Source organism: Mya arenaria, chromosome 5 (genome assembly GCF_026914265.1).
Source record: "Mya arenaria isolate MELC-2E11 chromosome 5, ASM2691426v1".
In the NCBI taxonomy this organism is placed as follows: domain Eukaryota; kingdom Metazoa; phylum Mollusca; class Bivalvia; order Myida; family Myidae; genus Mya; species Mya arenaria.
In genome coordinates this window covers 20,858,192-21,102,002 of record NC_069126.1, presented here as the reverse complement: position 1 = coordinate 21,102,002, position 243,811 = coordinate 20,858,192, and the positions used below count along the sequence as shown (strand labels likewise).

Here is a 243,811-nt window from a genome sequence, read left to right as displayed (position 1 = left end):
ATCGAACATTTTTTGTTGCAGTATTTCTACTCTATGATTTTTTTAAAAATGCTGCGTTTTCCCTATATATATATATTGGCTGCGCTGCTGCGTTTTATACCCTAAAAACACAGCCTGCATATTGCAGCCTGCGTAAATCGCTGCGTTTTATAACGACCCGCTCCAGTCGCCAAGAAGGACGCATTCTTAAATAATAAGGCTTTGCGTATTAAAACATGATGCGTTACGCGTTGTGTAATTGACATGTTTTTTTTTAAATCACATATGGAAAAAACGGTAGCCGGGCTAGTTTCTATGGAAAATCGGTAGCCCCATCAGGGGTAGCCAAACAGCCAGTCTCACCACAAACATTTGATTGCATTTATATTGCACAGAAGAATTCTATCATAAAGCTATCATTGAAGGGCATTGCTATAAAGCAGAATTTGTACTTTTAGGGGATAAAAACAAACCCAGAAGATAAAGATGCATCCCATGACCTTAAGCAAATAACATACAGCATAGTCTGAACAATAAACTGTCAATTAATCTGATATTGTGAAATAAATATTGATTATTTTTTAAATATTTTTTCTTTTTCTTTAAATATGAAAACTAGTCTTCCTTGCTAATGTTTCTTCCGGGATTGACAAAAGGCATGGGTTTTTTTTCTTAAAAGGGCACAACTCTTATGCGAAAAGTACCCCTGGCACATTGGCAGAATCTAACATGACATTGTCATCTTTTACAAGCTAACCAGGCTGGCATCTGTTAGTAATGCATGTGACTTTGAACCCCTGCCTGCCCCATTTTCAAATAAACTAGTATTTGTTTAAAATGTTTCCTTTATCAGGGTGCTTTATTCCAGTACCGGTATTTTGGGGAAATGACCTACACCATAATTTTAAAACAAAACTCCTTCAATTGTTGTTGTTTTTTAAATTGGGCCTAAAATAGTTTGGTGAAGGTTACATCCTTTCTAAAATAGGTAGGGTAGGTAGGCTTTTTTATATTTATTTTTATAAGGCTTTATGAGGCTTTATATAAGAATGTTATTTTCATCAAGAAACTTTTTGCTCTCTTGATTGCTCACATGCAGGATAAGGAAAATATCATGTTTCAGTCATGGAGTTTGCCTTTAGAATACAAATTAATGCTTAAGTTATTTTGAAATTTCCAATATATTTGCCATTTTTAACAGTGTGGAACTTTGATATGGATGAATTGATCAGGCCTGAATCCATTAATTCTTAAACTTACTTTGACATTGAACGATTGCTGTGCGGTATTGAAAATCCTTAGGTTTTATTGACATTATATTGCAAGAGTTTGTAAAAGGAATTATTCGATCTTGTACTATTAAAGTGTTAATCATGATCGTAGTTTGGTAGTTTGGTCAAAGGATTTCAGATCGACATCTATATCACACAGTAAGTCATATTTAAAAATAGTTGATGCTAATATTGTCTTGGTAACGGTGACACTTACTGTAGGAGGTGAGGATAGTGGTTTTGTTATTAATTTTATGGCATTACCGGTAGTTGTTAATTAAGCCTGTTTGTATTTATGCTGTAATCAGCTATCCAATTACTGTACTTTATGACGATATGGTTTTAAAACCAATATTTTAGAATCTTGTTTGGTGTAGTCGAGTTATTACAATTATGGAATATGGTATTTTTCCTGAAGTTACAGTAAACTGGAGTTTCTGGTATGAGTAATATTACTTGTTGAATGGCATAAAATGACTGTATTGAATATTTTGCATGATAAAGAGATCATTTAACACAAAAGAAAGATATTTTTGTAAAATATTGATAACATTACTACCAGTGATGGTACCAGTGTTGTGTAGAACTTAGAATTTCTTTGAGGACTGCCCTAAAAATGAAACTAAAATATTTAATTTATAAACATTTTATTTTATAAATATGATAAAAACACTATTTGTAAATATTTCATTATTGAGTGAAGCTAATTATAAATAAGAAATGTATAAAAAAAATATATTATTTTACTGTTGTTTACTTTAAGAGTACAATTTTTTTCTGAATGTTTACTACCAAAATAGTTTGTAATTCAATATAACTTCCTAATATTTCCATGATTAAGACTGTAAAAGACTATGAAAATAAACATTTCAACAATGTGATCATTGTTCAATAGATTGGGTAGATATGATAATACATGTAACATTACCCCGGTGTCATTACTGTGTTTCAACGTGCTTCATCATCCTGAACTATCGTTGACAGATCAATATGGCCATCGTTTGTGATGAGAGCAATTATAATTGTCGACCGGAGGAGCCGAGGCCAAGTGTTATGATATGCTTTAATACTGTGTTTAAAGATATTGTCTTACAGTTCATATGGTGCAAATTCCGAACAAACTTTTATTTTATGGTTCCTTTTTTTGCTCCTGAAAAAGTGATCAATTTTGCTTCTGAATGGTCATTTGAAATGGATGCTCAAAGTAAAATATATTAATTCATCAGCTTAAGATTTTAAGTGTTGACTTTTTGCCTGAACAATTTTAACGAAATGGCCCCTGATAATTACAGATAATCAATTATGGTATTTATCTGATTTCCAATTCCTAGTTTTTCAATAAATGGTATTGATTGAAATACTTCGGTACCCATTATTTTTTGCAGTTTTTGCCCTCTTTTTTTACTTATTTTGAGCAATGCATTTTGAACTGATATGTTTTATGAAGGGTTTGTTCCTATAGCTCCCATGCAATGTGATTGTTGTTTGGGGGTTTTCTAATGTTACTGTCTGTCCCTGTCCCGGAATGTATAAGGTACGGATCAATGTTTGAACAATGTCAGATAATTCATTTTATTGACGGGTCCCGGTAACATTGGGTCCATTATGGGTCAGAATCAATTTACAACCCTCCACTGGTGACAATTAACTACTTTATTCCATAATCCGCCACAAATCCCAGTACTACACGTTAGCTAGCACGGTTGTTATGGAAGAGCTGGTATTGTAATGAAAATTGCATGAACTCTGAAATGGAAATGTTAATATGTTCGAGGCTGGCTGCTTTCTCATTTGTTAACAGTCCTCAAAAATTGTGGACGCCATAATGCAAGAACTACTTCTATATCTAAATGCAGTTACTGAGTTCTTGCACTATGGTGATGATGTCATGTTTACTAACACTTAACCTGATCAGTCTAAAGAAGTTAGTTAGAACAATTTCAGGATGATATCATTTCAAAATTACTGCTAACTTATATTTTGTCACCCTATTTTGGAGTCCTTGTTTCATGTAATTAAGAGTATCCATTTCGTCCTAATAAAGTAATATGCTTTTTAGTTATAAGACTAAGATGCTAGAATCATCCTTGACATTCACAGTCAAGATACTCTAGTGTTAATAAATTCTAGAGAGATCAATCTATGCTGACAATGGAGAAAATAAGACTAGCTTTTTAGACTAAAGTTTTTATAACTTTGTATTTTAATAGAGGCGGGAGAGGGAAGGGCTTGAGGAGGAGGAAGAGAAGGGGGGTGGGGGTGAAGAGGAGATGGGGGAGGAAAGGGGGAGAAGGACAAGGGAGAGGAGGACGCAGTGAAAAAGGGTAGGAGGAGGGAGAGAGAAAGGCTGGAGGAGGAGGAAGAGAATGGAGGGGATGAGGAGGAGATGGGGGAGGAAAGGGGGAGAAGGACAAGGGAGAGGAGGACGGAGTGAGAAAGGGTATTAGGAGGGAGAGAGAAGGGCTGGAGGAGGAGGAAGAGAAGGGGGATGGGGGTGAAGAGGAGATGGGGGAGGAAAGGGGGAGAAGGACAAGGGAGAGGAGGACGGAGTGAGAAAGGGTAGAAGGAGGGAGGAGAGAGATGGTCTTGAGGAGGGAAAGAAAAGGGAGGGAGAAGGGCTGGAGGAAAGAGAGGGGGAGAAGGAGGTTGGATAGAGAAGGGGGAGGAGCAGAGAAAGGAGGAGGGAGAGTAGGAGGAGGGAGAGAGAATAAGGAGGAGGGAGGGAAGGAAGGAGGAGGACGGAGAAAAGGGGTTGGGAGAGAGGAGGAGGGAATGTGATGGAGGAGATGGTGTTACAGGAGGGAGAGGAGGAAGTAGAGAATGTGATGGAGGGGATGGGGTGACAGGAGGGAGAGCTGCCTCTCCGAGGAGAAAAAGAATGTGATGGAGGAGATGGGGTGACAGGAGGAGGGAGAGAGAGAGGGTGGGAGGAGGAGGGAGAGATGGGCAGAGGCGGGGGTGAAGGAAGGGGGGGGTATACTGTTCTAGTTAGAACAAAAATTATTTAACGAGTTTTATATTACCATAAAATTCTGTCAGCTTCACTTTATTTGCAAAATCATCAAATACATGGACAAATTAACACAAACATCATAATATTATTCTATACACTGTCTCACAAAAGAAAAAATAAGTTGGATCGAGCTACCCGAACATGACAAAATACTTCATTTATTACCATTATATAAATTATTTATCTCAGAATTGATGAGCTATTGAACTGAAACTTTTTGAACGCTTGAAGCATGAAAGCTTGTTTCTATTATTCATAACTTTGAAATTCCTAAACTAAATGTCGGACAGATGGAAATAGCAAAAGGTAACTTGCACTGTTGCACATATCATTTTTACATAACGACTTTAAATGAATAAAATATTGTGCATCTAATACTTCTGTTTCCATAACATACTTTAATAGTAATGAGTTTCTGTTTAGTTAAATACTTTAAACCCCATCCCATTCATACATGTTATTGTAATGACGGGACATCTTAAGAACTCGTTCCATCTCACTGATCAGTATTGATTGATTTTAAACAAATTCTTTCCTTTTCTACATAAATACTTCAATCATTTTCGCTTCCAACTGATCAAAGATAAACATCTTTAAACATTCGACTAAGAGGTATTACTACCATACCAACTTAAATATGCACACAATATGATGGGAAACCATTTTCACAATATCTAAGACATTACTTATGATTTGTTATGCAAACAATGCCAAATTCTGTGATAAGTTTTTACACTGATGTATTATGAAATATCACATAACCACTATATTGAAAGCTGATATAATAAATATATATCTGAATAACACCTTTTTAAGACCTATGTTTTCTATTCGTAAAGTTGACCACTCTTTTTGGATTTGTATACCATTATCTACCATAAGTCGTTGGCTGAACTATTGAATGTTATACATCACTCGTGTCCCAATCCTATTGCATATTTAACTCTTTTTTTTAAATTTTGAATAGAGATAGAGAGAGAGAGAGGATCACTGCTTATCTTTATTTGTCTATATAATTATACAGTAATGTTCAACAGTAATTAAGTATATGCATCATTTTTTTTTTTCATTTACCAACAACATTTCTTTGGCATGGAATCAAATTCAAGACAGGTTAGTTAAATATATTAAAAAATAGAAATATAAAATGAAAAAGAAGTACATTTGCAAATCCTCGCTAAGAATGACTTCCATATGAGGAATGTAAACATATTTCAATAATTATATTTAAACAGTTTCTGATTAAACAAATTTTGACTATGTACATATATTGTATATGCATGGCAAGTCAGAGATCTCTTTATTCTTGGACAAATGAGTTTAAGTGCTTGGGGTTGAAATGTATAAAAATGTGTAGGTAGTTCGGAATTCAAAAACTCATGTAAATTATACAGGTTGTGTTACTTTGTTTGTGTTTGACCTTCATAATTTATTTGCGCTTACTTATTCTTGTGAAGTTTGAAAAACAGTAAAACAAGTCTTCTCTGCATTTGTGTTTTTTAAAACATTAATTAACCCTTAAGCTGCTGATGGCGATTTAAAAGGCGTTGCAAACAGCTTGGAACCAGACCAGACGCCGAGTAACTCGGCGTCTGGTCAGGTTCCAAGCTGTTTGCCACTCAGTCAATATATCCCCAAAGTTTTAAGTAAATTGAAAGAAATTAAGAATAAACCAGACGAAAATTTTGAGCAGACGACAATTTACCCAGCATGCAAAGGGTTAATTAAACATTGGCCTTTTAACTGACATACATTTTACGGTAAGGACATTTTCTCTGGCAGAAATAAAGATTTTCTTAATTATGTATTACAATTATATAATAAGTCAGGAACTCATTGATGTATATTAACAAAGACAATATCTATATTTGTAGCATTTAAATCACTGAGCTTCATTTTGAATATATATACACTAAACAAAATTCCTAACCGGCCAGCTAAGTAATCTTCTAATATTCCTTTCCCTGTGAAATAAGCCTAATTACAAATTAGTTTCACGAAAAGACCATTACATCGTACACATGCTGTGAAAACTTGGTTCACATATTTCACGTTGTCAAAAAGATACAGTGTCTCAAATGACAACACCCTCAATCATAAAAGTCACAAAATCTAACATAGCGTGTAAAGGAAAAAAATAAAAATACCACCCTTAGTCACTTTAAAATGGTATTACATCATATGTTAGACTGAAACACAGTTATCAATGGCTTAATTAGTTCAAATGAATGGTCAACTTTAACATTACCATCTTTGTGAAACAAAACCTGAGTCAAAAGATTGCTAAAAATACAAAAACAATGAAAATTTTGATTCCCTATGGAATTTGCATTGTTATTTCTTTTCCTTGTGACTTTTGGATTTAGGAGTAACCGCATATAAACTGTGTATTCTCTGCCATTTATGCTTCGATTTAGCTGAATTTTCCAAAGAATATTGCCAGAGAGGGCGGATATCAAATACTGAACTGAATATTGATTATACTTAATGCACTTTTCAAGAAGGTTACTTTACTAAGTGGCCGGTTAGGAATTTTGTTATCTCTTAGTCAATTCAAAGAAGAAGTTCTGTCAGTTTCATACTCATATCTAGATGTTATTTTTCATCCAAGAAATATTGTTCTTCTTCATACCCACCCCTATTTATTCAGACATTTCATTTATTCAACAAAGAACTCTGTCAGTCCAACTCAAAAGAACTTCAAATGTTATGGTTGAATAATCCTGTCAATGTTTTCAAGAGTTTAAGTTGCCATTGGATTCAATGGTCCATAAATAGTCGCAAGGTCGGGATGAATGCTTTTCAGTTTTGATCGATTGTAAACGCAAATGCAAACATCTAAAAGTTTGCCCTCTCGACCACTGGATGGCTGGCTGTGGCATTAAATATTGACCATACTCAGATCATTTCAAAAGAATGATTTCAAAACTAGCAGGTCCACTTTGTGTGAGAAATCATGTGGGAGCATTGATTGATGTTTGCCGAAGAAAATGATATGTGTAATTAGTTTATCACCACCTTAAGCGTTTACAAGATATGCGTATTAAGACATGCCAAAATATAGATAACCCACTCCTGAAAATGGGCAACTCATTTGACACCTCTGATTATGTATTTATCAAATGATGTATAGTATTCCTCCATGAAATAAATTGCTTTAAAACGTCTTCAGTAGAATGCTGACTGGGGATGGGTATTGTGAGAAAAAAAGTATCGTGATACGATATTCCATAAGTGTATCTAGCGCTCAATATTCCCAAACCGTATCTCGATATTCTCAAAGCGTATCTCGATATTCCCAAAGCATATTGTGAGACACATCGCAATTTAAATTTCTAAAATTCCCAAAGCATATTGTGATACACATCGCAATTTAAATTTCTAAAATTCCCAAAGCATATTGTGATATTTATCGGGATATATTGTTAAATACTGAACATTTAGATTATTAATTACTAAAAATCTATTAAAAGTGTGTTTTTTTTACTTTGTGTAAAAGTAGATAAACTGAAATATTTCAAACGATCATAACATTGATTTATACAAGTGCAAGTGAGAGTTGCCTCAAATTCGGACATGCAGTCAGGCCCGGGCCAGTTGAGCTATCGAAAAGGATCAAATTGAGAGATTGGGATCTCTTGTCATGATTTATTAAAAACAGTTCTTCTAGAACAGGGTGATGGATAAAGTGAACAAATAATGATGTTTGTGTATTAATTGTTACAATTATTTATTTTAATATTTCTTCAATGCCATAATAATATAGCTTGATTCAATATGCTTGGCGTATAAGAATAAAATTCAAGTATTTTGTTTCAAAGTTTAAGGCAAATTAAATGTGTTTTACCATCAATATTTACATTTATGCTCCGATGGACCATTATATAATAGCCTCTATCATAGAAAACTGTACCTAAAATTTTGGTCAACAATTTCACAGATAAGCGTTTTCAATTTCGGGAATAAGCCAAAAATCAACTGAGATTTGTTTGAATTAAATTTACATTAAAACATAGATATTACGGCTAATGGTTTATTGGTAGCTGTACGCATTGCACCAGCATTATTGCACAATATATCGGTTTATCAATATTACCATACATCACTAATTCTTTTGAAGAAATGCAAAACTAGCTTGACTAGATTCTTCATCACAGTTTTAAATATTCTTTAAACTCCTCTATTTCACAAAGGATAGTTTCTTACTTCAGTAGTCTGAGGGCTTTGGTGTGTACATTTGAAACAGTTTGGTATAACTCTGGAACCATTCAGGTATTCAGATAAAACTCATTTGGAACCCAAGTTAAAGTGACACTCTTAACTGATATTTAAAATCAAAACATACACATGTATAACAAACACCAATTTTGACTGATACGCCTTAAACTACTTACTAAATAATTCATTTATCAAAAATATTAATAACAAGATTGTTACCGTGTATTTAATATCAGAAAGAGCAAAAAAATATTTATTAATAAGTGAATGCTAACAGATTTACTGTCATCGGAGGTACTCTGAAATACCGTGTTTTATGCTCATTTCTTTTAAATTCAACTCAGTATCCTTCATGAGAACCATTGTTTATTGACATGTATTCATCCTTTTTTGGAATATTAAAACAATTTTATTAATTGCAGTAAATCTTATTTGGGAGTAAGAGTGCATCTTTAATAGTAGCAGTAGGCATAACTTCCATAAGTGTAACAAGCAACATAACTTCTGCCATGGACCTATATACAATGGATTGGCAACTCTCATCTGTGTTAATGCGATAATCACAAACTCACGCGTGCGGTGGGATTTCATTCCGAGATCTTACCGTGTGGTCATTTTCGAGACGTCCGACATCGGCCGAATATATACATGTAGGAAAACATTGTTTAAAATTGACTCAAATGCGCGGTACTTTCATTTGAGTTGATAATAGTCGAATTGAATCTGATTGAAATCACAGTTATTAATTATAATTAAATCTATATCGAACAAGGCATTATAAGCAGAGTTGGCGGAAATAACCGAAGATTGCCGTTAATCACATATCGGAGATTCGGCAGAATTTTCCGATATTTGCCGAGCGCGCGCTAAGGATTGTGGGTAAATTATTATTTCTTATCGTTTCACCGATATGGGGCAGTTGCCAATCCATGGTCTATATGTCCGTGCTTCTGCTAAAATATTATTTCTGTTTTATTCCCCTTGTTCCAGCAAATCTGTTCTCTACAATTACAATGATGTGAATTAGTTCTAATGCTTAATACATTTTTAAATCATATATTAAAATTATAAATATAAATTCTGAATTATTTTCAAACATTTGAAAGAATTAAAATAGGAATAATAATAACAGAGTTTTTTCAGTCATGTGAAGTACCCATGAGTGGGAGAGTTGGATGACCTACTCAACATTTTTTTTTCATATTGAATTCAAACTTGGACATTAATCTTCTAAATGAATTTGAGAAGCTGTATTTTAAGAAATGCACTTATTATAGCATCTGTTAACATTGAATAAGCAATTAATTTATTTGTTTGTGTTTATCGCCTTTTAAAATCTTTTTAAAGAAATTGATTGCCCTGTTGATTTTTTCACAAAAGAATTGATTTGTTTGCCATAACAATACATCTTTCAGCAGAAAGGAGAGCATTCATATTTCTAAAAAGAAAGAAAAAGTCCAGATATCAGTAAAATTAAATAATAGGTAGGTGTATAACACCTTCTGAATATTGTGTAAATAGAAGATTTGAAAATTAAAGTGGATGAAATAGAATGACAGAAGTAAGGTATTGGGAAATGGATTAAAATTGAATGTTATGTGTGTTTAATACAAATGGATTACAGACAGTAGTTGGCCTAGACTTGTATCGCGGACGCCTACAGGGGGAACATTTGTTGTGATCAGGAGGTTGTCAGGGAACTGTATGACAAATTATGTACACTGTTCTGGGACTTTTTGTGTAAAAATGAGATAAAATAATTACTGCGGATAGTACAGTTATATATAAAAAAAATTGGATAAATTATTCTGTGGTATGGTTCAGTATTTTTTTAAGCACATGCAACTTTTAAAAAATGTTTTTAATAAGTATTTTTTTCTGGTTTAGGTTAGCATTAATTTGTTTTTCCTACATGAACTTATAATTATGTCCTTTTAATATTATGTGTATCTTTGATGAAATAGTATTTGTAAATTTTAAAAGTCATTATATGTAAGCTCACCATTCATGTATTAGTTTTAAAACACAGAAGAACAATACACAAGACAGTTTTTTTCCAAATATTCATAAGGGACAAAAAAAGGAGGTATCTATGTGAATAAATGTATGAGGGCTGTTCATAAATTTCCTAAAGTTCGTGGACAGGCTTTATATTTCTAAATATAAGTTAGTTATTTAATTTTCAAAGAGTCAACTATTTCAGATCATTTAAGAAAAAGATTGTGTAGATATGGCAGTAATGTGTTCTAGTAAATGTTGCCGACTGCCGGCAAACCCGGGAGGAAACGTGAGCCCGGTGTGGGGCTTATGACCACCGGAACACTAGCACAGCGCTCAAACCAACTGAGCTAACGGGGCGGCTGGTTCTAACTCACACACACTACAGCATATTGAATTTTTTTGTTTGTTTTTTTAAATACTTTAAACAATTTTTAGTTTGCATGTTAAAAAATTATATAAAACATAACGCTGAATACCTGTTGAAACAATTTGTTCAAAATTTGGATGTAATCGTAAACATTAATAAAGTTCTGGGGTATGGTAATTATAATATATACATAAGATACTCAAAGGCGAATATTGCAACATTAAAAATGTTTAAATCAATGTGATTTGAACATCAAGCAAATATTCTTGTTATGAAATGTTTTGCAGTTTATTCTTAGCATTTAATTACTCAATACACCTGATTAATTTTACATTTGAAAGGAATGTGCATATAAATTTGTTCACGAAATAAAGAAAATAAATTTCATCCAATTTTGCATTAAAACGACAGTTTTCATGAGCGTTGCGTAACAACATCTTACCTTACATAAAAAGACATGAGATAAATAAGAAAAAAATCCACATTCATGTAGGAGTTCTTAATTCCACTCACCTTATCGTTCTAGTTTCATGGAAAAAACCCACACAATACGATAAAGCACAGCAAAAATATGGGCAGATTACAGATTTTTATACATCATAAAGCTGCATTTTTTGCTTCATGTAATAAGGTGTCAAAGTGCTCTGACTGTTCAAAGAGATTGTAAATGTTAACTGCATACAGGAAGGTGGTGGTGTGTAAGCTTATTTGACTCGCACTCGGGCCTTGCATGCTCATTCGACGAGTGCTCTGTTAAGATTGTAAGTCATTTTAGGTTTTTGGAGCATAGTGCACATACAGAACGTAACCCTGGTTAGAGCTAACTTGGTTCTTAAACGTGGGCCAGTGTATAACACTGTCACACGGGACCCCCATTTAACGTCCCTCCTGGAAGACAATTAGTATGTTTTTAGTGATGTGACGGGGAATCAAACCTGCAACACTGGATTGACAGTCAAGCGTGTTACCACTAGAACACGGATCAGACACATTGTCTATGTTATATTGTTACCATTAATAACTGGTGGAAGCAATTTGCTCCTGTCTTCAAGAACAGCCCTCATATAATACAAACTCTAAAACATCCTATATATATTATAATGTTTCTGTATATTTCAAAATGTATGGCATGAATTGTATCATTATTTATATATCGGAAAGTTTCTGTAAACCATATTAATGGCATATTTTGGATTGAAGTGTTTTATATCATTTTTTTTTCAGACTGTGAGATTTTCGCTCAAAGATGCGGATTTAACCACTTCACTGACTCGTTGTTTTTTTCGACTGGTGCTATATAGTACAATACAGTGATTCACACATCATAAAAATGGATTATAAAATGACCTGCAAATTGAGATCAGCAAGTGTTCTAGCACAGACATGGACTTTAGGAATTGTGTTTTTAAGCTGTTTATCACACATTCATGCAACAAGTAAGTATTTGAAATAGCAACGATGTGTGTATTCAATATATAAGGCTGTTGATTGAACTGTATCGATCAATACCCAAAGCTAGAGGTTACATAATATTGATAACATATGCCATAATAGTCTATATAAAAAGATAATGATGAGGTTTTTTTTAATGAATTTTGGTATTGGCAGACCGGTGCATTACGCAGTGCCATTAATACAGACTGGTAAATGCAGCGCAACGCCACCATTGGTACCAAAGATATATAAAACATATAAATTAAATAAAATCTTCAAAATTGTACACAAAGAAAGTTCAAATGATCTGATAAATGTTAAGGAAAATGGCTTGTCAGATATAAATGTAATTACCATTCCAGCGACATCCGTGATCTTGCATAACGCAGTCAGTGTTCAGGTCGGGTCCGTGTCTTCATACAACTGTTCTGTCACTGGTTCGGGGCCTGACCCCCAAAGTGTTGTTTGGGAGATTAAAGACACCAGCGGGACCACGATTTCAAACGCAGGCCTGTTTACCACACAACTATTCGACACGGCAAACAGCGCTGACGGGTCTGTGATTAGTCAGGCGACGTTTACTGTCGTGCAGAGTCATCTAGGAAAGCGCCTCTTTTGCACAGTCAATGACCAGGGGACATCTTCTACCATGAGCATTTATACGGTGATCACCGCAACAAATCAAGGTTGATCCATTTACACAGCCTTTTTTTTATTATGATCATATTCAACAAAAAACAACAAGATAATTTTTGCATATTATTTATTATGTTTGTCAATTTTGTGCTTAAAGATATGAAAATGGAATATGACATACAATATAGTTATGACATAAACAATCTTTTATGTCTACTACTTATATATAATGATTTAATTTTCTTCTTTAACCTCAGATGTTTGTTGTTCATTCTCTGCTAAATATTTTTTATTGTTTAATGAAAATGAAATTCATTGTTTTTAACAGTGACACAAGGTTTGTTTTGATTCTGTTTTGTCCCAAGATTTTTAGCATGGCAGGGCCTTTCTTATATATATATGCTTGTACAATGATACAACATCTTGTTTCATGTAAAAAAACACTAGAAATATCAATTTTCAAAATGTCTTGCAAAATTTAAAGATAAGAAATCCGGATCAATAAACCTCGTTTTAGGAGACTCTCGCATGTGTCTTTTTGGGATCCCTGCGTGCTATCAAGCAATCTGTTTAAAGTTTGCGAAGTTCAGTATGAGCAGTATTTGTATAGAGTCATAAATGAACTACGCTCGTCACAAGGAAATTTTTTGGCTACAATACAGTAAGTGATAAAAAATAACAATAATAAGATGTTGGTAAGAAAGGCCCTCATGTTTTTAACACACCTTTCTTTTATGACTTGACCCCAAACCAGAATGACCTTATCCCCGAGATGCCAGTGATTTCTACCTCCACGAGGGCTGTTCATAAATTTTGTAGACAGGACGAAATTCAACCTACCATTTATTTATGTAAACAATTTAACGTAAACAACATGTCATTCAATATACTGTTTAAAGTATTTCATGTCCCAAAGCATTTTCAAAGTGTTCCATGTTCCTCACATTTAGTTTCCTTAGCAACGCTGAATCAAATATGATATGTTTTAGGTACACAATCTCTTTATTCAATGGTCTGAAAAGGTGACATGTTAAAATGTTAAATTAACATTACATATCGATTTTACAAAATACAAAGCCTGTCTGCAAACTTTATGAACGGTCCTCGTATATACATTTTCACAGCTACTGTTTTAGCTGGCGGTCCCCTAAACTTCCCATTTCCAGATAGTTCCAATCATAATTATATTGTACTAATATACCCTGGTGAAACAGTGTACAGTGTAACATCCTGAAACAGGAGGTTACTTTTAACTACATTTAGCTGTTTAGGCTTTGACTTTGAAGGGTCTTTTTTTTGAATGAATGAATGAATGAAAGTCTTTATTTACAGAGGGTAACCCAATTAGTGTAAACTAATCTTCCTTGGGGCCCTCTAAAGCAATATTTACATACATACAAATACATAATTATATAGCAATATAACAATCAGCATAACAAATTCAAAGTTAGCATTATTCATAAACATGATCAACATGATAACAATGTTACACAACAACATAATACATACATATGGCGGCAGAGGTTTAACTTACAGACTTACATATGGCCATATTTACAATTTTAGCTTTATGACTGTTGATTCGAATTTATCCACTTAGTATAATTTACTGTAAAACTTTTAATACTTTCGCTCTGTCTTATTTCATTTGGAATGTTATTCCATACTTTTACCCCAGAGTACGACATACTCCCTTTAAAAAGTTCTATATTTGGTTTGGGTATTAAAAAATCCGATTTATTTGAAGAACGTAAATGATTTGGACGCCTGACATTGTAATTGAACATATTTTGAATATATGACGGGACTGCATTTTGCGATACCCTGTACATAAATTTGGCTTTATGAAGTGAAACCCTCTGTTCAATATTAAGAGAATTAATTATATTCAAAGCCTCGCTTAAAGTGGTATATTGTTCACCTAGAATGATACGACATGCTCTTCGTTGTAATCGCACTAAAACCTGGATATTCGATTGTTTTGTACTACCCCAAATGATACTACAATAGTCAAGATGTGGTTGGACATAGGCTTTGTAAAACATTATTCTATAATTAACAGGAATAAATACTTTAATTCTTGATAATAGCCACAAATTACTAGATATTTTCTTCCTAAGAAATTTTATATGCGTATCCCATTTAAGGTTTTCATTTATATATATGCCAAGAATTTTATCACCTGTTGTGATTTCCAGATTTAAGTCTTTATATTTCAAATTTAGAGGTTGATTAACTAATTTTGTCCGCTTCTGGGGTGTCGTTATCAATATTACTTTGGTTTTTGAAGCATTTAATACCATACCATTGTTTAGACACCATGTACTGACGTTATTCAAAGCAGCTTGTAAATTCATTTCAACTTCAAATTTAGATTTATTTGTGTCATATATTGTAGTATCATCTGCATACATATCAACGTTTGAAACATTATCCTGTACATACATAGGCAAGTCATTTATGAATAAAATAAATAAAAGAGGCCCTAGAATAGACCCTTGCGGGACCCCGCATGTCGTAATTTGCTTATCAGAGAGAACACCGTTTAAGTTCACCGCTTGAGTTCTATTTGTAAGATAAGACTTGAACCATTTAATAGTATTATCTCCACATTTGTAAATTTGTAATTTTTTTAATAGTATTTCGTGGGAACATAAATCGAATGCTTTAGAAAAATCTAACATAACAACGCCTACAAATTCTCCATCATTTAAAGCTGTTACCCATTTATCTATCATACATACTAATGCGGTTTCGCAGCTATGTTTTTTTCTAAATCCACTTTGGGATTTACATAATAATTTATAATGATTAAGGTAATTAACAAATGAATCATGCACATGTTTTTCAATCAATTTTGAAAGAGTAGGTAAAATTGATATTGGCCTATAGTTATTTACATCATTTGATGAACCTTTTTTAAATAAAGGATTAACTTTGGCGCATTTCCATTCATCTGGGAAAACACCTTGTTTTATACTACAATTTATAACATACGTAAGACTATTTGATATAACATCGGCTGATAATTTTAAAAGTGTTGGCCCTATTTGGTCAAGTCCTGTAGCTTTGGATACATCTAAATTATTTAACATTTTACGCGTTTGGGATTCCGTAATCAGAGGAATGTGAAAATATATATGATCAGGAACTTTTGTTTTTACAAAATCATTTACTTTATTAAAATTTGAAGTTGGAATAGGTTCTTTTAAGTTAGCTGCTACGTTTACAAAAAATTTATTAAAAGTATTTGCAATATCTTGGTTATCAGTAATATCTATTCCATCTTTATGAATGTTTTTTATTAAATTACAGTTGTTTGTCTTTTTTGTAGACGCACCATGTTCTTTAAATATTTTCCAAACTGTTTTAGGGTCTGATTTTCCTTCCTCAATTTTTCTTTTATAAGATTCTTTTTTAGAATTATCTATCAATGTACAAACTTTATTTCTTGAAACTCTGTAGTTATCCATATCATTTTTAGCCTTAAATTTATCACGTTTTTTAATTTCATCTAAAATATCAGGTGTAAACCAATCTGGTTGTTTTATGTGTTTAACTCTGTGAATTCTAATTGGGACGTGATTATCTACAACACTTGAAAAATTAGATACCCAAGTGTGAAGTACTTCATTAGTATCAGTGTTGTTTAGATTACCCCAGGGGATTCTGATAAGATCTGATAAAAATGACTCCTCTGAAAATGACCTAAATGATCTGTATTTTATAAAATTATGTGAATTGATTTTTTCTTTATAATTTAACTTTCTTGTACATAGGATCGGATAATGATCGCTAATTCCTATTTTGGGCACGCTTACATTACATATATTTTGATCACAATTAGTATAAATGTGGTCTATTAAAGTTTTTGAAGTTGAACATTCACGCGTCGGCTGCTTAATTAACTGTTTTAATCCTAGCGATAAAATATAGCTAGACCATTCATCATTTATTTTGGAAATTAATAAATCTCGATTTATATCGCCTAAAATTATTATTTCTTTTTCTTCAAGTTGAACATTTTCTATATGAGTGTCAAATATTTCTTTCCATGCAACTTTAGATTCTGGATGCCTGTAAAGTGAACCAATTAAAAACGATTTACATTTTGTTGGCATAATTTCTAACCAAATTATTTCTATATCATCTCCTTCTAAATCTAATCGTCGTATGCAATTTACGTTTTGTTTTACATATACTGCCAAACCTCCACCGCCATTGAATAAACGGTCGCGACGAAAAGGTACTTGATATCCATCTATATGAAATGTTTCAGTTTTATGGTTTTCATTGAATTTCGTTTCACTTATACCCATTATATCTATTTTGTTTTTCTTAGATGTTAGCATTAATTGTAATTCATCAAATTTAGAAGACAGTCCAGCTACGTTTAAATGACCGATGGTTAAACCTTTTTTATTATTTAATCCTAAATTAGTTAAATTTATGTGTTCCGAAATATTTAAGATAGTAGCGTTAGAGTTTTGAACGTCATTGTCATCGTTTATATTATATATACATGTATTCATATTATCATTTAAACAGCTTTTACTCTGGGAAAATAAGTCACAGTTACAGTTAGTTCCATTGCATGTGTCACAAATGTTTTGCAGAGTTGCGAAATAATTTGCACTTTCTATGCCACAGGAAACGGCTTCTTTGCCGAATTCCTAATTCCAACATTTGTCAGATTTATGGCCAATCAGACCGCAATACCAGCACGTTATTGGTTGTTTGTGTCTACATTCGTGAGTCTGGTGGTTGCTTTCAAAACAATTTACACATCGATCATCGTCCATTCTTGTACTGCCAGTTCGCCTAACATTTCGATTACCACGGTAGTTATTTGCCGCACGTGGTGGATATACACATTTCGTAAAGTCATAAACTATGTGAATGACTTCATTGATTGTTCCCAGAATCCGTTTGATCCCCGAATTTGACGGATGAATATGGTCAGTGAAATTATAGAAACGCATAATGAGTTGTCCGTTTCTATCGTAAAACGACCTAAAATTATCCACATATTCGATTCCATGATGTAATGTTAACCGTTCGATGATCATGTTGACAGCTGTAACGTCAACATCCCCTCGCGGTGCCAACTTTGAAAGAATAACTTTGATATTTGGATTTCGAGATTTAATCATGGCTATCAGTTGATCATACTGTTCTTCTAGAAGATCGTGATCCGCATTTCCAGAAATATCGTTTCCTCCGATGTAAATGAGAATGCATTCAAAGTTCATAATATCGAATAATTCAATATCTCTAAGTAATGTTTTCACAGTGGCTCCTGAAACAGAATGTTTGTGTACGTAGGAATGTAAACCCTTCATATTTATTCTGTTGAGAATTGAATCACCCATTAAAAGAATCTTTTTATTTGGTGATTGAGAGTGGTCTCGTGTCGGACTTCTGAATTGGTCGTGTCGTCTTGTAGGTGCGGTTTCATCACACACAGGCGGCAGGTCATGGTAACATGTTCCAGGGTCGGAGCTTGGTCTATTAATCACCACTTCAATTTTGCGTGCCTGATTGTGATTAGTGGCCATTTTCAAAGACGGTTTTTCCGCCGTTTGTATTTTCTGTGTCAATTTAACAGTTTTGCTTCCATTATTCTTTCGCTGAGTTGTGTTTTGCTGTTGGTTATTTTGCAAGCAGGTTTCGTTCCCTGTCAAGATCTGACTATAAGTTTTTTTTTTTTTTTCAAGTTCGGAGTTTTCACCTTCTGTCGTATCCGATATATTGTGAGCACATCCAATTTGAGGCATAGTAGCAGATTTCTCGATCAAAGAGTCTATTTTCAAGTTGCATTGTTCCACTTGACCCTGTAGGTTTAAACTCACTTGCTGCAACAAATGAATTTGACTTTTTATTTCCTTCAACAGCGTTTGATTCTGTAACCCTTGTTCATATGTTATGTCATTTCGTGTCAAATTTCCATCACATAGTCTTTTGTGTACAGGTGTCGATGTCTGATTTAGAGGCAGTTTTTTGTTTGTTTCATGAAACGAAAGTCCTTGGTCAGAGTTTGTTTTCGAGGTTACAGGTGTCGATACACCAGTCAGTAGCGATTTACTATTTTCAGGATACACATTACAATTGTGTGGCAAACTGATTAATGGCGAGGAGTTCAGAGATGTAAAGTCCTGTCTCGTTTTTGGAACCACCATACGTGATGTCGGAATAATTAATAACGACTGGCTAGCCTCTGAAGAGAAAGATTCGTCATGGATAGTAGCATCATCCTGTTGCTCATATTTGCTTTGAGATTGGGACATAGTGTAATTCAGCGTAGAATTGTCATCGGTAGTGGCATAACTGTTTTTACTGTTGCTGCTATGTCGCCAAAAGTTGAAAGATACGTCTTCGTCTATCTTTTCCATGATGTCAGTAGTGAAATGTATCAGTCAGGTATGGCCCCATTTAAATATTGTTTACAAGAATTTAAATCTTCTCGCTTATAGCTGAGCTTGTCCGTATTTCCCTATTATGTCAGGTGCTTTATCTACTGACTGGCAATAATAAAGCCTTAATTGGTGTCCTGGTCGTAATCAGTGTCATTGTGATAAAAAATTAACAAAAAAGATTCAGTCTCAAGATATGGAAATGAATCTTGGTACACATGTTGCCTGGAACAATATTAACTTGGTAATCAAGGCCCATAACTCTGGCTTTAAAGCTGCACTCTCACAGTTTGACCATTTCGAAAACTTTTTATATTTTTTTGTCTTGAAATGTGCCATTTACGCAAAAATTGGCTCATTCCAAGAAAAAAGTTGTCAAAACGGTTAATCTGTGAGAGTGCAGCTTTTTAATAATAGTTGAGTTTGACTGTAAAAAGCAACAATAGATGAGTTTTGTAGGAGTCCCATTTCTCTGAGTAAGCTAGTATTTTCCTTAGATCCATCAACTGAGGAATTATTGAAAGCAAAGGTTGTGCCAGTATCATTCTGCTTCACTCATTCTTGCTGTTCTTTATAAGAATAGCATGACTGTTTTGCGAGATGTGTTAAACCTCCTTCCAAGCCATTTTTAGCTTGATTTTTATTTGAAGAATAAGAAGGCTATACAACTCATGTCGGCATTGGGGTCTGCCTCATCATGGGCGTCCGGTTAAAGTTTCACGGCAACATGGCATTTTCACATATTAATCCAATACCCTTCCTTTAATTTACTAAATACATCATGCAGTTTTGCAAGGCTATCACACAATAAGGTTACATAGCTCCATATTATCATAAATACAAATTATGGCCCCTGATTGACTTAACTTAAAGGAAGTTTAAGTTTTTGGGCACATTGTGTCCCATTCAAGTTTCAGGGCAAGTTTGGATTTTCACTAATTACTTTTATTTTTTTCATTTAATTGACTTAATACTTCACTCAGAACTGTTGTTTACGGCCATCACACAAGTAGGTTACATAACTACATCTTAGCTTGATTGACTTAAAAAGTTTGGTTTAAGTTTTTGGGAGTTTTATAGAGGCCTTATGTTTTGGCCCTGAGAGTCATTGTCAAGGTCAAGGTCAAAGTTACTAAAAATAGAAAAATTGTGAGTACTGAATAACTTTAGTTTGGGTTGACATATTGTGACCGAAATTGGTATATTGGAAGAGTTAATGGAAACGTTTCATGGGATTGTGTTTGGGGCCCCTAGGGTCAAGGCCACTGTTACTAAAAGTAGATACCCTGTTGGTACTGAATAACAAACTTGGTATGTAGGAAGAGTTTATGGAGGACTTCCATGGGATTGCATTTGGGGCTCTTAGAGTCAAGATCATGGTCACTGTTACAAAAAAAAAAAATGAATCTCACAATAAAGGCTGAAGCTCTTCTGTCAATCATTGAAAACCTGGTTTTGTCGCAATGCAGCATAACTTGTTTACTTTTCAATTTGACTTTTTTTATTGCTTTTGACAGGAACATATAACATCATTATTGTATTCATTTATTAGACAAAGTGGCGTATAGTCAAGTGCGCTTACTTATGACAGCTCTTGTTAATATACGTAATAATGCACCTGTGCTTCCCTGGTTTTAAATGGTTCTATTAATATTATAAGTGCTAAAATAAATCTGAAATTCCTAGTTTGACAGACATGATATTTTTTTAGTAAAAATAATGAAAAATCTGAGCAATATTTCTACTTGTTTCCTATAAGAGATAACATAACGCATGTCAATTATATTATAAATGTCACAAATTCCTATCAAAGGATTCTTTCTTTACAAATAATTTTGGAAACAAAAAACATGACTTTCAAAAGCATTAGTATAATATAACTGTGATGTAACAAAAATGGATTGATAAACATTATTGTGGAAAAACAATATGAGCCAAATATCATGTGATTATTTATTGCTTCCATTTAAGCAAATCTTGGGCAGACCTGCAGTGCAGCAATATCGTGTTCCCCAGCAAACTCCCGGTGCAGCAACAATATCTGCGTGTGTTCAACTGGCTACACAGTGAATGGAAACACATGCAATCAGAGTATGTACCAATCAATGTTACAGGTAGTAAGGTCCATACATTTTAAGTAAACTCAATTGTAAAGATAGTTTGAAGCCAATTAAAGTGAAACTCTGTTTTCATGGCAACGAGGACGATCACTTGATGGGGCACTGATGCCAGGGACAAAATTCACAAATGTCTGTGTCTGGGTTTGAAAACCTGTTCTACATTCTTGCATATAGATTTTGCCTTTATAGTTTTAATGAAGATAATTTGAAACATTTAAGAATTCACTTTTCTGAGCCTGAGTTGCAATCTGAAGTAGAATGTTTGTGAATGCAAGCCCACAGGCCCCAATTTCTTGAAACTTTTTAAATCCCTTATAACAGTATTAAGCTAAGCTCACACTATTTTTGTTTTTCATAAATTTGCATAACATTAACTTTTTTAAGAGTTTTTATACTTTTGATAGGAATTATCTCTAGGCCAAAAAAAATAAATGTTTGTTTAGGGTAACCTTCCCAAATTTTTTAGGTAGGGTAGGTAGGAATTTGTTTGTTTTTTTGTTGTTGTTTTTTTCAAATCTGTCGTAAGTTCAGAGTGTTTCCTTGCACATGGCAGTCTTTCCTACATTACTGTCATTGCCTGACTTTGTTTTATCATATAAACAATAATTCTGATCGTCCAATTCACATTTATCCGCCCTTCGTAACTCTCTATTCGCTAACGGGTATTTTTTTGCTCAGAAACGGAAAAAAATAGTTGGTCGGCGCATTTTTATAGGTAGGGTCGGGTTACCCGAAACAGACATATTTTTTTTTAGGCTTTATGATAATCACAATAAATCATTTTTCATTCAACCAAATTTGATTTAAGTACATATTTCCGCTTATTGAAATAATTAAGCTACTTAAGCCTGTTAAGCTTAAGAAGTTTAGAAAAATTGGGCCCAGGACTTCTTGGGTGAAAGCTAGTTAAATGCTTTACCACTTGACCACTCTCCTGGGAAGTTGGAGAGCATAGCTGATGGCAAATACTTTGTAGAATACATAACTTACTGAATGAAAACCTGATGCCTTTCGCAACTTAAAAGAAGCTATTTAATAATCGTAATAATTGTGTCATTAAGTGTGTCAATTCTGATCAAAACATTCGCCGACGCGTAATAAACATGATTTCTCGATGAATAAACACGCATGGCAATCGTGTGATGCAATATTCATTTTCATTGGATGACGGAAATATCCGAGGCCGTCGTTCTTTTCTGTAAACTTCTTTACGCAATTGAAGCTGTGTATTGGAAAAATTGATCAGCGGAAGTGTCAGTGACAAGGGATTAGTGGCCGCTAATTAGTGTTTATATGGCTTCATGGGGACAAAAATTAGTGGCCGTGGCCGCGTTAGACAGTTGGCCGCTTAATGCACGTACATTATATAGTAAAAACGTACGGGGGGAATTTGGAGTGGCCGGTTAAGGCAGGTGGCCATTTAAAGCAGGTGACCGTTCAACCAGGTTTGACTGTATAGGCAAAGTTTCACTGTCTAGCAGGAAGAGCTGTTATATGTATATATGCTGCCTTTAACCTATAATGTAGACTGTTTTATTCGGCACATTTTACATTTTTTGTAATAATCTCCAAATAGGAATTAAATCAAATATAGGGAAATATATATAGTACATGACTGTTACCTCTGATTGCAAGTGATAAAAGAATAGAAACTTACATAGATATATTGACCAACTATTCCCTTTGTTATTTCCAGTCCAGCTTGGTGACAGCTGTGCGAGTTCCAGCTGTCCGGTCGCAAACTCCATCTGCAACTCCCAGTCTATCTGTGCCTGCAACACCAATTACTACGCCAGCTCAGGAAGCTGTATCCTTAGTAAGGTTTTAATCTCGGGGTTCATCACTAATGGAAGTCTGAGACTCCAAATTTTGGGTCTTGACTCCTACAGCTTGACAGTCTACCAGACTTCTACTTTGTGAAAAGGAAGACAATAACAATAAATGCTCTCTGAATTATTCTTGTAAATTTCTTTAGGTGTAAATAAATGATATGATGCTTATTTCCAGTTTCATGCTTAAAAAAAATAGGGAAGGTCATGAGGTTCAATTTTTTTTTTTGCAAACTTTTTCTTGAGATTTTTCTGCTACAACTAACAATCAATTAAATGCTAAAGATTCTCTCTACAGTATTAGCATCACTGGTATTGTTAAAAGCCAATAGCTTCCAAAAGAAAAAAAAATCAAACAAATTATACAGTGTTCTCAATCAGAACAAGCTGTTGGCCAAATTGGATGATTCAAATGACAATTGAGCTGGTTCAAATGAGGAAAAATGAATGAATTTGAGTAGAATAAGAAGTAGCTGGTTGGTTACTTTACCTCCACCCGAAACTTAATGAGACATATGATACGAGATAAAACATATTTTTCAATGCAATCAAAGGTTTAGGGTCGTTGTGAAACTGGAAACAAACATATGTTTTTATGCTGAAGTCTTAATTAAATATTAAAACTTGATTTAATAAGGGTTCTTTTATGAAATAAATAGCATATCATTTTTTATCCCAAGTACCAATATTGTTCAGCTTGGAAAGAGGAAGAACAGAGTTAGAAAATAAAATTTGTTTAGCTTCAAAATGATTTAAAAGAAGTTCTGTCATGTCGCTTGTTTAAAATGGATAAGCATTGGCATGGTGATGGGAGTGCTTTTGTTAAAACTCCAGATGTAACCGATCATTGGAAAAATAATACTATTTTGATGCATTATCATTTTTTAATCATCTTTGTTTTTGTTAAAGCCTGTATTTCTTATTCATTTGTTATTGTTGTTTTTTTTGCAGAAAAACAACTCGGTAGTAGCTGTCCTGTTGGCAATAGCCAGGCATGTGCACCAAGCGACTCCCAGTGCAGTAGCTTCCAGCCTTACGTGTGCGAGTGTCAGAACGGCTACGTACAGTCAGGATCCACTTGTGTCCTGAGTCAAGGTAAGAGATAGTCAATATTTTATATGTTGTTTGGAATGTCTGTACTTTGTGAATTGTTTCATGTTCTCTGTAGACTATTAGAAGTTATTTCAGAAAGATTTGATTAATTCACAGAAATACTTGTTTACATTTTGTTTTAAGTATCATATGGTGTCCATTTTAATGTGTGCCCTTCAGAATTATAAAAGCCTGCAGTATTTTGAAAATGCTTTAAAAATGATAATAATAATAATAATTATAATATTAGAAATTGATAATTCTTGTTTTTATGTTGCTGTATTTTTTGTTTTGTTTTATTCTCATGGTTTTGTAATTCATTATTTTATGTTAAATATAAGAACGTGTTAAATCCAGATGAGCTCCAACCTAAAAAAGTTGAAAAGTTCTTACTTTTTTTTTTTAAATAATTATCGTATCCTCAGTCTGCACTAACTTGATTTGTAAAAAGATTAGTTTAAATGTTACAAGTATGCAGGTCTAAAATTTACATCAGAAATGTTAAAGCTCTTTCAAGGTGTGACACTTTGTCTTAACTTTTCCATCAACTTTATGAGACTGGAGCTAATCTGAATTATCTCCCCTTTTTGTTGTATCTGTTTTTATTTTGTATCCCATTTCCTTAATGTTTACCCTTATTTCACTTGCTTTATGCTGTAGTTTTAAGAAGTTTGATTTCGTTCGTTACCTTAGAAATACAATTTAGTGCATTTTTATAGTCTCATCGTTTGACAGCTTGCAAAGTTAGTCTTTGTAGTTCCAGATTTAGATTGGCAAAAGTTAAAATTGAGGCTAGTGCTTCACTGTTAGTTTGCCCATAGTGTTGAGAATGTGGAATGTGCTTGTATGGGCTTGTATGGGCTTGTCCTTGTAATCCAGCTACTGGTCAATCTGTGTGACATCATTACTGTATACTGGTACTTTGAACATTTTGTTTTGGCTCTTTCAGCCCATTATATAGGCAAATCAACTCTTCAAGTATTCTCAAGCATACTGAAAATACTATTTCATTTTTCTCACATATTTGAGGAGTTATTATCTAGTAAAAACTAAATGGAACCGAGCCACTATCTTGAATAACATTCTACTTTTTTAATCCAGAACAAGTAAACACCGTTATATTGAGGAACTCATATCAATCTATTGAGACACATTATATATTATTTGTTTTGTACATTGTACATCTATTTATATTTTTGTTTTGAATTAAATAAATATGGCTATACGAAAAAATTAGGAATTTCAGGTGGGCTTTTCCATTTATGTCATAATTTGAAAAATAAGTTGGACATTGAAACTTGATTACGGTAACAAGCAAAGAAGGTTTAACCACACTGAATAATTATACACAATCAGTATAAGATAAAAGGGATAACTTTTTCTGGGCATTGATAAGGTAACAGTTTTTAACGTCCTTGAAACACTGTTGTTGGTGTGAAATTTGTTTGACCCAAACTTGTGTTTCAGTGAGTCTTGGCCAAGCGTGTGTGAATCCAGTCCGTCAATGCTATATTGTACATTCGAACTGTAATGGCTTTGTCTGTGTGTGTGACTATCAATACGAACAGTCGAACAACATCTGTATTCTTTCACCTGGTAACGTACATCGACCTCTCTATAAGCTGTGTGGGGTTGAGTTTGTAGCATTCTGCGGCATGGAATTATGATTTCATGCACATTGCTTATTGAGTATACCTTCTATTGTGTTTGTCTTGCACTGTTGCTTTTTGTGCTCAATTATTGATTGTCTTCTAATAGCTTACCGTTCAGTTTGTTTGTCATTACTGATAGCAGTGTTTGTGTGATTGCTACATTCTGTTTATTTCGTGATTTTAAGTTTTGTCGTTAAAAACTATGTTCAGATCTGTTCTGTAAAATTTGTTCATTTTAACAATGAGCTTTCTTGCGTGCACCTTGTCTTGGTTGCTTTATGTGTTGCTTTCATATATATCCGGGTCACTCTCTGGTTCACCCTCGGGCTCACTCTCCGGGTCTTCCTCATGCCAAATGATCATTTACTTTTTGCATGCTCATGCAAAAAAAGTTTATATTTTAGCGTTGTCTCAGCTTTTTTGTTTGTATTTTGTGTATGCCCTCCTTGAAACATATTGTTGATGTTGGCTGCTCTCCCTTGTTCTGTTCAATGTTATGTCAGTGTTTTTCTTAATTTAAATCTTGTTTCTTTTAACAACTTTGTGTATGCTTGGTATAATACATATAATAGCCAGCAATTCACTTTAAATATGTTAGTTTAAACATATTTATTTTACAACGATTGTGAAACAAGTTATTACAACATTATATTAATCACTCTCGTTGGCACGATTTTACGCGAGAGTGTGGTCTTGTGTTGTGGGGGAAACCGGAGAACCCGGAGAAAACCCACTTGTCCGGCTTGGTGACCACAAACCAAACTCACATGCGCCCAAGCCGGGAATCGAACCCGGGTCGCCTAGGTGAGAAGTGAGTGCGTTAACCACTGCGCTAACCGAACAACATCTAAATATGTTGAAAATTGTAATCATAAAATTCTTGCAAATATGGACAGTATTAAATTAATTTTCATATTTTTTTCCAATGGGATGGATGATTTTTTTTTAAATTCACTGTACAGTCATTTTGGTAAAATTTTAAACATTAAATTGATAATGCTTTATAATGCAATTACCAAATTGGCCGTGCTAGGCCGGACTTTACCAAGTTGGCTGTGCCAGGCCCCACTTCACCAAATTGGCTGTGCCAGGCCCAACTTTACCAAATTGGCTGTGCCAGGCCCGACTTTACCAAATTGGCTGTGCCAGGCCCGACTTTACCAAATTGGCTGTGCCAGGCCAGACTTTACCAAGTAGGTTGTGCCTGGAGGCCCGACTTTACCAAATAGGCTGTGCCAGGCCCGACTATATCAAATAGGCTGTGCCAGGCACGACTTTACCAAATAGGCTGTGCCAGGCCCGACTTTACCAAATAGGCTGTGCCTGAGGCCTGACTTTACCAAATAGGCTGTGCCTGAGGCCCGACTTTACTAAATAGGCTGCGCCTGAGGCCGACTTTATCAAATAGGCTGTGCCAGGCCCGACTTTACCAAATAGGCTGTGCCAGGCCCGGCTTTACCAAATAGGCTGTGCCTGAGGCCTGACTTTACCAAATAAGCTGTGCCTGAGGCCTGACTTTACCAAATAGGCTGTGCCTGAGGCTTGACTTTACCAAATAGGCTGTGCCTGAGGCTTGACTTTACCAAATAGGCTGTGCCTGAGGCCCGACTTTACCAAATAGGCTGTGCCTGAGGCCTGACTTTATCAAATAGGCTGTGCCTGAGGCCCGACTTTACCAAATAGGCTGTGCCAGGCCCGACTTTACCAAATAGGCTGTGCCTGAGGCCTGACTTTATCAAATAGGCTGTGCCAGGCCCGACTTTACCAAATAGGCTGTGCCTGAGGCCTGACTTTACCAAATAAGCTGTGCCTGAGGCCCGACTTTACCAAATAGCTTGTGTCTGAGGCCCGACTTTACCAAATAGGCTGTGCCTGAGTCCCGACTTTACCAAATAGGCTGTGCCTGAGGCCCGACTTTACTAAATAGGCTGTGTCTTAGGCCCGACTTTATCAAATAGGCTGTGCCAGGCCCGACTTTACCAAATAGGCTGTGCCAGGCCCGACTTTACCAAATAGGCTGTGCCTGAGGCCCGACTTTACCAAATAGGCTGTGCCTGAGGCCCGACTTTTCTAAATAGGCTGTGCCTGAGGCCGACTTTATCAAATAGGCTGCGCCAGGCCCGACTTTACCAAATAGGCTGTGCCAGACCCGACTTTACCAAATAGGCTGTGCCTGAGGCCCGACTTTACCAAATAGGCTGTGCCTGAGGCCTGACTTTACCAAATAGGCTGTGCCTGAGGCCCAACTTTACCAAATAGGCTGTGCCTTAGGCCCGACTTTACCAAATAGGCTGTGCCTTAGGCCCGACTTTACCAAATAGGCTGTGCCTGAGGCCCGACTTTACCAAATAGGCTGTGCCTGAGGCCCGACTTTATCAAATAGGCTGTGCCAGGCCCGACTTTACCAAATAGGCTGTGCCTGAGGCCTGACTTTACCAAATAGGCTGTGCCTGAGGCCTGACTTTATCAAATAGGCTGTGCCAGGCCCGACTTTACCAAATAAGCTGTGCCTGAGGCCTGACTTTACCAAATAAGCTGTGCCTGAGGCCCGACTTTACCAAATAGCTTGTGTCTGAGGCCCGACTTTACCAATTAGGCTGTGCCTTAGGCCCGACTTTACCAAATAGTTTGTGCCTGAGGCCCGACTTTACCAAATAGGCTGTGCCTGAGGCCCGACTTTACCAAATAGGCTGTGCCTGAGGCCTGACTTTATCAAATAGGCTGTGCCAGGCCCGACTTTACCATATAGGCTGTGCCTGAGGCCCGACTTTACCAAATAGGCTGTGCCTGAGGCCCGACTTTACCAAATAGCTTGTGTCTGAGGCCCGCCTTTACCAAATAGGCTGTGCCTGAGTCCCGACTTTACCAAATAGGCTGTGCCTGAGGCCTGACTTTATCAAATAGGCTGTGCCAGGCCTGACTTTACCAAATAAGCTGTGTCTGAGGCCCGACTTTACCAAATAGGCTGTGCCTGAGGCCCGACTTTACCAAATAGCTTGTGTCTGAGGCCCGACTTTACCAAATAGGCTGTGCCTGAGGCCCAACTTTACCAAATAGGCTGTGCCTGAGGCCCGACTTTACTAAATAGGCTGTGCCTGAGGCCCGACTTTATCAAATAGGCTGTGCCAGGCCCGACTTTACCAAATAGGCTGTGCCAGGCCAGACTTTACCAAATAGGCTGTGCCTGAGGCCCGACTTTACCAAATAGGCTGTGCCTGAGGCCTGACTTTATCAAATAGGCTGTGCCTGAGGCCCGACTTTATCAAATAGGCTGTGCCAGGCCCGACTTTACCATATAGGCTGTGCCTGAGGCCCGACTTTACCAAATAGGCTGTGCCTGAGGCCCGACTTTACCAAATAGCTTGTGTCTGAGGCCCGCCTTTACCAAATAGGCTGTGTCTGAGGCCCGACTTTACCAAATAGGCTGTGCCTGAGGCCCGACTTTACCAAATAGGCTGTGCCAGGCCCGACTTTACCAAATAGGCTGTACCAGGCCCGACTTTACCAAATAGGCTGTGTCTGAGGCCCGACTTTACCAAATAGGCTGTGCCTGAGGCCCGACTTTACCAAATAGGCTGTGCCTGAGGCCTGACTTTATCAAATAGGCTGTGCCAGTCCCGACTTTACCAAATAAGCTGTGTCTGAGGCCCGACTTTATCAAATAGGCTGTGCCTGAGGCCCGACTTTACCAAATGGTGCTAGGCCAGACTTTACCAAATAGGCTGTGCCTGAGGCCCGACTTTACCAATTAGGCTGTGCCTGAGGCCCTACTTTACCAAATAGGCTGTGCCTGAGGCCCGACTTTACCAAATAGGCTGTGCCAGGCCCGACTTTACCAAATAGGCTGTACCAGGCCCGACTTTACCAAATAGGCTGTGTCTGAGGCCCGACTTTACCAAATAGGCTGTGCCTGAGGCCCGACTTTACCAAATAGGCTGTGCCTGAGGCCTGACTTTATCAAATAGGCTGTGCCAGTCCCGACTTTACCAAATAAGCTGTGTCTGAGGCCCGACTTTATCAAATAGGCTGTGCCTGAGGCCCGACTTTACCAAATGGTGCTAGGCCAGACTTTACCAAATAGGCTGTGCCTGAGGCCCGACCAAGTTATAAATTTGATCAATGCACATCAACAAACACTAGAACCTTTACATCAAATTGCTTAAATAAAAAAGGTTTTTCCATTGAAATTGGTTAATGATTTCAGGATTCATGAATAACAAATTATTTAAGCTATTATAAATGGACATGATATTCCACACTGATGTCATACAGTATTTATTATAACATGACTTTGAAATCAATATAATAAAATGGTTGTTTTGCTAAGTTCACTTACACAAACAACATTAATTCTGTTATTGAAAGATTCCTAAGACAAGGTTTCACAGTATTGTTGTCCTGGATTAGTGATATAATATTTGAGGTCAATAATCTGAAATACTTCTACTGATTAAAAATTTACATGGGGTAATGATATAATGAAATAATTGCCAAAATTTCGTGTAGGCTGAGGTCTTAAGATCCGTAAGCCTGAACAAGATTTGTACCATTCATAAGACAAGGTTTCACAGCATTGTTGTCCTGGATTAGTGATATAATAAAGTCAATAATCTGAAATACTTCTACTGATTAAAAATGTACATGGGGTAATTACATACACGCAAATTATTGCCAAAATTTCGTGTAGGCTGAGGTCTTAAGATCCGTAAGCCTGAACAAGATTTGTACCATTCCTTTATTGTTGCAAAATGTTATTATGCCTTAGAATCACAAAACCCCCCAGATTAAGGCTTCGATATGAAAACTAAATTACCCCTGAATTCTATTAAGATCTGTTCAAGCACAGTTCAAGAACTGTTCCCATCTGTTCAAGAACTGTCAAGAACTGTTCTTGAAAACAGGAGCTGCTTTTCGCAGGGGTTACAGATCATCAATAACAATATGTTTTTACAAAGCTGTTTTCAGAAAGGTATGCTTATATTGTCTGGAATCTTTCAACTGATAATGCAATTTAAGTCTTGAAAATTCTCCCATAAAAACTAAAAGCTAATTATTATTTTTTTTTAATTTTCCTATCAAAACATAGTGTTTAGTTCATATTTCCTTCAATGGGATCGGTGGATGTATTTTGATTGAATTACTGAAAGAAGCATTATAAATGAATTCATTACTTTGTTTTATTATTGAATTATTCATCCTTCATGTATGGGCACTTCCTAGTATGAGACATTTCAGGCCAACACTACATATAATATAGTAATTATTTATATTGTCTTTACTGAACAATTCAATTGGCTACTTACAAAAATGCACAAAAATTAGAAATTGCAAACTTTAAGTTAACATTATCTTCTGATATGATCTGTACAATTTTATAAATAACTTTCAAATTGATTGCATATGAATAGATCTTTTCAAACCTTCTGTCAGAACGTGGTGATAAATTGATAGCCTTATTATACGAATATAAACGTATATATCTGTGAAATTGATTCAGAAGATAACTATGTCATGTTTGCATTTGGATCTTTTACTTATAAATTAAAATTCCTTTAGCACATTTGACCGGTGAAAGCAGAAATGTTCTATATGCTTCATTTTTCTATTCTCATTTAGAACCCTCTTGCTGTCAATAAAACACTATGTCATGTAAGTTAAAAATCATAGATCTTATCATGAAATGATTTTTTACATGTCCAGTTTTATATATTTGCATTTAATTAGAGCATGGGTTACATATTAAGCCCTCAAATTATTACAAGCAACTTGGTTTGGTTGTCAAATCTTGTTGAGATATAACTTTATTTATATGAACAATTCAAATTAACTCAATAAACTTGTTATTGCCTACTTAACAAACATCAGTAAGAATTTAATTTTAAGTCAACACTGATTCCAAATTAGTATTTAAATATATTGAGTATAAGTAAAAAGTATTGTTTGGATTTATTATATTTATTATATTGGAGTATTATATTTAAAGTTAAGGAGACAACATAGTTTTGGCATTCATAAGCACAGTTTTAAGGGCATATTTCAAGATTTATAATTAATTACAAATTAATCCTTAAGCGCCACTAATTCATAGTATGCATTATATGTTTTATAACACCCTATAAACTTAGTTTTATGATAATAATTTCTTCGTTCTTTAATTTTTCACTTAAATTCACACAAAAAGAATCATGATAGATTGTGTCTTAAGTTTATTTACAATAAGCATTACAACATTTCCTTTTGCATAATTTCCTAAAATAATAATGAGACTGCAATTGGCTTCTATGAGGACCTATCAAGGTCAAGCACTTTATAACTGCAGGCTATAGTGAACAGTACTTTAAAAGGCTAACAAGCGTTAAAGTCTTACATTCAAAAGTATCCGGTTTATTAGGTATCATAATGTCACCTAATGACGAGTATATGACTACATGATTTGCAGTACAAGTGTGAATGTTATTCTTTAAAGGGTTGAATTGTATGATACATTGTACTTTCCAGCGGGTCTTGGTGAATCCTGCACCAATCCCAGCCGCACGTGCAGCGTGAGTGACTCCGCATGTACCTTTGGCACATGCCAATGCTCAAATGGCTTTGTCAGTAGTGGCAGCACGTGTATCACAAGCACGGGTAAGTCCGTGTGTTGTCAGCTTTGCTTTCTGTTGTTGCTTTTTGTTGTGGTTTCAAACCAGCTTTGTTGCATTTGCTAATCACTTAATAATGATGGTACCTTTTACACCGCTCTTATCTGATTTAGTGATGTTTCTGATTGTTGGTCATGTTAAATGTTAACATTATCTGAATATGTTTACTCCTATTGATTTGCCTTGGGCTTGGCTTCAGCTTGTATTTCTTGATGCATTTTGGCCTCTGCAATTCTGTTCTGTTACAAACTCTTTTACACTTTGACTTTCTTTTGGATTGTTGTATACTTCTCTTTTTTTATGTTATACTATAAATGACACAAATTATTCTTAGAATCGTTTATTTCCCACTGAAGTAGAAGCATTCCCTTTACAGCGTCCCTCGGAGAATCATGCACGGGCCCAACTCGGGCTTGTGTCACTGGCTTTACAGCTTGTGGGGCGTTTGGTGTTTGTGAATGTCAGGCCAACTATATCCAGTCTGGGACCCAATGTGTCGATGCTAATGGTTTGACCTTTTAACAGTGACTGTTGTAGACTATTCTGTTATTACACATTCCTTTAAAACTGGCTACTGTATAACTGAAATGATAAATTGTCCTTCAAGACCAAACCAAACATATTAAGTTAGTAAACACAACTGGAAGAATTGCGATGTTTCAATATTCTTTAAATATTTAAGGAATGTTCTTAAGCTCAGCAAGTCTGTTTGCATTCTCTTCATATTATGTTCACAAAGTCTTTTTAAGGTAACATAAATAAAATAGAACAAACAAATTACACCCTCTGTCACTGTGTATATCCAAACTCCGGAACTTTCAGCTGCGCTCGGAGGGGAATGCATTAATCCCACACGTACATGCGTGGTTGCCGACTCCAGCTGTGACCCGTTATCTGGATACACGTGTCAATGCTCCAGGGGGTTTGTTCAGACAAGGGATGCGTGTATTGTCGACTACGGTACTTTGTGGCTCCCATATATGTTCACTTTTCGGAATTGACATGATGGTTCTTGTCATAATGATCACTTTTTCATATGTATTTTGTTGTTTTGAATCAAAATCACTTACCAATTAGGATTTGAGCACTCCCCTCCATATATGAGTGAAATCATTATCAACATGTATTTCCCTATCAGAGTTTTCCACTAATATGTCTTAAGGCGGTTCTTTGTGCGATTGCAATGATGCTATGTTCATGTTGACCTGTTTGTTCCAATTTCTAATGGTGCCTCTGTTTAATTGATTTGTTGTCGCTTTGGTGTTTTCAATTAACATTACATTTTGGAGTTCTTTCAATGTCCTAGTGTTTAAAAGATTATTATACAAGATGTTCTTAAATAAAATATGCATTTCTCAATTACTTCCAGTTACTTTCTTTGTAGTTTCATATTCACTGTAGGAATTTCCTAACACACTGCTCGTTATCATTTTTGAGGATTGTTTTATGTTGTTGTGACTATGGCAGCTTATATCGGGGAGTCGTGCAGTAACCCAGTCCGCTCCTGTCTAACAAGCAGCACGGTCTGCGGCACCTCAGGGACATGTGAATGCAACTCGGGGTACATTCAGTCCTCATCCTCGTGCATACCAGATAGTGGTTAGCATCTTTGCCCTAATGTTTGCTGCTTTCGAGTAATAATGTTTGGCTTTTTATTTTTGGTTTTTCTTGAAATGGCTACTAAGCTGAAGAGGGAGAATTTCAAAATGGGTGATCGAGATTGTCAGATTGTCGCCTTGTGTTATTTGTCTAGACTGGTCATCAATATTTCAATCATGTTAATGTTGCATCCATAATAATGATCAGATAATCTAGACTGGTTGGTGAGATGTTTGATAATGATTTTACTACTAGACCGCAGGGCTATTCTCCAAGGAAATGACCATATGCATGGTCAGATATTAATTAAATTTCATTGATTAAATTTTTGCAATGTATGTACTTTCAGCTGGCCTGGGAGACTCTTGTTCGAACCCTTCTCGCTCATGCACTGTGTTGAACACGGTATGTGATCAATTTTCTGGTTACACATGCCAGTGCACGGGAAATTACGTGCAGTTTGGAAACCAGTGTATTGCCAACTATGGTAAGATCGAAAAAACCTGTCCCACATACCATTAACAGTGTATTTGTACTAGCAGATTACCTTTTGTAGTGTTAACTGTTTGTCTATCACTTGAACAGCATGACAGTTCAGTTGTTAAATATTGACCAATCGATCTTCCTTGTTTATTTGGCCAACATTAGTTCTTACATGAAATTCACTTTAGTTTTATCACTAACATACTTATCGCTATTAGTTTAACAATAATTTGGTTGTTTGGGGGTTCAGTTTCTGATTTTAATGTTCGATGTTTAGGCTTGCATGTTATTACAGCTTACGTTGGTGAAAACTGTGCCAGCCCGCCTCGAATTTGTTTTACCCAGTACACAACGTGCGGCCCAACTGGGTTCTGTGTTTGTGACAAGGATTACATCGAATACAGCTCTCAATGTTTCTATACCCTCGGTTAGATCTAGTTTTTAGTTCCAATTTCTGTTACTGTCTCTTGTTAAATCTTGCAATTTATTTTGATATGGTTAAAATTAGTCAAATAACTAGTGGCATTCTTTTGTCATACAATATGCTGTGTGCATGTTTTGTATAAATATATATATAGTATTAATGTCAATAACTAATGATAGAACTTCAGCCCTCTTTTTCTCTGTAATAAACATCAACATATTTGTCATGAAATGGTAGATTCATGTAAAGTTTTGATTTTGTATCATCAATTAGCAATAAATGTTTCAACAAAAAACCTTTTTAAATAACAAATGTAGTACCTGTATATAGTCAGAATGCATAGTCAGAATGCATTTAATCATATCTATAACACATAGGATTATGGCTAATATTTTCAGCTGCTCTAGGAGAGTCATGTACAAACCCCAATCGTGCATGCTCAGTAGCAAATTCTGCATGTGATTCCTCAAGTTTCACATGCCAGTGCACAACTGGCTATTTGCAAAATGGCACATCATGTGTCTTTGGCAGTGGTAAGGGATGTTGTGTAGCAGAGACCACTAAATATAGCCCTGCTGTCATGTAGCTGTACCTGCTCTTGTAGCTTCAATCTAGGCACCTTTCATTGTTTTGCCACAATGGGTGGGGGGAGGGGAAGTGTTGGGAGGAGGGGAACACTAACTGGTTCAAAAAGAGATATTTCATCTGGGGGAAATCTTGGTGTCTAAATCCCTAGGAAAGAGGTTTGGAATGCCTGTATCAAATATCATAGGATTTGAAAGCACATCTAAGTCTACATGTATTTCCTGGGTCGAATGTTTGGTGTCTTAATCCTTACCATGGCGCAGGCAGTGATCGCACATGTTGAAAGCATAAAAAATAAAAGAATGGAAAATTCATCCTACAGCAGGGAGTGGTCAGAGATGTTCAAGGCATTAACAATTGTAGGATGGAAGATTCAGTGAAGTTTCCTAGGTGGCAAAATATTGACAAGTGCATTATATTCCATTAACAGCTCTTAAAAGTAATGGAATTATAGTTTTAATTACAGCTACTAAATATTGGTTTTATATATGTATCCTTGAACAAATGCGGAAGTTTTAATTTCAGGTTTATGTTGAACAATTTTCTATGTACATGTAGCAAGTTTTGTTTCATTCACCATTTTTGATTTTTTTAAAATAATACCTGAACAAAATATTCAATGAATGATTCTTGAGTTACTTATGATTGTGAAATCTGGGGTAATAGTACTGATATAAAGTTATTGGAAAACACTTAGCAAGAAAGTACATTCTGCATACTGGTATTAATTTAGTTATTAAGAATACTTTGGCCTTGAAAAATAAGGGTTAAAAAAGCTAGCTGTGGAAAATGTTTGAGAATACATATGCAATGTGGGTACTCATGTACTATTCTGTTTAGGAAGGAATTCAGTAAATGTTTTTTACTGAAGGTGGTAGAGATGTTGCAAGAATTTGGATTTAGATATTGAATTATTTTAATAGCTAGCATTGTTTTTTATTTTTTTCTTGAGTCTGAGAATCATATACCATATACATTTCTATAGTTTATGTTATTTTGATCCGTTTACTAATTTATACATGTAAACTGCACAGTTTGAGAGTGAATTCCCCCTTTTGAATGCATTTAAAATTCTTACCTTGGATTGAAATAACAGTCACAATTAACTATTTAAATCTCAGTGTTATGTATAGTCAATTTTACTGGGCTTTGTAAATAAAACATTTAGACAATTAAATATAAAAACTTTGAAAGGAATTATTAAAGAATAAGAAAATGGTATTGTCACAATCTGATGTAACAGAAATACATCATTTAATTTAGACTTACTAGGTTATTAGTTTAATAGGCTGATTGCATATGTAATCAGTATTATGTCTTTAACCATTTAGAATATTATACTCTATTTTAGAATTATTTTAATAACATTTGAAAAATACGTTTTTAAATTCATGTCTGTAAATTATTCTTAACACCGACTCTTATCCCACCAACCAGCTACGATTGGTCAGTCCTGCATAAACCCTTCAAGAACGTGTTCAACAACAAACACCATTTGTGGCCAGGGGTCGGGCATTTGCGTCTGTTCATCCGGCTACTTTCAGTCTGGATCTACTTGCTATCTTAGCAATGGTTAGAATATGTTTTATAATGCATGTATGTATTGTCTTAGAATAGGTTTAAATATTCATAAAAAAGACTCATGTTTTGTGCCATCCCTTTTTGATTATGTACTTAATTTTATGAAGTGTTTAAATCTTCATTAATGTTACTAAGGGATTGTGAACGGCCTTAAACAAAGAGCGTTTCTTAACATTCCAGCCACTTTTTGTTTTCTTTGAGATGCTTTATGGATAAACTGAAACAGCAATAGATGAAAAGAGGCTAAACCTAAAGATGATTACATTGAATCATAGTCAATGGGCTCTATAAACCATAAACATTTTGCCATCAATAGTGGGACTAGGAGACCAATGTTCCAACCCAACTAGGACATGCTTGACAACAAATTCGCAGTGCGGCAGCAACGGTTTCTGCGAGTGCGCCTCGGGATATTTCCAGTCAGGGTCTCTCTGTTATGAAAGCTCAGGTATGATGTGTGCCGCTAACTGTCAGCACACTCTTTCCCTAGGGTGGGGTCTTCAAACCTTTTCCCATGAGCACTTCACATGTTTGAACTGAAGTTTTAAGTTTGATCTTGTTAAATCAATCAGGCGAATATACATATGTAATTTTCATTCCACATCATTAAATGATTTTAAAGGTCAGTAAAGGTATTTTAATATCTTTATATATTTGAGAATACATTTAAGTTGTAATTGTGTATGTCTCGCATACACAGGGTCTGATGTCCAATCTTCAAGACAAAATGCCACTCAAAGTGCATATTTGAATATATGCATATCAATTCTGATTTCTTTTACCATGGAATTGAATTCCAGCATGTTTCATAACAGCTTTATCTGTCGTATATTTATGATTTAAATGGATTTGTAAATTTGGCATGTTTACCATCATTTCAGTTGGTCTCAATCAGGCCTGTACAAATCCCAGTCGTACATGCTCAGTTACTAATTCTATATGCGGATCGTCTGGTCTGTGTGTGTGTGGATCGGGATACGTCCAATCCGGATCGTCATGCATCACTAGCACTGGTTAGATACCACCATTATGTATGGCTGTATTAGAAATTAATTCCTTGGTGTTGAACCAACTCAAGTAGCTAGCCCTGTTGTCACCTAACAATTTTGCACATGCATGAACTTTCCATAGTGTCAAAAGGTATGGGAAACAGTTATGTACTCTCTATAATGAATGTATTCAAAACAGTTGTCATACACTCTTCTAACATGAAAATGAACATTAACCTTGTGTGTGTCCCTGTTCTTATCCTCTTAAAAGTTCTTGATTTGATGCATTCATACAGGAGGGACAATTTCACTATATCTTTGCTCTGAACAATATAGGACATATTACTCTACATACACCAATGTATACAATCTGGACAAAATAGAACTTAGGTTCTTATTTACTCTGTGAACAAATATGGATTCTGGATCTACTTGTCTGTCTCTACTTGACAGTTCTCGACATTGTTTTATTATTCATCTTCAATGGTTGGTGTTTCTACATATAAAGTCTAAACAAAATGTACCAAAGTGTTTATTCCTGATGGAAAACATACTCTATAAACTTGTCGATACAGTGAAAGAGTTATATTGCATATCTATTTATTTTAAATATTTTTCTGAGTTAAATTTCGATCTTAAAAAAGTAAGTATTTCTGTCAAAATTATTTTTTATATTTATATTTATCAAAGCATATTACATTTTTTTAATATTTAGAGTAAATTAAGTCTTTCTGAGAAAGGCCATATAGTATTTACCTTTGTACACAGCACTACTAAGCACTCGAAAATTAAGGCTAATGTTTAAACTTTTGATAAAAGTGTTAAGCTTAAACATTCAGCTGTTAAAGTGAAAAAAACACAAGTTTTATTTGTGTGATTAAATTGTTTTTACACACATTAATATAGGATAAAACAAGCAATGTATTCCTCTGCTCTTTGGTATTATAACTGAAAACAACATTAATACATTCAAGCTTTGCAGCTGGTGTTGGAGAGAGCTTTGCTAACCCATCTCGCACGTGTGTCATGAGCAACTCAGCCTGTGGCTCATCAGGCGTTTGTACATGTTCTACTGGATATATCACATTCAATTCAGCATGTTTCTCTTCAACTGGTTAGATTTCTTTTAAGTTAATGAACATTTGAAATTAAAGACATGGTTAGTTTTATAGCAAATTTTCTTTTGATACCTTTTGACCAAGTTTAATTTAATGTATGATTTAAGCCAATATGCACATCTAGGTTTCTTCCCTTCAAATGCATCCTAGATTTTGAAAAGAAAGATATAAAAATACTACCTACAAGGCCTTCTTGGATTAACAAAATAGATGCTTGAATAGATAACTACACTACAGAAATAAGCATTGTGGAAAATTGAGATTTCTCATAATGTATACAAGCAATTTCAAAGAAAAGTTGATGTAAAAAGATCAAGTCTTCGACATAGATTTCATCTTGTTAACCATAATTTCAGTTGGTCTAAATGGGGAATGTGAGAATCCTAGTCGTACATGTTCAGTGACTAATTCTGAATGTGGATCGTCTGGTTTCTGTGTGTGTGGATCAGGATATGTACAATCTGGATCGTCATGCATCACTAGCAATGGTTTGAAATCACAATAATGTATTCTTACTATAGGATATATATACAACTGTCACCCCTTGTTATAATTTCGGTCATTCGCTCAAATTATTTGGAAATGTCTTTATTTAGTTCTTTGCCTGTAAATAAGCTCTGAAGTGTATTAACGTAAACCTCATATTTTTGTGTTGTTTCTCACTTTTTGATGTAACGTTCAAATGAAGCGACGGGTATGCTGAATGTTATCTTACAGATGAATGTGATTTCTTTGAACATATACGATACACTCATGTATCCATGTTGTTGTCAAATTTCACTGTATTAGGTTCTTTTTCATTCCAATGATATGTAGTACATTCATAAACCATGTATACATTCCTCCGAAAGTGCTATGATATATATGGACTTATATAAAGAGTATATTTGCTTTATGGACCAACATGTCCATACACCCTTTTTAAGTGACACTGTAGAACGTTGGTAATATGGGGATTTTGGTCTATTTATTCATAAAAAGTAAATGAACAGATTTCTTTATTTCTTTGGAAGTAATTGTCAAAATACTGCCTGTAATCATCTGTGTCTGCAGCGCATGCTGGTGTGAGAGGCACATTTGAAATAATATAAGATTGACATTTAATATGTTGATTTGTACTTTATTAAAGGAAACAAAGGACACATTAGATTTTCTCTTTTATCGTTAAACATAATCATTATGAAATCCCTAATCAATTAGACATTTTCAGCCAATCTTGGAGAGAGCTGTGCTAACCCATCTCGCGATTGTGTCACGAGCAACTCAGCCTGTGGCTCATCAGGCATTTGTACATGTTTTACTGGATATATCACATTCAACTCAGCATGTTATACTTTAACTGGTTAGATTTCTTTTACATTGGTGAACATTTGAAATTAAATATAGGGCTAGTTTTATAGAGAATTACCTTTTGGAACCTTTTGGCCGCCAAGTTTCATATATATAGTGTATGATTTTAGCCAAAATGCACAGCTATGTTTCTTGCCTTTGCAGCTTTAAAAGCGTCCTAGAATTAGAAAAGAAAGATAGAAAAATACTACCGGCACCTTCCAGTCCTACTTGAATTAACAAAATAGATTTAAAAAGATAGCTACATTACATAAATAGGCAATGGAAACTTATTAAATTGAAAACTTCCTGGTGATGTATACAAGCAATTTCAAAATTAATAAATCGAGAGGTAAAAAGATCAAGTCTTCTACATAGAATTCATCTTGTTTACCATAATTTCAGTTGGTCTAAATGAGGAATGTGAGAATCCCAGTCGTACATGTTCAGTGACTAATTCTGAATGTGGATCGTCTGGTTTCTGTGTGTGTGGATCAGGATATGTACAATATGGATCGTCATGCATCTCTAGCAATGGTTTGAAATCACCATATGCACTCTTACTAAGGGATATACAAGTAGCTGTCACCCATTATTATAATTTCGGTCATATTAATGGAAAAGTTATTTTATTTCTTTGCTTGAAAATATTTAAAGCTCTGGATTGTATTCACGTAAAACTCAATTTTTTGTGTTGTTTCTCACTTCTTGATGTAACTTTCAAATAAAAGTATTCTGAATGTTATCTTACAGATGAATTTGATTTCTATGTAGTAAACACTCATGTATCAATGTTGTTGGAAATTTCACTGTATTAGGTTCTTTTTCATAATACATTCATAAATCATGTATACATTCCTCCGAAAGTGCTGTGATATATATGGACTTATATAAAGAGTATATTTCCTTCATGGACCAACATGTACATAGACTCTAGTTACACTGAAAAGCATTGGTAATATGGGGCTTTTGGTTTGTTTATTTATAAAAAAAATGGTATTTGAACAGATTTCTTTATTTCTTTGGAAGTAATTGTCAAAATACTTCCTGTATTCATCTGTGTCTGCAGCGCATGCTGGTGTGTGATGCACATTTGAAATAATATAAGATTGGCATTTAATATGTTGATTTGTACTTTATTAAAGGAAACAAAGGACACATTAGATTTTCTCTTTTATCATTAATTATAATCATTATGAGATCCCTAATCAATTAGATATTTTCAGCCAATCTTGGAGAGAGCTGTGCTAACCCATCTCGCACATGTGTCACGAGCAACTCAGCCTGTGGCTCGTCAGGCATTTGTACATGTTCTACTGGATATATCACATTCAACTCAGCATGTTTCTCTTCAACTGGTTAGATCTTTTTACACCCTTCTGTAATTTGAAATGAAATATCTGGTACTTTCTTTAGAGAGTTTACTTGAGGCCAAGCTTCATTTAGTGTGTATGATTAAACACATACTTACATTTAGCAGTTTAATATAAATATTCGACATTTTGAAAAGAAAGATATAAAAATACCATTCTTGGATTAGCAAAATAGATTTTTAAATGATAACTACATTACAGAAATTAGCAATGGAAACTTATTAAATTGAAAACTTCCTGGTGATGTATACAAGCAGTTTCAAAATTAATAAATCGAGAGGTAAAAAGATCAAATCTTTGCAATGGAATTCATCTTGTTTACCATAATTTCAGTTGGTCTAAATGAGGAATGTGAGAATCCCAATCGTACATGTTCAGTGACTAATTCTGAATGTGGATCGTCTGGTTTCTGTGTGTGTGGATCAGGATATGTACAATCTGGATCGTCATGCGTCACTAGCAATGGTTTGAAATCACCATATGCACTCTTACTAAGGGATATACAAGTAGCTGTCACCCATTACTACACATTCTGTCTTTTGGTTTAATTGGATGAACTTTGTATTCTTGTTTTTGTTTTCTTCCATAAAAAATAAACTCCACTTTGGTGTCCTGAGTTTAACAAGTAAATGGAATAAAGGTATGCTGATGCATTCTTTTATGTGTGTCTGAATATCCTTATCTGCTCTGTCTCTGACCCCAGATTTGATTTAGTTTGTGGTGAGGTCGATTTTGTACTTCTGTGAACACACATACTATCATGTATCTTCCCACTCTTCTTTTGGTGTTTCATTCAGCTACCAACAATGTTTGTTGATTTTTCATTGGCGCGAAACTCTTGGTTGGATAAAACATGTACCATATTCACCAGTATAAATAGTGTAGACATTTACAATGTAAATTTTAGATTTAGTTAAATTTTAACAATGATAAAGTTTAATAATTGATCTGTTTAGATGATTGTAGATTTCAAAGTACTAATTTTTTTCTTGTGCCTTTAATGTATAAATGAACTATAAATCATCAATAAATCTAACACCTTGCAGCCAGTCTTGGAGAGAGCTGTGTTAACCCATCTCGCACGTGTGTCACGAGCAACTCAGCCTGTGGCTCATCAGGCATTTGTACATGTTCTACTGGATATGTCACATTCAACTCAGCATGTTTCTCTTCAACTGGTTAGACATTATCTGTTGTCAACATTGTTGTTCACTGTATTATCAAATTAAAGGGAACATTTCAGAGAAATTACTTGAACAATTTGGTATCCGGATCATGAAGGCTGATAAAGACTGGGTTCTGTATTTCCTACCCAACACTTTTCCCTTCCTAGCTTAAACATATTGTTATGCTTGTACTATTTATTTACTATCCAGAAACATTTAGAAACTCTACCCACTTTTTTCCTAAATGCTAAGCTATCATAAAATAGCAACCTCCCCTGCATCTAGCTATTGATAACAATCTTGTTAATCAATATTTCTTTTAGTATATTCTGTGTGCTACATGTATTTGTGTTTCACTATACTCTATGTGCACTTGTTTGATGTGATTATTTTCACAGTGAATCTGGGCGACTCGTGCGTGAATCCCACTCTGACTTGCAGCGTGCCAAATTCCTCGTGCGGAGTTTCCGGCACATGCACGTGCTCTCAGGGCTACACACAGTCAGGATCTACATGTGTATCAAACTCTGGTTAGAATTCTGAATTATCTCCCTTAGATAGGTTACACCCAACTAGATGAGAGCTGATATTTGGATGCTGCATGACAATTTATGCTGTTTTAGATAAGAGCTAAATTTTGTCATTTAATATATGATACAGATGATAGGTATTAATTTATGTCATCGATGTTTCATAACACTTAAGATTGATTTTTTTTCTAAGAAGCAATACTTTTAGTTCAGTGATGAATGTTTCAGTTTTTTGTATCTTTGTGGTAGTAACAAAATTTTTAGCATGTTCGTAAAATGTATTTTTGAAAACGTGACAAGGACCTTCATGTATAAACTAGGATATAATTTTCCATTAATCATTCATAATAAAAGACATAAAGCATATGTTCTCTGAATGTTTCAATTATCTAAGTATTATTTTTGTCACAATATTATGCATATTCCTCGCAGAAAGTGAAGACCTGTTTGCATAATACTATTTTCATACCTTGATGGTTATTATCAGCGATTTCCGTATCCATTTTTAAATTTTAGGACTTTAAATCTTTTATTTCTATATTGATTTCAGCCTCAGAACATCAATAAACAATCATTCATATCTCAGATACCATATTTATATCAAAGTATATCATACACAATTCTTCCATTTGCATGTGTTAAACTAACTGAGGAAAAAAAATAAACTAGCCCAGATTTCTTTTCCAAACTGTAACAATGTAGCAGCACGTATTAATAAGGCTTAAAAAAATTGTATGTTTGTTTATGGTTTCCCAGCCTCATGATTTGACTATACCTTTTTACTGACTTGAAAAATAATTATTTCATCAATTGTTTGATTTTTTTTCCTTTAAAAGTTCAAACTGAAATGTTTCTGGCTTTCACAATACCAGTGATGCTGATAATGATTGTATGATGTACTTTAGCATATAATTTATAATGTTGGTTACAGAAATATCTTAATCAACAATTTGCCTAATTAAAAAAAATCAAAAAAATCCAACAAACTACACTATTGTTTTTGGGCATGAAACCGAAAACAAACTTTAATATTTTTACGCCTTATACTTAGTAGCACTGTTTGTTTTTCTGTGCTGTTGACTGCAGCTCTTACTTAACTGCAGCATACTTACTAACAACAGAGCACTTTTTTCACAGCGGGGCTCGGTGAATCGTGCACAAGTCCGACTCGCACATGCGTAGATGCTAATACAGAGTGTAATGCTACAAACGGCACATGTGATTGTGAGAGCGGCTACGTATCTAATTCAGTCACATGCATCAGTGAATCGGGTAATTTGTGATCATTTAATGAGTGTGGTGCATTTAACTTCTGAATTTTGATTATAAACAGAATTACAAAAGATTCAATTTACAGACTATGGCATAAAATGCTTTCAATAATTCTTGTTATATTTCCTGATGTTATTGCTAGTATGTTTATATACCGGTAAATTAAATATTGGTTATTTGAGAAATATTTAATAATAATAATAATAATAATAATAATCTAATGGGTATTTATTAATAAGTGAATGGCTGTTAAGAAAAAGAGAATATGATATACATTTTTCAAGGAAGCGAATGGTCCAGATTTTGAGCATGTTATATTTTGCAGATAAACTTACTATAGAGAACTAACATTAAACTAACACTCAGTGTGATAGACTAACATTTTTACCGCAAAAAAGTATTTTATAGATATATTTTATAGATATGTTTACAAGATAGCTATTTTGATGAATTAACAAAAATGTTCTCATTTTATACATCTACAAAACTATGTAAGCATTGTGTTATAAATGTATTTCTTTTTAGATTAAAGATAACAGAAAGACTCAATTCCCAAACTCTTTCTTTCCCGAAGGATTTAATTTGTGAATAAATATTTTTGTCATTATATTCCCCAAAGTCAAACCATGTCATACATATGAATTATTCATTTATTTGAATTTAAAGCTGCACTCTCACAGAAATACCATTTTTATTTTTTGTCTTGGAAAGAGCAAATTTTTGCATTTATATCTGAAAACCAATGATATAAGAGTACTGTAAAAAAATCAGATGGCAGATGTTCATATTTCCGTTCGAAAACTAATGTTTTATGACTTAAACCGTTACTAACGGTTTTATGGCGTAAACTGTTACTAACGGTTTAAGAAAAATGCATAAAACACCCATTTTTGAACTTAAATATAAAATCTGTGATCTAATTTTTTGTCAGCAGTCTTATATAACTGGTATCCATAGATTTTCACAAAAATTGGCTCGTTCCAAGACAAAAAATAAAAAAAATTGTCAAAACGTTCAATCTTTGAGAGTGCAGCTTTTACTTATAATTTTAAGCATCGGTTATCTATGATGTTTTTTAACTTTCCTAAAATTATTTCACAGACATTGACGTACCGGTAATTAATATTATGTGATTAAACTGCACAGCTATATTAATAATTTTGAGAATTAAATTTTCTTGATCTATTGAGATTAAATGTTTTGTAACACCATTATAATGTCCAATGGACTTCCTTGCAGTAAACCTTGGGGATTCGTGCGTAAATCCTTCTCGCACTTGCATCGTGTCCAACTCCCAGTGTTCACAGGGTGTGTGCTCGTGCCGGGGCGGATATGTTGCATCAGGAAACTCCTGTATCCTGCGTTAGTATTCAATCGTATAACCAAAATCTAGGGATCTGTAGAAAATACCTTAACAAAATTACCCTGCATACATGATTGTCATATCTGTCAAGTTATTTGATCAATATATTTCAGTGTAAATGTTAACAGTACATTTATATTATAAAAGTTTTGTGTATTTTGAACGCAGTAGCAGATAAAAGTCATATCTTGATATATGTTTTATAATTAGGCCTTTATACAATATGCACTTGCCTGCTAATTTTGTATTCAAAGAGTTCTGAATTGTTATAAGAGGAATGTCATCTAATACATTAAGTTACTCTAAACACTCTTACAAGTCTAAGCACTATCTATGAAACTAAACAAACTTATGCTTTCTGCAGATAATACATGTTCCAAAAGATCCTGTACATTTAACAACTTCATAAAAAAAAAAAAAATTATGGAATATTCACAGCTGTGGCGGGCCAGGCTTGTGTTTCTTCTGTGGGCTGTGGCGCTACAGGATCATCAGTGAATCCATCATGTGTCAATAATATCTGTGAATGTCCGAACAACTACTACACCTTCAATGCCGAGTGCAAAACCAGTAAGTCTGTAGCTTTTGTATAAGAGATCAAATTATTAAATTCTTGTTAGTTTTAAATAATGTCTGAGATTTCTTTACCAGGTTATCGAAGAAAAAACAGTGTTTGTTCACAGACAAAACAATTCTTTAACTATTTCTTATATTAATGTTAACTTATCAACTTGAAATACATTTTTAATGATCTCCAAGTGACAGTGTGAAACAGAAAGAGTGTTAAATTATAGCAAAATCTCTCTCTTCTCTAAATTATGGTATTTTGTGTAATTACCCATTGGGACTGTTAAGCAGATAAAGGCGTATTATTCTGACTGTGCTATTTGTACCATGTTACAGAGGCCAGTAATGGCCAGACGTGCTTTAGCCAGGTCAGCAACTCTTGTCAGGATATACACGCTTCGTGCACAGGGACTTGCACGTGTAATACGGGATACGCTCTCCAAGGCAGCACGTGCACACAAACCACTACAACCACTTCCTGTAAGTGATGATCTCATCATAAAGGCTTGACAATTTTATAATTTGCAGTATTTTAAAGCAGATATTGCATATAGCAAACAACGTATCAAATTATTGCAGAATTTTTGGAAACTACTTTGATTCTGATACAAAGTTTTCATACATGCATTGGCCTGAAAAGGAAATCCCAAGGCTTTCTATTTGTTAACAAATTATAAGGTGCCTAACTGAACAGTTCAGGGGTAGGAGTACAAAATAGCACCCTTCTCATAATCAGTTTATTATGACCTTTAAATCTAGTCTCTGTTCATGAAATAAACTCAAGTATTATTCATCTCAGTTAATAACTCAGATAATAACCTTTAATTTTTTTTTTAAACTGAGAAAAAAGACATTATGTTACAAACCCTCTCTTCTTTGGGCTAAAAACATATAAAGATGTCAAAATATCCTCATTTCAGGTCCAGCAAACACACAAAATCCGTTCACAGTGAATGGAGCTTCTAACTTCCCAAGTACGTATGTGGGAGCAACATGTTACGAAGTGAACCTTCACGAATCCACCCAGATGGTATGTGAAGATGCCAAGGGGCAGCCACTTTCGGCAGCAGGCTGGTATCATATGCCAAGCTTTACAGCTGTGAGCATCTCCACAGGTACATTAAATACACCTATGTTTTTAATAAGTTCAACCATAAAAGAAAAGGTATGCTTGTACTTGGACCTTATAAATACTGCTCTGTTGTAACTACTTAAATAGATCAGTCATTAACAAATTTGTGCACTGAGCCAATCAGTTATATTCCTCCTGCGCTGAGCCAATCAGTAGCATTCCTCCTGCTCTGAGCCAATCAGTTGCATTCCTCCTGCGCTGAGCCAATCAGTTAAATTCCTCCTGCGCTGAGCCAATCAGTTGCATTCCTCCTGAGCTGAGCCAGTCAGTTGTATTCCTCCTGCGCTGAGCCAATCAGTTGCATTCCTCCTGCGCTGAGCAAATCAGTTGCATTCCTCCTGCGCTGAGCCAATCAGTTAAATTCCTCCTGCGCTGTGCCAACCAGTTGCATTCCTCCTGCGCTGAGCCAATCAGTTGCATTCCTCCTGCCCTCAGCCAATCAATTATTCCTGCACTGAGCCAGCCAATTACATTATTTCTGTACTGTGACAGTCAGTTGCATTAATCCTGCCTTGAGCCAATCAGTTGCATCTCTCCTGCATTAAGCCAATCAGTTGCATCTATCTTGCACTGAGCCAATCAGTTACATCATTCCTGGACTGAGCCAATTACATGCTTTATTCCTGGACTGAGCCAATCAGTTGCATAATTCCTGAACTGAGCCAATTAGTTGCATAATTCCTGGACTGAGCCAATCACATGGTTATTCCCGGACTGAGTCAATCACATGGTTATTCCCGGACTGAGTCAATCACATGGTTATTCCCGGACTGAGTCAATCACATGGTTATTCCCGGACTGAGTCAATCACATGGTTATTCCTGGACTGAGCCAATCACATGGTTATTCCTGGACTGAGTCAATCACATGGTTATTCCTGGACTGAGTCAATCACATGGTTATTCCCGGACTGAGTCAATCACATGGTTATTCCTGGACTGAGCCAATCACATGGTTATTCCTGGACTGAGTCAATCAGTGGCATAATTCCTAGACTGAGTCAACCACATGCGTTATTCCTGGACTGAGTCAATCGGTTGCATAATTCCTGGAATGAGCCAATCACATGGTTATTCCTGGACTGAGTCAATCAGTTGCATGATTCCTGGACTGAGTCAATCACATGGTTATTCCTGGACTGAGCCAATCACATGGTTATTCCTGGACTGAGTCAATCACATGGTTATTCCTGGACTGAGTCAATCAGTTGCATTATTCCTGGACTGAGTCAATCACATGGTTATTCCTGGACTGAGCCAATCACATGGTTATTCCTGGACTGAGCCAATCACATGGTTATTCCTGGACTGAGCCAATCACATGGTTATTCCTGGACTGAGCCAATCACATGGTTATTCCTGGACTGAGTCAATCACATGGTTATTCCTGGACTGAGCCAATCACATGGTTATTCCTGGACTGAGTCAATCAGTTGCATTATTCCTGGACTGAGTCAATCACATGGTTATTCCTGGACTGAGTCAATCACATGGTTATTCCTGGACTGAGTCAATCACATGGTTATTCCTGGACTGAGCCAATCACATGGTTATTCCTGGACTGAGTCAATCAGTTGCATAATTCCTAGACTGAGTCAACCACATGCGTTATTCCTGGACTGAGTCAATCAGTTGCATTATTCCTGGACTGAGTCAATCAGTTGCATAATTCCTAGACTGAGTCAACCACATGCGTTATTCCTAGACTGAGTCAACCAAATGCGTTATTCCTGGACTGAGTCATTCGGTGGCATAATTCCTGGACTGAGTCAATCAGTTGCATAATTCCTGGACTGAGTCAATCACGTGCGTTATTCCTGGACTGAGTCAATCAGTTGCATAATTCCTAGACTGAGTCAACCACATGTGTTATTCCTGGACTGAGTCAATCAGTTGCATTATTCCTGGACTGAGTCAATCAGTTGCATAATTCCTGGACTGAGTCAATCAGTTGCATAATTCCTAGACTGAGTCAATCAGTTGCATTATTCCTGGACTGAGTCAATCAGTTACATAATTCCTGGACTGAGTCAGTCACATGCGTTATTTCTGGACTGAGTCAATCAGTTACATAATTCCTGGACTGAGTCAGTCACATGCGTTATTCCTGGACTGAGCCAATCAGTTACATAATTCCTGGACTGAGCCAAACAGTTGCATTATTCCTGCCCTGAGCCAATGAGTTGCATTGTTCCTGCACTGAGCCAATCAGTTGCATTATTTCTGGACTGAGCCAATCAGTTGCATTATTCCTGCCCTGAGCCAATCAGTTGCATTATTTCTGGACTGAGCCAATCAGTTGCATTATTTCTGGACTGAGCCAATCAGATGCATTATTTCTGGACTGAACCAATCAGTTGCATTTCTCCTGGACTGATCCAATCAGTTGCATTTCTCCTGGATTGAGCCAATCACGTGTGTTATTCTTGGACTGATCCAATCAGTTGCAATGTTTATGGACAGAGCCAATCAGTTGCATTATTCCTGGACTGATCCAATCAGTTGCATCTCTCCTGGACTAGACAAATCACGTGCGTTATATCTGGACTGATCCAATCAGTTGCATCTCTCCTGGACTGATCCAATCAGTTGCATCTCTCCTGGACTGAGCCAATCACAAGCGTTATTCCTGGACTGAGCCAATCAGTTGCATTGTTCATGGACTGAGCCAATCAGTTGCATTGTTCATGGACTGAGCCAATCAGTTGCATTGTTCATGGACTGAGCCAATCAGTTGCATTGTTCATGGAGTGAACCAATCAGTTGCATTGTTCATGGACTGAGCCAATCAGTTGCATTGTTCATGGACTGAGCCAATCAGTTGCATTGTTCATGGACTGAGCCAATCAGTTGCATTGTTCATGGACTGAGCCAATCAGTTGCATTGTTCATGGACTGAGCCAATCAGTTGCATTGTTCATGGACTGAGCCAATCAGTTGCATTGTTCATGGACTGAGCCAATCAGTTGCATTGTTCATGGACTGAGCCAATCAGTTGCATTGTTCATGGACTGAGCCAATCAGTTGCATTGTTCATGGACTGAGCCAATCAGTTGCATAATTACTGGACTGAACCAATCAGTTGCATGGTTCCTGCAATCAAGCTCTTTTCGTTTGTTTCTGTAGCTATACATGTGTTTCAGGTGGCTTCATTAACGGTGACATCTCCAACACGGACCTGACTGTATCTAACGCTCTCAGCAACTACACCGGGGACTACATGTGTCGCCTGTGTTACTCCTCCAGCAGGTGCACCAACAGTACAACTGTCCAGCTACGGGTGCTTGGAACAGGTAAAACCGTGAGCCTTAATGGGGAGACATATTGTTCTTTGCCCTGTCCGTCAGTCTGTCCATCAGTTCGTCCGTCTGTACGTCACACTTCGTTTCCCCTCAATAACTAAAGAACTCTTGCACCAAGGCACTTCATCCTTGGTATGCTAGTTGGTCATGACTAGTAGATGACCCCTATTGATTTTGAGATCATTAGGTCAAAGGTCAAGGTCACCGTGACCTTGAGGTGAAAAAAACTGTTTCTGCTCAATATCTAAAGATCCTTTGGGTCCAGGAACATCATACTTCGTATACTAAATGTTCATGACTAGAAGATGACCCCTATTGATTTTGATATCATAAGGTCAAAGGCCAAGTTTACCTTCAGGTAAAAAAAGATATGTTGGCGGTGACTTTAAGCTTAACAAAAGGTTTCTGCTCAATAACTAAAGAACACTTCTTCCCAGGAACTTCATACTTGGTATGCTAGTTTCCGCTCAATAACTAAAGAACGCCTGCACCCAGGAACTTCATACATGGTATGCTAGTTGGTAATGACTAATATATGAACCCTATTGATTTTTAGATCACTAGGTCAAAGGTCAAGGTCACCGTGACCTTGAGGTGAAAAAATGGTTTTGCTCAATATCTAAAGATCATTTTGGTCAAGGAACTTCATACTTGGTATGCTTATGTTCATGACTAGTAGATGACCCCTATTGAGTTTGAAATCAAAAGGTCAAGGTAACCTTGAGGTAAAAAACGATAAGTTGGTGGTGACATTAAGCTTAAAAATGGTTTCTGCTCAATAACTAAAGAACGCTTGTACACAGGAACTTCATACTTGGTATGCTTGTTGGTCATGACTAGTAGATGAACTGTATTGATTTTGATTTGAGATCAGTAGGTCAAAAGTGAAGGTCACCGTGACCTTGAGGTGAAGAAACGGTTTCCGCTCAATAACTAAAGAATGCTTGCACCCAGGAACTTCATACTTGGTATGCTAGTTAGTCAAGACTAGTTGATGAACCCTATTGATTTTGAGATCAGTAGGTCAAAGGTCAAGGTCGCGGTGACCTTGAGGTGAACAATGGTTTCTGCTCAATAACTTAAGAACGCTTGCACCCAGGAACTTCATACTTGGTATGCAAATTGGTCATAACTAGTAGCTGACCCCTATTGATTTTGAGATAAGTAGGTCAAAGGTTGCAGTAGATATTCACTGTTTAATATGGGTGAATAAACCAAAATTCACTGTTGGTTCATCTCCAGTCCAAAATTACAAATTTCAAGTCCATCATTTATTTTTTTCAGATACGACCACACAATAGGGGAGACAAGTTTCTCTAGTTTTTATCTGGGAATCTGTAGCTGGTAGTGCCCTTTATGCATATCCGATTCCCTGAAATGGGCAGATACATTGATCTATAAACTCTTACATAGTAAAAAAGGTTTTATAAGCTTTTCAAAATGAGACTCATGATTAGCTAGGATCTGGTATAATTGCATAATTTTGTTAATAATTGTGTTTTAACTTTTGATATGTCCAAATTCAAACTCACACTGAAGTTACAACTGTATGTTGAATTCTTTGTACTTTTTTACCAACAGCTATATGATTTTTACATTTTTTAACCATTAATTCCATATTTCCTACAGAGATCCAGTCTTCGACCCTGTCTGTTTCACCATCGGGAACAATCACGAAAGGAAGCACAGTGACGCTCACCTGCAGCACAAGCCCCACAGGCGTGGCATCAACATACATTTTCTACAAGGACTCAACAGTCATCCAGTCGACCACACAATCCACATTCCAGATACAGAACGTCCAGACGACACATATCGGCTCCTACCGATGTAACGCTTCTAACACGTACAACTCCCAGGTTTCCAGCTCGGTGGCTATCAATGTCCAGTGTAAGTGCTGTTATATATTAACAATTGTTGGGTGATAACAGTTTTATATATAGTTCCATTAAATGAAAAAAAACAGTTGCTTAAATTTTTTGTCATTATGCACCAAGCAACATTAAACTAATGCTAAAAGTCTTTGGTATCAACTTTCATTATTCCCAAGATGTGTTTCTGTTTTGAAGCTGCTCTCTGAGAACATCTAATATTAGTTTTGTAAGAAATAAAAAGCCTTTGAAATTTTAGTATTCCGAGTATTCATTCTATGACCCAGTTAGATAAGCCAGTACTGGTATATGACCCTTGTGTTGTATAAAGACTGATAACTTCTTTACTGTTGGTATAAGACCCAATGAAGATTATATAATTAGAAAAGAAATAAAATCTGCACATGTTGATGTTATTTTTATTAGAAAGTTATTTTGTAAGTTAAATGGATGGCAATTAAAAAATATAACCAATTATGAATTATTTCAAAGCAAAATATCACAAATAATAACATTTTGATTGGCAATGTATGAAAGTCTCTGATACTGATACCATCACCAAGTGAATTCCAACAGTGGTTACAAATATTATTAAACTTAAAGATGTTAAAGAGGCAACTTTGAATGAAGATGAGGTACATGTCATTAGTTTGAACATAAAAACATTATTTATATGGCATAGGAGATCTAAATTGATTTGTATTTTGCACTTGTATATTTGATATCAGTCTTGGACAGGCTGAGAGGCAAAGCATTGTTTGGTTCTGCTTATGATATATATATATATATATGATATATATATATTTATCGGTGTAAAAAAACTGCAGGGCAACGGAAGCTGTAGCGCACACATATGCCCAACTTTAGGGACTTTTACCTAAAACTTACATTATGATGTAATCATGCAATTTATTTGTAAGGGGGTGCCAATGTGCCAGTCCTTTTTAAAATAGAATCAGGCTTATGCAAAATGCACCAGCCCTTTTCAATCCAAATGGCTGTTAGTATTTTTGTCCCATAAATGAATTCTGAGTGTAAGAGTGCAAATATAAATAATATCCTCAAATATGTGGTATAAAATATTCTAATATACTTCCAGATTCTCCTGAATTCACTCTGTCATCTGGCACCAGCACCCAGACAGTTACACACAACTTTGACGATGGTGACCTCGTCATCACTTGCTCCGGATTCTCGGCTAATCCTGCGATCTCTGCATACACCTTTTACAATGAGGCAGGCAGTCAGCTGGCAAGTAGCGCTAGTGCATCATACACTGTGAACTCTACTCAAGGATATCAGATCTACTACTGTCGAGCGACCAACAGCCTCGGGACATCTAACGAACAGTATATTGATGTGCAGGAGCCTGGCACAGAGCGTACGTATTTAATTAACTTAATGTCATAATGTAATTTTAAATTTATATTTTATAGGAAGGTTTTCAAAGTTTGCCATAAAATACAGAGAACAAGAAAAGAAAATTTAATGTTTTAATTAATAAAAAGGAGGTAAACTCTCATTTAACTTAAGCTTATCTGCTTTTCCTAGAAAAAAAATTCAGTTATTGTCACAGCGTAAGAGTCATTGGTGTTTTAGCAGCGTTGTCATCTTGCAAAACTTTCGCAAAAACTCAAAAAATTCAAGTGAAAATTGGAAAACATGTTTGCTGTTATGTTGCAAGGCCCGTTACTCTGGCTCAAAAAATTATTGGTTGGCATTATGCCCTTGTTTCAAATGTAGTACAACAGGCAAGCATTGGTGTTTCACTCTGCAGCTCTCTTGTTTTTGCAATATTTTATTTTTCTTTCTTTTGAGAAAGTAAAAGCTTTTTTCATGAAAAATGTCTTGCTAATGAAGGAATTGTTTAACAGATGTCCAACGTGCATTGTTTTCAACATGTTTTCTAGCTTGTGTTTGAATGGGTTTTTGTAAATTTATTATCATATTTATCAAGCAACTATACATAAATGATACGATATGGATATTACCATGGGAATGATTTTCATGATTGTCTGATACTGTAGTGATGGTAACAATGTTCTTTTCTTATTTGCAGCGGGAGTCGGTGCCTCCACTGAAAACACTGGACTAGGGACCGGAACCATCGCTGCCATCGTGCTTGGAATCATATTCCTTCTACTGCTCATCATCATCATCATTGTCTGCTGCTGTAGCTATGGTGATGCTTCATTCATTGGTTCCTTTCTTGTAATTTCTGAATGACCTATGTGAATATCTTCATATACATTTATCTATGTTAGAGCTAATTGACCCATTTGAGGTAAAAAATTTAGAATTAAGGTAAGATATTGTGATGTAAAGCTTCAATAATTTTCCCTTGTTTTAACTGTCGCCTCCCAATCTCAAGCTGAAGTTAGTAAAACCATTTTGCTCATTGTTTAACAGGATGGTGTCGTAAGAAGGAGAAGGTTGAACCGGAGATCCATATCGTGTCCCAGCCACCTGTCAAACCCTACATTCCAAGGTATGATTTCTATAGTCATAATCCAACGTGACTTGGTAATTTAAAAAATTATATTTCTTTTTCTGGAATTCACTTTTGGTTTCTCACTTGTTTGGGATTCTATCACCTCATAGTTTCATCTTCCTTTTAATGTTCATGGTGTGATTTAGTATTTTTCCCAATGTAGAATTAATGGTTTGTTTTCATTATACGTCTTAATTTTGAGTGTCATATTTTTACCTCTTTTGTGTTCTTATTGCTTTGTTTGTTGATTCCTTCATAAAAAATATACAAATAACTGTCATATTTGAACATTTTTCGTGAATCATTTTTCATTAATGGCTCTTTGATTAATGCTAACTCAAGAATGCCTTCTTTTGATGCCATGTTGCATCAAACAACACAAACAAAATATTTGTCTAATAAGGCAGTATCAGCGTCACTAGGGAGCAGTGACGTTATCAGTTAATAGGTGGGGCTTAGCCGGAAGTTTGGCTTAAAAATGGAGTTATGATTTTTTCATTATTTTTTGCTTTAATATGATCAATAGGAGAGACACAAATAAATATATACATAAAAAGAGGATGATTATTAGTCTTTAGAAGTAATGTCAATCAGATGAAATTTCAACTTTCACCTTATAAATAGAATAGAGCTGTAATAGTTCAGGGTCGGTACCTGTACATCAGGCCCCAATTTCTCGAAACTTCTTAAGCTTAACAGACTTAAGTCGCTTATTTCAATTAGCCAAAATACATACTGAAAATGTTTATTAGTAAATGAAAAATGGTTTATTCTGATAATCATACAGATTATTCCTACATAATTTCTAAAAATTCTTGAAGAAGTAAATAGAACACATTTTATAGAATTATAAAAATAGTGAGATTAGCTTAATCCTGTTATAAGGGACTTAAGAAGTTTCGAGAAATTTGGGCCTGAGTCTTAGACTCAAGTCTCAAAAACTGCAAATGTTGTTTTTCTGGTAAAATAATGATAAGTCAAGTTGATGTTAAGAATTGCTGTATGTATTATATATGATGAGTCTTACTTTTATATTTTCTCCTTTTGTCTATAGAAGTGATATTAAAGATTTGTTATCAAATTAAAAAAAATAATGTTTTTGAGTCATTTGTGAATATGGGCGCAGGATGATTTCATGATCAGTTTTATCAAGAAAAAGAAAAGAGCTTTCTTCTTCCCCCTGATCCTGTTAATTTTATGTTATGTGCCTGCTTGCTTCTAAAATGAACGGCCAATATAAAAAAAAAAGAACACAGGTCTTATTTGGTGAAGCCGAATAAAAACTATAGTAATCTTCTTTAAATATAATACCATCCAGTAGTAAAATATACTCTCCTCTATTTTCCTATCATCCATCGTTAGAAATCCTAGAATCATAGTTCATTTTATCATTCATTTTCAAAATATACTTATAATTTAATTTAATAATTTAAGCACATGATACTCGGCTATACAGAAATTTACAATTTGCACTTGAATGGATTAGCATCGTAACATACATTTATTAATGAGAAGGTTAGAGCATTCTAAAAAATGTACAATAACATAAGCTATTATTAATTAGTGAAGTTAACAAACGTCTTTTAACTACCTTTAAGACCATATCAAAATATAGTTTTGCAAGTGATAGTATGTTTCGTTATTAAATATTTGTCAATATCTACCAGTGGATGCAATCTTTCAGCCTTGGTTTGTACCCATCTCATTTTATCTCATCAATCTTACCAAAAAAAAAGCATGATATAGACAAAATCTGCTGTCAGACGAAATTTAAAATAAAAATTAACCTGGTTTCTTTAAAACATAAGATTGTATTTCAAATTATAGTACAGTTTTGAAACATTTCCAACCCTAAAAACAAACATAAATAACTCCTTTTTTTAAAATGGAATGTCGTCCTTCATGCAGTGAGCCCTCAATTATATATTATAGCATTGTTTACCGCAGCGTGTTGTAGATTTCTGTATACGAGTATGACACCATTTATATCCTGTTTCCATTACGAGCCACTAACGGTGCTGTAGTGTAGTGTGTCTAATCTGCGTGTTTCTTGCAAACCTCTCCATAGGACTATTGTTTCTGCCACACCTTCTGTCCGCACAACTAAAGAGGTTGGGGTGATGATGAACGGCTACACCGACGCAAGGTTGGTACCACTCTCTGTTAATGGGCAACTCTGCAAAATTCCTGCCGCAACAACATAACTTATAAGAATAAGAATATATATTTATCATTAACCTGCAAATGTGCGAGAATATGGTGCAGGACACATTTTAGGTCACAAAATTTATTGATTTTTTTTTGTAAATGAAATGCAGAATACGCTTAAAAGAGATGAATGAACTGTCTCGGGTTTTGCTTGTTGCATTAGGAATTTTGCATTGAAATATACAGCTTGTATTGCAGTATATATGAGGACACTTTCATAGAATGAGTTATGATGGAGTCCTTTTATAAGGTTTCATATGTGTTCTTAATTTCTGTTACAATTATTTCTAGTGTTGTGTATTATACAGGTTTGGTTTGTTTTGTTTTTACATAAAAAGGAACTTATTTTATGGTCATTGCATAACATTGTCAGAATATATTTAGAAATTAATTTTTGGGGCAATCTTAGTTGGATACTTCTAAAAAGGCAATTCGTTTTGTACTGGTACCTTGAAATGGCTTGAGCCAAAATGACTAGATGTTTAGAACTTGAACATAAATTTTAGTTACCTTATAACACCTCTCTAACTTTAACATAGTAATCACTGTAGTCAATAGAAATAGAAAATAATCAACTGCTTGCACAAGATAACTTCTGTAATATTTCAGAGCTACAAGAATTCGACCTATTTGGTAAGACAGGGGTCAAATGCTTCCAGCTTTCCACTCTTGTATATTCATGATTATTGTCATCACAGTTATTGTGTTCTGGTGGTTGTTTAATAGTTTAACAACTTTAACTGATCTGGTTTTCAAATAAAAATATCATGGTATTGTCATCATCATCATAGTCCAAGGCAAAGTTTTTGTTGTTGTTGTACAGAAGCTATAAACTACCAGAACTATATTAGTCTTCACTTGCTAGAAGATTTTCATACTCTGGCAAACAAACCATAGAATTGGTCAGTTGGGCATGGGGGCAGTCTGTTGGCAAATGTGTGTGGAGCAAAATTCTCCCACAGATTCGGAGGTACAAATTGATGCCTTGTTAACATAACCACCGTAAGCAATAGTGTCAGTAGTGCCTAGCATATTGTGTAATGAGCCTTGAACACACATTGGCTGTATTTGATTTTTCGGAGGTTTAGAGTTATCACACCTTGTACACATTATCACCATGATGTGATGGTGAGTGAGTGCCTGGCATATTTTACGTGAACCATAACTGCCTTATCAGTTGAAGATGATCTATATTGGACTGTGTGAATTAAACTACTTTCACCGTTAGCACCATTCCTCGTTAATCAAGCCCCAATTTGGCCCATGAGAATATTTTGCATTGACCTTGTGGCATATGAGAATAACTTCCCTCAAAATACCATAAAACATATGTTTTGATTTTCATTATACCGGTAATATTTGCCTGAATGGATAAAAGATGAAGGAGATGTGTATGGGTAGTATTCTCTCCTGTGATAGCTCTCGTTCAGCAATATTGGGAAGCAGAAGAGTGTTAGCATGCCCACACAATGACCATGTATTGGTGTACCTTACAGGGAACTGTGGCCATCCATCATTGCTCTATGCCTATATGAGTGGGAAAGCTTGTAATGCTTGTAATCACCTTGTACAATGCTGTTATCGTTTTAATCAGTGTTATACATCATTTCGTGCTGGATGTTGCTGGAAATGTTCATTCTTTTCAGGTTTCAGATTGTGATGCGGTGTGTATCATGCAATAACTAATGGATAACTCTAACACCTTTATCTTTGTACAAAACAAACATTCGCTTAATCAGGAATAATAAGCTGCATAAGAGAGCCTACATATTTTATATGATTTCTAAAAGCATTACATATAATTTGCAGTAGTTGTGATTAAAGGATGTATCTACATACACATGCATGTCAAATATTGTATATGTCAAGTATAGTATCAGTATTGTCAAAAAACAAGAACAAAAAATAATTTTGCTTCAACAAGACCTTACCTTACATATCTGATAAATATTTGGCTAAATAAGTTAGAAAAAGTTGAATGAATTTCACAGAAGAAAATGTTACTCTGAATAAAGCATAACAACATAATTATTAAACATTGTTTTCCCAAAAATTTCTACACAAAAGATTCATCAATGGTTTTCCATGTTTCAGTGTGAGCACGGAGGAGTATGAGCCTTATGTGGCCTCACCCCGCTACTACCTCAAACCTGCCACCAGCACCGGACCTATCATGTGAGTGACCCCCATTGATTAACGCTATGTTTGTAAATGAGTTCAATGTTACTTTTCAATAGTGAAGCATTGCCGATTTTTATTAGTTCTCTGTTGGAAAATTGAACACAGTACAATAATTTGGGTGTTATATATGAATGTTTTAATTGGACTGTAAATTGAACTGACCAGTAAGACTGAATAGAACCAAGTTAACAAGTTTATTGGTACACTTAGCACATACATACATGTGATATAAGGTTTTACAATATCGTATACTAATAACTAAATAACCCGGCTGTGGGTTGTTACTATCAGAGGGAAGAAATAATGTGGAAAAGTGGTTACACATTTATCAAAGGGAAAATACAAGCTTCTATGATTGTCCAGCATTCACTGAAGTATGTAAAAGAATGAGAATGATAATGAATTACAATCCCAGAAACTTAATCCTTTAAGGATAAGATTTGTTTGTTTCAAATGAATGTAATGGTACTGTACAGTTACTGAAGTATTCAAACCATTTGTAATGTCCCCAATATAAGCTATTTATAATAACGCAACCAACCATTAATTATTTCAAAGATGAAACTAACCAGCTTTTCTTGAGTTTATGATTGCAAGAGTCAGGGCCATCAACTAAAGATATTCTCCCATATTTCTTCCAGCTCAATGTTTGACGATTCGTATGAGCAACCGAGAGCGCACCAGCTTCCTGCCCTTGACACGCAGTATTTGTACTCGGATGATCATAAACCTCGCCACAAGAAGAAGCGCCGCAAGCATCGTCGCAGCCACCGTGAGCCTTCTCCCCGTCGTGACGTCTACGCGGAGGTCACGCCTCCTAGTGACGAGGACCTTGTTGTAGTTCCGGGCAAGCAGAACTATATGGAGGCAGACGCATAGTGCTGCAGGGGCTACATGATTTGTTTTTCGTACTAATTTTTTCGGTTGCAAATACTGTAAGACAGTTTTAAGAATGTCAGCTGTCATACCTAGAGGAGGGTCTTGTCTTGGAATCTGTATAGAAATGCATTATGAACGATCAAATGGAGATTCCAAATACGTAAATGTTAATGATTTATTGTTAACGGCATTTTATCGTTGTTTAGTATGATATTCAGTTTTTTTTTATTGTTACAAGATAACAAGCTATTGCTTTATAAAGTGTATGAACACTATTTTAAGATAATTCAATTTAGCAGTTTACATCTTAACTGTGATATTTGTAGATGTGTAAAGTAAATGCTCAAAGTTTGTTAATGTGCCTCGTGAAAAAACGCTACTTTTATAGCTACTTATTATCAAAGGAACACTGTGTACCTATCAATATATCCAACATGTCAGAGAGTTATCACCAAAGAGCATGTAACAAAACATTGTTAGATCAAGAATTGTAAACAACTCTTTTTAAGTAAGTGGATTAAATGAAATCTAAAATTTGGTTCGAAATAAACGTAAGTGTGCAAAGGGCTGTTTATTTTGAAAACATTTTTCATCATTACTCAGACAAATCAATTCAAAAGTCATTGTAAGATATGTTCGTTGACGAGACTAAAACTAGTTAGTAGGGATCACGGGATATCATGGCAGGTAGAACAATCATGCATTGTCTATATTGAATAGCTAATAATGTGCCCTGTGAGGTAATAGATTCTCCTCCAGAACTGATAGGTCAACAATTTTCATAGTTGATAAGAAAATGAACAAAATCAAAATAGGTTTAATGCTTTAGTATTTATGCATTATTTTAAGAGCTTTTATGTAGATTCTAGGGTTTTGGAACATTAACAGGTTTTGTCTTTAGTTTAAGAACATTATATATAATGACCGCTAAATTTTTAATCGATGCTCAAGTAAGGTAAAATCAACAACCGAATGATTGGTTGATAGGAATGCATAATAAAGGTAGCGTTAAAACATTGAATTCTATATTATGATATTTTACATAAAAGTTGTTCAAGTTTAATCTTGAATCGGTCCATTGAGATGTTCCATGGTTGTTTGTAGATTTTATATTGTTGAATTATTTATTATCTGTTTTTCAGTGTACAGGTAGTTTTATTGTATTTATATTACTAGAGAGATATTACATACTTCCCTGTTAAAGCTGCACTCTCACAGATATACCATTTTTACATCTTTTTTTATTTTTTGTCTTGGAAAGAACAAATTTTTGCATAAATATCTGCAAACAATGATATAAGATTGCTGATAAAAAATCAGATCGAAGATTTTCATATTTTCTTAGAAAATTAATGTTTTATGGCTTAAACCAACGGTTTAAGAAAAATGCATAAAACATCAAGTTGTCAAAACATTCATTCTGTGAGAGTGCAGCTTTAATTATTTTGTTACTATGAGCTGTGATTCTGTGCTTTTTAACATAGTTAATTTACAAATACTGAAAACTGAAAAGTTGATGTTCTAAATTATATATTATATTGCATTATTTGAAAATGTTATATTTTATAAATATAAATTATGTTAAAAACTTTGATTTCCCATGATGTTTTTACAAGTGAATGCAATTAGAATGCTTAGATTTTTTAGATCTTATTTCATCTTCTGAACACTTCAGGGTCATAGTATTTACCGCAGGGTAATAATTTCCGTCCATTGTTTTAATCTGTCATATATTGTTTAACATGAAGGTGTGATAAGTTTACTAATACAGTGCTAAATACTGCACATTATCATATGCAAATATGACAGTAGACAAAGATTCATGTATTATTGTTTTTGTATTTTTTACTACAAAGTACAGCAATGCAAGTTATATGCCACTTTTCCTCTGAACACAAAGGTGAACTTAAATAGGAATGTGAATTACATTAAAAGTACTGTTTGTTATGCTGTTAGTCTTGGATTATCATTTTTATATCTTTTATTAAATAAGAATATTAGAATGCAATACTCAGTGTGTAGCATAATTCATTGTCTCAAATATTAACTTCTGATTTAATGTTAATAGTTCACTGCCTCTTACAATTTTCTGTCAGATCAGTTTTGATTGGTTTTCATTGTAGCAAATCACTCTTGTACATCATGCTAATAATAAGAACATAAAAACTTACTGTTTCAATTGTGTTGATGTAAAATTTATAATTTTGAGGAAAATAAACTACATGTTCCGTGATAAGTATTTTTGTAATTGTAAAATTTATTTATCAAATTTTGTTAAGACTTTCATTAAAAATTGACATCATGCTTAATCAACAGCAAAACTGTTTACAGATTTCAGAAAATCAATCACTGTTATGTTGACAACCCAATATATTATAACTGCAATACTGTTTAAATTGAGCCAGTTTTATTTAGTATTTCACATTGTTTGCACTTTGAAAAACTCCACACCAAAATGTCTTTTTCAAGCATTTATTTCATGCTTTGTTAAATTAGAATTTATCAAAAGTAGATATATTTGATAAATAAAGTATTCTCAGAAGAATTGCCTCCTTGAATCTGTCCCAGACATGTATATGCAATATATGATAAAAGATTGTGTCCATATGTGACCTTGACCTTCGAACATTTTTGGGGCTCAATCACTTAGCAAAACAACTAACAGTGCAGACAAAAATATGTGCATTTGTGTTTTGACCTGAAAGTGTGACCTTGACCTTTGTGGTAATTGTCTTTATATTGCTTGTAACTTCTTGTATTTTATGTAAAGAACATTTATTTATAATTATTAATTGCCAATTACCAACACCCTGAAAAAGCGGTTAATTCTGACATTGAATTGTTATGACACAATACAAACTAAGGTACTTTACTTTGTTTCTACATGCCTTCAGAAACTGTGTATGGTTCAGGTAAACCCGGAGTCTTAATGTTCATGTTAACCTAAGTCTTTACTACCGGTAGTTATATGAAATTGAAGTTTGTCAAAACTTTAATAATCAGTAAGAAATCAGTATCATTTAAGCTTGGGCATTATACCATTTGGTATACCAGTATACATCACCCCTAATAAGACAATTTAACCAAGAATTAATGTTTTAAAAGCTTTCCTGTAACATGTGATTTCAATTCAAACATTCAAGGGCAAGTATCTATAGGCCCTATTGCCTGATATTGCCAATACTCTTCATTTTTAAAAATCACAAAAGTGTAGAGATTATCTCCGTTGCTATGAAAGCCGTGATCGTGTTGCCAGGTTACTGGAGTATCCTGGTAACCATGCACTGTCACACTGCACCAGCGCAGCTCGTTCTTGTGTAGGAAACGTCTGGAAATAAGTAAAACAAAATAAAACTGTTTAAATTACATTTCTGTAACAGCGGACAAAAACAACAATGGGCAGATTATTTAGAACTTTCTTAAACTTGATAATGTGATGTAAGTCATTGTTAACTTATAAACGTGAAATATTTTATGATGTGTTCACATTAGTAATACATATTTAAAAATAGGAACAAGTAGAGCTGAAACAGCTGGCTCAAATCTTGTTAGAAATCAGTAGATTACATGTGTATCTATAAAATTCCAGAGCAGCAACGATTTAAAAGTTTACAATGATGATGTAAACAATGCTGTTAACTTTAACAATTGGCCCACAATTTGACAAAGTTTCTGACCTGACAATTCGGTGGGTCTTTTGTTATTGTATGCTACACCCTGTTCCTAGTTAACTTCACACATTTTTATATTACAAATGGATAACATAACAGCTATATTTCTGTTTGTCAATTTTTCATTAATTTTGAAAAAAAGATTGCGAAACAAATATTCTGACACACATCATATACACAATTCTATGAAACTTGTCCAGGTCAAGCAAGCCAATGGATCACTCACAAAACATTTTGTGAACTTGATAAGTAAAAAAGTGTATTAAAAAAGCTAATATATTGATGACTTGTGAAAGATAATAAGAACATTTTTGATACTACATTATTTTTTAATCATTCTCTCTTCTTTCAAAGAACCTTTATTTTTCACAATAATCTTTACATTACATATACAATCACAAACCTAAGGTTATTTAGGACCATCTGCACAGTTTGTGTAGTGAACATCCCCGTATACTGCACACTGACCCCACAGGGCAACTCCTGGTGGGGACTCGGGCATCTATATGAGCTCACAAAACTGTTGTTGGCTTCTGTGCTCCTGAAACCATAGCATTGCAAATGGAATACACATTGACATTTATATACTTATTGTTTTTCAGATTTATAATTTTACAGTATTCTATAAATGACTACCAGTATCATTACTTAGTAACTGTCGTGAAGAGTATAACTCTTGCTTGCTTGCACAAGCTTGGAGGTAAAGAAGCATTACTATTAAATCCACTTCCTTTATACATGTTGCATTTTATAGTGTTGGATGTTGACCAGTGATTTAGTTAATAAGTACATCACGTAGAAAAACCCCAACAACATGCAAAACTGATATATAATAATTATAATTGACACTTTATTTTGATTGATAAATGATGTATACAGTTTAAATTCATAAACGCTACAATCATAACTTTATTAAAATCTCACATGTCAAGTCCAAGTGCACATGCACCGAGCCACTCAACAACTTTATAGTGGTCACATGACTTTCCATCCTGGTCCCCAGCTGCCTGGAAACTCTCAGATGTGAAATCGGGAACCAGGAAGTTCATATACTTTAGGACCTTCTTGTGGAGTTTTAGCCTGTTACATGTGATGTGCTGCTTCTTGAAAAAATTCTGGATGGAGGAAGGGCACAGTTTCTCATCTGAAACAGATGGGATCAAATCAGTAATGAAAATCAAGTCTTGTGGCATCTCAGGAACCACAAAAGATTACCCAAACTGGCTCATACAGGCAAAATGTAACTGACCAGAGCCTGAATGCTTACCTGTAGGTGACCAAGTGGTCAGCAGGTTAAAGGTGACAGTGAGGTGGTCAGTGAGGCAGCTGGTCACTCTCTGTCTGTACCGGTCACTAGTGGTGTAGAGCTTTCCCAACAAGTCAACTTCTACCACTAGATATAAGAAGATTAATATGTTTAATAGTCTGAACATACATAAACGAGATCCTTGACCATAACAGTAACATGTATGGTAATAAAAGCATTTTATTATGATAATTTTCAAATCTACAGCTTCCTTGAAATCTGAAGCCAAAATGATGTTTATATATTTTTTACCTCGGCTGTATGTCATTTAATTTAAAAACATTTTCACTTACATATCAATTATTCATCCTTAAACATGGAAATTTAAACACTACAACATTATTTTGAAAAGGACAATCTTAATTTGATATTTATTTGACGTTGCGTACGTTGTTGGCGTAAAATCGGGAATTTGTTAATTTTTTGCAACTCAATGCTTCATGAAATTTGTTATAGAAATATGATTGTTGATATTCTTATATGACAAGAAAGGCAAAACTGTCGCCCAAATAGTAAATGGGATTGCATGTAGGTTTATTAATTAGTATAAATTTAATTCGACATATAACAATAGAAAACTTCACAAAAACGTCAAGTAAGATGTAACATAATTTACCAATGCGCATTGTTTAGCGGCTTGGTAAATTAATAAAATTATTTTTTTCGGCCAAAAAAGAAGACTCGGTGACGTGAAGTCAACTTTATATGACGTAGTTTTAATCATATGCAGTTCAAGATTTCCGGTAAAAAACGGCAAGCGAAAGACAAATCAAGTTGAAAAAGTAAGATTTTATGTTTTCCCGCGACCAGATTTGTTAAAACTTCTGTATTTTGTTTATCTATAGTATGTTTTCTATAATATTTATGTCGACAATAAATACATTAATTCTACCTTTTAATTAGTAAGTGTTTGTCCTATTTTGACTCTGATTTTAGCGTTTATTATATGTATACTTTAATCTAGCCGCGAAGTCACACGTGTCAAAAAATGCCAAAAAATAAATTAACGAAGTTGTAACTCGCCGAAATATTTAAAGAAATATGCATTTGTTTATAAAGCTGCAACTGCAGTCTAAAAGTACAAAAAATTGACTACAAATTGGTGTGCATTTGTCTTAAGTTGAATATAAACTGAATTCAACACTTGAAAATTGCAAAATCTAGCCACGATGTCACAGCCTTTGATATTAATGTGATGTCGACGTTACGTTTGAAAACTCAATAATGTTTAAGTATACGATTATATACGAACATTGCAATATAATTCACTCATAACTTATTTGTTTAGAATTAAATTAAAATGAATAATGTATAAATACTTTCATCTCCACTATTAAGATGAAGTTCGAAACTGGAGCAGAAAAAATAGCATAGTATCAAAAACACCTCAAGTAATCTATGCAACGTTAAAACGGTTAAAAATGACGATAACGTCGGTTACGCTAATGTACGCCAACATCGTACGCAACGTCATTTGCATTATTTTCCAAAGAACTCTACATGTTTCCCCAATATACCATATCTTCCATTGGCTCTCCTTCCTTCCAGCCCCAGCTGGTGGTAAGTGTCCTCACTCAGACTTAACACTAGCACACCTGGAATACATACATGCACACTGTCATCATTTTAAGACGTTTTTTTATTAATTTGCTTATATGTTTAAAATTCATGACTGTAACATTCACACATAACAGAGTATTTATAGATATATGCATGTTTTAAAGTGTATAATTATTTTGATTAAATGGAAACAAAAATATATATCGTGACTATTTTTGTTGAAATTTGTTTCTTGAATATATTTTTTTAATTTATTTGAAAATTCCCTTAGATATGCTGCAGACTCTTTTGTCAAAAACTAGAGAGAGGTCGCTGAATGTAGTTACCATCTGGTTGAAGAGCCAAGCAGTCGTCTTTGTCAATACAAGTCCCATGTGACAGCATGTACACTGAACCTGAAACAGATATGACAGCTTGTACCCTGACCCTGAAGCAAGCACGACAGCATGTACACTAAACCTGAAACAGATATGACAGCATGTACACTAAACCTGAAACAGATATGACAGCATGTACATTGACCCTGGAACAGGTATGACAGCATGTACACTAAATCTGAAACAGATATGACAGCATGTACACTGACCCTGGAACAGATATGACAGCATGTACACTGACCCTGGAACAGATATGACAGCATGTACACTGACCCTGGAACAGGTATGACAGCACATACACTGAACCTGAAACAGATATGACAGCATGTACACTGACCCTGGAACATAAATGACAGCATGTACACTGAACCTGAAACATGTATGACAGCATGTACACTGAACCTGAAACATAAAAATGACAGCATGTACACTCACCATGAAACATAAATGACAGCATGTACACTGACCCTGAAACATAAATATGACAGCATGTACACTGACCATGAAACATGAATGACAGCATGTACACTGAACCTGAAACATAAATGACAGCATGTACACTGACCCTGAAACATAAATGACAACATGTTCACTGAGCATGAAACATGTTTGACAGCATGTACACTGACCCTGAAACAGATATGAAAGCATGTACACTGACCCTGAAACATAAATGACAGCATGTACACTGACCCTGAAACAGATATGACAGCATGTTCACTGAGCATGAAACATGTTTGACAGCATGTACACTGACCCTGAAACAGATATGACAGCATGTACACTAAGCCTGAAACAGATATGACAGCATGTACACTGAACCTGACACAGATATGACATGTAAACTGAACCTGGATCAGGTACGACAGCATGTACATTGAACCTGAAACAGGTATGACTCAAGTACACTGAACCTGAAACAGGTATGACAGCATGTACACTAAACATGAAACAGGTATGACAGCATGTACAGTGAACCAGGATCAGGTATGACAGCATGTACACTGAACCTGAAACAGGTACGGCAGCATGTACACTGAACCTGAAACAGGTACGACTCAAGTACACTGAACCTGAAACAGGTACGGCAGCATGTACACTGAACCTGAAACAGGTACGACTCAAGTACACTGAACCTGAAACAGGTATGACAACATGTACACTGAACCTGAAACAGGTATGATTCAAGTACACTGAACCTGGAACAGATATGACGGCATGTACACTGAACCTGAAACAGGTATGACAGCATGTACACTAAACCTGAAACAGATATGACAGCATGTACACTGAACCTGGATCAGGTACGACAGCATGTACACTGAACCTGAAACAGGTACGGCAGCATGTACACTGAACCTGAAACAGGTACGACTCAAGTACACTGAACCTGAAACAGGTATGACAACATGTACACTGAACCTGGATCAGGTACGACAGCATGTACACTGAACCTGAAACAGGTACGGCAGCATGTACACTGAACCTGAAACAGGTACGACTCAAGTACACTGAACCTGAAACAGGTATGACAACATGTACACTGAACCTGAAACAGGTATGACAGCATATACACTGACCTGAAACAGGTATGACAGCAAGTACAATGAACCTGGAACAGGTATGACAGCAAGTACAATGAACCTGAAACAGGTATGACAACATGTACACTGAACCTGAAACAGGTATGACAGCATATACACTGACCTGAAACAGGTATGACAGCAAGTACAATGAACCTGGAACAGGTATGACAGCAAGTACAATGAACCTGGAACAGGTATGACAGCATCTACACTAAACCTGAAACAGGTATGACAGCATGTACACTAAACCTGAAACAGGTTCAACAGCATGAACACTGGACCTGAAAACAATTACATTAAAAACAAATAAGTTGCATAGTTTCTTAAATGTATTTTTTCAAATTTAGGTTTGAGTATTTTTATTGTCTGTGGTCAAAATTATCACAAGCCTGCAAGCCCTGCACTGTAAGACTACATTGAACATGCATATGGCAAGGGCCTGTGTCTGAATTATGAATGTTGCCTAATGTGCAAGGCTTTTTGCATTTTTTAAACCAAGAAGGTGTGTACAAGTTTGGACTTGACAGGTCAGTTCAAAAGTCTAATTTTTATGAATGTTATGTTTACCAGCTTTGATAAATCCATGGATGAAGTCTGGGTGCAGGAGAAGACTGACTGGAACATTTCTAGCCAGAAAAGCCTGTTCTTCAGAGAGAGCTGCGTCAATTTCAGCAGGAAGGACATCAGCAGCTGGTAGCAGTATCTGAATCTGCAATATGTACAAATGTTTATATATATATAATTCACTAATTATGTATCCCGGTATGTAGACTTAGCCAGATTGTTGTTGCCTTAAACAACTCCAGTCAATGTTTGTATGACAAAATCTGTGTATGAGATTAGAAGAATCCCTAAAATAATATATAATTATTAAGACAAGCTGCAAGATAAACATGTATTTTGGATACTACTGACAAATCTCATATCCAGAATTCAAATGATTGACTTTACACCCAAGGCCCTATGCAATATTCCATATCTTATCCTTTGTTCAAAACTATGTAGCATTAAAGACATGTAACTTTAATCTCAGATATGAAAACTCTTTAGTAAGAACAACTAAATAAATTTGGAGTGGCCATTTGTCATGTACACATGTCACGAGTCTGCCAAACTCCTTTAAAGACTTTATGATGTCCATTTAGCCTTTTTTACTAGATTTAAGTGGACTACATTTAGTCCCAGGGCAGATGCTAGTCCATATAAACAGCCGCTTCAGAGTCATTGACGATTTTTGTTTTGGCGACTCTACGTGTCCATATCCCACTTGTTGTTTTCTTTGCCAAGAATGACAGATCCCAGCGCTAAGCATAATTGAGCTGAATGATAACGGGTACTTGCTAGATAGTTCAAAAATGGCTATGCTTCCTGTTGACAGATCGATATAAATTTGTATTTCATGAAACACCGAAGTGTAATGAGAGAAAGGTATTGGCTTAAAATAAATAATGTGTAACTTATGTGTTTTTATTAAACAATGCAGTGTTAAATATTGTGGAGATACAACTGAAGAATATATTTTACATTGGTATGAATTAGTCGACTTGTGGCGTTTAGTGAACAAAATGAATATCTAAATGTTAAAAAAAGTTCCCTAAACGCTCATTATTGTGGCTAGGCAGATGCAACCAATGTAGTTTTACATTTTAAAATAGATGGATACAATGTCATCATATACAACTTACAGAATAAGTAAAAGGGATTTCTTCTATACATTTTTTGTATTTTGCTTTTTCATTTGTAAATGAAGAACGTTCAAATACTAGCTTTCCAGTTGGTCTTGCGTTTTCCATGGGCGCTGCCATATTTGTTTACATGTTAAAACCTATACCCAATAGAGAATGTTGGTATTAGTCAAAGCGGAATCATCGGATAACGGTCGATTCGTTAAAATATGCCCTTGGATAAAAACAATTTACGTCAAGCTGATTTGTGAATATAAAATCATAATAAATAACAGTTATTTTGATTTTTTTAGCAGATAATGTATGCTTAAATTTATAAATATAACATTTTTTCAAATAGAATGTAAATATGAATTGAGAAAAGAAGCATTCATTCATATACATGTAGGAGATAATTGAAATAAGGCTCAAGACCACAGTTATCTGCCCCCCGTTGACCAAGATCCGGATGTGAATACAGAAACAAAGAGTGCTTGTGTTCAAGTATCAATATTTTATTAAAATTGAATGAAAAAGAAGCAAAAAATGTTCTTTTTGCAGAGAACTTGACTGAAGTTGACACTCTATTGCAGAAATTGATAGTTTTCAATGTAAATATTGGAAAAATCATAGCTTGTGGAAGTCTGAAAATTAGTTGTTTGTAGCCGATTGACTCCCTGGCGGAAGGGTTATGTATTTGAACTCAATTTTGACAGTCGGGTCAATGGTTAACATGGTGTTTTCTTGTGATTATATTTTGTGTCTTGAATTGTTCTAGAGATGCCATGTCCTTGTTTTTCAATTGGGGTGTGTATAAAGTCAAAAGCCAGGTTAGTGTCTATATGAAACATATAGTAAAAATAACTGTGGTCTCACGCCTGATATAGAGGAAGCTTTTGGAGGGGTGGCCTATTTTAAATTGTTATAAATTCTTAATTTATACAGCTATCTGGTTGAAATTTGGCCAGTTGACAGTGCTTAGCCATAGAATATTGGTGTTTGAGTATGAAATGTGAAAATCTTATATTACATAATATAAATCAATAATATATAATTTTCTTATATATTTTTGACATTTTTAAAAAAAACTACTTTCACTTTCAATTTAATGTTTGGAAATAGTTCCAAATGATGGTAACTAATGAATGAAAGCCTCACTTTCAATTCCAAAGTATAAATGGAGGGATTTTTTTAACATAGGAAGCAGACCCAGGAGGAACTGTCTGTTGAAGACCCCCCCCCCCCACCAAGCTGCCCACCAGAGGCCAAGCTGTACTTGGTGTTTGCCAACATGCTGTAATTTGTAAGTACTTCAAGATAATATATTAGAAAATGGTATCCAAACTGAAGTACAAAGTGAGACAGTTTGGTCATAAAAGCCCATTGAGACTGTTTGTTCCATTCCTAAATGAATTTCTTTCATGTTGTCAATCATTTCTGGTGTGGCTTTAATAATAATATTATTTTCTAATGAAACTGCTGACTTGTATCAGTCTTTGGTCTGTATTATGCATCTATTCACACATTTTGTTTGCTCTTTTAAGCAAACATTACAATAATTGCAAATTCTATAAGCAATTAAACAAAACTTACTGCACATAGGATGCAGAATGATGTTTTATTTAGTGAGCATATGATTTTCAGCTTATGGACAAGAAAACATATACTTTAACAATCACAGCAACACAATGAGATCCCAATTTTAAAGAAATAATGCCACCTTTCATTAATTCATTCTATCAATCATTCATATATATTCATTAATTCATTCATTTATTCAATTTATTCATTGAAAAACTTGACATTTCTCAAGGAAAAATAAATAAAAAGTGAGCAGCTTTCATAAAGAATAGAGCCTTTTCCCTTAATGCATTAAAAAACACAACCTTAATACAGTATAAATGTTTTAAAAACCCTAATTTATTGTTTATTTTAATAGCCAGCCTGGTTGCTGTAGCCACAGAGGAATTTTCAAGGACAAGAACCAGTGCTGGTAAAACTGTGGTCTCTGTGGTTTTCCATACCGGCTCTCGGCAAGGATTTTCAAGAAAGGAATACCATCTCCAAGTAAGAAGAAATTCTAAGCATGTCTGGTTTGAATGCTTGCAAAATGCATCTGGGTACTCAATAAGATGAGGTTTACCTTTGAGTTGTTAAAAACTGATTCAGGGTTGGTATTCATTTAACTCTTCAAGTCAGTTCTTAACTTCAGTCTATATCCTAAAATTTTCAGTGTCAATTTTAAAGGCAAGTGTTTTTAACATAAAAGTTTGTATAAAATCAATGAAAATATAGTATTAATGATTCCTTATTTTGTTATAATATGTGAACTGTGGGATACTTAACATAGGAAAATAAATTAAGTAAGGAAATGACTTGAAGATGTTTTTATGAAAACCTGCCCAGGGAATCAAAGTTAATGCACTATTAGTATCCATCTTTAAGTTTTAAGTTATGTTAGTATGCCCTAGTATAACAAGTTAACAGTCTTTAATACAGACCTGAGCAGACAAGATTTCTGCAGAGTCCCTGCCTGAAGTCATGAAACACCCGATTTCTGTGCTGCTGGTTCATTCGGGCATGAATGTAAAAACATGAGTAGCCCAGCTCCGTAATCTTCTTGGCCAGCAGTTCCACACGTTGGGTTGAGTTGCAGAATATGATAGACTGGTTGATTTGGAGCTGAAATATGAACAGTTGATAATACCTTTAATTATAGGAGTACTAGCATTGTATTTGCTATGTAGTCATGAAGTTGAAAGGAGATTCAATCTCCCGGGGATGTTATGCTATTAATGGCTAATATGTTGTTGTTTTTTGGTTGGTTTTTTATATATATATATACGCTTGTTTGGTGCAATTATTTTGAACTGAAGTCTATAATCATTCTCAAATGCTTATGAAGTCTTGTAAAATTTCTAACAGCTTCTGGTTCAAGACAGCCCTTTATATCGGAAAATAATGGTTAAAACACCGTACCTTCTTATACCGTTTTACCTAGTGTTTGAAAATCAGACTACATTTGCTACCAATAATCGATTCGAATCAGGCCAAGCATTTCCATTTACTATCGGACAATAATCGAAAGTTCATAAAATCAATAAGGAATATATTCTTTATACATAGTATCATCATGATCATTTAATTTGGTAAACCTGGAATCAGTATGTGTGATACATTAGTCATGCTTTTTGCAACAGTTAGTCAATTTCCATAACCTTTTTCGGTCTTTAATAACTTCATGAAGAAAACATAAAAACACAACACATACTTAATAATTGCACATCAATTGCAAAATAATGCACACCGCATCAAGTAAATTATCTAAGCATTTTATCCATGTAAAAGCATATTAAATATTTGTGAACCTAAGCTTAACATTCAATAACCTGTTATATTGAATATTTCATTAGAATATCATAATTTCATAAAACTTGAATACTTGAACAAAAATGTAAATGAAAATTAGTTCAATACAGATGATACAAAAAAAAGGTTCAAAAACAGAATGCATCGAGCCGGGATTTCCGGTATTTGCAGGTAAGACCAGACCCACCACACTATCCTAAGAAACGGGTTATTGAAGAAGGTTTTATGAAATAATTATATCAAAAATTAAAAACAGATTGTAATTTTGGGAGAGTGTGTTTTTAAGCAAAAGTGTATACATTCACCGCATTTGTGTCGACTTTTACCACAAATCAACAAAAAATGTACGGTAGTTACCGGAAGTAACATTGGCAACATTGATTTTGGACAAGCACTATCGATTGTCGCCGACATAGCATTGTCAGCAATGATTAATCGATTGTACTCAATAATCGTTTCATCACTAGTTTTACCCATTTAGTTTTGTGGATTGTGCTGTCCATTTTATCACCAGCTGCAGTGTGGGCAAGCAGCAAATATAACTTAACCAGTATGCAACAGTACTTACCTTAGAGAAGAGGGTGTTCAAGCAGTGGACTTTCTGTTTCTCTTGGACAAAGGCGTAGTACTGTGTGACTCCCTTCAACGTCAACTCGTCCATCAAGTTTATCTCGTATGGACTGTGCAGGTACTTCTTCTATCGAGGTAAAAATAAGTAAATATTTGAAACTTGAACATGGACAAAATCATTAATGAAGTAGAAAGGTTTGTTTTATTGGGGTTTTCAAAAGAAGTCAGGTGATGAGACTTATTTACAACAAATTCGTTGTGAGGATATATCTACTCCAGTATTATGCCTACGGTACATTTCAATTTTGTGTATCATAAACTATGGTTTGAGCATGTATAATGTTAATTATTATCACATTCAGTGTTGTTAAACCATGTGTACCTTGATTTTTCAAGGAAATTTCCATGAAAAATCTAAACAAGACAAGTTAATACATTATAACCATTTTATTGGTTGATAAATATTGACCAATCAGTCAAAAGCTTGGATAACTTTGACCAAACACTTAACCACTGTTTTACAGTAGAAAGCTGGACGATATCAGTAATATCAATATAACAGTTATTTTTGCCTTCATGACATCCACTTACAAAACAGTTCAGACTCCATAACTGAGACATCCACTTACAAAACAGTTCAGACTCCATAACTGAGACATCCACTTACAAAACACAGCCGACTGCCTCCATGATTGAGACGTCATAAAACATTAGACCACCTCTATGACTCGGACATCCACATCTGCCTCCATGATTGAGACGTCATAAAACATTAGACCACCTCTATGACTCGGACATCCACATCTGCCTCCATGACTGAGACATCCACATCTGCCTCCATGACTGAGACATCCACTTATAAAACAGCAATCCACCTCCATCAGTGGATATAGCAGCCTCCATGCATGAAAACCAACTGTATACAAAGAATGATTTCCCCTAACATTAGAAACTTTAACAAACCATGAATTGTTCGACGGAGAGAGGAAATGTGGCTGAGTAGAGAAGGATCTGTCGGTCGTTGGGTAAGTGACTGATGATGTTGTCCAACATTCCCTTGAAATCCTGGGATAATAACTTGTCAGCCTGTGTTAAAAGAAGAATGTATCTTTTAAAACAGAAATTATATCTTTTAAAAGCATGCCAATTTGTTTTCATAAATGATTAATAATACATCCATTTAATATTTTTATCAATATCCCAGTTCTATAAATATTTTTGATTCCTACATTGAAGCAATAAGCTTTACAGTCATAAGATATAACAAGAACTGTCGGAAGGACAGCCACTCGACTATACAACGCATTGTCTTAGAAAATGAATTCAAAAACAATGTAATATTTGTCTGTCGAAAGTTCAATAAAAATGTCAAATTAAAAAGTAAAAAAGAAATGCAGCAATGTGACAAAACCAGGTTTCCAATGATTGACAGATGCACTACAGCCTTCTTTGTTAAGATTCTGTTTCAACTGTTTTTTTTCTATTCTTACTAACAGTGACATTGACATTGACCCTAGGGGCCACAAACCCAATCCCATGAAAGGTTTCTATAAACTCTTCCTATTGGCCACAAACCACTTGTACACCAAGTTTCATACACCTAGATCCATTCTTTTCCAGATGGATGGAAGGACATTCCCATCATTTCTGTTCTCATAGAAATCTTATGTTTTGTCTGACAAAAAAAGGCATACATAATCTCCAAATGGCCTCTTTCTACATACCAAGTTTAATGAATGAAGCTGTTGAAACTTTTAACGTTAAGCTAAGTTCCAGTCAAAAGTCATATTTTCACTCATTTTGTTGCTTAAGTTGCCTAATAGTGGTCCGACACAAAATGAAAATGACGCATAATACCTTAATGGCCCTCTACCCACACACTTCCATGAATGAAGCTTTTCTGATATATTCATTCCCATAGCAACCACATCTTGTCCAACAAACACATTAAATGTACCTTATTTCCCAGTTGGCCCTCAATACAAAAACAAAGTTTCATTAATCTAGCAGGCATACTTCTTGAATTATAGCAGCATCCAGATTTCACAAACAGACAGACGGAAGGTAAACCTATAGCACCATGGGTGACACTGAAAGGGGGCTAATACAAAATGTAAGCTCACCTCATCTAAAACCAGGATCCCACACTTGCTGATTTTCACCAGGTTTTTATTCATTAAATCCAGGATTCTCCCGGGCGTGGCTACTACAACATGTACTGAAGAGAAGAACGCATTAACATTCATTACATCTGCTAACAAGTGTTTTGAAATCCAAATACTCCTTGTTTTCAAAACTGATTTTGAGTCAAAGCTCCAACAATATCAGGGGTCCTAACAACTGATAATGGCCAATCCTGATATAAGCCAGGCGTCTTTATTATTGAGTACAAGTATTCATAACCAAAGCAGGGTAAAGGGGTTTAAACACCAGCTGAAGTTGTTTCCAAAATAATTAATTTCATGGTGCTTCCTACTGTTTATCATGCATTTGTCCTTGCAAATAACAATCTTTACAGCTCAGAGCTTTTTCTATAGTACCCACGGATCGGACTATTGGACCCCTTCCAAAAGCAAAATATATTATATTTTTCACAATCTTCTGAAAAAAAAAAAAAAATCGAAAGTAAAAAAAAAAAAAGAAGCTGTACAAGATTAAAACCTCATCCTAATTTCAGAACTTCAGAACCCCTTGTTACTAGCTAGAGGATAATGGCTGGTTTGTAATTTTAACTGTAACATGTATATGCAGGGCTTCCTAAAACTGACACTTTGCCAGTCTGGACCAATTTTGACCTTCTAGGACCGATAACAATAAGAAAATGGCTTAATATTCGGAATTTTCAAGGTCGACGGCCCAGACTGATTGAATTTTCAAACTTTTAGAAGCCCTGTGTTTATGCATTGTCAATCTTGCACATGACCATGTGTTTAAAGTTCAGGTTACAGATCAATTAATTTAACAGTGGACTTTTCTAAGTTATAAATGATCAGTATTAACGCTGTATACTTCATGAACCCCACCCTGCTAACAGAACAGTAGTCCCCTATATAGTCCCACAGTCTTCCACGCGTAGACAAAATGAACACAGGGCTCAACCTAGGATCAATTGTTAGGGAAAGTCACTTCAATCAATTTATGGTTATGGAAAAAGTAAGCCTGGTTGACTTCTCTTTTATGTAATTAAACAGCAAAGTCAAAAAGCACAGAGCAAGGAAATCGCCAAATTCGTCTTCAAGGATGAGCCCTTGAACATACAAAATATTACAGTCCATGTAGATTGAACCTCAATCATAGATCTAGAGCAGGGTTTCCACTAGAAAAATTCTCTAAGAGCATTTGCTAGGTAGAATCGGGATGCTAAAACACATATATTTTTTCTATGCCATAGATACTGATTAGCTGGTTACCTGGTTCATAAAGCCTCATAATGTCATCTTTAAGATTGGTTCCTCCTGTGGTGACCATCACCTTGGCCCCGATGTGTTTGGACAGCTCGATCAGGATCTGACTAGTCTGCAATGCTAACTCTCGTGTCGGGACTACACACATGGCTGAAACATTAAATAATATCTATTTAGATAGTGTTCATGTTTAGAGTGAAAATAACAAGTACTGGATTACAAAGCAGTTGTCTGACCAATTTCAGGCTGAAATTCGACCCGATTCCCAATGCTAAAACATACTTTATCACAATTGTGAATAAGTATTCAAATTTTATGTTAAAACAGATAAAATAAAAAAAGATGAAAATGGAAAATGGTGTATGCTTAAATACATTTTTTGAGGTTTTCTGCATGTTTTTAAATAGTGTTTCCCCTAAGCATCGAGCATGGCATCACTAGTAAGCAATATTGAGATTCCTTATTTTAGGCAAAATGACCCATTTTCACAACCAGATTTTTTTTATCCCGCCCCATTACCAAAATTGTTGCAAAAAAAAATACTGCATAGAACAGCGATGGTATTCTGAGAGCATATGTGGAACAGTCAATTTGATCATGCAGCTTTAGAATGCATGATATCTCCATTTAAACTGGTATTCAAACAAACCTCCAAATAATATAAACCAAGTGAACTGTACAAGTAGGTTCAACAAATAAATCACATCAGAAGTCAGTGCACTAAACTTAACTACTGAGCACCTGTTTCACAGAAATCAAGGCAATAGAAGCCAGTTTCATACCTTGCACCTCATCTCTTGTATTATCCACCCTCTCCAAGATTGGAATGGCATACGCTCCTGTCTTGCCTGTGCCATTCTTTGCGCGTGCAAGAATATCACGGCCCGTCAGTGCTATCGGGATGCTAGCCTCTTGGATTGGGGAAGGTGATTCCCAGCCCTTCTCAAAAATGCCCATAAGCAGGTCGCGTTTCAGGCAAAAATCTTCGAACTCGTTGCCTTTAGTGTTTGTTACATCCTGTAATAATTGTGATAATTTGTAAGCAGAATGTAAGAATTTGGGCTAACAGGGAGGGCCTAGTCCTGCAGTTATATCCGAAAGCCCCAGAGTGATTGAACCAGCCTCATGTTTGTGACATTTACTCAGACTGCAAGCAAGTCTGATCAGTAATAATTTGAACTTTCTATCTTTGCATACTGACAATAATTTGCATATATATATATATATCAACAGCAATCAAAATAAAACTTTTAAATGCCTGAATTCTGACTATATATCTTGGCTCAAGATATTGTAACAAGTCTGTCTAAATATATATATATATATATATATATATATATATATATATATATATATATATATATATATATATCAAATTCGTTTTTGGGGGCTTCTGATAATTTAATATAAATACCTCGAGAAGTAAAAAGATGTCTTCAATCAATTCTTATAAAAGTTAACAAAATATCAATAGTACATACGGATGTTTTGAATCTTTGATCCTTTGGTGGCATTTTTAATTTCGCTTTCCAACCCTGGTCACTGAATAATAACATTAAAACAATTGTTTGTACAAGTTGCACAATATGTTGAAAGCACATACATATTCCTCTTAGACTTCTCTCATTTAGATGCTAGTTTAAAACAACATTAAAATCTACATTGTTGTAATATATGTACTATATGTGAAACATACATGTATATTACTCAGGGTTGTCAATAAGTTTTTGTTAAACCGACTGAAACAGAAAAGTAGGCGGCCAGCTAGGGGGATCCGTGGGCATGCCCCCCATCCCCCTGAAAATTTTGAAATTCAGCGCTTCATTTCCTGCATTCTGGGGCATTTGGTGAATATTTAACCCTTTATTTCATAGATACGCAATTTTACTTATCTATCTATAGCTTCATAGATACGGAGATCCACGCTTTATCGATAGCTTCATAGATACGTAATTTTATGTACTCGTAATGTAGGGTCATTTATTTTCATATCTGTTGCTTGTTTATTTGCTATAAATTCATTTCCATGAAGTATAAACATCGATAAATACAAAGCTCTAAAAAAAAACGCTATGTTACTATTTTAAGAATTTTGGAAATCGCGCAATAAGGTCATTGGTATCAAAGATGCGTATAATGTTGACTGCACAGGTTTGTGGGCATTCCTGTCTCGTGTTCCTCGTGGAAATTTCCACAATGTTGCAAGTTATAATTAACTACCAATAATACAACTATATTTGATTGATCACGCGTCACAGGTCATGGTTCAGAATCGTGTCAAAATGTCGGCAATGTTGGATAAACAAAATATCGTCCACTGTGTCTACATTCGGAGCTCCTTGGCCATTTTTATCGAAAAAAAACCTCGGATCAATTTGGACGGTTAACATACTCAAAAATAGATACGTTTAAGTCCGCTGCAAGTAGATCGCGTAGTAATTTCATTTAGCAGTTAAACTTTCTTTCTGAACTCTTGGGAATCGCAATTATGTTTGCAATAAAACACTTCACTGGCAATCAATTTAAACTTAGATCAATAAATACAACTCTAAAACACTACATTTAATTAATGATATTATTCAAAAATTTACGAACTACTTCAACAGATGTACCGGCATACATCCGAGGTTGTTTTCTATTGAAATGGCCGAGGAGTTCCGAATGCTGCGTCTACAAATACCCCGAATCATGATTCAGATTATCGGAAAAATTTAAACCAGTCAAGGCGATGCTCTAAATATCGAAAAGAGATGTTATAGGCATAAAGGACCGTTTTTAGCGGTAAGGAACATTTATTACCAAAAAGACTCGCAATCAAAAAAAAATTTCTTCCAAATTTGAACCGGCCCAAACTACATTTCAACCATCCATTTCAGCCGGCGGCCGGTTCTTATTGACAACCCTGTATAATTACACATGTTTATGGGGCCTCTTGATTTACCTGATCCCAGGGCAAATGCGGAAATTGGTAAAAAGGCTTGCCCACTTTTCCATAAATTCAAAACCGATACATTAATAAACAATTATTTTAATGGTCTTACTTTTCTGCCTTCATATCGCCAGTTGCTGGACTAGAATGGTTGATAGGGTTCTCCATCTTGGTGGCGGCTGCCATGGTCGTTTGGCTGCCTTATGCAGCTACAGCACGCAATAAAATGCCTTTAAGTGACTGTCGGTTTCAACAGTCCCGTTAGTTAGCACCTGCTAACCCACAGAGTTGTACTGCACTGTTTTAGTGTTATTTTTCTATAAAGTTGTTATCACAGTAGTTTTCACTTCGAAATCATAGTCTTATAACACAAGCACCAGAGTCACGCCACACACAGTTCAAATGTCTTAGCACAAGAAATGCAGTACCGGTAAATGCATTCAGATTTTCTATGACAAAAATCTTAGCAATAAGAAAAACGCACAAATATCCTGAAATAGAAAAAACGACACTTGACATCTTTGATTCTGTATCAAGAAAAAAATGGCTTACGGTGATTGCACCCTTAAAGCTGACTGATAAGCAGCATGAAACAACAATATGTAGGTAATGTCATTTGGTATTCAGTCAAAAAAAATAATTGTGGTTTTGCAAGTCACCAGAATAAGAAAAGTCATGTGTCAGGCCTATACCATTGGTGAGAAGGGCTAAGCAAGGCACTACAAACTAAAAACTGTAAAGTCCCAGGCTCCATATTTGTTTACAAGGCACTAGTAAGAAAAATGCAAAGGATCTAACTAAATTATTAAATATAACCTTCATTTGAAATATTATGGGAGGCATTATTTGTATAAATATTGTATTTTTAATTGGTTTCGATGTGCATGTTTACAATGTGTGGACGACAAAATCGCATGTCTTAGAAAATAACCAACATTGTTTTTATTAATAGCAACTGATCAAGCATCAGCAGTGAAATATTCAAAACAACTGTCTTTGAATAAATGCACGAAGCCCTATACTTTGAAAATCTACACATGTTCCCAATTTATCCAAATGGACATAAAACCTGAAGAGAAAGAGCCCAGATATTTCACTTAACTACAGAGTAATACACCAGTCAATTACAGACCCCCCCCCCCCCAATTCTATTGGGGATACCGGGGATGTGGGGGAAATGGAAAGTGTTTTCACCTTCCATGTGGCCCCGCAGTGCTGAGCGGATGCAGAGGTTTGTATTTGTATTTCAATCAAAAATTACAGGAAATGGACCTTACCTAGGATGTCCCCAGGGTGCGGGGGAATGTGACGGGGATTTTACCAGCAGTTTGTCTCAGATTTTACACAGGATTGGCTGGACCGAAAGTCAGTCACAACTATTTCCCGAACCTAGGGGGCATGGTCATAAATTGACTGATGCATGATGCCAGCATGCTTCTAACATTTCATTTAAAGATGCACTATTACTCCCAAATAAGATTTAACACACTGAATTCAATTGTTTTAATATACCAAAAGGATGAACAATTGTCGAAAACAATGGTTCTTATGGTACTGAGTTTAATTTAAAAGATACTGTAAAACAAGATGTTGTCAATGAGTGCTTCCAAATGAAGCAAAATTCTAAATACAGTAAAATGCAATAGATAAATTCTTCTTCCAAGATTATCTTGCTGCATCTGTCTATGCAACTCTCTTGTAGTTGTTTCGATATTGTTTAGTACTATTGTACCATGACACCGGTGGATGGGGTAAAAACAATCCTTGGTAATAGCTCTTGTTTATGAACCACAACTGATTTAAGATAAAAACAACTCGATCTACGTTTTAAGCTAGCACTTTTATTTACTCACCACTGGATGATATTATTAACTGCTACTATTAACTGACGTTTTTAGCAATAAATCAGGCGTTAACTTTTAACATTTTTACTAAAAATGTACCAATATTTTGACAGTCTAAAAGATCCTGTTTAAGGTTTTTTGGGGGATATCCTTAGGAATCTCAAACAAATACACTCTACTCAAATAAGAAATATGCATAAAGTATATAAAATCTGCTTAATTACGACGATGCCAGTGGATTTACACCTACCAATTTCGGCCGAAGCTGTGAGAGATTGGATATCTCGTCAACGAATGGGGGCGCTTCGAGATCAAAACAAAAAGAAAATTCAATTTTTTAACGTGAAATATTAAAAGAATACCATTAAATATATATTTCAGAATTTAAATTACGCTGAAATAACATAATAGAGGTTGAACATGCTTCAATTTAAAGTTTAAGGATTAAATTTGAAATATTCGAATCGGCGGCTAAACGTCACCCAGCACTAATGTAAACAAACCGTTTTTGATCTATGAGGAATAATTCGTTCTATTTAAGATAACAACAAAAGTTATATAACCGTGATGGCAGCTTTCAAAGCGTAAAAGGTACAATGTTTCCATAAACAGAGTTTATTCTTATCTTATAATAAAGATAAATATACAAATTCTCAAAAAGACAAAATACAGAAAAAATCAAGTCATCTAAAAATCAACAAACTTTATTATTACAGTATAAAGACATTGTCATTTTGTTATGTACATCAGTAATAACAAATGTTAACAAATAAATAAAATGTGAATGTGTGTGTGTGTGTGAAATTGTTTTAGTGTGAGCTGCATGATGTGATCAAAGGCCATTTGTCATTTTGTGACTGTACATACATGTAGGCTTTACATTTGTATGTTAAGTGCAGCTTATATGATTAAAGGGTTTCTTGATAACCTACGTCAGACTGTTGTTGTTAATGGGTCCTCATCAGAACCCATAGCTGTCTCATCTGGAGTCCCCCAGGGATCTGTACTGGGACCACTACTCTTTCTAATCTACATTCATGACCTTCCTCAGAATGTTCAATCCAAAGTCAGACTACATTTGTATTTGCTGTCAATACTGCCATCAATTAATTTTCTCAACATCCGCCCAATCAGAAATTCTCCAGTAAGATCTTGATATACTGGAACATTGCAGCCATAATGGGACATTGAATTTAACCCATTTAAATGCCAAATAATTCAGATAACAAGGGCCACAAACCAAAAATCAACACAGTACACTCTTCACCATTGCTAACTAGAATCTGTAATAATCAGCAAAATATCTTGATGTTGACCTGTCCTCAGATTGATTGTGGGACACACACACACACACACACAAATGGCATCTCTAAGAAGGCAAACAGCACATTGGGCATTCTGAGGAGAATTATTAAGGTACACTCTGAACCACTGATATCTTCTGCCTACAAAGTTCTTGACCACCCTCAGCTTGAATATTGCTCCACAGTTTGGTGTCCTTTCACTGATACCCGCATATACCAACTTGAATCTGTCCGGATGGGCCAAACATGACTATGGACAAACATCAAATGTCACAGACATGATGCAGTCTCTACTGTGGCGAGGGCTTGATCATAGAAGAATGGATAACAGGCTCCGTCTTATGTACAAAATAAAACATAACCTAATAGCCAACCCCATCTCTGGCTACCTTATCTCACTGACAAGACCATCTCCACATTATCACAGCTCCTCTTACAGATATATGTATCTGCCACCACTGACTACTACAAATTCTCCTTCTTCCCAAGAACTGTCTTCCACTGACACAACCTCCCACCCAACTTAGTGGCCTGCCCTACCCTGGAGCAGTTCGATCAGGCTGTCTGTCAAATTGAACATGACTCGCTACAGGGAGCTACCAAACTTCTTTTTACTTTTAAACCTAATCTGGACCTCCCATTTTTTACTTTGCTTTTAAAAGTTTTATTTCTTTCACAACCTTTTATACTAACATTCTTGAAGCTTTATGTGCAAGTGTCTAGGTCCCCAGTAGGGGTTTGACATTAATGGAAGAAAGATAGTCACAGAGTGAGAAAAATGTGCAGTCAGACCCTGGCTCGAAACCCAGAACCCTCGCTTAAGGGCGAGTGCTCTACTCAGACAGCATACACACCTTCTCACAGCCTGTATAGGTATCAGTACCGTGACATACTTTCAAGCAAATTGGAAATTCGTTCTCGAATGTGACGAACACCAATACTAAGGGATACACATAATTAACATAAAGAGCATGTCATACTGCTAAGCAGTGCCAAACAGAGCTGCTATGGTCCCTTGTTGTCACAGGGTTAGAAAAATGAGTAGCTAGACTGGGGCTCAAACCCAGACCCCTCACTTACAAGGTGAGTGCTGCCAGAATGCTTACACACCTTTCACAACCTGTATGAGTAAAGGTTCTGTGTTTTGCTCTTTTATATAATTTCCCACCAGGTGCCATGGTCTTTTGGCTGCCTGATGTGTTCCAACACACAACGATATGCCTAAAAGTGACTGTAGGCTTCAACAGTCCAGCTAGTTAACCCAAAGAATTGTAACAAGCTCTAATCTGTACTGACTGAGCTAACCAATGAGGCAGCTGATTCTCATCAACATGTAAACTCATGTCTTTTAAATTGGCTATTGAAATCTTACACAATAATAAAAGCATTACACCTCCAGGAGCATAGCTAAAACATTAAGTAGATGTGCTGGTTGGTTTTGCTAGAGTGTTCTTTAATATTCTTGAAGCATTAACAGCATATTTGTTAGAGGTTTAAAAAGCATATTTTCTTACTTTTGCAGCAAATGAAGTCTTAGCTGCACCAATTTGATGTTCCATGTCAGCCTGATTTAGAAGTTTCGGAGATTCTTAATACAGAATGAGCAAGTCAAAGCAGTCAGCTGGTGATCATGAACTCATTGAAAGTTTGAGGTTCAAAATTAAAGAGGTATGTAACAAATGCAGTTATAATTTATAAAACATAATATATAAGCACAAACCTTAAATGATACTTGTGATAACCAAGACATGACACAGCTTTATTTCTTATTATAATGTTTATGCATATACAGCACAAGTTATCAATAACTTTTTTATTATTTTTATTTGCCATTGGCCGTGTTATTTCTTTGATTTGTTATTTCATTGACTTTTAGACGTTGACTATTTATTTAACAAGATGATTATTTATCATAAATTAAAACTGTCTTTTCTATAACATTTTCTTTGTTAGCGGAATGTTGTGTTGCAGTGATTTTACTAAATTGTTAAATAAAAAGTAACCACAAAAGAAGGCCTTGACAAGCATTGTGCATGTTTTCAGTTAGAACATGAGGTATCAACATTGAGAAGTAGACTGGATGGACTACGGAAAGCCAAGAATACAACCATTACTAAACGAGAGAGAGAAGTTGTTGAAGTTGGATTTAAAAGGTACAGAATTGTTACTCATATTCTCATGATTCAGGTTTCTCAGTGGTATAGAATCTTAGGTTCTCTGCCTTTAATCCTAACACTTACTGCTGGAGCAATGTTTCAAGGTTTTAATTTAAAGGGCATTGAATAGTGGTGGTGAATCCATTATAAAGGATTTATGTTTCAAGAAAATCAAAAGAAGAAGAGTAACAGATGCATGTGTATGAATGTTCTTGTTTGTGTTGTTTATCATGAACTCATCTTCTAAAGCCAAGTTGCATTGTACACATACTTTTCTTAAACGATTGACTTGCATGGTTATTAGCAGAGAGCAGTATATTTTCTGGGTTTTTTTTTATAATCTTGCATTATTGGCAGCATGTGAAAACTCTGATCTTTGGCCATAACTCAAAAACCTGTAAATAAATATATTTCTAAGTTTACAGATTTCATGTATATTATATAGGGATCCCCACTATGATGCCAAAATTGAGGAACTAGAGAAAAAGCTTAAGGAAAAGATGACCAATAGCCGAGAAATGGAAGAGTTGAAGGTATGGAATGTGCCATGAAATAATTATGTTTATATATGCTAAAACTTGCCAAAGCAGACTCATGTGTCTTATGTTTGGTTTGTAGGTTCTGTCTCCTGGGTAGTTTGCAGTATAAATATCATATGAAAGATTGGCATAGCTCTTAAAGCTACACAAATGAAGATAATCTCTGTGAAACTTCTCATAAAGGTATGTTTGTTGACCATTTTTGTGTCGCCCGCGAAGCATGACATTTGTATAGGCCTGTTATTTGTTTGGTGGCTTTGTCTACAATGCCATTGGCTTCACTTTTTCGATGAGGATCAATAAGTTTTGAATGATTTTCAAACTTGGTATGCATGTTGAACATGGTCAGTACACACCCTAAAATATTTTGGAGCCAGTAAATCAAAGGTCAAGGCCGTTGTGATCTTAACCAGAAAAATGATGGGCGCTCTCAACATCGGATTTGTGGTAAATTAGTTATGAATTACTCTTTCCCTCCCTGACTACACTATGTTTGGTTTTGAACATTTACCTAACCTAACATCTACCTAATCTTTCCTATGCCTTACCTAACCTAACCTAACCTTTACCTAACATATAGAAACAACATGCAGAGCAGCTTGCAGTTGCAGAGAAATCTCGTCGTGACCTACAGAAACAACTGGACGAACTGTACGCCCGTATGGAGACAGAGAGAAAGGATTTAAAGGACAGACTAGAAAAGGTGCGAGAAGTTTAACGGCAAACATTCCCATGGCTGTTATTGAGTGTAAGGCTGATGAGCTGTGAACAAGTTATCAGTGGCCAATCATTTCAATCAAGCGAGAGTAAGTTGCAGCATAGGGTCCCTCATACATTCACTCGCCATTCAAAAAATGTACTATAAACAAAAATATGGGGGTTTGAAGATTTAAGTGGAATGCATAATGGATTGGTGATGGTGGTACAAATGTATAAACAAAATTACATTAACTTGCACCCATGCTTTTAGTAATGTTTTTCAGGAAAAGGGTAAGAAGGCGGACAACAATGATTCTGAGCTCTATAAGTTGCGGACCAAAATTGCTGAGTTGGAGGGGGACAAGTCTGCACTTATGTTGGAGAGTAATGATTTGAAGGAGAGAGTTAACTCCCTTTGTCTGGAGCTCTCTGTAAAGGAGGCCAAATGGTGTGAGAGGGAGGAGCAGTATAAACTCAAGGTGAGGCTAGGATGTTTATTCTGAAAGTGGTCATGGTTCAGGGAGAAGGCCCTAAAATGTAACCATTCCCATGCTACTCAGTATGTTTGGAGAGATCACTGTTGTCAGGCAGATTACTGCGTTTACAAGCAAGGTTCCAAAGTCAGTATTGAGTTCCACCTGATTCTTTCATGAAATCTGAAAAATGTAGACGTGTTTGAAAATTATGGTAGCCTTTTTATGTCATGGTCAATTACCAAACACAATGAAGTTCTTATCATATACATATTTATATCTGTCATTTCACATGCACATTCACATTCAAATTTTGTTACTGCTAGCTGAAGCAGCAGTGGGGAGACAAATATGCTGAGTGGATGGCAGAGACAGAAAGGAAAATTAAAGAATTGGAGGAGACAAACCAAATGTTGTGAGTATTGATTTCGAGGTAGTTCATTGTCTGTTAAATAAGCAGTGAGGCAAGACTTATATCAAGATTTTAGTCCTATGTTGAAATTATCTAAGTGTAATATTATCTTTAATAGTTAAAAACAGAAATGAGGAAGTTAAGAAATCAATGTGTTGCTTTTTGTGATTTTCTTACAAATTAAAAATCAGAAACAACTTTATTGTATTGGTTTCCAGGGTATACAACGTATTGTTAATGAAGTTTTAACAAGTAGTGATTAAACTATTTAATCACTAAGATTATCCTCAAAAGTGAGGTCAGATTTGGATAAAACCTCCCAGGAGTGTTTGTAACCAAGAAAGGTGGTGCATACTTTGTTCAGGTTTCTTCTTAGAGTATTTTCCACTGAGTAATTGCCCTCCTCTTTTTTACAATAAATATTTTGTACACAGAGATACTTTTGCCCACTTTGACTCCAAAAACAACAACCGGATCTGGATAAAATTTCACAGCCTTCTGCTGCATGCTGTCAGCAGGGTTCACTCAGAATGTTTTGGTGCGGAGTGGAGTGTCATCTCTCCTGTGATAGCTCTTGTTTTCATTTCATTGGAATATTTACAGAAATATTTACTTTTCAAAAAATAGTTTAGTGAACACATACATGTATGAGCCCACATTGTATGAACACATACATGTATGAGCCCACATTGTATGAACACATACATGTATGAGCCCACATTGTATGAAAACATACATGTATGAGCCAATATTGTATGAACACATACATGTATGAGCCCATATTGTATGAACACATACATGTATGAGCCCACATTGTATGAACACATACATGTATGAGCCCATATTGTATGAATACATACATGTATGAGCCCACATTGTATGAACACCTACATGTATGAGCCCATATTGTATGAACGCATACATGTATGAGCCCACATTGTATGAACACATACATGTATGAGCCCATATTGTATAAACGCATACATGTATGAGCCCACATTGTATGAACGCATACATGTATGAGCCCATATTGTATGAACACATACATGTATGAGCCCGAGCCCATGTTGTATGAACACATACATGTATGAGCCCACATTGTATGAAAACATACATGTACGAGCCCATGTTGTATGAACACATACATGTATGAGCCCATATTGTATAAACGCATACATGTATGAGTCCATATTGTATAAATGCATACATGTATGAGCCCACATTGTATGAAAACATACATGTATGAGCCCATATTGTATGAAAACATACATGTATGAGCCCATATTGTATGAACACATACATGTATAAGCCAATCTTGTATGAAAACATACATGTATGAGCCCACATTGTATGAAAACATACATGTATGAGCCCATGTTGTATGAACACATACATGTATGAGCCCACATTGTATGAACACATACATGTATGAGCCCACATTGTATGAAAACATACATGTATAAGCCCACATTGTATGAAAACATACATGTATAAGCCCACATTGTATGAAAACATACATGTATGAGCCCATGTTGTATGAACACATACATGTATGAGCCCATCTTGTATAAACACATACATGTATGAGCCCACATTGTATGAAAACATACCTGTATGCGCCCATATTATCATGATTTCATGCATGTATGTGTTCTGCATAATATGGTCTCATACATGTATGTGTTTTGCACACTATTGTCTCATACGTGTATGTGTTCCACACACTATTGTCTCATACATGTATGTGTTCCGCACAATATGATCTCATACGTGTATGTGTTCTGCACAATATGGTCTCATACATGCATGTGTTCTTCAACATATGGTCTCATACATGTATGTGTTCTGCACAATATGGTCTCATACGTGTATGTGTTCTGCACAATATGGTCTCATACATGTATGTGTTCTGCACAATATGGTCTCATACATGTATGTGTTCTGCACAATATGGTCTCATACATGTATGTGCTCTGCACAATATGGTCTCCTACATGTATGTGTTCTGCACAATATGGTCTCCTACATGTATGTGTTCTGCACAATATGGTCTCCTACATGAAAGTGTTCTGCACAATATGGTCTCATACATGTATGTGTTCTGCACCATATGGTCTCATACATGTATGTGTTCTTCATCATATGGTCTCATACATGTATGTACTCTGCACCATATAAGTCTGATACATGTATGTACTCTGCACAATATGGTCTCATACATGTATGTGTTTTGCACCATATAGTCTGATATATGTACATGTTCATTACAATAAGACCATATCATCATGATCACATATATGTGTGATACCATATTGAAATGAACACATACATGTATGTGACCATATCATAATGACAACCATTCATCTCTATTACAGGCGTATGTACCTCCACCGTTCTGGTCAGGGAGTACCTGAAGAGGGGGCAAGGCACTCTTGACCACAGCCACTCACCTGCTGTAATACCATCCACTGCTGTTCAAATTAAACAAATTTGTTCTTCTACTATACTAGGTACCTTAACATTGTAAAACTTGATAAAAATACTCTCTTGTATTGTTGTATAATCCTTATTGTCATTTACTTAGTAAAAAGAAGAAACATGCCAATGAACTGCACAACTATACAATTGTAATATATAAATGTTCAATTATCATAGCATTGGGAAATCTGTCGTTTGATAGAATTAGATGTATCCTTTAAAGGCTTTTAACACTTTTTGCACAAACATTGTATGCTGTCCCCTATTTCTCGTAAATCTGAAGTCCATTATAAAAGAGGCTTTTTTGAGGGGTTTTATGCGCTATGATTGATAAGAGATTTTTAACAGAGATTTGTCAATGAAATAAAAATTATATTTCATTGTTTCAATCAGTTCAATAACAATTTGATATTTTCACTGTTTTGAAATTTTTGCCCGCACTCAAATTCAGTTTAAAGACTAGTATGCACAGGTCTAAAACACAAATACCATGATGCCTTTTATGTTTTGCATAATTTTCAGCGCCTTAAAATTGAATACAACATTTCATTTTAAATCATAATGTAGGCATACAAAACAAATAAAAAATAAATGTTTAGGTGTAAGGGGTTGGGGTCTTGTAGTGTGAATCACTGTAGAGAATTGTTCCTCTATATTTTCACTCCATGTTTAGTGTACAGATTTCAATAAATCATAATATATGATATTATATAACAGTTATTTAAACAAGTGTTCATCTGTGTTCAACAAGACAATAGATGTTTGTACTAAATGAAATACATGGCTGATAACCATCAACCTTGGTTGCTTTGCACTTATGTTTGACAGGCTGCTCCTTGTGGGTAATGCACACCAGCCACAATCATGAACATGTCTTACAGGACTGCTCCTTGTGGGTAATGCACACCAGCCACAATCATGAACATGTCTTACAGGACTGCTCCTTGTGGGTAATGCACACCAGCCACAATCATGAACATGTCTTACAGGATTGATTTCAAACTTGAACAATTTGGCAAGAGCAGAAAACTGAGCTGTATTATATTTCATTGAATACATGCAATATTTGCATATTTCCCTTGACTATCTTACATTTTTTTGTTAAAGTGCAAAAATGTTTTGACAAAGCAATGTAACAACTAATTGAGAAGGCCATGATAGATAAAGATGGCTTTCATAATTCTGGCAATTGATATAACTTCATAAGGATTAAATTTTCGTCTTTTTTTAATTTGAGTAGTGGCAAACTTTAGACGAAGTGAACAGATGTTTTCCATTGTTAAAATAATGTTGACCTCACAAAATTCACTTAAGTCAACAAATCATGCTAAAATGCTGTAGAATTCAAACAGTTATATTATAATTACAGTAATTATAGCTACCAAGTGAAGTGATTTGATACAGCATGTTGTGATTTTATGTTAGTATATTTTTATCAGAAGTATTTTTGTTGCCATGGTATTCAACTTTCTCCCCGATACTAGATCAAGTTGTATATTATTGAGTACAGTTTTAAATAGTTTGATATTGTGTTGCAGCTGCCTGTTTTTACAAGCTATATTATATAAATATTATATTATATATAAGATGCAACTGCTGATGTAAAAAACTTACTGCTGAAACATACTGTGATAATATATTTTATACAATGTTCACCTCGTTTTAAAGGCATTCGTATTTAGAGTCACAAATATATATAAAGCTATAAAACATTGTGTTATATTTTGTACCAAATGTATTTTTAATTTATTGTACATGTCACAGCCCAGGATTTCGGGCTCAATGGTAATTTTCTTTTAGGAATTCTTAATTCAAAAACGATTTGTTTTTTCAAAATCTGACTTTAAGCAGATGATTTTTTGATACGACATTAATATACAAGTATATTTTGTTTTATCTTCATGAATAATCATGTTTTATGAACTTATATATGTTGTTTATTACAAATTATTCATTTACCGAAGATCTCAAAGTTGTTGTTTTTCTGTCTGTGATACATGAAGTTTTTATTGTTTTAATTTATATGAAAGAGTTATTTCGCATGTGAGTATACATCTAAATAGTGTTGAAATATTATAAACTGCATGTAATTGCTTTTTTTCATATGCACAGGTATGTGCACTCACGCAGGTTTTGTCGCAAATAAAATCTACAGTATGACTATACCATATTTCGACTGGATAATTTTGTGCTAAATATGAAGTGTCACGTCTTTTGTCGGTTTGTGATTTAGATTTTTTCTGTGTTTGTGTACTACTAGTAAAAAAGGAGTACAAAATGGAATGTTAGTTTTATTATGCCCCCTACCTCCCCCGCGCAGGTCAGCATATAGTAATTTGTCCGTCCGTCCGTCTCACGGCGACCATTTAACAATTGAAAAAATAATGAGGAATTATGTTAAATAAAAATGACGAATTTCAACCTCGTACGAATCACGCTCATCATTTATTTCTATAAACTGAACGTCTGCTTCATCACACTTGTATAGTCTTATGTACGTGTGTCTGTGTGTCTGTCTTCTGCCTTCTCACTGCATGTATAAAGCAGCAACAACGCGGTTGAAATTACTAGCTAAAAGTGACAAACAGCCAAAGAATTCCTTTGTGTGACACATGAATACCAATGAAAGGCACGGATGTTCGAAAACCTTGTGAAGTAAAATATCTACTGGATATATTTCAACTTCGTCAGATTTACTCAAATGCTTGTCATCATAGATGGTTCATTTCTTTGCGTTCTTTTTCCAGGCAACTGTAGTTTTGGCGGTCGTCTTCTGACCAAGAGGGCCAGGGGGTTTACTGGTCGAAGTCTGAGGTCCAGACGCAGTGCTTTTAGTTGATGAAGTTTGACTGCCAGGAGTAGAGATAATTTTGGGTGGCAAGGGTACTGTCTGTGAGACAGTTGTTTTAGTTGAATTCTGAATACCAGGGGAAGTGGTCTTAACTGAAGACTTTTGATTGTTAGTCAAACGGGTCTTGGTGGAAGGCGTTTGGCTCGGAGGTGCAGAGGGTTTTAGAGGTGCTCTCTTCAGTATATGTGAGATTGAGGAAGGGGCATCTCTTTGCGTCTGCGCTTCCAGCTGTATATCACCGTGGCCGGGGACGTTGGAGTCGATAAATCCCACACTTGTGTACATTCGTAGAAACGCATCCATTTCGGCATCTCGCACAAACCTCATTGAGTGATTGTCAGTATTTTGTGCGCTTTCTACTTTAGTCAAGTCCACTTTTGCTTCGCTTATTTCATGCCTTATTTTCTCGAGCGCGCATAGCACGTGGCCGGTGTCAGTGTTACCACACAACGTGTCCAGAACATAATTATGCTCCAGTAGACACGTGACCACGTCGTAGAAATCTTTTCGAGCGTCCAGGTGATGCCGGGTACATTCTTCGACGTCTGCGCGCAGGTGCGCGATTTGCTGCTTGGCCGATGAGTACACTTGATCTAGAGCGTTTTCCATATCTAGGATTTCGTACAAAGTCTTTGTTTTTGTCTCGGTAAAGTTCTTATCAGAGCCACTCATTTCCCGTGCTTTTGCCAACTGCTTCGAAACATCCTCTTTTAATGCTTCAATTTGTGGCAATACGATATCTCGTGCTTTCTCAGATGAATCTACCTCGCACATGCGGTGATCTCGCGCTGCGCATTCCCAACAAATCGTCTGCGCATGCGTGAAACAGTAAGCTTCTTTTGGCTTTCCGCCATGTACGTCACATATTCTTGGCAACCGCTCAGGATGCCTGGGTGCCGAGCCCCTGTGCTGGTTGACGGTTGCTAGCAGCGATTCTATGAGCGAATCGCTTGGGAGGGTAACCACCCATGAGTGCGGATCAAACTCTGCCCGAGCCTTTATGGACACAAGGTTCCGACAAAGCGGACAACTGACCTCGATGTGATCTCTGCGGCGCACATGCGTTGCGTCCACGTGTTGCACGAGACAGGAACAGCAGAACACGTGCTCGCAGGGAAGCGCACGGGGCTGCCGAAAGGGCTCCAGACAGATTGAACAGCTAAGGTACTCTGCCTGTAGCGTGCTTGCCAAACGACCCGCCATGTGGTTGACCTGAATTGTAGAATGGATATGTATGGTATAGTGAGTTTCATGACATGTATACCTACTTCTAATGTAAAACGAGATAGATATTGACGCACCAATACCATATCATTTACCAGTATAATGCAAACGGCGTTTATGTTTTTCTCTTCAGTTTAAAAACGCGTTCCTTTATATGTTATTCAGTGGCGTAGCTAGTCCTATATTTATGTAGATTCATAATTGTGCTTGAGGGGGGTCCGGGTGAATGACCCCTCGGAAATGGCGCAATCTGGTGCATTTTAGGTACTCTGGTACTCTATTTAGTACTAGTAAATGGACAGTTTTAGGATCATGTAGTCAAGTCACATACTGCAACTTTGGCTGATTTTTTTTTCTTTCGTCGGAATCATGTTGGTTCAGCCGCGTACTTGCGTATATGGTTATGACATTGTTGAGAGATATTAAGAAAACGGTTCAGAAGTATGCATATTAAACATTTGAGTACAACTCATTATGGTTGAGCAATTGCTCGAGTAGATTTTTGTATCTACATACATGTATAATTATTTTCCCTTTATTATATCTGCATTAGTATCAACAGAATTTATGAGAGATTGCACTTTTTAAAAAGAGTAACATATTACTGGCTTTGAATAATACTCTGCGATAAAATGTGTTGAGATTGGGAAATGCTTGTAATAAAAAGTAAACATTATATCCATATTAATCTTAAATGAACATTTCAATTATCAACTTCAGAATTCAGACAAAGTCCTTGAATGCAGGAAACAAAAGCAGAAAACAATCACAACCCAATTCAATATGCACATGAATAACAGGAAGTGGCTACAGATGGCGGGAATGAGTTGACGTTTTGTTGTTGTTGAAAAAAACTTACAATAAACTGGACGATTTGATTTTCTACTTATTTAAGGTATTTTTTCGTAATATAAAATGGTAAAAGGCATTTCAAAAAATACAAGTGAATAATGAAAGGTGAAGTACATATAAGCAAGAAAGATGAAGTACATGTAAGCAAGAAAGGTGAAGTACATGTAAGCAAGAAAGGTGAAGTGCATTTAAGCAACAAAGGTGATCAGAAGTACATTCAAGTATTAAGCAAGAAAGGTGAAGCAAGAAAGGTAAAGTACATGTAAGCAAGAAAGGTGTAGTGCATGTAAGCAAGAAAGGTGTAGTGCATGTAAGCAAGAAAGGTGTAGTGCATGTAAGCAAGAAAGGTGTAGTGCATGTAAGCAAGAAAGGTGTAGTGCATGTAAGCAAGAAAGGTGTAGTGCATGTAAGCAAGAAAGGTGTAGTGCATGTAAGCAAGAAAGGTAAAGTACATGTAAGCAAGAAAGGTGTAGTGCATGTAAGCAAGAAAGGTGAAGGACATATAAGTATTAAGAAAGGTGAAGTACAAGTAAGCAAGAAAGATGAAGCACATGTAAGCAAGAAAGGTGAAGCACATGTAAGCAAGAAAGGTGAAGTACATGTAAGCAAGAAATGGGAAGTACTTGGAAGCAAGAAAGGTGAAGGACATACAAGTATTAAGAAAGGTGAAGTGCATGTAAGCAAGAAAGGATAAGTACATGTAAGTATTAAGAAAGGTAAAGTAAGGAAGAATTCAGTAACTTGATGACAGCGTAATTAAGGTGGTACTACTTACCCTAATGACCGTTTAAAGTTACATGTGATTTAAAATTCCCAAATGAACCAAAATTTCATAAGCAAAAGATTAATATACATTCATGATATCTTGTTCATAAAATCTTTACAGATACCAAAAGAACTGTTAAAGTAAGCCTTAAAATATACAGGTGATCAATATTTGCTCAGGTTTAGTTTAAATACGAATAATCGTATTGATTTTCCTTTTCGGCTTACGAAGCGTAGGGAAGACTGTATACAAAGTACATGTTCTGTATGTCCCGCATACAAAATCACTGGATTTATACTTGTAAAGAAATCTTGTGATGGGTATTACATGCTAATTTTGGTGTGTATCAAGTTGCAAGTGCTGTAAGGAATAAAGTACGCATTTTACTTACTTCATATTGCAATGTGATACGAATCGTAAGGAGACTCACGTCCGTTCCAAAAACGAGACATTTACGAATGAGTACGGAAATTACCGAGATGATCCGATTGGTGAACGAAACATGTCATCTCTGTAAAACGTGAAACCCATAAGGCAATACTGAAAAACATCGGCCGAAATGTCAAGCGCTTTTTAAAAGCCTTACCTTGAACTAAAAATAAATCACGTATTTACCCCTGCATGAATGCATTTGTATACATATTTCAGAAGTCTTTTGAAGTCTTTTGAAATAAAGGATAATACATTTTCAGAAGTTATTGGTTCGAAACTGAGACATGATTTTACTCAATGCTTATTTGATATGGCCTAACAGAGCTCTATTGTTTGGCAACATGAAACCTTACACGTGCTCTCCGATCTCCGAAGACTGGTAGTTAAACACACAGTGGTCAATGTATTTTTCTTAGCGTAAAAATGATACAATTGAAAATATAGCGTTAAAATGTTAGCAATCCACCCATTTGTGAAGAGAGTAGATAATGTATCTAAAAAGAATGCCGGTTTGATTTAGTAGACGTATTGAAAAACATATGTGTATGCGAATGAAATATGTGTATTCATGACTGAAAAAAGAAAACTTTTTTATCTGTTATAACTATCATGGTCAGGAAAATGACATTAATGGCACTTTAAATATAATACATTTATAGAAAACCGGATTTAAAACGCCTGACATTTTCAATTTATTTTTTAATATGCATGCATGCACACGTGTTATACAAATTGAACAGAAACCAATCAGGTTGGAGATTTCTAGATTTCATCTTTGCTTCCTGAAATTTGAAACGAGTGACAAATTAACGATCGCTTACAAATTATTGATATAGCCCGGTACACGCAACACGTTGACAATCATTTCTTTTAAAAGTGTTGGAATTACAAAAGCGCCGTTCTTCTGTATGTTTTCATTCCGTCTACTTGAATAAAACCAAAATCAATATTTAAGTAACATGTGATACTGAACAGCCAATCAGATTTGCGCTGGCTTCACATTTTCCTATTTTTGATGCACTTTGAGGCTTAACTGCAAACCGTGAAAGCTTACACGCCGCTTGAGTGAAGTACTGTAGGATTGCGACGGCAGTGGTGTTATAGTACTAAAAAAGAGTAGTCTCAAGATATTGACATAAGAACAAAACAGAACCTATCAAAGTTCGGAACAGATATTACCAATAATTTTTAGATAACAGTACGTTTGTCTTAAATCAAAAATGGAGATCTGGATACTACTATCACTTGTGTACATTCTTGGAGCACGACTTGCCGGTGGCTCCGGGGAGCACGAGGACGTCGGTGGCGTTGACCCTTTTGAGGAGATTCTGGAGTACTTGAACGTGACGGACACTTCCGGCTTCACCGAGACGCGGCTACAGGAAGTGGTGGCGGTGTTTGTGAATCGGTTCCATTGTGATGCTGACAGAACTACAGGCCCATGTCAGCACAACTACGTAAGTTCCGGTATTCGGTATATCTGTACACACAATTTAATCATATAGTTTAACAGATGGTTTTCACTGTCTGTGCATTCCCTGCGGCTTGTTGGATTTGGCTAAATACTTCTATTTTGGGTAACTGAACGGCTCAAACCCTTGTTTCCTGTGAAATAATTTTGAGCGTAAACAATCAGAGGTAATAGATATGGGAATTCATTAAACGCCGTCTGTAATGGCCCCTATTAAATACCCGTAAACTGAAACTTTCCCTACCGGCAGAACACGCTATATTATTGAAATCAGTGTTTTATGCAACAGTCAACTGAACCACGCCCCACAGGTCCAGGGAATAGCGGGGACTTGGACTTTCGGTCCAGCCAACCCCAGATGAAACCCCTCTGCGGGGACGAAGAGATGGTTAAATCCCCGCCAAATACCCCCCGCACCCCAGGGACCCTAGGTTAGGCCCATCCCCGCTATATTTTTGCGAACACAAAACCACCGCATTCACCCGGCACTGCGGGGCCATCTGGAAGGTGAAAACACCGGCCATTTCCCCGGCTATCCCCGGTATACTCCCGGACCTGGGGGGTGGGGGCGTGGTCACAATCGACTGGTGCATTATACTCATGAGGGTGGCTCGCAATACGCCGAGACTTACCATTTTGCAGTTTAGACCACTTCATGGAAAGGTCTGTAATGGTAGGTACGCAGAATCTCAAATTTGTTTAAGGAATATAGTGAGCGTAGCGAACGAGCCCTTCTTAATAATTCACATATTAATTCAAGACATATAACTGACTAAGAATACAACCACATTGGCTGACACATTGTCAACGCAACATCAGACGCAAGGATCAAGTGTGTATCTGATGGGTGGCAGTAGGCGGACCTTTAATCGGATGATTGACAGGCGGTGGACTTTTAAACACCTTTGGAAGTTGAACTTTTAAATGATTATGCTTATTACGTATTAATTGCATATCTGCAATTTCGTTTGCTGAAACTGTCGGTTGAATTCTAATACTATTTGATACGCTGTATCTGATATCACATCAATGCTGTTTACGGTACACGTGGTGGGGTGGAGCATTGGGGATGCTTTCAATTTTAATATTTAGTAGTCTATCTTGAAGTAGTGTCAACTTGGGAATGGTGCTTACCGTAAATATAGTTTACAAATGCACGAACTCGGGAGTTGTCATCAAATTATTTTTTTTATTAATTTGTTGACAACATTGTTAGTACGCAAGGTGATTCTGAATCAATATAATTTTATTAAAACACTAGATGAATTTGCACATTTTAATAATTCGAGTGTTCAGTACTCGCTGGGGCATTCACAAATACGAAAATCATAATAACTTTTAGAAAACAGGTAGTTAGGCTTAGTAAATTTATTTCAAATATGTGGGTAGTGATGATACTTGTTAAGTAAGTAAATTATGTGAAGACGTAGCCTTGGATTTGTTTTGGGCTTCATAAGGTCAAGGTCGCTGTCTCTTTGATATATAAAAATCCGCTTAGTAAGTCCATTTAGACATACTTTGTAGTGTAGTTACTGTGTAGCAAGCTTCATGACTTACATTGCAATTGCTTTTAGGGTCAAGGTCGCTGTAGCAATAAATAAAAATAACTTCAGTTATTTTTAAGGATATTGATGAAACTCGTTGGATGGGAAGATTATGTTAAGATAATTTGGGGTTAGCGGGATCAAGGCCAATGTCAAGGTCGTTGGTTAAAAAAAGTTTCAGCTCAAATGCTTTAAGCTTGAAGGTCAAGGAATTTGGGGTCAGCGGGATCAAGGTCAATGTCAAGTTGGTGTCGTTGGTTTAAAAGTTTATTTTAGTTTTAATTGATGGGTAGTGATGGAACTTTTCGAGAAGGAAGTTTATGTGAAGACATTTTATGCGTTTAACTAGAGAATCAGTGGGGTCAAGGTAAATGTCGGTGTTGCTTACAAGTGAATAATGGTTTTTGTTCAATATCCTTTGCTTGCAATATATTATATCGACGGAGCTTGGTAAATAGAAAGTTGATGTGAAGAGCATTTAGGATCAGTCGGTGCACGATTAATATTTTTGTTAATAAAATAGAAACTAAAGATACTCAATAACTTGAGCTAAGAATGACATGTCTCGATAACATAAATTTATAGGAGCCTGATGCAAAAAATGTGATTGAATTTAGGCGTCAGTGAGGTCAAGGTTATGGAAAAGATTGCTAAAAATAGAAAATGGTTTCTGCTTAATAACTTGAGTTGGAAATTGCATACAAGCTATGCAGCTTGGAATATTGCAAACTTATGTGAACATGCACCTTTAGATTAGATTTTGGCGGAAGAGGTCACGTTCACTGTTCAAAATATAAAATTGGTTACTAATCAATAACTTCAGTTAGAAATGGCGGATTTTGATTAAGTGTTCTATTTAGATATTTTATTTTGAGGCGTTGATTTGGATCATTGGTTGTTTTAAGGCTGAACTGCTATAAAAAAAGAAAATAAATTTCTGCTATGGCATTCCATAAAAACAGGGGCGGTTCCAGGATTTGACGCACTAAGGGGCGTAACCTTTTGACTTGCGCCCCTACCTCAGAAGCGAAATTTATTTGTTTAAAAAGCGCTGGCAGTGAAGTTTTTGGGTACTCCCCAATTTGTTTATTATTTCTAATCCGAAATGGGACATTTTGAGCGTGTTTTATTACTTTTTTCTCCTATATTGTATATTTTTTTAACTTGGACGTTTTGGATTTGGACAAGTTTTAAACATTTGTATCACCATGAAACCAGGTAAAGCTTCCTTTTGTTGAGCAGGAAATAGTCAGTAAATCCGTTATTTGTAGATTATTAGATATAAATCGGTCAGTTGGTCGGTCGGTCAGTCATGTATGTTGGTCAATCGGTGGATCTGTCAATCGGTTGGTTAGTTTGTTGTTGATCGACCCGTCAGCTGATCGGTTATTCGGACGTCGATCAGTCGGTCGTCTAGTCAGCAAAGCCAGTATTTTTTTAGAATGAGAAAATGCTAACCTTATTCGCCATTTTGGGTTTTCCAGTGCCTGAACATGACGTTATTGCTCACCGGATGTAGTGGCCTGGTGGACGAGGAATGCTGGGGTCAGGTGTCCATTGACCTCCTGGCGGTCGCCCCAGCGCTTTCAGGAAGTTGTCACTCGGAGGTTCGGTCGTCGTCGACCAGTTTCGAGGAGCGCCGACTTTGGCTGACCGGAAATATCAGCGCCGATGGCCGGATAGACGTGGAACGATTTCAGGAGTACTTGGATATGCTTGATTTAGAAGGTACGTTCAAGGGAGATAGTTCTAGTTTTTTTCGACTTTGTTTAGTACGTGTTAGTGTGAAAGGACCTACACTTTCTTCGACTGAGTCAAAAATAAAAGCCTGTTTCGACTTGAAAAATGTGTGTGTATGTTTTTGTTTTATTATTTGTATGCGTATACAATGGAAAACAAACAATCATATTAGTCCATTTGAAACAATGACAAGAAAACATCTAGCAAATCTCTTAAATTTATCTAAAGAAATATTAGAAATGTCGGGGAATTTTAACCCGCTGAAAATGTGATGTAAACATGCATCATTATTATAAGTATTAATGGCAGTTTTGTAAAATCTTACATATATTTCGCTAGTTATCATAGTAATACATCGCTCAGAGTACCGACGGTCTCCAAATGGTACGTTCTGGCACGATGTTTATGTAATTCGAGTTTTTATGAAAATTACTCACGATTTCAAAAATAATGTATTTGTTATGTCAACTGGGTGTTTTTGGAATAATATTTCCCAAAACCGATCACCGTCACGACAAAATCTACATTTAAAAATATGGACAAATGTACAATACATTTTAAACAGCATTCTTAAAATATAACTGTGATATTATATGATTCCAGCCAGTGATAGTCAACAGGAGCATACTGACGAAGACGAACACTCGGAGAACGAACACTTGGAGGACGAACACTCAGAGGACGGACACTCGGAGGACGAACATACTGTCAACAAATCTTTTAAGCCCAATGTTAGTGGTGTTTCACTTTGGTGGGTAGACGCCCTTACCATATTGAGTCCTGATTACAGCTTTAAGGGGCACATTAATGATTGATGCGAACAAATGTTGTTTTGTTTTTTATTTCAATGCATTACTATGTTAAAACCATTGACTTTAAAGGCGTGCAATAGTGGTTGGCGCATTTGTTTTTTAAAATGCGTTTTTACGTACAACTCATATTGTTTTAATAATCACAACAAAACAAATACAAGATTTATGTACAGCTAGAAAGATATCAGCCTTTATAACTGTATTCTTAATTAAAAGCTACGTTGCCACAAAGTTAAAAAACGCCAAATATCGCTTATAATTTTAACTCTACACACGCATATGCTTTTTTATTATCAAAAGTCAATTGAATTAAACATAAAAATGCATTACAATTAAGAAAAAGAAATTAATTGTAACAGGTATTGTGCTTCTTTAATGATAAAAAAGGATATGATTTGTGTACATGTAATATAGCATTAGCCTATCTCAGCTGAAAATAATCACCAAAATATCACAAACCATAATTTCGTTTTGATCATTAAAGGCAATAAGCATAAGCCATAAAGATAATAATGCATTAAAAATCTGCTTAAATTGGCTTCACCTATATTGGGTCTCCTATATGTTCTATTTAACTCGTTCAGGGTGAGGTGACACCGACAAAGATGACATCAAATGTAGAAAGAGAAAGATTTATTGCGCCTTTTCTCTTCGATAGAATTTGAAATTACAAAAGAAGCGGTGATTGTTTAAAATTGCACTTTTAAAGTCGTTGGCCAGCGTGTTTTATAACTCTGATTACTTTAGACGCGATAATTTATTTTTACCATACATGGTATTTAAAGTAGTGAAATGTTTTATAAAGAAAAACATCAAAGAACCTCTAGATCAATGTCATTATAATTGCGTCCATTGTACTGGACTAGCGTAGCAGACCAGTTGTCAAAATAGCATTTGACTGAAAAACGGTCTGTACAAAATAAAAGCGTATTCGTTCATAATATATAATTGAAAACAAGTTTAAAGTAAAGCAACGTGACACACATTGTTATTTAACATATACATATGTTTGTTGTGTGATTACAGAAAAGCTGTTAAAGAAATTGCCAGGAAACTATACTCTGATATGAAAGCTTCTTGTATTATATGGGGGTGGGGGTGGGGGGGGGGGGTTACTCTAGAAAAACACACTTGTCCGAGTTGAATGCCTAACCTCATATTTGTTCAGGCCGATAAAGTATGTTATATTTAATATATGCACTTTTTAACTGTCATGCATGTTGTTTTGTTTTGCATAATGCCGATTATATGAGGTCATACGCATAAACTTTGCAAGTATGACCAAATATCCCAAATAGCTTTGAAATTTAAACTTTTTTCTTTCCAGTGCTTGGGAGCGGACGTGGTTTTCCACGAGATGGCACTTCCGGTCGAGCGGACTGCAAACTTCTCCAACCTCGCTCACTTGGCGTCGCTGGTTGTCCTTCATATAGTCAGAGGTCAGTAGTATTCAAAGAAAACCATTAGGGTCGAGGTTTGGGGTCGGGGTGTCGAAAAGTGAACTAATTAAGAGGTAGACATGACGGGGGGGTGGGGGGGGGGGGGGGGGGTAGGGTCAACAGGTAACAATCCGTAGAAGCCATTTGTTGTCTCTTTTTTAAATTTGGTCAGAATGTTTGACTGTCTTTACATACAATGCCTTGAATTGGGTCACGGATCAAAAGTATGCGCTAGTCATTGGCATATAATTTTAGTCACAATTTCCACTCAAACCTCATGAAACTTGGTCGTAATAATTGTATCCACATTAGCGTACAGAGCTTCAATCGGAACTCCTTGGTCGTTTACAATTAAAAAAGCGTTGTCCCCACTAACACAATCTTTAATTTCCAAAATGGTTATTTTATATAAACTATAGGTCAGGGTTAAATGTGCATGGATCATGTTAGGTCATGTAAAAGGGCACAAGTGCAACTAAACGACAGTTTTAGGAACAATTTAGGACCTGATCATTAGAACGCAGGTGGACAATTATAGATCAGATCCTTAGAACGCAGGTGGACAATTATAGATTAGATCCTTAGAATTCATGTGAGCAATTTAGGACCAGATCCTTAGAGCGCAGGTGGACAATTATAGATCCGATACTAAGGACTCATGTTAGCAATTTAGAAACAGATCCGTAGAACGCAGGTACACAATTATAGATCCTTAGAACGCAGGTTGACAAGTATAGATCAGATCCTTAGAACGCAGGTTGACAACTATGGATCAGATCCTTAGAACGCAGGTGCACAATTATAGATTAAATCCTTAGATCGCAGGTGGACAATTATAGATCAGATACTAAGAACTCATGTTAGCAATTTAGAAACAGATCCGTAGAACGCAGGTGCACAATTATAGATCCTTAGAACGCAGATTGACAGCTATAGATCAGATCCTTAGAACGCAGGTTGACAACTATGGATCAGATCCTTAGAACGCAGGTGCGCAATTATAGATAAGATCCTTAGAACGCAGGTGCACAATTATAGATTAGATCCTTAGAACGCAGGTGGACAATTATAGATCAGATCCTTAGATCGCAGGTGGACAATTATAGATTAGATACTAAGGACTCATGTTAGCAATTTAGAAACAGATCCGTAGAACGCAGGTGCACAACTATAGATCCTTAGAACGCAGATTGACAACTATAGATCAGATCCTTAGAACGCAGGTTGACAACTATGGATCAGATCCTTAGAACGCAGGTTCACAATTATAGATCAGATCCTTAGAACGCAGGTGCACAATTATAGATCAGATCCTTAGAACGCAGGTGGACAATTATAGATCAGATCCTTAGATCGCAGGTGGACAATTATAGATCAGATACTTAGAACGCAGGTTGACAATTATAGATCAGATCCTTAGAACGCAGGTTGACAGCTATAGATCAGATCCTTAGAACGCAGGTTGACAACTATGGATCAGATCCTTAGAACTCAGGTGCACAATTATAGATCAGATCCTTAGAACGCAGGTGGACAATTATAGATCAGATCCTTATAACGCAGGTGCACAATTATAGATCAGATCCCTAGAACGCAGGTTGACAATTATAGATCAGATCCTTAGAACGCAGGTGCACAATTATAGATCAGATCCTTAGATCGCAGGTGCACAATTATAGATAAGATACTAAGGACGCTTGTTAGCAATTTAGAAACAGACCCTTAGAACGCAGGTTGACAATTATAGATCAGATCCTTATAACGCAGGTGGACACTTTTATATCAAACCCTTAGAAGTCATGTGAGCAATTTAGATCCTGTTAGGGCCAATGCAATCAACATATGTATTAAAGCGTTTTATTTTTAGTGGACCTGATTGACTGATTAAATACTGACTGTATTTATAATTTTCTTTTAATTAATATACAACAAACAACAGGTTTCAATCAGTCTCATACACTAGAGAAACGCATAATAAACAGCTCGAATTACATCGCTGTCTAGACTTTTTAGTGCAATAAACTTTAAAAATATGCCTGTCGTATCAGTAAATTAATGTGCTTTTGTAGGCTCAATTCGATATATTGTGTTTATTTATTTGCCACGCATCTATTTTTGGATATGTGGAATGTGTTTTATTTCAAATGGAGTTTACTTAAAGTGTTTCGTGCAATATGTTGCCATGAGAACACCGCCAATGCAAACGCTGCAGTGCGTTGCTTCCGTTGTACTAATGTGCATCCACTATAAAAGAAACGTACTATATTTCTCTTTGGGTTTAATTATGTGATCATATTATACCAATGTTAATGAATTGTTACATTGTTATTTGTTTACATTGTGGTTATAGTTGTTCTCTTGTGATGAATGTTTAATGAACGATAGCAGAAATAGGCCACCATAGTCATACCGGGTTTACAAAATTATGATTACAAGAACTATCTTAAAAAGACAAAGTTAATTAGGAAATTTTAAGGAAACCGAATCGGCTTACATATATGTATATAAATATAAAAGAGCCTTAAGGGGACCTTCTTAGGCACTCAATTTCTTCGTTTATGTTCATAAGCAAGCCTATTTATCGAACAGGTTACTAACATAATTATTTATTCAGAATAGTCGTAAACGTACATCAATGGACTTCATTTTTTCACATTTTTTTTACCAAACTGTGGAAAAAGTTAAATGGTTGTTACACCTTTTCGCAAGAATTATACGTTATAATTATTCGTTTACTACCAGCACAACCACAAACATGTTCACCAACACCTCCACCATCACTACTTTACGATTATTGTAAACTTAGGTCAACATCACATGTGTAAACATCCCAGCTCGACCTATCCAACACAAGCGGTAACTTCTTTACAGGATGGCCGGTGTCGAGGGAGTGTCGCTTGTTGCCATGGCCACAGTTCTTCACGGACCACCTTCTCGAGACACTTGGGGCCGTAAACGACACCGTCACAGAAGCAGGTCTGTGTATAACGTGTTTATATTTTAAAACTGTTCCGAGAAAAAAACAACTGCTTATGCTGATGCCCTTAAATGTATATTTAGTAATACTAACCGAGCGTGATCCGATTGTCTGAACTGATCAGTTGCATTCGTGACCACATTGTTTTCAACCGACGCCACCTTTATTGAGTTTTCATTGTTCTGTATCATTCCAAAAGAAGACTCGGGGCAGGTGTTCACGGTGCCAAAGATCAGCAGTGCGCAGCCCGATACCACCGCCGGCATAGAGGAGACCGGCAACACCCTCTTAATTAAGTTTTCATTATAAGATGTGTGAAGTATTATCTTTTCTCCCTACCAGACCTGGAACAGATATTCACGGCACTTGAGATCGGCAGTGTGCAGCCAGGGGCACACGCCGGACATGACGACGCTCATCGACGACGCCGACGGGAGGCGGACCACTCAACGTTCCTCTTGAAACACGATTGGGTAAAAGTTTACAATCATTGGCAGACAAACGTAGTTTTTTTAAAATGTTTTATTCATTCAAGTTATTATATGGGGGGGGGGGTAGCTGAAAAAGCAACAGCTTACAACATAGAAATATCCTTTTCTTAACCTAGAATCTAGACACAAATCGATTATGATTAAGTGTAAAATACACTATTCATAACTATTCATAACTATTCATAACGTCTTTGAGAAATAGTTCAAAATAACACAGAAGTCTTCAAGCTGTTTTTTTTCTATGAAATCAAGCTGTTTATTATAATAAAGTACTCATTAAAATGCCTGCTTCCATTTGAATAATTATTGATTCGCCTAGCATTAAACTTGTTAAATAAATAAGGGATATATTTATCTTTATGTTCTTTTAATTAAATTCTCAGGAGACCACATGTTACACGGCGGACCAACTGTACTCGGTGTTTAGCGTGGACCCGGTCGCCATTTCCGGGGATGATATTGGGCGCCTCTGTCCGGCCATACTTCAACAGAACTTGGCCGGAAGTTGTGTGAAAGATGCAGAAAAAATAACGGTTCAAGGCCCAACGGACGCCGAAAGTATGGAAATTGACACTATATTTGTTTCCATTTGTAAATCCTTAGACAACGTAACGGTTTCGACATTATGGCCGCTGTAAATCTTAATTGAAACTTTTTGGGATGAAACCGGGCTTTTTGTGATCGAAACGTGTACCTTTTGTGATTAAACTGGTACCTTTCGGATTTGGAACAAGTAGTTTTCGGAATCGAAACTGGTAACGTTTTGAAACTAAAGTGCTTTATTGCATTCAGAAAGTATACAATAAGTCTGACACCAATGACTTTTTCAAGTTTCTAGTAATTTTATCACATTTTAACACGATCTTCAAATATTCATTCATGAACTCGTAAAACAAAAGTATTTATTTGCATTAGTAAAACGGAACCATAAACCATCAAGTCACCTGCCAAATATAACGCCCTCTCCTTCAGAATACGGTTACGGTACGCTGGCGACGTTGATCGTGTGCGCATGCTCGGCTGTCGGCGCGGTGTTTGTCCGCTGTGCGGGTTCAGTCGCCCATTCAGTGCTTATGTCCGTTTTCTTGGGTCTCGCCGTCGGAACTCTGTACGCGGACGCTCTCCTGCATCTTATTCCGGTCGTAAGTACTGACTTGAGTGGTCTAAGGTAGTATGGAGCCCGAGTTTTTCGAGACAGTGCGCCAGACACGGCCATTACGAAGCATAAATGTGATGGTTAACGTGACAATTGAGACAATTTCAGACTAGGTATGAATAACGAATCAGTTAATAAGGTCCTGTGTTAATTTGATTAAGAAAGTATTCGAGTTTTTGGGACGCAGGGTCAGGATGAGCGTGAGCGGACGAAAAAAGACGGAGGGGGGGGGGGGTATATGCTCGTGGAGCCGCACACCCTTTCATGTTTCATGTGCGCAATTATGTATTAATACCTATATGTTTGTGTCATTTGATCATCATGTGCCTTTGTTTTCTTGGACGTTAGGACGGGAAGAGGACGCTCGGACCAAAGTGCGTGCTGATGTAGCTGTTCTTTTCATTGCCGTATTTTTTTTATCATAGCGATGTTCATCACTATATACATTCAACTTATAAAAAATAGGCGCTCGGTGTCGATAGCCATGGTGACGAGGAGGGAATGGAAGAGGAGGAGCACGAGGCGGTGGAGCCGTACGTTTGGTTCTCCCTTCTCACGTGCGCAGGTACGCTTCACGTGCGTGAGTAGTGACTGTGACTATAGAACGCATGACAATCAAAACTGACTGTCTCTTAAGATGACTTCCACCTCAGGTTTAGCTTGGAATAACTCTTTCTTACCATTATTATGGGCATAATTTTTAATCAAAAATGACAGGCACTAACAGACAAATAACAACATAGATAATAGAAATACTCCTTTTCGGAAGAATGCATTGTAGGAAAGAGACACTTATGCTTATAATCAGGATTGAATAGTGGATGAGATAATGTATTGTTTTCCCTGTATTTCAGGAATCTACGTGTTTTATCTGTTTGAAAAGCTCATAACCCTGTACCGTCCTAGTTTTTTGGTAAGCTGAATATAACTTAATACAGTTAAATTATTCAAGTTACTTAATAATATTCACTATTACAATGTTTATTCAGGCCAGACATGTGTAGTTTATTTTGCTTAATTTAAAACTAATTAATTGCTAAATAGATCCCCAATGTTCTTTTCGATCATTTCAAAGCTTTGATTGTTACAAATACTTCGATCGGAGTTGATCGGTAGTTTGACTTTTTTTTTTATCACAAATCGAAAATTTAAATACCCAATATTTATTTTCAACAGCGTTATCAATCCGATCCAAGTTCAGGTGGCCACGGACACAGTCATAGCTGTATGCAGACGGCTGCACAGCATGGGGAGGCGGCCAACGGACAGGTATAACAATTAAACCTCCGGGTGGTATTCAATATTCAACTTAAGCTCGTCTTATAGTCAGACATCATTGAATTCATTCACTCTATTGGTCAGTTATTAATAACAAGTAATCCGATTAGCTACATCGTTCTTAGATCAAATTAAGACCTATATTGAATGCCAGCCCAGTGTTATTCCCCAGTGTATCCAAGAGAAACTACTCGTACAGAAATAGGAACATCAACAAGCCTATGAGAGTTACTTTTCATTCTGTTGGCGCACTACACGGCATTGTTTCTAGAAGACATGTATTTTACTGTTACTCCCTTGAAGGTGGTGGTCGTTGATCAGGCGTACCAGAAGGGGTTCAAGTCCTTCAAAGAAAATGATCTGGTGGATCAAGAAAAAGTGGACACCGTTTCCAACATGAAACATAAACCGCAGAAACAAGGTGGACTTCTGAATTTATACGTTTTAGAATCCTTGTGCTACGAGTTGACGATTTGTCAGAGGAAATAATCCGGTAGTTTCCATTTTTGTTTGCTTACTGTGGCGGAATGGTGATACTGGTGTACTGCTGAGTGGGTGCGTGATTGCGCTATTAAAGCGTAGCCCTGCCAAAACGATTGTCTATTTATATTTTCATATTGTGTCCCAATTCGTGTAAAAATAATAAAATACGCTTGGCTCCATTTTTATCTTATAGGCCTGTCCACAATAGCGGTTATGGTGATAGTTGGGGACGCGATCCACAATTTCGTGGACGGAATGGCGCTCGGAGCCGCATTCTCCACACGCCTGTCCCTCGGCGTCGCGACCACTATTGCTGTGTTCTGTCATGAACTTCCGCACGAACTAGGTAAATATTTTAGTGATAGCGATTTTACTGGCGGCTGTCACGGAGGCCGGTTCCAATATTGAAAGTCTCCGGTCGCGTCGTAAATTTATCTTACACACACACACAAAAAATCCCCCCCCCCCCACAAAAATAAATAAATAAAAAAACAAAAAAAAACATTAAATAAAATAAATAAATAAAAAATGTATAATAATAACAACTTTATTTAACGAAGGTTACATACTAAGTGTACAATCATTACAGACATACTACTTATTTCCAGCATGGCCTTCACACAAAAAGTATTACAAAAACACATGTACTATACATATTAAGCAACATACAAAACATACAATCACACTATCACTATCATACATTTCTTCGACAAACACAACTCAGTTTAATATGATGATTATAAATTACAATAATTTCATACTGTAAATAATGTAGATATATTCAGTAAAACCACATTCAATCAATATATTTACATATTTGGTAGTATCCATTACAAGTTGTTGCAAGAATGTCATATACGTACATTAACACAATTCATGTAAACAATGAACTATTTATTATAATGTGATTTAAATAAAGTGTCAAGATTTTTTGTTCATGTGATAAAATTATTTTGCCAATAAGTAGCCTTTTAATGCATGTTTAAAGGCTGGTAGCTTATCTTGACATTTTATGTATGTAGGAAGATTATTCCAAATTTTCATTGCTTTATAGGCAAATGTATTTTTGATATAGTTTGTTCTAGGTTTTACAACAAAAAGATCCTTGTTTTCTGAAGAACGCAAGTTATAGTGCTCATTTTTGGCAAATGTTAACAATTCTGTGAAGTACGAAGGAGTCAAACAATTCATGCTTTTGAAAACAAGTAATGAGAGATGATAATAGCACCTGTCTTCAAAAGATAGCAACCCAGACTGTTTGAACATGTTTCCACAGTGGCTAGTTCCCGACTTCATTATTAGCTTAATCACTCTTTTCTGAATGTTAGTGATTTTAGTGGTATCTGAGGAATGTGTAAGTCCCCAGACACTACAACAGTACTCCATGTTTGACATGATATATGCATTATAATACAATGATTTCATCTCGTCTGTTAAATAATATGCTATTCTTCTTAAAAGTGCCAATTTTGAATTAAGCTTATTCACTACAGTCTTAAAATGTGTATGCCATGACAATGTCTGATCAACATGCACCCCGAGGACTTTTTGACATTTCACGTTTTCTACTGACAATCCATCTATTGACAGTTCAAGTTGCAATGCATGTTATGCCTTATAATTAGTACATAGAATCATACATTTGGTTTTTGATGGATGGATTGACATATTATTTGTCTCACACCAACAGCTCACACTATTAAGACTTTTTTGTAGATCTGACTGAATGCTCAATATACTTGGACCTATTTTGTATAACGTGGAATCATCTGCATATAAGTCAATACATGAATTGGAAGAAATTAAAGGCATATCATTGATGTATATTAGAAAAAGTAAGGGACCGAGTATTGATCCTTGAGGGACACCCGACATAGTTTTCATTTTCTCTGAATTTATGTTGTTCCCTTTCACAAATTGCATCCTGTTAGTCAGATAGGACCTAAATAACTTCATAGACCTTTCTGTGAAGTGATAAAGTTTAAGTTTGTGTAAGAGTATTTCATGGTCGACTAAGTCAAATGCTTTTCGGAGATCGAGATAAATGGCCCCTACATAATCACCACTGTCTATACCCTTCAACCAAGTATCTATAAGATGGGTTAATGCAGTCTGACAAGAGTGATTTGGACGGAAACCCGACTGATTTTTGTGTATAATATCCGTTCTCTTAAAAAACATTTGCAACTGAGACGCAATATGTCGTTCAAATATCTTTGATAAAGTATTGAGAATGGATATAGGGCGATAGTTTCCCGGTTCGTATTTATTTCCTGATTGTATAATCACATTGCAGGTGAATTTTCAATCCTTTCGTGACGGCGCTGGTCATTTCTTCGTTCTAACAGTCATTCATGGTTCATCAACACGATCACTGTCTCCGGATCCTGGATATCGCCAAAACATACTTATGAATATGTTTCGAAATTATTGTTTTATACGTTATAATATATATTTATATAATATATAAAATAATCATGTAGTTGTAAATTCCCATTCCATTTGTAGGCGACTTCGCAATTCTTCTTTCCTCCGGACTATCATTCGGCCGGGCGCTGGCCTTTAACTTCCTTTCCTCACTGACGGCACTGGCGGGGCTGTTCGTTGGGTTGGCGGCTGCCGCCGATGACTCGGTCAAGCTGTGGATCGTCGCTATCACTGCTGGCATGTTTCTGTACATAGCTCTCGTGAATATGGTATGTTGGCCATTGGTGTATCTTAAATTATTAAACTCATATTTTGACACAAAATATGCGTTAAGATTCTTAATGCATTGCATGATTCTTAAGTATTCTGTATACAGTTACCGGCAACAACATAGTATAAAACTGGTGGTTTCTTTGGTTTTGTCAAAGATAGCCAAATTGCTGATTGATTGATCAGTATTTTTTCCAAGACGAACTATCAACCAAAAAAATCATTTAAACGTGTAAGATAACTGTGGATAACTTATAAATGTTGTGTACAATTGGCTGCTGGTACCTATTTCGCTGTCATCCGGAATCTAAAATCGATGTTTTATTATCCTATCAGATTCAATAGCTTTAAACTACTGACCGTGTGAACTGTTCATGTTATACATGTAGTTTAAATGTTGGAAAGAAGTGTTTTACACTCAGTCTCTGACAAGTTTATGAAAACGGCATGTTATAATGACGCCAATTATTTTGAAATTGTACATTAATGTCGTTCATGAACACGTCCGTATTTCAGTTGCCGCAACTGCTGCTCAGATCTGAGGAGCCCGTGCGAGATTTCCTCCTCAACAACGTGGGAATTCTCCTCGGTGTCGCCATGATGCTCATTCTAGCCATATTCGAGGAGAAAATCCAGTTATAATAGAATCCAGTTCATATTTATACAAGCCAAATATGGAGAGAACATCTACAAGGTGGTGCTTACGAACGTTCTCCAGTCTGAGCCTGAACTCCCATTCAGGAAAGCACTTGTATTAAATTACAAAGGATTAAATTTGTTCCGTTGGTTTTACAATAGTAAATGTAAATGTTTGTACAATTTCAAATGGTGATAAAATTCAGCAAACTCCATCATCAATATTAATGAAAGTGACATGGAATGAATACTTACAATGATCATCAAGGGCGTCAACATACATGTATATACTATTTGCGAACTTTGATTATCAGTCAGATTTAGACACCATACACACTAAATTCAGAACAGCATTATCACGACTAAGAGTAGCCTCACATAGATTAGAAATAGAAATGGGCAGATGGCATAAGCCCTCAAAAATACCAAAGAAATGACCGAAAATGTCAGTCTTGTAATACACTCGAAGATGAATTCCATTTCTTCTAGAATGTCGATTATGCCATGAATTAAGACTTATATATTAAGCAATATTACTTGCGCAATCCAAACCTCCAAATACATCGAGCTTACCTCGAGTGAAAATGAAACTATTGTTAGAAAACTGTTGTTTTATTTATATGGGCTTTGAAATGCGTCAGAACAGATACTACACAATTTTCTCCATTTACTTAATTGTTCGCGTTATAAGCAAATGTATTATAATTGTATGTACGGTGGAAACTGAACTTGGGGAACTATGTTTGATAGACGGCAGTTTTTTTTATGAAAAATGAATATTAAAGAGTTAATTTGTATATCAAACACATTTAACATATAATGCCTCGATTATTAAATAAATACATTTTAATATTTACCAAATAGTTAACTTTGATATGCTGCAAACAGTTACTTCACATTAATAATATATTCACATGTATTTTGTTTATGACGGTAAAGTTGGAAGGTAGTTGGTAGTTGGGGATTCGAATAATCAACTACTTACCAGTTGCCAGTTGGGGATTCGAATATTCAACTACCTGCTAGTTGCCAGTAGGGGATTCGATAAACACTGTTTTAATTCACTTTTATTGGTATATTCGCCAGTCGGATATTCGACCATTTCCAGTCGATTATTCGCGAATGTTCAACTGCAAACCAGTCAGTAGTTGGGGATTCAGTTTATGTCTTTATGTATGGTTTTAAAGGTCACATATGGGAAAATTAATCGTCAAATGTTTCTGTATACATGTACACATATGTTTCTTTGCGACAACCACTGTTTTAATTCACTTTTATTCGTATATTCGCCAGTCGGATATTCGACCATTTCCAGTCGATTATTCACGAATGTTCAACTGCAAACCAGTCAGTAGTTGGGGATTCAGATTATGTCTATATGTATGGTTTTAAAAGTCACATGTGGGAAAATTAATCGCAAAATGTTTCTTTGTGCATCTACACATATGTATCTTTGCGACAAACACTGTATAAAATTACCTTTTCTCGTATATTTGCCAGTCGGATATTCGACCATTTCCAGTCGATTATTCGCGAATGTTCAACTGCAAACCAGTCAGTAGTTGGGGATTCAGATTATGTCTATATATATGGTAGATGCATAAAGAAACATTTGGCGATTAATTTTCCTATATGTGACCTTTAAAACCATATATATAAACTTAATCTGAATCCCCAACTACTGACTGGTTTGCAGTTGAACATTCGCGAATAATCGACTGGAAATGGTCAAATATCCGACTGGCGAATATACGAATAAAAGTGAATTAAAACAGTGTGTTTCGCAAAGATACATATGTGTACATGCATAAAGAAATATTGGCGATTATTTTTTCCATATGTGACCTTTAAAACCATATATATATATATAGATAGACATAATCTGAATTCCCAACTACTGACAAGTTAGCAGTTGAATATTCGCTAATAATCGACTGGAAATGGTCGAATATCCGACTAGCGAAAATACGAATAAAAGTAAATTAAAACAGTGTTTTTGTCGCAAAGATACATATGTGTACATGCATAAAGAAATATTGGCGATTATTTTTTCCATATGTGACCTTTAAAACCATATATATATATATATAGACATAATCTGAATCCCCAACTACTGACAAGTTAGCAGTTGAATATTCGCTAATAATCGACTGGAAATGGTCGAATATCCGACTAGCGAAAAACGAATAAAAGTAAATTAAAACAGTGTTTTTGTCGCAAAGATACATATGTGTACATGCATAAAGAAACATTTGGCGATTAATTTTCCCATATGTGACCTTTAAAACCATACATATAGACATAATCTGAATCCCCAACTACTGACTGGTTTGCAGTTGAACATTCGCGAATAATCGACTGGAAATGGTCAAATATCCGACTGGCGAATATACGAATAAAAGTGAATTAAAACAGTGTTTGTCGAATCCCCAACTGGCAACTAGCAGGTAGTGAATATTTGAATACCCAACTGGCAACTGGTAAGTAGTTGAATATTCGATTCCCCGACTGGCAACTAGCAGGTAGTTGAATATTCGATTCCCCGACTGGCAACTGGTAGGTAGTTGAATATTCGAATTCCCAACTACCAACTACCAACTACCTTCCAACTTTACCGTCATATTTTGTTTACACATTATTACTCATTTTGAAAGTTGTTATACCTGAAATGTTTATAAAATGTACATGTTGGTATTATATGTAAATCGTGGGCTGTAAGCTAAATGTTAATATATTCTTCTTCATCATCAACATCCGATCACCCAGATTCCTATAATCCAGTTCACATATAGAGATCGCCATTATGGTCATAGTTTTGATTTTGAAATGGCAAATTCAGTTTACATAGAAGGTCTGCTATTCTAGAAATATATGTGATTTTATACATGGGAAATCCAGTTTACTTTTAGAGATCACTATGTGGTAATACTTGTGAAAAATAAAGGAGAAATCCAGTTTACATATAAGGTTCGATATTATGGTTTACTTGTGAGTAATACAGGGGGAATCCAGTTTACATATAGGGATAGCTTATATGGTCATACTTTTGGTTTAGAAAGAGGACATCAAGTGTACATTTAATTAGGGGTCGCTATTCTAGTTATATATATGTGATTTATACACGTTAAATCAAGTTTACATTTAGGGGTCGCTTTCATGGTCTGATTTCATGTGATTTTAATATGAAGGGAAACCCCATTCAATATGGTCTACTTTCTACGCACCTTTCGTCTCTTCGAACTTTTCACAATCATGCAGACTGTGTCAACCATATTTTAATTTGTTTTTTTAAATGTTTGTTTTCTTTTGTTTCTTTGATACAACAACTTTCGCGTGTATCTGCTGTGGTTGAAAGCGAACAACCCTTGTATAATTATTATAATGATTGAGAAGGTTCCAGCCGATAAATAAATATAGTAGTTGCTATGTGGTGGTAGTTTTGTTCATTTGCTACGAAGTACATGTCGATAATAACTTTATATACATATATGAAACTGAATTAGTGCTTGCTCGTTAAATGAATTGAGTGAAACGGTGACACTTCAAAATGCTAATTATTTATGTAAATATGTATTGCTACTAGTATCAGCGTTGGTCGTGGAAGCGCATACGTTGTTATAACCAGATACTTTCATACAAGCTAGGCGTACCATATACGAGTACATCATATATATGCGGACGGTTTGCTTTATTTTAATGTATTCAGTAAAACTTTATATACATGTCGTCCATGCGGAAAATAAATGTAAAAAACGTCTTTATTTCCTTTTGTATCCTAAACTTCTCACATTTCACTAAGGGTCACATACTCTTATTTTGGTTTTAAAATATATATCAGTTTAAGCACGCATATACTCAAGTTACTAAGTTGAGGCCTCAAGTTACTAAGTTGTGGCCTCAAGTGGCCTCAAGTTACTAAGTTGTGGCCACAATATAAATTAAGTGTTGCGGATATCACCTCTGTGCCACCGTAATATACTGCTATAGTTTATTCTTGTATAAAATTAATGAGGAAATAATGTTTCGACGAAAAAATTATTAAGTCAAAATAGTTAGTGTCAAATAAACTGACGTCAAAATATGGCGTCAAGATAAAATATCTGTTCTGAAGTACGACATAACAAATATAAGAAAATGAACACAATCGTAACAAATCTCCCTTTTTTCATATGAATGTTATACATCAACACCGTACGTATGAATAAACACCATGCTGCCTCTTTGTATAATATTATCATGACGTCAAAGCTGCGTTCACCAAGCTATCATGGATATATATGGTAATGCATACAAACTCGTTAGCTATGACGATTCGCTTGAGTAGAGATTTACTTGCACGAGTAAACAGCAAACCTGACGGACAAGTTTTAAGCTTTTGTGAATGAAATCGAGATATCGAGTATGGGTGTAATGGCTTAAATAACATAGCTATAATTACAAAATACCGACATTTATACCTTGATCAATATCGTTTTAAGGCAAAAACAAGAACAATTAACATGCCAAGAACAAATTAACATCGATAAATCCAGTAAATATAATATCTGATACATTGCCTAGGACATGCGCCAATGCGTACGCATTAAATGTCCTCCGGTGTTTAGATCGCGACTGATTATTTTTAGATTTTAGTGACACAAACGGGGCGTGTATTGCATGAAATAAGGTGTGCTATTTACGGGTAAAGTCATACTTCATACATTGTGTAGGAGGCAGACAATACGTGTGCTTACAATTGACCGGAGTGGATTACCTGTTTTCGATTTCGAAAGATTAGTGAATACTTATAAAAATACCTGTACAAGGAAAATAACTCAACAAACATCAAGATGGCCAAGAACCCACTGAGCTGTGGGCAACAATGTACCAGGGTTACGCTCATCGCCTTGAACGTTCTGTTTCTGGTGAGTACTCTTTTATGATACACTCTCTCTTTAAGTGTTGATTTTAAATCTGTTAATGACATTTTAAAGACTACTATTACAAATGTACATCTATAGCTGGTTTCAGCAGCTGGATGGCTTGAGTTACATGTTTACCTGCAAACTAAACAATGGTATACATTTTGTAAACTGTTAAATCATGTATCAGACCTGTGAATACCCCACGTGTGAATTCGAGTACCTCGATAACTTGTGAAAGAACCTCACTTGTGAATGTGAGTATCTGTCACAGTTACATGAACTAAAATTGAAACAACCACACTTCGAAAGACAGACATATGGAGAAAAAAAACAGGAGTAAATGTATGAAGTCATCAGCCAATTATTGAACATCTTATCTAGTGGAAAATGATGTACAATTGTTATGTGACACGATATAACAGACTGTACGAGTTTGTTAATGTACCTTATATACACCAGTCCCGGGCAACATTGACTGCAACACAGACCAGCTGCTTCCCTATTTTCTATACCTATTATACAGATATGCCTTGCCTAAGCTGCTACCATCCATTTATATCGATTTTATCATTTCCCTTATAGCAGATTGATCAATATAGATCAATGCTACAGACTTCAGGCAACGTTCGTTATATTTGTACCATTGTCCATTAAAAGTTCAGTAAAAAGGCTGGACAAAAGACCACATGTAAATCAGGGTCAACTTATATTTCCCAGAAGTCTTCTTCAAACTATGATACTGCATATATGATCAGTAGGAATCAATGTTAAGACATTCCACAGCAACGATATATATTCGAGTGTACATTTGCACATGTATATTCATGGCGGACAAAATGGACCATGCGTACATTGACACAAATATCTGTGTCCATACCCTCTAGCCGGTTTCTCCGCCAAGCCCTTACATTTATGCTAATATTCATTTTCATTCTCGTTCAAAGCTCTGCGGTATCGCTCTATTCGTGGTCGGTCTAGTATTCCGATTTGGAGGAAACGGTCTCAAGGAGGAGATTAAGCCAGCCTTCGAGAACATTGAGATCAATGGCTACGAGTTCTATGACCTCGTCAACAGCCTCGCCATCATCTTCATCGTCGCCGGCGCCGTCGTGATCGTGTTTTCGTTCCTTGGATTCGTCGGGGCAGCCTGTTATGTCCGTGGCGCCCTTGTAGTGGTATGTTTGCGTATACGAAGTTAGCTCATTGTGAAGACAGCCATAAATGGGGGGGGGGGGAGTATATATTTGCATAGTTTGTAACGCCACTTAAGATGTTTTGTGTGAAACCAGGCCTCCATTTGTCACTCAGTCTTAAGTATTTTATAACAGCATTAAGTTAAGCACACTATCAATATTATTTTATAGAGAATAGTACTATTTGTGTAATATTTTCATTTTGAAAATTTCTGAGACTGACACAGGAAATATCTTTATGATTGTCATGATAAACTAGTTTTTAATTGGTATAATCAAGAATAAGTAGGAAATATCGTTTAATCAAAATATTCTTATCCTTGTCATATATTACCCTAAAGATATTCAAGAAATTGGTACCAGGCCAATACTGGTGTCCTTACTGAACTGTTCAAATGCTGAGGTTATATGGCATAGGCGTCTATACGATTACATGCCACCAAATTAAATGGACCATCACAAAGAATATCCATATAATATACCATATAAATGTACTTGGATTATTGAACAAATCATCTTAAAATAACCCTTTTAATGTCTAATGTTTGCAGTACGCGGTGCTGATATGCCTCGCCCTTGCCCTGGAGCTCGCTGGAGTCATTCTCTTCTTTGTCCTCAAAAACGATGTAAGTATGAACCACTTATAGCCAGAGGAGAACTTGTAGGATCAAGTTCTAACCCATGCTAGTAAGAACCAGTTACAAACACTTTTAAGTAGGCAAGAAATATAGCCACAATGCCAGAAGGAACCACTTATAACTCCTGTGCAGTTATGATAGCCTCCCGCTTGTGTCGGTAGCTCACTCGTTAATGTCCTGGATAAACAATCTTCTTAATACAACAAATTCCCTATCAAATATAACAAATAAACATGCTATAAAGGTGGTTTATTTCAGTTTGAGAAGGCATTGAAAATTGGCATGCAGGAATCCATACAGAAAGCGAACGAGGGAGACTCGGACTACCGGAAAGGAACAGAGTACCTTTTTGAAAGCGTATGTTCACTCTGTAAAACTTAGTTTCAATGTTGTCACATATATGAGACTGTCTATTCGAAAACATATTTAACAGGTTCTTGGCATGCTTTTTAGGAAATCTGAAATAAAACATGATCGCATCCAATTGTGTCATTTTAAATGGTTTTATTGTTGTCCTGAAGTGTACCATGTTGCATGATAGAACGCATTGCTAATTGAGTAAAAAATAAAGGCGGATCACGTCCAGTTATTGTTTAAAACAATAGATATAATAACAATCGGGAAATTGTCAAGAAAATGCCATTCGGTACCTGAATTGAATTTTATTTCAAACTTGTTGTTAAACATACTACAACCGTTTGTCGTTTCAATTTGCAGAACACTTAAGTCGTGTATATGTTGACTCAAAGTTTTACTGAATATTGTTATATTTTAGTTCGAATGTTGTCACGTGTCCCAAGAGCGTCATAACTACACCGAGGGTAACTCTGCCCAGGATGTCTGCAATACCGCCAGCAACACATATCAAGTGGTATAATACCCTTTTGTTCAATTAGATAGTTCGTTGTCATAGACAATGTGTGTATACCACGTGATAAATTACGTCATAATGCTACGTCGGAAGGCAACACTTATTTTTCTTCACAGTTTTAAATGAAACAAAGGGCAGTCTATACCGCTTAAAGAGCCCCGCCTTTTTTCATTATCAGACTTTGATTGGGTGATTAGTTTCATCAAACACTTCGACAAACTTGTAACCAAATATTGTGTTGACAGTGCTTCGTCAGACGGCCGTTTTGTGAAAAGGTTTGTCGAAGTGTTTTAAGAAACTTAACTAAACACAATTGTGATCTATTTGTGATAGGTATTTCTAACAAGGTTCGAGATGACTGTTTTGATGAGCAGCTGTACCTGTTTTATTGAGATACATGGACATATCAATAAGTATTTCATCTTTTAAAGTTAACTTTGATGTCGTCAACAACGCTTTTAAATTTCAACAAAATTCTGAACAATCGGACCATTATGAACTCATTCTACATGGTACATAAGACTCTGAGTGAGATAAAAATGTACATATGTTGGATAACTAGCCGCTCCCACATTCAGTATAACTGATAACTCCAAAATAAGGACCAACTTCAATGTCTTTGAGGTTCGAATAACATTTTGCTATATATCCGTCTGTGGTTGATGTCTATCATGGGCCTTGTCTTATTCTATGCGGTGTTTGGTACTTCTTCTCTCCAGTGCATTTATTGAATGAATGTTGATGAATGCAGCGTACATAGCTAAAGAACTTCAGCGAACCTTTTGGGACGTGTTCGCTGAAACTTTAATGTGTAGTAAACATAAAAAAAATCAACATTAAAGTTATGGAAGCCAGAACTACAGCGTACACATCTTAATTCATCGAAATATACATGATCACGAAGTGGAAGAAAACAAAATGTTTCCTTTGAATCCATTTTCATTTTCCTTTATTGTTAATTATGCATGATGTCAATACTTGGCTATAAATGAGTATTTTAAACCTCTATTTTCAGGACTGCTATGACGCTTTTACGGATTGGCTGAAGAACTACCAGGGTGCCCTTGTTGGTGTTGGAATTGCTGTTATAATCATCGAAGTGAGTACACGACCATAACAGTTTCAGTTTACCGAGTGTTATGTACAATGTCATGCACGTTTGACATCATTTACGTGTTAACGCCATCTTTGCGTGGGACAAGAATTTTAGCCCCAGCTGTTAAGGTTTTATTATATTTGCCATTATAATAACTTACGTGTACGTTTATGTGGTCAATTTTACGAAAAAATCCCAGAACAGTCGAGCGTTCAACAGTTTGATGATGATGCTCTTGTTTACTAGCGTGTTGTTCTTCAACGTAGTTATTTAAGGAATGAATTGCGGGGTTGATGTCATTATCGGGGTATGAACGCAATTGGGTTGGTCAGTGTGTGTGGAGTCCGAAGGACATTGTACATAACACTCGGAAAGTCCGAAGGACTCCACGCGTACTTTGACCAACCCTATTCATTCCTTATATTTATACCAATAGTTCATTATTTCATTCAAGAATTGTTAAAAAAATACTTCATTTCATTTAAGAAAACCTTTCAGTAATCTGTTCTTACCCATTCTGTAAATAGAACGACCCGACTATAACTGGAAACATTTTTTTCAAATGACGTCACAATAACGCGGGAAAAGATCAACCACTTGAAATCACTTTAAAACGTAAAATTGAAACACTTCTGGTACCAATATATTAAAAATATAATAAACTAATACTTTTAACAATGTTGATCTATATTTTACGGGATCTGCAGACACAATACAACCAATAACAGGATCAGTAGCTTTCATGTATAATGTTATGCAATGAATTACGATCCGAACATATCCGAAGATGTTGCGTTCATCGATTGATGAACGCAATTGCCGAAAGGCAGTTCATTTAAGGAATGGAAGTTGAGGTGTAAATATTTTCATATTAATGTAATTATTATTATTAGTTACATAAACGTGTATACAAGACTTTTTTCATAATACAATAAAATGCATGATGAGATGCCGATTATATTCGGATTTATATGTGAATTGAAAATACTATCAGACTTCCCATATAGAGGCCTTATTAAGAATCCTAGGTAGATAGCAGTACTACTGATAAAATCTGCCGTAGTTACGAAACCGTTCTATTAAATCTTGAAACGCCTCCCACTACCGTTTTAAAGCATTTGTTTGTTTTTATTCACACCCTGAATTGGCATTGACCTTCACCTTCTATGTTTTTAGCTGCTGTGTGTCATACTGTCCTGCTGGCTGTGTAGAGTGATCACCAAGCGTAGTTCGGAGCTCGTCTAGTCAAATTCCTCGCGATGTCTAGCAACGGTTACCAGGCAATAGATGTTCATAGCAATTGCGGCTTGCCCCAAAGTGCCTAGCCAATATACCCAGGGAAACTTACAGATTAATTCACCAAAGAACAATAAAATGTGACTAGCACAACATTTCATGATATTAACAAGATGATTATTGAAATATTTGAATGCTAATTTTGACATTTTCGTAAGGTCGAAATTTGAAGGAAAAATATGTACAACAACTACAAGTCCGAATTGGACAACATGTTATTTCTTCGGGCATCCTGCTTTTTGTATAAAATGTATATAAGTTTATATTGTTCATTATTTGTACATATAGTAAATACTGTTTATTGAACATAACTGTACTAATAAAAGCAATGCTTGTTGGTGCTGTGTCTTCTGTCATGTCCAAAAGGCGTGTAAAATCATTATCGAACCGTGTGGGGGAGTGTTGGGTAACGATGGGATTGAGTTGTTGCTAATGTCGGTGTGACCGTGTAGCCGTACTGCAATGTGCAGTTTGGAGTGTAGATCAGCCCTTCTCTTCAGTATAAGTTATTACCATCAAACCGTCGGCTCGGAATGTCAGCGCACATTTGCCAGCGTCAACATGAAGACGAATCGTACAACTCGACTATAAAGCACCAGTCAATCGTAACCAGGCCCCCCTGGTCCGGGGAATAGCGGGGACTATGAATTTCGGTCCAGGCAACCCCCGGTAAAATCCCCGCCCTGTGGAGACAAACTGGTGGTTTAATCCCTGCCAATAGCCCCCGCAGCCCAGGGGCATCCTAGGTTAGGCCCATTTCCCGCTATTTTTGGCGTGAAAACAAAACCGCCGCAGTCACGCGGCACTGCGGCTACATGGATGGTAAAAACACGGACCATTTCCCCCGCTATCCCCGGTATACCCCCGGACCTTGGGGCAGTGGATACAATTGACTGGAGCAAAACACGTATTGCCTTCATCACAAGTCAGTTGTTTGATGAGAGTTAATCACTATGCATGTTTAATAGGATGAGCAGCTCCAGAGTTATTTTGTAAATCCCCGTCACATTCGCGCCATTACCAACAAATTGTCAACTGCTCATTAGATAATTCATACAAAGGAATATCACTGGTGTTGCGACTGTTTTGGTTGTGATTACCCGGTAGGAAGTGAAGATCGGGACATGCGTGGGACATTTACAAACTATATCAGCATACCCGTGATAGTGTATTCATAATAATTATAACTAAATTCAAATACACCTATGCCACATTTTTTTTCAGGATTAAGTCACTTGAAAATTTCAAAAAGTACGTACATGTAGGTTTCTAGCTGGTGAGCAGCTTTGGAATAAACAAGCATTTTAAAGCAAACCTGCAAGAACACAAGCCCCCCGTCATAATCTCCCCCCTCCCGCATGCTATTAAAATGTCAAATTTTAGGTCTCGGGTGGGGAGGTGCACTGAGCAATGACGGAGAAATAGTAAGTTATAACCGTGTATAACTGCGTAGGTTTCGAATATTTAGATTTGTTCACAGTTACTTCCCTTGTGTATATAACTGCCATAGAATAGACGCAAACCTTCGTAAATTTCTCATTAATTTATATAAAATGCACCAACTACTTAGCATAATTAACCATTTCAAGTACAATGGTAGGGAATTTCACTTTTAGAGTCCAATAGAACCAACTCTTTGGCTCGTGTTTGAAGTGAAATATGGTGAAAGCGCAGGTGCTCGTCACATTGCCTGGATACAGTAATACATACTTATTCCATATTTTTTATTTTTATTTTATCTTTTTTTTAATTATTTATTTATTTCGGTCAAGATAGTGAATACATGTCATTTAAAAAAATATTCCACAATTTTTCATGAAAGAAAATTAGTATTATATATAAATAAATATTATAAGGTAAACATGTGCAAAAAATCATCAATTCCAAACGGACCTAATCAATAGAGCATAGTTCCTAAAATAATTGAGATAATCTAATAATTATTACTGTTCTGATAAGGTAAGATTCCCATCTACAAGAAAAATATAACTTTTATGCTAGTAAGATTGACCTTTATGGCATATTAAAACAAAATGCACTGACCAGAAACTGAAATTCGCCATTACGAAAGAACCTGGAGGTTGAAAAACAACGGATTTTTCCCCCCTAAAACACGTTAAGAACAGACTGATTTGCAAACTTTTCGTATGCATTACAAAGAGAAGCTTAAAATATCATTCCTACTGTTAAAAACTCATTGAGTAAGATGCGTATTTATCCAAATCGAACATTTTTTGTTGCAGTATTTCTACTCTATGATTTTTTTAAAAATGCTGCGTTTTCCCTATATATATATATATATTGGCTGCGCTGCTGCGTTTTATACCCTAAAAACACAGCCTGCATATTGCAGCCTGCGTAAATCGCTGCGTTTTTATAACGACCCGCTCCAGTCGCCAAGAAGGACGCATTCTTAAATAATAAGGCTTTGCGTATAAAAACATGATGCGTTACGCGTTGTGTAATTGACATGGGTTTTTTTAAATCACATATGGAAAAATCGGTAGCCGGGCTAGTTTCAATGGAAAATCGGTAGCCCCAGGTAAATTTGGTAGCCTCGGGCTATCAGGCTACCGCGAATTTCGAACAATGCAAGGTTTACTTTACTGGTAGCAGGGGTGGGATACGAACCCACGCTTCCGAAAAGACTGGTGTCCAAGATCAGCTGTGGCAAGCAAAGAGGTTTACTCTTGAAAATGTGTACTGATTAGATCCAAAACAAGATACTATTAAAAATATGCCAAACGGGACTGGAGATAACGCAAAAACAGACATCAAGGGGAAAGACAGGCCTTCGGGGCCTAACAGTTTCCCTCAAGAACCATTCAAAAGATTTACTTTGCAGTGGAAGAAATTATTATAAGCCGGCCAGCCCTGCATAAATAAATTGCTTAATTCTGGATATCATAAAGCAGGGTTGTTTAAAAGTGTTGATGCCATGTACAAATGTTAGAATGCAGACTTTTTAATTCAAAAGTCTAATTTTGATGACTGTTATACCATGTCACTGTTTGGCTCTGGTGTGCCGTGTTGTGTTGGTGTGAGAAGTGGGTCAGGGGTAGCCAAACAGCCAGTCTCACCACAAACATTTGATCGCATTTATATTGCACAGAAGAATTCTATCATAAAGCTATCATTGAAGGACATTGCTATAAAGCAGAATTTGTACTTTTAGGGGATAAAAACAAACCCAGAAGATAAAGATGCATCCCATGACCTTAAGCAAATAACATACAGCATAGTCTGAACAATAAACTGTCAATTAATCTGATATTGTGAAATAAATATTGATTATTTTTTAAATATTTTTTCTTTTTCTTTAAATATGAAAACTAGTCTTCCTTGCTAATGTTTCTTCCGGGATTGACAAAAGGCATGGTTTTTTTTTCTTAAAAGGGCACAACTCTTATGCGAAAAGTACCCCTGGCACATTGGCAGAATCTAACATGACATTGTCATCTTTTACAAGCTAACCAGGCTGGCATCTGTTAGTAATGCATGTGACTTTGAACCCCTGCCTGCCCCATTTTCAAATAAACTAGTATTTGTTTAAAATGTTTCCTTTATCAGGGTGCTTTATTCCAGTACCGGTATTTTGGGGAAATGACCTACACCATAATTTTAAAACAAAACTCCTTCAATTGTTGTTGTTTTTTAAATTGGGCCTAAAATAGTTTGGTGAAGGTTACATCCTTTCTAAAATAGGTAGGGTAGGTAGGCTTTTTTATATTTATTTTTATAAGGCTTTATGAGGCTTTATATAAGAATGTTATTTTCATCAAGAAACTTTTTGCTCTCTTGATTGCTCACATGCAGGATAAGGAAAATATCATGTTTCAGTCATGGAGTTGGGCTTTAGAATACAAATTAATGCATAAGTTATTTTGAAATTTCCAATATATTTGCCATTTTTAACAGTGTGGAACTTTGATATGGATGAATTGATCAGGCCTGAATCCATTAATTCTTAAACTTACTTTGACATTGAACGATTGCTGTGCGGTATTGAAAATCCTTAGGTTTTATTGACATTATATTGCAAGAGTTTGTAAAAGGAATTATTCGATCTTGTACTATTAAAGTGTTAATCATGATCGTAGTTTGGTAGTTTGGTCAAAGGATTTCAGAACGACATCTATATCATCACACAGTAAGTCATATTTAGAAATAGTTGATGCTGTTAATATTGTCTTGGTTACGGTGACACTTACTGTAGGAGGTGAGGATAGTGGTTTTGTTATCAATTTTATGGCATTACCGGTAGTTGTTAATTAAGCCTGTTTGTATTTATGCTGTAATCAGCTATCCAATTACTGTACTTTATGACGATATGGTTTAAAAACCAATATTTTAGAATCTTGTTTGGTGTAGTCAAGTTATTACAATTATGGAATATGGTATTTTTCCTGAAGTTAAAGTAAACTGGAGTTTCTGGTATGAGTAATATTACTTGTTGAATGGCATGAAATGACTGTATTGAATATTTTGCATGATAAAGAGATCATTTAACACAAAAGAAAGATATTTTTGTAACTTATTGATAACATTACTGCCGGTGATGGTAGTGGTATACCAGTGTTGTGTAGAACTTAGAATTTCTTTGAGGACTGCCCTAAAAAATGAAACTAAATTATTTTAATTTGTAAAGATTTTATTTTATAAATATAAAAAAACACACTCTATGTAAATGTTTCATTACTGAAAAAAGCTTATTATAAATAAGAAATGTCTACAAAAAAATAAAAAAAAATATTATTTCACTGTTGTTAACTTTAATAGTACAATTTATGTCTGAATGTTTACTACCAAAAAAGATTGTAATTCAATATAACTTCCTAATATTTCCATGATTAAGACTGTAAAAGACTATGAATATAAACATTTCAACAATGTGATCATTGTTCAATAGATTGGGTAGATATGATAATACATGCAACATTACCCCAGTGTCATTACTGTGTTTCAACGTGCTTCATCATCCTGAACTATCGTTGACAGATCAATATGGCCATCGTTTGTGATGAGAGCAATTATAATTGTCGACCGGAGGAGCCGAGGCCAAGTGTTATGATATGCTTTAATACTGTGTTTAAAGATATTGTCTTACAGTTCATATGGTGCAAATTCCGAACAAACTTTTATTTTATGGTTCCTTTTTTTGCTCCTGAAAAAGTGATCAATTTTGCTTCTGAATGGTCATTTGAAATGGATGCTCAAAGTAAAATATATTAATTCATCAGCTTAAGATTTTAAGTGTTGACTTTTTGCCTGAACAATTTTAACGAAATGGCCCCTGATAATTACAGATAATCAATTATGGTATTTATCTGATTTCCAATTCCTAGTTTTTCAATAAATGGTATTGATTGAAATACTTCGGTACCCATTAATTATTGCAGTTTTTGCCCTCTTTTTTTACTTATTTTGAGTAATGCATTTTGAACTGATATGTTTTATGAAGGGTTTGTTCCCATAGCTCCCATGCAATGTGATTGTTGTATGGGGTCTTTCTAATGTTGCTGTCTGTTCCTGTCCCGGAATGTATAAGGTACTGATCAATGTTTGAACAATGTCAGATAATTCATTTTATTGACGGGTCCCGGTAACATTGGGTCCATTATGGGTCAGAATCAATTTACAACCCTCCACTGGTGACAATTAACTACTTTATTCCATAATCCGCCACAAATCCCAGTACTACACGTTAGCTAGCACGGTTGTTATGGAAGAGCTGGTATTGTAATGAAAATTGCATGAACTCTGAAATGGAAATGTTAATATGTTCGAGGCTGGCTGCTTTCTCATTTGTTAACAGTCCTCAAAAATTGTGGACGCCATAATGCAAGAACTACTTCTATATCTAAATGCAGTTACTGAGTTCTTGCACTATGGTGATGATTTCATGTTTACTAACACTTAACCTGATCAGTCTAAAGAAGTTAGTTAGAACAATTTCAGGATGATATCATTTCAAAATTACTGCTAACTTATATTTTGTCATCCTATTTTGGAGTCCTTGTTTCATGTAATTTAGAGTATCCATTTCGTCCTAATAAAGTAATATGCTTTTTAGTTATAAGACTAAGATGCTACAATCATCCTTGACATTCACAGTCAAGATACTCTAGTGTTTATAAATTCTAGAGAGATCAACCTATGCTGACAATGGAGAAAATAAGACTAGCTTTTTAGACTAAAGTTTTTATAACTTTGTATTTTGATAGAGGCGGGAGAGGGAAGGGCTTGAGGAGGAGGAAGAGAAGGGGGGTGGGGGTGAAGAGGAGATGGGGGAGGAAAGGGGGAGAAGGACAAGGGAGAGGAGGACGCAGTGAACAAGGGTAGGAGGAGGGAGAGAGAAAGGCTGGAGGAGGAGGAAGAGAACGGAGGGGATGAGGAGGAGATGGGGGAGGAAAGGGGGAGAAGGACAAGGGAGAGGAGGACGGAGTGAGAAAGGGTAGGAGGAGAGAGAGAGAAGGGCTGGAGGAGGAGGAAGAGAAGGGGGATGGGGTGAAGAGGAGATGGGGGAGGAAAGGGGGAGAAGGACAAGGGAGAGGAGGACGGAGTGAGAAAGGGTAGAAGGAGGGAGGAGAGAGATGGTCTTGAGGAGGGAAAGAAAAGGGTGGGAGAAGGGCTGGAGGAAAGAGAGGGGGAGAAGGAGGAGGGAGAAAAGGAGGTTGGATAGAGAAGGGGGAGGAGCAGAGAAAGGAGGAGGGAGAGTAGGAGGAGGGAGAGAGAATAAGGAGGAGGGAGGGAAGGAAGGAGGAGGACGGAGAAAAGGGGTTGGGAGAGAGGAGGAGGGAATGTGATGGAGGAGATGGTGTTACAGGAGGGAGAGGAGGAGGTAGAGAATGTGATGGAGGGGATGGGGTGACAGGAGGGAGAGCCGCCTCTCCGAGGAGGAAAAGAATGTGATGGAGGAGATGGGGTGACAGGAGGAGGGAGAGAGAGAGGGTGGGAGGAGGAGGGAGAGATGGGCAGAGGCGGGGGTGAAGGAAGGGGGGGGGGTATACTGTTCTAGTTAGAACAAAAATTATTTAACGAGTTTTATATTACCATAAAATTCTGTCAGCTTCACTTTATTTGCAAAATCATCAAATACATGGACAAATTAACACAAACATCATAATATTATTCTATACACTGTCTCACAAAAGAAAAAATAAGTTGGATCGAGCTACCCGAACATGACAAAATACTTCATTTATTACCATTATATAAATTATTTATCTCAGAATTGATAAGCTATTGAACTGAAACTTTTTGAATGCTTGAAGCATGAAGGCTTGTTTCTATTATTCATAACTTTGAAATTCCTAAACTAAATGTCCGACAGATGGAAATAGCAAAAGGTAACTTGCACTGTTGCACATATCATTTTTACATAATGACTTTAAATGAATAAAATATTGTGCATCTAATACTTCTGTTTCCATAACATACTGTAATAGTAATGAGTTTCTGTTTAGTGAAATACTTTAAACCCCATCCCATTCATACATGTTATACATGTAACTCGTTCCATCTCACTGATCAGTATTGATTGATTTAAAACAAATTCTTTCCTTTTCTACATAAATACTTCAATCATTTTCGCTTCCAACTGATCAAAGATAAACATCTTTAAACATTCGACTGAGAGGTATTACTACCATACCAACTTAAATATGCACACAATATGATGGGAAACCATTTTCACGATATTTAAGACATTACTTATGATTTGTTATGCAAACAATGCCAAATTCGGTGATAAGATTTTACACTGATGTATTATGAAATATAACATAACCACTTTATTGAAAGCTGATATAATAATATATATCTGAATAACACCTTTTTAAGACCTATGTTTTCTGTTCGTAAAGTTGACCACTCTTTTTGGATTTGTATAACATTATCTACCATAAGTGGTGGGCCGTAACTATTGAATGTTATACATAACTTGTGTCCCAATCCTATTGCATATTTTACATTTTTTTAAGTTTTGAATAGAGATAGCTTAATTCTGAGAGAGAGAGGAGTGCTTATTTTTATTTGTCTATAGATAAATATACAGTAATGTTCAACTTTAATTAAATATATGCAACATTTTTTTTTTCATTTACCAACAACATTTCTTTGGCATGGAATCAAATTCAAGACAAGTTAGTTAAATATATTAAAAAATAGAAATATAAAATGAAAAAGAAGTACATTTGCAAATCCTCGCTAAGAATGACTTCCATATGAGGAATGTAAACATATTTCAATAATTATATTTAAACAGTTTCTGATTAAACAAATTTTGACTATGTACATATATTGTATATGCATGGCAAGTCAGAGATCTCTTTTAATTCTTGGACAAATGAGTTTAAGTGCTTGGGGTTGAAATGTATAAAAATGTGTAGGTAGTTCGGAATTCAAAAACTCATGTAAATTATACAGGTTGTGTTACTTTGTTTGTGTTTGACCTTCATAATTTATTTGCGCTTACTTATTCTTGTTAGGTTTGAAAAACAGTAAAACAAGTCTTCTCTGCATTTGTGTTTTTTAAAACATTAATTAACCCTTAAGCTGCTGATGGCGATTTAAAAGGCTTTGCAAACAGCTTGGAACCAGACCAGACGCCGAGTAACTCGGCGTCTGGTCAGGTTCCAAGCTGTTTGCCACTCAGTCAATATATCCCCAAAGTTTTAAGTAAATTGAAAGAAATTTAGAATAAACCAGACGAAAATTTTGAGCAGACGACAATTTACCCAGCATGCAAAGGGTTAATTAAACATTGGCCTTGTAACTGACATACATTTTACGGTAAGGACATTTTCTCTGGCAGAAATAAAGATTTTCTTAATTATGTATTACAATTATATAATAAGTCAGGAACTCATTGATGTATATTAACAAAGACAATATCTATATTTGTAGCATTTAAGTCACTGAGCTTCATCTTGAATATATATATACACTAAACAAAATTCCTAACCGGCCTGCTAAGTAATCTTCTAATATTCCTTTCCCTGTGAAATAAGCCTAATTACAAATTAGTTTCACAAAAAGACCATTACATCGTACACATGCTGTGAAAACTTGGTTCACATATTTCGCGTTGTCAAAAAGATATAGTGTCTCAAATGACAACACCCTCAATCATAAAAGTCACAAAATCTAACATAGCGTGTAAAGGAAAAAAAGAAAAATACCACCCTTAGTCACTATAAAATGGTATTACATCATATGTGAGACTGAAACACAGTCATCAATGGCTTAATTAGTTCAAATGAATGGTCAACTTTAACATTACCATCTTTGTGAAACAAAACCTGAGTCAAAAGATTGCTAAAAATACAAAAACAATGAAAATTTTGATTCCCTATGGAATTTGCATTGTTATTTCTTTTCCTTGTGACTTTTGGATTTAGGAGTAACCGCATATGAACTGTGTTTTCTCTGCCATTTATGCTTCGATTTAGCTGAATTTTTCAAAGAATATTGCCACGAGAGGGCGGATATCAAATACTGAACTGAATATTGATTATACTTAATGCACTTTTCAAGAAGGTTACTTTACTTAGTGGCCGGTTAGGAATTTTGTTTAGTGTATATATATATATAAATTGAATCTTATCTCTTAATCAATTCAAAGAAGAAGTTCTTTCAGTTTCATACTCATATCTAGATGTTATTTTTCATCCAAGAAATATTGTTCTTCTTCATACCCACCCCTATTTATTCAGACATTTCATTTATTCAACAAAAAACTCTGTCAGTCCAACTCAAAAGAACTTCAAATGTTATGGTTGAATAATCCTGTCAATGTTTTCAAGAGTTTAAGTTGCCATTGGATTCAATGGTCCATAAATAGTCGCAAGGTCAGGATGAATGCTTTTCAGGTTTGATCGATTGTAAACGCAAATGCAAACATCTAAAAGTTTGCCCTCTCGACCACTGGATGGCTGGCTGTGGCATTAAATATTGACCATACTCAGATCATTTCAAAAGAATGATTTCAAAACTAGCAGGTCCACTTTGTGTGAGAAATCATGTGGGAGCATTGATTGATGTTTGCCGAAGAAAATGATATGTGTAATTAGTTTATCACCACCTTAAGCGTTTACAAGATATGCGTATTAAGACATGCCAAAATATAGATAACCCACTCCAGAAAATGGGCAACTCATTTGACACCTCTGATTATGTATTTATCAAATGATGTATAGTATTCCTCCATGAAATAAATTGCTTTAAAACGTCTTCAGTAGAATGCTGACTGGGGATGGGTATTGTGAGAAAAAAAGTATCGTGATATGATATTCCATAAGTGTATCTAGCGCTCAATATTCCCAAAGTGTATCTCGATATTCTCAAAGCGTATCTCGATATCCCAAAGCATATTGTGAGACACATCGCAATTTAAATTTCTAAAATTCCCAAAGCATATTGTGATACACATCGCAATTTAAATTTCTAAAATTCCCAAAGCATATTGTGAGACACATCGCAATTTAAATTTCTAAAATTCCCAAAGCTTATTGTGAGACACATCGCAATTTAAATTTCTAAAATTCCCAAAGCATATTGTGAGACACATCGCAATTTAAATTTCTAAAATTCCCAAAGCATATTGTGAGACACATCGCAATTTAAATTTCTAAAATTCCCAAAGCTTATTGTGAGACACAACGCAATTTAAATTTCTAAAATTCCCAAAGCATATTGTGATACACATCGCAATTTAAATTTCTAAAATTCCCAAAGCATATTGTGATATTTATCGGGATATATTGTTAAATACTGAACATTTAGATTATTAATTACTAAAAATCTATTAAAAGTGTGTTTTTTTACTTTCTGTAAAAGTAGATAAACTGAAATATTTCAAACAATCATAACATTGATTTATACAAGTGCAAGTGACAGTTGCCTCAAATTTGGACATGCAGTCAGGCCCGGGCCAGTTGAGCTATCGAAAAGGATCAAATTGAGCGATTGGGATCTCTTGTCATGATTTATTAAAAACAGTTCTTCTAGAACAAGGTGATGGATAAAGTGAACAAATAATGATGTTTGTGTATTAATTGTTACAATTATTTATTTTAATATTTCTTCAATGCCATAATAATATAGCTTGATTCAATATGCTTGGCGTATAAGAATAAAATTCAAGTATTTTGTTTCAAAGTTTAAGGCAAATTAAATGTGTTTTACCATCAATATTTACATTTATGCTCCGATGGACCATTATATAATAGCCTCTATCATAGAAAACTGTACCTAAAATTTTGGTCAACAATTTCACAGATAAGCGTTTTCAATTTCGGGAATAAGCCAAAAATGAATAGAGATTTGTTTGAATTAAATTTACATTAAAACATAGATATTACAGCTAATGGTTTATTGGTAGCGGTACGCATTGCACCAGTATTATTTCACAATATATCGGTTTATCAATATTACCATACATCACTAATTCTTTTGAAGAAATGCAAAACTAGCTTGACTAGATTCTTCATCACAGTTTTAAATATTCTTTAAACTCCTCTATTTCACAAAGGATAGTTTCTTACTTCAGTAGTCTGAGGGCTTTGGTGTGTACATTTGAAACAGTTTGGTATAACTCTGGAACCATTCAGGTATTCAGATAAAACTCATTTGGAACCCAAGTTAAAGTGACACTCTTAACTGATATTTAAAATCAAAACATACACATGTATAGCAAACACCAATTTTGACTGATACGCCTTAAACTTCTTACTAAATAATTCATTTATCGAAAATATTAATAACAAGATTGTTACCATGTATTTAATATCAGAAAGAGCAAAAAAATAAATAATAATTGCTGAATGCTAAAAGATTTACTGTCGTCGGAGGTAGAAATACCGTGTTTTATACTCATTTCTTTTAAATTCAACTCAGTATCCTTCATGAGAACCATTGTTTATTGACATGTATTCATCCTTTTTTGGAATATTAAAACAATTTTATTAATTGTAGTAAATTTTAGTTGGGAGTAAGAGTGCATCTTTAATAGTAGCAGTAGGCATAACTTCCATAAGTGTAACAAGCAACATAACTTCTGCCATGGACCTATAAACAATGGATTGGCAACTCTCATCTGTGTTAATGCGATAATCTCAAACTCACGCGTGCGGTGGGATTTCATTCCGAGATCTTACCGTGTGGTCATTTTCGAGATGTCAGACATCGGCCGAATATATACATGTAGGAAAACATTATTTAAAATTGACTCAAATGCGCGGTACTTTCATTTGAGTTGATAATATTCCAATTGAATCTGATTGAAATCACAGTTATTAATTATAATTAAATCTATATCGAACAAGGCATTATAAGCAGAGTTGCCGGAAATAACCGAAGATCGTCGTTAATCACATATCGGAGATTCGGCAGAATTTTCCGATATTTGCCGAGCGCGCGCTAAGGATTGTGGGTAAATTATTATTTCTTATCGTTTCACCGATATGGGGCAGTTGCCAATCCATGGTTTATATGTCCGTACTTCTGCTAAAACATTATTTCTGTTTTATTCCCCTTGTTCCAGTAAATCTGTTCTCTACAATTACAATGATGTGAATTAGTTCTAATGCTTAATACATTTTTAAATCATATATTAAAATTATAAATATAAATTCTGAATTATTTTCAAACATTTGAAAGAATTAAAATAGGAATAATAATAACAGAGCTTTTACAGTCATGTGAAGTACCCATGAGTGGGGGAGTTGAATGAACTACTCAACATTTTTTTTTCATATTGAATTCAAACTTGGACATTAATCTTCTAAATGAATTTGAGAAGCTGTATTTTAAGAAATGCACTTATTATAAATGATTCAACCTTTTGCATCTGTTAACATTGAATAAGCAATTAATTTATTTGTTTGTGTTTATCGCCTTTTAAAATCTTTTTAAAGAAATTGATTGCCCTGTTGATTTTTTCACAAAAGAATTGATTTGTTTGCCATAACAATACTTCTTTCAGCAGAAAGGAGAGTATTCATATTTCTAAAAAGAAAGAAAAAGTCCAGATATCAGTAAAATTAAATAATAGGTAGGTGTATTACACCTTCTGAATATTGTGTAAATAGAAGATTTGAAAATTAAAGTGGATGAAATAGAATGACAGAAGTAAGGTATTGGGAAATGGATTAAAATTGAATGTTATGTGTGTTTAATACAAATGGATTACAGACAGTAGTTGGCCTAGACTTGTATCGCAGACGCCTACAGGGGGAACATTTGTTGTGATCAGGAGGTTGTCAGGGAACTGTAAGACAAATTATGTACACTGTTATTGGACTTTTTGTGTAAAAATAAAAAAAAAAAATGAGGAAAGTACAGTTATATATGTAAGTTTTTTTTGATAAATTATTCTGTGGTATGGTTAAGTATTTTCTTTAGCACACGCAACTTTAAAAAAAAGAAAAAAGTTTTTAATAAGTATTTTTTTTCTGGTTTAGGTTAGCATTCATTTGTACATGTATTTATAATTATGTCCTTTTAATATTGTGTATCTTTGAGGAAATAGTATTTGTAAGTTTTGAAGCCATTATAAGCTCAACATACAGGTATTTAAAATTTTGAAACACAGAAGAACAATACATGAGACAGTTTTTTCCCCAAATATTCATAACGGAGAAAAAAAGGAGGTATCTATGTGGATAAATGTATGAGGGCTGTTCATAATTTTCCTAAAGTTCGTGGACAGATTTATGTTTTTAAATATTAATTAGTTATGTTATTTTCAAAGAGTCACCTATTTAAGATCATTTAAGAAACAGATTGTAGATATGACAGTAATGTGTTCAAGTAAATGTTGCCGACTGCCGGCAAACCTGGGAGGAAAAGTTAAAGCCCGGTGTGGGGCTTATACCCATGACTGCTGGAACACTAGCATGGCACTCAAACCAACTGAGCTAACCGGGTGGCTGGTTCTAACCCACACACACTACAGCACTTTGAAAAAGAAAAAGTTTTGTGTTTTTAAATACTTATAACGATTTTTAGTTTGCATGTTAAAAATTCATATAAAACATAACTCTCAAAACTGAATGACTGTTGAAACAATTTCTTCAAAATTTGGATGTATTTATAAACATTAATAATGTACTGGGGTATGGTAATTAGAAACTCAAAGGTGAATATTGCAACATTAAAAATGTTTAAATCAATGTAATATGAACATCGAGCAAAAATTCTTGTTATGAAATGTTTTGCAGTTTATTCTCAGCATTATAACTCAATACACCTGATCAGTTTTACATTTGAAAGGAATGTGCATATAAATTTGTTCACGAAATAAAGAAAATAAATTTCATCCAATTTTACATTGACAGTTTTCATGAGCAACAACATCTTTTTACATAAAAAGACATGAGATAAGACATGAGATAAATAAAAAAAATCCACATTCATGTAGGAGTTCTTAATTCCACTCACCTTATCATTCTAGTTTCATGGAAAAAACCCACACAATACGATAAGGCAGAGCAAAAATATGGGCAGATTACAGATTTTTTATACATCATAAAGCTGCATTTTTTAGCTCGACCATTCGAAGAATAGGAGGGCTATACTACTCGCCCCAGCGTCGGCGTCCAGGTAAAGTTTTAGGGCAAGTTGGGATTTTCACTTATAAGTCCAATACCATACATTCAATTGACTTAATACTTCACGCAGTTGTTCAGGGCCATCACATGATGAGGTTAGATAACTCCATATTATTCTTTACACAGATTATGGCCCCTGATTGACTATGGAACTTAGGTTAAAGTTTTAGGGCAAGTTGGAATATTTATAAATAACTTCTATATCCTTTGTTCAATTGACTTAATACTTCACACAGTTGTTCAGGACCTTCACACAACGAGGTTACATAACTCCATATTATCCTTAATACAAGTGATGGCCCCTGATTGACTTAGGTTAAAGTTTTAGGCAAGTAAAAGTTAAGGGCAAGTTGGGATTTTAATAAAAAAAAACTTCTATACTGTTCATTAAATGCATTTAGTAAAATTCATAATTATTTACGACCATCTTACAACAAGAAACATAACTTCTTTTTAAGCCTAAATACAAACTATGGCCCTTGATTTTTTTATTTTAATTTCCTTTAAAAGGCATATTTGTATATTCTTACCCACATTTTTATAATGGGAAATCAAGTTATTTGAATGACTTGCGTCATTGTTTTGGCGGGCTGGTGGGAGAGCAGCATCAAAGTCACCTTATGTATCGAATAATTTTAGTTTGGTTTGACATAAAGAGACCAAACTTGGTATTATTACATCCTTATTGCATTCTAAGTCAAAGCGGCGTAGTCGAGCGCGCTGTCTTACGACGGCTCTTGTTACTTCATGTAATAAGGTATCAAAGTGCTCTGTGTTCAAAGAGATTGTAAATGTTAACTGCATACAGAAAGGTTGTGGTGTGTACGCTTATTTGACTCGCACTCGGTCCTTGCCCATTCGGCGAGTCCTCTGTTAAGATTGTTAGTCAATTTAGGTTTTTGGAGCAAAGTGCACAGACAGAATGAACCCTTGTTAGAGCTACCTTGGTTCTTAAACATAGGCCAGTGTATAACACTGTCACACGGGACCCCCATTTAACGTCCCTCCTGGAAGACAATTAGTATGTTTTTAGTGATGTGACGGGGAATTAAACCTGCGACCCCTGGATTGACAGTCAAGTGTGTAATTACCACTAGAACTGACGGATCCGCCACAAAAAAAGCTTTCAATCAATATATAAAATGACACATTGTCTATGTTATATTGTTACCATTTAGGTAATTACTGGTGGAAGCAATTTGCTCCTGTCTTCAAGATCAGCCCTCATATAATACAAACTCTAAAAGATCCTATATGTATTAATGTTTCTGTATATTTAAAAATGTATGGCATGAATTGTATCATTATTTATATATTGGAAAGTTTCTGTAAACCAGATTAATGGCAATTATAATGCAATTTTGAATTGAAGTGTTTTATATCATTTTTTTTCAGACTGTGAGATTTTCGCTCAAAGATGCGGGTTTAACCACTTCACGACTTGTTTTTTTTTCGACTGGTGCTATATAGTACAATACAGTGATTCACACATCATAAAAATGGATTATAAAATGACCTGCCAATTGAGATCAACAAGTGTTCTAGCACAGACATGGACTTTAGGAATTGTGTTTTTAAGCTGTTTATCACACATTCATGCAATAAGTAAGTATTTGAAATAGTAACGATGTGTGTATTCAATATATTTAAGGCTCCTGTTGATTGAACAACGATCTATACCCTTAACTAGAGTTTCCATGATAACATATGCCATTATAGTAAAAATAAAAATAAAAAAAGATAATAGTCAATATAAAAAGATAATAATGAATTTGGTAGTGGCAGACCAGTGCATCACTCAGTGCCATTCATGGTAAATGCAACACAATGCCACCATTGGTACCAAAGATAGGGAAAAACATATAAATTAAATAATAGCTTCAAAATTGTATACAAAGAAAGTTGAAATGACCTGATAAATGTTTAGGAAAATAGCTTGTCAGATATAAATGTAATTACCATTTCAGCCACGTCCGTGGTCTTGTTGAATGCAGTTAGTGTTCAGACCGGGTCCGTGTCTTCATTTAACTGTACTGTTACTGGTTCGGGGCCTGACCCCGCAAGTGTTGTTTGGTCGATTCGAGACACCAGCGGGAACCTGTTATCAAGCGCAAGCCTGTTTACCACACAACTATTTGGCACAGCAGACAGCACTGACGGGTCTGTGATCAGTCAGGGGACGTTTACTGTCACGCAGAGTCATCTAGGGCAGCGCCTCTTCTGCACAGTCACTGACCAGGGGTCTAGTTCTACCACTAGCATTTATACAGTGATCACCGCAACAAATCAAGGTTTATCCTTTTACTCAGCCTTTTTAATTATGATCATATGCAACAACAAAACCCAAGATAATTATTGCATATTATATATTATGTTTGTCAATTTTGTGCTTAAAGATATGAAAATGGAATATGACATACAATATAGTTATGACATAAACAATCTTTCATGTCTACTACTTATATATAATGATTGTTTAATTTTCTTCTTTCACCTCAGATGTTTGTTGTTCATTCTCTGCTAAATATTTTTTATTGTTTAATGAAAATGAAATTCATTATTTTTAACAGTGACACAAGGTTTGTTTTGATTCTGTTTTGTCCCAAGATTTTTAGCATGGCAGGGCCTTTCTTATACGCTTGTACAATGATACAACATCTTGTTTCATGTAAAAAAACACTAGAAATATCAATTTTCAAAATGTCTTGCAAAATTTAAAGATAAGAAATCCGGATCAATAAACCTCGTTTTAGGAGACTCTCGCATGTGTCTTTTTGGGATCCCTGAGTGCTATCAAGCAATCGGTTAAGTTTGCGAAGTTCAGTATGAGCAGTAATGTATAGAGTCATAAATGAACCATGCTCGTCACAAGGAAATTTTTGGCTACAATACAGTAAGTGATAAAAAATAAAAATAACAAGATGTTGGTAAGAAAGGCCCTCATGTTTTTAACACACCTTTCTTTTATGACTTGACCCCAAACCAGAATGACCTTATCCCCGAGATGCCAGTGATTTCTACCTCCACGAGGGCTGTTCGTAAATTTTGTAGACAGGACAAAATTCAACCTACCATTTATTTATGTAAACAATTTTCATTCAATATACTGTTTAAAGTATTTCATGTCCCAAAGCATTTTCAAAGTGTTCCATGTTCCTCATACTTAGATTCCTTAGCAACGCTGAATCGAATATGATATGTTTTAGGTACACAATCTCTTTATTCAATGGTCTGAAAAGGTGACTTGTTAAAATGTTTAACATTACATATCGATTTTACAAAATACAAAGCCTGTCCGCAAACTTTATGAATGGTCCTCGTATACACATTTTCACAGCTACTGTTTTAGCTGGTCCCTCCGGAATCTTTCCATTTCCAGATAGTTCCAATCATAATTATATTGTGCTAATATACCCTGGTGAAATTATATACAGTGTAACAGGAGGTTTCTATTACCTACATTTAGCTGTTGATAAAGCTTTGACTTTGAAGGGTCGCCTTCTTGAAATGTATCACAGTCAAGTATGGCCCCATTTAAATATTGTTTACAAGAATTTAAATCTTCCCGCTCATAGCTGAGCTTAATAATTGTCCATATTTCCCTATTATGTGAGACACTTTATCTCCTGACTTGCAATAATAAAGCCTTAATTAGTGTCCTGGTCGTAATTGGTGTCATTGTGATAAAAAAGAAGAAAAAAAGATTCAGTCTCAAGATACTGAAATGAATCTTGGTACACATGTTGCCTGGAACAATATTAACTTGGTAATCAAGGCCCATAACTCTGGCTTTGAAGCTGCACTCTCACAGATTGAACGTTTTGAAAACTTTTATTATTTTTTGTCTTGAAAAGTGCCATTTACGCAAAAATCAGCTCATTCCAAGACAAAAGTTGTCAAAACGGTTAATCTGTGAGAGTGCAGCTTTAATAATAGTTTGACTGAAAAAAGCAACAATAGATGAGTTTTGTTTTTTGCCTCGGTGAGTCCCATTTCTCTGAGAAAGCTAGTATTTTCCTTAGATTCATCAACTGAGGAATTATTGAAAGCAAGGGTTGTGCCAGTATCATTATGCTTCACTCATTCTTGCTGTATAAGAATAGCATGACTGTTTTGCGAGATGTGTTAAACCTCCTTCCAAGCCATTTTTAGCTTGATTTTTATTTGAAGAATAAGGAGGCTATACAACTCCTGTCTGCATTGGGGTCTGCCTCATCATGGGCGTCCGGTTAAAGTTTCAGGGCAAGATGGCATTTTCACATATTAATCCAATACCCTTCCTTTAATTTACTAAATACATCATGCAGTTTTGCAAGGCTATCACACAATAAGGTTACATAGCTCCATATTATCATAAATACAAATTATGGCCCCTGATTGACTTAACTTAAAGGAAGTTTAAGTTTTTGGGCACATTGTGTCCCATTCAAGTTTCAGGGCAAGTTTGGATTTTCACTAATTACTTTTATTTTTTTCATTTAATTGACTTAATACTTCACTCAGAACTGTTGTTTACGGCCATCACACAAGTAGGTTACATAACTACATCTTAGCTTGATGGACTTATAAAGTTTGGTTTAAGTTTTTGGGAGTTTATAGAGGCCTTATGTTTTGGCCCTGAGAGTCATTGTCAAGGTCAAGGTCAAAATTACTAAAAATAGAAAAATTGTGAGTACTGAATAACTTTAGTTTGGGTTGACATATTGTGACCGAAATTGGTATCTAGGAAGAGTTAATGGAAATGTTTCGTGGGATTGTGTTTGGGGCCCCTAGGGTCAAGGCCACTGTTACTAAAAGTAGATACCCTGTTGGTACTGAATAACAAACTTGGTATGTAGGAAGAGTTTATGGAGGACTTCCATGGGATTGCATTTGGGGCTCTTAGAGTCAAGATCATGGTCATTGTTACAAAAAAAAATAAAAAATGAACCTCACAATAAAGGCTGAAGCTCTTCTGTCAATCATTGAAAACCTGGTTTTGTCGCAATGCAGCATAACTTGTTTACTTTTCAATTTGACTTTTTTTATTGCTTTTGACAGGAACATATAACATCATTATTGTATTCATTTGTTAGACAAAGTGGCGTATAGTCAAGTGCGCTTACTTATGACAGCTCTTGTTAATATACGTAATAATGCACCTGTGCTTCCCTGGTTTTAAATGGTTCTATTAATATTATAAGTGCTAAAATAAATCTGAAATTCCTAGTTTGACAGGCATGATGTTTTTTTAGTAAAAATAATGAAAAATCTGAGCAATATTTCTACTTGTTACCTATATGAGATAACATAACGCATGTCAATTATATTATAAATGTCACAAATTCCTATCAAAGGATTCTTTCTTTACAAATAATTTTGGAAACAAAAAACATGACTTTCAAAAGCATTAGTATAATATAACTGTGATGTAACAAAAATGGATTGATAAACATTATTGTGGAAAAACAATATGAGCCAAATATCATGTGATTATTTATTGCTTCCATTTAAGCAAATCTTGGGCAGACCTGCAGTGCAGCAATATCGTGTTCCCCAGCAAACTCCCGGTGCAGCAACAATATCTGCGTGTGTTCAACTGGCTACACAGTGAATGGAAACACATGCAATCAGAGTATGTACCAATCAATGTTACAGGTAGTAAGGTCCATACATTTTAAGTAAACTCAATTGTTAAGATAGTTTGAAGCCAATTAAAGTGAAACTCTGTTTTCATGGCAACGAGGACGATCACTTGATGGGGCACTGATGCCAGGGACAAAATTCACAAATGTCTGTGTCTGGGTTTGAAAACCTGTTCTACATTCTTGAATATAGATTTTGCCTTTATAGTTTTAATGAAGATAATTTGAAACATTTAAGAATTCACTTTTCTGAGCCTGAGTTGCAATCTGAAGCAGAATGTTTGTGAATGCAAGCCCACAGGCCCCAATTTCTTGAAACTTTTTAAATCCCTTATAACAGGATTAAGCGAAGCTCACACTATTTTTGTTTTTCATAAATTTGCATAACATTAACTTTTTTAAGAGTTTTTATACTTTTGATAGGAATTATCTTTAGGCCAAAAAAAATAATTGTTTGTTTAGGGTAACCTTCCCAAAATTTTTAGGTAGGGTAGGAAGGGATTTTTTTTTTTTTTTTTTTCAAAATCTGTCGTAAGTTCAGAGTGTTTCCTTGCACAAGGCAGTCTTTCCTGCATTACTGTCATTGCCTGACTTTGTTTTATCATATAAACAATAATTCTGATCGTCCAATTCACATTTATCCGCCCTTCGTAACTCTCTATTCGCTAACAGGTATTTTTTTGCTCAGAAACGGAAAAAAATAGTTAGGGTCGGCACATTTTTATAGGTAGGGTCGGGTTACCCGAAACAGACATATATTTTTTTAGGCCTTATGATTATCACAATAAATCATTTTTCATTCAACCAAATTCGATTTAAGTACATATTTCCGCTTATTGAAATAATTAAGCTACTTAAGCCTGTTAAGCTTAAGAAGTTTAGAAAAATTGGGCCCAGGACTTCTTGGGTTAAATGCTTTACCACTTGACCACTCTCTTGGAAAGTTGGAGAGCGTACTTTGTAGAATACATAACTTACTGAATGAAAACCTGATGCCTTTCGCAACTTAAAAGAAGCTATAGGCAAAGTTTCACTGTCTAGCAGGAAGAGCTGTTATATGTATATATGCTGCCTTTAACCTATAATGTAGACTGTTTTATTTGGCACATTTTACATTTTTTGTAATAATCTCAAAATAGGAATTAAATCAAATATAGGGAAATATATATAGTACATGACTGTTACCTCTGATTGCAAGTGATAAAAGAATAGAAACTTACATAGATATATTGACCAACTATTCCCTTTGTTATTTCCAGTCCAGCTTGGTGACAGCTGTGCGAGTTCCAGCTGTCCGGTCGCAAACTCCATCTGCAACTCCCAGTCTATCTGTGCCTGCAACACCAATTACTACGCCAGCTCAGGAAGCTGTATCCTTAGTAAGGTTTTAATCTCGGGATTCATCACTAATGGAAGTCTGAGACTCCAAATTTTGGGTCTTGACTCCTACAGCTTGACAGTCTACCAGACTTCTACTTTGTGAAAAGGAAGACAATAACAATAAATGCTCTCTGAATTATTCTTGTAAATTTCTTTAGGTGTAAATAAATGATATGATGCTTATTTCCAGTTTCATGCTTAAAAAAAATAGGGAAGGTCATGAGGTTCAATTTTTTTTTTGCAAACTTTTTCTTGAGATTTTTCTGCTACAACTAACAATCAATTAAATGCTAAAGATTCTCTCTACAGTATTAGCATCACTGGTATTGTTAAAAGCCAATAGCTTCCAAAAGAAAAAAAAATCAAACAAATGATACAGTGTTCTCAATCAGAACAAGCTGTTGGCCAAATTGGATGATTCAAATGACAATTGAGCTGGTTCAAATGAGGAAAAATGAATGAATTTGAGTAGAATAAGAAGTAGCTGGTTGGTTACTTTACCTCCACCCGAAACTTAATGAGACATATGATACGAGATAAAACATATTTTTCAATGCAATCAAAGGTTTAGGGTCGTTGTGAAACTGGAAACAAACATATGTTTTTATGCTGAAGTCTTAATTAAATATTAAAACTTGATTTAATAAGGGTTCTTTTATGAAATAAATAGCATATCATTTTTTATCCCAAGTACCAATATTGTTCAGCTTGGAAAGAGGAAGAACAGAGTTAGAAAATAAAATTTGTTTAGCTTCAAAATGATTTAAAAGAAGTTCTGTCATGTCGCTTGTTTAAAATGGATAAGCATTGGCATGGTGATGGGAGTGCTTTTGTTAAAACTCCAGATGTAACCGATCATTGGAAAAATAATACTATTTTGATACATTATCATTTTTTAATCATCTTTGTTTTTGTTAAAGCCTGTATTTCTTATTCATTTGTTATTGTTGTTTTTTTTGCAGAAAAACAACTCGGTAGTAGCTGTCCTGTTGGCAATAGCCAGGCATGTGCACCAAGCGACTCCCAGTGCAGTAGCTTCCAGCCTTACGTGTGCGAGTGTCAGAACGGCTACGTACAGTCAGGATCCACTTGTGTCCTGAGTCAAGGTAAGAGATAGTCAATATTTTATATGTTGTTTGGAATGTCTGTACTTTGTTAATTGTTTCATGTTCTCTGTAGACTATTAGAAGTTATTTCAGAAAGATTTGATTAATTCACAGAAATACTTGTTTACATTTTGATTTTTTTTAAGTATCATATGGTGTCCATTTTAATGTGTGCCCTTCAGAATTATAAAAGCCTGCAGTATTTTGAAAATGCTTTAAAAATGATAATAATAATAATAATTATAATATTAGAAATTGATAATTCTTGTTTTTATGTTGCTGTATTTTTTGTTTTGTTTTATTCTCATGGTTTTGTAATTCATTATTTTATGTTAAATATAAGAACGTGTTAAATCCAGATGAGCTCCAACCTAAAAAAGTTGAAAAGTTCTTACTTTTTTTTTTTAAATAATTATCGTATCCTCAGTCTGCACTAACTTGATTTGTAAAAAGATTAGTTTAAATGTTACAAGTATGCAGGTCTAAAATTTACATCAGAAATGTTAAAGCTCTTTCAAGGTGTGACACTTTGTCTTAACTTTTCCATCAACTTTATGAGACTGGAGCTAATCTGAATTATCTCCCCTTTTTGTTGTATCTGTTTTTATTTTGTATCCCATTTCCTTAATGTTTACCCTTATTTCACTTGCTTTATGCTGTAGTTTTAAGAAGTTTGATTTCGTTTGTTACCTTAGAAATACAATTTAGTGCATTTTTATAGTCTAATCGTTTGACAGCTTGCAAAGTTAGTCTTTGTAGTTCCAGATTTAGATTGGCAAAAGTTAAAATTGAGGCTAGTGCTTCACTGTTAGTTTGCCCATAGTGTTGAGAATGTGGAATGTGCTTGTATGGGCTTGTATGGGCTTGTCCTTGTAATCCAGCTACTGGTCAATCTGTGTGACATCATTACTGTATACTGGTACTTTGAACATTTTGTTTTGGCTCTTTCAGCCCATTATATAGGCAAATCAACTCTTCAAGTATTCTCAAGCATACTGAAAATACTATTTCATTTTTCTCACATATTTGAGGAGTTATTATCTAGTAAAAACTAAATGGAACCGAGCCACTATCTTGAATAACATTCTACTTTTTTAATCCAGAACAAGTAAACACCGTTATATTGAGGAACTCATATCAATCTATTGAGACACATTATATATTATTTGTTTTGTACATTGTACATCTATTTATATTTTTGTTTTGAATTAAATAAATATGGCTATACGAAAAAATTAGGAATTTCAGGTGGGCTTTCCATTTATGTCATAATTTGAAAAATACGTTGGGCATTGAAACTTGATTACGGTAACAAGCAAAGAAGGTTTAACCACACTGAATAATTATACACAATCAGTATAAAATAAAAGGGATAACTTTTTCTGGGCATTGATAAGGTAACAGTTTTTAACGTCCTTAAACACTGTTGTTGGTGTGAAATTTGTTTGACCCAAACTTGTGTTTCAGTGAGTCTTGGCCAAGCGTGTGTGAATCCAGTCCGTCAATGCTATATTGTACATTCGAACTGTAATGGCTTTGTCTGTGTGTGTGACTATCAATACGAACAGTCGAACAACATCTGTATTCTTTCACCCGGTAACGTACATCGACCTCTATAAGCTGTGTGGGGTTGAGTTTGTAGCATACTGTGGCATGGAATTATGATTTCATGCACATTGCTTATTGAGTATACCTTCTATTGTGTTTGTCTTGCACTGTTGCTTTTTGTGCTCAATTATTGATTGTCTTCTAATAGCTTACCTTTCAGTTTGTTTGTCATTACTGATAGCAGTGTTTGTGTGATTGCTACATTCTGTTTATTTTGTGATTTTAAGTTTTGTCGTTAAAAACTATCTTCAGATCTGTTCTGTTTTGTTCATTTTGACAATGAGCTTTCTTGCGTGCACCTTGTCTTGGTTGCTTTATGTGTTGCTTTCATATATATCCGGGTCACTCTCTGGTTCACCCTCGGGCTCACTCTCCGGGTCTTCCTCATGCTAAATGATCATTTACTTTTTGCATGCTCATGCAAAAAAAGTTAATATTTTAGCGTTGTCTCAGCTTTTTTGTTTGTATTTTGTGTATGCCCTCCTTGAAACATATTGTTGATGTTGGCTGCTTTCTCTTGTTCTGTTCAGTGTTATGTCAGTTTTTTTTCTTAATTTAAATCTTGTTTCTTTTAACAACTTTGTGTATGCTTGATATAATACATATAATAGCCAGCAATTAACTTTAAATATGTCAAAAATTGTTATCATAAAATTCTTGCAAATATGAACAGAATTAAATTATTTTCATATTTTTTCAAATAGGATGGATGATTTTTTTAAAATTCATTGTACATTCATTTTGGTAAAATTTTAAACATGAATTAAATTGATAATGCTTTATATGCATTTACCAAATTGGCTGTGCCAGGCGGGACCATACCAAATTGGCTGTGCCAGGCCCGACTTTACCAAATTGGCTGTGCCAGGCCCGACTTTACCAAATTGACTGTGCCAGGCCCGACTTTACTAAATTGGCTGTGCCAGGTCTGACTTACCATATTGGCTGTGCCAGGCCCAACTTTACCAAATTGGCTGTGCCAGGCCCAACTTTACCAAATTGGCTGTCCTAGGCCCAACTTTACCAAATTGGCTGTGCCAGGCCCAACTTTTCCAAATTGGCTGTGCCAGGCCCAACTTTACCAAATGGGCTGTGCCAGGCACGACTTTACCATATTGGCTGTGCCAGGCCTGACTTTACCAAATTGGCTGTGCTAGTCTCGACTTTACCAAATTGGCTGTGCTAGGCCAGACTTTACCAAATTGGCTGTGCTAGGCCAGACTTTACCAAATTGGCTGTGCCAGGCCCGACTTTACCAAATTGGCTGTGCTAGGCTCGACTTTACCAAATTGGCTGTGCCAGGCCCGACCTTACCAAATTGGCTGTGCTAGGCCCGACCTTACCAAATTGGCTGTGCCAGGCCCGACCTTACCAAATTGGCTGTGCTAGGCCCGACTTTACCAAATTGGCTGTGCAAAGCCTGACTTTATTTTATTGGCTGTCCCAGGCCCGACCAAGTTTAAAACTTGATCAATGCACATCAACAAACACTAACCTATACATCAAATGGCTTAAATAAAAAATGTTTTTCCATTGAAATTGTTGTAAATTATTTCAGGATCAATAAATACCGGTGTAAGCTATTATAAATGGACATGAAATTCAACACTGATGTCATACAGTAATAACAAGACTTTGAAATCAATATGATAAAATTAAAATAATGTATATATACAGAAAAACCTTTCAAATCTTTGTAGATCTGTGCTACAACATGATTGTTTTGCTAAGTTCACTTACACAAACAACATTAATTCTGTTATTGAAAGATTCCTAAGACAAGGTTTCACAGTATTGTTGTCCTGGATTAGTGATATAATATTTGAGGTCAATAATCTGAAATACTTCTACTGATTAAAAATGTACATGGGGTAATTACATACACGCAAATAATTGCCAAAATTTTGTGTAGGCTGAGGTCTTAAGATCCCTAAGCCTGCACTAGATTTGTACCATTGCTTAGTTGCAAAATGTTATTACGCTTTTAAGAATCACAAAATAACCCAGAAATTTTAAGTCTTATGATACGAAAACTTACAGATGAAGACAAGATATTTTCAGAAAGATACTAGTAATGCTCCTATTGCCTGGAAACTTGAACTGATTATGGAATTTTAGTCTTGAAAATACTGGCAAAAAAAGCTGAAAGCTAATTGTTTTTCAATTAGATTTTTTGTCCTTATCAAAACATACATGTAGTGTTTAGCTCATGTCTCCTTAAATGGAATCGCCAATGGTATCGAATGATGTATTTTAATTGAATTAGAAAGCTTCTTTTAAAGGGGCTGTACTCCGTTTGATAAAATTGCGAAAAAAAGAGAAAATTGTCGAAAACTGACATAAACTTGGCATCGATGTGTACAATGCATTGAAACTTACTAACTGAAGTACCACACATTTATTTAAGTTTAGCAGTTATTTCGTATTTTTCCATTAAAAAAGATTTTTGGGTATGTCTACCAGGTAGAATTAATTCCTTATGCGTGATTGGCTAGTCGGTGTTATCACGTGATATTACCGAGGTAGGTGTATAGCTTAATTATGTACCCAATAAGAGTAAGCCTTAGTAGCTCAGTGGATACGAAGCTGGACTACAATTTTGGCGACACGGGTTCAAACCCGTCTCCGACATTTTGGTACTTTTTTAACAATTATGATATCAAAGCGTAACTATTCATTCTATTAGATAATTGTCTTGAGATTTGTTACAGAAAAAAACTTTTTTGGTGCCAATCTGGTGTACAGTCCCTTTAAGAGCAACCGCAAACATTCAATTAATTCATTATTTTGTTTTTTTAAGTGAGTTATTCAGCCTTTGTGTATGGATGGTTCCTCTTATGAGACATTTCAGGCCATCACTATATATATAAAGTAATTATTTATATTGTCTTTACTGAACATTTAAATTGGCTAATGTCCATTCAATGATTTGGTTATGCAAAAATAATCAAAACTTTTACATAGTTACTTTTAATAATACTAGTATACAAAAATGTCCAAAACTTTGGAAATTGCAAACTTCAAGTTAACATCATCTTCTGATATGATCTGTACAATTTTATAAATAACTTTCAAATTGATTGCTTATGAATAGATCTTTTCAAACCTTCTGTCAGAACGTGGTGATAAATTGATAGCCTTATTATATGAATATAAATGTATATATTGTGTGAAATTGATTTGGAAGATAACTATGTCATGTTTGCATTTGGATCTTTTACTTATGAATTAAAATTCCTTTAGCACAAATTGACCTGTGAAAGCTAAAACGGTCTATATGCTTCATTTTTCTGATCTCATTTAGAACCCTCTCGCTGTCAATAATACACTATGTCATGTAAGTTAAAAATCATAGATCTCATCTAGAAATGATTTTTTACATGTCCAGTTTTATATATTTGCATTTAATTAGAGCATGGGTTACATATTAAGCCCTCAAATTATTACAAGCAACTTGGTTTGGTTGTCAAATCTTGTTGAGATATAACTTTATTTATATGAACAATTCAAATTAACTCAAGAAACTTGTTATTGCCTACGTACTTACCAAACATTAGTAAGAAGTTAATTTCAGTCAACACTGATTCCAAATTCTTATTTAAATATATTGTGTGTGCTATAAGTAGAAAATCTTGTTTGGATTTGAAGTATTATATTTAAAGTTAAGGAGACAACATTGATTTGGCATTCATAAGCACAGTTTTAAGGGCATATTTCAAGACTTATAATTAATAACAAATTAATCCTTAAGCGCCACTAATTCATAGTATGCATTGTATGTTTTATAACAACCTATAAACTTAGTTTTATGATAATAATTTCTTCGTACTTTAATTTTCCACTTAAATTCATGCCAAAAAAATCATGATATATTGTGTCTTAAGTTTATTTACAATAAGCATTACAACATTTCGTTTTGCAGAAATGCCTAAAATAATGATGAGATGGCATGACTTATTTGAGGACCTATCAAGGTCAAGCACTTTATAACTATTATGCAGGCTATAGTGAACAGTACTTTAGAAGGCTAACAAGCGTTAAAGTCTTACATTCAAAAGTATCTGGTTTATTAGGTATCATTATGTCACCTAATGACGAGTATATGGCTACATGATTTGCAGTACAAGTGTGAATGTTATTCTTTAAAGGGTTGAATTGTATGATACGTTGTACTTTCCAGCGGGTCTCGGTGAATCCTGCACCAATCCCAGCCGCACGTGCAGCGTGAGTGACTCCACATGCACCTTTGGCACATGCCAATGCTCAAATGGCTTTGTCAGTAGTGGCAGCACGTGTATCACAAGCACGGGTAAGTCCGTGTGTTGTCAGCTTTGCTTTCTGTTGTTGCTTTTTGTTGTGGTTTCAAACCAGCTTTGTTGCATTTGCTAATCACTTGATAATGATGTTACCTTTTACACCGTTCTAATCTGGTTTAGTGATGTTAGCTCTGTTTGTTGGTCATGTTAAATGTTAACATTATCAAAAAGTTCACTCCTATTGATTTGCCTTTGTCTTGGCTTCTTGAGCTTGTATTTCTTGATGCCTTTTTGCCTCTGCAATTCTTTTCTGTTACAAATTGTTTTACTCTTTGATTTTTTATTGGATTGTTGTATACTTCTTCTTTATGTTGTAATATAAATGACACTTGAACTATTTATGCTTAGAATCCTTTATTTCCCACTGAAGTAGAAATATTCACTTTACAGCATTTCTCGGAGAATCATGCACGGGCCCAACTCGGGCTTGTGTCACTGGCTTTACAGCTTGTGGGGCGTTTGGTGTTTGTGAATGTCAGGCCAACTATATCCAGTCTGGGACCCAATGTGTCGATGCTAATGGTTTGACCTTTTAACAGTGACTGTTGTAGAATATTCTGTTATTACACATTCCTTTAAAACTGGCTACTGTATAACTGAAATGATAAATTGTCCTTCATGACCAAACCAAACATATTAAGTTAGTAAACACAAGAATTACGATGTTTCAATATTCTGTCAATATTTAAGGAATGTTCTTAAGCTCAACAAAGATGTTTGCATCCTCTTCATATTATGTTCACAAACTATTTTAGATAACATAAATAAAAAAGAACAAACAAATTACACCCTCTGTCACTGTGTATATCCAAACTCCGGAACTTTCAGCTGCACTCGGAGGGGAATGCATTAATCCCACACGTACATGCGTGGTTGCCGACTCCAGCTGTGACCCGTTATCTAGTTACACGTGTCAATGTTCCAGTGGGTTTGTTCAGACAAGGGACGCGTGTATTGTCGACTACGGTACTTTGTGGCTCCCATATATGTTCACTTTTCGAAATTGACATGATGGTTCTTGTCATAATGATCACTTTTTCATATGTATTTTGTTGTTTTGAATCAAGATCACTTACCATTTAGGATTTGAGCACTCCCCTCCATATATGAGTGAAATCATTATCAACTTGTATTTCCCTACCAGAGTTTTCCACTAATATGTCATAAGGCCGTTCTTTTTGCGATTGCAATGTTGCTATGATGCTATGTTCATGTTGACCTGTTTGTTCCAATTTCTAATGGTTCCTCTGTTTAATTGATTTGTTGTCGCTTTGGTGTTTTCAATTAACATTACATTTTGGAGTTCTTTCAATGTTGTGTCCTAGTGTATAAAAGATTATTATACAAGATGTTCTTAAAAAAATATGAATTTCTCAATTATATCCAGTAACTTTCTTTGTAGTTTCATATTCACTGTAGGAATTTCCTAACACGCTGCTTGTTATCATTTTTGAGGATTGTTTTATGTTGTTGTGACTATGGCAGCTTATATCGGGGAGTCGTGCAGTAACCCAGTCCGCTCCTGTCTAACAAGCAGCACGGTCTGCGGCACCTCAGGGACGTGTGAATGCAACTCGGGGTACATTCAGTCCTCATCCTCGTGCATACCAGATAGTGGTTAGCATCTTTGCCCTATTGTTTGCTTCTTTCGAGTAATAATGTATGGCTTTTATTTTTGGTTTTTCTTGAAATTGCTACCAAGCTGAAGAGAGAGAATTTCAAAATGGGTGATCGAGATTGTCAGATTGTCGCCTTGTGTTTTTTGTCTAGACTGGTCATCAATATTTCAATCATGTTAATGTTGCATCAGTAATAATGATCAGATAATCTAGACTGGTTGGTGAGATGTTTGATAATGATTTTACTACTAGACCGCAGGGCTATTCACCAAGGAAATGACCATATGCATGGTCAGATATTAATTAAATTTCATTGATTAAATTTTTGCAATGTATGTGAACTTTCAGCTGGCCTGGGAGACTCTTGTTCAAACCCTTCTCGCTCATGCACTGTGTTGAACACGGTATGTGATCCATTTTCTGGGTACACATGCCAGTGCACGGGAAATTACGTGCAGTTTGGAAACCAGTGTATTGCCAACTATGGTAAGATCGAAAAAACCTGTCCCACATACCATTAACAGTGTATTTGTACTAGCAGATTACCTTTTGACGTGTTAACTGTTTGTCTATCACTTGAACAGCATGACAGTTCAGTTGTTAAATATTGACCAATCGATCTTCCTTGTTTATTTGACTGACATTAGTTCTTACATTAAATTCACTTTAGTTTTATCACTAACATACTTATCGCTATTAGTTTAACAATAATTTGGTTGTTTTGGGGTTCAGTTTCTGTTTTTAATCTTCGATGTTTAGGCTTGCATGTTATTACAGCTTACATTGGTGAAAACTGTGGCAGCCCGCCTCGAACTTGTTTTACCCAGTACACAACGTGCGGCCCAACAGGGTTCTGTGTTTGTGACAAGGATTACATCGAATACAGCTCTCAATGTTTCTATACCCTCGGTTAGATCTAGTTTTTAGTTCCAATTTCTGTTACTGTCTCTTGTTAAATCTTGCAATTTATTTTGATATGGTTAAAATTAGTCAAATAACTAGTGGCATTCTTTTGTCATATAGTATTAATGTCAATAACTAATGACAGAACTTCAGCCCTCTTTTTCTCTGTAATAAACATCAACATTTTTGTCATGAAATGGTAGATTCATGTAAAGTTTTGATTTTGTATCATCAGTTAGCAATAAATGTTTCAACAAAAAACGTTTTTAAATAACAAATGTAGTACCTGTATATAGTCAGAATGCATAGTCAGAATGCATTTAATCATATCTATAACACATAGGATTATGGCTAATATTTTCAGCTGCTCTAGGAGAGTCATGTACAAACCCCAATCGTGCATGCTCAGTAGCAAATTCTGCATGTGATTCCTCAAGTTTCACATGCCAGTGCACAACTGGCTATTTGCAAAATGGCACATCATGTGTCTTTGGCAGTGGTAAGGGATGTTGTGTAGCAGAGACCACTAAATATAGCCCTGCTGTCATGTAGCTGTACCTGCTCTTGTAGCTTCAATCTAGGCACCTTTCATTGTTTTGCCACATTGGGTGGGGGAAAGGGGAAGTGTTGATGGGGGGGGAACACTCACTGGCACAAAAAGAGATATTTCATTGATGGACATTTTTGGTGTCTACATCCCTAGGAGAGAGGTTTGGAATGCCTGTATCAAATACCATAGGATTTGAAAACACATCTAAGTCTACATGTATTTTCTGGGTTTGAATGTTTGGTGTCTTAATCCTGACCATGACACAGGCAGGTCTTCAAAGCATCAAAAATAATAGAATGGAAAATTCATCCTGGAGCAGGAAGTGGTCAGAGATGTTCAAGGCATTAACAATTGTAGGGTTGAAAATTCAGTGAAGTTTCCTAGGTGGCAAAATATTGACAAGTGCATTATAGTCCATTAACAGCTCTTAAAAGTATTAAATTTTATTTTTTAAATAACACCTGAACAAAATATTAAATGAATGGTTCTTGAGTTACTTATGATTGTGAAATCTGGGGTAATAGTACTGATATAGAGTTATTGGAAAGCACCTAGTGAGAAAGTACACTCTGCATACTGATATGAATTAAGTTACTAAAAATACTCTGGCCATTAAAAAAAAATAAGGGTTAAAAAAGCTATCTTTGGAAATTGTTCGAGAATACCTATGCAATGTGGGTATCCATGTAATATTCTGTAAAGAATAAAGGAGTTCGGTAAATGTTTTTAATGAAGGTGGTAGAGATGTTGCAAGAATTTGAACATACCGTAGATATTGAAATATTTTAATAGCTAGCATTGTTCTGTTTTTTTCTTGAGTCTGAGAATCATATACATTTCTATAGTTTATATTATTATGATCCGTTTACTGATTTATACATGTAAACTGCACAGTTTGAGAGTGAATTCCCCCTTTTAATGCATTTAAAATTCTTACCTTGGATTGAAATAACAGTCACAATTAACTATTTAAATCTCAGTGTTATGTATAGTCAATTTCACGGCGCTTTGTAAATAAAACATTTAAACAATTCAATTCAAAAACTTTGAAAGGAATTAAAGAATAAGAAAATGGTGTTGTCATCATTCTAAAGTGTCAGAAATTTATCATTTTGATTAAGACTTACTAGGTTAAATTAGTTTAATAGGCTGATTGCATATGTTATCAATGTCGTCTAACTATCGTCAATGTCGTCTAACCATTTAGAATATTATACTCTATTTTAGAATTAGTTGAAAATACGTTTTTAAATTCATGTCTGTAAATTATTCTAAACACTGACTCTTAATCCCACCAACCAGCTACGATTGGTCAGTCCTGCATAAACCCTTCAAGAACCTGTTCAACAACAAACACCATCTGTGGCCAGGGGTCGGGCGTTTGCGTCTGTTCATCTAACTACTTTCAGTCTGGATCTACTTGCTATCTTAGCAATGGTTAGAATATGTTTTGTAATGCATGTATGTATTGTCTTAGAGTAGGTTTAAATATTCATATAAAAATACTCTTCTTTTGTGCAATCTCTTTTTGATTATTTACTAAATTTCATCAAGTGCTAAATTTTCATTCATCTGTAGGGATTGTGGACAGCCTTTAAACATAGAGCCATGTTTTTTACAATTTTCTGCAGAAATTGTTTGAAACATATTCCAGCCACTTTAAGATTATTTTATTGTTTTCTCTCAGATGCTTTATGGATAAACTCAAACAGCAATAGCTGAAAACAGGCTAAACCTAAAGATGATTACATTTAATCAAAGTCAAGGGACTCTGTAAACCATAAACATTTTGCCATCAATAGTGGGACTAGGAGACCAATGTTCCAACCCAACTAGGACATGCTTGACAACAAATTCGCTGTGTGGCAGCAATGGTTTCTGCGAGTGCGCCTCTGGATATTTCCAGTCAGGGTCCCTCTGTTATGAAAGCTCAGGTATGATGTGTGGCCCTAACTGTCAGCACACTCTTCCCCTAGGGTGGGGCCTTCAAACCTTTTCCCATGAGCACTTCACATGTTTGAACTGAAGTTTTAAGTTTGATCTTTTTGAATAAATATACATATGTAATTTTCATTTCACATCATTAAATGATTTTAAAGGTCAGTAAAGGCATTTTAATATCTTTATATATTTGTGCTCGATGATTAAGTTGTAATGGTGTATGTCTGTCATACACAGAGTCTGATGTCCAATCTTTAAGACAAAATGCCACTCAAAGTGCATATTTGAATATATGCATATCAGTTCTGGTTTCTTTTACCATGGAATTAAATTCCAGCAATTATTGTTTCATAACAGCTTTATCTGTTGTATATTTATGATTTAAATGGATTTGTAAATTTGGCATGTTTACCATAATTTCAGTTGGTCTCAATCAGGCCTGTACAAATCCCAGTCGTACATGCTCAGTTACTAATTCTATATGCGGATCGTCTGGTCTGTGTGTGTGTGGATCGGGATACGTCCAATCCGGATCGTCATGCATCACTAGCACGGGTTAGATACCACCATTATGTATAGCTGTATTAGAAATTAATTCCTTGGTGTTGAACCATCTCAAGTAGCTAGCCCTGTTGTCACCTAACAATTTTGCACATGCATGAACTTTCCATAGTGTCAAAAGGTATGGGAAACAGTTATGTACTCTCTATAATGAATGTATTCAAAACAGTTGTCATACACTCTTCTAACATGAAAATGAACATTAACCTAGTGTGTGTCCCTGTTCTTATCCTCTTAAAAGTTCTTGATTTGATGCATTTATATAGGAGGGACAATTTCACTATATCTTTGCTCTGAACAATATAGGACATATTACTCTACATACACCAATGTATACAATCTGGACAAAATAGAACTTAGGTTCTTATTTTCTCTGTGAACAAATATGGATTCTGGATCTACATGTCTACTGTGGATCTACTCTATTTGACAGTTCTCGACATTGTTTTCTTATTCATCTTCAATGGTTGGTGTTTCTACATATAAAGTCTAAACAAAATGTACCAAAGTGTTTTTATTCCTGATGAAAAACATACTCTATAAACTTGTCGATACAGTGAAAGAGTTATATTGCATATCTATTTATTTTAAATATTTTTCTGAGTTAAATTTCGATCTTAAAAAAGTAAGTATTTCTGTCAAAATTATTTTTTATATTTATATTTATCAAAGCATATTACATTTTTTAATATTCAGAGTAAATTAAGTCTTTCTGAGAAAGGCCATATAGTATTTACCTTTGTACACAGCACTACTAAGCACTCGAAAATTAAGGCTTATGTTTAAACTTTTGATGAAAGTGTTAAGCTTAAACATTCAGCTGTTAAAGTGAAAAAAACACAAGTTTTATTTGTGTGATTAAATTGTTTTTATACACATTAATATAGGATAAAACAAGCAATGTATTCCTCTGCCCTTTGATATTATAACTGAAAAGAACATTAATACATTCGAGCTTTGCAGCTGGTGTTGGAGAGAGTTTTGCTAACCCATCTCGCACGTGTGTCATGAGCAACTCAGCCTGTGGCTCATCAGGCGTTTGTACATGTTCTACTGGATATATCACATTCAATTCAGCATGTTTCTCTTCAACTGGTTAGATTTCTTTTAAGTTAATGAACATTTGAAATTAAAGACATGGTTAGTTTTATAGCAAATTTTCTTTTGATACCTTTTGACCAAGTTTAATTTAATGTATGATTTAAGCCAATATGCACATCTAGGTTTCTTCCCTTCAAATGCATCCTAGATTTTGAAAAGAAAGATATAAAAATACTACCTACAAGTCCTTCTTGGATTAACAAAATAGTTTCTTGAATAGATAACTACACTACAGAAATAAGCATTGTGGAAAATGGAGATTTCTCATGATGTATACAAGCAATTTCAAAGAAAAGTTGATGTAAAAAGATCAAGTCTTCGACATAGATTTCATCTTGTTAACCATAATTTCAGTTGGTCTAAATGGGCAATGTGAGAATCCCAATCGTACATGTTCAGTGACTAATTCTGAATGCGGATCGTCTGGTTTCTGTGTGTGTGGATCAGGATATGTACAATCTGGATCGTCATGCATCTCTAGCAATGGTTTGAAATCACCATATGTATTCTTACTATAGGATATATATACAACTGTCACCTGATGTTATAATTTCGGTCATTCGCTCAAATTATTTGGAAATGTCTTAATTTAGTTCTTTGCCTGTAAATACGCTCTGAAGTGTATTAACGTAAACCTCATATTTTTGTGTTGTTTCTCACTTTTTGATGTAACGTTCAAATGAAGGTACGGGTATGCTGAATGTTATCTTACAGATGAATGTGATTTCTTTGAACATATACGGTACACTTATGTATCCATGTTGTTGGCAAATTTCACTGTGTATTAGGTTCTTTTTCATTCTAATGATATGTATTACATTCATAAACCATGTATACAATCCTCCGAAAGTGCTATGATATATATGGACTTATATAAAGAGTATATTTGCTTTATGGACCAACATGTCCATACACCCTTTTTAAGTGACACTGTAGAACGTTGGTAATATGGGGATTTTGGTCTATTTATTCATAAAAAGTAAATGAACAGATTTCTTTATTTCTTTGGAAGTAATTATCAAAATACTTCCTGTATTCATCTGTGTCTGCAGCGCATGCTGGTGTGAGAGGTACATTTGAAATAATATAAGATTGGCATTTAATATGTTGATTTGTACTTTATTAAAGGAAACAAAGGACACATTAGATTTTCTCTTTTATCATTAATTATAATCATTATGAGATCCCTAATCAATTAGATATTTTCAGCCAATCTTGGAGAGAGCTGTGCTAACCCATCTCGCACATGTGTCACGAGCAACTCAGCCTGTGGCTCGTCAGGCATTTGTACATGTTCTACTGGATATATCACATTCAACTCAGCATGTTTCTCTTCAACTGGTTAGATCTTTTTACACCCTTCTGTAATTTGAAATGAAATATCTGGTACTTTTTTTAGAGAGTTTACTTGAGGCCAAGCTTCATTTAGTGTGTATGATGAAACACATACTTACATTTAGCAGTTTAATATAAATATTCGACATTTTGAAAAGAAAGATAGAAAAATACCATTCTTGGATTAGCAAAATAGATTTTTAAATGAAAACTACATTACAGAAATTAGCAATGGAAACTTATTAAATTGAAAACTTCCTGGTGATGTATACAAGCAATTTCAAAATTGATAAATCAAGAGGTAAAAAGATCAAATCTTTGCAATGGAATTCATCTTGTTTACCATAATTTCAGTTGGTCTAAATGAGGAATGTGAGAATCCCAATCGTACATGTTCAGTGACTAATTCTGAATGTGGATCGTCTGGTTTCTGTGTGTGTGGATCAGGATATGTACAATCTGGACCGTCATGCGTCATTAGCAATGGTTTGAAATCACCATATGTATTCTTACTAAGGGATATACAAGTAGCTGTCACCCATTACTACACATTCTGTCTTTTGGTTTAATTGGATGAACTTTTGTTTTTGTTTTCTTCCATAAAAAATAAACTCCACTTTGGTGTCCTGAGTTTAACAAGTAAATGGAATAAAGGTATGCTGATGCATTCTTTTATGTGTGTCTGAATATCCTTATCTGCTCTGTCTCTGACCCCAGATTTGATTTAGCTTGTGGTGAGGCCGATTTTGTACTTCTGTGAACACACATACTATCATGTATCTTCCCACTCTTCTTTTGGTGTTTCATTCAGCTACCAACAATGTTTGTTGATTTTTCATTGGCGCGAAACTCTTGGTTGGATAAAACATGTACCATATTCACCAGTATAAATAGTGTAGACATTTACAATGTAAATTTTAGATTTAGTTAAATTTTAACAATGATAAAGTTTAATAATTGATCTGTTTAGATGATTGTAGATTTCAAAGTACTAATTTTTCTCTTGTGCCTTTAATGTATAAATGAACTATAAATCATCAATAAATCTAACACCTTGCAGCCAGTCTTGGAGAGAGCTGTGTTAACCCATCTCGCACGTGTGTCACGAGCAACTCAGCCTGTGGCTCATCAGGCATTTGTACATGTTCTACTGGATATGTCACATTCAACTCAGCATGTTTCTCTTCAACTGGTTAGACATAATCTGTTGTCAACATTGTTGTTCACTGTATTATCAAATTAAAGGGAACATTTCAGAGAAATTACTTGAACAATTTGGTATCCGGATCATGAAGGCTGATACCGTAAAGACTGGGTTCTGTATTTCCTACCCAACACTTTTCCCTTCCTAGCTTAAACATATTGTTATGCTTGTACTATTTATTTACTTTCCAGAAACATTTAGAAACTCTATCCACTTTTTTCCTAAATGCTAGGCTATCATAAAATAGCAACCTCCCCTCGCATCTAGCTATTGATAACAATCTTGTTAATCAATATTTCTTTTAGTATATTCTGTGTGCTACATGTATTTGTGTGTCACTATACTCTATGTGCACTTGTTTGATGTGATTATTTTCACAGTGAATCTGGGCGACTCGTGCGTGAATCCCACTCTGACTTGCAGCGTGCCAAATTCCTCGTGCGGAGTTTCCGGCACATGCACGTGCTCTCAGGGCTACACACAGTCAGGATCTACATGTGTATCAAACTCTGGTTAGAATTCTGAATTATCTCCCTTAGATAGGTTACACCCAACTAGATGAGAGCTGATATTTGGATGCTGCATGACAATTTATGCTGTTTTAGATAAGAGCTAAATTTTGTCATTTAATATATGATACAGATGATAGGTATTAATTTATGTCATTGATGTTTCTTAACACTTAAGATTGATTTTTTTTTCTAAGAAGCAATACTTTTAGTTCAGTGATGAACGTTTCAGTTTTTTGTATCTTTGTGGTAGTAACAAAAATTTTAGCATGTTCGTAAAATGTATTTTTGAAAACGTGACAAGGACCTTCATGTATAAACTAGGATATAATTTTCCATTAATCATTCATAATAAAAGACATAAAGCATATGTTCTCTGAATGTTTCAATTATCTTAGTATTATTTTTGTCACAATATTATGCATATTCCTCGCAGAAAGTGAAGACCTGTTTGCATAATACTATTTTCATACCTTGATGGTTATTATCAGCGATTTGAGTATCCATTTTTAAATTTTAGGACTTTAAATCTTTTATTTCTATATTGATTTCAGCCTCAGAACATCAATAAAAACAATCATTCATATCTCAGATACCATATTTATATCAAAGTATATCATACACAATTCTTCCATTTGCATGTGTTAAACTAACTGAGGAAAAAACACTATTTTACTAGCCTAGATTTCTTTTCCAAACTTTAACAGTGTAGCAGCACGTATTAATAAGGATTAAAAAAATTGCATGTTTGTTTATGGTTTCCCTGCCTACCCTCATGTTTTGCATAGACCTTTTTATTGCCTTGAAGAATAATTATTTCATCAATTGTTTGATTTTTTTCCCTTTAAAAGTTCAAATTGAAATGTTTTTGGCTTTAACAAGACCAGTGATGCTGATAGTGACTGTATAGATGTACTTAAGCATATAATTTATAATGTTGGTTACAGAAATATCTTAATCAACAATTTGCCTAATTAAAAAAAATCAAAAAAATCCAACAAACTACACTATTGTTTTTGGGCATGAAACCGAAAACAAACTTTAATATTTTTACGCCTTATACTTAGTAGCACTGTTTGTTTTTCTGTGCTGTTGACTGCAGCTCTTACTTAACTGCAGCATACTTACTAACAACAGAGCACTTTTTTCACAGCGGGGCTCGGTGAATCGTGCACAAGTCCGACTCGCACATGCGTAGATGCTAATACAGAGTGTAATGCTACAAACGGCACATGTGATTGTGAGAGCGGCTACGTATCTAATTCAGTCACATGCATCAGTGAATCGGGTAATTTGTGATCATTTAATGAGTGTGGTGCATTTAACTTCTGAATTTTGATTATAAACAGAATTACAAAAGATTCAATTTACAGACTATGGCATAAAATGCTTTCAATAATTCTTGTTATATTTCCTGATGTTATTGCTAGTATGTTTATATACCGGTAAATTAAATATTGGTTATTTGAGAAATATTTAATAATAATAATAATAATAATAATCTAATGGGTATTTATTAATAAGTGAATGGCAGCGTGTTAAGAAAAAGAGAATATGATATACATTTTTCAAGGAAGCGAATGGTCCAGATTTTGAGCATGTTATATTTTGCAGATAAACTTACTATAGAGAACTTACATTAAACTAACACTCAGTGTGATAGACTAACATTTTTACCGCAAAAAAGTATTGAGTATTTTATAGATATATTTTATAGATATGTTTACAAGATAGCTATTTTGATGAATTAACAAAAATGTTCTCATTTTATACATCTACAAAACTATGTAAGCATTGTGTTATAAATGTATTTCTTTTTAGATTAAAGATAACAGAAAGAATCAATTCCCAAACTCTTTCTTTCCCGAAGGATTTAATTTGTGAATAAATATTTTTGTAATTATATTCCCCAAAGTCAAACCATGTCATACATGTGAATTATTCATTTATTTGAATTTAAAGCTGCACTCTCACAGAAATACCATTTTTATTTTTTGTCTTGGAAAGAGCAAATTTTTGCATTTATATCTGAAAACCAATGATATAAGAGTACTGTAAAAAAATCAGATGGCAGATGTTCATATTTCCGTTCGAAAACTAATGTTTTATGGCTTAAACCGTTACTAACGGTTTTATGGCGCAAACTGTTACTAACGGTTTAAGAAAAATGCATAAAACACCCATTTTTGAACTTAAATATAAAATCTGTGATCTAATTTTTTGTCAGCAGTCTTATATAACTGGTATCCATAGATTTTCACAAAAATTGGCTCGTTCCAAGACAAAAAATAAAAAAAATTGTCAAAACGTTCAATCTTTGAGAGTGCAGCTTTTACTTATAATTTTAAGCATCGGTTATCTATGATGTTTTTTAACTTTCCTAAAATTATTTCACAAACATTGACGTACCGGTAATTAATATTATGTGATTAAACTGCACAGCTATATTAATAATTTTGAGAATTAAATTTTCTTGATCTATTGAGATTAAATGTTTTGTAACACCATTATAACGTCTAATGGACTTCCTTGCAGTAAACCTTGGAGAGTCGTGCGTAAATCCTTCTCGCACGTGCATCGTGTCCAACTCCCAGTGTTCACAGGGTGTGTGCTCGTGCCAGAGCGGATATGTTGCATCAGGAAACTCCTGTATCCTGCGTCAGTATTCAATCCTATAACCAAAATCTTGGGATCTGTAGAAATACCTAAACAAAATTACCCTGCATACATAATTGTCATATCTGTCAAGTTATTTGATCAATATATTTCAGTGTAAATATTGACAGTACATTTATATTATAAAAGTTTTGTGTATTTTGAACGCAGTAGCAGATAAAAGTCATATCTTGATATATGTTTTATAATTAGGCCTTTATACAATATGCACTTGCCAGCTAATTTTGTATTCAAAGAGTTCTGAATTGTTATAAGAGGAATGTCATCTAATACATTAAATTACTATAAACACTTTTACAAGTCTAAGCCCCTATCTATGAAACTAACCAAACTTGTGCTTTCTGCAGATAATACATGTTCCAAAAGGTCCTGTACATTTAACAACTTCATAAAAAAAAACAATTATGGAATATTCACAGCTGTGGCGGGACAGGCTTGTGTTTCTTCCGTGGGCTGTGTCGCTACAGGATCGGTGAATCCATCATGTGTCAATAATGTCTGCGAATGTCCAAACAACTTCTTCATCTTCAATGCTGGGTGCAATGCCAGTAAGTCTGTAGCTTTTGTATAAGAGATCAAATTATTAAGTTCTTGTTAGTTTTAAATAATGTCTGAGATTTCATTACCCTATTATCGAAGAAAAAACAGTGCTTGTTCACAGACAAAACAATTCTTTAACTATTTCTTATATTAATGTTAACTTATCAACTTTAAATACATTTTTAATGATCTCCAAGTGACTTTGTGAAACAGAAAGAGTGTTAAATTATAGCAAAATCTCTCTCTTCTCTAAATTATGGTATTTTGTGTAATTACCCATTGGGACTGTTAAGCAGATAAAGGAGTATTATTCTGACTGTGCTATTTGTACCATGTTACAGAGGCCAGTAATGGCCAGCCGTGCTCCAGCCAGGTCAGCAACTCTTGTCAGGATATACACGCTTCGTGCACAGGGACTTGCACGTGTAATACGGGATACGCTCTCCAAGGCAGCACGTGCACACAAACCACTACAACCACTTCCTGTAAGTGATGATCTCATCATAAAGGCTTGACAATTTTATAATTTGCAGTATTTTAAAACAGATATTGCATATAGCAAACAAGGTGTCAAATTATTGCAGAATTTTTGGAAACTACTTTGATTCTGATACAAAGTTTTCATACATGCATTGGCCTGAAAAGGAAATCCCAAGGCTTTCTATTTGTTAACAAATTATAAGGTGCCTAACTGAACAGTTCAGGGGTAGGAGTACAAAATAGCACCCTTCTCATAATCAGTTTATTATGACCTTTAAATCTAGTCTCTGTTCATGAAATAAACTCAAGTATTATTCATCTCAGTTAATAACTCAGATAATAACCTTTAATTTTTTTTTTAAACTGAGAAAAAAGACATTATGTTACAAACCCTCTCTTCTTTGGGCTAAAAACATATAAAGATGTCAAAATATCCTCATTTCAGGTCCAGCAAACACACAAAATCCGTTCACAGTGAATGGAGCTTCTAACTTCCCAAGTACGTATGTTGGAGCAACATGTTACGAAGTGAACCTTCACGAATCCACCCAGATGGTATGTGAAGATGCCAAGGGACAGCCACTTTCGGCAGCAGGCTGGTATCATATGCCAAGCTTTACAGCTGTGAGCATCTCCACAGGTACATTAAATACACCTATGTTTTTAATAAGTTCAACCATAAAAGAAAAGGTATGCTTGTACTTGGACCTTATAAATACTGCTCTGTTGTAACTACTTAAATAGATCAGTCATTAACAAATTTGTGCACTGAGCCAATCAGTTATATTCCTCCTGCGCTGAGCCAATCAGTAGCATTCCTCCTGCTCTGAGCCAATCAGTTGCATTCCTCCTGTGCTGAGCCAATCAGTTAAATTCCTCCTGCGCTGAGCCAATCAGTTGCATTCCTCCTGCGCTGAGCCAGTCAGTTGCATTCCTCCTGCGCTGAGCCAATCAGTTGCATTCCTCCTGCGCTGAGCAAATCAGTTGCATTCCTCCTGCGCTGAGCCAATCAGTTAAATTCCTCCTGCGCTGAGCCAACCAGTTGCATTCCTCCTGCGCTGAGCCAATCAGTTGCATTCCTCCTGCCCTCAGCCAATCAGTTATTCCTGCACTGAGCCAGCCAATTACATTATTTCTGTACTGTGACAGTCAGTTGCATTAATCCTGCCTTGAGCCAATCAGTTGCATCTCTCCTGCATTAAGCCAATCAGTTGCATCTATCTTGCACTGAGCCAATCAGTTGCATCATTCCTGGACTGAGCCAATTACATGCTTTATTCCTGGACTGAGCCAATCAGTTGCATAATTCCTGAACTGAGCCAATTAGTTGCATAATTCCTTGACTGAGCCAATCACATGGTTATTCCTGGACTGAGTCAATCACATTGTTATTCCTGGACTGAGTCAATCACATGGTTATTCCTGGACTGAGTCAATCACATGGTTATTCCTGGACTGAGCCAATCACATGGTTATTCCTGGACTGAGTCAATCAGTTGCATAATTCCTAGACTGAGTCAACCACATGCGTTATTCCTGGACTGAGTCAATCAGTTGCATAATTCCTGGACTGAGCCAATCACATGGTTATTCCTGGACTGAGCCAATCAGTTGCATAATTCCTAGACTGAGTCAACCACATGCGTTATTCCTGGACTGAGTCAATCAGTTCCATTATTCCTGGACTGAGTTAATCAGTTGCATAATTCCTAGACTGAGTCAACCACATGCGTTATTCCTAGACTGAGTCAACCAAATGCGTTATTCCTGGACTGAGTCAATCGGTGGCATAATTCCTACACTGAGTCAACCGGTGGCATAATTCCTACACTGAGTCAACCACATGCATTATTCCTGGACTGAGACAATCAGTTGCATAATTCCTGGACTGAGTCAATCACGTGCGTTATTCCTGGATTTAGCCAATCAGTTGCATTGTTTATGGACTGAGCCAATCAGTTGCATTATTCCTGGACTGAGTCAATCAGTTGCATAATTCCTAGACTGAGTCAATCAGTTGCATTATTCCTGGACTGAGTCAATCAGTTACATAATTCCTGGACTGAGTCAATCACATGCGTTATTCCTGGACTGAGCCAATCAGTTGCATAATTCCTGAACTGAGCCAAACAGTTGCATAATTCCTGCACTGAGCCAATGAGTTGCATTATTTCTGCGCTGAGCCAATCAGTTAAATTCCTCCTGCGCTGAGCCAACCAGTTGCATTCCTCCTGCGCTGAGCCAATCAGTTGCATTCCTCCTGCCCTCAGCCAATCAGTTATTCCTGCACTGAGCCAGCCAATTACATTATTTCTGTACTGTGACAGTCAGTTGCATTAATCCTGCCTTGAGCCAATCAGTTGCATCTCTCCTGCATTAAGCCAATCAGTTGCATCTATCTTGCACTGAGCCAATCAGTTGCATCATTCCTGGACTGAGCCAATTACATGCTTTATTCCTGGACTGAGCCAATCAGTTGCATAATTCCTGAACTGAGCCAATTAGTTGCATAATTCCTTGACTGAGCCAATCACATGGTTATTCCTGGACTGAGTCAATCACATTGTTATTCCTGGACTGAGTCAATCACATGGTTATTCCTGGACTGAGTCAATCACATGGTTATTCCTGGACTGAGCCAATCACATGGTTATTCCTGGACTGAGTCAATCAGTTGCATAATTCCTAGACTGAGTCAACCACATGCGTTATTCCTGGACTGAGTCAATCAGTTGCATAATTCCTGGACTGAGCCAATCAGTTGCATAATTCCTAGACTGAGTCAACCACATGCGTTATTCCTGGACTGAGTCAATCAGTTCCATTATTCCTGGACTGAGTTAATCAGTTGCATAATTCCTAGACTGAGTCAACCACATGCGTTATTCCTAGACTGAGTCAACCAAATGCGTTATTCCTGGACTGAGTCAATCGGTGGCATAATTCCTACACTGAGTCAACCACATGCATTATTCCTGGACTGAGACAATCAGTTGCATAATTCCTGGACTGAGTCAATCACGTGCGTTATTCCTGGATTTAGCCAATCAGTTGCATTGTTTATGGACTGAGCCAATCAGTTGCATTATTCCTGGACTGAGTCAATCAGTTGCATAATTCCTAGACTGAGTCAATCAGTTGCATTATTCCTGGACTGAGTCAATCAGTTACATAATTCCTGGACTGAGTCAATCACATGCGTTATTCCTGGACTGAGCCAATCAGTTGCATAATTCCTGGACTGAGCCAAACAGTTGCATAATTCCTGCACTGAGCCAATGAGTTGCATTGTTCCTGCACTGAGCCAATCAGTTGCATTATTTCTGGACTGAGCCAGTCAGTTGCATTATTCCTGCCCTGAGCCAATCAGTTGCATTATTTCTAGACTGAGCCAATCAGTTGCATTATTTCTGGACTGAGCCAATCAGATGCATTATTTCTGGACTGAACCAATCAGTTGCATTTCTCCTGGACTGATCCAATCAGTTGCATTTCTCCTGGATTGAGCCAATCACGTGCGTTATTCCTGGACTGATCCAAGCAGTTGCAATGTTTATTGACTGAGCCAATCAGTTGCATTATTCCTGGACTGATCCAATCAGTTGCATCTCTCCTGGACTAGGCAAATCACGTGCGTTATATCTGGACTGATCCAATCACGTGCATTATTCCTGGACTGAGCCAATCAGTTGCATTATTCCTGGACTGAGCCAATCAGTTGCATGGTTCCTGCAATCAAGCTCTTTTCGTTTGTTTATGTAGCTATACATGTGTTTCAGGTGGCTTCATTAACGGTGACATCTCCAACACGGACCTGACTGTATCTAACGCTCTCAGCAACTACACCGGGGACTACATGTGTCGCCTGTGTTACTCCTCCAGCAGGTGCACCAACAGTACAACTGTCCAGCTACGAGTGCTTGGAACAGGTAAAACCATGAGCTGTTAACACAAACAGATAATTGCAGGAGAAATTATTAAGTTAATCCAATATGATATGAACTGCAATATTATATAGTACATCATTATGTCTCCCCTTAATGGGGAGACATATTGTTCTTTGCCCTGTCCGTCAGTCTGTCCATCAGTTCGTCCGTCTGTATGTCACACTTCGTTTCCCCCACTAACTAAAGAACTCTTGCACCAAGACACTTCATACTTGGTATGCTAGTTGGTCATGATTAGTAGATGACCCCTATTGATTTTGAGATCATTAGGTCAAAGGTCAAGGTCACCGTGACCTTGAGGTGAAAAAAACGGTTTCCGCTCAATATCTAAAGATCCTTTGGGTCAAGGAACTTCATACTTGGTATGCTAAATGTTCATGACTAGAAGATGACCCCTATTGATTTTGATATCATAAGGTCAAAGGCCAAGTTTACCTTCAGGTAAAAAAAGATATGTTGGCAGTGACTTTAAGCTTAACAAAAGGTTTCTGCTCAATAACTAAAGCACACTTCTACCCAGGAACTTCATACTTGGTATGCTAGTTGGTCATGACTAGTAAATGACTCTTATTGATTTTGAGATCAGTAGGTGAAAGGTCAAGGTCACCGTGACCCTGAGGTGAAAAAACGGTTTCCGCTCAATAACTAAAGAACGCTTGCACCCAGGAACTTCATACATGGTATGCTAGTTGGTCATGACTAGTATATGAACCCTATTGATTTTTAGATCACTAGGTCAAAGGTCAAGGTCACCGTGACCTTGAGGTGAAAAAATGGTTTCGCTCAATAACTAAAGATCATTTTGGTCAAGGAACTTCATACTTGGTATGCTAGTTGTTCATGACTAGTAGATGACCCCTATTGAGTTTGAAATCAAACGGTCAAGGTAACCTTTAGGTAAAAAATGATAGGTTGGTGGTGACATTAAGCTTAAAAATGGTTTCTGCTCAATAACTAAAGAACGTTTGTACACAGGAACTTCATACTTGGTATGCTTGTTGGTCATGACTAGTAGATGAACTGTATTGATTTTGATTTGAGATCAGTAGGTCAAAAGTGAAGGTCACCGTGACCTTGAGGTGAAGAAACGGTTTCCGCTCAATAACTAAAGAATGCTTGCACCCAGGAACTTCATACTTGGTATGCTAGTTAGTCAAGACTAGTTGATAAACCCTATTGATTTTGAGATCAGTAGGTCAAAGGTCAAGGTCGCGGTGACCTTGAGGTGAAACAATGGTTTCTGCTCAATAACTTAAGAACGCTTGCACCCAGGAACTTCATACTTGGTATGCAAGTTGGTCATAACTAGTAGCTGACCCCTATTGATTTTGTGATCAGTCCGTCAGTCAGTTAGTCAGTTTGTACGTCACTCTTTGTTTCCGCTCAATAAATAATGATCGCTTCCCAGGAACTTCATGCTTGGTGGGCTAGTTGGTCATGACTAGTAGATGACCCCTAATGATTTTGAGATCAGTAGGTCAAAGGTTGCAGTAGATATTCACTGTTTAATATGGGTGAATAAACCAAAATTCACTGTTGGTTCATCTCCAGTCCAAAATTACAAATTTCAAGTCCATCATTTATTTTTATCAGATACGACCACACAATAGGGGAGACAAGTTTCTCTAGTTTTTATATGGGAATCTGTAGCTGGTAGTGCCCTTTATGCATATCCGATTCCCTGAAATGGGCAGATACATTGATCTATAAACTCTTACATAGTAAAAAAGGTTTTATAAGCTTTTCAAAATGAGACTCATGATTAGCTAGGATCTGGTATAATTGCATAATTTTGTTAATAATTGTGTTTTAACTTTTGATATGTCCAAATCCAAACTCACACTGAAGTTACAACTGTATGTTGAATTCTTTGTACTTTTTTACCAACAGCTATATGATTTTTACATTTTTTAACCATTAATTCCATATTTCCTACAGAGATCCAGTCTTCGACCCTGTCTGTTTCACCATCGGGAACAATCACGAAAGGAAGCACAGTGACGCTCACCTGCAGCACAAGCCCCACAGGCGTGGCATCAACATACATTTTCTACAAGGACTCAACAGTCATCCAGTCGACCACACAATCCACATTCCAGATACAGAACGTCCAGACGACACATATCGGCTCCTACCGATGTAACGCTTCTAACACGTACAATTCGCAGGTTTCCAGCTCGGTGGCTATCAATGTCCAGTGTAAGTGCTGTTATATATTAACAATTGTTGGGTGATAACAGTTTTATATATAGTTCCATTAAATGAAAAAAAACAGTTGCTTAAATTTTTTGTCATAATGCACCAAGCAACATTAAACTAATGCTAAAAGTCTTTGGTATCAACTTTCATTATTCCCAAGATGTGTTTCTGTTTTGAAGCTGCTCTCTGAGAACATCTAATATTAGTTTTGTAAGAAATAAAAAGCCTTTGAAATTTTAGTATTCCGAGTATTCATTCTATGACCCAGTTAGATAAGCCAGTACTGGTATATGACCCTTGTGTTGTATAAAGACTGATAACTTCTTTACTGTTGGTATAAGACCCAATGAAGATTATATAATTAGAAAAGAAATAAAATCTGCACATGTTGATGTTATTTTTATTAGAAAGTTATTTTGTAAGTTAAATGGATGGCAATTAAAAAATATAACCAATTATGAATTATTTCAAAGCAAAATATCACAAATAATAACATTTTGATTGGCAATGTATGAAAGTCTCTGATACTGATACCATCACCAAGTGAATTCCAACAGTGGTTACAAATATTATTAAACTTAAAGATGTTAAAGAGGCAACTTTGAATGAAGATGAGGTACATGTCATTAGTTTGAACATAAAAACATTATTTATATGGCATAGGAGATCTAAATTGATTTGTATTTTGCACTTGTATATTTGATATCAGTCTTGGACAGGCTGAGAGGCAAAGCATTGTTTGGTTCTGCTTATGATATATATATATATATGATATATATATATTTATCAGTGTAAAAAAACTGCAGGGCAACGGAAGCTGTAGCGCACACATATGCCCAACTTTAGGGACTTTTACCTAAAACTTACATTATGATGTAATCATGCAATTTATTTGTAAGGGGGTGCCAATGTGCCAGTCCTTTTTAAAATAGAATCAGGCTTATGCAAAATGCACCAGCCCTTTTCAATCCAAATGGCTGTTAGTATTTTTGTCCCATAAATGAATTCTGAGTGTTAGAGTGCAAATATAAATAATATCCTCAAATATGTGGTATAAAATATTCTAATATACTTCCAGATTCTCCTGAATTCACTCTGTCATCTGGCACCAGCACCCAGACAGTTACACACAACTTTGACGATGGTGACCTCGTCATCACTTGCTCCGGATTCTCGGCTAATCCTGCGATCTCTGCATACACCTTTTACAATGAGGCAGGCAGTCAGCTGGCAAGTAGCGCTAGTGCATCATACACTGTGAACTCTACTCAAGGATATCAGATCTACTACTGTCGAGCGACCAACAGCCTCGGGACATCTAACGAACAGTATATTGATGTGCAGGAGCCTGGCACAGAGCGTACGTATTTAATTAACTTAATGTCATAATGTAATTTTAAATTTATATTTTATAGGAAGGTTTTCAAAGTTTGCCATAAAATCCAGAGAACAAGACAAGAAAATTTAATGTTTTAATTAATAAAAAGGAGGTAAACTCTCATTTAACTTAAGCTTATCTGCTTTTCCTAGAAAAAAAATTCAGTTATTGTCACAGCGTAAGAGTCATTGGTGTTTTAGCAGCGTTGTCATCTTGCAAAACTTTCGCAAAAACTCAAAAAATTCAAGTGAAAATTGGAAAACATGTTTGCTGTTATGTTGCAAGGCCCATTACTCTGGCTCAAAAAATTATTGGTTGGCATTATGCCCTTGTTTCAAATGTAGTACAACAGGCAAGCATTGGTGTTTCACTCTGCAGCTCTCTTGTTTTTGCAATATTTTATTTTTCTTTCTTTTGAGAAAGTAAAAGCTTTTTTCATGAAAAATGTCTTGCTAATGAAGGAATTGTTTAACAGATGTCCAACGTGCATTGTTTTCAACATGTTTTCTAGCTTGTGTTTGAATGGGTTTTTGTAAATTTATTATCATATTTATCAAGCAACTATACATAAATGATACGATACGGATATTACCATGGGAATGATTTTCATGATTGTCTGATACTGTAGTGATGGTAACAATGTTCTTTTCTTGTTTGCAGCGGGAGTCGGTGCCTCCACTGAAAACACTGGACTAGGGACCGGAACCATCGCTGCCATCGTGCTTGGAATCATATTCCTTCTACTGCTCATCATCATCATCATTGTCTGCTGCTGTAGCTATGGTGATGCTTCATTCATTGGTTCCTTTCTTGTAATTTCTGAATGACCTATGTGAATATCTTCATATACATTTATCTATGTTAGAGCTAATTGACCCATTTGAGGTAAAAAATTTAGAGTTAAGGTAAGATATTGTGATGTAAAGCTTCAATAATTTTCCCTTGTTTTAACTGTCGCCTCCCAATCTCAAGCTGAAGTTAGTAAAACCATTTTGCTCATTGTTTAACAGGATGGTGTCGTAAGAAGGAGAAGGTTGAACCGGAGATCCATATCGTGTCCCAGCCACCTGTCAAACCCTACATTCCAAGGTATGATTTCTATAGTCATAATCCAACGTGACTTGGTAATTTAAAAAATTATATTTCTTTTTCTGGAATTCACTTTTGGTTTCTCACTTGTTTGGGATTCTATCACCTCATAGTTTCATCTTCCTTTTAATGTTCATGGTGTGATTTAGTATTTTTCCCAATGTAGAATTAATGGTTTGTTTTCATTATACGTCTTAATTTTGAGTGTCATATTTTTACCTCTTTTGTGTTCTTATTGCTTTGTTTGTTGATTCCTTCATAAAAAATATACAAATAACTGTCATATTTGAACATTTTTCGTGAATCATTTTTCATTAATGGCTCTTTGATTAATGCTAACTCAAGAATGCCTTCTTTTGATGCCATGTTGCATCAAACAACACAAACAAAATATTTGTCTAATAAGGCAGTATCAGCGTCACTAGGGAGCAGTGACGTTATCAGTTAATATGTGGGGCTTAGCCGGAAGTTTGGCTTAAAAATGGAGTTATGATTTTTTCATTATTTTTTGCTTTAATATGATCAATAGGAGAGACACAAATAAATATATACATAAAAAGAGGATGATTATTAGTCTTTAGAAGTAATGTCAATCAGATGAAATTTCAACTTTCACCTTATAAAGAGAATAGAGCTGTAATAGTTCAGGGTCGGTACCTGTACATCAGGCCCCAATTTCTCGAAACTTTTTAAGCTTAACAGACTTAAGTCGCTTATTTCAATTAGCCAAAATACATACTGAAAATGTTTATTAGTAAATGAAAAATGGTTTATTCTGATAATCATACAGATTATTCCTACATAATTTCTAAAAATTCTTGAAGAAGTAAATAGAACACATTTTATAGAATTATAAAAATAGTGAGATTAGCTTAATCCTGTTATAAGGGACTTAAGAAGTTTCGAGAAATTTGGGCCTGAGTCTTAGACTCAAGTCTCAAAAACTGCAAATGTTGTTTTTCTGGTAAAATAAGGATAAGTCAAGTTGATGTTAAGAATTGCTGTATGTATTATATATGATGAGTCTTACTTTTATATTTTCTCCTTTTGTCTATAGAAGTGATATTAAAGATTTTTTATCAAATTAAAAAAAATAGTGTTTTTGAGTCATTTGTGAATATGGGCGCAGGATGATTTCATGATCAGTTTTATCAAGAAAAAGAAAAAAGAGCTTTCTTCCTCCCCCTGATCCTGTTAATTTTATGTTATGTGCCTGCTTGCTTCTAAAATGAAGGGCCAATATAAAAAAAAAAAAAGAACACAGGTCTTATTTGGTGAAGCCGAATAAAAACTATAGTAATCTTCTTTAAATATAATACCATCCAGTAGTAAAATATACTCTCCTCTATTTTCCTATCATCCATGGTTAGAAATCCTAGAATCATAGTTCCTTTTATCATTCATTTTCAAAATATACTTATAATTTAATTTAATAATTTAATCACATGATACTCGGCTATGCAGAAATTTACAATTTGCACTTGAATGGATTAGCATCGTAACAAACATTTATTAATGAGAAGGTTAGAACATTCTAAAAAATGTACAATAACATAAGCTATTATTAATTAGTGAAGTTAACAAACGTCTTTTAAATACCTTTAAGACCATATCAAAATATAGTTTTGCAAGTGATAGTATGTTTCATTATTACATATTTGTCAATATCTACCAGTGGATGCAATCTTTCAGCCTTGGTTTGTACCCATCTCATTTTATCTCATCAATCTTACCAAAAAAAAAGCATGATATAGACAAAATCTGCTGTCAGACGAAATTTAAAATAAAAATTAACCTGGTTTCTTTAAAACATAAGATTGTATTCCAAATTATAGTACAGTTTTGAAACATTTCCAAGCCTAAAAACATACATAAATAACTCCTTTTTTAAAATGGAATGTCGTCCTTCATGCAATGAGCCCTCAATTATATATTATAGCATTGTTTACCGCAGCGTGTTGTAGATTTCTGTATACGAGTATGACACCATTTATATCCTGTTTCCATTACGAGCCACTAACGGTGCTGTAGTGTAGTGTGTCTAATCTGCGTGTTTCTTGCAAACCTCTCCATAGGACTATTGTTTCTGCCACACCTTCTGTCCGCACAACTAAAGAGGTTGGGGTGATGATGAACGGCTACACCGACGCAAGGTTGGTACCACTCTCTGTTAATGGGCAACTCTGCAAAATTCCTGCCGCAACAACATAACTTATAAGAATAAGAATATATATTTATCATTAACCTGCAAATGTGCGAGAATATGGTGCAGGACACATTTTAGGTCACAAAATTTATTGATTTTTTTTTCGTAAATGAAATGCAGAATATGCTTAAAAGAGATGAATGAACTGTCTCGGGTTTTGCTGGTTGCATTAGGAATTTTGCATTGAAATATACAGCTTGTATTGCAGTATATATGAGGACACTTTCATAGAATGAGTTATGATGGAGTCCTTTTATAAGGTTTCATATGTGTTCTTAATTACTGTTACAATTATTTCTAGTGTTGTGTATTATACAGGTTTGGTTTGTTTTGTTTTTACATAAAAAGGAACTTATTTTATGGTCATTGCATAACATTGTCAAAATATATTTAGAAATTAATTTTCTGGGCAATCTTAGTTGGATACTTCTAAAAAGGCAATTCGTTTTGTACCGGTACCTTGAAATGGCTTGAGCCAAAATGACTAGATGTTTAGAACTTGAACATAAATTTTAGTTACCTTATAACACCTCTCTAACTTTAACATAGTAATCACTGTAGTCAATAGAAATAGAAAATAATCAACTGCTTGCACAAGATAACTTCTGTAATATTTCAGAGCTACAAGAATTCTACCTATTTGGTAAGACAGGGGTCAAATGCTTCCAGCTTTCCACTCTTGTATATTCATGATTATTGTCATCACAGTTATTGTGTTCTGGTGGTTGTTTAATAGTTTAACAACTTTAACTGATCTGGTTTTCAAATAAAAATATCATGGTATTGTCATCATCATCATAGTCCAAGGCAAAGTTTTTGTTGTTGTTGTACAGAAGCTATAAACTACCAGAACTATATTAGTCTTCACTTGCTAGAAGATTTTCATACTCTGGCAAACAAACCATAGAATTGGTCAGTTGGGCATGGGGGCAGTCTGTTGGCAAATGTGTGTGGAGCAAAATTCTCCCACAGATTCGGAGGTACAAATTGATGCCTTGTTAACATAACCACCGTAAGCAATAGTGTCAGTAGTGCCTAGCATATTGTTTTTTTAACAAAGCTTTGAGTAATGAGCCTTGAACACACATTGGCTGTATTTGATTTTTCGGAGTTTTAGAGTTATCACACCTTGTACACATCATCCCCATGATGTGATGGTGAGTGAGTGCCTGGCATATTTTATGTGAACCATAACTGCCTTATCAGTTGAAGATGATCTATATTGGACTGTGTGAATTAAACTACTTTCACCGTTAGCACCATTCCTCGTTAATCAAGCCCCAATTTGGCCCATGAGAATATTTTGCATTGACCTTGTGGCATATGAGAATAACTTCCCTCAAAATACCATAAAACATATGTTTTGATTTTCATTATACCGTAGTAATTTGCCTGAATGAATAAAAGATGAAGGAGGTGTGTAGGGGTAGTATTCTCTCCTGTGATAGCTCTTGTTCAGCAATACTGGGAAGCAGAAGAGTGTTAGCATGCCCACACAATGACCATGTATTGGTGTACCTTACAGGGAACTGTGGCCATCCATCATTGCTCTATGCCTTTATGAGTGGGAAAGCTTGTAATGCTTGTAATCACCTTGTACAATGTTGTTATCGTTTTAATCAGTGTTATACATCATTTCCTGCTGGATGTTGCTGGAAATGTTCATTCTTTTCAGGTTTCAGATTGTGATGCGGTGTGTATCATGCAATAACTAATGGATAACTCTAACACCTTTATCTTTGTACAAAACAAACATTTGCTTAATCAGGAATAATAAGCTGCATAAGAGAGCCTACATATTTTATATGATTTCTAAAAGCATTACATATAATTTGCAGTAGTTGTGATTAAAGGATGTATCTACATACACAAGCATGTCAAATATTGTATATGTCAAGTATAGTATCAGTATTGTCAAAAAACGAGAACAAAAAATAATTTTGCTTCAACAAGACCTTACCTTACATATCTGATAAATATTTGGCTAAATAAGTTAGAAAAAGTTGAATGAATTTCACAGAAGAAAATGCTACTCTGAATAAAGCATAACTACATAATTATTAAACATTGTTTTCCCCAAAATTTCTACACACAAGATTCATCAATGGTTTTCCATGTTTCAGTGTGAGCACGGAGGAGTATGAGCCTTATGTGGCCTCACCCCGCTACTACCTCAAACCTGCCACCAGCACCGGACCTATCATGTGAGTGACCCCCATTGATTAACGCTATGTTTGTAAATGAGTTCAATGTTACTTTTCAATAGTGAAGCATTGCTGATTTTTATTAGTTCTCTGTTGGAAAATTGAACACAGTACAATAATTTGGGTGTTATATATGAATGTTTTAATTGGATGTAAATTGAACTGACCAGTAAGACTGAATAGAACCAAGTTAACAAGTTTATTGGTACACTTAGCACATACATACATGTGATATAAGGTTTTACAATATCGTATACTAATAACTAAATAACCCGGCTGTGGGTTGTTACTATCAGAGGGAAGAAATAATGTGGAAAAGTGGTTACACATTTATCAAAGGGAAAATACAAGCTTCTATGATTGTCCAGCATTCACTGAAGTATGTAAAAGAATGAGAATGATAATGAATTACAATCCCAGAAACTTAATCCTTTAAGGATAAGATTTGTTTGTTTCAAATGAATGTAATGGTACTGTACAGTTACTGAAGTATTCAAACCATTTGTAATGTCCCCAATATAAGCTATTTATAATAACACAACCAACCATTAATTATTTCAAAGATGAAACTAACCAGCTTTTCTTGAGTTTATGATTGCAAGAGTCAGGGCCATCAACTAAAGATATTCTCCCATATTTCTTCCAGCTCAATGTTTGACGACTCGTATGAGCAACCGAGAGCGCACCAGCTTCCTGCCCTTGACACGCAGTATTTGTACTCAGATGATCATAAACCTCGCCACAAGAAGAAGCGCCGCAAGCATCGTCGCAGCCACCGTGAGCCTTCTCCCCGTCGTGACGTCTACGCGGAGGTCACTCCTCCTAGTGACGAGGACCTTGTTGTAGTTCCGGGCAAGCAGAACTATATGGAGGCAGATGCATAATGCTGCATGGCTACATGATTTGTTTTTCGTACTAATTTTTTCGGTCGCAAATACTGTAAGACAGTTTTAAGAACGTCAGCTGTCATACCTAGAGGAGGGTCTTGTCTTGGAATCTGTATAGAAATGCATTATGAACGATCGAATGGAGATTCCAAATACGTAAATGTTAATGATTTATTGTTAACGGCATTTTATCGTTGTTTAGTATGATATTGAGTTTTTTTTTATTGTTACAAGATAACAAGCTATTGCTTTATGAAGTGTATGAACACTATTTTAAGATAATTCATTTTAGCAGTTTACATCTTAACTGTGATATTTGTAGATGTGTAAAGTAAATGCTCAAAGTTTGTTTATGTGCCTCGTGAAAAAACGCTACTTTTATAGCTACTTATTATCAAAGGAACACTGTGTACCTATCAATAAATCCAACATGTCAGAGAGTTATCACCAAAGAGCATGTAACAAAACAACTCTTTTTAAGTAAGTGGATTAAATAAAATCTAAAAATTGGTTCGAAATAAACGTAAGTGTGCAAAGGACTGTTTATTTTGAAAACATTTTTCATCATTACTCAGACAAATCAATTCAAAAGTGACTGTAAGATATGTTCGTTGACGAGACTAAAACTAGTTAGTAGGGATCGCGGGATATCATGACAGGTAGAACAATCATGCATTGTCTATATTGAATAGCTCATAATGTGCCCTGTGAGGTAATAGATTCTCCTCCAGAACTGATAGGTCAACAATTTTCATAGTTGATAAGAAAATGAACAAAATCAAAATAGGTTTAATGCTTTAGTATTTATGCGTTATTTTAAGAGCTTTTATGTAGATTCTAGGGTTTTGGAACATTAACAGGTTTTGTCTTTAGTTTAAGAACATTATATATAATGACCGCTAAATTTTTAATCGATGCTCAAGTAAGGTAAAATCAATAACCGAATGATTGGTTGATAGGAATGCATAATAAAGGTAGCGTTAAAACATTGAATTCTATATTATGATATTTTACATAAAAGTTGTTCAAGTTTAATCTTGAATCGGTCCATTGAGATGTTCCATGGTTGTTTGTAGATTTTATATTGTTGAATTATTTATTATCTGTTTTTCAGTGTACAGGTAGTTTTTTGTATTTATATTACTAGAGAGATATTACATAATTCCCAGTTAAAGCTGCACTCTCACAGATATACCATTTTTACAACTTTTTTTATTTTTTTGTCTTGGAAAGAACAAATTTTTGCATAAATATCTGCAAACAATGATATAAGATTGCTGATAAAAAATCAGATCGAAGATTTTCATATTTTCTTAGAAAATTAATGTTTTATGGCTTAAACCAACGGTTTAAGAAAAATGCATAAAACATCAAGTTGTCAAAACATTCATTCTGTGAGAGTGCAGCTTTAATTATTTTGTTACTATGAGCTGTGATTCTGTGCTTTTTAACATAGTTAATTTACAAATACTGAAAACTGAAAAGTTGATGTTCTAAATTATATATTATATTGCATTATTTGAAAATGTTATATTTTATAAATATAAATTATGTTAAAAACTTTGATTTCCCATGATGTTTTTACAAGTGAATGCAATTAGAATGCTTAGATTTTTTAGATCTTATTTCATCTTCTGAACACTTCAGGGTCATAGTATTTACCGCAGGGTAATAATTTCCGTCCATTGTTTTAATCTGTCATATATTGTTTAACATGAAGGTGTGATAAGTTTACTAATACAGTGCTAAATACTGCACATTATCATATGCAAATATGACAGTAGACAAAGATTCATGTATTATTGTTTTTGTATTTTTTACTACAAAGTACAGCAATGCAAGTTATATGCCACTTTTCCTCTGAACACAAAGGTGAACTTAAATAGGAATGTGAATTACATTAAAAGTACTGTTTGTTATGCTGTTAGTCTTGGATTATCATTTTTATATCTTTTATTAAATAAGAATATTAGAATGCAATACTCAGTGTGTAGCATAATTCATTGTCTCAAATATTAACTTCTGATTTAATGTTAATAGTTCACTGCCTCTTACAATTTTCTGTCAGATCAGTTTTGATTGGTTTTCATTGTAGCAAATCACTCTTGTACATCATGCTAATAATAAGAACATAAAAACTTACTGTTTCAATTGTGTTGATGTAAAATTTATAATTTTGAGGAAAATAAACTACATGTTCCGTGATAAGTATTTTTGTAATTGTAAAATTTATTTATCAAATTTTGTTAAGACTTTCATTAAAAATTGACATCATGCTTAATCAACAGCAAAACTGTTTACAGATTTCAGAAAATCAATCACTGTTATGTTGACAACCCAATATATTATAACTGCAATACTGTTTAAATTGAGCCAGTTTTATTTAGTATTTCACATTGTTTGCACTTTGAAAAACTCCACACCAAAATGTCTTTTTCAAGCATTTATTTCATGCTTTGTTAAATTAGAATTTATCAAAAGTAGATATATTTGATAAATAAAGTATTCTCAGAAGAATTGCCTCCTTGAATCTGTCCCAGACATGTATATGCAATATATGATAAAAGATTGTGTCCATATGTGACCTTGACCTTCGAACATTTTTGGGGCTCAATCACTTAGCAAAACAACTAACAGTGCAGACAAAAATATGTGCATTTGTGTTTTGACCTGAAAGTGTGACCTTGACCTTTGTGGTAATTGTCTTTATATTGCTTGTAACTTCTTGTATTTTATGTAAAGAACATTTATTTATAATTATTAATTGCCAATTACCAACACCCTGAAAAAGCGGTTAATTCTGACATTGAATTGTTATGACACAATACAAACTAAGGTACTTTACTTTGTTTCTACATGCCTTCAGAAACTGTGTATGGTTCAGGTAAACCCGGAGTCTTAATGTTCATGTTAACCTAAGTCTTTACTACCGGTAGTTATATGAAATTGAAGTTTGTCAAAACTTTAATAATCAGTAAGAAATCAGTATCATTTAAGCTTGGGCATTATACCATTTGGTATACCAGTATACATCACCCCTAATAAGACAATTTAACCAAGAATTAATGTTTTAAAAGCTTTCCTGTAACATGTGATTTCAATTCAAACATTCAAGGGCAAGTATCTATAGGCCCTATTGCCTGATATTGCCAATACTCTTCATTTTTAAAAATCACAAAAGTGTAGAGATTATCTCCGTTGCTATGAAAGCCGTGATCGTGTTGCCAGGTTACTGGAGTATCCTGGTAACCATGCACTGTCACACTGCACCAGCGCAGCTCGTTCTTGTGTAGGAAACGTCTGGAAATAAGTAAAACAAAATAAAACTGTTTAAATTACATTTCTGTAACAGCGGACAAAAACAACAATGGGCAGATTATTTAGAACTTTCTTAAACTTGATAATGTGATGTAAGTCATTGTTAACTTATAAACGTGAAATATTTTATGATGTGTTCACATTAGTAATACATATTTAAAAATAGGAACAAGTAGAGCTGAAACAGCTGGCTCAAATCTTGTTAGAAATCAGTAGATTACATGTGTATCTATAAAATTCCAGAGCAGCAACGATTTAAAAGTTTACAATGATGATGTAAACAATGCTGTTAACTTTAACAATTGGCCCACAATTTGACAAAGTTTCTGACCTGACAATTCGGTGGGTCTTTTGTTATTGTATGCTACACCCTGTTCCTAGTTAACTTCACACATTTTTATATTACAAATGGATAACATAACAGCTATATTTCTGTTTGTCAATTTTTCATTAATTTTGAAAAAAAGATTGCGAAACAAATATTCTGACACACATCATATACACAATTCTATGAAACTTGTCCAGGTCAAGCAAGCCAATGGATCACTCACAAAACATTTTGTGAACTTGATAAGTAAAAAAGTGTATTAAAAAAGCTAATATATTGATGACTTGTGAAAGATAATAAGAACATTTTTGATACTACATTATTTTTTAATCATTCTCTCTTCTTTCAAAGAACCTTTATTTTTCACAATAATCTTTACATTACATATACAATCACAAACCTAAGGTTATTTAGGACCATCTGCACAGTTTGTGTAGTGAACATCCCCGTATACTGCACACTGACCCCACAGGGCAACTCCTGGTGGGGACTCGGGCATCTATATGAGCTCACAAAACTGTTGTTGGCTTCTGTGCTCCTGAAACCATAGCATTGCAAATGGAATACACATTGACATTTATATACTTATTGTTTTTCAGATTTATAATTTTACAGTATTCTATAAATGACTACCAGTATCATTACTTAGTAACTGTCGTGAAGAGTATAACTCTTGCTTGCTTGCACAAGCTTGGAGGTAAAGAAGCATTACTATTAAATCCACTTCCTTTATACATGTTGCATTTTATAGTGTTGGATGTTGACCAGTGATTTAGTTAATAAGTACATCACGTAGAAAAACCCCAACAACATGCAAAACTGATATATAATAATTATAATTGACACTTTATTTTGATTGATAAATGATGTATACAGTTTAAATTCATAAACGCTACAATCATAACTTTATTAAAATCTCACATGTCAAGTCCAAGTGCACATGCACCGAGCCACTCAACAACTTTATAGTGGTCACATGACTTTCCATCCTGGTCCCCAGCTGCCTGGAAACTCTCAGATGTGAAATCGGGAACCAGGAAGTTCATATACTTTAGGACCTTCTTGTGGAGTTTTAGCCTGTTACATGTGATGTGCTGCTTCTTGAAAAAATTCTGGATGGAGGAAGGGCACAGTTTCTCATCTGAAACAGATGGGATCAAATCAGTAATGAAAATCAAGTCTTGTGGCATCTCAGGAACCACAAAAGATTACCCAAACTGGCTCATACAGGCAAAATGTAACTGACCAGAGCCTGAATGCTTACCTGTAGGTGACCAAGTGGTCAGCAGGTCAAAGGTGACAGTGAGGTGGTCAGTGAGGCAGCTGGTCACTCTCTGTCTGTACCGGTCACTAGTGGTGTAGAGCTTTCCCAACAAGTCAACTTCTACCACTAGATATAAGAAGATTAATATGTTTAATAGTCTGAACATACATAAACGAGATCCTTGACCATAACAGTAACATGTATGGTAATAAAAGCATTTTATTATGATAATTTTCAAATCTACAGCTTCCTTGAAATCTGAAGCCAAAATGATGTTTATATATTTTTTACCTCGGCTGTATGTCATTTAATTTAAAAACATTTTCACTTACATATCAATTATTCATCCTTAAACATGGAAATTTAAACACTACAACATTATTTTGAAAAGGACAATCTTAATTTGATATTTATTTGATGTTGCGTACGTTGTTGGCGTAAAATCGGGAATTTGTTAATTTTTTGCAACTCAATGCTTCATGAAATTTGTTATAGAAATATGATTGTTGATATTCTTATATGACAAGAAAGGCAAAACTGTCGCCCAAATAGTAAATGGGATTGCATGTAGGTTTATTAATTAGTATAAATTTAATTCGACATATAACAATAGAAAACTTCACAAAAACGTCAAGTAAGATGTAACATAATTTACCAATGCGCATTGTTTAGCGGCTTGGTAAATTAATAAAATTATTTTTTTCGGCCAAAAAAGAAGACTCGGTGTCGTGAAGTCAACTTTATATGACGTAGTTTTAATCATATGCAGTTCAAGATTTCCGGTAAAAAACGGCAAGCGAAAGACAAATCAAGTTGAAAAAGTAAGATTTTATGTTTTCCCGCGACCAGATTTGTTAAAACTTCTGTATTTTGTTTATCTATAGTATGTTTTCTATAATATTTATGTCGACAATAAATACATTAATTCTACCTTTTAATTAGTAAGTGTTTGTCCTATTTTGACTCTGATTTTAGCGTTTATTATATGTATACTTTAATCTAGCCGCGAAGTCACACGTGTCAAAAAATGCCAAAAAATAAATTAACGAAGTTGTAACTCGCCGAAATATTTAAAGAAATATGCATTTGTTTATAAAGCTGCAACTGCAGTCTAAAAGTACAAAAAATTGACTACAAATTGGTGTGCATTTGTCTTAAGTTGAATATAAACTGAATTCAACACTTGAAAATTGCAAAATCTAGCCACGATGTCACAGCCTTTGATATTAATGTGATGTCGACGTTATGTTTGAAAACTCAATAATGTTTAAGTATACGATTATATACGAACATTGCAATATAATTCACTCATAACTTATTTGTTTAGAATTAAATTAAAATGAATAATGTATAAATACTTTCATCTCCACTATTAAGATGAAGTTCGAAACTGGAGCAGAAAAAATAGCATAGTATCAAAAACACCTCAAGTAATCTATGCAACGTTAAAACGGTTAAAAATGACGATAACGTCGGTTACGCTAATGTACGCCAACATCGTACGCAACGTCATTTGCATTATTTTCCAAAGAACTCTACATGTTTCCCCAATATACCATATCTTCCATTGGCTCTCCTTCCTTCCAGCCCCAGCTGGTGGTAAGTGTCCTCACTCAGACTTAACACTAGCACACCTGGAATACATACATGCACACTGTCATCATTTTAAGACGTTTTTTTATTAATTTGCTTATATGTTTAAAATTCATGACTGTAACATTCACACATAACAGAGTATTTATAGATATATGCATGTTTTAAAGTGTATAATTATTTTGATTAAATGGAAACAAAAATATATATCGTGACTATTTTTGTTGAAATTTGTTTCTTGAATATATTTTTTTAATTTATTTGAAAATTCCCTTAGATATGCTGCAGACTCTTTTGTCAAAAACTAGAGAGAGGTCGCTGAATGTAGTTACCATCTGGTTGAAGAGCCAAGCAGTCGTCTTTGTCAATACAAGTCCCATGTGACAGCATGTACACTGAACCTGAAACAGATATGACAGCTTGTACCCTGACCCTGAAGCAAGCACGACAGCATGTACACTAAACCTGAAACAGATATGACAGCATGTACACTAACCTGAAACAGATATGACAGCATGTACATTGACCCTGGAACAGGTATGACAGCATGTACACTAAATCTGAAACAGATATGACAGCATGTACACTGACCCTGGAACAGATATGACAGCATGTACACTGACCCTGGAACAGATATGACAGCATGTACACTGACCCTGGAACAGGTATGACAGCACATACACTGAACCTGAAACAGATATGACAGCATGTACACTGACCCTGGAACATAAATGACAGCATGTACACTGAACCTGAAACATGTATGACAGCATGTACACTGAACCTGAAACATAAAAATGACAGCATGTACACTCACCATGAAACATAAATGACAGCATGTACACTGACCCTGAAACATAAATATGACAGCATGTACACTGACCATGAAACATGAATGACAGCATGTACACTGAACCTGAAACATAAATGACAGCATGTACACTGACCCTGAAACATAAATGACAACATGTTCACTGAGCATGAAACATGTTTGACAGCATGTACACTGACCCTGAAACAGATATGAAAGCATGTACACTGACCCTGAAACATAAATGACAGCATGTACACTGACCCTGAAACAGATATGACAGCATGTTCACTGAGCATGAAACATGTTTGACAGCATGTACACTGACCCTGAAACAGATATGACAGCATGTACACTAAGCCTGAAACAGATATGACAGCATGTACACTGAACCTGACACAGATATGACATGTAAACTGAACCTGGATCAGGTACGACAGCATGTACATTGAACCTGAAACAGGTATGACTCAAGTACACTGAACCTGAAACAGGTATGACAGCATGTACACTAAACATGAAACAGGTATGACAGCATGTACAGTGAACCAGGATCAGGTATGACAGCATGTACACTGAACCTGAAACAGGTACGGCAGCATGTACACTGAACCTGAAACAGGTACGACTCAAGTACACTGAACCTGAAACAGGTACGGCAGCATGTACACTGAACCTGAAACAGGTACGACTCAAGTACACTGAACCTGAAACAGGTATGACAACATGTACACTGAACCTGAAACAGGTATGATTCAAGTACACTGAACCTGGAACAGATATGACGGCATGTACACTGAACCTGAAACAGGTATGACAGCATGTACACTAAACCTGAAACAGATATGACAGCATGTACACTGAACCTGGATCAGGTACGACAGCATGTACACTGAACCTGAAACAGGTACGGCAGCATGTACACTGAACCTGAAACAGGTACGACTCAAGTACACTGAACCTGAAACAGGTATGACAACATGTACACTGAACCTGGATCAGGTACGACAGCATGTACACTGAACCTGAAACAGGTACGGCAGCATGTACACTGAACCTGAAACAGGTACGACTCAAGTACACTGAACCTGAAACAGGTATGACAACATGTACACTGAACCTGAAACAGGTATGACAGCATATACACTGACCTGAAACAGGTATGACAGCAAGTACAATGAACCTGGAACAGGTATGACAGCAAGTACAATGAACCTGAAACAGGTATGACAACATGTACACTGAACCTGAAACAGGTATGACAGCATATACACTGACCTGAAACAGGTATGACAGCAAGTACAATGAACCTGGAACAGGTATGACAGCAAGTACAATGAACCTGGAACAGGTATGACAGCATCTACACTAAACCTGAAACAGGTATGACAGCATGTACACTAAACCTGAAACAGGTTCAACAGCATGAACACTGGACCTGAAAACAATTACATTAAAAACAAATAAGTTGCATAGTTTCTTAAATGTATTTTTTCAAATTTAGGTTTGAGTATTTTTATTGTCTGTGGTCAAAATTATCACAAGCCTGCAAGCCCTGCACTGTAAGACTACATTGAACATGCATATGGCAAGGGCCTGTGTCTGAATTATGAATGTTGCCTAATGTGCAAGGCTTTTTGCATTTTTTAAACCAAGAAGGTGTGTACAAGTTTGGACTTGACAGGTCAGTTCAAAAGTCTAATTTTTATGAATGTTATGTTTACCAGCTTTGATAAATCCATGGATGAAGTCTGGGTGCAGGAGAAGACTGACTGGAACATTTCTAGCCAGAAAAGCCTGTTCTTCAGAGAGAGCTGCGTCAATTTCAGCAGGAAGGACATCAGCAGCTGGTAGCAGTATCTGAATCTGCAATATGTACAAATGTTTATATATATATAATTCACTAATTATGTATCCCGGTATGTAGACTTAGCCAGATTGTTGTTGCCTTAAACAACTCCAGTCAATGTTTGTATGACAAAATCTGTGTATGAGATTAGAAGAATCCCTAAAATAATATATAATTATTAAGACAAGCTGCAAGATAAACATGTATTTTGGATACTACTGACAAATCTCATATCCAGAATTCAAATGATTGACTTTACACCCAAGGCCCTATGCAATATTCCATATCTTATCCTTTGTTCAAAACTATGTAGCATTAAAGACATGTAACTTTAATCTCAGATATGAAAACTCTTTAGTAAGAACAACTAAATAAATTTGGAGTGGCCATTTGTCATGTACACATGTCACGAGTCTGCCAAACTCCTTTAAAGACTTTATGATGTCCATTTAGCCTTTTTTACTAGATTTAAGTGGACTACATTTAGTCCCAGGGCAGATGCTAGTCCATATAAACAGCCGCTTCAGAGTCATTGACGATTTTTGTTTTGGCGACTCTACGTGTCCATATCCCACTTGTTGTTTTCTTTGCCAAGAATGACAGATCCCAGCGCTAAGCATAATTGAGCTGAATGATAACGGGTACTTGCTAGATAGTTCAAAAATGGCTATGCTTCCTGTTGACAGATCGATATAAATTTGTATTTCATGAAACACCGAAGTGTAATGAGAGAAAGGTATTGGCTTAAAATAAATAATGTGTAACTTATGTGTTTTTATTAAACAATGCAGTGTTAAATATTGTGGAGATACAACTGAAGAATATATTTTACATTGGTATGAATTAGTCGACTTGTGGCGTTTAGTGAACAAAATGAATATCTAAATGTTAAAAAAAGTTCCCTAAACGCTCATTATTGTGGCTAGGCAGATGCAACCAATGTAGTTTTACATTTTAAAATAGATGGATACAATGTCATCATATACAACTTACAGAATAAGTAAAAGGGATTTCTTCTATACATTTTTTGTATTTTGCTTTTTCATTTGTAAATGAAGAACGTTCAAATACTAGCTTTCCAGTTGGTCTTGCGTTTTCCATGGGCGCTGCCATATTTGTTTACATGTTAAAACCTATACCCAATAGAGAATGTTGGTATTAGTCAAAGCGGAATCATCGGATAACGGTCGATTCGTTAAAATATGCCCTTGGATAAAAACAATTTACGTCAAGCTGATTTGTGAATATAAAATCATAATAAATAACAGTTATTTTGATTTTTTTAGCAGATAATGTATGCTTAAATTTATAAATATAACATTTTTTCAAATAGAATGTAAATATGAATTGAGAAAAGAAGCATTCATTCATATACATGTAGGAGATAATTGAAATAAAGCTTTGGTGCCTACTAGGTAAATTCGCTGAACTAGCGGTTGGTTTATAGGTCCGTGGTTAAATATAAAACGATTCTAGCCACGAGTGACTGAATATTTACTTGTGGTGTTCACGTATTTTTGTAGCTTGATATATACATGTAGGACCAACAGTAATTAGGGATGAATTTGTAAAAGTCACTTACCCAATTTTCATTTAGATTTCTTCTGAATGTGTTTATGTTTGGTTTCTTGTACGACATCACTTTCCAAAGCATTTCAATAGTTTAATACTTTCCGATATTGTCTTTACGTCGGTTTTGCATGTATTTATTTTTATTGATTTTGAAAGCATTTCCATCGTGTCTATGTAAATGTGATTTATAGTGTGCAGTAAAAAAGTATGTCTGTATCCTGTCGGGTCTTATCCTCCTGTATTCTAGACTGGGTCAATTCATTTAGTCTTCCTGGGCAGTCATTGGATCATTCTTGTTACTCCTTTTTCAAACAGCTTCAAAATATTTTTGTTTTGTGTTTTCAAGTCTTTGATGACTATTAAATATGTATTGTATGTCGATGCATATTGAAAAGGTAGTCTTACGAATGCCTTGTACAGTTTCATAAGCATATCTGCAAGTGTCTGAGTGGCCGTTGCCTTGTGCCTTAAGACGTACGTATGGCCTCCGATATGTTTTGGCTACCAGGCTTGTCACTGTAGTTTACATCGTGTTAATGAATGTTTGCATGATAATCTCTCAATTCCGGTGACATTTTTTTTGCTCGTTTGTGTTTTTTGAAATTTGTTTATCTATTGCATTATCTTCCTTGGATATGATGAATATTGTGCAATCTGTGTCTTTCATTTATTAGTCACAGGGTTCATTATTGCCTAAAGACATGGTTTTACATTTTTGCATTGCTTATGTTAAGAAGTGCTGATACTTTCCCTTGCGGTCTGTCCAGAAATTTGCTTTCGATTAAAATATTTTTTATGATCAGGACCAGACATCCCTATGTGAACTGCTATGCGTTTTGGGCTGGAGGTTCCGATTTTGCAGATTATTGATTTGATTTTAAAAAAGGTTTAAAAAGATGGTAAAATGGATGAAGAATTGAAAACGACAGAGCAGTTCTGCTACATAATTATTTTTTCGTTTACATTTTATAATAATAGTAAAATATTTAATGCTCGTTTAAGTGGTTGGAGATTCGTAGGGGGTGTTGATATTGTAGGGGGTGTTGATATTGTAGGGGGTGTTGATATTGTAGGGGGTGTTGAGATTGTAGGGTGTTGTTGGAGATTTGTATGGGGTGTTGAGATTGTAGGGGATGTTGAGGTTGCAGGGCAGTCCGTACTACTTATTAATGTATGCAGTCTTTTCATGCGTTCACATTGTGGAGATTGAGATTTCTCCCACCTCAGATAAGTAGATCCTATAATTTAACCACGCTAGAAATTCTTATTTTGCCCACGGGCGAAAATAAAATGCCCGTATGGAACTTCTTTTTAATGGTCACCACATTGTAATTACCTCCCTTGTTAAAGACTGCCGTCTGTAGCATCATGTAAACATATTCTTGTGGCAATATTTAGAACGCTAATTAATTATTTCTCGCTTCAAATGTCACCGTAAAACAGTTTCCATGCACCTTTCAAGAAATAATGCTTCACTCTCCTTAGAACTATTTAAAGACCGATTTGACTATTAACATCATCTGAATCACTGCGCGCATATCCCGACCCTCGCGCAGGGTGTTTTGCGGAAACTCGGTAAACCTTGTTTCCGCAGAACACCCTACGCTCGGGTCGGGATGAACCTATCTTACACTCTCGGCCATGAAAGATACTTATAGTATCTAATAGGAATATAATTTAATATTTTATATATACATTTGATTGATTAATAGTGTACTCCAGTGCAGTCTCTACGACATATGCTGGGGGGTTTTACATTATAAAAACATGTTCTTTCATTATTGAAAGTTACTATAATGCTCTATGTCAAATGTTTGAATGCCACCACACACCTATGGTTGTATTGTTACGACGTGTTGAATCTGGATCAATGTTCGGGAGTTAAAAGTTCCTATGTACAGTAAAATCAAGGCAGTTAAAATAAATCAAATATCATATACTTGCAAGCAGGAATATACTATAACTATTTGCAGTGCCTTAAGGACATTTGGTGACTACAATATAGTTCTTCAAGCAGAAGATACATATATTCATGTCTGGACTACTAAATATCAGTCGAAGGGCTGAATGCTAATTAATTTGTAACTTTTTAATTAAAACCCCATCGAAAGTTTAGTACTTATACTAATAATAGTAATAATTTACTAATAACTGTCGCTATCCAAAACTTGGTTTGAAGACTGGTAGATAATTTCCAAGGCTGAAATATGGCTGCTAAATAGTTTTATCTTTACAACCAGGAATTTCTTATTATTCCCAAACTATGGCATTATATTTCTTATTTCGTTCATTTATAACCATTTAACAATAGATTATGTACATCCTATCTCTATATTTGTATGTTTATTCACCAAATACTTTTGTATGTGTTTCGTCTATTATGTACATATATGTATTTTCCTATCTTCATTTTTGGGCAATAAAGTATTAAATTGAGCAATAGGAATACGCCCTGATCAACAAGTAATTGTCCAGTTTTCGTCCAAAATCATTGTGAACATTTATCTGAATAGGACTTTTCTAGTACCTGTCGCATTCGGAGCTCTTCGGCCATTTTAATCGAAAACAACCTCGGATGTATTTGGACGGTTTACATACTCAAAAAGAGGTACGTTTAAGTCCGCTGCAAGTAGATCGCGTAGTGATTTTATTTAGCAGTTTAATTTTATGACTTTACTCTAGGAAATCTTAATTATGTTTGCAATAATATACTTCACTGGCAATCAATTTAAACTTAGATAAAAAAAATACAATTCTAAAACACTACATTTCATAAATGATATAATTCAAAAATTTACGAACTACTTCAACTGATGTACCGGCATACATCCGAGGTTGTTTTCGATAAAAATGGCCAAGGAGCTCCGAATGGTACCTGTCGTTGTACGTCATTGCAAACGTGTTTATATTGGTATAATTAAGGGTAGCGATATTTTTTGACCTTTTTAAATATACCTAATTAATCAGCATCTATAATTTTCAATTTGTAATATTTAAATAATGTAGAACAGCTTCATATTTTATTTTCTTTACTTACCTATCATAAATGTTTAAAGATGTTTAAAGAAATATTCATAGCACCTTCAAGGAGACTGGCGATGCTAAATCATCGGGCATTGCCGAATAGAATTTCATTTGTGGTTGGATCTTTAAAAAATTGGCCAAATGTACTCCCGAGCTCAACATAAATGATGAAGTCCATTTATGACATCAATCTAATCTGGATGGCGTATGTTTGCACAACCACGAACGTATTTCTTACTTAATCATTTTCAAAGCTTATAAGGAACATAACCTTTGCTGAATTTCTATGAAATAGCAAACTTGACTTTTTCTCCGTGATCACTTTGAATACGTAATCCATGGAAAACCCTTGAAAAACATTCCCAATTGTTGGCACTGAAACACATGCAGTTGAGAGTTGTTTACTAACCGTTGTATTTCATAAATGTATATATTTTACAACGACTGTAAAACAAGTCAGTATTTTTAATCAGTCTCGTTTGCACACTCTTTTATCAGAGGTTTGACAATGAGAAATGTAACGTTGTTGTGCGCATACATGTAGCATCGGCGCTCTGGTGTACGAGATTGCGTTGGCGCGATGATGGGTGAGAGTGACATTGTGTTGAGGGGTAAACATGACGGAGGAAACCCACTTGACCAGACCAAACTGATTTAGAACTAAATAACTCCGCCAAAAATTCATGAACAGTTGTACAACTAAGTTATGATTCAAGGCGCTCAATATAGGTTGGTGCTTGAAAATAGTCGGCCGTAAGGCCGTCAGAAATCTTTCACCCTGACTTCCTGTGAATTTTTCCGAAATGAACTGAATAGATTTAGGATTTTCATGGGTCATTATAAACTTAAACTAGAAATCCCATTGGCCATTGTAAAATTAGTCAAATAAAATAAAGGAGAATCGGAAACAAGCTCTTTTGATATCTGATTTTTCTTAAATTGAAGAATATTATTTTCCCGGAAACAATTTTCTTTTAAGTGTAAACTAGGGATGGCAACGAGTACCCGAGTACTCGATCGAACGTCCGTGTACTCGAGTACCAAATCACTACTCGAGTACTCGGAAAAAAATAAAAAAAATCTATAAAAATCACCAAACACACGATTTACAGACAAAATATCAGATCTGGTTAGTTGCCAAGAGGACAATTAACGGTCCCTCTAATCCCCGCTGTGTACACAATTGACCTCAATCAATTAGTTGAGAGTTGTTGTGATAGTTGCAAACTGTCAACAAAGGACCCCTATTTCAAATTAGCACTGATGACAATTAGCGAAGTTTTGATAGAGGTACTTTCACCTACACAATTCTATTGTATACCAATTAGAGACCTTTCATCAAACAATGGACGCTAACGAGCAAGTATCGACCGTTACGAAAATTTATTGATTTCTTAACGGGCGTATTTTAACTATTTTTGCAATGATTATCACAATTGATTGGTTGATATCTTGAATCAAGAATTATGAATATTAATGAGGTCAACAACAATAAAACAGTACGAAAAACTATCATTTAAAAATTAAATTATAGAGTGAACAACTGAACTTCGTTCACTATTTTTATGTATGCTTTTAATTTTCGTTCATTGTAATTCTGATTGTTGTTCATTTCTGCAGTGCATACTTGTATAACATGAAACGAATAAGACAAATTAAAAGCCTAAAACAACATTTGTTTTCTTTTTTTTAATCATTTTTTGTTAAAATACGTAATGAAAGTTTACTTTAAAGGTGAAAATGACCAATAATACGACCAACGCACAATATGCGTCATTAACGATACATCTTGTCTTGTCTTTACTCAATCTTGTCTTTGCGAACACATATTCAATTTTTCCGAGTAATCGAGTACCCGAGTACTCGATCGAACGATCGTCCGAGTACTCGAGTATTAATTTTACTACTCGTTGCCATCCTTAGTGTAAACACAACGAATAAAATGCTAAAAATAGTATACACATTGTCTTCGTACTCGATTGTTTTTGGGGTAATTTTACGGTCCTGAATTCTTTTCTTTCCCGTAAGGTTCTACTTAAAAAAAAAAACTAATTTCGGGTCTTGCTCACGTGCTGACCAATTAGCTGACGATATTGAAATAGAGGAATACTGCTGACCAATTGTTGACCATATGGATACAAGATACAATAATAGAATCATTATTTGAAGTTGGGTATATGATAACAAGAAATTTGTGCTCATTGATCTATTTTCCGACATAAATAACAATCAAACATAACAACACAAAACATAATAATGACCTGGTGACCTGAAAACAAAGGCATGTACTTTTGAATAGATTACATATTTTTTTAGTTTATTCATGCAGGCAATTACAAAAAGTATGATGGATTACTGCACTGTATACAATGAAAACATCAACTGCATAGTTTTCCTGGCTGTTCGGTCCGCCCACACGCACAAGATAGCATGGTGAGTTCTTTTAAGAGTATAAATTAAGAATTTTAATAGTATAATGTATACATTTTAAACAGCAAAGTTGATAGTATCAGTACATGTAAATTACAACAATAGATAGAATATACGGGCCACAAAAATAACTTACTATCTTCAAGGTCTATCATTATAATATAGACTAAAAGAACTCCTGTTGGTCATATACGTCTCGGTCCATAAAAACCTTCAGGGGCTGACTGGCCTGTCCTTATAATGTCATATGACCCTCAATAGTGTGCAATATTTCTTATTTATTAAAATTAAACAGCACGTGGCGTTTCGTTACCTTTCTATGGGTGAAAACTTTTCTGTATTGAAAATTTTCACCTGTTTAGTCAAAAGTTGCCATACTCAGTAATTCCGTGGAAGATACGTCTTTTTAAATTTTAAGGCGTTTTCATGTTTAACTATTTTGACTTTAATAATAAAAAATACAAAAAGCATATGATTTAAAATAAAACATAAAAACCATTTTGAATGTCTTTTCTTTAATTAACATTTGCGTGGCCACAAATTCCCCTGTTAAAAAAGCGCCAAACTTTCGCTAATATATTTTATCAGTACCATAATCATGAGTTTTTTTCTGTTTTGATCATTAAAGTCAAATGAGTTAAACACAATAATGCCTTTAAAATAACTAAAGAGTTTCGCCTCAACCTATATGGTGCCCCTTTAAAACAAATCCAATCCGTTCATCAACAAAGATAATATAACCATGCGTTAAGTATGTACAATTGAACAATAACATGCGGTTTACATAACGACATTAGACATAAAAACCGCCATCAAGTTTTGGCTTATTCGCTTAGAAGAACATAAACTGTATACATAAGTGAAACACAAGTATGGATATTGTTGTTGACCTCTGAATCAGAAAATCTGAAAATGACATGGAATTCTATACAGTATAGTGATGTTTTAAGTCTTGTCAGCAAGCGCCAGAAATTTCGAATACTAATTTATTGAAGAATGAATTATTTATTATTTATGAACTTCAACAAAGAGTTTTCGATCCAAGCTGTATTGCATATTTATCACAATTTTAGCAGTAAAATAAATCGATTATGACTATTGTTTAAGGATCGGTGGTGAGAGAGAAAGCATTTAATATCTTATTTTTGGATATTTTTGGTCAAATTATTGCCGTTTAACGTTACATACTGTATCAGCAAGGTTTTATCCTCAGAACGACACTTTTGAAATATTTCCTTAGTTCTTGGTTGAAATAACCGATCACAAAGGGATTGATGGAACTGTTGAACAAAAACGATCGAATAAAAATTCGTTTCCAGATATTGAACTCAAACTGATTCTCCCTATTCCCGAGAGAGATAGCATAGTACGGCCCGAAACTTAGAACTGACGCCAACGTCATAACAAACATCATCAGCGTGATTCTTTTCTCAGTGTTTCGATTTCGATTCGTCTTAGTCTTCCTTTTCTTCAGATATTTCGTTTTAGGCATTTCAGCTTGTTTATCGTTTGAAGCTGATTCTCGTAAAGTCTCCGTACACGAAACGTTTTGAATTGTGTTTACTGTCTCCAGCTCAATTATTTCAACTGTAGCTTCTCCGCTGATGTGTGTTTCTTTATCTCCGTCCGTTTTGTTTGTGATTGCACCTGTTTCTTCTGTTGTACATTCATCACCGTTAATTTCAGTTTCGTCCGTAGTATCTTTGTCAAAGTTCTGCCCTACTTCTTCCCCAACATGTCTATCGCTGTCCATACTAGATGCATGAACATGGTTGTCATGTATGTACTCTTCAGTGTTCACCACCTGCTGGTGTTTTCCTTTGTGTTCGTGCAATTTATTTCTGACACAAGCAACCTTTATTGCTATAAGAATGTAAATTAATGCGATAGTTACAAGGCACGTTAGCACTATTGCCGATTCTGCCAATCTCCAACCTTTCATAATATTTTGCATCTGTTTGTTATTAGAACCACCACTGCGACAGTTAGACCCAGCGATGGTTTCATTTCCATCACCTGCAGCGTTAACCATTGTTTCAACGGGCTCAGTTATGATAAATTCGGGAACAGTCGTCAAAATGTTGAAGACATACATTGCTATTATCGCAATCTTCGAAGATCGGACCGAAAACGCTATTCTTGGCATCATAATAAAAATCGTCAAAAAGCGATCGACAGCAATTAAGAAAATTAACAAAAATGAGCTAGTTATGAAGATTCGATTAATTGAAGTCAAAATTTTGCAGCCTATCTTACTGGTAAAATTAACTGAATAAACAATATCCAGAATACTGTCCAGAAGAATGAAGGATGTTAACAGGTCGTTCAGCGAGAGAACTGTCAAAAAGAGAGTATTTACACTTCTGCTCATTCTGGTCCTGTAGAAAGCGAATGCAACACTGTTTCCCGCAATTCCAATGGTGCACACTACAGCAATGAATATGATAACAGGAACATTATTCACAACCAAATCATTGTTAAACCTTTCAAGCTGATCGTCAATTCCTACTTCTTCAGCTGACATTTTCTGAAATGATTAAAAACAAACACTACTGAAAGACGGCTTTGGGGAAGATATTATACTGAAAGTCGGGTTTGGGGAAGATATTATATCCCCCCCCCCCTCTACACCCACACATGCATATTTTTTTACACCTATATTTTCTGAAAGTACTATGTCTACTGAACATTTGGTCATTTTCTGCTCGTTAGCTGTTGGAGCTTTAAGGAGATATAGATGCATTATATGTTACCTTAGTATTTAGTTTATTTTTCATTGAACTTTCTTTTAGAAATATTTGTATTTCATCTTGTTAAATGATATGCTGCCTCTCTAAAACCTTTTGGCCTAAACCAAAGCAAAATTTGCCTTACCTCATTCTGTGTCCATACGAAAATATTCTTCAATCATTTTAATTGATATTATAGACATTTAAAATAATGAATAAGTAGTAGCCATAGTTGTGAAATTATTCATTGCGAAAAATACAAGAATTACTATTTAAAGGCTCAATGGTTTCCAAGAAAGCGCAGTCACACCAATGGTGTAATTTGCGTCGGATGGGAATCCACTTAAGCCTTCGAAGGCCACAAAGCGCCAAATCTACCCCCGATATAAACATACCCAAACCCATCAACTGCTCAGCAAAGCATTTTTATTTTCCCATCTAATGCCCAGGGGATCTTTCCAAGCTTAACCAGTCGCCATTTTTACAGTTTATTGAGCAACTAATGGGAGAAACTGTTGGCTGTGTCACGTACACTACATTAAGGTCACGTATCAGTATTGCGACAGATCTCAATATTTCGGTGAGATGAATTGTCAATCTTCAAACCAGAGAAATAATGTTTGATAAGCAACTGGTTGAGTATTAAATGTGGATATATAAAAAAGGCGTCACGGACAATACACGGATACTATAACTTTCGTTGATGTTTAAACAAGATGGACAATTTATATAGTTATATTTATTGTGTATACAATATCTATATTTGTCTCTTGCATAATAACTTAAATGTTAAGTTAAGGGCAAAATTTAACTCATGTTCATTTTTACCAGTCTAGGTTCATTGAAAGATATGTATTTTCGTATTTTTTTCGAATACAACAGCATAACATTGAAAACATCCACTTTTGGAGTGACTGTCAAGGCAGATGGAAAACAAATCATTGTTAATAGGTAACACTATACCAATGAATTAGTTATAACATCACCTGGGCCTATGGTTAATACCGGGAAAAACAATACACAGCTCAAAATAATGTATCAATGGCGAGATCTGACCAGCAGTCAGATATATCACATCGTGGCCTTGTTAAAATGTATTCTGTTTCAGGGAATGACTACTGAAAACAAAAAGGTTCTATTGAGCCTATAAACCAGAGTCAATCTAGCCCCACTGTGGCCACACTATCATGATTGTCCAATACAAAACAAACCAGAATAAGGCTTCAGTCTAACATACAGTGCCCAATAAATTCAAGATTAAGATTTAGCTCATTTTGTGCCAATAAAGCCATAGCTATTCTGTTAGCATGTCTAACAATTCAATTAAGTAACCATCAGGCCCATTGCAACTAAACCCAAATGAAGTGATGCCCTACAAATTCAATTGTGACCAATAACAAGAACCCGCAAAGCACCCACTCCAGTGTCATATAGACACATAAAATAGCATGAAATTGTATATTCTAATTCCATAATCTGAATTATAAAATAACTTTAACAACACTTTAAAAAGAGAAATAAAATGAAAACACACATTCTATGATCAACGTATTGCTATTTCCACATCTTCATCATAAGAACCATACTAAGTGGTGAGCATGTACATGATCTTTGTAGGCATACTTTAATAGTTACATTAAGACATTAAGAAGGCATAAATAAGACGCTTAATATTTTTTTACAGAAAGCCATGAGCTATTTTCGACAGGAAACACACAGCTAACACATATTACAGACTTATGTTTGAAACATATTAATTTTTACAATAACAAGCATTATATATGTACTATCTAACTATACAAATAACGAGCAAGAAACTTTTTTTTCTAAGTTGAAAACACGCACTTTTTTCTGGTAACGTATATTAAGTTACGGATATTACATGCTCTGTTCTGCTTCCTGTATGTAAATGTTTCATTTAAGGAATGAATTGCGGGGTTGATGTCATTATCGGGGTATGAACGCAATTTGGTTGGTCAATGTGTGTGGAGTCCGAAGGACTCCACGCGTACTTTGACCAACCCAATTGCGTTCATATCCCCGATAATGACATCAACCCCGCAATTCATTCCTTATATTTACACCAATAGTTCATTATTTCATTCAAGAATTGTTAAAAAACTATTTAATTTCATTTAAGAAAACTTTTCAGTAATCCGTTCTTACCCATTCTGTAAATAGAACGACCCGACTATAACCGGAAACATTTTTTTCAAATGACGTCACAATAACGCGGGAAAAGATCAACCACTTGAAATCACTTTAAAACGTAAAAATTGAAACACTTCTGGCACCAATATATTTAAAATATAATAAACTAACACTTCCTAAAATGTTGATCTATATTTTACGGGACCTGCTGACACAATACAACCAATAACAAGATCAATAGCTTTCATGTATATTGTTATGCAATGAATTACGATCCGAACATATCCGAAGATGTTGCGTTCATCGATTGATGAACGCAATTGCCGAAAGGCAGTTCATTTAAGGAATGGAAGTTGAGGTGTAAATATAGAAACTTGAAAGACATGTGTTCTTGATAAGTACTCACGTTTCTTACCGACTACAACATTATCTATAGACTCTTGTCCATTTAACATTGTAAACATTTATGCCGACGGCCGCGTCTAATAAAACATTAATATATAAATTGCACACTAAGAACCTTTTTCAAATAAAAGGCTAATTTCAATAGAAAATTGTAAGGTAACTTACTTCAAGTAACTGATACTCTATTGTGATTTTTGCTTGAAATGAAACTGTTTTGTATTGGAACTTTTATTTACTTCATTATCAGTTGGAAATTAGATCATTTATATAGCATGATGAATATACATGTATATTGTAAAATAGATAGAGGCATTTAATACGGGTAACAGATAAAACATATATTCCTTCAAATTCCAATTGCCAAATGGCAGAAAACAAGAAATGATATTATTATTATTATTATTATTATTATTATTATTACTATTATTATTATTATATCTTGACTGAATATATACTAATTTATTTTACTTACCGCCGGTTAAGAGATGAGTATTAATGTATATTGTTAGATGAGATGTTATGTCCTCCACTGCATAAAATAGATTATATTTTGCATAAGTACAATTTAATACGAAAACAACAATACACAGGACATTAATATGAAGTGAAACTAATGAGCCTGGGTTTCTAAACTTCCGCAATTTGATCAGTTAGGTAATCAACTACATCTGAATTTGTTTTCGAACGTCGGTTCACTATCAAAAAATAGTCGTGACTTGAATGATACATATCGGGACTGTAAAGACGAGATATTTTGTAAATGTTTTAACGCCAATACGATCGAAATTGAAAACATTTTTGTTGTTATAAGAAATAGTTGGGAAACCTTTCTCGAATTGCCTCAAGAGAAGTAATGTTTTGTCATGTTTATAATACATGTACATATTAACGGAAACTGACTTCCAAAATAAAAACCCTAAATTATAAATGGGAAGCCATGCATTGTGGAAGGAGATGACTTCTATGGTCAAGGAAATAAAAACATATTATTTAACCTTTATTTAAATGTTGAGCAAACGAAGCGAGGTTAAAATATTGTTGAAACAAAGCGTTTTTGTTTCAAGCTGTATTGTACAAAAAATATCACAGTCTTAGAAATATTTGTTCTGGGGGTCGGGCAGATTTTTTCTTGTCGGTCGTTTAATATTTTATTTCTGACCTTGGATGTTTTCGTTCTTCAAATTATTGCCGTTTATTGTAACAAACTGTATCAGCAACGTTCTATCCTCAGAACGACACATTTAAACATATTTTATTAGTTCTGGGTTGAAATAACCAATCACTATATATAAATTGATGGAACTGTTGAACTAAAACGATTGAATAAACATTCGTTTCCGGATATTGAATTCAACCTGAATCGCCCTTCTCTTACATGTACGATTATCTACGCGGAAAGAGGACATTTAACTGGCACGAAATTCAATTTAAATTAATACGATTGAAAGTGAAACTTAAGTTACTTCAGTAATTTGACGAATAAATGCTTCAACTGCATTGAAACCTGCCCCAAATTCTTGAAACATCTTAGGCGTAAGGAGTTTAAGTATCTTAATGAGCTGTACAGATTGTCTGCTTGAATATTGCAATAAATGGAAATTAGTTGTAAACAAAAGTTATGATATTAAATAGGCAGGGAGATTGAGAAGTGATCTAAAGTCTTATTACAATAATAAGGAACTAATAAACCGTCGATAGTTTTTCATATCTTAGTGTGGTGTATAGTAAAGGAGGATTCTTTTCGGATGCCCAAACTACATTAGCAGGACAAGCGCTTAAAGCCATTTTTCAAATAAATAAGTCTCTTTATGAGTTCACTTGTTTATCAGTATAGCATGTGCTTGATCTATTCGACAAACTAATTGCCCCAATTGTGAAATATGCAGAAGAAGTTTGGGGTTTTGTTTAAGATAATGCAGTTGAAAGAGTTCATAAACATTTCTGCGACAAAAAGACAACACATACTAATTTTGTTTACGGAGAATTAGGGAACAATGATATATATGAATATAATTAAATTCTGTGTAAAGTTGTGGTATACAGATAATAACAAGTACATAAACAAGGTTTATATTATGCTTAAAAATGATATGGAACGAAATAAAATAAAAAAACGAATGGGTGTTTACTCCCCAAAGATATTCTTTGTAGTCTATGTTTATTACATTCTGATGCATGGTTTTATAAAAAAATCGACTGAACTATTTTTGTTATAAGTAAAACAACGGCTGAATGATATTATCATCTAGGATTGGCATGGTAGACTTAAAAATGCATCGAGTAGAGCTATATTTTATATCAATATGTCAAGTGTAAGACTTGAGACATACAAAAAATCAAACTTTGCAAAGTTCTGTAAGTCTTTGTCTAAATTGCGGCTACCTTCACACAGATTAAATATTAAAACAGGTAGATGAAATAGAAGATGAATATCATTTTGTTTTATGGTGCAAATTGTATGATGAACTGAGAGTTAGATATTTAGTTAGGTAGTATAGACAACGCCACTGTATGCATATGTTAGTGGTACTCTTTAACATCGAAAATGAAGCTATAAGGAAAAATATAAGTGTGTTTATCGTTGAAGCATTTGAATTAAGAAACACTACTCTATACACCATATAATCTGTTAAGGGTTGGTGTTATTGTTATTCATTCAATAACAATCTTATCTACGAGTTATGAAAATCATACATAAACAAGGGATATACAGCTGGTCCAGGAATCAAACCCAGACGCCTTGAAGAGAAGCGACTGGCTAACCACTGCGCTCACCGTTTTGTTCACATTATTCGCAACTAATGTGAATTTTTAACTCAATGAAATGCAAAAAAATGTCTTAGAAAAACAAAATGGAGAACCAGGACGAGGAAATGCGAATTGTGTAGGCGTTTTCAAGGATGCCTCCATTCAAACATTTTGACAAATACAATAAAGTCCTGCTGAAGTATGTTTAGAATAAGTTTCATTACACTTGTGACAAGTTGCATATTTCGTTGGCAAATTCTGAGACGTTTGGACTGGACGACATGCTAATGCTGCCATTCATCCCAGCATACACATCAGGAAAATTGACCGACAGTCACACAATGCCAGATTGAAAAAGATTCGCCCAAACAAGGAAATTAATTCTGAAATTGACTGTTTCATAATATATAAGTATACTTGTTGAAAATACGGCTTCATTAAAATATTCAAACCATTAACAATAAGTTCTAGCGCAGCATAGTGTTTTGGGGAAAATACAGAAAGTCCAAATAACAAGTGTGCTAATTAAACCGGTGGCTGTTTCAAAGAAAAAACATACAATGTGCAAGGAAGTTACCTACTTATTGAAATGCATTGTTTCACTTATTATTTATAATTAGCTAGATTTATGACCTAGAAATGACAAAGGACAAAATGGATGAACATCAGCTGGAAACATTCAACGGTGAGCTGGTGGAAAAACACATCCCTGATATGATATTTGTGGTGCTTGTCTGCTTAGTTGGGATTGCAGGGAACAGTGTTACATCGACCTTCTTTTGGAATAAGATGGGTAGAAACGTACACAGTTACCTCTTGACAATTCTATCATTGAATGATTTGTTCACATCTTTCGTTCTTCTGGACAATTTATTTGACACTGTCTACGCAGTAACATTTACGAATGAAGTTGGCTGCAAATTCATCGCAAGCGCTAACAGATGCCTTATAATGAGTTCATTTGTCTTAATCTTCTTGATTGCAGTCGATCGGTTTTTAACGATTTTCCTGAAGAATCCAAGAATTATGTTTTCCGGACGATCCGCGAAAATGGCTGTTGTGGCAATTTATATTTTTACTGTTTCGACAACTGTACCGGATTTCATTATTACTGAACCGATCAAAGTAAATATTACAACTGCCAGGAATGAAACATTTGCTGGGTATTTCTGCCATAGGGGCGAGTCAAATGACAGCGATAAGCATATGTTAATAAAGATTTATAAATCGGTAGAATTGATATTGGTGGTGTTTATTCTCGTGGCTATTATTGTAATATACAGTCTCATTGCTTGTGAGGTTGCCAAGTCGAAAAAAAGAGTAATGAGGGAAAAGAGGCAGTCCAATTGTGTGTTGAACATAGACAAAAATAGAAGAGAAGGTAGTAACTTAAATATTACTGAAGAAAGAGGACCTACTGCTTTAGAAATTATCGATGATGAAACGGATCAAAACACTGACGATGTGACTGTGGATGAAATGTCATTAGATTCGATAAACAAGCCGCAGGTAATCACCAAAGTGGATACTATTGAAAATATGGACATTCTTGTACAGACTATTGATGAAACGGAGCAAAAGACAGAGAATGTCACTGTGGATGAAGTGGCATTTAAGACAATAAAAAAGCCGCAACCAATTACCAAAGTGGATACTGTTGATATTATGGACATTCGTATAAAGACTATTATTGAAACGGAGCAAAGGACAGAGAATGTCACTTTGGATGAAGTGGCTTTTAAGACAATACACAAGCCGAAAATATTTACTAAAGTGGATACTGTTAAAAGTATGGACGTATTTGCAAAGCCAAAGAGGGAAAGAAGCCCAAAGAGAAAGAATCCGCAGTCTATCAAGAGAGACCGAAATCTTGAAAGACGCATCACTTTGGCTATGTTAGTCATGACTTTAGCGTCAGTTTTGACTTTTGTACCATATTTTATAGTAGAGTTAGCGGTCCATGAACAGCAATATGAGCACAGTGTATGGATGAGGTTTTTGTCTCGGTCCTATGTCCTTAACTCTTCCATCAACCCCTTTATCATTGGGTATTTCAACCCACAATTGAGAAACTACTTCAAACGAATCGTTCAAAGTATGAAAGTTTGGTAATTGTGGCTATCATGTTCTTATTGACATCGGGTGGCGAGGTCAGTTTGGAATAGGTTTCAATGTTTTACCATTGAGAGTCACGTGATCAAAATACCAGGCAACATTATTATTGTAAAATAAAACTATCAAATATGTTTCATAAAAACAATCTTTATGAAAAAACAATGATATAAACTGATTATTAAATCAAATAAACATCAAGCAACTAAAATGAATATCCTATACCGTTATTAAAAACCTTTGGACACATTTTATTGGTATTTAATAACTTGTTCCCAAAATCATAGGCTTCTTTTTAAAAATAAATGTCTACGAAGTTACGACCCGATTCATCAAATCTCAAAAACAAGTCTCATAGAATGTTTTGCTTATTTAAAACAATCTGATTTTTAATAAATGGGTAAGCTTGAAAATTCAATGACAATTCATTACATATTACACTATGAATGATATAATGTACGAACTGTGCGGAACCAAACTATGCAATTAGCTTGACCGTATCATCGTCTTATTACCTCCGTTATTTCAAATTAATATAATTTAGCTTTCAATTGAAAAGTTTTATGAAAATAACAGTGTAAGTTTACAAATGTTGAGGAAATTTAATAATTATTAATGAGGAACTCTTTTTCATTGCTGTAGGTTCAGTTGTCCGCCTTTCTTTATTAGGCGCCTTTCTCACTGGTTCTTTAGTTTTAATCCTGTTCGGACGTTTGTTTGTTGAATGCGCTTAATTTAAACTGTACTTTCGGTTTTATGGCATGTTTGTCATTGCGAAAATTGCATTTTATTTTATCAAACTGGGGTTAGTGGGCTAGTGTGGCAAAGAATAATGTTATGTGGGTATAACATGATTTATTACACGTTAGAATAACCTACATGTCTAAATATAGGACATCATCACATGATTTACATATTGAGCGAGGTCGATGCATAAATATACCAATACCTCAAATATTATATAACAACTGTAATCAAAGATTGATTGAAATTAAGTACCACTTTTTAATGATATGCCCAAAGTATTGAGACCTTTAAGCCAAATATATAAAAAAAAAATGTTGCACGTAGCCAACAAAGCAAAAATATGTTAATTTACTATTTAAAAAATCAACAAAATCTCTGAATAACCTGTCAAAGTTTATTTTCTGTGCAAACATTTTAAGACACATGTAACATTTTGTTTCCATTTGTCAATGATAATAATTATATTCTGCTCGTTTGTAAAACAAATGTTTGATATTGGTGAAATTCATGCCTATTGTATTTGCTATAAGCATGTGCATATGTTCAAAGCAATCAATTGAGTTGAGTTGAGTTAACAAGTTTCAAGTTTTATTGGCAATATAACATATTATATTATTAAAAACTATAGTGTTTTAATCATGTTTCACATTCAAACAGATTCAAATGTATTTTGTACAGGTATAATAACCAAAACAATACCTGAATAAGAAATATTTATAAAAGTGTGCATGTCTAATTCATATGTAACCAATGGCTGTAAGATTTTAGTAATTAAAAAAAATCCTAATATCTTTATCAAAATGTGTTTTGTATTTTCCAACAAAAAGTTTTGTTGTTGTTGTTTTTAAAAGTATTTGTTTTTTTAATTGCAATATAAATGCGCCAAAAAAGATTCCAGATATAAATTTGCACCGCCACTCCCACGCCTCCCTTGTGTGTATTTGCATCCCCCCGCCTCCCTTGTGTGTATTTGCATCCCCCCGCCTCCCTTGTGTGTATTTGCATCCCCCCGCCTCCCTTGTGTGTATTTGCATCCTCCCCGCCTCCCTTGTGTGTATTTGCACCCCCCGCCTCCCTTGTGTGTATTTGCACCTGGGAGAACATTTGTCCCCATCTTCGCCTCCCTTGTGTGCATTTGCACCCCCATCCTCGCCTCCCTTGTGTGTATTTGCACCTAGGAGCACATTTACGCCAGTGGCAAATAATTGTCATATAAACGGGGCAAAAGTTTTATAATCAATGCTCGTTTAAAGCACCTGGCAACAGAGAATAATAGCAAAATGAACAATTAAACACGTTAAAACAAAACAATAAGTGGAATGATAAATGGTCAATGTTTCTACAACGCATCAACTTTTACAAGTTCTGGTACAACGATCACCTCCCTTTCTCTATCACTTATCACCCCCCTTTCTCTATAGTGGAGAAGGGCATTCGGAACACCTCGGCCATTTTCCATCGAAAACAACTTCGACGGAAAATGGACGATGTGTTCCGGTTGGGATGAAGAAAGTATTGAACTTTTTCCTGATAGAGTACGTGTTTACGTCAAAAACCATCACTTGATATGTATTAACATGTTAGACCTAACGTGAGTAGATCATATATTTAACTGCAATGTATTTTAACAATTGCCATGAAGTTCAAAATGAGAATGGAATAGTTGAATAACAATGATCCCCAGCAGAAGATCTTAATTTGCATTTAAATATCGGACATTAAAGAAGCGTAGGCGCTAAGGGACTACTTTTTTACTCTTTGCTGGTCCCTGGTTAATCGATATCAACATGGTACCCAATGTCGTCTGCCAACTTTGACACATTATTGTGCAAGAAAAACAACATTGCTGCAATTATTGGGAATCAATCAGAAGTTTATGGTTTAGTCATAATGTGTTCACAACACATGAAGCTGGACAAAAAAGTGTCAGGTAATCCGGGGATGCTGTAGTTTGTAAACATGTTATGTCAATTAAGGAAATAGTTCTGTAGTTCGAAAAACAATGATTAAACAGTATGTTCCATGAACAAGAATACTATATGAATTATGAGTTACGGTAAAACATTTACCAAACTAGTGGACATGAACCAATTACTCTTATATATAAAATACTTCCCTTGTTTTTTCTCGCACATAATATATTGTTTATAGACTATTGTCTTGTGAAAAAATGTTTTTATACACTAATCATATATATATCTAACAGAACGCACAAAAAAGTAAGAAAAGTAAGAAAAAAATTAGTCTGGATAGGAAGGAAGGGTCGGTCGTTAATCGGCAAAGTCCAGATGTAATATGTATCTTCGTATACGAAGGATAAAACGATGTGTTTTTTATCAAATGACGGTAAAGTTGGGAGGTAGTTGGTAGCTGGTGGTTTGGTATTCGAATATTCAACTACCTACTAGTTGCCAGTTGGGGGTTCGAATAATCAACTACCTGTAGTTAGATGGTGATGGTGATTTTTAGCTACTCGACCATTTCCAATTATCAAACTTCCGATAACTAGTAAAGCTTTGGTACATTTGAAAATAATTTGCTCATTTTTCTCTGCTCATATCTTGCTGCGAGTCCCAGAGTTTCCGTTTTATCGAGTAACGTGAAGGCTAGTATTTCCGTTGCGGATGGTCATTTCTCATACATGAATCTGCAACTGTTGATAACATTTGTAGTATACTTAAATAAAGGCATTTAATAGAGTTTAGGAATGGTTACAATCGCGTACGATAACTGATCATTATCAGGAGATAAGCATTGTGGCGGATAGGTAGTCTATAAATGCAGAGGAAGCAATTCCTTTCAATTTTCCAGCGCAAATATTGCATACGCCAGACAGGTTAACGTAGGTGTATGGCTTAGAGAGTTTATTGACTATTCATCAGGCCCATTCAATGCTTATCATGTTTTACGGGGTTTGCAGTGTAAGCGCAGTATGTTACTTTATATGTCACGTATTGAATTTTTAATTAACGTTTCAGGATACATGGATTGGCACTGTAGTTTCAGGCTACATGACTTGACCCTGTATTTTCGGAGGCTACATGGCTTGGTCCTGTAGTTTCAGGTGGCATGGCTTGGTCATGTAGTTTTGGATGCTGCATGGCTTGGCTCTGTAGGTTCAGGCTACATGGCTTGGCCCTGTAGGTTCAGGCTACATGGCTTGGCCCTGTAGGTTCAGGCTTCATGACTTGGCCCTGTAGGTTAAGGCCACATGGCTTGGCCCTGTAGATTCAGGCCACATGGTTTGGCTCTATAGGTTCAGGCTACATAGCTTGGCCCTGTAGTTTCAGGCCACATGGCTTGGCCCTGTAGATTCAGGTAACATGGCTTGGCCCTGTAGGTTCAGGCCATATTGCTTGGCCCTTTAGTGTCGGAGGCCATATGGCTTGGCACTGTAGTTTCAGCCTATATTACATGGCCCTGTAGTTTCGGGCTACATGACTTGACCTTGTAGATTCGGAGGCTACATGGCTTGGCCCTGTAGTTTCAGGCCACATGAATTGGCACTGTAGTTTTAGGCCACATGGCTTGACCCTGTAGTTTCAGGCGACATGGCTTGGCCCTGTAGTTTCAGGTCACATGGCTTGGCCCTGTAGGTTCAGGCTACATGGCTTGACACTGTAGGTTCAGGCTACATGGCTTGGCCCTGTAGGTTCAGGCTACATGGCTTGACCCTGTATGTTCAGGCTACATGGCTTGGCTCTGTAGTTTTAGGCCACATGGCTTTGCCCTGTAGGTTCAGGCTACACGACTTGACCCTGTAGGTTCAGGCCACATGACTTGGTCCTGTAGGTTCAGGCGACATGGCTTGGCCCTGTAGTTTCAGGCCACATGGCTTGGCCCTGTAATCTCAGGCTACATGGCTTGGTCCTGTAGTCTCGGATGCTACATGGCTTGGCCCTGTAGTCTCAAGGCAACATATATATTTGTATTAAGAGATACTTTGTTGCATAATTCGAAATAAACTTCTGTTCTGTTTCGTTCTCATATACAGAAAGATATATTTTTAGCTTGCAGCCACAGTCATAAATATTCTTAAACTATTAATCAGTTCTTAACTAGCAAAGCGGTGTTAGCAGAGAGATCTTACTAACTCTTGTTTATAAAAAGGGCTACGATAAGGAATATGATGTTTCACTTTGCTCTGAAAGGAACCAGGAAATGTCAGCCACATATTATTAGTTATATTCCCATTTGCGAGAAAACTAATGCAGAAACACAAACATGTGACTGAAACTGTTTTTATTTTCTTAATTGTAAAGAATGTGAACGATATTTACAATAATCATCAACACAAAAAGAAAAGACTCAGTGTACAGTTAAACCAATGATTACGATCTAAAAACATTCACATCACGCTGACGTTTTTCATTTATTAAAACGCAACTGTGCACCACTATTTTGCAAGAATGTGTAGCAATGACGAACCAGTAACCGAAAGGCTAGAACAAGGTCTACAACTTGCAATATCAACCAGTTTATTCGTAGCGGGACCATCTATAAACAAGTCAAGTCAATATTTGTTTATTGTTGGATTTCATGCAACATTTTAAACATAAGCTACGTATAGCTCTTAACCGACAAAATTATTTAACATATAACAACAGGATTTATCTGAACTGGTAAAGCATGAGTAATTAGACATTCAAATCTGATCTAAAATGGATTAAATTGGCTAGTTTTTGTATAATAATCACATATAAGTCAAAATCATTCCGTTAAGAACTAATAAAATTATATTCAAATTGCACATATTAGTCATTAAGACTAAGCACATTTATAGGTATGACAATGCAAAAAAACAATTATACAAAGGTAAAACTAAGCCGCTTATCGTAACAAAAACATAAAACAAAAAACAAAAACCTCGATCAGACCGTAGATGAACATACATCAAACCATGTACACGAGGAACAATCGCATCACTCTCCTTCCCAAGAATTGATTAAGCTTTTAAAATGTTGGTAATTATGTTTTTCTCTTAAATGTGCGGAAAGTAAATTCCAAAGTTTTGGGGCATTGGAATGGAATGAGGTGCTGTAGTTACTAGTTGTTCCTTCCTTTGCGAGATTAGCAATATTCTTTTATATAAAATTGATAGAATGTTGTTTTATACGAACAATACCATGTAAATATGAAGGCCCAATGATCTTTGGAGAAGTTTCACCACAGAAATGCCAAATGTGAGCACAATAATTGAAAATTGATAAGATGAATGAATAATAGGTATTAAGTTAACCAAGTTTGCACATATGTTTTCCAATCCTTTTCAACACATTCAATTGCCTTAAGGCTTTCTTACAAATACTAGACAGGTGACTGTGGGATTTGAGTTGAAAGTCAATTGTAACCGCAAGCAGTTTAACCTAACATGCAATTGGGCTATCGTTGACGTTAAAAGAAAGATTCTGGCATTTTGTTCTTTTATCAATAGCAATGGCTTGGAAATTGGCTTTCGTTTGATTATCAGAGAACCACTACATCAAGGATTTGCTGTCTTCTTCAATAGTATTTTTTACCACATTGATGTCATTGTGGGCAGCTTGATAGGGTATTGTCATCAGCATAATTATTAAGGTCGGTATGGTAGACAAAGTATCATTTGATAAAGATGTTAAAAAGAATCAATCAAACAATAGATCATTAAAAAACGCGTCTAGTGACTACTTGTAAAGTACTCACTTTATCACCAAGTTTCGCATCTTGCATCCTGTTGGTTAATTAATTGCTGACAAGATCAAGAGCATGACCGGATAAGCCATATGTTCTAAGTTTCATTTTGAGGAGGTCGTGTGGAAAACAATCAAAAGCCTTAGATAGGTCCATCAGTATGGTCACCAAATATTTGTTATCATCCAACGCCTTTTTTCAGTCTTCAGTAATCTTAAGAAGTGTTCTATGACACCCATAACCAGCGGATCAAGACGGCGGCAGTTGTGCCAACCAGGCACATTTCAAGCGACGGTGTACACCTCACGCACGAGGGTAATCGCGTTCTCCTCAGGTGTCTGTATCATGCAGTACCGGTAGTTAAGGAATATAACGAAAAGGCCCTTTTCAGGGCCAATAAAACATTACGGAAATAATGTCTTACAATTGTCAATCAAACACAACCAGTTTCCGTTCTATATTCTTTTAATTAAGTCAAGTTTTATTAGATTTGTTCATACAAAATGACATTAAATGGCGATTAATTGGAATATATCAAAAACACTGTCTTTCATATTAATTATTTGTATCCCCTTTTTATACAAAACGGACAAACGCGGACATCATACAATATATACGTCTTCAATAATAATTCACCATCCTATAAGTGCATTGGATGCAGCGGTCTTACATTTCTCACGACTTACATTTCTCACACCGTAGTGTGAAATCTGTAAGATCTTGCAAATCTCACGGTCTGATAATTCTCACGCTACACCGGTTCTGAAAGCAGATAAGAATGGGTGGAAATGGTTATCAAAAGATCCATTAACTGGGAATTAATTGTCCTTTCATAATGTTTAGACATAATCGCAAAATGCTGACATGTCTATACTTCCTCTTGTCGACATGTCAGCATTTTGCCAATTATTTCTATCAACGTGCACACGACAATACATAATAAGATTTGCGGTTCAATACTTTGTCCATGTTACCAATCAAATATATTTTTTTCCATACCAAAATCGAACAAACATTGCAAGATCTGACCAATGAATTTCTTAGTTTTGAAATAGATAGTATACCTACTCAGAAATATAAATTCGAAAATACGACCGTACGAAACGTGCGTTGAATCTTATGGTCCCATTATTTGCAACAAATGAGAATTTAGAACGATGAAAAACAGAACGTGGAGAAATTAGAAACCGTCGTCGTAGTCATAGCCAAAAAAGTTCAAGAGATTATAAATGAAACTTTCGGATTAATAAACGAGGAATGTATAGCACCACATCAAAATAAACTGGAAAAATAAAAGCAAAAATTTAAGATCGAGAATTGTATCGCGCATATTACATGCCTTTTATGGTTGCCATGGCAACAACTTTGATAATAAAGGAATCTGACCTACAAATCAGCTAGTTCTCTGGGAGCTCAATTATCAAGACTTGTGGTCCCATATATGTTTGGTATCACTTGAACGGGTATTGTCTGCTGATTACCTACGTGTAAAATAAATGACCATAACTACTTTTTACATTGAATTATTGTAGCTTGTATTTTTTGTATGTTTTTTTTTTTCAATTGCATTCGTACGTGACATTTGTAAGGTAAAAAAGCTTGCTTATTATATGGTGTTCTGTCTAATATTTACATTTTCCAAGATACCGCCATTCGGACATAGTGGCATATAAATAATAGGTCACGCTAAAGTAGGTTTATAATAGCTTTCATAACACTGGCGACAGGTGTCATGCTTTTCCTGACTGAACGATGTGCAGATGTTGTAATTTGATTCATACATATCAGACACGTCACGACTTTCTCAAATCCGGAAGCTTATTCGCCATTGATTTGTATCATAAAACTTTATATCCATAGTGTCCTATCATTCTATAAACAATGATGATATTAAAACTCCTTGTTGAAAATTAGCTCTAGCGGTAGTGGCGAATCCAGGAATTGCCGTTAGAGGGGGCTTGACTTAAGGGCACAACTTTTTGACATTTTTATCCGGGGGTTGGGAGGGGGGGTACTCCCCGAATTAAATTTAAACAATTTCTAGTCCGAAAAGGTGCATTTAGAGAGTTTTTAAAAAAAATAAAAATACATTTGTCTTTGATATTGACATAAAGAGTAAACTTGGACAATTTTAGGGGGGGGGGGGGGGTCACCATGTGCCCCCCCTCTGTACCCGCAAGTGATCGCAGCGTAATGATTTCGGAAAAAAAATTCAGAAATTCAAAGAGACAAGACCCTAAATTAAACAAGCATGCCTTTTTTATTCTTCTGAAATTAATATGATATTGTGGCGAGCTATCTCGCATTTAAGTTGTAAATAATTGAGTCATACATGTCAGACGAATTGACCAACAGCCACACAAAACAACAGTGAAACAACTATCCCCATTGTTTTAAAAAGGAAGCTAATTCGTCATTGATTCCATAATGTTTAAGTATACTTGTTGAAAAGACGGGTTCATAAAAAGATTCAAACCATTTAATATTAGCGCTAGCACAGGATAGTACATGTGATTTGGGAAAATTTCAGACGTTCAAAGTGACAATCGTCGACCGCTCTTAAAAATTACACTACAATGAAAATACAATTCGCTAGATCTATGATCTAGAATTGACAAAGAACGAAATGGCTGAGAATAAACTGGAAACATTCAACAGTGAGCTAGTAGAAAAACACATCGTTGATATAATATTTGTTGTGTTTGTCTGCTTGGTTGGGATTGCAGGAAACAGTGTTACCTCGATATTCTTTTGGAATAAGACGGGTAGAAACGTCACCGATTTCTTTTTGACAATTCTATCGTTGAATGATTTGTTCACATCTTTCGTTCTTCTTGACATTTTATTTGACACTGTCTACGAAGTAACATTTACAAGTGAAGTTGGCTGCAAACTTCTCTCAAGCGCTAACAGATGCCTAACAGTTAGTTCGTTTATCTTAATATTCTTGATTGCTGTTGATCGGTTCTTAACAATTTTCCTGATGAATCCAAGAATGATGTTTTCCGGAAGATCCGCAAAAATGGCTGTTGTGGCAATTTATTGTTTCACTGCTTCGACAACTGTACCGGATATTGTACTTACTAAACCGATCAAAGTAGATATTACCACTGCCAAAAATGAAACATTTGCTGGGTATTACTGTCATAGGGGCGAGTCAAATGACGGCGATAAGCAAGTACTAATAAGGATTTGTAAATTGGTAGAATTAGGAATGGTGGTGTTTTTTCTCACAGGTATAATAGTAATATACAGTATCATTGCTTTTAAGGTTGCTCAGTCGAAAAAAAGAGTATTGAGGGCAAAGCGACAGAGCAATTTTGTGTTGAACATAAAGAAGAAGAGTAAGGATAGCAGTAACTTAAATACAACTGAAATAAAAGGGACAAGTGGCGAAGAAACTATTGATAAAAAGGATCAAAACACCGACGATGTTACTGTGGATGATTTGTCATTGGAGACGACCAACAGGCTGCATGTAATTGACAAAGTGGATACTGTTAAAAGTATGGACACACTTGCAAAGACTATTATTAAAATGGAGATAAACACAAACGATATAACTGTGGATGAAATGTCATTGAACACGATAAACAAACAGCAAGTAAGTACCAAAGTTGATACTGTTAACAGTTTGGACAAACTTGCTAAGACAAAGAGGGAAAAACCGAAAAGAAAGAATTCACAGTCTACCAAGAGAGACCGATATCCTGAAAGACGCATCACTTTGGCCATGTTAGTAATGACTCTAGCTTCAGTTTTGACGTTTGTACCATATTTTATCGTAGAGTTAGCGGTTCATGAAATGCAATACGAGCATAGCGTGTGGATGAGGATTATGTCTCGGTCCTTTATCCTTAACTCTTCCATCAACCCATTTATCATTGGGTATTTCAACCCACAATTGAGAAATTACTTCAAACGAATCGTTCAAAGAATGAAAGTTTGGAAGTATTTTTGACATCGCGTGACGACGTCAGTTTGGAATAGGTTTCAATGTTGTACCATGGAGAGTCACGTTTTCAAAATTGACCATTTCATTTGATCAGACTGGGGGTTTGTGGGTCAGTGGGGCAAAGGCCACGATCGTTGTGACCGTAAGCTGAAAATACGCAGTTTCCTGTCAATAATAGGAAACGCTTAGGCCCTACAAACCTCCAACATTGTAGGGGCCCTCAAACATGACCTGTGCACACTAACTATTTTAAAGTCAATTTGTCAAAGGTCAAGGTCATTATGACATTTAGCTGAAAATACAATTTCGTTCAATAACTGAATAATGCTTGTATAAAACTTTGTATGCTTGTGAACTGCTTTCCCTTCCTTTTAGTAATGTATCAATAACATTCGCGGCGTCTTTGATACTTTGCATCAAATTTGTTCATGTATCAAATAAACGTATCATCGAGCCATTTTAATAACTTCTATTCGGACTCAATGGTGTAAGAATAAGGCTAAAACTGTATAGTTCCTCTCTTAGTACCTTTAAGTTAATTTCGTTGAATCGAAACCTTCTAAAAAAAGAAATCAAAATGTTCCGGTAAGTATTTATTTAATTAATAAGCCATTAGTTCGAAGTAGACATTAGCAAATAAAAATAATGTAATACAGTAATAATTTGAACATTATGATCTCAGAGTATATATATGTTTTTCATATAACATGTTATTAATGATATATTTTTTAGGTTCAGATAAAATTAATTCAATGATCAATCTCAACCCTGACATCATTGGTTTTACTTTAATGGTTTACTCAGTAGTCAGTGATACAATTGAATTAATTACTCCGTTAATATGACGAGAAATACCCTCGCCTCGAGTGCAAATTTACCCGGGATGGGGGCTGGGGCGATTTTGTGCATACAAACGCAAAAGCTCAATGGGTAAATTTGCCCTATGAGGTGGGGTAATTTTCCACGATAAAACGCAAAACCTGATTTGCCCCCCGAAGATATTTCGATTAACGCAAGGTCTTTCAGTAAGTATGTGACATCATTACTAATTTATAGAAATATAATTGTTATGAATACAAAATTATTCAATTAGTACTTTTTTTATAGCATAAGTCACCAGAAAAGTGTGGACACAGGTGAAATCGTGAACATATCGTGAGCATACTTATAATCATCATCATCATCGTCATCGTTGTTAGCATCGTCTTCATGTTTGTCTTATGATTATTTGCCATATTTTCATTCTGTTTCAGAGGGCCATATCGAAAATAAGATTCTGTAGTTTTGTACATGATCTTAATATGTCACCTTCTTAAAATAAAGATATTATTATTATTATTATTATTATTATTATTATTATTATTATTATTATTATTATATATTGTCATTTAAACGTAAGGTCATTGCTTGAATACCAAATCAGTGAAAAAGATCAAGTTGATATCAAAATGACATTTACATTGTTTCTAACAGTGAATTATCATGTTTATTTGCTGATCTATCTCCATCAACCATCGGAAGCAAAACAATTAGTTGTTGTAATTTTGGTATACTATGATTATAGCGAATATTGAAATTGTATAACCTTGCAAGATGTTGAGTTTATATATATTATTATTGTTTATCGTAGCAATGTATAAGTAATGCATTTATGTTTAAAATAATGTTTCGTGGGAATAACATGATTTATTATACGATAGAATAACCTACATGTCTAAATATAGGCCATCATCACATGATTTACATATTGAACGTGGTAATAAAAAGTTGTTATTGCACGTAGCCAACAAAGCAAAGAAATTTACTACATTGTATTTAGAAAATCAATGAAATCTCTGCATTATCTGGCAGTTTAGTTTGTATGCAAACATTTTAAGAGGCTTGTAACTATTTTTCCCGTTCTCCATAAAAATATTAATCTGCTCTTTTGTAAAACAAAATATGTTTGATATTGCTTAAATTTGTGCCATTTCATATGTTGTATTTGCTATAAGCGTGTTTATGTGTTTTAATGTAATCAATTGAGTAGAGTTGAGTTCACATGTGATATGATTTAAAACGATTGTGTTTAAATTATGTTTCACGCACAAACATACTCAAATGTATTTCGTACAGGCATAAACACTCTTGAAAATTGTTGAACCGGAAATGTTTATAAAATTGTACATGCCCTCATAATATGTAACCAATGGCTGTAAGATTTTAGTAATTAAAAGTATTGTCCCCGTTGCTTTATCAAAATGATTAATGTATTTTTAATAGTCAATGCTTGTTTAAAGCATCAGGCAAACAGAATAATAACAACATGAACATTTAAATATGTTAATACAAAACGATAAGTGATATGATAAATGGTCGATTGTTCTGCAATGCATCAACTTTTACAAGTCGTGGTATATGGGCGAATTATAATGTCAGAATTATTTACATTTTACTACCTTACTAGTAGTTCGCTAGTGTTGGCAATATAGCACTTAAATCTAAGGGCTTTACTCTTGGGAATCCTTATTATTTTTGCAATGCACTTCACTGGCAATCAATTTGAATTCAGTAATACAAAACACTAGTTAAAACACTGCAATGAATTAATACTCTCATTTATTTGTTTACGAACTACTTCTACCGGCATACATTGATTTCGACAGAAAATGAACGAGGCGTTCCTTTTGGGATGAAGAACATTTTCCTGATAGAGTACGTGTCAACGTTGAAAAAAATATATCGTGTCCTGTAAATAAATAGCCAAAAACGAGTACCGTTGTGTATTTTTTAAATAGTGTATTTGCTCTTTACGATGACAGATGGATGATTTCATCACTTGATATGAATGAACGTGTTACACCTAACGTGAGTTAATTTTCTATTTGACTGCAATCAGTGTGTGTATACCACGTGATAAATTGCGTCATAAATGCTACGTCGGAAGGCAATATTTTGCTTAAAATAAAGGCTTAAATCAAAGATAACTTTTCTCTTACTACACCATTTCAAATAAAACAAAGGGCAGTGTATGCCGCTTAAGGAGCCCCGCCTTCGTTTTATTACCGAAGTTTGATAAGGTGATTAGTTTCCTCTAACACTTCGACAAACATGTTTCGGAAATAATGTTTTGACAGTGCTACGTTAGACGGACGTATTGTGAAAAGGTTTATCGAAGTGTTTTAAGAAACTAAACTCTCAATCAACCTCTGGTAAAAGACCAAAGCAAAATGTTGCCTTCCGACGTAGCATGTATGACGTAATTTATCACGTGGTATACACTTATGGCAATGTCTTTTAACAACTAAATAAGTTTAAAATAAAAACGTTATATATGAATAACAATTCTCCCCAGCAGAAGATCTTAATTTGCATTCAATTACCCGTCATTAAAGATGCGGAGGCGCTGAAGGACTACTTTCCCTGTTTGTTGGTCTCTGGTTAATCGACACATATCACTTTCTACGTGTGAGTTATACGAATTAGAAGGAAAATATTTTCCCTTGTTAAAATGTAAAAACCGCCAGGTGGTGTTTATAAGCACGAATGTTTCGTGCGCATAATAATGTAAAGACATTCAGCTCTGGTGAACCGATTCTTTACATCGATTCAATTGATTGGTAAGTTTTACCAGAAAATGTTTATCGTGAAAGTTTGCTGTATTATGTAAGTTCAACATATCAATAATCAAATTTGTTTTCACTCGTCCACGAAGAATATAGCGATATAATACTATAAGTTACGAGGCTTTACGATTTAAATTTGGTGACCCAATATGGAAAGATATGGGGTCACCGCTTGACCAGTCTTGGACCAATGGCATTGCGTCATTTATGTTGGAGGCGTGATATTATACGTTACGAGGTTAGTTGGCGACCTGATATGGAATATATGGGGCAAGGAAACCATATCAGTGAGAGATAAGCTCGAACCCGAATATGGTTTCCTGTGCCCTGTATATCCCATATCGGGTCACCTACTAACCCCGTAACGTATATATGACGTCGACAACCTGTTTGCATGTTTAAATGTTTCATTTATTCATCGGACTATTCATCGGAATCGGATAATAGACGCCATTTTGGTACGATATAAATTTGGTGACCCAATATGGAAAAATATGGGGTCACCGCATGACCAGTCCTCGATCAATGGCGTTGTGTCATTTATGTTGGAAGCGTAATATACACTTGTACAACTCGATAACGCACGTATACATGAATGCTGTAAATTGATATGTTTTCTACACATCATTGTTAAAGGGACTGTACCCCAGATTGGCACCAAACAAATCTCAGGACAATTATTTAATAAAATGTTTTACTCTTTGATATCATAATTGTAAAAAAAAATCGAGGCGGAGACCGGGTTCGCCAAAATTGAAGTCCAGTGTTGTATCCACTGTGCTACGAAGGCTGACCCTTAACGGTTGGAATATTTAAGCTATATACCTAACTTGGTGATATCACGTGATAAATTCGACAAGCCAATCACGCATAAGGAATTAATTCTACTAGGTAGACATACCTAGAAATCTTTTTTAATGGAAAAATACGAAAAAGCTGCGAAAATACATTATTTATAAACTATGTGGTACTTCAGTTATATTAGTAAGTTTCAATGCATTGTACACATCGATACCAAGTTTATGTCAGTTTTCGACAACTTCCTTCTTTTTTGTTGCTATTTCATCATACGGAGTACAGCCCCCTTCAAGGAGCCAACGGATGATGCGGGCCGACATCTAGTGGAATTAGACAATTCCGGAAATCGGGATGACAAACAGGTCGAAGTTTTTTTTATTTTTTTTTCCAAAAAGAGGATTTTTTCCTCGGCTAGTCGAACACGTCTGTAAGTTCCATTTTCTGTCAAGCATGTTGTTACCTAGACATACTTTGCTCATGATTCAAGTTCATGCTGTTTATGTTAATCGCTTTCCCAAGTGCCTCTCTGAGACTTCAAAATAAGAACATTGAAATAGTATTGATTTTGTTGTTTTCTATAGAAGGTTAATGAATGTAATCAGGGAACAACATGGTACCCAATGCCGTCTGCTGATTTTAACACATTGCTTTGCGAGAAATACAACATTGCAGCAATTATTGGGAATCGATCAGAAATTCATGGTTTAGTCATAATGCGTTTACATCACATGAAAACTGGACAAGACAATGTCAAGTATTCCGCGGATGGTGTACGTGTAGTTTGTTAACATGTAATGTAAATTAAGGAAATAGTTCTTTAGTTCGAAACAAATGGTACAATAGTCATTATGTTTCATATATATATATATATATATATATATATATATATATATATATATATATATATATATATATATAAATTACTTGCGGTAAAATGTGTAGCTGGAGCGTATTAAACAATTAGTCCGGTTTGTTAGGAAGGGTCGGTCCTTTGTGGGGAAAGTGCAAAGTTCAGATGAAATTAGTACCTATTCATTTGAGAAAAGAAGAACGACGTGTTTTTATCAGATGACTGCCAACTTGGCAGGTAGTTGGTAGTTTGGTATTCGAATATCCAAATACCAAATATCCAAATACCAAATATCCAAATACCAAATATCCAAATACCAAATATCCAAATATCCAAATATCCAAATACCTACTATTTGGTAGTTGGATACACGAATATTGAACTACCTGCTAGTTGCCTATTGGATATTCGAAGAAACAACTACATTGTAGTTTGATGTTGATGTTAATATTTAGCATCTCGAACATTTTAAAATATCCAACAACCAACCAGTTCGTAGTTGGGGATTCATACGTTGTCTTGTTTTATGGTTGAAAGGTACACATTTATAGAAATCAGATGCCAAATATATTTTTATGAATTTACACAGATGTATCTTCGTGAGAAACACTGTTTGTTTGAGCACGTTCTTTACTTCGCCAGTAGTTGTTAGTTTGGTATTGAAATTATTACGAGTTTTCTAGTCAAGTGGTGTAAATGTATTTAAATAACACATTTTTTCGTCTTTTTACCCATGTACACATATGAGCCTTTGCTACAAACACTGTTTTATTGCGCTATTTCTTCGTGCATTCGCAATAATGTTATTCGAACATTGCTATTTGGGTATTCGCGGATATCCAAGTACGAACCAGTTGTGTGATGGTGATTCATGTATGATGGTTAAAAGGTACACATGTGAGGAAATCACTCGCTACATGTATTTTATTTATAAACACCTATGAACCTTCGTTACAAAAACAGTTTTATTTGAGTATATATTTTCTACATTCGCCATTTCGATATTCGAAATTGCGAGTTTGTTATATCGTCTTAAGGTTCACATATGAAGAAATCACACGCTAAATGTATGTTAATGCATGTACACATGTGCATCCAAATACTGTTTTAATTCACTATTGTTCATGCATTCGCCAGTTGGTTATTTGAACATTGCCAGTTGGTTATTCGCAAATATTCAACTACCTACCATTTTATAGATGGGTATGCAGAATATGTCTAGCACTAGGGTCAAACTCTAAAAGTTTGAAACATTACGCGCTTCTTCGTTTTTGTCTTGTATGGATGTATCTCGTAACAGACATTGTGTCACAAAGATATGTTTTATATATCTGGAGCAGTAAACCATTTAATTCGAGACGCAATTCATTTCGATACTCCATTTAATTCGAGACTCCATTTAATTCGAGACTACATACGCCTTCAGTGATGATTTAGCTCCCTTTTCCCGTGTTCTTGTTTTCTCTATTTTAACTTTTAACAAAATACTTATATTTTTTATTACAACTATTCAATTATAAATAAAATATATACATACTTCAACCAATTAAAAATATAGTACAATACCCATAGATTTTTTATTTATCTTCACTGTGTTGATTTAGGAGTTTTGTGCTGTTGTTCCATGTTTGTTGTTTGTGATTTTTTGGTTTTTGTGTCTTAGTCGTTTACCCTGTGCCATTAAACAGGGTTAATGTTTAAATTTGTAGCTACTGAGCTTGTTTCTGTAGTTTTTCATTTAAATATTCATACAATGTCATATTATATATCTACACAAAGGTGTTTTCATTTTTAGTAAAACAATCTTTACACTGGCATTTCATTCACACGTGTGTTTATTTAACTGTGGAGCGGGCATATATAAAGTTTAAAACTTGTTGCCAAATCAAGTCAAGTCAAGTCAACCGTTTATTTAGGAGCTTAAGGCCACCGGCCCAAAATACATAACATATAACGAGAACAAAAAAACATGAGGTGTGTCATGGTAATTAATTGATACATGCATTGTATATTTATCAAAACACGATTACTTCCCCTTATGTTTACTATATTCAACAGAAGATTGTATAATAAGCCAGCTTGCGTAGATCTTTATCAATATGCTTTAAATAAGCTGTAAAAACCTTCTTATAACATATCGAGGCAAATACATTCATTAGTTCGATAATCGCCAAAAACCATATTGAAAAGGTTCGAAATACCAACTGTACGGAAAATAGTGATCAAAAACAGCGCGTGTCATGAAAACACATATGCGTTCATGAGAAAGACAAAATATTTGATACTTCTTTACATTAAGAACTTTTTACGGGAGAACAAGGTATAATTTGAATCCCAAACTTCCAACTGGTTGGTAATTGGATATTCGAGAATAACCAACTGGAAATGGTCAAACAAACAATTAGCGAATGAACGAAAAATAGTGATTTAAAATAGTGTTTGTTACGAACACACATATGTGTACAGGGGTAAAACGACGAAAAGACGTTTTATTCATTAGTTACATTTACACCTCTTGAATAGAAAACACGTTATAATCTGAATCCCCAATTACCAACTGTTACTAAAACTGAAATAAACTGAGTTAAACAGTGTTTGCTATGAAGATATACATTCTTGTTTACATTCATGAGCATACATTAAGCTTGATATTATAATGTTTTCTTTATTTGTTCCCAGTTTTAGTACAATGATGCTTTTTATTCTGAAACTCTATGACTATACAGTTATAAATCTTTCATTTTATAAGGCAGACTGTGTGGGATATTTATAGTTCCTTACAATGACTGCATCGTACCTTTGAAAAGTTGTTGCATTAGGTGCTCTGAATTGTTTCCCTCCTTCTGCAGATAGAGTTGGGATCTCTAATCATAGAAGTACTTGTGGTTTACCTTTACGTTCATTATTATTTGTTTTATTGATAAGTTTCCTCAAGTTAATGCATACTTTGATAAGATTTTGATAAAGAGTTTTATCTATATTAAGGATTGTTGGGATAAGAGTGAGGTCTATGCACGTAAACTGGTTAAAACCCCCGGTAAATTTACATTTTAATGACCGTTCCAAGGCGGTACCCAACAATTCTTGATAAACATACCTATTTTTTATATATATAGTTTGTATGCACTGTGCTGTTTGTGGAGTTTTGTGCTGTTCTATGTTTCTTGTTTGTGATTTTGTGTTCTATGTCTTTGGCGTTTGCCCACTGCCACTAAACTTAAACTTTTTGCTACTGAGCTTGTTTCTGTAGCTTTTTGCATACATATTGAGAGTTCTGTCTGTGAACCTTAGAACATTTAAATATACACTATCTATATAAATGCCTTATAACGATGGTTGAATATTTATGAATAACCAACTGGCAATTTTCGAATTTCCGACAGGCGGATGTAGAAAAATACTGAAATAAAACAGTTTTTTGTTCTCACGAACATACATCTGTGTAATTAAATATTCATTTGGCGTGTGATTTCTTCATATGTGTACCTTTCAACCATAAAACAAGACAACATCTGAACCCCCAACTACCAACTTGTTGGTAGTTGAATATTCGCAAATCACAACTAGAAATGGTCGAGTAGCTAAATAATTATCAATATCAACATCCAAAGACTATGTAGTTGATGATTCGATATACCACCTTGCAACTATTAGGTATTCGAATCCAAACTTTCTGGACCAACGACCTCTCTACTTTACCGTTACTTTTACCAATCCATATGGGTTTTCCTGTACAATTGTTCAGTTCCGGTGTAGTTCTTTGATCATAAAGCCTTCACCGTCTTAGAAACAAAGGCCTGGAAACCATGTTTTATTCCCACTGTTCTTCTTTCAAACGTGTATTTGAGATGTTTATTTAAAAATCTTACACATTCGCATTAATGAATAAACTTGGTGCAAATAGCATACAACGGACACCTCGTATACACTTGTATATTCATACGAAAAATGTGCCCAATAAATGGTTTAGCTACGGTGTTATTAGAATAATAATTGGCTAATATTCCGAAACATTCTGCCTTTGTTCCAAGAACTTCCATTCTATCAAGGAATAAATGACCCAGGGGAAAGTCGCGGACGGTCATTTCTCAGACATGAATGGCTCATTCAATCCTGCAAGTATTGATAACATTTGTAGTAGTCCCAAATAAAGCATTAATCAGGGTTTTGGTAAGTAGCATTCGCGAATTGACATTAAACATTAGTTGTGTGGCTGATGGTGGTCTACGAATGCATAAGGTTTGCAAAAAGCGATTCCTTTCAAATCTCTGCAAATAATTACATACGCCAGACAGGCTAACGTTTGTGTTATACTTAAAGTTGTTGTTCATTCATCAGACGCGTTCAGTGCGTTAAAACATGTTTGGAATTTCTCAGTGCAAGCGCAGTATGCAAACAGGTTTTTAGTGTCACTAAATCTCCATCATGAACAGATAAGGAATTCGGTACGCATATTTCAACGCATGCACACACTTGGCGAAGCCCTATTTTTGGGGGCATTTTCCTTGTACCATTACACGGGGCTTATGTTTAAGAACTCGACTACTGGACATACTGTTGGTTCATATCAATATTGAAATGAATACATACAATTCCGAAAAGAGAATCTTCTTGCGGGCAACACACTCCCCGCCTGATACTTACCTCACTTACATAAAAAGGAACAAGGAAATGTTACTCCTAAATTCTAGTGAAAACATATTTAAGTATAAACCAACGTCAAACTTATCAATAATTTACACGTTTCTAGATGTAAATTTGAAAAAAAGCACAAAATGCAAAATGAAATAATAATTATAACAATATATCTATGTGTAAGCAACATGAAACTTGCAATAAATCCTTTGTATTTGTTCTTGTAAAAGAATCGCTTCAAAGAGTCTTATTATTTATTCTCACCAAATGAACTCACCCGGTCTTGTGTAAGAATAAAGTTTGCCATTCCTGAAAACACTAACCTTGTTCATGCATACTGAAGAGTTTAGAAACTCTAACCAAAGGTCACCGAATGCGGATATATTCTTGATTTTTAAGTTCATTCAACATCATTCTGTTTCTGAGATCTGCATTTTATCTCCATTTTCTACGCTTTTGCAAGGTCTGTAACCTTGTAGGTCAATAAAACAGAAGGACTGAAGAAGACCTCAGGATTCTCAGGGACATTTGAAACTGGAACAAAGGAAGGGAGTTTATAATGGCACTGACTTCAGCCATAAGTGTGACCTCATGAGTAAGCGTTTTGACAATTGACATTAAATGGAGCTCCCATGAACCGCCCATGTGAGAACAAAGAATTAAAGAACAAATCAGTTTCCTAGCTTGTACGATTACGACCTTAATTTTTGTACCTTTAATACGCCAATGAAATTCGTACCACGGTAAGAGCGAAATACTTAAACGATGCCTCGAACAGAGATGACCATTCTTAGATTATTAATACAATTTCTTCGATGATCTCAATATGTACTAATCGAAAAGTGAAGCATGTAAATATGACTGCCCACCGTTTCGACTAAGCTTGCCCACCTCAGGTTATTATGGAAACTGTCTGCCATGGCCAAAAAATATCAACCCTTAAGAAACTCTTTCTTTGGGCAAATCTGCCATTTTCTTTTCAATGAAATGACATCGTAGTTTCCTACACTTAATACATCAATAGATAAAAGGACATACCAATATTTCTCCAGCTGTGACCAATATCGTGCTGACCTCACTCAACCCTCGCTCAAATGTCGACCTCGATGTCGAATTTGTTCATGGGAATGATCAAAATACGCGCAATGTGACTGTTTCCTGTACAAATTATAACACACACTCACCTTTCCTTAATCGACACCATAAACGCTTCAAGACATTGTCTTCAAGATATGGGTTAAGTGTCAAAAAGAATCTATGGGCAAATTAAACTGTCCTTTCAAATGCTGTATCTCCCTTTGGTAAACATGTACTTGTACTATAGTTAATATGAGATACTCGGTTTGTTTCTGAACCCATTGTTTCTTGAAAATGGGCATGCATGCCAACCTTTACAAACTGATTCTGTAGAGAAGGAGATTGCTACATGTCTCAATACAAATATATATACCCAGAACTAGGTTTTTCCGAGATGAAAATATCTCAAAACTAGACACATCAAAATTCCCGTCAGAAGTGGTTTGTGTAGTGACCACAGTGAAATTGCACCTACTTCATAATTATTTAGTTTTATCTCTAAACTCTGTAGTACAAACAGGTGTTGCATGTAAGAATCTAGGATCTATCAAAGACGAACTGGGTTGTTATTCAACGGGCATCGCTCACATACTATCAATATCTGCCGGGGTTAAACCAGAGGGAACGTAGCTCCACTGACCAGGTTGGCCGAGCTATCTGAATTTCTGTACGTGAATGCTTACGTACGTGTAAAACCTCTACTTTGATTGTGAATGTATCCCACTACAAATTTGCTATCGGTGAGGTACTTTGTCAATATTAATTTGATGCCTAGATTGACAAGCACCAACCGTGAAATTTCAACAGCAAGAACAACAGCACATAGTTCTACACGCTGTATTGTATGACCTTTGTTTGGAGCAATCAATTTTTTTTCAATCAAGAAAACAACATTTGTATTACCATTTACTGGTTTCCAAACGATATGAGCTGCTGCTGATATTGCCTCCCTATGGGGTCTAACAAAACACATTACTCTACTGCTGTCAAATATCTGAGTGCAAACAGAAATAGCTTCTGAACCTCATTAAAGCTACTAACACATTTTTGGTAAGATTTGGGATGCTTTACAAAAACGGAATTCAAAGAGACCTTGAAATTCTGAAGATGAGTAAAAAAACACCCCTCAACAGCCAAGGTGTTCTATGTTGACCCCCAAACAGGGAGCAATAATCCCCATTGTCTTTTAATTTTGGAGCAACTTCAGTGTGATCGTGTATAAGGATCCTATCCATAAATTCCAATTCTTGTGTCAAAGACCTTCAAGCCTATTTTTTGGTAACCTATGTTAAGCCTATCAATTCTGAATGAGAGGGGTGCGCTCTATGTACTACTTGGAGACTTATAAAAAACATCGCTCATGATCTTAAGCCCCTTATAACCAATAGACAGTGATGGTTTATTATCATCAGTAGTTCTTACAAGAACTGGATCATACATGTCTTTGACCTCAAAATGATTTCACAAGCTTCAAAGAGGGAGGGGCGACCGTAACTAAATATTGCGTCTTGCATAAAATAACATGGTCTAGTTGGGGTCTTCCTTGGACAATTTTCCCCTACTACAACCCAACCCAGACCAATATATTCGCACGTTCTATCAGAGATGGCATGGTATTTTGGAGAACCATCAAGATATGTAATTGTACAACTATTGGACCTATGCCATACAAATGTATTTTAATATGTTAGCCTGTACATGATTTGATTGTTTAAGTATACTCATAATCTTCATCATCGATACATGAGAAAGTGAAAACTTCTGGTCAACAAGAAACCTAATGCATTGATCATTTAACATAGCACAGCATCTAACAATACTTGATTCCTTTTGTGTATTATCTATGCCAACTTATGCAAATTTAGTTCATACGTTTCCATGTCCTTGACCACAGACTTGAGTACAGGTTTTATTTACTGTTTCTCCAGACCGCGAATTCCCTGTTGATCACACGCATGCATGGCACCTGGATCACCTTTACTACCGCATAGCATGGGCTTTACACTTGAGGGTCACTCGCTAGCTCAGTGGAGTCACATTATTTAAAACAAATATAATACTACTTTTAAATGTTTAACTTTTAGATTTGAACACATAACACTTATTAAGGTTATGGTTCCTCTTTTGGAGTCGACACCATTGTTTTCTTCTGGGATACAAAATATTGCTTCGGTTTTATTCGTATTTACTGTTCGTTCGAAACCATGTATATAATTGTATGGTTGGTTTGTAGATCTACTGTTGATACCCGCTGCTGGAGGACACGGATCAATTTTTATCCTTGCAAAATGATGTACCAATTCTACGAATAGTTTAAACGGCCGAAACAGAACATGGACGTTCTTCATGCAATTGTATGATTTGGTGGCACATTTATCTTGAATGCTACATGTATATGGTAGTTTCGCGATAAGCGGGTGACCTTCTGAGGAGTCGAATTTTGCAAGTGCGTTTGAATATTCTGGCTTCTATTTAAGGGCTGGACTTCGTAAGAATTGTTGGCTAGGTCGTACCACATTGATTTGTCCTTATTTGTAAATTTCGGAAATCCATTCATTGTTTTCATGATGGTCTTGTGGGATACTGTATGTGTTTAATACCAATCCAGGCGTTGTCAAAGTTCTGCAAACCTTTTTTCCTATTGTTTTCCGTGGACAATCTTCAGGCTAATAAATTATTTTCCTTGCCAGCAAGTCATTTTTTCTATAGCCAACAGGTTCATTTAAAGCGATACTTGTTTTAAAATTATCTAACATGACTGATATGAGTCAGAACTAGAATGAAAAAAAACTTTTTAGAAGGATGTCTTTGCTAAAGACGTCGTAAGTGAAGACATAAGCAGTAGTTCTTATTTTTCTTCTGGGGGAACCTTTCTTATTTCTGAATGTTTTTTCTTCATTTACCTTGTCAATTTTCCTAAACTAGCTTGACTTTCCTGCTCCATTTCTTGTGACATTCTTTCCAAAGCTTGTACTTATGCTTTTATTACCGCTGCCTCCTTCTTATGAGAGTAAGATTGATATAAATTTCAATTAATTGTCTTGCTATAGCAGCGCTTTCAATCTGCTCTCTTTAAGTTAATTCGCCATATTTTCTGAATCCACACTTGCTTCTTCGAGTTCTGCTTTGTCGGAGTTGAGAAAACAGTGACTGATTTAGGATCACTTGCATCTTACTTCCAGTGTTCCTAGTTTACTCAATGACGTCAGTGGATATACTTTGTGTAAGTACGTAGGATATTTGTTGATTTTTTTATCTATTCAAGAAAACTACCATTTTGCACGAATGTGAATTTACCTGTTACCGACAGGCTATGACAAAATCTAAAACTTGCAACGTTGGCAGCTTCCAGTGACCTGCGCAATTTTCAATGTCCGCATCTTGCATACTACGCTTTCTTTTGGCTTACGATGCACATTTTCAGATTATGTTGCACCGCCATAAACGTTTATTGTGGCGAAATCAGGCCTGAAACCATATTTTTTATCTCCAGGAGTTCCAATAATATTGGTCGCAATCGACAGAAATTGTATAAAATAACTTCCCCTTATGTTTTATGCCCGTCATAAACGCCACAAATCTGAAGTTTATAGGTACAAGTAAAGAGTACAAAGTGTGAAGATACATTGTACAGAAAGTTCAGCATTCACGTTAGGGATTCGTGACAAGCACGCTTTTTTTGCCAGGGTATGTATTCTATTATGTTGTAAAGTTTCCTATTACTAAGTATGCTCAAGTATCTTCAGTAACCGAGTTATTTACCATTCATAAATACACCTTCTTGCGTTGAAATTATTCATAACAAATATGAATTTTGAACCTTAAAAACACACAACGTGGAGAAGTAAAAAAAAATAAGTCAAAGCTATGACATATCAATGTTGCTGTCGTCGAAGCGTTAGTTATATGGTGTTGCCAATTATTAAAAGCCGATAAAGAGATTATTACAAAAACATAAAATAAATATTTCTTTATTGATACCAAAAGATATGGTGTCACCAGGCATACAAATATCACATATTTGTGAGTTGGAGTCCTTTTTTTGGCGAAAGGATACATAAGGCTACGACTTATACATACATTACACAATTAAATGCATCAAATGGTCTTAAAAGTTCTAGGACTAGGCAATAAGAATGGTGTAGGCCATTTTCCAAAGGCTGCCATTGATATATTTACATATACAAAGTGGGTCGCGCTGAATTATGTAAAAAAAGCTTTAAAAACCTGTTTGCCAGGTTTCATACTTTTCCCATTTTCTAAAGTGTTTTGGCAACTTTTGAGACGATTTGGCCGAACGAGGTTCAGTTGTAATTTGATTCATTCATTTAGTTGTTTAAACCAGGATGTTTATTCGTCGTCGAATAGTTTCATAAACCTTTACATCCATTTTTACCTATCCTTATTTAAACAAGGATAAACATAATTATATTTGTCGCTTTAGGAAAAGATTACAACTAACAGGATTTAGTTATAGAACAGCATAGTTAATGTGGTTTGAGGAAATAACAGAAATTCAAATAGATAAATACTTCAATAAAACCATCGGCTGCTCTAAAGGAGTATCACACTTTGTCCAGAGAAAATTAACTAATGTGTTAATTGCATCCGTAACATATTATTTATAATTATCTAGGTCTTTGATCTAGAAATGGCAAAGGACGGAATTGCTGAACAGCAGCTGGAATTATTCAACAGTGAACAGGTGGAAAAACACATCCCTGATATGATATTTGTGGTGCTTGTCTGCTTAGTTGGGATTGCAGGAAACAGTGTTACATCGACATTCTTTTGGAACAAAATGGGAAGAAACGTACACAGTTTTTTCTTGACAATTCTATCATTGAATGATTTGTTTACATCTTTCATTCTTCTGGACAATCTATTTGACACTGTCTATGCAGTAACATTTACGAGTGAAGTTGGCTGCAAACTTCTCGCAAGCGTTAACAGATGTCTTATAACTAGTTCGTTTGTCTTAATCGTCTTGATTGCAGTCGATCGGTTCTTAAAGATTTTCCTGATGAGTCCAAGAATTATGTTTTCCGTACGAACATCAAAAATTGCTGTTGTGGCAGTTTATATTTTCACTGTTTCGACAACTGTACCGGAAATAATACTTACTGAACCGATCAAAGTAAATATTACCAGTGCCAGAAATGAAACATTTGCTGGGTATTTCTGCCATAGGGGCGAGTCAAATGACAGCGATAAGCAGCTTGTAATAAAGATTTATAAATCTGTAGAATTAGGAATGGTGGTGTTTCTTCTCACATGTATGATAGTAATATATAGTCTCATTGCTTTTAGGGTAGCTCAGTCAAAAAAAAGAATACTGAGGGCAAAACGACAGGACAATTGCGTGTTGAACATAGAAAACAAGAGTAAGGATAGTAGTAACTTAAATATTTCTGAAAAAAAAGAGGCTAGTGATGAAGAAACATTTGATGTAACTGATCAAAACACCGACAATGTAACTGTGGATGATTTTGCATTCGAGATGACCAACAGCCCACAAGTAATTACCATAGTGAAAAATATTGACATTCCTATAGAGAATATTGATGAACCGGATCAAAGCACCGCCGTTGTCCCTATGGATGATATTTCATTCGAGACGAACAACAGGCCGCATGTAATTACCAAAGTGAAAAGTATTGACATTCCTGTAAAGACTATTGATGAACCGGATAAAAACACCGCCGATGTTACTGTGGCTGAAATGTCATTGGAGAATATATACAAGCCGAAAATACTCACCAAAGTGGAAACGGTTAAACATATGGACATACATGTAAAGACGAAGAGGGACAGAAAAACAAAGCGAAAAAATCCACAGCCTACCAGGCAAGATCGAAATATTGAAAGGAGCATTACTTTCACGATGTTAGTCATGACTCTAGCTTCAGTTTTGACTTTTGTACCATATTTTATAGTAGAGTTTGCGGTTCATGAAGAGCAATACGAGCACAGTGTATGGATGAGAATTTTGTCTCGGTCCTATATCCTTAACTCTTCCATCAACCCCTTTATCATTTGGTATTTCAACCCACCATTGAGAGACTACTTCAAACGAGTCGTTCAAAGAATGAAACTTAGGTAATTGCAGTTTGTATATACTTGGGTCTTAAACACTCTCATCAACGAGCAACGCAAATAACTTATACTCTGACACAAATGTTGATTGCGACTGCTAAATTTTATACTAAATATTGCTTTTAAAAATGTTTCGTATCTAGTTTCGGATGTACGTACTTAAAGATTAAGTGAATTTTGTTTATTGAGAAAATAACGGAATTTTTGAAAACTTTTTCAAATTTGAAAGACAAAAAAGTCCTGATATGTTAAATATTGTTGCAGGTTTTTCGTTGACCCAAGGAGTTTATTTTTCCTTATCAAGTTAAGAGTTTTAATTATGAAATGACACACGAATTTATCCCGAGTCTTGGTGTAAGGAAAACATACATATGTAGTTTTTTTGTTTAAGAGAGGTGATCGTTATTGTGATTCAAACTATTCAGGCATAACTTTTATAAATATTATTGTAAAATTATTTCATGGAATAGAATTTACAAATTGTGCAGGCGAGACTCATCGCAATTTGGTTGACGTAGAGATAATCGTAGCACCAAAGATTGTATTTTCACATACTATAGTTCGGAATATTATCAATAATAAATCGAAATTTTATTTTGCCTTTATAGACTATGAAAAGGTATTTGACACTGTTTTACACGAAACATTTTCTTATTGAACTCATGCAAATTGTAATGAGTTGCAAAATGCTTAAAATGATGCAATCTCTTTATCAAAATGTTAAATCTTATATTAAATATTCTAAATGTATGTCATTATTAGAGGTTTTCCATGAAACTATTGGTGTTAAACAGGGTGAACCCCAGTTTCCATTAGTGTTAATATTATTTAGCGATGACATAAAAATGTTTATATTTTAACAACTTTACTGAAAAGGACTTTTAATATTTATGTTACTTTTTGCTGACGGTATTGCCTTACTCACTACCAGTCCAGAAAGTTTACCATTCCAAATTGAAACTATTTATCAATATCCATGCAAATGGGGATAAAAGATTGATGTGATTAAAACTTAAGTATGTATATTTAAGAAAGGAATGTATATTTAGATAGTTGAGATGTTCAGTGAAATGTCCTATTAAGATGTAAAGTTTCGTTACACTGGACATATGTCAAGAGCAATTAAGATATTAAATGATCAAGCTCTAAAAGCATACAATCATTTTCTTTAACATTTAGTCGTGTCCATGTTGATGTAAATGTTAAAACAAAATTATTTTCATTTGACTCCCTTGTTGTATCTAAAATTCTTTATTGGTCAGATGTATGGAGGATTAACAATATAAATTAAGTTGACAAGGTGCACTTATTGGACTATATATTGTCTGAGCAGCCCAAAATAGAGTACTTTACCATTTTAAAACGTCAATTTAAATTCGAGAAATATAAAGATAATATTGATTATATAAAATTAGACATTAATCGCCCCAATTTGGATTATCCTCACATAATTTGGGAATTGAGAGAGGTAGATTCCAGAATATAACCAGAGCAGAACGTAAATGTAAATTTGTAAACTGAATGTTGTTGATTTCATGTATCATTCATTTCTTTGCTGTTCTGCATACAGAAATTAACATATGTTACATTGTATATGCAATCTAACTGACCGTTTTGAAAATTGCTTTTTTGTAAATATGGTGAAGTTATTCACAATGTTGGTATAATTATTCCGATTCTATGAAAAATTCCGAACATTTTAGCTACTTCCTAATCTTATTTTCTGTGTGTTTGTTTTCAATTTTCTTTAACATATGATAACATATTTAGCTTCATAATATAATATTATAAGGTGCATTTTATTTAACAGTTCGATGCACATTATTGTGTTTCATCTATATTAATACATAATGATATTGTATTTTACATTACAGTTGAACACCGGTAATTCGAAATCGTAGGGACCAAAAATTTATTTCGAAATAACGATATTTCGGATTTACAATTTTCAGAAAATGACAACGTTCGTGAATTACTGATGACGTGAAACATTAAGTCGTGAATATTGCAATGGTGGTTACACGTTACCAATACGATACGATACAAGTTTCCTCAAGTTAATGCATAGTTGGATAAAATTTTCTTAGCTTCAACGCTTACGGCCTTAATGTTTGTACTTTCAATGCGCCAATCAAATTCGTACCACGGTAAGAGCGGAATACCTTAACGTTGCCTCGAACAGAGATGAACATTCTTAGATTATTAATAAGTTTCTTCGAAGACCTCAATATGTACTATGTGAAACATGTGAATATGACTGCCCACCATTTCGAAAAATCTTGACCACCTCGAATTTATCTCAAAACTATCTGCCATGGCCCAAAATCCTTTGAGGGGCTTGAACAACTCTTTCTTTGGTCAAATCTGCCTTGTTCTGCTCAATGAAATGACCTAGTAGTTTCATACACTTAACACATAAAAAGATATAAGAACATACCAATATTTCCCCACCTGTGACCCAATAACGTGCTGACATTTCTCAACCCTTGTTCAAATGTCGACCTTGATGTCGGATTTGTTCAAGGAAATGATCAAAAGACGCGCAATGTGACCTTTTCCTGTACAAATTATTAGTTGTTCCACCAAAGGTACACTCACCTTTGTTTAATCGACACACTATACGCATCAAGTCACTGTCTTCAAGATATGGGTTAAGTGTCAAGAAGAATCTTTGGGTAAATTAAACTGTCCTTTCAAATGCTGTATCTCCCTTTGGTAAACAAGTACTTGTACTAGAGTTAATATGAGATACTCGGTTTGTTTCTAAAATTCTGGCGTCGTCGAATATGGGCATGAATGCCAGCCTTTACAAACTGATTCTGTAGAGAAGGAGATTGCTACATGTCTCAATACAAAAATATATACCCAGAACAAAGTTTTGCCAGGATGAAAATCTTTCAAATCTAGACACATCAAACTATCGTCAGTAGTAGTATGTGTAGCGACCACAGAAACATTGCACGTACTTCTTCATAATTATTTAGTTCTATCTCTGAGCACTGGAATACAAACAGGTGTGGCATATAAGAATCTAGGACCTGTCAAACAAGAACTGTGTTGTTATTCAACGGGCATCATTTCCCTACTACCAATATCTGCTGGGGTTAAACCAGAGGGAACGTAGTTCCACTGACCAGGTTGGCCGAATCGCCTGCATTCCTGCACGCAAATTCTTATGTACGTGTAAAACCTCTACTCTACGTTGATTGTGAATGTATCCCACTACAGTTTTGTTATGGGTGAGGTACTTTGTTAATACAAATTTGATCCCTAGATTGACAAGCACCAACATTGAAATTTCAACAGCAAGAACAACAACACATAGTTCTACACGTTGTATTGTGTAACATTTGTTTGGAGCAATCATACATTTTTCAAATCAAGAAAACTACATAACTCTACTGATGTCAAATCCCTAAGTCAAAACAAAATTAGCCTCTGAACTTTATGCACACTCCTAGCACATTTTGGTAAGATCTGGTCCGCTTCACAAAAAGGAAAATCAAAGAGACACCTTGAATTCTGAGGATGAGTAAAAAAAACACCCTCAACAGTCCAGGTGTTCTAGGTTGAACGCCAAAAAAAGGGAGCAACCCAAGAGTCCCCATTACGTTTTAATTTCGGAATAACTTCAGCTTGACAGTATATAAGGATTCTATCCATAAACTCCATATCTTTTTAATGAAACCAAAAATATGAGGTCACCGGGCATACAAATATCACATATTTGCAGGTTGGATTCACTTCTCTTGGCTAAAGGATACACACGGCTTCGGCTTAAACATACATTATATAATTTAATGCATCAAATCGTCTTAAAAGTTCAAAGAAGAAGCAATACGAAGGAAGGTCTGCCATTTTCCAAAGGATGCAATCGACATATACAAAATGGGTCGCGCTGAAATATGTTACAAATAGCTTATATAACACGTTTGCCAGGTTTCATGCATTTTGCATTTTCCAAAGTGTTTTGGCAACCGTTCAGACGATTATGATGAACGATGTGCAGTTGTAATTTGATTCATTCATTCAGTTGTTTAACCCAGGATGTATTTTCGTCGTCGAATACTTTCATAAAACTTTACATCCATTATTTTCCTATCCATCTATAAACAAGGACATAACTTATAAAATTTAGTTATAGCACAGCATAGTTAATATGTTTTGGGGAAATAACAGAAATTCAAAAAGATAATTGTTTTATTAGAACCATCGGTTGTTTTAAAGGAGTATCACTCTATGTCCAGTGAAATTTACCTAATGTTTAAATTGCATCCGTTACATATTATTTATAATTAGCCACATCTTTGGTCTAGAAATGGAAAATGACGAAATGGGTGAAAAGCAGCTGGAAACATTCAACAGTGAGCTGGTGGAAAAACACATTCCTGATATGATATTTGTTGTGCTTGTCTGCTTGGTTGGGATTATAGGGAACAGTGTTACATCGACATTCTTTTGGAAGAAGATGGGGGTAAACGTTCACAGTTTCTTCTTGGCAATTCTATCATTGAATGATTTGTTCACATCTTTCGTTCTTATGGATAATTTAGTTGACACTGTCTATGCTGTGACATTTACGAGTGAAGTTGCCTGCAAACTTTTCGCAAGCTCTAACAGATGCCTTATAACAAGTTCATTTGTCTTACTCGTCTTGATTGCAGTCGATCGTTTCTTAAAGATTTTTCTAATGAGTCCAAGAATTATGTTTTCCGTACGAACATCAAAAATTGCTGTTGTGACGGTTTATATATTCACTGTTTCGACAACTTTACCTGAAATAATATTTACTGAACCGATCAAAGTAAATATAACCAGTGCCAGGAATGAAACTTTTGCTGGGTATTACTGTCATAGGGGCGAGTCAAATGACGGCGATAAGCAACTACTAATAAGGATTTATAAATCGATAGAATTGGGCATGGTGGTGTTTCTTCTCACATGTATGATTGTAATATACAGTCTCATTGCTTTTAGGGTAGCCCAGTCGAAAAAAAAAGTATTGAGGGCAAAGCGACAGGCCAATTGTGTGTTGAACATAGAAAACATGAGTAAAGATAGCAGTAACTTAAATTTTTCTGAAATAAAAGGGACTAGTGTTGAAGAATTTATTGATGAAACTGACCAAAATACCGCCGATGTTATTGTGGATGATTTTTCATTAGAGATGTCCAACAGGCCGCAAGTAATTACCAAAGTGAAAAGTATTGACATTCCTAAAAAGACTATGGATGAACTGGATCAAAACATCGCCGATGTTACTAGGGATGAGTTTTCATTCGATACCACCAACAGGCCGCCAGTAATTACCAAAATGAAAAGTATTGACATTCCTGTAAAGACTATTGGTGAACCGGATCAAAACGCTGCCGATGTTACTGTGGCTGAAATGTCATTGGAGAAGATAAACAGGCCGAAAATACTCACCAAGGTGGAAACTGTTACAAATATGGACATACATGTAAAGACGAAGAGGGACAGAAAAACACAGCGAAAGAATCCAAAGCCTATCAGGCAAGATCGAAATATTGAAAGAAGAATCACGTTCACGATGTTAGTCATGACTCTAGCTTCAGTTTTGACTTTTGTACCATATTTTATAGTAGAGTTGGCGGTCGATGAACAGCAATATGAGCACAGTGTATGGATGAGGATTTTGTCTCGGTCCTATATCCTTAACTCTTCCATTAACCCCTTTATCATTTGGTATTTTAACCCACCATTGCGAGAGTACTTCAAACGAGTCGTTCAAAGAATGACCCATAGGTAATTGCAGTTTGTACGTACTTGGGTCTTAAACATGCACATTAACGAGCAACATGAATAACTTATACTCTGAGTCAAATGTTGATTGAAACTGCTAAATTCTATAATAAATATTGCTTTAAATGGTTCCTCTCTAGTCTCGGATGTACGTACTTAAAATTTAAGTGAATTTGTTTATTGAAAAAGGCGTGTTTGAAACCGCTTAGAGAAAAAAGGAAATTAATATGTTCCGATAAAAATTCACTAAGTTAAGGTACTAGTGCGATATAGTATTATGACTTTCAATTTATTTTAAGTTCTGTTAAATGATGATCATGAAAACATTCCTACAACACACTGATTGCCTAAAATGCATAAAAAATCCGTATTAATCACGGTTTATTGTTAATTCTATTTCTTGTTCTACTAAACAAGTTTCAATTTTTGGCTGACTCGGAGTGTTTTGGCATGTGACTTCATTTTCTTCAAATATTTTACATTTTCAATCATTTGGAAGGAAAGATTAGCTAATAGATGTAACTTTTATTTTTAATAATGTTTTCTTTGTTCCCAGTTTTAGTACAATGATGATTTTGATTATGAATCTCTATGTTTTAAACCTTTTATTTTATAAGGCAGACTGTGTGTGATGTTCATAGTTTCAAACAATGACTGCATCGTATCTTTGAAAAGATTTTTGCATTAGGTGCTCTAAATTGTATTCCTCCGTCTGCAGATAGAGTTGGGATCTCGAAACATAGAAGTGCTTGGGGTTTACCTATACGTTTATTATTATTTGTTTTATTGTTAAGTTTCCTCAAGATAATGCATACTTTGAAAAGATTTATCTTTTGCGATTTATCTGTATTTAGGATTGTTGGGATAGAGTGTAGTTTGTGCACTTAAACTGGTTTAAGTAAATTTACATTTTAGTGACCGCTCCAAGGCGCTACCTCACAATCCTTGATAAACACCCTTAGTTTGTTGTTTTATTTTAAATAGTATATGTGTACTCAGTTTGTGGAGTTTTGTGTTGTTCCATGTGTCCATTGTTTGTTTTAGTATTCTATGTCTTTGGCGATAATGTATACTTTGATAAGATTACCAATTACCGTTTTACTCTATTCGGGATTGTTGGGACAAGAGTGAGGATTAAACCCCCAGTAAATTTACATTTTGCTGACCGTTCCAAGGCGGTATCTAACCATCCTTGATAAACATACCTAGTTTTGTATATATATTATGTATGCACTGCTTGTGGAGTTTTGTGCTGTTCTTCCATGTTTCTTGCTTGTGATTTTATGTTATATATCTTTCGCGTTTACCCAGTGCAATTAAACAGGGGTTATGTTTAAACTTTTTGCTATTGAGCTTGTTTCTGTAGCTTTTCGCATTAATATTGATACGTGTACATGTTTTATTTGAGATATAATTAATGATATATTTAAAGCTTCATGGCAATAGAAAGAAATTGATTTCTGTAAGTTTATAACAAATTAGTTGCCTTTTATTAAAAACAAATCATTTTCAAAAATACACAGGGTAATTGCCCCCTAGTTGTACCATTATAAACGATTTTTTAAGCTATACAGTCCAATTCATGTTTCATTTCCAAATACTATATCTATTTTTTGTGCTAAACGCAAAGCAATGCGTGTTTTATTCTATAAAAACATAATAACTTCTCTAAGCAAGTCGAGTCACAGAAATGTTTGGAAATATATAAATACAAACAAAGCTAAGCAAACTTCTGGTTGATAAGATATCAATATTAATGATTTTGTTAAGCGTTTTCAAGAAATATAAGATTCTCCACATTTCAGTTCATTCAATAATGACGATTTAGTATTAAGAAATTAACCCTTTAAAAAGTTGTTGAATACGATCACCCGTTCAAAATAGCCGAAATTTTGAAAACTATTTCAAATTTGGAAAGACAAAAAAGTCCTGATATGTAAAATATAAAATTGTTGCAGGTTTTTCATTGACCCAATGAGTTTATTTCTCCTTATCTAGTTAGGATTTTTAATCACATATATGACATACGAATTTATCCCGAGTCTTGGTGTGTGGGGAACATACACATGCAGTTCCTATGTTCAAGAAAAGTGATCGTTATTGTGATTCAAATTATTTCAATTATTCTATGGAATAGAATCCACAAATGGGGAGAGTGAGACTCATCGCAATTTGGTTTACGTAGAGATAATCGTAGCACCACAGATTGTATTTTCACATACCATAGTTCAGAATAATATCCATATTAAATTGATATTGTAGTGTGCCTTTATAGACTATGAAAAGGTATTTGACACTGTTTTACACGAAACATTTTCTATTAAACTTATGCAAATTGCAATGTGTTGCAAAATGCTTAAAATGATTCAAACTAGTTATAAACATGTTAAATCTTGTATTTAATAGTGTATGTCATTATAAGAGGTTTTTGATGACACTATTGTTGTTAAACAGGGTGAGCCCCAGTTTCCATTATTGTTAGCATTATTTAGCGACATAAAAATGTTTATATCTTAACAACATTACTGAAAAGGACTTACGTATGCTTAAAATATTTATGTTACTTTTTGCTGACGGTATTGCCTTATTCACATCCAGTCCAGAATGCTTACCAATCCAAATTGATACTATTTATCGATATTCACGCAAATGGGGATACAAGATTGATGTGAATAAAACTTAAGATCAATTAAGAAATTAATTGAACAAGCTCTAAACGCATACAATCAGCTTCTTAAATATTAAGTCGTTTCCACGTTGATGATACTGTTAAAAAAGTATTATTTTTTAATTCTATAATACTTTTTTGTTCAGAAGTATGGGAGATTTGTAATACAAAAGAAATTGGCAAACTGTACTTATATATTGACAATATCCATCATGAAAGGAATAGCGATAAAAATGTAAATAATTAATACTCATGTAAATATTTGGTGCTCATGTGTTAAAGCTGTGGTGTTTAATTTTAATTGTATAACTAACATTTTGCAACGACTGAGAGGCCAGTAGGTACAACAATTGGATGATATATTGTATGAGCAGCCCAAAATAGATTACTTTAACATTTTAAAATGTGAATTTAAGTTCGAGAAATATAAAGATAATATTGATTATATAAAATTAGACATCAATCGCCCCAATTTGGATTATCCTCACATAATTTGGGAATTGAGAGAGGTAGATTCCAGAATATAACCAGAGTAGAACGTACAAGTAAATTTTGTAAACAGAATGTTGTTGATTTCATGTATCATTCATTTCTTTGCTGTTCTGCATACAGAAATCTACATATGTAACATTTTATATGCAATCTAAATGGCCGTTTTGAAAATTGCATTCTTGTAAATATGTTAAAGTTATTAACAATGTTGCTAGAATTATTTCCGATGCTATGACATTTTTTAAGCTGCATGGTATTTTTTTCTGTGCGTTTGTTTTGAATTGTTGATAAAATATGATAACATATTTAGCTTCATTATAAAATATGATAACATGCATTTTATTAAACAGTACGATGCTCAGTAATGTGTTTCATTTATATTAATACATAATGTTTTTGTGTTTTACATTATATGTGGTCCCCGCTCGAGGCTCAATCTCCCTGCTCGCAATGGCTGGAAACCACTCTCTCTTTCGATCGATCAGAGGTACTGGAGGCAGCTAGTCTTTATCGTAAAAGGTTTCGGCCAACTGAATACCTCCAACTTTCAAGTAATAGCTGTTAGCTAAACATTCATTGATCACCAGTATCGTTTGCGCGTCCACTTCCAATGACTTTGACCTTTGTGTTACTTACCAGCTTCTTTGTTGGTACAATCCTGGCAGAAATGGTGCACAACTTCTGTTAAATGCCACTCCGGAAGTTTATAAAATGAATGGGTGGCAAGCTCAAGTAGTCGGTCCGCCAAGTCTGCAAGAGTCTCATCTGGTCTTGAAGAAACTTAACATTGGACGTCTTTATAAACTCAATTGTTCCGAAACGCTCACCTAGAAAAGTGGCATTTGTGAAA

The 243,811-nt window shown here is 35.2% G+C and overlaps 11 protein-coding genes across 18 annotated transcripts; 6 read left to right on the top strand and 5 right to left on the bottom strand.

Annotated features, from left to right (window-relative positions):
* The first annotated feature begins 1,175 nt into the window (after positions 1–1,175).
* LOC128234268 (EGF-like domain-containing protein comC) lies at positions 1,176–63,545 on the top strand. 5 transcript variants are annotated; one of them, XM_052948404.1, is made up of 30 exons: positions 1,176–1,409; positions 12,074–12,285; positions 12,646–12,969; positions 21,304–21,423; positions 23,149–23,268; positions 24,233–24,376; positions 25,841–25,969; positions 32,524–32,652; positions 34,615–34,752; positions 37,195–37,329; positions 37,655–37,786; positions 38,220–38,351; positions 42,001–42,132; positions 42,481–42,612; positions 43,194–43,325; positions 43,712–43,843; positions 44,981–45,115; positions 46,355–46,477; positions 46,917–47,048; positions 47,382–47,525; positions 47,966–48,160; positions 51,320–51,469; positions 53,108–53,368; positions 54,449–54,730; positions 55,409–55,531; positions 55,759–55,837; positions 57,909–57,986; positions 58,658–58,681; positions 60,143–60,223; positions 60,871–63,496. In XM_052948404.1, exons 2-30 carry the CDS (start codon positions 12,180–12,182, stop codon positions 61,106–61,108), a joined length of 4,182 nt encoding a protein of 1,393 aa, XP_052804364.1. In that variant the 5' UTR covers positions 1,176–1,409; positions 12,074–12,179; the 3' UTR covers positions 61,109–63,496. The 5 variants fall into 5 exon arrangements, with proteins under 5 accessions (XP_052804364.1, XP_052804365.1, XP_052804367.1 ...); XM_052948405.1 differs by lacking the exons at positions 42,001–42,132; positions 42,481–42,612 and having other exon boundaries at positions 60,871–63,545; XM_052948407.1 differs by lacking the exons at positions 42,001–42,132; positions 42,481–42,612; positions 43,194–43,325 and having other exon boundaries at positions 60,871–63,545.
* Positions 63,546–63,566: 21 nt separating this feature from the next.
* LOC128234269 (ribonuclease P protein subunit p40-like) lies at positions 63,567–71,433 on the bottom strand. The gene is made up of 8 exons (XM_052948410.1): positions 71,294–71,433; positions 70,176–70,317; positions 67,972–68,040; positions 67,603–67,680; positions 66,047–66,172; positions 65,704–65,923; positions 65,183–65,320; positions 63,567–64,436 (listed from the first exon to the last, which is right to left on the bottom strand). The coding sequence occupies exons 1-8, from the start codon at positions 71,411–71,413 to the stop codon at positions 64,247–64,249; spliced, it is 1,083 nt and encodes a 360-aa protein (XP_052804370.1). The 5' UTR covers positions 71,414–71,433; the 3' UTR covers positions 63,567–64,246.
* A 2,329-nt stretch (positions 71,434–73,762) lies between these two features.
* LOC128235304 (ATP-dependent RNA helicase me31b-like) lies at positions 73,763–83,715 on the bottom strand. Its single transcript, XM_052950118.1, has 9 exons — positions 83,639–83,715; positions 81,657–82,035; positions 80,097–80,157; positions 79,398–79,632; positions 78,622–78,765; positions 77,335–77,429; positions 76,175–76,297; positions 75,210–75,338; positions 73,763–73,954 (listed from the first exon to the last, which is right to left on the bottom strand). Exons 2-9 carry the CDS (start codon positions 81,728–81,730, stop codon positions 73,763–73,765), a joined length of 1,053 nt encoding a protein of 350 aa, XP_052806078.1. The 5' UTR covers positions 81,731–82,035; positions 83,639–83,715.
* LOC128235306 (cingulin-like protein 1) lies at positions 83,708–93,708 on the top strand. Of its 3 annotated transcripts, XR_008261182.1 has the most exons (9): positions 83,708–83,979; positions 86,215–86,360; positions 86,736–86,845; positions 87,294–87,381; positions 87,968–88,090; positions 88,371–88,565; positions 88,886–88,974; positions 91,347–91,481; positions 92,331–93,708. XR_008261182.1 is itself a non-coding variant. In XM_052950119.1 (8 exons), the coding sequence occupies exons 2-8, from the start codon at positions 86,292–86,294 to the stop codon at positions 91,405–91,407; spliced, it is 735 nt and encodes a 244-aa protein (XP_052806079.1). In that variant the 5' UTR covers positions 83,708–83,979; positions 86,215–86,291; the 3' UTR covers positions 91,408–93,707. The 3 variants fall into 3 exon arrangements, 2 of the variants coding, with proteins under 2 accessions (XP_052806079.1, XP_052806080.1); XM_052950119.1 differs by having other exon boundaries at positions 91,347–93,707; XM_052950120.1 differs by lacking the exon at positions 87,968–88,090 and having other exon boundaries at positions 91,347–93,708.
* A 23-nt stretch (positions 93,709–93,731) lies between these two features.
* LOC128235303 (E3 ubiquitin-protein ligase TRIM35-like) lies at positions 93,732–97,310 on the bottom strand. Its single transcript, XM_052950117.1, has 2 exons — positions 97,152–97,310; positions 93,732–95,512 (listed from the first exon to the last, which is right to left on the bottom strand). Exon 2 carries the CDS (start codon positions 95,501–95,503, stop codon positions 94,172–94,174), a length of 1,332 nt encoding a protein of 443 aa, XP_052806077.1. The 5' UTR covers positions 95,504–95,512; positions 97,152–97,310; the 3' UTR covers positions 93,732–94,171.
* A 1,054-nt stretch (positions 97,311–98,364) lies between these two features.
* On the top strand, positions 98,365–115,895 carry LOC128233410 (zinc transporter ZIP4-like). The gene is made up of 15 exons (XM_052947076.1): positions 98,365–99,031; positions 102,074–102,317; positions 102,933–103,060; positions 104,469–104,580; positions 107,452–107,556; positions 107,900–108,030; positions 108,432–108,606; positions 109,021–109,190; positions 109,670–109,769; positions 110,059–110,117; positions 110,381–110,473; positions 110,786–110,903; positions 111,159–111,311; positions 113,474–113,661; positions 114,179–115,895. Exons 1-15 carry the CDS (start codon positions 98,795–98,797, stop codon positions 114,302–114,304), a joined length of 2,139 nt encoding a protein of 712 aa, XP_052803036.1. The 5' UTR covers positions 98,365–98,794; the 3' UTR covers positions 114,305–115,895.
* Positions 115,896–118,688: 2,793 nt separating this feature from the next.
* On the top strand, positions 118,689–124,633 carry LOC128234908 (tetraspanin-19-like). Its single transcript, XM_052949524.1, has 7 exons — positions 118,689–119,202; positions 120,147–120,377; positions 120,947–121,021; positions 121,292–121,390; positions 121,809–121,904; positions 122,920–123,003; positions 124,177–124,633. Exons 1-7 carry the CDS (start codon positions 119,128–119,130, stop codon positions 124,243–124,245), a joined length of 729 nt encoding a protein of 242 aa, XP_052805484.1. The 5' UTR covers positions 118,689–119,127; the 3' UTR covers positions 124,246–124,633.
* A 3,497-nt stretch (positions 124,634–128,130) lies between these two features.
* On the top strand, positions 128,131–182,680 carry LOC128234759 (extracellular matrix protein A-like). Of its 2 annotated transcripts, XM_052949252.1 has the most exons (26): positions 137,503–137,568; positions 140,304–140,513; positions 140,876–141,199; positions 144,403–144,522; positions 145,792–145,911; positions 146,875–147,018; positions 148,486–148,614; positions 152,807–152,935; positions 154,910–155,047; positions 157,317–157,451; positions 157,817–157,948; positions 158,379–158,510; positions 162,537–162,668; positions 163,819–163,953; positions 165,201–165,323; positions 165,761–165,889; positions 166,223–166,366; positions 166,807–167,001; positions 170,141–170,290; positions 172,247–172,507; positions 173,586–173,867; positions 174,546–174,668; positions 174,896–174,974; positions 177,050–177,127; positions 179,304–179,384; positions 180,031–182,636. In XM_052949252.1, the coding sequence occupies exons 2-26, from the start codon at positions 140,408–140,410 to the stop codon at positions 180,266–180,268; spliced, it is 3,759 nt and encodes a 1,252-aa protein (XP_052805212.1). In that variant the 5' UTR covers positions 137,503–137,568; positions 140,304–140,407; the 3' UTR covers positions 180,269–182,636. The 2 variants fall into 2 exon arrangements, with proteins under 2 accessions (XP_052805213.1, XP_052805212.1); XM_052949253.1 differs by lacking the exons at positions 137,503–137,568; positions 154,910–155,047; positions 157,317–157,451; ... (2 more) ...; positions 162,537–162,668; positions 163,819–163,953 and adding an exon at positions 128,131–128,446 and having other exon boundaries at positions 180,031–182,680.
* Positions 182,681–182,701: 21 nt separating this feature from the next.
* On the bottom strand, positions 182,702–190,567 carry LOC128234760 (ribonuclease P protein subunit p40-like). The gene is made up of 8 exons (XM_052949254.1): positions 190,428–190,567; positions 189,310–189,451; positions 187,107–187,175; positions 186,738–186,815; positions 185,182–185,307; positions 184,839–185,058; positions 184,318–184,455; positions 182,702–183,571 (listed from the first exon to the last, which is right to left on the bottom strand). Exons 1-8 carry the CDS (start codon positions 190,545–190,547, stop codon positions 183,382–183,384), a joined length of 1,083 nt encoding a protein of 360 aa, XP_052805214.1. The 5' UTR covers positions 190,548–190,567; the 3' UTR covers positions 182,702–183,381.
* A 5,660-nt stretch (positions 190,568–196,227) lies between these two features.
* On the bottom strand, positions 196,228–202,315 carry LOC128233911 (uncharacterized). Its single transcript, XM_052947790.1, has 2 exons — positions 202,218–202,315; positions 196,228–198,987 (listed from the first exon to the last, which is right to left on the bottom strand). Exon 2 carries the CDS (start codon positions 198,982–198,984, stop codon positions 197,653–197,655), a length of 1,332 nt encoding a protein of 443 aa, XP_052803750.1. The 5' UTR covers positions 198,985–198,987; positions 202,218–202,315; the 3' UTR covers positions 196,228–197,652.
* Positions 202,316–232,409: 30,094 nt separating this feature from the next.
* LOC128235199 (uncharacterized) lies at positions 232,410–235,658 on the top strand. Its single transcript, XM_052949955.1, has one exon. The coding sequence runs from the start codon at positions 232,594–232,596 to the stop codon at positions 234,043–234,045; it is 1,452 nt and encodes a 483-aa protein (XP_052805915.1). The 5' UTR covers positions 232,410–232,593; the 3' UTR covers positions 234,046–235,658.
* Positions 235,659–243,811: the final 8,153 nt, after the last annotated feature.

Coding starts and splice junctions, on each gene's coding strand:
- LOC128233911 (XM_052947790.1), bottom strand. CDS start 198,984: ATGTCAGCTGAAGAAGTAGGAATTGACGATCAGCTTGAAAGGTTTAAC.
- LOC128234760 (XM_052949254.1), bottom strand. CDS start 190,547: ATGGCAGCGCCCATGGAAAACGCAAGACCAACTGGAAAGCTAGTATTT. Junction 187,176..189,309: donor CCATGGATTTATCAAAGCTG/GTAAACATAACA, acceptor TATCTGTTTCAG/GTTCAGTGTACATGCTGTCA. Junction 186,816..187,106: donor CTTGGCTCTTCAACCAGATG/GTAACTACATTC, acceptor TATGTATTCCAG/GTGTGCTAGTGTTAAGTCTG.
- LOC128234759 (XM_052949252.1), top strand. CDS start 140,408: ATGGATTATAAAATGACCTGCCAATTGAGATCAACAAGTGTTCTAGCA. Junction 165,890..166,222: donor CAATGCTGGGTGCAATGCCA/GTAAGTCTGTAG, acceptor ACCATGTTACAG/AGGCCAGTAATGGCCAGCCG. Junction 177,128..179,303: donor AACGGCTACACCGACGCAAG/GTTGGTACCACT, acceptor TCCATGTTTCAG/TGTGAGCACGGAGGAGTATG.
- LOC128235304 (XM_052950118.1), bottom strand. CDS start 81,730: ATGGCAGCCGCCACCAAGATGGAGAACCCTATCAACCATTCTAGTCCA. Junction 78,766..79,397: donor TACAAGAGATGAGGTGCAAG/GTATGAAACTGG, acceptor TTAATGTTTCAG/CCATGTGTGTAGTCCCGACA. Junction 73,955..75,209: donor TGAACACCCTCTTCTCTAAG/GTAAGTACTGTT, acceptor TTCATATTTCAG/CTCCAAATCAACCAGTCTAT.
- LOC128233410 (XM_052947076.1), top strand. CDS start 98,795: ATGGAGATCTGGATACTACTATCACTTGTGTACATTCTTGGAGCACGA. Junction 107,557..107,899: donor CGACACCGTCACAGAAGCAG/GTCTGTGTATAA, acceptor TCTCCCTACCAG/ACCTGGAACAGATATTCACG. Junction 109,770..110,058: donor CTCCCTTCTCACGTGCGCAG/GTACGCTTCACG, acceptor CCTGTATTTCAG/GAATCTACGTGTTTTATCTG.
- LOC128235199 (XM_052949955.1), top strand. CDS start 232,594: ATGGCAAAGGACGGAATTGCTGAACAGCAGCTGGAATTATTCAACAGT.
- LOC128234268 (XM_052948404.1), top strand. CDS start 12,180: ATGGATTATAAAATGACCTGCAAATTGAGATCAGCAAGTGTTCTAGCA. Junction 37,787..38,219: donor TCTCTGTTATGAAAGCTCAG/GTATGATGTGTG, acceptor CCATCATTTCAG/TTGGTCTCAATCAGGCCTGT. Junction 55,532..55,758: donor TGTCTGCTGCTGTAGCTATG/GTGATGCTTCAT, acceptor ATTGTTTAACAG/GATGGTGTCGTAAGAAGGAG.
- LOC128235306 (XM_052950119.1), top strand. CDS start 86,292: ATGAGCAAGTCAAAGCAGTCAGCTGGTGATCATGAACTCATTGAAAGT. Junction 87,382..87,967: donor GAGAAATGGAAGAGTTGAAG/GTATGGAATGTG, acceptor CCTAACATATAG/AAACAACATGCAGAGCAGCT. Junction 88,975..91,346: donor GAGGAGACAAACCAAATGTT/GTGAGTATTGAT, acceptor TCTCTATTACAG/GCGTATGTACCTCCACCGTT.
- LOC128234269 (XM_052948410.1), bottom strand. CDS start 71,413: ATGGCAGCGCCCATGGAAAACGCAAGACCAACTGGAAAGCTAGTATTT. Junction 67,681..67,971: donor CTTGGCTCTTCAACCAGATG/GTAACTACATTC, acceptor TATGTATTCCAG/GTGTGCTAGTGTTAAGTCTG. Junction 64,437..65,182: donor ATGGTCCTAAATAACCTTAG/GTTTGTGATTGT, acceptor ACTTATTTCCAG/ACGTTTCCTACACAAGAACG.
- LOC128235303 (XM_052950117.1), bottom strand. CDS start 95,503: ATGGCGGGTCGTTTGGCAAGCACGCTACAGGCAGAGTACCTTAGCTGT.
- LOC128234908 (XM_052949524.1), top strand. CDS start 119,128: ATGGCCAAGAACCCACTGAGCTGTGGGCAACAATGTACCAGGGTTACG. Junction 120,378..120,946: donor TCCGTGGCGCCCTTGTAGTG/GTATGTTTGCGT, acceptor TAATGTTTGCAG/TACGCGGTGCTGATATGCCT. Junction 121,905..122,919: donor CCAGCAACACATATCAAGTG/GTATAATACCCT, acceptor CTCTATTTTCAG/GACTGCTATGACGCTTTTAC.